Consider the following 288358-nt stretch of genomic DNA (forward strand, 5'->3'; position numbering starts at 1 on the left):
GTATACAAAGCATTTAACAAGCAAAAGATGCCAACTGGGCTTGCATTAACATAAAATAACTGTAGCTTTTATTCCTGTTCTAAATGATCACCTACAGCAGATGTGGTAAATTTCAAGAGATCTAGGGGTCCTTTTTGTCTCCTAAAATTTCACCTGTGCATGTGTGTGCATGCTGAAACTGTGCAGAATTCCATGGGACATGTATGGCAGTGGCACAATTTTTATTTTTAAAAAGCTGCATATTTGCAACAGCACAGTACTACAGAATACTATATTGTCCAAATTAAGCTTTAAAAGTTGCTAATTTGGCCACAGTCGCATTCCCTAACAGTTTTCTGCCACTTTTTGACAGCAAGGCACTGAGGTTTTGGCTGCTGAGAATTTTGGCAGTGCAGTTGTGCATATTACCCTCCCTGCTACCTGCATCTCTGTTTGATTTGTAGTATTGCTCTCTCAGCACTTCCTTGACATCTTCCAAACTTGTTTGACTTATGATGAAAAAGCAACCATGGGTGAGTACCCATCATGTCATCCTTTTTATGTTTCTACGGATGTCTCCAATTTTTCAACTTATTATAATCTACTTGAAAATGGATTTTTCTTGCAACAGGTGTTTGGAATAGGCATGACAAACTATGTCAAGTTTCCTCTATCTAATGCACTGTCCTGGCAGTCTCATGAGATAGGGCAGTTCTCCTGCTCAGGTGTGGATCTGGGCAGGTGGATTGTCCCACCACCACTGTGAGGGGCTCTGAAGGCATTGCCACCACTGATACACCTCCTGTTGCCTTACTGTGGCGAATGCCATAGCAGAAGAGGAACAAGTGAATATAGTTGCTTGGAGGAGCAGTCCCCTCCTCACCGCATCTCTTGCTCTGATCCTTCTTCTAAAGCAGATTGGCCCACGGCTTTCCAGCAAGGCTGCCCACCTGATCTCTCACTTCTGAATAGTGTTCAGGACTGAAGACACTTTCCACTCACCTGCCCACCCAATGGCTTACCTAGCAGAGTCTCCCAAAGTGTGAAATTCAGCAGGCAGCTAGGGAGTCACATCAACCAAACAAAGTGGCCAGAGTGACTCCCTGGAGAGGCTACTTGATCAATCTCTCATTTGGGGATTTAGTGAGTTTACCTTTCCACCACCCTTGTCAACAGCTGAAATTATTCTTCATTCCGTTCCTTAGAATTTTTCTTTCACTTCTTGCTTGATAAACAGAGAGCCAGTGAGCGTGCAGGTAATGACATTTTCTGCTGCTGCTTCTCCACTACCATTGTATGGGCCAAAGTAAGCAAGTGAGTAAGCAGCTTGGGGGAGGGGGTGAAGAAGGGGTACAAATCCGGGGAGCCCCTGCTAGGATGCAGGCCTTTAGCAGGTGCCTGACCATTCCCACTCTTGACAGCAGCCCTGATTGCTAATTGTGGCAAACAGATTTTACTAATTCATTCATTGATTTTACATTCTTGCTAAAGGTGAGAGTGATAAACCACTGACAGCAAGGGGAAAATAGCTCTAGTTTTCACTTGCATTAAGGAGGATGCTTGATATTAGCAAGATAAGAATGGAATTCTTTTAACTAAAGTTTGATTTGATCAACAGAGTTGTGGCCCATTGTGCATTTGCCTTGCTCAGCCTTCTCTAACTCAGCACCTTCTAGCTGTGTTGGGCTACGACACATCAGCTGTGCTAGCTGGAGATGCTGAGAATTATAGTCAAATACATTTGCAAGGTGTCAGGCTGGTGCAGTTCTGATAAGTTCTTAGATGAATAAGGCTATGAATAACATATTTTGGCATTTGTTAAGGATGGTAAACGGCCAATAATGATCTGCAATATTTATAATGCAAAAATACTGTTGCAATATTATAATGCAAAACAAAATCTTGTTTTGCTTAACCTACAGCTCATTGCTAATACTATGGCAAATTCATTTGCAAGCTGTCAGGCTGCCTCACTAAATTCAAGATTTCTTTGTGATCCAGGGGTTGAGTTATTTGCACTTCTCTGGGGAGGCTAGTTACTGTACTCTGAATCAGAGTAATCTGGGGTATTTTGCATGCCCATTTTCCAAACAGCTAGTTCATCTAACGAATGAGATGTTATTTGAGTTTTCTGGCTCAAAGAAAGACTTGGAGGGGGGAAGTGTCAGAGCTGCAGGAATAGTCCTCATGTAAGAGTCAAAGCTTAACAAACACCATCATGACTCAATCTATCACAAAACCTCTGGAGAGAAAGCAAGAAAGAGAGAGAAAGAAGCATGGCTAAAATATTCCAAGTTCAGAAGCATTATTACCCCTTGGGAGTCCATATACTGTGGAAGAAGGAAAGCAAATTGGCAGGGTTGCCATTTTAGCATCAAAAATGTGCTTGTTTTCTCATACAAGATTTTTTTTTCTTTTTCTTTTTCTGCTGCCATTGCACCTTCATATGGTACAAACCTACAAACAGAACTTGACTAAACAACTTAAGTGGCAGCAAGTCTAACTGGATCCAAACACAGCCCAGCCATGCCATCAAGTCATAGATTCATAGAATTGTACAATCAGAAAGGGCCAAAAAGGCAATCGAGTCCAGCTCCCTGATGGTGAAGGACAACAAGGCACACCATTTCACTCAGATGGCTGTCCAGTTTCTTTTTGAATGTCTCTAGTGTGAGTGAACCCACCACCTCTCTTGGCAACTGGTTCCATTGCCATATTGCTCTGACACTTTTAGGAAGTTTTTCATGGTGTCTAACCTGAATCTGGTGTGCTGCATTTTAAGTTCATTGTTCTGTGTCATATGCTCGGGCATGAGGGAGAAGAGATGCTTTCATTCCTCTTTGTGACAGTGTTTGAGGTACTTGTACAGTGCTATCATATCTCTTTGTAGTCTTCTCGAGGCTGAACATGCCCAATTCTCTCAGTCTCTCATTGTAGGGCTCAGTTTCCAGGCCATGTATCATCTCTATTTTTCTGCATCTTTTTAAGCCTGGGTGCACAAAAGACAGTATTCCAGGTGAAGTCTTACTAGAGTATAGAGGAACTATTACTTCTCAAGGTTTGGAATTAGTACTTCTATTAATGCATCTCAAAATGGTGTTTGCCCTTTTTGCAGCTGCATCACATTGTTGGCTCAGTTTTAGCCTGTTGTCCATAATAACTCCAAGTCTCAAGAATACACAGTCAATTCTTATCCTTGTTATCCTGTTGTGTAATCTGGAACCAGTCATTGAATTTCTGTGAGGTACCCTTAGTTTCCTGAAACCATGGAGAGAATCAGTCAAAGGTTTCTGTTTCACTATGTTTCTCTGATAATCTGGATCTAAAATTTCCATTTTACTGTTGTTGGTATGGAAACACCATAGAGTCCTTTGAAAAGAGTTGCCCCAGAACTGGCCTTACAGCCATCTGTTCTCTACTAAGGATGTGTGATGAATCCATTTGGAGGTAGGAATCCATCAGACTCCCTGGGATCTGTTCCCTGGATTCCAGTCCAGTTTCTTTAGCACCTGGTGCTGTTTCCAGTGGCTGCATCAACAGGAAAGAGGGATAGTCACCAGGAATGGTGCCTTGTACAATTGGTCGCAACACCTCTCTTCTGCTCCATGCAGCTGCTCTTTGGGCAAGTACACTGCACCTGATATGGAAGGTTGCCAATTTCACAACTGGGGATCTGCAAGTGTTTGCAAGCTTCCTTTTGGCTTGCCTTGCTTTGCAGGACCGGGCCAATCACAAAAGGAAGTCCGCAGATGCTAGAGGGACAGATTTCTCTCAGCAACACAGGCATCATCATTTGCTTTATTCCTATTGAATGGGGGTGATGTGTCCATCTCCCTGTTTGCTTCAGATATAAAGTAAAAGCAGATAAATGCATGGAAGTAGGGGGGTCATGGCAAAAGTATTTAGTGTGATTTAACAAAAAGTCCTTTGGGGTCTGGTGTTGCTATATAGTGTTGCAGAAACAAAGGGACACACAAGTAGGGGGAAGAGAGAGAACCAATCTCAACTGAACTCAGTATGAATAAGGATAAGGCAACTGTGGTCAATAAGTGTCAACAGAGTGAGCAAGGACAATTTGCTCACAGGTGCTGCAAAGGAATGAGGAAGGAGTGAGGAGTACAGAAACCACATTGCTTTGGAAATCATATGAACATCTGACTGGTAAGCTTGAGCAAAAAACCCCACAGAAACTATGCAGGACAGTTGGCCATGATGTGTGTACACACTCAGCATGTCTTTCCCCATTTGCTTCTCCTCCTTCAAAAAAGAAAAAAAGAAGGAAGGAAGGAAGGAAGGAAGGAAGGAAGGAAGGAAGGAAGGAAGGAAGGAAGGAACTTTAGCTTCTGTTTTAGGCCACTGTGCAGTTGTTATTTTTTAATATTTATTTAATGGTTATGTAATAACTTAAGATGATCCAAATGACTCAAGGAACTGTGAAATTTCAATCTACGTATTTAGTCATATGCAAATCAGGGCTACACCATGCAAAATGTTTTCAAACTTATACAACACAAAAGGCCAACCTGCAAATATGAAGTCCCTGTAAGCAAACTGGAACAGCTGCCTCGAGGTGTAATGTCAACCAACTCTTTATGACTCTCCTGCTGAAGTTTCCCAAGAAGCATTACAAAGAAGACCTGCAAGGATGCGAGGAAAAGGGGTTATCTGTGGTTAATGGTCTCTTAAAGAAAGTGGTGCTCATTATGAAGCATGTATCGTGTCTGGTTTTGATCACATGGGTATAACTCCTTCCAGCATTGCAGTTTTTGTCATGGCTCAAATGTCACTAAAGCAACCTTCATATTTCAGTTGCACATAAAAGATATGCCCATGACAACAAAGGCAGTGTTAGCATTCAGCAGACAGTATTCTTAGGGCTGGCCTGAAACATTCCCCCAATTGCTCTGTTGGTTTGCAAGTTCGAAACCAAATCCCAATCCATGAGAGGGTTGCCCATCATTTGAACTCACTCAGCACATAGCTCTTCAGTAAATAGCTGCTGTTATTAAAGTCCCTGCTAAACAAGGCTCCCATTTGTCAGTTACACTTCATAGATATAAGGCAGTGGAGATAAAATCTATTAGTACAGTATGGCGTCTATTAATGTTTCAGGGGCTGTAATTAAGACCTGATGTGCAATGGCTACAAATATTTCCCAAAAGCTGAAACAGATGTGCTTTTTTCCCCTTTCCCTTTCCTTGCTTTATTTTTTTGCATCTGAGCAATGAGGAAAATCAGAAAAGTTCCACAAATCATGAAAGCAGGAACTTCTGAGAGAAAGCCAGTAGGAGCCTCTGCTCCTGGACCATCTCAATTTGCTAGCAGAATTCAACAGATAGAAGACAATGGGCATTATTATTCTGTCTCCAGCACCATGGCAAAAGGAGCACAATACCATCCAGAGATCATGCTATACAGAAAGGAAAGAAATGGTTGTCATAATGAGCCCCCTGGCTTACAAATTTACATTTCAGTATCTGAAAGCATAATAAATTAGCACAATCAATGAGACTTAGTCACGAATCACAAACCATATCCTTGTGTGGCATTTCTGGGTTATGATAATCTAATTAATAATAACTAGGAACAGTTTAACATATGAAAATATTAATTATTGCCGAATTCATTTTGTTGATGTTCACTTAAATTAAAGCATGATGAAAAATTGAAGCCCTGCCAAACTGCAGTTAAATGAATGGAAGAACTGAAGGAACTTTCTGCTTCCTCTTGTGCCTTTATGTAAAGAAGGATGCTGGCCTTCCCTTTACAACATGCTGTTCAAAGAAACGCTTTACAAGGCAGCAAGCCTTTTGGTCACACTCTGTGTACTCACCATCAAGTTGTCAGTGAAGTGAGAGAGACTTGAGCCCCAGGAGCCCAATTCCTGCCTCAGTAGAAATGCAGAGCCACAGAAATGTATAACTTTGAAGATCTGGAGATTACATACACAAACAGTTTAGAGTCATAGTATGCTTTCAGAATTATTTATTCTGCTGCACAACTTTTCTGAGACTCTTCCATTTTGAATGCACCTATAATCAAAATCTCCCTGCTTATGCAAAGCTGGCAGTTCTTTTCATATATTAATCACATTAATGGGGACCATGTATTAAAAGGGAGCATGGGTGCATTGCCAGCATGCCATGGGACCATCACCTGGATGTTTACATATTGGCATGCATATTTTCTGGGGAAATGTCTACATGTGAACAGCTGCTTGCGTGTGACCTTCCCCTGTAGATGCTCACATGTAGGCTTCTTCCCTGAAGATGCCAGTTTGCGTATAAAGGGTATTAGACAAATTCATGGAGGATAAAGCTATCAATGGCTACGAGGCATGAGGGTTGATGCTGCCTCTGGTATCAGAGGTGGTAGACCTACGTACACCCATTTCTAGCGAACATGAGGCTAGTGTTGTCTCACGACCTAACTGTGGGTTGCCAACAGGCACCTGGTTAGTCATGGTGTGCTCAGAATGTTGGACTAGATGGATCCTTTGTCTGACCCCAGATAACTTTTCTTATGCTCTTCTGAATGGATGTACCAAGGGCTGTGAAAAATAATCACCATTTGGCTTTGGGAACTCACATTTTTTGAATCCTACAGAGAATGCCTTCTGTGCAATTCTACAGCTCTGACCTGTCTGAGCATGTGAAGGTTGGCTCTTGTCGGCAGAATTGTTGCTAAACCTTTCTATTTCAGCTGCCTCTGGTGACCAGGGTTACTTTTTAATTGGCATGATGAAGTTTTAGGTGAGCTATTTGTTACCAGAAACCACTGCATGTCACCTGTCAGACACTATCAAGTGACAAATATTATTGTGTATCACCTACAATTGTATATCACCTACAGAACATCAACTGGAAATCCACCATTTGAAAAAAAAAACACTAAAAAGAGAGATTTTGGTTTTTCTTGAGATTTTTTATAAAGATAAATATTAATAAAGATTCTCATTGGGTAAAAAAGAACTTTGGCTTCAGCAGTCCTTTTTATTTGAGAAAATAGCTTGCAATTACAAAATTAACATAGTTCATTGGATATATGATAGGACATGGGTAAACAGCCTGATAACCTTCAGATATTTTAGACTACAACTCCCATAATCCCTGATCATTGCCTAAGCTGGACTATGAAAGGAACATGATATAAAAACTGATCTAAGACCACCATCTTAATTGCTACATCAGTCAATTCATTGAAACAAATCTATGCTATATTCTAAAAACTATCATCTTCAGTCCACAGAAAATTCTGTTCTGTTGCTCAGTCCCTCCAATTAAACAGAAACTTCCATTCTTATATTCACTCCTGGATCTGATTTGCAATTCGCAGCCACAGGTTCTTAATTTCAAATATTCAGTCCGCAGCTCTTGAAGAGCACTTTGAAAATTCAGCCAAAGATGTCACTTTTCAGCATCTAAAGACAAGCCAGACTCACTCTGAAAGCCTGACTCATAAATTACCTAGGAAATCTAATGCCTGTCCAAGTTCCTCACTGTGAGGCACAGTAACACCAGCAGCTTCCACTTGTTTAAGATGGTTCATTTCATTATGTCAGAGCGATTGCTACCCCAGCACCTAACTTATTAGTGCTAATTTATTATCAGTGTTAAAGAGGTTAACTGCACTGTTATTTCCTACACTGCTGGCCTTTACTGCATATCTGAGCTGCAATACACAGAGAAAACAGCCCAGCAGTTATAGTTGAACAATAAATATCTTTAAAGAAAGGCTGCAGCCACCAGGCAGTGAACACAAGGACAATAAAGCTACAGATTGCTAGCTTAAGGTAAATTAGTCATGGCAAAACATTTGTCCAATTAGTTTGGCCTCTTTTTTTCTCCTCTGATAACAGCTATAGGCTGATTGTGAACAATAGTTGGTGGGGGGTATATTTTAAATGTGAGAAATAATATATACAAAAGCCAACTCATCACTTTTTAAGCTGCACGAACTAAGTCAGTCAGAAGGGATTATGAACATTGTATTTCAATATATCTTTTAGAAATGAATGGATGTGTAGGTTAAAGCAGAAAAAGGGATACAAAGAACAAATTGATATTAAAAATTGAAATTAAACAGCTAATTCAATTATCATAAATTGATGTTGAAGCATGTATTATTTTCAATTTTTAAAAAGTCTGATATTGTATATTCAGATTTAAAATTTCAGTAAGACATAGCCAGAGGTGTCAAGGTTTGGCTGCACAGATCTCCTTTCCTTGTTGACCAGGCACTGCTTGTAGGATGATTAGCCAAACAATGTGTATGTTTCCCATTATCAATTATGCCCCTATGCAATTAAGCTTCTATTATCCCAATTCTATTAAGCTGTGTGGGACATGGAGGGATTCAGTAAAACTATACAGCAAAGCCAAGTATTTGCAAAAGCATACTATTTAGGTTACGGCCATATAAGCTACCAGCCAAAGAGTGTTGACAGTTACATCACCTTAAAATATAGTCACAGCCATATATTGATGACAAGTATTGGCACATATGTGATTAAATTGATTACTCAGGTATAGGTATATGCAAAAAAGTAAATTAAAAAAAACTTGTGGCAAGGCTTCAATCAGTGGTTTATGGTGTGCAACTGATCATGTGATGCAGAAATTGAAAGATTTATAGTTTCTATAAATATTTGCTGCTGTGTGCCATTTATAATTATGAACATCTGTACCTTTACAGTCAAAATGCAAAGCAGGGGCATAAAGAATATGAAAAGGGCTATAATGACCATAAAAATCTAAGGCAAAGATTATGGTGGCCAGCAGCTGCATACTAACCACAGTGATTGTTCATGTATCCAAGGTATTTGGGGAAGATGTATGCTGAAGATATTGTCACTTCAATTTCTACTTCCTATGCCACTTAGGGAACTTTTTGATTTTTTTTCTAGCTATGTGCAATTGGACGACATATATCACCAGTCAAATGTTAAAATCATGCTGCTATATACAGGCTAGTTAAAACAGAAATACACATTCATTTTGTATAAATGAATAAGGAGCTGTAGCAAAGGCCAGTTAGCAATAGAATGACAGATCTAGAGATGATGCTTCTCCCTCAAAATTTCAAGAGCTAGACCAAAGAAAAGTATATATGTGCAGATTAAGACTCAATAAAGTTCAGAACTGTAGACAGGCATTATCACCAGATCATGCTGACTTCTGTTATGATTGAAGGCACAATCTTATACATTTTTAGACAGAAAAAAACCTTGCAATTCCTAGCATTCACTATCAAGCATGGCTTCTTTGAGAACACTGGGAGTTATAGGACATTTTTCTGTCTAAACAGGCATAATATTATGTCCTTAGAAACCCGAATTCAAAATCATAGGGGAGTCTCCACAGTTTTCCAATTAGTAGAGACTTCCCAGCACTTGAAAAGTGGGTGGTAGAGGAGGTGATGTTGGGGCCAGTAGGCATGGCCTCATTCAGTCCCATCTTCACATGGAAGATAGTGCCCAGAATATAAATACATTGCAAGGATGGCAGGCCTTTCCCTTAGGCCGTCTGTTTCAAGATTTTCCCAGCTTGAGATTCAACATCCCACTTCCCATTCTGTATAACAAACTGCTTTAGAGAAACTCTGATGGAGCACTTTTGAAGTTAGAGATATAGTCCTTGAATGCAATGCCATAATAGTCAATTAATCAATTTATTTGCACACCAATGTACAATGCATTGTGCTCAAAGCAGTTCACTGAAAATATAAATAGTCATAAATAAATAAAATACTAATCACAGTTAATTCAAACATAAGAATGTTTAAAAATCAAGACATACCTATAAGTTAACAATCTCCTATACTGATAGTATCAAACTTATGCTCATGTTAAATAATTCACTATAATGAAAACATTAAATAATTCACTATAATTTCATGTTAAGAGATGCATCAGTAAGATACCTCGTCCCTATTAAAGATGCACTTCAAACAGACCACCCTCAAGCACCAGGAGAAGCATGATGGGGAAGGCCTGTTTCTGCACAGATGTCCCCAAGCTGCTTGAGAAAAGTACAAACATCCTTCTCTTCATCTACATCTACACCTTCAAATACCACCACCACCATCACCAAGAAGCACCAGCTTCCTTCTAAAGACTGGTAGGGCATGGGTGTGGCTTGCAAGGAAGGTGGAAACAGCCAAGCTCTCATGGCAAACCCAGAGTCTTTCTTCCTCCCATTCTGCAGAGGTGGCTGCTTCAGAAACTGAAACGCAGAGCCTCATTCAGTTACATGTTCTGTCAAATGCTGGAATTGCATTGCTATTTTCAAAATTAGTGGATCTTAGGAGAACAGAGAAACAAGGGAACTATGCTTTAAATTATGCTTATGATAAATTTAGATTGTGGCCATAACTGTGGGTGGGTGGGTTAGCCTGTGCATTTTTTGGGAAGGGGATAGTTCAGTTTTCTCACTAGATCCTAGAATGGTTCACAGCAGTATTGAAACAATAATAATATAATGAGAAAACATGAAGGCTGTGATTATATGCTCAGTTACCTGAAAGTTAGCCCATTTGAATACAACATGGCATTTAAGTAGAGATGTATAGGAACACACCATAAAAGCTGCAGAATAAAACTACAAGCAACCCTTTAAATGAATTTGATCAAACAGCTTCCAGCAGTTTAAAACACTTCAGTATGAAATTAAAACCCACTCGTAATAGGGTTATACTCTATTCCATTTGTTCTGCCTTTACTGTACATTTCATTAGTATTTATTTGTTATCCTGCTATTAGCCAGCTGTTATATCTACTGCAGTTCTTCAGATCCATTTATATTATTCTTACGTCACTTGCTTGCTTTCATTTCTTTTCTGTTTCCTGCCAGCTTCATCCATAATATCTTACATAGCAGGTGCCTGAAAGAGAAACAGTTACCATAGCTGCTAATGTGCTAGTGTGAATCCTTTCACATAGGGAAGCACTTTCAGAAATTCCAACCAGAATTAATTGAAGTCTCAGTATTTCACACCAAATGTCTGCTTATTTTACAATAGGTCTGTGCTGGTGTAATGTATATTAAGTAGAATTCAAAATCTAGCAAGTGAAATTAACAACAGTATTACACAACACAGTGCTGGGCTTGTTTATTCAGAATTAAGTTCCATTAAATTTGAGTTACAGGCCATAATTTGTTTTCTTCCAAGGATTTCTCAATGTATTTATTTATTTGCATTTCAGTAATTGTTTAGGGATCAAGAAATGTCCACAGCGGAATCTGTTTACTGGAATAAAGGTAACAATACTGGATTTTTAATACTGTAAGGGAGGAAAGAACCTGGACTATTTCCAATCATCCTAAATCTCTCCACTTTAAGACTACACTATATGTTGCATTAACTAATACCAGTTTTTATCTCATTAACCTAGGGTAGGTGTGCATAGCCCTGATTTGGATTGGGACCGCTGTTCACAAGGAGGACAGAATTAAACCTGTGAATCCAAGTATTTGCTTCTCACACACACAATTTCTTGTGAGGAAAAGCAGCAACCAAAATGAAATGAAAAAGTAAAAAAAAAAAAAAAACTCTTTCAAACTTTTTATATTCAAAAAGGAATTTTTAATCAGAACCAGAAAAGGTTTTCATTCTATAGCTGCATAAAAGCTGCAAGTCTGATTGATTAGGGTGGTCCTTATTTAGCAGATTTTGCCACTTTCCTACAAAAAAAGTAAAGAAAGTAAATAGACTTATAAAACTAGAACAGTATTATTGGGAAGTCTGACATAGCCTTTAACTTGAAAAAGAGGTCACATACTACATTAGCTGCACCCCACATAGTCTTGTATATACTGCTCCCATTACCATCATTTTGTTTTAAGAGGTTACTGGATATGGCTGGAAAACACATCTGTCCATTATAGGCAGTATATACTGTAACAGAATACTAACACAGCATAATCTCAGAGGGGACACAGGATATCATTTTTAATGCAGCTCTTAGATGATCATTGCTAAATGATTTATAGACATATGAGGAGATAGGAGGCAGAAAAGGAAATATGTTAATTTATTATTTTAAATGAGACCCAAGTACAGTTCTCAGGGGAATTCAAATCATAATGGCTATTTCATTAAAATGAAATATGTCTTATTTTATGCACAACAATACTTTAACTTTCCAATTTGAATCTCTTTTTTAAAAAAAAATCCTGGGGATACAAATTAACTAGTTATTGTTAAAAGCAATATGCAAGCATATCCAATGACAATAAAAAAATTAAAATCAGTTATTGGTAAAGATTTTAGTTTTAGGTGGCAACCATATTTGATCCTTGTTTACTCATTTGTTACCACTTACGTACTGCCTTTTGCTAGCAAGTGGCCAAGGCAGTGAAGCTACTAACATTCTGTGGTCCCATATGGTCCTCTGCACAATACCCAAGCACATTTGGAAGCATTAGAATGCGTTGATTAATAAGTAATCTATAGCTGAAAATCTAGCTGAGACAAGAATGTTGAGAACCTATAACTGGAAAAATATCCTAAATCCAATGCACTTTCAAAATTCTATGTACTCCTATTTGAAAATTGTTATTAGAACTTCATTGATTGATGCTTTGATATTTAAAAGATTTAAGGAAAACAAGATAGAAAAATATTGTGTGCGGGATGGACATTCATTAATACTGCTTTTCCCATAAGGAAAGTGTGGGTATGTGCTATGCAAGCAATTTTACAGACTGATGCAAAGCTGGGACTATGTATGTTTAGCCTTAAAAACAACAACCAGGCATCCTACAAATCAGATATCTGGAATAAACAAGCTAGATTAAGTTCACCCCTCATTTATTTTCCCCAAGAGTTAGTTGATCAGTGGAACTTCAGTTATAGTGAAGAGCAGACATCTCTGACTGCTACCCACATTTATTCCTGTCAATCAGACCTAAGTATTCTTCCAAGTCATGCTTCAAAAGATGAAATCTGAAGTGCTTTTAAAATTCAAAAAATTTGAATTTTGAACAAAATCAATTCTGAAATGTTGGTAACTTTTAAATTGGACTAGACCTAGCTGTAGTTCAACTTCCTTTGCCTTGACATCAGTGGACTTGTACTAACATAAATTAACTAGAGCAGGTATGGGTTAGGAAGCTGCACTGACCTTTGCAGAACCCATGGGCAAGACCTATGGGGGCATGTGTGGGCGTGGCTAGTAGTATGCTACAGGAATCCAGTTTTTCCAACATCTCTAGATGGTTCCCTTATCTTTCCCCCTAGTGCTGTATATTAAATTTAGTGTTAAAATTATCATCTGTATTCCTTTCTTCTTGTTAACTAGAAACTAGGGCAGCGTCCCCCAATAGTGCTTCCAGGTATGTTGAACTGCAAGTCCCATAATCCCCAATCTGCATGTTCAAATGACATGCTGGCTGAAAATGATGGGAGTTGTTGTTATTTAGTCACACTCATGCCTGACTCTTCATGACCCCATGGACAACATTCCTCCAGGCTCTCCTGTCCACCCAACAAGCCAATGACCCCAGTGCAGCCACTTCAACCTCTGTCATCCCCTTCTCCTTTTGTCATCAATTGTTCCCAGCATCAGGGTCTTTTCCAATGAGTCCCTCCTTTTCATTAGGTGACCAAAATATTTGAGCTTCAGCTTCAGCACCTGACCTTCTAAAGACCAGTCAGGGTTGATTTCCTTTAGGATTGACTGCTTTGATTTCTTTGTAGTCCAAGGCACTCGCAGGAGTCTTCTCCAACACCACAATTCAAAAGTGCCAATTCTTCAGTGTTCAGCCTTCCTTATGGTCCAACTCTCACAGTCATACATTACAACTGGGAAAGCCATAGCTTTGACTATATGCACTTTTGTTAGCAGGGTGATGTCTCTGCTTTTTAGTATGCTGTCTAGGTTTGTCATAGCTTTCTTCCCAAGGAGCAAGCATCTTTTCATTTCTTGGTTGTAGTCACCATCTGTGGTGATCTTGGAGTCCAAGAAATAAAATCTGTCACTACTTCTACTTTTCCTCCATTTATTTGCCAGGAAGTGATAGGACCAGATGCCACGATCATGATGGGAGTTGTACTCCAACACATATGTTAAACTACAATTGTCTTATGCTAGGGTGAACTAGAGATACCAAGAAATACCACATTTTGGACCTAATGAGGGACATTGTGCAGCTGAGAGTGGATGAACTTAATAATCACAATAAGCCTTTCTTCTCCTCAGATGGGGAGGCAGAATATCATTGGTTGGTTGCATTTACTTTGTATTAATGTTGACTGTATTGTTAAATGTTGAGTTTGCGAATGTCACTGTGAATGACTTTTGCTGGGAAATGCTCATTAAGTTCCAGTATTTCACTGCAGAATTATTGCTTTTTAACCAGCATGTAGGGATTTTTTTTTAATGTCCAGGGTTAGTTGCCAAATCTGTGACTAAGATTTTGATCTTTCATAATAATCTGCCACCCATGGATATGTAGGATTCTTGTTGAACCATATGTTCTTCAATTTATTTGTAACAAGACCCATAGTAAATGCAAGGAGGCTTCCCTGAAAATATGCACCTCATGCAAGTTTGAAACTATGGAAATTTAAGAAGGTCTCACAATTTGCTGACATATATTGGACTGAAAAATTGATGAGAAATCACCATGTCAGTTAACAAGAAATAATTCCTTGACAGAGAATGCAATTCCAATTAGCATTTGTCTTGGCAATAAAAAACGTCATAAAAAGAAGAGTTTCTGCCTGTAAATGATATTGCTAGGATCTGGACTGCTCTGGTGGCCAGAACCAGAACATGCCCATATTTTCAGGATTGGTCCTAGGCCTGCTGGCACTCCCAGCCTCCTGATGACTGCCAGCTGGGAGCCTTGAACCCAGAGCTATATAAAAGCAAACTTTTACTCTGCAGAACTGGCCTTAGTAACACAAGTCTCCCTGTTTGCTCTAGAACCTAAATTCTGCCTGACTGCCACTTTGCCCTGCTGTCTCATCTCAGCAAGATGAAACTTCTTACAAGCTGGGGTGTGGTTCATCTCCTGCACTTTGCCTTACCCTTGTTGCATTTAGTTCCTGTTGTATTGTGTTTTGCTGTGTTGCCTCAGAAATGCAGGTTTGTCTGCTAGTTGTGGCTTAACGCCTGCATCTTGTCTGATGCTTGTTATGTACCTTGTCATGCTATGCAACCTAACACAGTTATCCTGCATCAAGATACCTGCAGCTCTGTTTGTTTTCCTGCTCTTGACCCTTGACTTGCTCATGAACATATCATTGTTCTATCTTGCTACATACTTTTGGTTCCTGACCCTGGCTTATACCATGATTATGACTTGGGCTTGCTTTTGGACTTTGGACTCTGTCTTGCCTCAGGTTCTGTTGTCCTGATGCTTCTGTCTTCTTTCTTGCTGCTTATGTCCCAGTCCTGCTCCCTGACAGGTATCCCACAATCCTCAGTGTCCTGCAACAGCAGGGAGTTGGACCCAATGGCCTTTATGGCCCCTTCCAGCTCTTCTGTTCTATGATCACTAGAAATGGACTGCTGTATCCTTTCTCATAGTAAGGTAAGGTCATCCACATCTACCATCTTCATAGCTGAGTGGAATGGAATATACTTAGGGATGAAATAAGAAAATTACATAAGAACATTTATAAAAGTCATGCTGGATAATATTAGAGGGAAACCCACAAGTAAAACAGGTGTGCAACAAAACTTTCCCAGCCGTGTTCCTCATAAGGTGAAGTACATAATGCTGCCTACTGCAAGTATATATTTACTGGGGCTGGTGGCCACCCTAATTGGTGGTCATGTCTATATCCTGTGGAAGTGAATTCCACAGTTTAACTGTGTGTTGTATGGCTATTTCTTTTTCTTAGCCTTGAATTCCCCACTTAACAGCTTCATGAGATGACCGCACATTCTTGTATTATGAGAGAGGGAGAAAAATGTTTCTTATCCTCTTTCTTTGCAACATGCATAATTTTGTACATTTCTATCATGTGTCCCTTTCCATTTGTTTTTGAACAGAAGGCCATGGCATTCATCTAGTTGATAAATAACTGATGAATAAGAGAATAAAATCATTATTCTTCAATGCCTGTAACTGTTGCAGATTCTTACACAGTTTGAACATTCATGGTGCTGTTTGAAAGAAAAGGCAGAAAGGTTGAGTCTTTAATATGCTTTCCTTAATTCTGTCATTTGAGTATTGTTGGTTAGTTAGTTTATTTTTAATTCTGTATTGAAACTAAGGTTGCCTATCAAGTATGCAATTTGGCTTCAGATTGTACACCACTCAAACAAGTTGTAATCTAAGTCAGTTGAAGTACCTTTAAAACATGTGCTTTCAGAAGAGGGAAAGGTTATATCCTATTAAATAATTGTTGAATGATACAATACACCAGGGAACAATTTGGCCAGCTGAGCACTGTCAATGCTGTATCGTTAAGCAATTTAACAATGAGAGGTGATTTTCAGCATGGGTTAAAGTAACCAACAAAAACTTGATCATATAGCTAAGCGCCTATATATGTTAACCAGTTATATCAACATGATTCAGTGATTACATGAATTGGTTTTCATTCAGAATAAATTAATCCACAGTATCAATATGCAACTACGTGATGCAAGCTTGGATCAAGACATGGAAAAAAATAAACTACTTGAGGCAAGAAATTGGTTTTCTACATTACTCTGGACAACTTGCAGAATACTTTTTAATAAGGTATAAGAGAAGTATGTGCACTGTGACATAGATCACACTGTAATCGAAATAAAAAGGATAGTGTTGAGGAATAGGAATTTTAAAGGTTTTGCTTTCATGGACTCTGGATAATAAATACAATATCAAAGCTGCATAATGGAAAGCATCCATTTCTAAGGGACTGATCCAGTGACTTTAGACACTGTCTGAAAACGGATAAGATAGCTTGGATTCCCAGCTCTCAGGTCAGCAGCAGCACTCTGACTTTGGAGTTGAGAACTGAAGCTCTAATATCCCTCTGCCTCACAGCCAGTGTAGGAATGAATGAATGAATGAATGAATGAATGAATGAATGAATGAATGAATATACAGAGTGTGTGTGTGTGTGTGTGTGTGTGTGTGTGTGGTAAAAAGTGGCTGCTTTGGGGGGCGGGGGAGAGATTGGGTTTTCCAGCATATGCAGTATGCTGAAGTCACTCCAGCCTCCTCTATTCTTCAGTTGTTTACATCTTAGGACTTTTCTAATAAATTTAGGATTGCACCCTTAAGCTCTTTGGAATACTTGAGTTAAATATCTATATACACAAGCACTACTGCTTTGAAGCATCCACTAACCCACATTATACCTGAAAAGAGAAGCCAGTACGCTGCCCCAAAGTGTCCTTAACCTTCATCCAATTTACATCTCTCTCTCTGTCTCTCATATACTCACTTGCTCTCTCTGATGCTTGATTCCTTCAGAAATTAGCCTGTGTGCTTTGTGCGAAGAGGAACAGCAGGGTCCTAAGGTCCTATTTACCTTCTCCAGTTCAATCAGTTGGGAACTCTGTGAAATTATGACTTTTAATCATATGGAGAAGCATTCCAGTAAACATACATACATTCTCACTTCAAGCCTTCCATTCAATGTGTGAAATCCTAGCAGTAGAAGAACGATGGAACCTGTGCATGCTGCTCCACCTTGCCCTCTGTATATTCCTTGGACATGTAAAATTTTCTTTATGAAAGGACCCACATAGAAACAGAGCAAGTCAGAAGGGGCTTCCCGGGCCATCTAGTCTGACATCCGGCACCAGCCAGCTCCACTCACGACATGCCCACCATGTGGACGTCCAGCCTATCCTTGAACACCCACACCGATGGGACCTCAACGACCTCTCGTGGAAGCCCATTCCACACCCTCGGGGTCCTGACTGTCAGGAAGTGCTTCCTGGCATCCAAATGGAACCTTGGCTCCCTGAGCTTTGCTCCATTGGAGCGTGTCCTGCCTTCCTCTGCAGGGGAGGTCTCTACTCATCTCCATGTGACACCCCCTCACATACCTGTATGTTGCCAACATATCCCCTCTGAGTCTCCTCTTCTCCAGGCTGAAGAGACCCAGTTCCCTCAGTCTGCAAACCTGCCACCAACCTTGTGGCCCTACACTGCACTGACTCCAACCTGGCTATATCCTTTCTGTAATGAGGGGCCCAAAACTGAACACAATACTCCAGTTGTGGGCGCACCAGAGTCGTGTAGAATGGTAGTAATACCTCTCTTGAGCTAGAAGCCATACTTCAGGCTATGCAACCAAGGGTGGCATTCACCCTCTTGACCACCACATCACACTGCTGACTCATGTTTAGCCTGCAGTCAACCAGTACCCTGAGGTCCCTTTCACAAGGGCTGCTTTCCAGCCACTTGTCACCTAACCTGTACTTATGATAGCTATTCCTATGCCCCAAGTGCAAGACCTTGCACTTATCCACATTGAACGCCATCCTGTTGTCACCTGCCCACTTCCATAGTCTGTCCAGTTCCTTTTGGATCTGGAGTACCTGCTCCTCAGTTGTGGCCACTGCTCCAGTTTTAGTGTTGTCTGCAAATTTGATCAGCCGACTGTTCACCCCTTCTTCCATGTCGTTAATGAGAAGATTAAACAGGATCGGCTCCAGGACAGAGCCCTGGGGGATCCCACTTGTCACTGGCTGCCATCCTGATGATTCCCCACTAATGGTTACCTTCTGCTTTCGGTCAGTCAGCCATGCCCTAATCCACCAGACAGTGCTTTGGTGTATCCCAAAACTCCTCAGTTTCTCCACCAGGATATCATGGGGCACTTTGTCAAAGGCCTTGCTGAAATCCAGCTATACCACATCCACTGCATCCCCTCCATCTAGCCATCTCAAAACCTTGTCATATAATTCCGCAAGGTTTGTCTGGCAGGACCTGTTTTTGTGGAAGCCGTGTTGTGTGGCTGTCAGCCTCCCTTCCCTATCTAGCATCACTAGATCTCTCTCTATTATGAGCCTTTCCATTGTTTTTCCTACAATGAACATAAGGCTAACCAGTCTATAATTCCCCATGTCCTTTCTACTACCCTTTTTGAAAATTGGGACTACTGATGCCACCCTCCAGTCCTCTGGAACTTCACCCGTTCTCCACAATGTCTCAAAAATGGAGGGCAGCGGGCGTGAGAGAACCCCTGCCAACTCTAAGTACTCTCGGGTGTAACCCATCAGGGCCTGGAGACTTTGTAATGTCCAATGCCCTGAGGAGCCCCTCAACGTCAAGGGGGGTGACTCTAATCTGTGCCCCTAAGTCCCCAGTCTCATCTAATCTCCTATGCGAATATCCCCCATCCTGCTTTGGGGAGAACACAGACGCAAAATAGTCATTTAGCATCTGTGCCTGTTCCCTCATATCAGTCACTGGATCTCCTTCCTCCTTATTTAGTGGTCCCACCACTTGTCTCCCCTTCCTCTTCCTATTTACATGCTGAAAGAAGCCCTTTTTGTTGCTCTTGATATTCTTGGCAAGTCTCAGCTTGTAATCAGCCTTAGCCTTGTGAAGAATCCTTCTGCAATGGGCCTCCTCCTCCCGGTACACCCTTTCGTCTATTTCCCCCAGTACCCATTTCCTACGGAGGTTCCTCTTTCGTCTAATCCCTCTAACCACCTCCTTTTGCATCCATGGAGGCACTCTCCTCCGCCTCCCCACCTTACTGAGTAGAGGTATCGTCAAGTCTTGCGCCTCCCAAACCTCCCTTTTGAGTGCTATCCACCCCTCCTCAGCTCGCTTACCTTCCAGTAACCTATCCCAGGAGACTTTCCCCAGTCTGGCCTTCAGTTGGCCAAAGTTGGCCCTCTTGAAGTCCCAGGTTCTAGTGCTCGACCTGCTGCACATCCCCAATCCCCTGATCTCAAAGCAAAGGATGGAGTGATCACTCGCATCCAGAGCTCCCCTAATCTGTAATTCAGCTATCAGCTCCTCCCTATTGGTCAAGACCAGGTCAAGGATGTTTCCCCCCCTCATCACCTCTCGGACCCTCTGTGTGAAAAACCCTCCCTCTATAGCTTCTAGGAAGCGACATGACCTGGCTGTCACTGCCGAGTGAGTCTCCCAAGTAAGTCTCCCATAATTACTGTGTCTCTCCCCTGAGATATCCTTAGAATCTGGTCTGTCAGGACATCATCCAGGGTCTCAAGTTGACCTGGAGGGCGATAACATACCCCCACTGTCAGGTCTCTTTCCCTGTCAAAACCCCTAAGTTTCACCCAGACTGCCTCTACCGAATCCCCATCTATGCTGCATTCTATCTCACTGCATCCTATCCCTTCCCTGACGTATAAAGCCACGCCCCACCTCTCTTTCCCTTCCTCTCCTTTCTAAAAAGGTGATATCCTTCTATGTTCACATTCCAGACTTGCCTTTCATCCCACCAAGTTTCTGTGATTCCCACCAGATCATACCCTCCTATTCCCAGGAGAGCTTCAAGCTCTTCCTGCTTATTACCCATGCTCCTAGCATTGGTGTACATGCACCTCAACTCCTTCCCACCACTTCCTTTCCTTGGAGTTTCCAGCCTCCTCCTTCCTCCCATCCTCCCTGATACCTGGCCCCTCTCTGTAGGAGTCCTGTCAGTCCCTGCAGTATCTCTAAAACCCTGCTCCCGGAGCTCTGATCCTCCCCCCACACTTGCCCAGTGCAGACACGTTACTGGGGGGCCTGACCCCCCCCCCGGCTCAGTTTAAAGTCTTCCGGACGAAGCTCACTCCAAAGGACATTTTCCCCATCCTCGTGAGGTGTAACCCATCCCTTGCCAGAAGTTTATTGGCAAGAAAACGAGTGCCGTGGTCGAGGAACCCAAAGCGTTCCTTCTGGCACCACACCTAAGCCAGTCGTTCACCTCGGAAGCCCTCCTGTCCCTTCCTGGCCCAAATCCCCGGATAGGTAAGATTGACGAGAAGGCCACTTGGGCCTTCAGCTCCCTGAGTTTCTTTCCCAAGGCCTCAAAGTCCCTGGTGGTCCCAATCACACCCTGCCTGGTCACATCATTTGTGTGCACCCAGCTGGCAGCAAATTTCCCTTGTCTCCAAGTTGGGGCGGCACACTGCCGCCTCAGTGCCCCTCAGCAGGGAGTCCCCAACGACAATCACCCACCGCTGTACCTTCCCAGTGCTGGTGGGCGGCTGTGCCCTGGCCCTCACCTCTCCCGCAGCGGCCCCCTTGCTGCCTGACATCTCAGGCTGGGGCTCCTGCTGGTCCCCCGAGGCCTTATCAGCCCCAGGTTCCCCAAGTGGAGAGAACCTGTTTCCCAGTTCCAGATTGGTGCCAGGAGGAGGAGAAGGCCGTGCTGGCCTCCTCCTCCTGTGGGTGACATACCTCCATGTCTCCGCAGTTGTTCCTCCCGTGGTCTCTCCCTCAACCCTCTGTCCAGAGGGGGGCTGCTCCGGGGGGGGCCTGGAGAGCTCTCTCGGCCCTCAGGCACCTCACCTCCTCTTCTAGCAGGGTCACCATCTTGCACCGAGGGCAAGTGTATCCCTGCCTCTCCTGGGGGAGAAGGGCGAACATGTCGCAGCTCTCGCAGCGGACAGCAACACCTGTGACTCCCGCCAAGGCCCTCTCCTGGTCTGCCATCGGTATCCCTTCCGAGACCTTACCTTGGTCCCCTGCCTTGTTAGTCCTGCAGTTCCTCTCACTCGCCCAATTCTCCCAGACGAAAACCCACTTGCACCCACACAAGGATAAAATAAACTTAAATTTAAATTGGAAGAAAAATAAAGCACAGCACAAACAAACAAACAACCAATCAAACCTCTGTGTCTCAGGGAAGGGAGTCCCCGGACAGCCCGGGCCACAGCAAAGGGATGCAGACAAGGGACAACGCCTTATCAGTCCCTCAGGCCGGTGGCCCCGCCTGTCCACTCCCTCCTGGCCGCTCTAGCCTCTCTGGCCCCGCCCCCTTCCTCTCCACTGCTCCTGCCCCTGCTCCCCTGCCCAGCTCCTGCCTTGCCTTCGCCAGTCCCCTGGCCACTCAGCCCTCTCTCCCAGCCTGTGCCTCTGCTGCTCTGCCAAGAGGCCAGAGCCATATTGCAGGTCTGCTATTTTTTCACATACAAAATTATATCTTGCCAATTTAATTCAAACACAGAGATTCTCAGGTACCTCCCAGTCATTAGGTCCCATCAGCCTATTCTGGCCTACTAACTGACAATCTACATATTAAAGACATGGTGGTCAGAAGCTTTAACAATATCCAGTTTTGAATATATAGATCTAGTTTAAAAGATAAGAGCATTCAAAGTAAAGTTTATCACTGTCTCTCCCCTCCCCTTGTGTGGGTACCTGTATCCCCTGGATCCATTGTGTTATAACACCCCACCTTCACAACTCACTTATCCTGGAAGCTTGTCCAATGCTGTGTCATACGATGCTCGTATTAGCACATCAGGTGTGTGTATGTGTCTTTATTCATCCATGCTTTTTAACTTGTTTTGTTTGATTGATCAGCTTATCTAGGTTTTTTAGCTGCTATTCTGCCATGATGTTCTGTTGTAATATTGTATTGATCTTTACTGTTACTGTATCATCTCAGTTTTCTAATCCACTGTGGCAGGATATACACCCCAAAAGTGGACGGGGAGGGGGGAAGGAGGGAGGGAGGGGGGAGGGAGAGAGAACGAGAACAAGAACAGTGGTAAACTTTATCCTTTCTTCAGGCACTATGAAAGCAATTTGTGGTGCTTATTCAACTGTGCCCCTGCCCAATCCCTAGTGTAATGTGATAACAGTGGAAGGAAAGGAAGATGAATAAGACTTTCTAAAGTAAAGAAAAAATGCTGTTAGTTTCTCTTAATTATTTTATTGAATACTGATATTAAAAGAGTATCAGAAAGAAAAGAAAATAATGAGAATGATAATCCTTTACTATCTACTTTGTAGAAATTAATGGATAAAATTAACAACACAATTTAGAGAAAATAACAAATTTGCAATAGCCTTGTGCCGGAAAACACTGTATGTGCAGCCTGGTTCCAGGCTAGGAAGAATGTGTTCTCTTAGATATCAGTATTGACCTGCTATCTGAGAATATGATGCACTGTTTACAACTGAATTTAGCACAGGTTCCTAACATGATTTCTAGGAGGCAGAGGAGAAGTTTGCAAATCAAAAGGATCCTTGAATCTCTATCATTTGCTTCAGTAGTGCGTCTGCGACACTTGAATTTTCCATAAGATTGACTTCAGAGTGGATAAAAAGAAACACCATAAGCCAATGTATCTATCATTACTTCTTTTCCCTACCTCATTACATGCCAAGAGCTGATTTGTACTGTGTTGATTTCACTTGGGGTTGATTCTACCGAAAAAAAGAGCCAGTGTAATGTGGTGTGGTGGTTGGGATGTTGGTCTGGGACTTGGGGAATCTGGGTTCTAGTCCCCATTCAGCCCTGAAGCTCACTGGCTGACTTTGCCTTCTCTGTGCTGGAGACATCTTCCAGAAATGTTTAGGTTATAATCATGAATCTAAGGTCATTTTCTGAGATCCTTCTCAGGGAGCCTTCACTGGCTACCAGGACAAGGACCTTTTCAGTTGTGGCAGCCCAGCTATGGCTCCAGCTTCCTAAAGAGGTGTGCCTGGAGCCTATCCTTCATTCCATGTAAAAACCTCTTTTATTTGCCCAGTAAAATTAATAATAGTTAATTATAGTTAGTCAATTTATACTATATTTTATCATGCATTGCTGTTGTACCTCTGGACCAATTTGATTGTGCTTGCTGTGAGCCTATTATCCCCATTTTATTTGGGTTATTGTTTTATTTTTCATTATGTTTTGGTTTTGCTGTATGCTCTTTTCAACTTTGTGAACCATCCAGAGAGCCTTTTGGCTGCTGAGGGGGTGGTGTATAAATGGACACACAGAGGATGCTCCATATGGAATAAGGTTTAGTTAAAATCAGTTTTTGCCATGTGCTTATAACTGGATGCCAAACTCCTAGGGCTTTGTCTTTTCAAATCATTAACTCCAGAGTGGCATCTCTGATTTCAGTGAGATAGCTAGAATAAATGGTGGAGACATGAAGCCTAAATTACCACAGGAAATCTTACTCTGCCTAATTAGGCTCCATGTTATTTAAATCCAATTTTGCATCTTACTTGCCTAGGCTTACTTTTGCAGCATAGATCGCAAGACCTTGCACACATGCACATATCTGAGGTATCCAAATCTTCTGTTGAGTGGTGCATGAAAGCTCATCAACAAGACCTAATGGACTAAGGAATGTAAACTTTCAGTGATGGGTTTTACAGAGTGCAACTTGAACATATTGAATGAGAAGCTAGTTGTGAAATCCTCCTAGACATTAAGAAGCCTAAAAGCTGCTTCAGATGCTGCTGAAAAGATAATTAGCTCTAGATCACTAATAAGGCCTCCAATTTAATTTCTTATTACTTGTTAATGTTTTGCCCATGTAACTAACATAATGTAATGCAACATAATGCAACAGAGAGAGATAAATGGCCTCATTTATTTGAATAGCAAGGGAAACATCTTGGATTCTCAGCAGAACAGAAAAGCTGGCTATTTAGTTAGAAGTAAATACATGTAGCTTGACCCAGCTATAAGTAACATGTGCATGTGTGTTTCTTTAATCGGAAGTGTTCAACAGAGTTCACACTGGGGTGGACAGGCACAGGACAACATCCTTATTCTCATGTAAAAAGTAGGGGAGGTAAAGTGCATCCCCAACCAAAGCTTCTCCCAGATAGAACATTGGCACTCAGATGAGCATCCTGATATTGTTGCATATGCATACGTATTTCTATCCACATTTATTTATTTATTTATTTATTTATTTAAAACATTTCTATGCCGCCCCCATCGCAACAAAGCCTCAGGGCGGCTCACAAAGAATACATAAATGCATACATAAATAATGATAATATAACAATTAAAAAAATTGTTTAAAACCCCCCGGTGCATTCTCGGCTAAAAATTTTAAAATCCTAATTAATTTAACAATTAAAATAAGTTTTAAATAAAAAGGTCTTAGCCTGGCACCAAAAAACAAATAACAACGGTGCCAGGCGGACCTCTCTGGGGAGCGCATTCCATAGATGGGGCACCACTGCAGAGAAGGCCCTCCCCTGGGTACTCACCCTCCTAATATCATTCACAGAGGGTTCCTGCAGAAGGGCATCTGTTGCTGATCTCAAGGGGCGGGAGGGCATATATGGGCGCAAGCGTATCCTTTAGATGCCCAGGTCCCAAGCCGTTTATTGGCACTGCATGTATATATTCCCTATGTCAGGGAGGTAGTACATGGCAAAGTGCCTATAAGGAGTCAGCCAAGTGGTCCATTTGTCTAGTTTTATTGAGACTGACCTGCTTCAGATGACACAACTTCCCAGTGTGACTGATCAGCTATGGTGGACTGTCCTTCCATCCGGTACTGGTACAGTTTTGGCAGGATGATATTTTTCCCTTTCAAAACAGTCATCCTGATAATTTATGGCTTGATTTACAATATCCATAACCGTGTGAAACAAAACTGTGTTCTCTGAATTTCATTGTGAGTTGTTGGAAAAGGACTTAAGGATTTTTCCACAAGAGTGACCAAACACCATGTTGCTCTGATCTCACTTTCTCAACTCCATCTGGCAATAGGCTGTACTTCTCTAGCCTCCACCCTTCCAGGCAATCTCCTATCCCCACCATCAGCAATGTGATTTTGCCACTTTATTTTCAGCCAAGCATTTTTCTTTCTTTTGTGGCCTAGCTGTATATAATCTGCACAGCCATCTTGAAGGAATTGAAATTCTGCCTTGAGTTTAGTTTTGCCTTTCTTGAAACTTGCCTCCACACATCTGCAAGTTTTCTAACTCTTGGATAAGAAGCCTATAAGAAGTACCACAACAAGGACTTTGGTCCATTAAAATGATATAATGTGTAAATTTCTTTGTTTATGCAACTAATTTATACCATACTAACTTATACTCTTTGTGATGCCTTTCCACCTTTGCTTCTTTATTTATTGTACTCACTATAGCATGATCCAGTTTTCCTCCAGTGACAGTCTGTGTAAGGGGACTTGTGGCTTAAGATTTGTCTCCCAGGATGGTAACACATAAACAGAGCCAGTGTGGCACTTACTCCACTCACTGTAAAAGGAAGAGTTGGACCACTTTTGCCTGATATAGTGCACTTTGCATCAGACCCATGATGTGTCCTACAGAAGGTGAGTAGCATGTCATTCTTCTTACCCAACTATCATCACTTACACTTAGACCAACACAAGCATCTCAGGAGTGGATTTTCAAGGCATCCGGGTAGCACTGGTGAAGAGTTTGGGTTTATTTATGAAAAGGAATTAGAAGGCACATTCATCAATTTCTGCATGAGTCTAGAGGTGCAGCAGAAATGGCTATCTTCTCCTTTGGTTTTCATAGACAATGCTAGTATAAGGCTTTATGCACTCCTCCTTAGAACACTGGGAAAACTGAAGATGCTGAAGGAAAGCTCAACTTACAGCAATCTATCTAGGATAGCATCACACATGATGCCATTCTATGAGAAGCTTGAGATTATCCTTCTTGGATAGGGGATGTGACACCTGTTTGCACTGCTGGAAGTAGGATTGACCCAACCTCTAAGGGTCAAGCATCATCCCACAAAGTTCTGCCACTCTCCAATCCCAGCTAGCATTCCTCCTCCCTAATCCAGGTACTTCAAATGACCAATAGAAGCCTATACTACTTGACCACTCATATCCTCTAGATTCAAGCCTCCCAGGATCCATTCTGCAACAATTTCAGTTCCCCTCCCACAGAGGTTGGCCTGCCTCAAAAGGTGTTCTGCACAGAGTCCATGGGAACTACAACATTCATTGCAAGTCCTTACCTGCTGTTCCTACAAATTGCCCACTCCTTTTCTAGGGAAATTTCTCCCACTGCATATTCCTTTGGTACACAGCAGCCCAGTGTATTTTCTTTCTGTTCTAAGAAAAGCAGGTGAGCCCTCTAAAGTACTAGGTGAACCCAAAATGTTCCGTTTAAATTAAATGACTGAGTGGTGCCATTTGACAAGTGGTCTGCAGCATTTTTCCAAAGAAAATGCAGTGAGAGCTGCTTCTCATCATAGAAAGTATGGATATACATAAGAGAGTAGGCCTGTCCCATACATTATGCCAAGTCACCTGTCTTCATACAAGAAGAAGCAGTAGACACATCATAGTATTGCTGACCTAAACAAGATGGTGATGCAGTTCTCCATTTGTACTGGTGATTCCCCAGAAAATGTTGTTAGTAAAGTTGAGAGGACCCTTTTTCCCAATATGTCTTATCTGAGGGAAGGAGGAGAGTCACCCCACTAGTTATGAACTTGGGGTCCCCTCTTTGCAGATATAAGAGAAGCATCCTATTCCCTGAAGAAGAGGGTGGTGGAGAAGCACAGCAAGTGATTCCAGTAACCACAGAACCACCATAGGGAAAAGGAACTGGAGGAGGAAGAGCTGCCACTAACCAATGCAGAAAGATTGGCACATATCCAGAATAACCATAAAACTGACCAGGTGAGGCTTACAAAGGACTTAATCATTGACACTGAAGCAGTGGGAGAAAGCAAAAATAGGCTTTTCAGGACAATGAATGAACAGGAAAATACAGAAGGGGCCAGTGAGCATCTAGTCTCTGTCTAGTAAACTCTGATCATAGCTAACAGCATCTATTCTTCAGGTGAACTGGTGCATGAAGGGAAGGGATGGTGGCATTGGACCTCATCTTTGAGCTGGTGGTGAGGGATGGAACTTCTGCCTTTGACAGGCAGATGGATGCCATTCAAATGTTGACATACTGGTAGCATTTCAAACATTTGAGAAAGGCCAATACGTGCAGGATTCATACAAGCAGTTTTCCTAAAGCAGGCAACAGCAATTTCTTCTCCTGCTGCCTCCTATTTCTCTGCAGTGATAGCATAGGCTCTGCTATTCTGTTCCTATCCCATCCTCCTTGTAGAAAAATAAAAAATCATAATAAGATAGCCACTATGTACTTTCAAAGACACTTCTACTTTGCACCAGAGCCATTTGGTTAAGCTGAGCATTTCACTAAGGAGGTGGTTGTGGTGGTAATTGTCAATTTCATTCCTGAAACCTTGAATACCCATAATTCCAGGGCTCATTTAAGGCACAGAATCAGCTTTCATTGACACCGAATCTGTTGCCTGTGATACAAAGGTGCATTCCCCCCATGGATGTTAGCAGCAGGATGTTGTTTAATGATTTTTGGGTGGTTGCATATTGATTAACACACTGCCGAAAACATTTCTTCATGTTTCTTCTCTCTTTATTTTTCCCTTTTCCTACAATTTCCCCACTATTATCTACAATGTATCAATACACCCTAGTTTGCCTCTTTGAGAGGTGTCACCTACTTCTCTGCAGGCATCTACAGCAAAACAAACAGATTATTTGGTGAATTAACCAAGACTTGCTTGCTGCTGTCATTAAGCTATACACACTAGAGAGCAGGGCTTCCCAGCTTCAACAGAGCTCAGACTTCTCACAGTACTTTACCAAGCTGATTTAAATTAGTAGTCAGGACTGTTCTTTCAGTGCTGAGAATTATCTCCATAACAGTCTACTTAATATGGTTCCATGAGAAAGATTTGTAAAGATTTGTTCCTTATGTCTGCTTATAAGGAACAACAGATTAAAAAAAAAAACTAGGGAACTGCTCTATGGTGAAAACAGAAGGGATGAATGTGGAGGAGCCTGGCAGATGGAATAGTGAGATTGGAATTGAAGGAGAGGAGAGAATGTGTAATGCTTTCAGATGACAGGTTTTTTTGGAGAATAAGATTAGGGTCAAGGCAAAAAGGTTGTAGCAAAGGATTGCAGAATGGACATTTTCCAGCAGGGAATGGATAGAAACAAGCTAGGAGAAGTCTTTGTGAAGTTGATCACCTGTTGGCACCATAATGGGTGATTTAGCAAACAATGAACTTACTGTGGCTTATCCTCAGGGTGATTAGCATGATGTGCAAACTATAGTGGTACCTTGGCGCACGAACTTAATCCATTCCACGACTCTGGTTGTGACGCAAATTGGTTGTGACCCAAGTCAAATTTCCCCATAAGGTCCAATGTAAATAAGTTAATCCCTTCTGTAACTATTTTTTTTATCAGAAAATTTGAAACAAAGTGACAAAGAACAACAAAGTAACAAAGTACTGTACAGTACAGTGGAGAACACTAACCTGGGCAGGGGAGGAGGTTGTTGTTTTGAGGGAGAGTCCTCCTCCATAAGGACACTGGGGAGATCTCTTTCAGGGGTTTCTTCTCTTCTTTGTCTCTTAGTGGTAGGGTCAATTTTGGTGAAAAATCTGTCTATAGTCACTTGTTTTTTCCTGCACTGCATAACCCTCCAGAAATGAGAGACCATGTTATCGTTCATAAGATCCAACACTCTGTTTGTTACAGTTACGTTGGGGTGGTGCTTCTCAAAGAAATCCTGGCACTCATGCCATTTTTTCATAATGCATTGTATCACATCACTGCTAACCTCCTCCCTGCCTTCCTCTTCCTCAGTGGAATCCTCCTCACTCTGGAGTTCAGCAAGTTCTTCTGTCATCAGCTCCTCTATGTCTTCCCTGCACAAACGCAACTGCGATCGTGGCCATCTCCCCAATCAAGTGGGGGGGGGGGAGATGGCCGCGACCGTGCTGGTTGTGGAGGGGGAGGTGGCCGAGATTGCACCCATCTTTCTTGCACAAACACAATTGCGATCATAGCTATCTCCCCACTTGGGGTGGGGAGGTGGGGAAATGGCTGTGATCTTGGTCGCCAACCAATGCAACCCTAGTCAAAATCGTCATGAAATTTTTGTTTGTGACCTGATGTGGTTGTGAACCAAGGCATTCATGAGCCAAGGCACCACTGTGTACTGAGCAGTGGTTGTCCAGGATTTCAAGCAGGATTCCTTCTTAGCCCTAACTGGAGACTGAATAGAGCACCTTTTGCATGCAAAGCAGGCGCTCCATCACTGAGCGATGACACATTCACAATATTCAGATGAGCAGGTAGTCATTAAAAGCTCATTTTGTTCTACTTGTAATCTCAACCAGAGGTGATTGTCTGTAGCCTCCTGCTATACATCATGCTTCAATTACAACAAGGGTTACTTGAAAGTTGGTCTTAGCCACCTGGATAATGATGACAAAACAACTTGTTGCCCATTTCTTCATTGAAGATGTGTGTACTAATATTCAGTTAGTAGGCACTCAGTGTAACACGGAGAAACATAAAAAGACTGCCTCTGGTACAAGAGGTAGTATATAGCCGTCAGGACAACTAGCCATCAATAACCTTTTCCTCCAGGAATGCGTCCAGTTCTCTTGGAAAGCTATCCAAATTGGTTGCCATCAGTACATCTTGTGTAACCAAATTCCACTATGTGCAATATGGAGAAGTGCTTCCTTTTATCTGTTCTGAATCTCTCACCAAATCAGCTTAATGAGACTCTGTTGGATCCTATGATTGTGAAAGAAGAAGAAGAAAACATGTTACCTTTTCTCCTTTGTTTACAGAATGCATGACTTTGTACACCTGTTTCATGTCACCCCTCACTTGTCTTTAACCTAAACAGCCACAGATGCTGTTGCCTTCCTCACAGCAGAGTTGCTGTACTCCCTTGCTTGTTTTCATTTCTCGGGGATGCTGAGAGCTGTGGTCTACCTCTCTGAAGGGTACTGCATGAAAAGGCTGCTGTATGGTATCCAGTCACAGCCTCACCTACCTGCACCGGCCAGCATTCCTGTAACTGGGTGCAGGAAGTGGTCCTGTGCCAAGTTCTGCAGTTCCACTGAAATGCAGATGTGAACTAACAGAAGTGCTTCACATCTGCACTGATTCCTAGCAAACCATGCTTGTTTTCTCCTGCATCCTCAAAGCTTTTTATTAATGGCAAAAAACACCCCCATTTGATAACTCTTATTTATTTATTTTTCCAGAGACCATGAAAATGAAAGTGGGAAGTTTGGAGAGGAAGAAGAACTAATTATAATCTGAAATGTAACCATCCCCCGATTTAAATAGGTAGCAGTTTTGAGCTATTGATCGCAGTTCACAGGAAAAGCTTGTCATGTTGTGTCAAAAGGTTAATGTAATTACAAGAGCGGGCAGCAAGATCAGCTGTAGCCTCGAATAGGCGAATAACTAAAAGCTGCTTTGGAGACACATAATGTTGTCAAAGCATAAATAATTCATCCCAGCATTCAAGAAGAAATTACTGCTCCGTTCCAGCGTATTATTCAGCCATTAAAATCCTGTCCTTGTAAAGACTTCTGAAGTAGTCATATTTTCATTTCTAAGAGGGTTTTGAGGAAAAATGTATTCCTCTTTCTTACTTTTTATTGTATGAGATGTTATATATGTGTGTGTGTGTGTGTGTGTGTGCGTGTGCGTGTGTATATGAAATGTAACAGATAACAGCATTAAAGGGGCATACGAAATAGACTTACATTTGTTTAATAACTTCATTACAATTCAGATAAAAGTGCAGGGATTTATGGAGTGTCTCTATGTGGTGTGTGTGGCGAAAGATGCAGTGTGAGGGGGATGGAATTAATTCCCATAGGCTGGCCAGAATTAAGTCTGCTTTAGCTATTTATTGGCATTTTGAACTGGAACAATCCTTGTAGCATTTGACAGTCTCCTCCTTTGGAGCCAGGTAATGGAGAGAGCTGTGAGAAATATCAACATGCCCAGCTGCCCTCACTCACAACCTCTTGACTTCAACTGTTTGCTAGTCCATATTAAAACTGAAAACAATTGGGCTTTGAATGGATTCAGCTCAAGACAAGTGGTTTGGCAGTGTACACTGCATCTTACTCCTGCTGGTTGCCTTCTTTTTGGAATGGTTCTAGTCACTTATGTCTTACAGTCCCTGGGGCCAATTCTGCATAAGAATCTATCAAATGACAATGGCTGTTTCCCAGTAGCAAGGGCAAGCAGATTTCTGAAATGCCTCCTGATTTCACAGAATAGCTCCCTATCCTGTGAAGTAGCTTGGGAACCATTCATCAAGTGTTTCACAAACAGATAAGCCTTCCATCCACCCATTTTGTCCTTTAAAGCAAAACTCTTTCCCAAGCCATTTTAGAGAGATACTCAAAAATTAATGACTGCAAACAATGGTTGTTTTTGGACATAATTTTATGAAGACATTGAAGATTGGCTTTGGGGTAACCTCTATAGTGAGTGATTCCCAATGCATGGAATTCTATTTTGTATAGTCCATTATTTTATTTATAATGTGAATGTAGTTTAATGTTCATATTATTATAAAAATGAACATGTTTTCACAGCCTGCTGCCTTTGACAGCCATCAGAACAATTTTGCTGTCATGCAATGGTGGACCAGTTCATGGTCCCTATGATTACAGAAAAGAGCGTAAGTTCTGATACTAGCAAAAAAGTGTCTAGTCCTTGAAGAAGCTATGATATGATGCAAAATGTACAGTCATTATCCTACCTGCTTGTATTATGAAAAACTAGCCTGCTCTCTCCCTGTTTTCAGCCAATGAGTAAAGACATAGTTATGTGTAATGCAAATTTTATACTGCTTTCTACAAGTTGTAAAAGTGGTAAACAGAAGTATAACTGTCAATAAAATATAACAAAGGAATACAATAATAAAACAAGAATCAATCATGACTAATTAGCGACAAAACCATATCATCTAATGTATCCACCTATATCTAGCTATATCTCATAGTCCTGACTGGCATACTCATTGTCTGGAGAAGACACTTCATTATTATAAGTCTGCAGTAGAGGGGTGATTTGTTGGTGGGAAGTGCTTAATCAATATTTTAAAAAAATAAATAGAAATCTAGGGTTTAAGTGGACTGAAGCTGATTCTTAATTCTTTTCCTAGCTCCCTTCACTCCTGTAATAGCTTTGAGCATGGTAATCTTTCTCATGTAGCTTCACAACTTATTTATTACTAGAGTATATGAGAAAAAAATGAGTTTCTTGCATGTTGCTTGAACAGTCGAGCCAAGGGGTAGATTACAAGCTGGCTGGCTGGCTGATCATGTTGAAGTGCCATTGCAGGAGTGCAGAAAATAAGGGAAGGAATTAGAGCTTCTTGGTGAGTGCAAAGATGCCCAGGTCAGCTCCTTGAAAAAAACAGCAAAGGGATACAAATTTCTAAGAGGCTAAATCTGTCTGTCTTCGCAGACCTGATGTCCAGACCTTGCCACTGTTCAGTCATCAGATTTGCCAAAAATATAAGTTATTACAATATTTCAAATATAAATTTAAAAAATGCACCCAAGCACAGAATGTGAAGTGACAGGGTGTAAATGAGGAATTCTAACATCTGCACAGTTCAGAATTCAAGTAATGCAAAGGTTTATGTTCACTGGTCATCAAAAAGTAGCCTAATCATTGTAGTGGATTCTGTTGGTTACAGTCCGAGTTTGATGAGAAGTGATCCAAAAAATTATGGAAGCCAGCTCAGTAGTGAGAAGTCCTCAAGTTTAGCTATGGCTAGTGTTCACCAATGTTTCCAAGGTGAAGATAATCATGTAATACCAAAGTATAGGAGCGTTGATTTCAACCTACTCTGGGAAATATCAGGATAGTAAGAGCTCATCTCTGTCAAGTTTTTAGAGGAAAGCAGGGGAAAGCTATATCATGCCCATACAGCTGCTAATTTCCAACCTTAAATATTATGCCTTTAGTTAAGAAAACGAACAACATCTCTGTTAGAAGCTAGCCAAAGAATGGTGAGTTTTGTAAGTTAAAACATCAGGTTAAGACATCAACTCTCAAGGGCAGAACAGGGATACCCTGTTTGAAGAAGGGCTTATTGATGGACTAAAAGCCTGTCAGGTGATCAGGAGGAAGGCTATTACAGCCCCACCTATGCTTTTCAGGTGTCTAGCTAGCGATGTTTTCATCTTTCCTGCCCCAAATCCTCTCTGTATGGACTTATCCCTGTCTAAGACACCTGAAGCATTGTATATTTGGATTCCCCACCCAAGTTGGAGTTACATCTTTTTGGACGTTGCCAAGAAACTGCCATGGAATATGATGCTGGAAACAACATCTATATTGTCATTTTCTTGTTTGGACTGAAACTTTATTAAGTGCCTAGAATCATAAGATTACCCAACATAGCCTGAGTTTTTAACATGGCTGGAATCTATGTTAGTAAAGGCCCTGAGAGAAAATAACTCTACAGTCCAGGAATGCCACTAGCTTGCCATTATCTCAATGCCTGAAGATTGTTTGCTTGAGGCCCTGAAAGGGAATGATACTTCTCCCTAGTACCCTTATTGGCTGTCTAGCATGGACTTTCTGTGACCCTTGAGCTTTGATATGCATTGACACATGTTCAATGGTGATTTCAGAGTAAGCTGTATTACTGGATTGATCTCAGCCTGTTTGTATGTGTATTCTATTATATAACTTGCCTTTGAACCATGTATTTGATTGTCCGTGATGGATTTTAGCTAGGAATGATTCATGTCCCTTGACCCTGGCTTTTGTTGTGTACCATAAAAATCTTGCCCTGAGTCATTAAGTCAGCCTCTGACCCTGAACTGTTTTGTTTTGTTTTTAATGTATCTTCAAACCTATATCTGTTTGCAGAATGATATGCTTTCAAATGAATGTGAATGTACTACAATAATTGTCCAGCTAATGTAGGGTTTCCCATTTCAGAATGCCAGAATGTGTATGTGAAAGATTAGTGCATAATATCTGATCAAGATGCCAAAGTATCCTCCATCTTCTCAAGAGACTTCCTACAGAGTCCATTACTACTCTTTATAGCATGGGTGCATAATGCACTACTTTGCAGGACGCAAGTGTTTGCCTGTCCCCCCTAAACTTGCCATAGCAGCTGCAAAAGAAATGACAATTTTGCAAAGAATGTGCATGGCAAATACATGCCTTAAATGTAAACAGAGTTGAGTGCTTGAGAGCTTTTCGCTTTCTTGCAAAACTGACACCTTTGGGACACATTTTTTCAATGGCAGCAATTACAGCATGGATGGTAGTACAGCCCCGTTGAGCTCTGGCAGTGTGGCACTGCAGCATCCTGACTGTCAGCCATTAAGAACATGTCCAGTAGGATCAGACCCAGGTTCTATCCAGTCCAGCAATCTCTTCATGCAGTGGCAAACTAGCTGCCCACAGAATCCTAAAAGCAAGATATAAGTTCTCCAGAAACTGGGTACATAGGTATCCTGCCTCTGATCCCAGTAACAGCACACGATCAGAGTCACTCATAGCATTCTTCTCCTTGTTTACATATTTACTGACACTCTTTAAAACCCCTAGATGGTTGAAAATGGGGATTTACCTTTGTGGAAGCCATGTTGATTCCCTTTCAGCAGGTCTTATTTGTCTACGTACTTGTTTACTCAGACTTTACAGACTTTAGTTGTCTTGTATGAAGACTGAATATAACCAGCTTTTTTCATTCCAAGTTTTTCTACCAGTCCATGGAGGCTGTTAAATGGCATGGGATATAAATATAAAGAACAAACATGGAAAATTCAAAGGTGAGCTGTAGTGGTTCCTATGCAATAGAATCACATACTACTGTGTAGATTTGTTCTTCCCCCAGAAATAATTCCCATGATTCTTCATTTCCTGAAGTCAGTGGGTATTTCATCATCTCTAATATATATCTGAGAGTATCTACTGTCTTCAGGATAGTCATTCTACATGTGTGGGTGAGTGGAGGTGCCCTTGTTTTAATCCACTAGATCTGCTGTTTGCATATCTGTACTTTACATATCTCAGAAAGGGTTTGGCAGCCTTGTGGCTAGGCAGTGGTAAGGAAACATATAGATTCTACAATAAATGAACAATGTTTTATTTAAACTAAACAATAGTCATCTTCTCATGGTGTCTTTTTATTTCATAAAGTTCTGCTGCGCTGGGTGTGTGCTATAAAACTATGTGCAGGTTTTGGAGTATGCAGTGAAGTGTTTATGTCTCTTTAACACACTAGGTGTTGGCAGAAGGTTATTTGTGGTAAGAATAGGAGAAGCCTGGATTTAGGAGACAACTTGGGTCCTTACTAGGAGTTACTTACCTAGTGACATCTAGAAGCCTTACAGAGGAACCTTGGGATGTTACACAGACAAAGAGGGCAAAAGACTTGTTTATCTTAGGGAAAGGTCAATGGCTTTCTAGGCTAGGACCATCCTTGGGGGATTATTACCCATTCCAACTGCACTTGCTTCCTCATTGAGTCTGTGTCTTTGTTACCACCACCTGTTGAATTATGATCTAAGGAAAGGGAAGACAAAATCCCTAGGAGGTATTTTCCTTCTTCGCTCCCCTGCCTAGTTTGGTCCCAGCCAGAATCTGATGCAAACCTGATCTGTCATTCTGTTTGGTGCTTTCATGATTGCTGTGTTTGGATCTCAGCTAATCAAAGACCCCCTTCTTACTGCTTTGTTTACAAAGAAACAAACATCAAACAGTCATTACTTAAATGAAAAACACTTGGAAAATCATGCTAACTTAAAAAAAAAATCCCTAAGTGTGTTTTAATTGAAAGCGGGGAAAAGGTTTTGAGGTCACTGTTGTACTGTTTATGAAAAACTATACTGTCTCCACTACCTCCTCCTTCTCTAAAGGTAATTGCAACTGGAACAATTCCTGGTTGTTCACATGAGGGGAAGATGAAACTAATGGAAAACATCTCCTCATAAGCACATGCCACCATTCCATGATTTTTTTTTCATATTAGCCTCACATAGTGCATAGAAGGGAAGGATTCATTTGTCTGCTGCAGAGGCCTGGATCTGGCTGTCAACAGACTAAATAAAATGTGCGATATGGTTTTTATGTGGAATTCAGATCTTATTCTCTTTTCTTCCTATGATCAACCACATCAAATTGCAAATGGTAAATGAGAGGCCTGTATCTGAGTGATTGAGCACCTCTTTACCATCAGAATGTCCCAGGCTCAGTCCTAGACATTTCTTGGAAAGGCTAGGAAAGACTTCACCTGAAACCATGGAGAGACATAGAGAATACTGAACTAGATGTACCAGGACCATTCCATAAGGCAACATTCTGGATTCTTATCATTCCTAAGGTGCAAAAAGCTTTGTTTTATCAATGAATATTAATGTATTTCATTTCTATACTGCCCATGGCCAAAGTTCTCTGGGCAGCATACAACAAAATATAAAAACAATAAAATATAGATAAAATAGTAAGAATTAAAAATCAATGTAAAGAAACATTAAAAGACTGTAACACTGTATTTAAACTATCCCTGTCCAGGAAAGGTGGTGGCCAGTGAATCATTTGAAAATGATAACGGGATTGTCAAAAGTGGTGGTTACAACATTGTGCTCTAACTCAAGAGATTGTAGTTCTAGTCCATTCTCAACCATAAGGCTCACTGGATGACTCTGGACAGAGACTGATTTTCAGCCTTGCATACTTCATATGGTTGTTGTGAGGGTAAAATGGAGAGGAAATGGATTGTGTAAGCTGCCTTGGGTTTATAGAAAAGTATAGCTGGAAGGGGCCTACATGGCCATTGTGTTCAATCCCCTGCTCAGTGCAGGACTCTAGGGAAAAGCATCCATGACAGATGATGGTCCACCTGTATGCTGAATTTCTCCAGTGTGGGAGAACCCATGATCTCCCTAGGTAATTGATTCCATTGCTGTACTGCTCTAACAGTCAGGAAGTTTTCCATGATATCTAGTGGGCACATGGCTCACTGTCTCTTAAACCCATTTTCTGTGTCCAGCGCTCTGGGATGATTGAGAAGAGATCCTGGCCCTCTTCTGTATGACAGCCATTCAAGTATCTGAATAGTCTATATCTCCCGTCATTCTTCTCAAGGCTAAACATGCCCAGTTCTTTAAATCTCTCCTTTTAGGGCTTTGTTTTTAGCCCTTGGATAATCCTTGTTACCCTCCTCTGAACCTTTTTATAGGAAAAAAGGAAAAGGAAAAAAGAAAAATGATGAGCATTAATTTAATAGTAACATAAGCAAATGACGATCTTTCAAGCCACTTTGACCAATTGGGGCACCAGAAATAGTGCTGGATCTAGAAGACCTCCAGATTTTGAACTTGTTTTTTTCTGAGGGAATGCACAACATCCAGAACAGCCAATAAGCCCATTTCCTCATTCTGAGAACAACACATGCATTAAGCTTGCATCTTGCCAGGACTCAATTTCATTTTATTGGCCCACATCAGTCCTTCCTGATCCAGTTGTCACATGGAGATGGAACTGCATAAACCAGAATAAATGGCAGAAGGATGGAGATGCCCAGATAATCTGAATGATTCTGGATGGAATGTATTTATCTTGAATTGCTAGGAACTGAGTTCGTGTTCTTCTTTGTACGCTTGAACACAGAACAGGGGCAGGCATAAAACAGAACTTTTAAGCTGCAGAGTTGGCCAACAGTAATTCCAGAAGTTTCACACATTTTACTTCTTGAAGAGCGCTGGGTGTCCTCAGAACAAGTGCAGATACCCTTATAGAATATAAATGTTTGGATTACAATTCCCATCATCCCCATCCAGCATAGCATATAGCCAAGGACTATGTGAGTTGTAGTCCACAACATAGTTGTATACTGTGTGAAGGTACCAGGGTGCATACCATTGCCTTAGGGAATTTCCAATTTTTAAGTTAGTGTTGACTGGTGACCCCTAAATTTTCAGCAATCACTACGTGACTCACTGACTCAATTTTTGAGTTGTTTCTTTAGTCTTAGATTGGCACAATTGGCAGGCATTTTTGTCCTGCTACCTACAGAATAAACGTGATCTTCCTTCAGTTCACCCCTGTGAAAAGGAAGTCAGGAAGTGTCACACCATGATTTCCCCCACTGTGTCTTTAACATTTTGCAATCGCTTTATGCTGGATATCCTTGTAATGTATATAATCTTGTGTGTGGGCTCAATATGTACTTGAGAGGTGATGTAGCAGTAAGGCATGTTATGAATTCGTTCTTAAGAGTGCTTTCCAAGTGGGTTTCAGCTGTAAAATGATGGCAAAATGCCATCTTACTGTGGGAAAGACAGTTGTGTGAATCCAAGTCAAAAGAAATGTTGGCAATCATGCTATCCAGGCAAAGAGAATCTGATCCTCCTATATATTATGCTGAATCACTCAGATTTGAGACAGTTTTTTCCCATCTTCACAATGTAAAAGTGGTACATGGGTGATTATTAATGTTGCAAAGCTTGTCATTGGTTTCTGTACCAAATGAATGAATCAATAGCCAAAAACAATTATTCAAATGAAATGTAGCCAGACAGATCAAGGCAAATGCTGTTTTCTTTTCTTTTGTGACATGCAGTCAACCCTTTCTGAAGTCTTAGCTCCATTGGTTGATACACTGATGTCTTCCATTCAACTTAAAAAAAAATGCCGCAAGGCAAAGGTTTTTCCATCTTTGCACATCCTGAAGTAATGAAATTATATACTTACAGCTTCAGTGCTGTTTATAAGCCTTGATTGTTTCATGTTTGTAATAATGAGAGACATACAAACATAACTGTAGCATGCAAAGAAGATGCAAACATATATTTAAAAAGATAAATCAAAAACAGAGCACTGCTTAAATTGTAGGACAGTACAAAACAAAAAGAAGAAGACATTCTGGTAAGTCATGGAATTTGTCCATAGGCTGTATTTAAAGGAATGTAGCTGTTGAAGAAAGGTATAAAAAGGCAGAGAGATAAATCCATTTGGTGTAGAAATTAGTGCATAGAATGAGCAGGCTTTTACTTGTATGCTCATTATGCTAATTCAGTGAAATATTTTGTCTTCCAGCTGAAAATGAATTGCATATTTTCCTTGACACTATTTTGTGTGTGTGTCAGTTCATTTCTTAATATAGTTCTTCATCTCTGTGATCTTGTTGGATCTGACTCTCTCTAACATGCAGGGAAATTATGTACATAAGACTTTCCAGTTCCTTTTGATAAAGACAGAAGTTCTGTATGTCCAATAGGCTGTACATCTGTTCTTCCTGTTGCAGTAAATGGAAGAAGTTACTTGCATAGTACCTCATTGCATAGAAGGCTCTAGATCAAGACACTGTTCCCTTAAATTGTGTATTTATGATTGGTTCACTCTCGTCCCTGATGTCACTTTATTCCATCCAAAGTCTCTGCCTGGTTAATGTCACTAAAGGATGAACCCAATAAAGTCATATTTTAAAACAGAGAGAATCAAAATTCTCCACAATTTGATTGATCTCAGATGTAAAACTTTCTAAATAAGATTTTATGCTGATGCTAAAAATACTTGAGTGCAGATTCTGATGAGCATCCAGGGAATGGAAATTGCATATTTGTGGGACATTTACTGGAATTACATTTACTGGAAGATGCACAGTGTTTAAGTTGGGATAAGGCATAAAAACAGTGTGCTATAGCAGTTATAATGAAGAACTGAGATCCAGTCTCCAACTTCTTATGGAGCATCTAGGCCAATTGAACAATCCAATTGCTGGGCCCAATAACTGACTCTCAGTTTGATTGACTTTGCAGGATTGGTGTGAGGATAAAATGTAGGGGAAAACCATGTAGGCTGCCTCGGGCTACTTGCAAGAAAAAAATGTAGTGGAGAAATGTCATGTTTAAACAATCCAGAAGACATTCAGAGTTGTAGAAATGTGGTGTTCATGCCATACCACTGATATGCTCCAATACTTATAAAGATAGATCTCCTAATTGTAAGACGGAATCTTATAAACATAATACCAAACCAGTTTTTTGCTGTTATGCAGTTTAACTGCCTAAGAGTCTTATTCAGTCTTTTTGTCCTTCACATATTTTCTGTGGAAAGAAAAAAGACAGAAGGGGTGGTGGGAAAACACAAATGCATTACTAACTGTCTAGGTCTCCACTATAAAATTCCATGACTGAAGCAAGGCAATGGTGCCATAAAAGCCTTGTACGGAAGAGTTCCTAAATAGGCAACATTGAATTATCACTAATATCTACTCCCAATGGCTATACTGTGCTGCTTTGACAGCATCCTTAACTTCCCAAAGGGCAAGCTGGTGATATCTTCACATTTCATATCTTTCGGACAGAGCAAGTACTTCCAAGAAGGAATAAACTTGAACATCTGAAAACCTGTGTGGTGGTTGTCAATGCTAGGCTGGGAGGATGTGGGCACCTGGTCTAGTGTGACAATCCCTACAGATAAATTAAACTATCATGACATGGGTGCTAGCTCAGAGTAAGATACCTTCCTACTGTCTCTTTCCAGGCACTGCTCTTTCCAGGCACTGCTTGCTTGTTAGTACCCATAAAGCCCTATAAGATTTGGTACCAGAATATTCAAAAGACTGCCATCTCCTATAGGAATCTGATTGTATTTTAAGGGCTTTCTCAATCCTACCACCAGTGAAAAAAAATGTTTGATGGGGTTGTGAGACCATGCTTGGCTACTCCCAAGCTGTAGGACTTCCAGCTGAGAAAGGTAAGGTTGATTTTTCTTTGTTGTCCTTCTGCTGACAAGCAAAGGTGGTTTTACTTAGAAAGGGCTTTGCCATGTAAGGTTGCTGGAAAGATTTTTGATTTGATGGGTGCTGTTCAATTCTTTTATTCCTATGGTTTGATTTTATCTTAATTGATTTGCCTTTATATTTTTTGTGTACTGTATTACTGCTAAATGCTTTGAGTCCACTTTTGGTAGAAAGGCAGGGTATACACTTCATACAGATAGATGTAGGAGAAATCTTTTTTCCACCCTCAGTTTGAAATGCTGTTGTTCATGAAAAGTTCCTATCTACCCACTGCATCTGCCCTTTGTGTAAACTACATGAAGGCAAATTTCTAATATGAAAAGGGAATTGAAGGAGAGGTTTTACAGTAGATTTCAGAGATAATTCTAAGTGACAACTAAACAGCATGCAGTGGGATTCACTTGAAAACTTGTGCACATCCTTGCTTCCACTATGGATGCAATCCCAAAGTAGTAATAATTCTCTGGACAATTAGATACAGGCAACATTTTATCTGTATTACCTAATTACCCTTTCCAGAAATTCATAAGGATAGGGTAAAATATGTTGCTTGTTAGAGAGTCCACAATATGAACCATTTCTGTGATGAAACCTCTAGATATAAGCAAAAATGAAGAACGGATGTTTGAACTACACTGCACATTTCCTCCCATGCATCTAAGGTTTGCGCCAGCAATCTGTAGTGTTGTTTCATTTCATTTGTCTGGGGGGAAAGACTGTAATCCTTCCGTACTGAAGATGGGGAGATTAATTTTTAAAAGAGAAGGATTGTAAAAAGCAGGCATTGGTAAAACATATGTTCCTTGTGCAAGTACAAATATGAGGATTTGACTTTATTGTTTTTCAGTATGGAACTAGTTTAAGGCTTCAGACAAATGCAGATTTTAATGCAAGGTTTATAATCAGCAAGACTGGAATAGAATATGAGAAGTGAACAGCAGAGGGACAGAATCACTTGTGGAAATGAGACTCATGGATACATTACCAAAGGGAAGAAGAAGGCCACCTCTTGTTAGAAAGCAATGTAGCAGCTCTACCAAAGTGTCTGACTCAAACCTAATTTATAGCAGCCAAAGTCCAAGCCCATCATTAAGATGACCCCATAAATCAACACACCTTGGACTTAATCCCAGCATCACCATAATTTCCTTTTGAAGGGACTTGCTTTCAGTTTTCATAGCTGAAATTGTCTGGAAGAATTTATCTTTGTCTGATTCAGCAAGTCCTGGAACTAAACTGCTAATGCCAAACACAAAACAAATAAAAATCTCCCTCCCAATCCACTGCACCCCAAGAATGGCCTGACTTTCTTCTACTACTTGGAAGAAATTCTAGCATAAATTCAAGTGTAGTCTTGATACAGAGAGAGTTGATACAGATGTATTTCAAGAATTCAAATATGCAATAATTTCAAAATGAGGAAGAGAAGTAAATGTGCGTGGGAGTGGGGGAGGTGTTTGTATGTGAGGGGGGGAAGTATGATCACAGGTTCCTAATGCAGCTATCCACATTATTTATTACTTATTTAAGCATCTAAAATATAAGAAAACACTAGCTATCAATGTTAACCTTCTGAAACCAATCAGCTTCTTCAAATGCAGTAAAGGTTGGATAAGAACAGTCCACAAGTGATGAAATACAATGAAGAGGCCACACTTGTACACAAGTGTATATGAACTACTTTGGGATCATATGGAAAACCTTGAAATGGTAAGAATAAATAATCTTATGATTCAGCCTTAATATTCTATGATGTTGCAACAGCCAAAAGTCTGTGAGAATGTCTCATTAAAATATGATTTTTCAGGCAGAATGGAGTTACTGCCAAAATGTACTTTAAAAGCCATGGAATTTAGTACTATCTACTAATTACAAAATAAGCAACTCTCCTGACTTGCTCTATGAAATGCAAAGTATTTCTAAATTTACCAGAGGAAATATATAGAATAAAATTTTCATTTGCCCCCACTCCAGGAAAAAAGAAAACAACAGAGAAATTTACCATTATCTAAACTTTGAAATAAATTTGAGATGCAAACCTATGTGTGTTTATACAGGAGGGAAAAGGCCTACAATTTCCAAGTTGGGAGAATGTTGAGAGGTACAGCCCTCCCTCCCGCATCCATGTAAACTTGCATAAGATTGCACACTAAAGCTTCAAAATGATTCCACCAAGTCATCTGAACAAAATAACAAGAACAGTATCACATTGTTTCATCCACTGTGGCTGACTAAGTCTTTATAGTCTGTTTGTACCATTCACTCTGCTTCCCGATGCATATCCCAAACGTCTGTTGCATGTTTTGATAGTTGGATAATTGGGAGCTCTCTTGGGCTGTGTACACCTGGTTTCCTCCCAGTCTGAAATTCATTTCTTCCCATTACACAACCCCTCCTCCTCCTCCTCCTGCTCCCAGCTCATATAATGGAGATCAAAAGTTGATGAATGAAACACTGATGCCCAGTCTCTGCCATGTCCATAGAAGAGCACTCAAACAGAAGTGACACTCTGGTCTCTCTGGATGAAATGTTGAAACCTTAGACCTGTTGTCCAAAGGGAATCCATCTGCAGCCATAAAAAGAACTTAAAAGCAATCCTGATAAGAACAAAGAGGGACCTATGATCTTTTTCAAGAACTCTTTCTCTGGCTCTCTTTTGATATCGATATAGCCATATATCCACAATTTTACAATACGTGTATGCAGTAAAAAACACATGCACAATGGAGAAAACAACACTTCCAGTGCCCTTTTGCTTCTCATGCTGTGAGGTCTTTCTTTTTAAAAGGCAATGACGGAAATTTGTACATAGTTCAACAAAACATATGTCCATACTCAAGATCAAAGTTCACATCAGACCAGTGCTTATATATAATGATAATTATAATATGCTCATTTAACACATATCAAGTTATGTCATGGCAGGGGACATTTAGGAAGAAAGCCGGTGGAAACCATGTGATGCATTCATTACTAAAATGGTTCAGGCTGCAATCCCATGGACCCTAATCTGATAGTAAATGCCACTGAATGCAGTGGAATTATGAGAAAACTGAAATAGGCTTACACTGTAAGATTGGGGTACATTTTCATTTGGTACTTCCATTGAGAAAAATGGCACTTTTCATTCTACATATATGTCTCACCGTATATGTTTGTGTGTGTTCCTCTGCCCACCCGCACCTCCTGCAGAAGTTGAAAAACCATGTGAGGGCTGACCCTGTCCGCCTACCATCTTGTACATCAGACTGTACACAGTCTAAATTTTCTCCACAGAAAACACAAAACACAGAAAGGTGTGAAGGGGACTTTTACATACATTTAGATGGATGCATTTAGAAGTCTCTGTGCTGTTAAGAACTTTCAGAGGGGTTCTTAATCGTATAGTCCTAGGCTTCCAATCGTACAGTCCTAGGTTCCCCAGACACCTCCCTGGTGCATGTGTCATGCATGAAGCCCCGACAGAAACAGTGACTCATGAGGAGACCTTGCACTTGCCACCCAGTGCCCAAAAGTCGACCCCGCAACCCAGCGCAGGGACAGCTGAGCCAACTACTGCGTCTTCCTCTGAGTCCCAGCACATTGAGCAAATGCCTGGACCTTTATCAGAGACAGAGAGTCATGAGAAAGAGGAAGCTGCAAGTTCTACTCAGAAGGAGGCAGAGCAAACTGCTTCTTCCCCCTCTGATGCTGATCTCCCTGAACCAGATACAGAAGACACAATAGGTGTCGTGGATTTCTCGAAAGCCGAGAACAGACGTATTTTACGCAGATTTGAACAGCTGCAAAGTAGACTGCGTAAGAGGGAGGAAGGGCGTGACTTGGGAGAATAATCCCACGTGGGCTTGGGAAGAGGAGCCATTAGAGAGTTAACATCTGCTTAGCAAGGACCGCTATTAGGGAACTTATCTACAGAGTTGCAAATCTTGTAGACAATTAGCATTAAAGGACTTTGGTTTTATTGCTCTAGAATGTGTGCATTGTTTACATACCGGGCTGCACCCCACAACAGCATGACAAGTTCCTGATTTTGATGCTATGTCTTAAGATTTTTTAAAAACTTTCTTAACTGGAAGGTTGACAAGAGGCAAAGCAAAGTGCTTTTCCCCTGTGCCACCTTTATTTGAATTCAAGAATGGTTTTGTGTTTTGGAGCTTAAACTCTACCTTGTACTAAGTTTCTTGCGCAAGTTACTCTTTTAATTTTACCAGTTGCCTTCTGAGAATGAATGTTCTCTCATTCATTAATTAATTTATTCAATTTCTAATCTGCCTCTTTAGCCATACAGCCCTCTGAGCAGACTAAAAAAAACCCTATCAAACCATGAATACAATATAAAAACAGATCACAATTTCCAATAAAACATTAAAACAATATGATAATAAAAAGATAAAATGCTCCCATCTACCAAATCCAATGATAAAAGCCACAATCATTGTTAAAATGTTAAAAAACAAGTTAACAATTAAAACACAGTTGAAATAAAAAGGTCTTCACCTGGCACCAAAAAGAGTATAAAGAGGATGCCAGATGAACCTCTGTAGGGAGCTCATTCCAAACTCAGGGTGCCACTCCCAAAAAGGCCCTTCTTCTAGTTGTCTCTCTCCTTATTTCCTAAGGTGAAGCTCCCTCAAAAGGGCCTCAGATGAGGATCTAAGGTGCTGGCTAGGTTTGTATTGGAAGAGGTGCTCCTTTAAAGCCATTTAGGGCTTTAAACACTAGTGTTAACACCTTGAATTGGACCCAGACCTCTATCGGAATCCAGTGTAGATGGTAGAGGACTGGCTTACTTGTCCTGTCCCCCATGGCAGCTGTTTTATCAATGGACAAAGATTTTGTGGGAGCACCCACAATGCTTCTCGATGTTCCAAATGACCAAAGCGGCTGTAGAGGCTTTGCTGCAGAGCCTTCTAAGTAAGTTCACCCAAGCACATGTAGAAACCCCTTCACACATATGCTAAATGGAGCACGTAGGGACCCTCATATGAGCCTAGTGTGCATAATCCCATGCTCATCTGCACTCATGTCTGCAAGTGAATGAACAGGCTATTATCTGTCCCCCAAAAGGTGAAAAGAATGCAAAACTTGGGCAGATATAACATCCTCACATATTTGACTAGACTACAAAGGAAAATTGCAGACTTTATGTTGAAATCATACCACTTTCAGCAACAGTGATGAGTTAAAAGGGAAACAAGCTCACAAAAGGCTAGAGGAATGCATGTGGATGACAGGCTGTTGCCCATCCCTAATGTAAGCTAATCCAGGCAGAGACTCAATTCACTCAATCGACATACTTAGAGACAATCATCACACACCATTCACATCCGCTGCTCACTCCAGACTCTCAGGGATTATGGGGAAAAAACAACAAAAACAGCAAAACCAAAAAGCCACAGTCCTCTGTGCACTTAACTCCTACTGATTTTATTCAAAATCATTCAACACTTGCTGATAGAAACTCTACACAGAAATAATTGTCAAATAATAAGAAAGACTGTGGAAGAACTGGATGTTGTTGTCCATCTGGAAAGACCAGGTTGGGGAAGGGTACTCTAAAGTGTCCTAAGAAACTTGTAACACCATCTTAGAAAACAAGCACATCTCTACAAAAAGTACACATTTGGGCTATAATAATGATAAACCAATCAAGTAGGAGGAAATTGCATAAAGACTATTCGTGCAGTTATATAATATTACAGCACTGTCCATTGTTTACCTGTAACTTTGGTCAAACAAGTTATTGGTTGTTTTTGCATGCAGCTATTTCTCCATCTAGGCTTTACTCAGGATGATTAGAACTGAAATGTTTCAGTTTTCTGTTTTATTTATTTTTTTAAGGGAAACATTTACATATTCATAGAAGTCTCTTGGCAGCAGCTGTAAACAAAGAATTATGTTCAGGGCTACAACCAGAAATAAGATATGTCAGAGGTCTATTACCCATTCAATCGAGAATCAGTAAATGGCCCAAGGGCACTTCCTTAAATGGGAAAGGGTAAAATAACTGAGGCTGGGGCCCCAAATGTATCTGGATCTCAATCATATTGTTGATTTAGAGTATACCAGGCATTTTTGGTAATTGTCATAATTCATTTAGCTTCTCTAACATGAGTAGAATGGTTTAAGATCTCGGGATAAGGCATGCTTCCTCTCTCCCATCTTTCACTACACTACACAGACTTCCAGACCAAATGCAACAAGCTGTATGATTTTTAGTACAACCAAGGACACATATATTCAGATCACTATTACAATCGTACAACTATAAAATGTTTATGCTACTAAAATCCTTCCGTGGAAGGAGCTTGTTTTCAGGGGCATAACAGCAGCCCCAGATGCAAAGAAGAAGGGTCAACCATTACTAACAAAGTCCTTGAGTCTCTCAAGCCCTGCTTCTGATGTCACAACCAATTCCTTGACAATACGCAGAGCCTTGATTATCCGTGTCACATCTTGTCCCATCACCCTTGCCTTGACTTAGCAGAACGTTCTAGATATTCAGACCTGGGTAAAACTATCGTGTTGAATACCTGTGACTGGGCTGGCAAAAGAGGACTTCTGTACTTTTTCTTATAGATGCTGCCTCCATCTCTGTGAAAATGCTGCACTGAGGGTCAGAGGTGCTGCTGAATGGACGGAGCTCTATAGGTGGCTTTGTGTCCTCTTTCACAGAAGGCAGTGCTTTATATGAAGGCATCTTTTATTTGAGTGCTATCCAATTCAAGTTCAGACTCAAGGAAGGGCTGGCTTTGAAGGTTACCGTCAACAGCACCTGGACAGCAGATCCATCAAGGCACATGTGTCATTCGTTCGCAGTCTTCCACACCAGGGTGAGATGTACTGTATTGCTTTTTAATGGTAGAAAAAATAATGACTATCACTAAATATACATTTATATGCATAAAATAGCATATACAAATCTTATGCAAACAGTTGTCCTCTCTTTTTTTTGGTGATGTGTGTCCTCTCCTTGGGTGATTCACTTATGTGGGGCATAGGGGGTGGGGCATTTCCAAATATCAGGCAGAGGTCTCTTCCTTCCCTTCTCTCAACAGAAGGCAGATCCCAGATCCAATTCAGTATTATTGGGATATTAGCTCAATAGCATCATTCATTTTAGCCCTTTGCACAGAAACTCTAGAAGCCAGTCTCTTTAGTTCATTGCATGTATCTACTCAGAGGTGTCCCTCCTTCTAGATCTTCATGAACACATACAGAAAAATGAAATGAGAAGGATTCCTGATGTAGTAGGATGGATTATACTGCCTCAAGACTCTTAAACAGAGAGCTACATCTTTCAGTGCTATATAAAATTGTCCCTGAAAATTGTCCCTGGAAAATCAGCATGAACCAAAAAAGAACAAATTTAAAAAGTTTGATATGCTCATTGTTTACTTCATTTATTTCTAGAAAAGGAGCATCTCCTAGTCCTTAATATCACATATCACATTTGTATGGAATGAACCATACTGCAAAGGAGATTCACACAGCCTCTATCCTTCTGGGTTGCCCTGGAAATAGTTTTGAAGGTGCACCAAATGTTGCTTCTCCCTGAACTGCAAAAAAGTATAAATTATTTTCAGGTTTAACAGATGGTGGCACAAACATTCAGGATATGAAAATCCATTATTAAAAATGGTTGCAGTTTCACTCTTTTGTTGAGCTAAACTGATAATTTTAATCTGACAGCATGAATCTCTGCACTTTTCTTACCAGTTTTGGACTCACCTGTCCTAGTTTGGGTGAACTATTTTCTATGAACTCCTGAACTGTAGGTGACCCCTTGCTCTGTTTCTAAAACACTAATTGGTTTGCTGCTAAGTTTTTGATTTTGTTAGACTGCTCTGTCTGGGAAAAATGGCCTTCACATTTAAATCTAACTGCTTGAACTCTCAGTACCCTTTTGGAAGTGAGAATGGCCTTCTTATAAGCACAGCATTTACTGACGGAACAAAATATCCATGGGCATCTTGCCCTTCTTTTTATGATTCAACCAGCAGACTGACCTGTGATCCCTCCAGTCACCATAAGCAGAGGGTTAATCGATTGACGAAGTATGCAGAGGATGGAAAAGTCTGCAGCACCCTAGATCTCCCTAGATTCTGTCTTCATTAAAACAAAGCAGGGAATCCAGGAAGCCCTTTTTTCCTCTGCTGTGTTTAGCTCATTGTTAGAAATGGGAATATGCACTGTCCTACTTTGTAATCCTGGCCACATCTTGTAGGATCAACTAAGTTCAGTTATGATTCTTGACTGCAATACAAATTCAAGATCTCTTACAAAATTAGATGCCTCTTCATGTGATTGAACCCTCAGTGCCATGGAACAGTAAAATGATGAAATTTTACTCAAGGGTATGTGTTCACAGGCTCAATTTGATTTTGGAACACAGCATGAGGGAGAAATTAAACTTTCCCCACAACTATTTGCTCCCTGAATGCTGGGGTGGGGTATGAGGGGGACGGAAATGTCTACTAACACAATTGAGGCTCTTCCTTCCTTTAAGCCCCATGTGTTTCCGTGTGTGTGTGTGTGTGTGTGTGTGTGTGTAGGGAGGGTGTTGATCCTCTCCATCTTGTGTAGTGTTCCTAATCTGAATTGCACTCACACAACATTACCACAAAAAGCTACAGTATGTCATTAAGATAATGTGTAGCTTGAACCTGTGTGTACTAGACTAGGTGTTTCTCCACATCTGATAAGGATTGGAATGAAAGATTTCATATATATGCCTGGAAACTGGCCAGATGACATTACACCTATTTTGCAGAAAGGGTGTTGGCTGCCTATTTGTTTTCAAGGTCCCTTCAAAGGTACTGACCATTAAAGCCTAAGATGGTTTAGTACCAAGGTATTTGAAGAACTCCCTGCTCCTGTACAGACTTGTCCTAATATATTAGAATAGTTAGAAAGGTCCTGTTTGCAGAGATCAGATAGACAGGCATAGGGGACTTGGCCTTTTCAAGCATGGTCCCCTACTGATGTTCTCCATTGACAGTCTCCTTCTTCCAAGTGATACATTTTGCTTTTTATATATTAACTTTTAGATGACACCTTAATTTAATGTTGGTGTTATTTTGGTTTTGCTTATTTTGATTTGCTTTTTTTTAAAGAGGGGGCTTTATTTCTGTTGTTAGTACTGAAAATTTTTAACATTGATTTGTTTTTGTTTTGTTATTTAAATATATATAATATATATTTCTTTTTAACATTTGTTAAGTGACTTTAAATATAAAAGTGATTTTTATATACAAGGAAATAAAATAATGCAGTTGTTCTTCCATTCTGCTTGAGAAAGTTAGAATTGGTCAAGACAAGAAGTGTCAGAAATTTTGTTCAAGTATAAACACTTCCTTTTTTTCATTCTGGTACCCACCTTAATTTCTATATCACAGTCCATGTTATGCTGTCAAGCTGAAGGAAATAGATGCATTTATTGCTTAGGTTTACATGGCTGCAGTGCAAACTTCTGAAATGGGCACTTGGGCAGGGGGTTGCAGGCCTCATCCCTCTGCAGTTCCAATGAAAATTGCCCTCAAAATCAAGAGCAGCCAGATGAAAGTTTCCACTGGCACCAAAGAAAGCATCTCTTCCATAGCAGCTATGTTGGCAATTTTTGCCAGGACCACAGGTGCATAAATTAATTGCTCTCCCCACCACTCCAGCCCCACTCTTTATGTTCTGTGGAGAGTACAGTGTTTTTAAAGCTATCACTGTTGCATATGGATTTAAAATGTCTGTTTCTGCTTTTGGATGTTACCAATCCTCAAAGTATCAGTTTCATTTCAGATTCATCTTGAGCTTTCCAGAGAGGTTACCTGGCATCGCATTGTGCTCTGTTTCGTGTCAATGAGGACCCTCTTGCTTTCTCCAGGACAAGTTTCTTGATATTTTAAATTCATAGTTGTATTTAAATCTTTGCTGATAAATTTTATTTGGTTATTATTTTTTATTTTATACTGTAGTTTAAATTACATTTTATCATGTATTTTATGCAGATTTTAACTGCTGTGATCTGCTCAGAGAATTTTGGCTATTGGGTGCATAGAACTATCCCTGTTTCTTTCAGGGAGCTTTTAAATTCTTTGGTTTCTCTTGGTCTTCATGTTCACACATTCACAGTCTACTCAATCTCTTGTCCACCAGAGAATTTATTTATTTATTTATTTATTTATTTTCTGATTTATATCCTGCCTTTTTCCTACCAAGGGCTCAAGGCAGCTTACATCATCTCTCCTCCTCCATCTTATCCCCACAGCAACAACCCTGTGAGGTAGGTTGGGCTGAGACTGGCCCAAAGTCACCCAGTTGGCTCCATGGCCAAACGGGGATTAGAACCCAGATCGCCTGAGTCCCAGTCCCATGCTCTTAACCACTACCCCACACTGGCTCTTTACTACTAGTTTGTGCTCTTTATTTCCCCCTTCCCCATACACACCTGTTATTCCCTTCATTTATGCCATCATACGGCAGGAAGGCAAGCAAACTAGACTTCTGTTTAGCCATATTGATGCAGCACAGAAAAAAGGGAAGAGTTGGCCCGTTTCATGAACTGAGAGACATTCCACCAGGCTGTAGCTGAAGGAGAGATGGGACAATAGATCCCAGGCCATCAGTTGCCATTTGGCACTTCCTCTCTCAGAACTGTTTTCCATTTGTTTTAAAAAAGTGCTCCACTTCAATAGTTTTCCTAGTCCCTCAACATCTTTTTGTTTGTTTGTTTGTTTCTTCTTTACTTTAAGCCTACGTGATCTGGGACTGCCTTGTTTCTTATCTCTGTATTTACAGCACTTGGTAAATTTATATCCTTTATAAAATATGAACATTGTATCCTTTTTTGTGTTTCTATGGTATTCAGTAGATATCCTATCACTTAAATTTGGGCCTGTGTAACTGAAATTAGTGGGATTTATGTTAGGCTGCAATCTTAAACAACCTTATTATAGAGTTAGTCTAACTGAAGCTAAACTTACTTCTGGAGAAACACACTTGGGATTATGATGTTAGGACACAATCCAGGGGGATGCTTGCAAGTCTTCAGACATGGAATATTATGGCCATTCTTTGCCAGGTGGAAGAAGCGTGGAGCCACCTCTTGTCTCTCGGCTTTGCTTATTATGCAAATGGGCCAAACAACCAATTTTGGCCATTTAACAAAACTTTCAAGCCCTACTTTGAATAGGGAAGGAAAGAGGCTTGAGCCTTGTCAGGATGTGCCATACCTTGAATAAATTTCAATTGGCCCATCTTTGATTTTTGGATTCTTATATAATATATATTATTCATTTGTTTTATTATTCTTAGTTTGTTTTATTTAATTTTGGTGGATTACTTATGTATTTCATTGTTATTGGTCTTTTGTCATTGTGAGTTCTGCGTTATGTACTGTACGCTTCTTATGCAATTTATGAATTTTAACATGGTGTAAGCCAACCAGGGAGCCTAAGGCTAGTGGGGCAACATCAACCAATTTATCAGTCAATCAAGTAGATATCTTGGTGGGCAACCTCCCCCATTCTGTCTTTACCCCTTCTCTGATTTCAGCTGTTCCACCTCAGGGAAGCAGCTGGAAGTTCATTCCATGCCAGCTGTGAAGGGTAAGGGGAATTCAAGGGCAGATTTCCAGTTCCAAGGTCAGAGCTCCTTTCCAGGCATGGATCTGGGAATTTGAATTATCCTATGGTCCTCTAGCTGCTGTCTGGTAGCCAGAGGTTGCTCTTTCGGTCATCTCCAGATAAATTATTGCATTGGCCAAAACAGACGAGGACTTCTAGATTATAGCACTATCAAAATACAAAAAAGTCCCTGTATATATAGAAAACTAGGTATTAGGATGAATGTTCTAACTAGTCTTCTCCCTGATGAGTCAGCTTTCTGTATCTCAGTAATGTTCTTCGTATGAAAGCATCTCCCACACGTGATCTGACATGACACAGAATTAGCATTGCATCTGCTTTTTGTGTCAATTATATACACATTGTGTCTGTGTTAGCAAACATGATTTTATGCAGTTCTGATCTGAAAGGATGTACATACAACTATATATCACAAATAACATTTGAATTTGTACAGCAACTACTTTATTATTTTCAAATGCAAACTTTTGCATTTAGTTTGCTATTTTACAATTTTACAAACTAGGTATAAAAGACCATAAATAAATGACATAAGTTATGTGTACCTAAGATTGATGGAGAGGGGAAAATTACAAATTAAAACAAAATAGAAAATCTATATTTCTAACTGAGAGATCATTCAAATTTGCAAACCAAGTAATGCACTGTTAAGATTTTTCCCAGTATGGACTAAATTATTATATGCCTCATACATTCTAATTTTTAAACCACAGTCCTTGCATATTCCAACATACTTGTAGTGATACAAAAAATAAATGCACTCTTTTTTATTCATCTAATTATTATTCAGGATGCTTTCTTTCTGGTTATGAAAATGTCATGTAAAAGAAAAATACTGCTTTGAAGTTCTGTTTGCTGGAAATAACCAGCTTATTTTTGTTTATACATATATATATATATATTTAATACATAGATCCATCACAAAGTTAATACAGCAAGAAACCGGGACAACATCAACCAGTGAGGTTGTGAGCAAAACAATTTCCTAATGTACAGAGGTTTGCTGTGTTAAGAGTTCTCTTGATGTTTCTTCTGTAACCAGGAAGAAATGAAGGCCAGTTCTCTATTCAATTCTGGTTGTTTTTGAGCATGTATGTCTGGTTCCCCGCATCCAAGTCATATTTAGTACATTTGCCTTCAGTCTAATAATGCTAGATTTACAGTCCATAGTTTATGCCTCTTGGCTCCTTAACTGTTGTGCCTGTTAGCAACACAACTACATGAGCAAAAAAACAAGGGTGTACAATTCCCTGTACAAGAAAGGGAAGGGATGGTGAGACAAGAATGAAAAATAACTCCTGAGATGCCATTTTAGGGCCTTATTGAATGCCAAACATTTTAATGCAGTATTTACACATTCTTTCCTTTGATTTCCCCCCAAGGCATGTTGGTTTGACTGTCCTTTTTCAGTTTGCTGTGCTGCATCGCATCTCAGTAGGGGAGAGTCTTCTACCACCAGAAAGCAGGTCGAGCGCATCAACCGCTGAGCTCAAGATACGGTATGGCAGTTCATTCCCTAGGCTCCTGCATTCAGCTTGCCTCCAAGAACACCATACAGAAAATTAGCAGTGAACTCTCCAGACTCTGTAAACTTTCCTAGGTAGAACCACTAAGTTCGTTACCACAACAAACCTCTCTCGCAGCCTTGTAGAGTGATTTATCTATGTTAGGACCACTGGAGTTTTTGCAAACCTCTTGCTAATTTTCAACATCTTCTGTAATCTTGGGCAAAAATAAAGTATATTGCTCAAAAGTCAGTTTACAGACCCAAACTCTTCACAAGTGCTGCACTGAGCCATTTACTTCTGTGAATGGATAATGATTGCATATTTGGTTTATGTTCAATAAGCCTTTTGAAGACAATTTTTTTCAGGAAGTGTGGGGGGTAAAGGTTATTTAATGATTCAGTTGAAAACAGCCTACTGATGAATGAAGACTTTATCTTCACCGTAAGGTCCTGCTGCTTCAACAATAAACAGGCTTCAGTAAGATTAATGGCTATTGATGTCACTCTTTATCACCATCATGGAACTCACTATGGATCACTCCACAACTAAGGTGAAAGTGCCCCTGTTCTAGGCTGGAGACTATTTGTTAAGGTTAGTGTGACGGCTACATAATACATGAATAGATACAGAACTGGAACATTCAGGAGTGTGTGTGTTTCATTGCATAGCTCACATACTGGCCTGGTAACTCAACAGCTCAGCAACAAACCATTAAGTTATCTTGAGATGCAATCTGCATGTTCACAGGTAATCCTGCGCAACAGGCAACACATGCACACACACAGATGGGCATGCATGCCCCCCCACACACACACACTAACATACATCACCCCACGCATTCCAAGAAGAGATAATAAGTTATTTTCCATTATATTTTAAAATACCAATATTGTCACAATGGCACACTTTCTGTAAATCATCACTTTACTGTCACAAGCAGTCTCAGCTTGGTTGTGTGCCATGATACCTGGCTCTGGTGTCCATTATAATGGTTTGTAGGGCTCCACTACTTACACTCATACCGATGTAGCAGTAACATGCAGAAAACAACATCCCGCCACAAATTATATATAGAGAAACATAGAAACAGAGCGAGTCAGAAGGGGCCTCCTGGGCCATTTAGTCTGACCCCCAGCTCCAGCCGGCTCTGCTCACGACATGCCCACCATGTGCATGTCTAGCCTATCCTTGAGCACCCTCACTGATGGGGCCTCAACCACCTCCCATGGAAGCCCATTCCATACCCTTGGGATCTGCTTAAATAAATGGAATGAGGAAAGAGAAGTCTGTAGGGCTTTGACACAGTACATTCCTCAAGTGATAATGAAAGAGCCACATCTGAACCTTATTGTCTTGTTTTTGTTGCTGACAATAAAAGAAAAAGAAAAGGAAGAACGTCAAAGAGGTGCTCTTTAGGAAGCAGAGCTATTTCTACACAGTTCATCTTCTCTACAGTTAGTGCTGGGTAAACTGGCATACTGTAAGGCTTCTGGCTCTGGCCTTTTCTTCTCCTAGGGCATCATGGGCACTAAGAAGGGCTGAGTCCAAGAAAGCAGCATCCTTTTACCTATCAAAAAGCAAAGAAAAAGTACATCAGTATAATGTAACATCACAGCACAGGAAATCCTAAAGTACTGAATGTTTGGCACAGCACCGATACTGGGCACACCTTTGAATTTCATCATACTAAAGGCCTGACTCGGATATTTCTCTTCTAAATGATGTTGCTTATGTCCCAGTCCAGCTTAGAATACAACCATGGCAGAAGGCATGGGAAATTTGAATGCTTCATATTTAAAAACAGTCTTCGTTAGGTATAGATATTATGTGTTGGTCCTGGGAGCATGAGTCTTACTTTCAGTTAAGAAATTCCTTTGTTCATTTTACAAACATGCTCTAAGACAAAGGAAGGGCAAACCTTTTAGTAGAGAATGTAACTCTACTAAAAATGTAGCAGATGGTTTGCAGTCATAAACTCCCTGGTTTGACCACTTTTGCCAACAAAAGGAATGTCTCCCAAGAACCTAAAATATGACTGGCAGTCAAAGAGGAAGGGCCGGGTGGAACAACAGGCCGGGTGGAACAGTACCAGGAACAGTACCAGGCCAGGTGGAACAACACTTCATCTGAAAGCAGTTCCCATGTTCATAAAGGCCCCTTTTAAGCAAAGTTTACTAAACAGTTGCATCTAACAGATCTACACAGGGGCATGGGCTTGTTTACAGCTTGGCTGCCTTACACACACTACAATTAGCATGTAGGAAAATGCCTTCATAGGTAAGAGACTGGTGTGTGTGCCTGTGTAGGAATGGAGAGGACTCAGCAAGCAGTCTAATGCAGAGATCCACAAGTCCAGGGTTTGGAGACTACTCCATGGTATATGGGCATTTCTGATCAGTACACACAGCAGGCTGCTGCATTAACAAGATAGGCAACATACCTGGAAATTGCTGACTAGCATCTAGAGCATGTGATAGGTATTCTCCTGGTATGTATTATTTCATCAAACCCAAGCATAATATTATAGGGATAGCTCACATTCTCCATATTAGGTTGGTAGCAATATGTGATGTTTGTCAACAGTTGAAGTTCAAACCAGACAAGATTAGGAATATCCAAGGATCAGATTACTTGTCACTATAAATATGAGGGAAAAACAATGCAGAGGGCTGCCAACTTGGATTGGGACCAGACTAGAAGAAAGGAGGATGTTAATCCCCATGCTGTTTTCCACAGTAAGAATTGCTGCCACCTCGTTGCTTTTTGCTCTGGTAAGAAAAGCTTAGAAGTACATGCCGGTGGCAGGACTGCTAGTTAATGGATATCTCTATATCTTTCTCAGTCTAATCCTAATTCAAATTTGATATGCACACATCCACAATGCATCTTTTGGAAACATTTAGAGGTCAGACATTGGATCATGGATCTCCATTCTTTCATCTTATTTGGCATTCAGAAACTATGGTAGGTTTGCTGGCAAAGCACAAAGTTATTTTTACTGAATATCAAACCTCACATTCGCCAGTCATTTGGTGTTAAAATATGACTGTTTAAGTCACCTTAAAAACACACACCACACACATTGTTCCAAATAAAAAAGCTTTTATGCATAATTCCCCCTCCCACCACCACCACCAAAAAAAAAAAAAAAAAAGTTTTACTAAGCTGTCACAGTTTGACAAGATCTAAATTTAGCTTCCCCTGTTCCCAATGACTGACTCTCCGAATCAAGTTCATGGGGAAGCTTGTGGTTAAAATCAGCAACTTGTTGTTATAAGTGACAAAAAAAGAGAAAAAATATGCGAATGATGTTTGGAATTTGTCAGGTTTGACTTGTTCAATTCACTCAGTACTCCTGGCTTCAAAATAAATGTGATTTCTAACTCAAGTGTCACTTTTTTTGTGCTAAACCTGCTGCAACAAATAGATAGAACTAGAGAGAGGAAAAATCAAAGCAAAGGACCAAATGGGTGATATTGCCATCCTCAAAACAATATGCTCAGCTGAAATGGGTCTAACATGTGGCCTCAGCTCATGTTCTCTAAACCAAACCAACAGCTTTCTCCATAAGCTTATTGGATTACAAAAATACTTGTGGTTTGGATCTAAGGCTGAAATCTCTATGGAAACTTCTTTGGATGTAAGCTCCATTTAACTCAGTGGGACTTCCGGGTAAACACACATGGAATCAGGCTTCACACTACTTTTGATATGACAGAACAGAGCAAAAAGGAGGAACAATTATAAATTAAGTAGTTCCTCTTTTATCAGCACTCCTTGTACTGACACAATATTTGTTCAAAATAGACGAGTAACATATGGTGCACGGTAGAAGGCAATCTCTTTTCAAAAGTCTGATTAAGATGAACAACTGTATATGGAAGATCTTGGCAAGTGATGCTGGACTAGCAAACAGTGCTTTTCCAACTCTCAGTGGTGTTAAGAAGGATAAATAAAGTGATTGTCGTCATTTAACATGTTCCCTGATTTATAATGAATGGATGTTCAAGAGCTGAAATTAGGTCCCAGCACTGACAGCCCCAAGACAAATATGATGTCACATAAATTCTGTAATTGTGCTCAAGAGGAGAAGCAAGTGAAGAATAATTGTGAGATCTGATCTAAAGAAAACTGAACCAATGGTATACATTGCTCTGCCAACCAATCCCTATTTTACCATGTATCCCATGTGTTATTAATAAGTCCAGATGGCACAAAACTAGCCATAGGGCAGTTCCAAGCTGGGCTGATAAATGGAGAATGGCAGGAGTGAGGAACTTTCCAAAATATAGGAGCATATGGGAACTGTCAAATTTCTGTCTAGCAAACTAATGCAGCCTTTTTTCCTAGAAGCCTATGCAGATGTTTGTAGTGTGTGTGATGGCGAGACATTCCAATGCTGTAGATATGTTCTAGGTAATTTGCACACCACCAAATGAGTTTATTTTGGTCTCCAAAGTGATGCCCAATGCAAGTATGTCAGATATGCTACTACTGGGGATGAGGCCAGTCAGTGGAATCTCAATCTTCCACTGTGCAAAGAAAACAAACTGTTGTCATATATATTATAATTTTACTACTTAAACTCTAGAATTCCATTCCTTTTTACCAGTAAGGATATGAAGCTACCATGATCACAGTGGGGAAGTCAAACTTCCACTGACCTTTTCAGTGTTGCACAATCGTCTCTTAGAAGGGCAAAAGGATGCAAATGTGGAATATCCATGGCCAAGAACAGCTCTCTGGGATGTTTTCAGAAATGGTGAGAGAGCTAGGACTCACTGTGGCAAAACAACAACCAACACTCCTTGCTCAAAATAATAATGATAATAAAATAATAATCCTGTAATCCATGAGGATTGTTTTCTGTCTCCACTTGCAAGCGGACAAATCCTTGAAGGAGATGCAATAATCAACTAAATGATATTCTGTCTCAAGATTTCTGCAAAGTACTGTTGATGCTCAAAGTATGCCAACATTTCCTGGTACAGAAGAGTCTTCTTCCAATAAAAGATGAACAAATGTGGTTTATCCCACAGATCAAACATAATGATTGTAATCCCAATGGCTGTTGAGGGAACACCAGTACTTTCCTTTGTTTAAGCACAGTATTGGGCAGCAAACACAGCATCAGAACTTGTATGTGATGTTTTATAGATACATGTATAATACATAATATCGATCCACATAGAAGTATATTCCAAGAAACAATTTGTTCCAGGGCTGTTCTCAAATGACGGACTGTCATTTCTGTAGGTTCTCTCCTTGCAACACTCTCAGCTATCTTTATATATCAATCAATGCTGCAAATCATCATCATCATCATCATCATCAGTATCATTATTATTTCAAACGGCAAGGAGAAGTAAAAAAAAGTGCAGTTCTTCAATTAAAGTGCATGGATGAGGTAAACTAATTTCAAGAGTTTAGAGTTTATTCAGTACTGGCTCACACCGGAACCATTCTGCCGTGCATTTGCTGCATTTGGGTCCTCATTGCCTGGACGCTGCTCAGAATCTTATTCTGGTGTGCAATGGCAGTAATTCCAATTCTCGCCAGGTCACTGCATGGAGCAAAAATAAGTCAAAAGGTGAGAATCTGAAGCCAGAGGCTGGCTCAGTAAATTACATTACAGATAAGCAAACACAGAAAAAGAAAATACTGCAAAGCAAGGTGAATGTATATAAATGTTTAATTAAACTTCTGGAGGCATTGTGAAAGGCACTTTGAAATTATACACATTCTAGGCTAAAGGCATTCCAAAACTCTAATGAATGTAATGGTATGCAGAGCAAAGCAAAAGAAGCCGATTAAATCCAGATTTACCAGTTTTTTTGTTTTACCGCTGAGTACTTACTCCTGGTTCATATGCACCACAGCCTCTAGGGTAGTATAGCTGGCAGCTGTGAAGTTATCCTTGTATCGCTCCATCTTAATAGCTTGGAGCCAATCACCAACAGAAACTATGGCAGAGAATTCAGGAGAACTTGGATCCAACAATGCAGTATTAGGCCTGGGATTAAAAAAGAACAGTTTGAACAGACCATTGGCTCAACAGAGGCAGCTAGAGTTTAAAGTGCACAATTGTTTGTACTTAGGATACTGAGTATTGTTTGTACACCAAAAAAAAGAAAGAAAAAGAAAAAGAAAAAGAAAGAAGGAAAAGAAAAGAAAGGAAAGGAAAGGAAAGGAAAGGAAAGGAAAGGAAAGGAAAACAAAGAACCCCCCCCCCCAAAAACAAAAACACCCATGGACTCCTTGTTATAAAAAGACTAGAGTCATAAAATTACTACGTTCAATCACTACTACACTGTTTCCTATATAAATATACAGGGCAAACAAGAAGAAGTCTGAAGACTAAATTTACATGATCATAAAGAGCTCTTAGATTCTAGTGTTTGTGTGTTCACTAAACATGTGTATGGAAATACTGCTGTGAGAAAGAAAAGGTTTGAGCTCAAGGCCCCATCTGAAAGAACAAGTTTTGCATAATGCATTGCTTTTATTTCCAGGAATGCCTCTGGAGCCCACATCAGTCCCAGAGGCATTCTTAGAAAATAAAAATGAGAGTGGCTGCAATCCAGTGTACCCGAAAAAATGAAAAAGGCAACTGGGGGCAAGTATAGATTGTCACAGTAACATAGAAAGCTGATTGTACCAAATAGAGATGTTAAAAAAATCGACATGAGAGCTGAATGAGTTTATATTATTATAATGAATGGGTTTATATTATTATCAATCTGACCTGCAAAGCACTGTTTTTCCCCTGAGATGCATCAATTCCATTGAGTTCTGCATCAAGCAGATGGCTGAACTCGATGCCCTTCATAGGTACTTTCCAACATTAGTATTCTATGATTCTATAACTTCCAACTGGATTTGGTGAGATGGATTTTTCATGCATGTGAAGTTGCACCAAGGTGTTTACACTATTTACGCTAAGGAGCATTTGCCAACAGGAACAAACTTTTCATACATCCCTAACTCCTTCAATTACATCATCAGTGGACAATGGAATGAAAAACTCCTGACAATCTACAAAACACAAATAGAACAAACCAAACAAGAATCCATACATTCCTAATACTTTGCCAAATAACTGGTCCATCTAGCCTAGTATTTTTGCTTACTGGCAGCAGCTCTTTAGGGTGTCAGACATTATTTTTTTCAGACTTTTGTAGATGCTGGAGATTAAACCTGGGGAATTCTGCATTAAAGCTCACACTGTACCACTGAGCCATGTCCTCTTTTGGAGGGCAAAAAAAAAAAAAAAAAATGGTGGCAAACCAATATAAAGCACCACGTTAACCAAATTAGGCTTCCAGGCTAAATTTGGGCAGTGTAGCATTCTGTAGACCCTGATACTGAAGACAAAACTCAAATACTTTGGCCACCTAATGAGAAGGAACAACTCACTGAAGAAGACCCTGATGCTGGGAATGATTGACAGCTAAAGGAGAAGGGAACAGGAGAGGATGAGGTGGCTAGATGGAGTCACTGGGGCAGTGGGTGTGGATTTGGGTTCACTCTGAGGGATGGTGGAGGACAGGAGAGCCTGGAGGAATGTTGTCCATGGAGTTGTGATGGGTCAGGCACAACTTTGTGACTAAACAACAAGCATTCTGTAGTGGTTTGCCACAGAAAATCAGCAGCAACACTGAGGCCTTTTCGCTCCCATCAGCCTGAAGAAATCTGTGGGACTATGGTGACAACTGGAGTGAAGCCTATACGGTAGTCTGGGAAGCTGAAATGCTGCCTATCACAGTGGGAAACTTCAGGCTGATTAAAGTTTCCCAGCCCTGGTGTAAAATAAGATTTTGACCGCTTGCACTGCTCATTTATTCAGAATAAATCGTATAAAAACAGAATTAGGTTACATATGTGTCCTGTCACATTAATCTGCTCTTCACAGTGGCCAGAGAATCAATCCTGAACTTTCCTATAAATGAGCCTATGCAATCATAGGCTAACATCACAAACCAGCAGCACTAGCTGCAACATTTGGCTCTCAAAAACATCACACAGAACAAAAAGCCTGTTTCATCCGAACATTTTGAAAAGCAAGGTCCCAATAAGAAGACAATCTCCTATGACAGAATCATCCCTATTCCTTGTGCCCCCTTATCTACCATGAAAATTCAGATCTCAGCCCAGTGCAACATAAACACCCGTGGTGGAAATTTGCATGTTCACATAGCCTGGGAGCTCAGAATTTAGGGAATGCTTCAATCAGACATCTTCTTGGCCAGGTCTGAAGCAAGTGCCTGCATACAAAGCAAGGTCAGCAGGGAGTTAATCCACTTTAATCAATCAGTTCCTGACCAACATGTGTGCCAGGACTATCCCAGAATAATGGCAGCTTCAATCTTTGTTTTGAGGAATGTGTGTTTCAGTTTCCCCATTCAGTTATCAGTGAGTTAATTGTTTATATTAATATGACCAATGAATATATTAATACATACTGTTTTAATACATATTATTTTACCCTCTTAGCAAATTTCACTGGTTTTCAATAGGTTTCAACATTTGTCATCAGCTATTGATATTTTTATTGGTGGTGTTATTAGTATTATTTTAAAGACTACTGTTCCAAACACACAGGATCAAAGACAGGGTGTAGAATAGACTTATTATAAGTTATTGCCCTGGACTGTTCTCCCATTGAATGAATGCTATTCTAATTCTTAACAGTCACCACACCCCTCTCTCTAGCCAATATGTTTAGCATGCATCAAAGGGTAAGCAATGGCCAGTCATGAAAGGGCTTTTACTTGGTAGCTTCACATTGTACAGAGGCCCACATAAGCTCAAGAATCCTTGCTTTGCATTTTGTGCCTATGCAAATAGTGCTGGTCAGGCTTGGAAGTGATACACAGTAAATATCAGATTCTACCCTTCAGTGGCCTCGAATCAAATGCTCCAGAGCAGTGTGAACAGTTGGTATGGGGCAGCCCTCTCTCTTAAATAATTTAACATGGACAGGAGGAATACCCTGACTGTGCCATAGATGCAATTAGAGCAATGTGGGGGCAGTGGGGTGGGGGAGAAGATAGTGGTCTCCAAGGGCTAATAACTTGTCTTTTCTCATGTAAATAGTAAGCAGTGGTCATCAGAGGGCATGCTTGTTTAAACATGAAAAACCACTTTTTCCTTGATGCAGCATTGTCAGCCGATGAACCCAGCACTGTCCAGCCTCTGCTGACACCTGCACTAATTTAGGGAGGCTTATTTAAGGTATGTACAAGAGCAGCTTCCCCTCAGCTAAGATGTGTGCCATTTTTAGAATATTTTCTTCTTCTTTCACATTTTGCCTCTGGGTCAACTACTGCACTTTGTTCCTGGAGACACATGATAAATTATGCACTTCGGGGAAATTCTCCTTCCTTAAGCAGAAAGAACGACTCAGAAAGAGAGTGCCTGCAAGCAGGAAATCTTATGCTTGTCTTCTTGTTCATCTCAGCTGAATGTGGCCCTCTTTATTAACTTGTAAGTTAATGTCTTGGCACACAATTCCAAAGGTGATCATAGTTACACAAGGAGCATTGCCAATACTACTAGGAAAAAAGATTGTCTGGAACCTAGCTGTTTTTCCCAGCAAGTTAATTTGTAAGATATTAAAAACCTGAGAATCAAGCACACACAACAAAAGGAAGAAAGAAATCCTTCCCTCTCTAATTATGGGAATCCCCCCACCTTGGCCTTTCTACAAACATTTTTGCAGTTACTACATTATTAAAATAGGTAAGAGATCTAGATGGGTAAGAGAATTGCTATGCTTACTAAGGCATTGCCCTGAGAATCCTACAGGGATCTTGTCTACTCAAGAGGTCCAATGGAATGTCAGCATAAACCCAAAAGGCAATACAGTATTTTGTGCTATATATATATATATATATATATATATTCATTCATTCATTCATTCATTCATTCATTCATTCATTCAAGTGGAAGTTTAAATAGCCTGGCCAAAACTGCGAAACTGTCTTCAGCTCTGACACAGACACTGAAGTGAGTTACAGCTGCCTGTCATCTCCAATATATTCCCTGATCCATCTCCATTAAGGAAACACAGCTGACCTGGAGTTTTCAGAGCCTGTCCTCTTCAAGCTGTTGGGATTGCGGATGAGTTTGTCTAGCATGTTGACAATCTGTCCAAATTTAGGCCTGTCACTACGTTCCTTCTGCCAGCAGTCCAGCATCAACTGATGGAGAGCAATAGGACAGTCCATTGGGGGTGGCAGCCGATACCCTTCTTCAATGGCCTTGATAACCTGATCAAAAGAGCAGCAATAACATTTTAAGATCTCTGAATCATTTAATCAATTTCATGATTATAAAACAGAGGAATCTTGATTGAGCCTGGGTATTTAAACAATGACATGTTTAAAGTAAAGAGGGAAAAGAGAGTGGTATATATTTCAACTGCTGCTTAAATAATGTTGATTATTTCATTGAAATAATGGATGGTTGAGACTTGTATATATTATATTTATTTAATGCATTTATAGTCAAATTATGCTAAAATGCATATTTTAGTCTTAGATTTTCTTTTAAACCTCATTTTTTTATAAAGGCCTAGTAAATACCCTACAAAGCAGAAAGTGGCAAGGAAAGTGCATTTGAAGAACTAAGAAATCTCCAGTGTTATATTAATACTCTGGTTGTTTCAGTGATGATTAATCACTTTGGATGGAAGTAAAACCAAAATGAGATTTCCTGGAGTTGTCAATATGAATACCAGAGAACCAGACTGTATTCATTCTTTCCATGCAATGGCTCAGTTCAGCTCCACAGCCAGTAACACCTGGTCCTGTTTTCTCTTCCTCAAATCTGTCTGTCCCTCATGCAATGTGAGAGGGGAAATTGCCTTGGGCTCTTAGGTACCCATAAAGGCCAGCTGCAAACTGGCCTACCGTGTCACTTAAAAGTGTATAATTATAAACAGTATCCAACATGATCTGAAACCTGTCTGTATAAAAGACACCATAAAACCTTCTGTACATCTGGCTCATTATCACATGCTGCCTATTTGGCAAACCTACACAGAATGAGCTCATGCATAATCAAGACCTAGTTTGTGACAGTTGGGTATGCCCAGTTCACAACCCTTCACCCCATCACAGTTGGCACTAATGGGCACTCTTGTTGGTAGTCTTTACATAGAGTAGAAAGATTAATTGGCCACACACATTGATTCACACAACTATATGACTGGTTTCACAAGAAGAGTAGCTAATACATAATGGCCGGCAATGTGGATTCATACTTCCCTTGCCACTAGGCATTAAAGCAAACAGGCAAGGGTGTTGTCTCCAAGGTTACAAACCCTGCCCTATTCACAACCACAAAATTAATAACTTTCCAAGTCTTATTTATATTCTAATTTGTGTGGATAAAGATGTATATTCCGCCTCCTCAAAGCCACTGTGAAGTCTTCCTTTATCTATGTGACAATCTGTGTGATGTGAGCTGCATAGCATCTCGCTTGTGTCCACTGGTAAAAGGTGTCATAGCTACATCACTGGTCCAATTAATCTGGGCTTTCTTCTTGAGCTCTTGTAAGCAAGAGGGCATAAAGAGCATGAGGAAACCTCCCTCTACAGTAACTCCATTCTGCCATTCATAAAAGAAGATTGTGTGTTTCTGGAGTGATCCTGACAGTTTGTTTTCATGCTAACTATCAGTGACTTTTTGTTTATTCTGAGCTAAACTTTGGTCTGCCTTGCAAAATCCCATGTACACTGCAAGTGTCTACTCTCTCTATCCCAGCTCTGCTGCTTTAATGGAAGATGCCAGCAACTGAGCCCAGGACCTTAAGCATGCAAAACATGTTCACCGCCAATCAGCTGAGCCCTCCCCAAATATATTTGGCATCAGTAGGAAATTAAATTGAAATCTCCTTTCAGCTTCAATGTGATCTACATGTAAACAACATGGGGGACTTTGCAGTTCTTCATAAGTTCTCAGCTATTATCCAGCTTTCTGCCTTTGACTAAAGTGCTGGATACTTCCTATCTCAAGCCTGAGGAGGGAAGAGATGCTAATCTCCTTATACATCATCCTATGAAAGGATATATCTCATCTTCACTGGGCTATCTTCCTGTTTAGAACATTCTGCCGTATTAGATTTCTCTTCTTCAATACTAATCTACAAAAGCAGGAATTTTATTAACTCCCTCTTGGAATGAACTGAAGTGGTCCAGATGGTACAGTTAACGCGACTTGCATAATTTACAAGGGGTCATTTACTGAAGCTGTTTTTTAATGTCCCCCAAGGACGTATCTTCCATTGTTGTTATTGCTCAAACCTTTCACACATAAATACTATTATATATGCCAAATAAAATTCTTTGTATAGTCTTAGATGCAAATAATCATTTCCAAAGTAGAAATTTAAACTCACATTAGGGTTTAAATTTTAATGGGTAAACTGTTTTCACTGAGGTATTTTTCATGGATTATCAAAGGAGAAACTGGTGCAGAATGATTATCAACAATATCCTTTTTACTCTAGAATGTCTGAAATACTTTGCAACTGGATACATATTCTGTTTTCTGAGATTTCTTTTGGACAAGTTTCAACTTGTTCCTGTTTTTACATGTGGCATGATGCAAAAGAGAACTAATTAGGTGCATTTGGGTGCCGCAGATGTAGCACTCTCCCCCACACCCAGTAAGGGCTGCAACAAATGGTTGCAGTGTAGGCTTTTTCTCTTCAATGTTCAACCCAGCTCTAGCTTCTCCTAGGATACTTACTTCATTTGAGTTCCCCTCCCTACCTCAGAAGATATATTTAGTATTGTGTAGCCAATTATTATCCAGATTGTCTTCCTTAGTCACTCCTGAAAGTGATGGAATCTTGGAAATGTGCCAGCCAGCCACCCCCCCCCCCCCCCCCCCCCCCCCCGCCACACACACACACACAGAGCTGGTCATTAGTTCATAGGAGGAAGTGCTATATTTAAAGATAATGCAGCCTGTCCTGGAGCACTTACATTGTCAGTCAAGCTTCTACTGAGAAGGTCTGCACAACAAGACAAGCGATTGTGCTTTTTTACCTTCTCTGTTCTATGGTGTTGTCTGAACCCCTCTAAAGTATTTTAGCATGAACATTTGGTTTAAGAAAGCACAAACAGAAGCAAAGCTGTGTTTTACCATGATGGCTGGCTGTGTCATTTGAACAAGAAAACATAACTCATTGTGATGCTGAGGCCAGAACCATAAAGCTGCTTGGCAGGAGCAGCCCATTGCCACTCTTGCCAAATGGCTAACCAGAGAGAGCCATTGACATTGCCATTTGGTGCAAATATCAGAGGGATCCTAATTCTTCCAATCTCCTGTCCTAAAAATCTTCTTTGGTCCATGAGTGGACAACCAACTGGTTGGTGCTGGGAGAAAAGAAAAGCAGTTCAGTTGATTCTCCTTCTGCAACTCAAGCATCAGCAGGAGCAGCCAGAATCTTCTGGTGGTGGCATCCAGTTGGGGGTTGCACGCAGCAGCAAATTCCTCCATAATCCCCTTCTCATGTGAGCAGTATTGCGAGAAGTAGCAATGGCACTTCACTTGGGGTGCGATTCCCATCTGCCGCATGCTGCTCCTTGCCAGCCAGTAGTAGGGGTGAGCACTGTATAAATGAAAGGCTCTGCCCAGTTGATTGGTTGCACATGTGAGAGCAAGGTGTCTTGAGTGCATAAATGAGCCAGCAGCAGACTGTGTGATGGCTGTGATGAGCTGAACTCAATTTGCAACCATGGCTTCCAAAGTGAGGAGCTTCATTACTCCTCATAGCACCTTCCAGGATACTGTCTGGATGACCAATGAGGAAGAAAATGGGACACAGGAGTTGAGTTACCTGATCATTTCTCAGGCACATCCATGAAAAAATATGTATGGTGGAAACCATGTGGTATTGCTTGTTGTGATGTGTGAAGTCCGCCTCTGACTGGGACCCTTTCAAAACTGCAACTCTCTCTTCTTCTTCCACTAGAGATAGCTCCAGAGTTATGAGACATATCAGGTATTCCAAATGTATTTTATTAGTCCGGGAGGGTTTTGAACTGATCTGAGCCAGTACGGAAAGACTGAACTTGAAAAGGGGTGCTTCAAAATCCTAAATCTTATCCTGCTCCACAACGGTGTCTTTCTGATGTAATCACCAGTTGTGTGCGAACTGTATAGAGGTCCAAGGATATATATGAACTATGTGGGACATCACATGAGTCTTTCTTAATTCAGAAAATCACAGTCTTTAGAGAATCTACTTTGACATGACGAGTGAATTGTTTACTACACATTTTAATCTACTTTCCAGAACACACACACATTTGCAAGGGGATAATGACAGCTAGTTTGTCTGCTGATTAAATGCATGTTATGCTAATTTACCATGCGCTAAATAGCCGTCTACATCTATTCAGAATCTTATTGGAGAAGAATCTAATTGATCCTAGTACTAGAATAAGAGAAAAATGCTGCTTTCTTGTATGCTCCTGGGACCCGAACTAGTGGCAACTTGAAGGTCGCGGAGATCATGTCATTGACTCCTCAAGAAGACATCAAAGTCTGCAAGAACTGTGCCCTTTTATTCTTTTCTTTTACACTAAATTGGCACTTTGCTGGTGGGATGGTGATTCTACTGGATAAGCACCGACCCACCAATGTGTTTATGCCAGTCACACTCAGTTCCCAACTACATGGGGGGACATCATAAAAAGGCTGAGAGAGGCATCTGGATGGTGTTTTAGTGTTCTGGAAAATGAGGGACAACTAGGGGCCAGGAAACTTCAGTTAATCCAAAATACTGTGACTAGTTTGTTAACTAGACCTGGCTGATGTGGTGAAGCCAGTATTTTGCCATCTTCACGGCCTATCACTCCATTTCCTTGTTTTGAATTCAAAGTGCCAGTTTTAAACTTAAAAGCTCTAAAAAGTTTAGGGTCAGGGTGAACTGCCCCACAGTGGTTGTATTCTTTGCTGCTGGTTTTATCATGGTTTTATTATGTGTTGTTTTGATTCATTATTTTATTGTGTGCATTTCATGTTTTAGCGCACCACAGAAAAGTTTGATTATTGGGCAGCTTAAAATGCAGCAAAATGAGCAAGCATTAGTATTCAGATAAAGGTAAAAGACACTTACATCTTGGTTGGACATATCCCAATAAGGCCTCTCTCCATATGACATCACTTCCCACATTACAATTCCATAACTCCAGACATCACTGGCTGATGTAAATTTACGATAGGCAATTGCTTCTGGTGCAGTCCACCTGATGGGAATCTTTCCACCCTGCAGATAAATCAACAAAGTCATTTATATAACAGCAAGCACTTTAGGTTTATGTCAGTGTTATATATCATCATTTATCTAAGCTAATGTAGAAATGTTCATGAGAAGATGCCAGCTTGGTTTCTAAAAGGGCCACTGTTCTCTTTAATCTGTAGATAAAAGGATTTTGGGAGATAAAAAAGAATTCAGAACACAAAGAATCACCTTCCTTTTAAAAGTAAGTTTATCAAGAGCTGTGGAAATAGCTTGCAAGTCTGCACGGCAAGAGTAGAATTTTTGCTGGTTAGGGTGGAGCGTCACTGCCTCACACTGAGTCATAGGACTAGTAGAGTCCTCCAGGTACTTTGTATATAACCTCTCATCACTGCTATGCCAGGTGGGCCAATAGTCAGGAATGATGGTTGCTGTATTCCAATATATGGTAAGTGATGAGTCCCACCAATATCTTCTATGGTTCTTTGCTTATCCACATGATAAATAGATGCAGAATTTGTTGAACCAAATAAGCACAATTTCTGCAGCTTGTAGAATTCCCCTCTTAAATGTAGAATTTTTATTATCCTGCTATAGAACATTGTTGTTTTCAGTGAAGATTGTACACAAGCACTGTTAGATGCTACCAAAGAGGAAGAGAATTTCATCCATCTGGTTTGTTTTTTCAGTTGCAAGGATGCTTATTAGGAAATTATATTTCTATCCCTCCAGTTCATAAACAATCTCTCTCCTTAAGGCTATACTAAAGGTGCTCACAGTTGGTGTGAGCTTAAGTGGACTCCGGGGGATGGTGGATGACAGGAAGGCCTGGAGGAATGTTGTCCATGGGGTTGCGATGGGTCAGACACAACTTCGGGACTAACAACAACAAAGGTGCTAAGGGTTTGTAACGTGTGGATTGCAAGATTATCATTGTGTAGTTAACATCTTGATACTTGCCAGTCATGTCAGAGTTTTGCTGCTGCAAACTTGTCAGCTGCTACTTGCTAGGTTTGTTTGCCCAGGTCTTCAAAATACATGCATTTATTTGGGGCCCACACTTTAAAAAGAACTCTATACTCTGTCCTTCACTGGTCAATAAGTTGCTGAGAATCGTACATCTTCAAGTACTTTATGGACATAGAGGCTATTTTGATTGGAGGTAAGACATTTGAAAGCTGCAGTTAGGCAGCATGCCTCCATAATAATCAAACAGTAATTTGATAATGGCTTAGAGGTAACAACATCCTCATTATCTGATCTAGCTTCCTTGGCATAAAGGACGAAACCAAATGTGCCATAGATTTCTCTGTGTTGTTAGGCTAATAACCTGGCTGCCTGTAACTGACTGAACTCGGAGCATTACAAGAATACCACAGAGGGAATAAGAAGCACCTCCAGAATTTTCCTACCATGCAAAAGACTTAGACGGCTAATTCAGCCATCCAAATCTTTTTCTCCACATCACGAGGAGAGAAGACAGATACTGCATAAGCTGGCATATATTGTTTCCCCCTCTCCCGTAGAAAGCCCACAAAATGCAATATCCAAGGTCTCTTTTGTGACTTCAGCGGCATAATTGGTACAGTTCTTTCCATGCCAGTGATGGAGTATGTTTCTGAAGTTCTAGGGTCCATCAAGACTCTAGTGGTCACAGGACTGTGCCCTAACTATTTCATCCATTCCTGCTTTTTATTTTATATGCTACTATGGCTTCAATATGGACCTGTTAATTAGGGTTGTGAAGTTTGAGCCCCCATAAAAGCTGCTATCACTAAAGCAAAGAAATCAGGTGATGCTGCCTCACTTGTTTGTGATGAGACATATGCTAGTCCCTTAAACAATATTAAACTTATGCATATTTACAAAAATCATTTAGTTAACAAATAATAAACTCTAGCTATGTGGATTTTGTAAATTAAAATACTCAGAAAAGTGGTAAAACAGCCTAGGCTGGTTGAGTAGTCTGTATTTATCAGAGCCAGTTAATACTGACAAAGAAAAATCAGATGAGGTCCCCATTAAATTTTGTTGAAAACTCAAGGATTAAATTGTAAAGTATAACCCTGTGCTAAGAAGAATAGAATGGCATTTCCTGAGCGTGCTTTACCACCAAATGGAAAGCAGTCAATAATATGCTATTTTTTAAAAAAGAGGATCAAGAAATTATAAGAAATTTTGTTTAGTTTCTGTCCCTGGAAAAATGTTGAAAAATATTATTAAAACTAGAATTATTACACATATAAAAGAGCAATTGCTTTTCTTGGAAGAACTGCCATTTCTGCAGAGTTAAATTTTGCCTCACCATCCTTTTAGAATGATCTGGGTGTCAACAGATATGTAGATTGGTGTAATTCAATAAATCTTGTGTTTGTTGGACGGTCCAGAACTTGTGCAAAATATCCTAACCAATCGCTCTTAGGATAAGTCTTATGAATCAGTAACTGGGTAAGGAACAGAAAAGAGAGCAGTTCTCTAAGAATTCATCTTGGCTCGGGTACTTTTAAATGTATTTATAAATGATCTGGGCTAAGGGATTAGAGGTAAAATAGCCAATGCAGGCAAATGTCACCAAATTATTTAGATAATGACAATCCAAGAAGACTCCACAAAAAGTATCTAAACTGGGTGTAACATCAGAAGTTCAATGAAGTTGTCTTCATTTAACCTCTGGCTAGGGATGAAGGGAATTGTAAATTGTACACATTTTATGAATATCAAATTAAGGAAATCTGTCTTAATTCCTTGGTTGTATGCAGATAAGTTGTAGGTTATTGCATGACCCTCCCTGCTCCTTAAAAAGAAGGAAGGAAGGAAGGCAGACGGACAGACAGACAGACAGACCCCTGTGAGCAACTACTCCAGCGGGAGAATGTTGATGTTATATGTCTTCCTCAAAGGGGCCATTTTTACTGAGCAGTTAAGATGGCTGCTTTTTTGCTGACTGGTCAACAGAAATGGAATGTGCTATTTCTGACCTGGGAAAGATAAATTCAAGTCCCCATTCAGCCATGAAGCTCCTTGGGTGGAGACTTTTGGTCAGCCTAACCTTCCTCACAGGTAGTGAGGCTAAAATGCACTGGAAGAGGATTATGTAAGCTGCCTTCAGTTTGTCACAAGAAGACAAAGGCTAGATGTAAATGCAAGGTGATGATGATTTTCCATTGATTCCTGGAAGTTGCCCACCCATGGACTAAATAAACCTTTATTCTGATCCAGTAGGACTCTTACGTCAATATGTTCTTACATCTGTAGCACAGCTGAATGTATGTGCTACATAAAGCAAAATGCTGGTGATGGTTAAAAAACAGCTTGCTGATAGGAATTGCTGCAGGAAAATATTAAGAAAGGCATGAGCACACATGCAGATTTCTTGCACACATGGTATTTGGTGCTTCTGGATGGTAGCCAAGGCACAGCTTTTCTCCTTTACTATGGCAATGAATAAAAGTACATTTTACCCACACAGCCCATATGGTTGACTTGGACTGTCATCAGATCTGTGGGATTTTTTCTAAGGAACAATCATAATTTGAAATTCCTTATGGTTACTCAATGGCAGCCGTCATCCAAATTGTCCTGAATAGTGATACCAAAAGAAGACAATGCACTGTGATGCAAATTATAGATATTGTTGCAGTTCTCTTGGAAGGGAAAACACTTTACTATATTTGCACTCACCCAATTGAAAGAAATGTTTTTCAGTAGTGTACCTCCTGCCCTTCTGTTTGAACACAGCTCTCTAGAAATCTGTCTTGGCTCAAAACCTCACTGCCCTTGTTAGTGGGAAATTGCAGGCTGGACAGCAATAAATACTTGCAAGGCAAATGGATCCCCCCTCCCTTTAATGAGTGACATGTTCATTACAGGGGAAATGTAAGAATTAAACAGCACAAACTGGGTTTTCCTAACAACCTCAGCACTTGGGAGAACAGATGGAGAATTGCAGGCATTTAAAAGCAAAACATCTAACAAAAATTACAAATCTACATTATAAACCTTGTATCTCCTTTTATCCTGATGTGTATAAACTTCAAGGGTGTTTGTGATCATCAAAATATTGCTTTACAAGCTGCAGCATTTGCCTCATTAGACTTTACATGCAGATGACTACAATCCATCTATCAAAGTCAGTAAAAGTATCTTATTAAATCCTATTGTTTGACCTCTTTAGGCACCAGTCATAAATACAGTCATATGGATAAACACACCACTACCAATGTGACACATGCACACTTCTGCACTGATACTCATCCGATAACCTGCCTTCCTCCTGTTTTCAATAAATAGTAACACATTTGTCCTTAATAACGAGGAATGATGGAAGGTTGATATCATGTGTAATTTATCAGTCCCAACATGCAGAGACTGGGGAAATCTCAGCTCTGCATCCATAGGATGCTTTCTAGAACAGTTACAGTGCCACCAAGATAAATATGCATTCAGTTCAATAAAGGAACATCTCCCTCTCCTATACTATCCAGTATCCAAAGTTCTCTATAGAAGACACTCCAGGCTACTGAGGCTGCCTGCACCTCAAGTGACAAAAATGTCTCCAGGCAAACAAGCTATGAAACTGCTGATCCAAGGGGAATACAACCCATCTAGAATAGGTTTGATAATCTCCACCCAGTGTCAACCATTGGTCCAACTTGCTTAGCATGGTATCAATAACTGACCGCACCTCCCGAGGGTTTCAATCAGAGGTCCTTTTGCTAGCATCATAGGCATTGCTAAGGACTGAACAGGATGCCCTTCCCACATGTTTTTGTCTTACCCTAGTAGTATAGGCTGCTTCAGGGTCATCTTCCAGTACACGGGACATGCCAAAATCTGAAACTTTGCAGACCAAGTTGCTGTTGACTAATATGTTTCGAGCTGCGAGATCTCGATGCACATAGCTCATGTCAGATAAATACTTCATCCCAGAGCCAATGCCTCGAAGCATTCCTACCAACTGGATGATGGTAAATCTGCCATCATTCTTCTGAAAAAAATAAAATAAAAATGTTGTAGAAAGTGCCAATGAACATACCCTTCTTTATTTTTGTATCAGTGTTTACCAAACTTATCAACGAGTACTAGTCAGGTAAATGATATTTATTTATTTATTTATTTATTTATTTATTTATTTAAAACATTTCTATGCCGCCCCCATCGCAACAAAGCCTCAGGGTGGCTCACAAAGAATACATAAAAACATACATAAATAATAATAATATAACAATTTAAAAGAAAAAAAAACATTTAAAACGCCCCAGCGCATTCTCGGCTAAAAATTTTAAAATCCTAATTAATTCAATAATTTAGCAATTAAAATGAGCTTTAAATAAAAAGGTCTTAGCCTGGCACTGAAAAACAAATAACGATGGCACCAGGCGGACCTCTCTGGGGAGCACATTCCATAGATGGCGTGCCACCGCTGAGAGAGAGAGAGAGGGAGAGAGAGAGAGAGAGAGAGAGAGAGAACAAAATTTCCAGTATCAGAAAGAGCACAGTTCTGAATACTAGCTGCTAGGCAACATAAGCATGCTCTGATGTCCTGTTTTTATATTCTCTGAATATAAAAATAGCATCAGTAATCTGTTCTATGGATTAATGGAAACATGTGCATAGATCCTTCTGGGCAGTTGCCTGTGAATATCAGACTTCCCCAAAAGGTGCTCCTCAGATATTTTAGACATCAGTTCCCATGAGCCCCAGCTAGCATGTTCAATAGTCAGGAGCTGCCCAAAACACCTGGAAGTCACCAAGTTGAGGATGGCTGGCATACCTGCTAATTCTGCATACAAAGATTTATAGAACAGGCTAATGTCCAAGCTTGCATCAGAAGAGGAATGAATCAGGAAAGAATCCATTGTGGACCTTACAGGGTCCATTGACAATTAGTAGATGGTAGGGAGGGAAGGCACTACCTGCTTCAAGACCCTGTCTAACCCTGGGACTTTGTACTATCCCCCTTCTATGTAAGTCATTTCTCCATGGAAGGCTGCCCTCCTAGTTTGAAAGCCATACTCATATATTTTTGGTTTAATGTACCCCTACATCATTTTTCTTGCCATCTAATCCTACAATTCACCAACAAAGTACAGTCCAGCAGCTTCCTGTGATGTCTAGAATGTTCCAGTTTTAATTAACTCACAGCAATGCAAGAGTTTTAATGAGCATTTTTAATCAAACCTGCTTTTGATTAAACAAGGATTATTTAAAGCATGCTATTTTATGTGTCACCTCCAAGTTGCCTTTTTGCCCGTCCCCCACTGCTGCAACTGTGGTTGAAAATACACTACTTAGCATCTCCAAAGCATAATTCTGGTGCATCTTCAAACTGCAAAGCATAAATAAAGATACCTTAGTGCTTGCCTCTAGATTCATGATACTGCAGAAACCTACCCTAAGAAAAGCATCCAAGGAACCATTCTCCATGTACTCAGTTATAATCATGACTGGTTTGCCTAGAAATTAGAGAAAGAAAATACAAGTCACAGATTCAGACAGTTAAGGGAAGGGGTTGTTTTTATGATCCATTATAAGTGTGAAGGTACATAGGATTCTTCCTTAGCTAGAACAAACTAGAAAACAAATAATACAGATGAGGACTGTTCCAACAAGAAGATTAACACTTTAGCTGACTCATTGATGAGGTCTTTAACTACGGCAAATACCAGAACCTCCAGAGAATATAAGAATCCATAATGGCTCACTAAGGAGAAATGGTGATGTGCTAATAGACCCAAATAGGCCTATTTGCACTTGAAGTAATGTAAAGATAATTGCATTGTTTGCTACTGGAGTTTGTATGTCCATAGACATTTTGCTGAAAGAAATCAAATGTTATGCTAGGAGGATGCAGGCTGTCAGCTGCAAGTGGAGATTCAGGTGTAGCATAAACAGTAATTCCCTTGGATTTACTGAATTCATGTCATGTACAAATATCTTTTATCCATGTGCTTAAGACTGGAAGAGATATGGTCAAATTAGATAATAAACTATATTACAGAGAAAGTCATATGTAATAAAAATAGCCCACTAAACATTGCTTGCACTGGATGATATTATAGTAATTATACATCAAATACAATATTATGAAACGTTATCTATTAGTATTTACATTAGTACTTGTTATCCTAATGATCATATCACATAGTTCTTAAAAAATCTGGTAAAGATATTCAATGTAACTTTTCTTCCTTGATGTCTCTAAATGCATGAGTATGCCTAAAGACTGCACAAAGTCCATGGATCTTAAAGTGAGACTCAAGGTGGGACTTTATAATGAGGAACAAGAATTTATTGTGGAGACTAATCAACCTTTCCACATTGCTCTCATTCTACATTTGTTTTAATATACTGTGAATAGATCAGATCGTAGGGTATTTCCTTCAAATATTGTCAGAGAAAAGGAGTCTTGTTTAGGTAGATAATTTGCTTTTGTGTGGCTGAGGGAAAGTGAAATCAGAAAAAAAAATCCATCAGTGGGATCTGCTGAAACATTTGGCAAAAGAAAAAAAAGGGATACTGGTAAAATATTTTCATACTGAAAACATCCTATAATTGTTTCTACATTTGCACATTTTTCACTCAGCAGGTTGCCTCCAATTGCTATTCTACTAGGAGCTCCTATTTCAGAAATACCTTTTTATTAGAAAACAATATGCTAAGCAACATTGATAGACTGTAAATTTTTCACCTTTCCAGTTTTATTTTTAGTTAGGGATAGCTGGCCTAATGCCAATGTATCTGGAAACATATATGTTCATGATTCCCTTGCTACTTCAACCAGTGCCAGACTATTCAACTCCCTAATATTATTCCATATTTGTGCATGCAAACCAGTCTCTGTGTGAATTGGAAATCAAGCATCTGTAGTCCTAACTATCTTATTTACATGAACAAAGGTTTCTCCCCACCCCCCTCTCTGTGTGAGCAAAAATCTAGGACAGCTGCATCAATATACGCTTAGAAATTCTGGCCAAGAATTCAAATACTTAAAGGCAAAGGCTGAAGAAAATCATCCTCTTGATGTCTGAACATTCACCCCTCCCAGTATTCATCAGTGAGAATGGAACCCACTCAGATCCAATCTGCATATCTCTCCATGTCATTTACTCTTTGCAACTGTGACTACAGTCACTTGACAGAACAAATAGATCTAAATGGGTTTTAATTAACCTTCTGCAATCAAAAGGTACTTTGTCAACTTAAAGAAATAAGAGACACTCTTAATTTGAATATATTAATGCATAACTCCATTAGTTTTTATACCTAAGCAGATTAGTGTTGCTGTGAGAGAAGGGGGTCTGCAGACACAGGATGGAGTCAGAGCACTGCCTTAGTCTGGACAGTGATTTCTGCAGCCACCATGTGCTGGAACCTGGGTGTAATTGGATGATCTACTGGGATCCAACATTTGATGGATTTTGATTCCATCACACTTTTGACAAGCTATTGAAAGTATGATTTCAATGGACTGGGTTTGGATTTGAGGTAGGTTTCAGCACTGTAAAAGTAACCATACAGTATGGATATATACATTTCCATATAATCAACTAATACACTCTACCCATAAAATCCAACCACAGCGTTAAAAAGGGACATCTTGTCATTGTGAAGTCAGTTATTAAAAACTTGCTATTTATAAGGCATTTATGCTATGCTGCTCCTCACCCACCATCTTCAGTCTCACCCTACACCCGAAACAGCTCCAAAGTCTGCACAGGGCCTTGTGTTCTAATGTCAAGAGCCTTAAATGCACCCATTTATCATCAATATTCTGTAAGTCTACAGTAAAAATTGAGATGAATGCCTGCTTAAGTAACCCTGTTTACCAAATGGTGATAGGTTGGAGGTGCCTGCGCTGGCTTGTAGTGAAAGCATGAACTACAGGGAGCCTGGCAACAGGACTCCCTTGAATTGGCCTCCTACCTTCTGTTGGGAATTTTAAATCATTTTAATGCAGTGACAAGTACATTATGCAAATGCTATCTAGTCATTTATAACTGTTACAGCTGTAACAGCTTGGGGGTTAAAAGCCTCAGTGGGATTGCAATACAAAGATTCCCTTGTTAATTCTCTGTTTTACTAAGGTAGTATGAAAATCACTGTCAGTAGCAAAGACACTGTATTGTCCTAAACAAAAAATATCTTTTGGAAAGGAGCATTCCTGTAAAAGAATTCAGACTTTTTACCTTTTAAATTAAAGTTATGTGAAATTTGGGAGAATCTTGTATGCGAAAGACAATAGCAGTCTTGTACAAAGAAATTCAAGAGCTTTCTTAAACTGCTGAAACTTGTAACTTGAAATGTAATCAGTGTGTCACTGTATGCTTTTAAGCACATTTGGATTTGATGTAGTAGATGGTTTAAAAAACTAATTGCTATAGGTAAATGCAGAATTTCAGAGAAAATTAGCACCCATATACTTTTCAAATCTGTCTACACTTATTAAAGAGTGTTAATGTTTATATTCTTCATATTGAGTCATATAATCGGTCCAGTCATCTCAGTATTGTCTAGTCTTCTGACTGCAGAATCTGATGCAGACTGACCTGCAACCTCAGCTTTATTTATTTATAACATTTATACATTGTTATAAAAGCTATCAATAAATAAATAACTATCTTTTCATCCAGAGAGATTATGATTATGGAGAACAAACCTTAAACTCCCTAAACATGCATTCTACTTTGTATGTGAAAGCAGCATGGATGTGAAAAGAAACATATGCTTGCCTATCATATATCTAGAAACAGAGCAAGTCAGAAGAGTCCTCCCAGGTCATCTAGTCTGACCCCCGGCTCCAGCTGGCTCCACTATAGAAAGTAGCAGCATTACAGATTGGGACAGCTACTAAATGTTCAAATAAGTTGTATAGTTATGAAAGAACTCCAGGGCAAGGGGGTTCAGTGCTTCCCCTCTGTTTACACCATTGATTGAGCACTAGTATAAGTGAATTCTAGCACAGTACCAATAGTAAAAACCTGTTGCCTCAGCCTATACTGTTGGTATTACACTAGAAGCGTCTTTCACTAGCACAGGGACCGAATTTCATTATAGAAAAGTTCTTGTAGGCATGTTCTAGTGTACTGCAGAAAAGAGTGGAGCTGTATGCACCTGAGACAATGACAGGCAATGCAAACCTATCTATATTACTTTAATACAGCCAGCATTCAGAGCATTTGGAGACTTTTGTGTTTAATTTATAATCCTAAGGAGAACAGAAGCTGGAAGAGATAAGATATTCTGCTCTCTCTTTTGAATACTCTACTTTGTTAATGCTGGAAGAATCAAGAGGTGCACCAATAAGGCTAAATACCCTCCTAATGCAGAGGTGCACCTGGGATGCATACAGTACATGTGTGCATATGCAGGCTGGAGGGCTGAGCTGCTCAACTGAGGATATTAAAAGCCTTCCACAGATAAACATTCTGTTCCAGAACTGGTAACTTTCCTGATTACATTTAAAACTCTGTAATGACAAACTTAATTGACTCATCAAACCAAATCATCCACTAAGGTCTGAAATCCAAGTAAAAAATGAAGCTGAAATCCAAAGAGGTATTTCTTTTTAACAATACTGGCTGTATTTTACTAGTACGAGCAATGATCGGGCTGGAGCAGGGCCATCTTAAATAGTCAGGGTCTCTGCAGCATACTTTTACTTGGTCTTTACTGAGGCAGACCCATACAAACTTCACAGGTGCATTTCAGTTCTGGTCTGAAAACCATAACTGTGGGGTTTCACCCCACTCTTCCTGAGACTGGAGTTCACTGGTACAGTGAATGCTAATTGACTTTAAAGCAGGGAAGGGAGGGAATATATATTTGACCAGGTGTTGCTCAGAATAGAAGCAAATACATCAAAGACATAAATCAGAAAGCACACACAAAACAAGTCTCATACTAAGGACAAGGATTATTTTCTTTTGAAAGGCCCGCTCTGTCTACATCTGTGCCTAAATACTTCAAACATACAACATTGCAGGTTTATTGTGCTCAGAATCTTATAAAAGACTTAAGGTGCTTTGATTACCATCTGCTTCCCCCCATCCTATAAAAAAGTCATCTCAATACTACAAAGATTATTTTCAAAAATATCCACCTGGCATACCAAAAATAAAAAAAATGTGGAAAGCCTCCTCCAAACCAAGACATTCTTCTATAACATTCCCTTTCCCCTGTAAATCCTTGTAGTATTATGTTTCCTTGTAAAATTAGGCACAAGTTGCTTGGAGACAGAGTATTGGCTATAGCACTATAGCCATTTATAGATGACAATAAGATTAATGACTAGTCCTGCACTGATTTCCTCCTATTAGCTATCAGTGGATCTATTCCATCTGTCATTTCACAGCAAGAAAGGAGAAACCCCTGTGCCGATTTAATTTCACAGGGACTACCAAATTGTCCTTGTCAAAGACACTGTCACTCACTGGGTAACAGTTCATGACCCACTTACACTTCGTAACGACACCTTCCAAGTGGATGATATTGGGGTGGTCAAACTGTCCCATAATGCTGGCTTCACTTAAAAAGTCCCTTCTTTGTTTGTCTGTGTATCCAGCTTTCAGAGTCTTGATAGCAACACAGATCTCCCTCTTTCCTGGCACCTTGAGACGGCCACTGCAAACTTCACCAAATTCACCTGCAGGGAAGGGGGGAAAAGCCAACCATGAACAAAGCTGTTGACTCTTACAAATCAGTGTATGATTTTAATTCTAGGAAGAGATGTCTTAATTGACCCTATTAAGATTTTAGAAGATTTATCTTAACATTGGTTACAATTGTACTTTCTGGCCCTCTCTTGATTTATCTTTTTATCTTATTTGGTTTATTAATTAATTTACTTGAGAAAATAGAGTAAAATATAAGCAAAAAAATTCAACAATGTAAGTTTTGTTTTTTTCCAACCAAACTGCATAATTAGTTGAAGGCTGCCTCCCCTTCCATAATGTAAACTAGTTTAATCAAACATTTTTTAAGTCTTCTTAAAGAGCTACATGATATGGGAGAGGGCACAGAAAATTGTTATATAAATGCATAATTTAAAAAACAATTCCAGTAAACTAAAAAACTGAATAAGCCCTCTTCAAATCAAATCCACTATTTGTTAACAAGATAATGTCTTTAGCTTACCAACACCTATGACTTTTTCAATTTTTATGCAGGAAGCATCAATTTCTTTCGCAAATTCTCTCACGGCTTGGTTGGGGTCCTCATATGTAAAAGGATCTACGTATGTTCTGACACCTGCAGTACAAAGAGAATGTGTTGAAATGACTTATGTGCAAACAATATCAGAATGAAGACGCATTGGCACATATCCCACAAAGCATGCTTGAATGGCAGAATAAAGAGAAAAAAACATGCCCCCCAAAATTGAAGAATGTAATATAGTACATGGAAATGTCTTTTTCTGTCCAGTTATTCAAATAATCAGGTTTTGACTGGGGATAAATTGCACTGACAGCTGAAATACGTTATAGGTAGATTCTGTAACAAAAGCTTTTTTTTAGTGGGTTGGGACTTCTTGAGTTCCAAACTAAGCTTGTGTTGAATTCTCAGTAGGTTGCATTAAGAACTATAATGAGAAAGCACGTCTCAAGTTAAATTTCCTTCTGAGTCTCTCTGCCCATATGGAGACAGCCTCAACAGGGAGATGGACAGAAGGAGTGATTCCTACAAGTTCTATCTCTAAGGAAGAGGAGAAATGAGAATTCTTTCCACAACATTACTCTCCCACAAAAAAATCCTCCTGAAGATTACTCAAAAGATGTTTTTAAATGGAGAAAAGCTGATGAATTCCACTATGGAGGAAGCTTGCACACACTAAGTTGTGTGAATAGTAACCCTGTAAGTAATTACATAGCAAGTATTTTCACACATAATTTCTGAGAGTAACACAGCCTCTTAGCCTGGCAAACTAGGAGGGTTTTTTTTTTTAAATCATACTGGATGAGAAACATTCATTTCTGTCTGACAGATTTCTGTGTGTGCCAAAATCTCTTCAGTTTGCTTTAGTGACTCTTGCTGAATCCTAAACAACTCTACAGCCACCACTTGAAGCATAATTCTAAGCATGTCTTGGTATATGCTCGTAGCTATGTTTTTAAAAAGTATGGTTCAGGAAGCTGTTACACAAGAAATAGTTTTGGAAATAACATTGTCCAAACAGCATTACTCTTTTCTTAAACTCAAGAAGACAACAACACATGCTTTGCAACTCAGATCAGAAAACCAAGCACCACTGCCTTTTACCCTGATTCAAATGTTTCTCTTCATCTGCTTCTTGCTTGGCTTTACTGTATTTGCTCCGTCTGTTGGAAAGGAAAAGAGAATTACAAATCAAAATAAGTATCTTATTTAGTCACGAACTCAGAGATTTCTGGACCTGCCAAGACTTGAATTGCTATACCTGCCAAAACCTGTTCTTTCTGCCACTATAGTTGATGACCTACCTGAAACACAATGGGTTGCCACACCGCTTGTATTGCATTAGTTGTTACTATCAAGGAAATCATCACCGCATTTTAGAGAGAGAGAGAGAGAGAGAGAGAGAGAGAGAGAGAGAGAGAGAGAGCGAGCGCGAGCGCCTTTTACTCATGCATCTTGATTCATAATGTAAAAGCATCTGTGGCCAGGTATAAAAAGATGATTTCAGGTTTGTGCAAACCTGTACAAGTGCACAGAAGTAATGGAATTTCTTTGTGTGATCACCAAATTTGCAAGTAAAACCTAATTGAAATTTCATTGTAAACTGCAAATATATACCTGATCAAGCTATTTTCACACTAAGTATGTACATATTAATAACATTATTTTGCAGATGAATATTAAGACTATTCATATTGTCACAATATGTGACATGCTCATAATATTTATAACTTTAATTTTCAAAAAAGACTCTTAATACACAACAGCAGTTTAGATCTAAGGAAAAATATCTAATAAAAGAGGGACCTCATGTGCAAGTCATTTTCAAGATACAAGGTTCAGCTGGTCCCAGTTCTCAGGATCTCAGAGTTTAGTCTGGCCCACAAGAGAAATTCTCAAAGCCAGAGTATTATAAGCAATTGTAATTCAAAGTTTCTCCATACTAGGACTACTGTTGCTTTTCATTGTTGAGCCCCCACCAAACACACTAGTGGCATTTCCTGCTGTTCAGAACTAACATGGGTACCATAGGATGCATTTAGCCAAATGAAATAACCACCCAAGATTTGGATTTGAATCCAAATCTTTCAAATATGTTTTGCATTCACTTCTCCTTCAGATTATTTAAGTAATTTTTAATTTTGACTTTGTGCAAGTATATAAACTCAAGAGATCATATTATGGAGCTGCAAATGTGCAAATCAAAAGAAAAGTTGTTCCTGTATTTCAGAAATTAAGCAAAAACAGTGGAGATTTCCATGAAGATTGTACAGCTGATCTTAAGACTCCTACATATATTATTCCAAATGCTACATGAACACACCAAAGACTATACAACTGGTAGTATAACAAGCATGCAGAAATGCATTAAATGTTTAAGAAAAAGGCAAAAAATCACAAGCTGTTCAACCTAGAGCAGTCTTCCTGATGTGTTTACCCTACAGATAATGGGGAATGTAACCCAACACAACTGCAACAGGGGAGATGGGAGCTGTAGTCCCACATATCTGGAGGTATCAGGTTGAAGAAGGTTGCTCTAGAGCATTGATTTTTAAAAGTATGTATTAGTCGAAAGGATTGTGTATTGCATCTGACTTGAATTAATAATGTGAGCTATGTTAAAGATAAAGTGGTTTTAAAAATCCTCTTTATTTCTCTTTAATGCAAAAAGCACACCACAAACAAAACAAACAAAAAGCCTCCTGCAACTTCTAGAGAAGAGAGAAGCTCAGAGGAAACACAAGGAACACTTTTCATTCCCTAATTACAGCTTATTAGCGTCTAATAAAGGTTTCCCAACCTATTGGCTTCAGTTCTACCTTTGTCACCTGTGGAGCTTTTGCTCAGGGAGGAAGACTGCTAAGACCTATTGTCTTGAAAAGATACTTCCCTCCTGCTTATTATTTAGGCCCCAGGAGGGCCTGGGAAGTTCCCAGGATGCCTGAGGAATGCTGGACACAAACTGGCATTCACAGACAGCTCACCTGAATGACAGAAAGAAACCTTTGTGAAGAGTTCAGTTCCATAATTATAGGGATTTTGGTGACAATGATTAAATGGGAGGTGGGGTTCAGGAAGGGAATACAGGCACTGTGAAAAGCAGCAGGGGTCAAAGATCCAGGCAAGGCTACAGGTGGGATTTTGCAATAAAGAAAAGGTGGGCCTTACAATCTGACAGGCAAGCTCTGCTCCTGACAAAGCAAGAGCCAAGGGGTATTAGCAGGTATTGTAGTGTAGCAGCATGAGGCACACATGCTTTTCTCCTAGCCAATGCATCAGAACTCACAACTTCAGCATTCACAAACCAAAGTCAAGAAACAAAGATAGGGAAATGCTTAGAGCTTCTGGCATAATGTGCTCAGGCAGAAGGATGCAAAGATGCAGCATGCCAAAACTTGTCACTACAGGAGCCTCAGTGGAACTCTAGTCACTTAATCTGAGAAACTTTGATTCACTAGTTAGTTTATGATGATACAGATATGCTTTCATAAGACATTATCTAAGCATTTCAAGCAAGCAAGCAAGCAAGCATTGAATAATCCACTATACTGAGACAATACCCTTTTAAAAAAATGCTAGGTGGCACTATTTTCCAATACTCTTAATGATGGGACTTCGGATTTCAAAGGTGGCCATCTGCCTGAGGTCCAACTTTGCCAAATATTTCCTTTTACATTTCAACAAAATCAGTCTTGGGAAGCAATTAGCTAAGTTGGTTCAGAAATGATTGTCTATATGAAAAAGCACTGTTTGAAACAGCTGTGCTTGGTCCCCATGTTATGACTCCTGTGGGTTATTTAAACCATGGAATAGTCACAACCACATGGGACTGAGTTAGCATGCTGCTTCTTCACCATACAGTTCCTGAGAGATAAATGACCCATGGGTAGGAACCATAAACTGTTGTTTTATGAAGCAGAAACAGGTTAGTGTTTGGAAGACAGCATGCTCATTCACATGCACGTGGTCACAAATATCCATGGTTTATGGCTAGTTGTAATGTGAGTACCACGTAATTCAATCCATTATCTATCCTGTGCTATTAAAATCTGATTTAATTTGTTTATGGTCTTCTTTGTGAATTACATCCATCCTCTTCCCACCTGTCAGGGCTAGTTCATTTCTACTGCAGACAATCTGATAGTGCTTCAACAGTGTGTTGCAACAGTAACAGATTCACAGCTGGGCTCTGTTCACATCATGGTACCATTGGATGCTTCTACATGGGGGCTCTACACATAGTTTACTGTGTCTAAATCAGTCAAACTGCACTCGTATGTCTGCACATACCAATCCCACATGAAGGTTCTGATTCTCAATGACTAGTTCCAGCAGCAATCATGTGGGGCCCACCATACTGGTGAATTGGGCAGAACAGATTCTTGGTCTGTTCTGAAAATGCTCGTCTGACTCCAGTCATCCTCTATTTGCTTCCAAGAGCAAATCATCACACACTTGATGATGATGATGATGTTCACAGCAGAGCACATGTTGAGTCTTCTGTATATGGGAGCCTCTGGTTCAGGATCTCTCCGATAAGTAAAACAGAGCACATCGTTTTGTGCTATTCAGGAAAGGGTCATTGCTCAGTAGCAGAATGCATGGCTTTCAAGCAAGGAGTACAATCATATCCTGGAATGGCTGTGAAAGATGTTGTTGAAAATGCTAGAGTTGCTTCCATTCAGTGTAGACAATACTGAACTAAATGGACCCTGGGGAAGACTCAGTGTATAGCAGCTTCCTAAGTTATATCACCTGTGTATTTAATTATATTTCGTTGAATTTGTTAGGATTTCAGTATGAGACAAATTGCAAATCTAAATACACTTAGCAGGACAGCTTTAAAAAGGATCAGATAAATTCATAGGCAGATGCAGCAATCCAAGCTTGCCTCTGTATATGTGACATCCAACAGCAGGATGCCTATCAATACCAGCTGCTGGTGAGGACATATGGGAGAGTCGCTGCACTCATGCTTTTGAGCTTCTCATATTCATCTGGTTAGTGACTGTGAGATCAAAATACTGAATTATGAATTAGATGGGCATTTAGTCTAATCCAGTACAGCTCTTCTTATGTTCTCAGGAATTCCAAATGGAATTTAATTCTGAGGGTACCTGCACACCGTGCTGTTTAAAAAAATAAATAAATTTAATGTTCCTCTCTCTCTCTCTCCAGGCAATAAAGCATTATCATGTAAGGTATGCAACCAAAACTAACAAGCATAAAGTGCATTGTGTATCCAGAAAATCTAGCAACAAGGATCTACTAAATTTAGTTTCATGTAAATTGCTCCACAAATGTGTGATTTAATTCCAAGAACTTGCATCTTTCTCATGTGGGGAATGCTGGGCACAATTTTAAACAGGATGTGGGAAAGGCTGAAATCACACATCTTTCAGCAAAGGAAATTATGGGATTTACTTTGAGCGTTTCATTCATTTCATAAGACCTGTCCCCATGTGTACATTGATGTCTTATGTGTCAGAGCAGCATCCTTCAACTCGCAGACCAGTTGCTTTTAGAGTATTCCTGCAAATGCGAAGCACCCATTCTTACTATGAACTACCTCTTTTTATCTGCTCTTGACCAGTTTGAATCCTTCTAAGGCAGAGATAAGTAAGCAGACATCTCAAGGCGGAAGAATTGCTGGCAGCACACACATTAACTCCAGCAGGACTGTCAGCTACCTGGCTCCCAACAGCCTTCCCTCTGACAGCTTTATGGCCAATACTAAAGAGAATCGATAGGAGGGCAAAGGGTTGACATTTCATTTTCTAAAAAGTGATCCACCAAGGACCAATCACCAGGCACTCTTTATCTGCCTTGGGAAGTGACTTTAACAAAATAAAAATAAAAACGGGGAGGCAGAGCAGGAATAATTTCAGATCAACTTGACCAGCACAATTCTCCAAGGTGGTGGCTTGTAATTAGAAATTCAATGCATCCCAGTATCAATCCTGTCTTAAATAATACAGTGATCAATAAAAGCAGAGGGGGATTCAAGTCATCAGGCTCAGTGATACTATTTTCTGTTGCAATGCTTTTTAATAAACCTATCTCTCTGCATTATATTTTCCTATGTGCTTTTCATCTTGTCAGCATGGAAGCTGGTGAACCAAACACCCACTGAAATCTATTATAGTGAATGACTACTTATCAGATATTATAACCTCTCAGATTAAACTGCTCCTCTTATCTTTTCATTTTTAGAGGAGAAAATAATTTGCAATAAGATAATAAGTCAGAAGTAACCTGATCTTATTTATATCATACAGAAGGGGAAGGGGAAGGAGATTATGGAGATGGGCATTAAAAGGTGAAAAAGGCTTCCTTATTGCAAGGGCATGAGCCTTCCTTTGCACAGAGGGTTGCATTCCCTTGGGGAAAAATTGTTCAGAAACTCATGCTGGTGGTCGGTGAGACTGGAACAAAAGTAGGTGGATCCATTCATTCTGTCTCTGTCAATTCCCTTTCCTTCTCTTTCTGTCTCTCTCCCCCCACCCTCCTCTCTCTCTCTTCTCACTCTCCCCTTCTGATACCCTCTCCTGCCTCTACTGCTTGCAGTGCCTCATGAGAGGGATGGAACCCTCTGTCAGGCAGAAATCTGGGCTGATACTTTCTTGCCCTCTTCTTCCATTGCTCCATTGATTTTGCCCTCACCCCCAGTTTCACTACTTCTTGCCAGAAGTTTGAACTGGTCCTTTGCAAAGGGCTTCCTCTCCCCTTTCTTCCTCATGTGTTCATGTCCCTCAGGGGCTCTCCACCTGCATCAAATCAGACCAACACCACAGGTGGTCCATCAGCTGAGGTTACCCACCCCTGTCCTATCAAGACAATAGAACTTCTCTCTGTCCATTTTTAATATGCTCAATTGGCAAACAGAAAGAAGCAACTTGCTCAGTCTCATCCCCCTCTCAGAGCACCAGTATACTGAATAAGTATTTAGGGGTTCAAACCACCCCCCAATATTCTATTTTTCTAACCTCTTTTTGCCTCTTCTTCGGAGAATGCTTACTGTCCTATCCATCTATCTCAAGGAAGGACAGACAAAATCTACTGAGCGAATCACTTCATTAAAGGAGGAGGAGGCGGAGGATACTTATTTACCCCAGTGGCTGCTTGAATCAAAACGGTGTTGTTCTGGAAGGCTCATGATGGAAAAGCTTTGAGCATGTTACCCTAATCTAACCTGGCTGGCATACAAACTATGGGATTAATATGTGTCTTCCTCACAAGCAACAGCTACTGCCATGGCCAAATGAAGAAGCAATTAGAAAAACAAGAGGGAATACTTTCCTCTTAAGACATTCGTCTTTCATGTACAAGCTCAGAGACAGGGGCTTAGTTCATTAAAAAAAATGTTGCTGTCTGGCACATCTAATATAGAACCAGTCAGCCCAGAATGATTCATTCATTAAAATTCTACATCAAATTACAGTCCCCCTTCAGATCTTATGCTGCTGGCTTGCATTTTAAAACCTCCCACCACTACCCCATCCCTAGAATCGGTTTTGCATTTGAAGGGCAAATAACTCTAGAACTATTACCATTACAGTACATGCTGCTGTGGTAGTGAGGTTGAGAAGATCAAAGCAACTCAGGAAAGCACTTGTGATGCAAATGCACTGTTTATGATGCTAATCAAAGAATTTAGCTTTGTTTGGTGGAGACAAAAAGCTCCCTCATGAAAGAGAGAGAGAAAGAAGGGGAGCTTAAGTTCTTACCTCCTGCTGATAACAAAGGCAGCTATGAGAATGACCACAAGGACAACACTGCCAGCCACAGAGACCAGAAGAACTGTGGGGTTGGTACCTTCACCAATGATGGGAGATGGAACTAGAAAGAGAAAAGTATCTTTTAATATTCTGCATTTATGCTATAGACAAGTACAATTCACAAAGGAAAGTGCTTGATTCTGCAGCCAAAGTAAAGGCAAAGGCAGTTCATTGCATTGCTCAAAGCCACTCTAAGACTGTTTCATTAGGCATTCATTTGCCCTAATTTTCCAGGAGGGCCTTAATTAGTAAAAGGCATTATGGTTAATAATGGTTTGAGGGGAGAATCCGTGAGAATAAGGAGTCTCCTCTTTCTCTCCTTCATGTCTGCTATGAGAATATAATGGCTGATTTAGTGCATACTGAGCTGATTCCCATTTTATTTGATTTAAAATGGAGCAGATGCTCATTCCTTGACTATGAGCAAGTAGGAGACTCAAACAGAACAAGATGTTTTCTGCTGTCTTCAGCAGGGTATTGCACCTCACATTTTCATGTAACCTGCCTGAGAGATGTTAGCACTGAAAGGCACAACCTGAACTGATTAAAATTTCTCTGTGCAATGGAAATTAAGCAGCCTTTCCCTCTTGTTATCTCAAGAAGCAATCATGCTTTTCCACTTGTCAATCCTGTGTGTACACACACAATAGAGAAAGAGAAACATTTTATTTGTGAACTAGGCAGTCCAATATTCTCTGATCATCGGCAGTTTTCTCCAGGATCCTGGGCTTTACTATCCCTGCTTGCTAAAACCATTTTAGGGAGTAAGATAGGTAATTATCATAGCTTTGGATTAAAGAATGTGGCCACAGATAACATATATTAGTCCTGCAGCCTATGGTCCTCAAACTGCAGGTATTAATAAAAAATGGTTCTTGCAAAGATTTGTAATTACACAGGCTTGAAACCCTTAAGCCCCTGCAAAAGGCCCTTTGACTGATTCTATGAACCAGGACCAATCCCTGATATTTTGCTGCCTGAAGTAGATGATACCTCCACCCCAATCAAACAAAAGCAATCCTGCTACTAGCTTCACTGCCATCATCTATTTTCCTCTATCCACCTAAGGGCAAGATATAAACTGCATGGGTAGTTCCTGCCCATTTCCTATGCAAGGGACATCCTAATATCCCCTGAAGGAAATTATGTTATTTGTGTCAGTTTCACTGCTAAAAGCCCGATAGAAATGGACACAAATAGCATTTTTCCATATGGGATGCCAGGAAGTATAGTCCAAATCCCTTTCTCACATGAGAAATGGGTATTCTGAGTGTCAAAGCTGCTGCATCCTTCTTGTCTTGGTAAGGTGTGTGGGCCCTGGGATGAGCAAAGGAAAATGCAGCAGCATTTGAAACCACAGTGGGTGTTTCAAGAGAGCCCCCAGGCGATGAGGTGGCATACAAATACAATAAATAAATTAAACTAAATTTTGCACTCATCTGGCAAGAGCATTTGCAAGAGACTTATCCTTTGCAGTCATGCTCCTGGAAAATGGATAAAGGATGAAGCCCTGTTTAGATTCTTCTTTCCCTTTTGGGGGAAATTTCCCCCAGTCACAATATGAGGTGAAACAAAGAAAACAAAAGTCTGTGACACAGAGCTTTTTCAGCCACATATAGAAAAGAACGAATTTCAGACCAATGAGAAATGCATTTATACTCAAAGTAAATACAGTGTCCATTCAAAATGGTGGTGGGGAAAGAAATTGTAAAGACCAATGGAAAATGGGCTGTTATTACCTGTGTTAGTTGTGAACTCAAATGGCCCACTGAAGTCACCATAGCCAGCTGCTGTTCTTGCTCTCACATGGAAGACATACGAAGTCAAAGGATTCAAGCCTTTGATATCTGTATTTCTGGCTGCTGTTTTCACAATGCGATAGCTACGCTCATTTTGGTCCTAACAAGGAAAAGAAAACATGCAGTGAACAGAAATCACATGGCTTTGCGAACCCTTGAACTTTACCCATCGCTAGATCTATTATGGTGATATTACTATTGCAGACAGAATTTTCAAACTCTCTGAAAGCTTTTCTTATTATTAGCTATAGTAAGACCAGTGGATTTATATATGCTATCATTCTTCCTTGCCTGGGAAGAGATAAAAGATGCCTGAAGAGTAAGTTATATGATCAGGTAATGATGGCTGCTTAAAAGAAGAGCACTGTGGAATTCTTTGGAAAACATTTGGGATTGTTGTCACAATTCTCCCAATGAGCAAATTGCTATTTGCAGAGATTCCATTCCCTTCCTATAATTTTATTTATTTATTTATTTATTAAAACATTTTTATGCCGCCCCATTCGCCAAAGCCTCAGGGCGGCTTACAACAATAAATAAAAACACATAAATTAAAATATACATATAGAATAGTAATAATAATTTAAAATCCAATATACACACAATATAAAATAAGCCGCCCTGGCCAGATAAAATTCAGTAGTATTAACATTTAAAATGTTGCTTAAATAAAAAGGTCTTCGCCTGGCGCCGAAAAACAAATAACGACTGCGCCAGGCGGACCTCTCTGGGGAGCGCATTCCATAACTTAGGCGCCACCGCTGAGAAAGCCCTCCTCCGAGTAACCACCCTCCTAATTTCTCTCACGGAGGGCTCCCGGAGAAGGGCCTCTCCCGCCGATCTCAGGGGGCAACTGGGCATATATGGATGTAAGCGCTCCTTCAGTTAAGGACTATAGATTCTAAAAGGGCTTGGGGAATCCCTGCCAACTTCTCTCCCTATAATACTGTAATGGTCTATTTTGCTTTTCTTGTTTTCTTCTAAAAATAATTTTCCTATATATCAAGAAATGCAAACTATGAACAACATAATAGCCAGACAAAGAAAATGCATCTCACATTCCTGATTTCAGCTTTGTGTTTCCCCCACCCCAGAATACTGCAAATATCAGGCATCTGCTTCAGAGTGGGGAAAAAGGAGGCCAAAGCACCCCTCATATCATAGGGGTGCCAGTCTTTTCTCCTGACAGTCCCTGGAGTCCCCACTCAGCCTTTTCCTCCAGGTTATCTCTGTGACTTCAGAGGAGACTTCACTGTAGTTCTTTCTGCACTAGTTATGGACACAGGTGCTCACCTGTACTTGGAGTCCCCATTCAGACATCAAAGCTAGTCTCTGAGATTGAAAGTGAGACTCTAAATAATGCTATGGACATCCACACACTATCCATCAACATTAAGAATACATTGCAAGTAATTGATTTTCATTCTTTATACTATGGCACATTTTTGTTCACCCACATACCATGTTGTACTAGCACATATGCTGAGCATTGTGCAAATTAGTCCTAAGTCTCATCCCTTCCCTTCCCATCCCATATAAAATATAGCCATATAAGCTGCCATTTTTAGTACTGCTAATGATGTTTTTCCTGTTTTCAAAAACAAACAATAATCCTTAGTATTACATTCAGTTGAATTATAGCAATTCTGCACGTCCAAGAGATTCCTATATGGGACCATTTTTAAAAGTCTGCCATAACAGCATCAAACAAAGCCTGATAATTACACTGTTATTTTCCTCAAAAGTTAAATTAATGCCTAGGTTTTTCACTGGTTTAAGGGTCCACCAGATTCCATTACTTGTATGCTACAATATTCTTAATTTCTAATGGAGTATTAAGACGCATATATATTGTTTCTTGTGAATATTTACTTTATATTCTCATATATTTCCAAATCAAATATAGACATATGGAGTGTAGGAATAGACCCCAGGGGATTTGTTAAAGAAAGTATAAATCAGCTGCATAGAAACTACTTACTTCAGCCAATTCCGATACTGGATATTACAATATGACTGCTAAAGGGTCAATATAGGATACAAAAAAGTTGAGCAAATAAAGTACAAAAGTTTTCTGCTCCTCCACATATTTGAAATGTTTCTAAATTATTGTTATTTATCAAATCTGTGAAACTTGGTGTATCACCTAGGGGCTTGATTTAATTCAAGAAAGATATTCCAACACCAGATCTCTGTAACACCATGTGTGTGTGTGTGTGTGTGTGTGTGTTCCACCTGAAAATTTTTGAAAGCATCCTACAAAGTAAAAACAGTTCACTACTAAAACAGGATTTGTTCAGAAGATTCACTGCTATCTTTGTCTGATCAGAAAGCCTACCCAATAGGATTAATATATATTGAGATAAAGTTGTATGATCTTTTTGCATAATTAGATATAAATTTTATAATTTTGGTTTATATTGGATGATAAGATGAATTTAATGACAGATTTTTATTTTCCTTATATAGTTGCTTCAGTCCAATCAGAAATCTTTGATATAGTAATGTATTCATCAAGCAAATTCTTTAGTGGCACTTTACTAGCAACAAATCAGCAAATATTGTGTAAAATTCAGCAGGTAGACTATTAGTTCAAGGTATTTGTTTAGTTTCAAAGCATTAATCATTTTGTGTCTCCCTTGTCTATTATCCCCTGTCAATCACTGCCTATTTTGTCAAGTACATAATGGTATTTCTATCTGGTTAAGGGTACAATCACATAGCCTCCTGACAATCCTGCTGGGGGCATAAGGTTATTTGAATCTCAGCAATGAGGGCCTCTGATCATGAAGCTAGGACTGTAAATGTGGGACACCCATCATGCTTTGAACTATACTTGTGCTTTTTCTATAAGTTAAAGTGTGTCATGTTCTAAATTCAATCAATCAATGAATCAATTTTGTTAATTCATTTGGATTGCAGTTGTGCTTTCCTCCATATGAAAGACGGAGTTTTGCATTTAAACTGAAGCTTGTAAAAACTTGAAATTAGATAATCATGTAACAAACTTGTCAATTTACCTTTCAATCAACTGGAAACAACACTGCCATTAAAGTTTGACTGTATTCTCTCATTTCTGAATTAAGTAATAACTTAATATCTAGTTCTTGTGAGACAAACTAGACTCTTGTATTACATTTGGTTTTGAATAGAGCAATGATCTTCCAACTAATTAATCTGTTAATCTAGCTGAGTTACAAAAATTTCTTGGATTAGTTAGGTGTTGGAAGTTTCTGTTGCTTGTGCATTTTCCAAAACTAAAGCAGTGGCAATCTCTAAACTGAAGGAGTGGCAGTGTGTTCTTTATGAGGCATCTGACCAGAACAAAATGTAGAGGGATAAACCGGAATTTGATGAACAAGAAAGTGACATTGGTTAATTTATATGTGCTTAATCAGAGGCAAGGTTTGTCCTATAATAAATTATTTGAGGTCATCTTAGAGTTTGTTGAAGATGATAATGATCTTTGGAAGAGCTAATGCTGCTCTAGATGGGCATAAGCCAATCAACAAGGTTGTGAACTGCCAAATTTGGGAAGACCACAGGAACTGCATGCCAGACAGGAGAAGTAGTGGAGATGTTCTTGGCCTCCCAGGAACCCCCACCATGCAAGTCAGCTGGATGTTCAGTTTGGCCATTTAGCTGCAAAACTTCAGCTGGCTGGGGTGAGACTAGAATGTCCAAAGGGTACATAATCTGGAAGCCTTAGTTCTTCTCCCCTCCAAATGTGCCACAACACTCCCCTTTACCATTTGCTAGCAAAAGACAGTGGAGGGTGGCAGATCTGAGCATGGATCCCCAGCTCTGTGGTCAGAGCTCTTTTTCCAACTTTAGATTTGGGAATACAGAAAATCCTATACATGCTCTATAAGCAATTTGCCAATATCCTTCTATCTAGTGGTTTTTCCCCCTCTACATTTGATAGGCACCTTGCATTTTAAAGACCCACTACTTAAACTTTTTCCTTCTGTACAATTTGAAATTCATGTTATTCTAGAGTTGGAGTATATATGTTTTTCCAGTTCTACTAACAAAAATATTAGAAACAGATACTGGTTTTCAGTCTCTCTCAGATCATGTTCCAGTTTACTTAATTCTTGGTGACCACCAATCTAAACATAAGTCAAGGACTTGGAGACTTAATAAATTTTTACTAAGGGATAATTGCACTATACATAAAGTTAGGTCAAAGAAACAGGACTATTTTGCAAGTTAGTTGTACTGAAAGGGTCATATGAAGAGCAATATGGGATGTCATTTATTCTGTTTTTTTGCCTGCAAAATCTGTTGGGGAAAAAATGCTGTTCCAGTGAAAATCTACAATCCAGTTCTGGCATTATTAGGAAAGCAAATAAAGTGATTATTTTCTTTAAAGAAAGTGAAAGAGAGAAGGGAAAAGTAATTGTTCATTTTTCAGACAACCTTGAGAGGAAATAGCTCTTTCCATAGTTCTGAAATGGAGAAGGAACAAATTATTTGTAGAAATAATGTCTCCATGTAACTTGGAGGAGGTAAAGAATGTAATTTTCTTTTCCCTATTTTCTATTAAAATCTATCAAACCCCCAACATCATTCTAGGCAAAAGCTATCAGCTCATACAGAGCTCATTATTATTGCAGTGTTATATACTTCATTATTACACATCTGTCTCCATTGTAAGGCTAATGTTGCACTACTTCTCTGCTCTATTGATTCTCATTATAAATAGCCCCACTGGAATCAGATAGTTCCTAGGGAGAGAGAGAAAAAGTGCCACCACTACTACAAAGCAAGAAGAACTTAAAATATGTTATCCGTGCCACTGCTCAAATGTATGAAATGTCAAACGGGATATGATTACAAAGGCAAAAGAATTTTCCATTAATAATGGTCATTTACATGATAAGAAGGATAGATCTATTTGGCCCTGGATTCAAACATAATAGGGAAAAAGTCATTTTTCCAGGATGAATAATACCTTTTCATAATATTTGACTTCATATTCCAGTATGACTCCATTCGGCCTATCAGGTTCCAGCCAAGCCAATGCCACACTGTGTCTTGTTATTTCTTTAGCTTGGATTAAAGCAATTTGTGAAGGAGCTGCCACGGGGAAAAAAGAAAGGAAAATGTTAAACAGTGGTTCTTAGAAGAGGCCCAGGTACTGGAAGATAATGGAATGTTAGTCTTTTATACAAATGCAATGTCCAAAGTCTTGAAGCAAAACTCAGAACAGACCTAGCCATGGGCATGTTGACATAACAAGCAGATTATTAAATATTGCCCATGCATTAAATTGTGCCTTACAACCTTTGGTCTTAAGAGCCTTCTCCTCTCCCATCACATTGGTTTGATGGCTTGGTGCCCATCTCTCATTTAGCAGCTAGCCTCCCAGTGAGGTCTTTCAAGCTGTTCTGGCAAGCCACAATAATAAAATGTCCTTTGATTCCATCAGTAGTATGCATTCCATCATTCATGAGCCTGTTTGCTAGTTTAGCACAATAAAATGAACAAAATATCTATGGCTACAAGGAATCACAGCTATCACCTACATGCAAATTATGTAACAGATATTACCAGGCAGATTCCACAGCTCTCCATAAAGTTATAATTAGATGCTTGATTTCCTGAAATAATCCATCTGGACCAATTTAGATTTGTTCCAATTCTAAATTATGCCCCTTTTCCCAGTGTGCTCTGGGATTCTTCATTGGCTTTTCCTCAGAAAAACAGGACATATCAGGGAGGACTTATGGCAGAAAAAATTCTAGACTTTGTCATACTCCTAGGAACATAAACTATTTCAACAGAGCTAGAAGACTGCTTTCCCCTGAAATTCTTCTGCCAGGTCTGAAATCAAGGAAGGGCATTTACTTGGTAGGGCCCAATTCAACACACAGATTTAAGCTATTGCTATTTTCACAGACTTTTCAATGAATTGGATTTTAAGAAATATGCCAATTGTATTTTAAATATTGGAACTAAATTGTTTTTATTTCACTTTGTTGCTTGAATTGCCTAAATTTTCAATTTAATTTGTGTTTGTTTTTCTGCTGCTATAGTACAGGCATACCTCAGAGATACTGTGAGTTTGGTTCCACTATCACAATAAAGCAAATATGCACACAACTTTTTTCCTAGTGTGTATAAAATTTACATTTATACTATACTGTAGTCTAGTAACTGTACAATACCATTGTGCCTAAAAATGTGCATCCCTTAATTAAAATACGTTATTGCTAAAAAAAATTCTAACCATCATCTGAGCCTTCAGCAAGTTCTAATCTTTTTGCTGGTGGAGGGTCTTGCCTCGAAGTCGGTAGCAGCTGAGTGATCAGGGTGGTGGGTGCCAAAGGCTGGGGCAAATGTGGCAATTTCTTAAAATAAGACAACAGTAAAGTTTGCCAGAAATATTTCCTTTTGACATGTTTTGCTGTTTGATAGAATTTCATCCACAGTAGAACTTCTTTCAAAACTGCAGTCAACCCTCTCAAAATTTGTCTCTGCCTCATCAACTAAGTTTATATAATATTCTAAATCCTTGTTGTCATTTCAACAACCTTCACAGCATCTTCACTAGAAATAGATTCCATCTCAAGGAACCACTTTCTTTGTTCATCCATAAGAAGCAATTCCTCATCCATTCAAGTTTTATCATGAGATTGCAGCAGTTAAGTTACATATTCTAATTTTACTTTTCTGGCTATTTCCATCACAACTAGACTTACTTCCTCCCCCAAAGTCTTGAACTCCTAAAAGTCATCCATGAGGGTTGGAATCATTTTTTTCCAAACTCCCATTGATGCTGATATTTTTACCTTCTCCCATGAATCACGAACATTCTTAACAGCATCTAGAATGGTGAATCCTTTCCAGACTGTTTTCAATTTACTTTAGTCAGATCCAGGGCTTTTTTTTGTCATAGAACGCAATGTTCCGGCACCTTTTTCTCAATGGATTTTACAAAGTGATTTTGAAGTAGCAGATCAGCAGATCATCATTAACATAGTGCCTGCAGGCTGCTATTGTGTCTGCGATCTGCTATCCGATAGTGAGAGATAGCTGCTTGGGATGCTGCTCCGCTTGGGACTGGTGTGTGTGCTTACTGCCGACTGGGACAGTAAAGTTCCAATCGGCAGTAAGGACACACACCAATCCCAAGTTCCGGCACCTTTTTTTTTTTTTAACAAAAAAAGCACTGGCCAGATGCATCAGAGGAATCACTATCTATGGCAGCTATAGCCTTACAAAATGTATTTCTTAAATAATAGTACATGAAAGTCAAGATTATTCCCTGATCCATGGGCTGCATAATGGATGTTGTGTTATCAGGCATGAAAACAACATTAATCTCACTGTACATCTCCATCAGAGCTCATGGGTGATCAGGTGCATTGTCAAGGAGCAGTAATATTTCGAAAAGAATCTTTTTTCCTGAGCAGTAGGTCTCAACAGTGGGCTTAAAATATTCAGTAAACCATGTTGTAAACAGATGTGCTGTCATCCAGGCTTTGTTGTCCATTTATAGTGCTCAGGCAGAGTAGATTTAGCATAATTCTTAAGGGCCCCAGGATTTTCAGAATAGTAAATAAGCACTGGCTTCAACTTAAAGTCACATTAGCCCCTAACAATAGAGTCATCCTATCCTGTGAAGCCAGGCACTGATTCACCTCTCTAGCTATGAATGTCCTAGAGAGCATCTTCTTCCAACATAAAGCTGTTTTGTCTACATCTGTTGTTCAGTTATGTTAGTTAGATCCTCTGGATAACTTTTTGCAGCTTCACCTTGCACTTTATGTTACAGATATGGCTTCTTTCCTTAAACCTCATGAACCAACCTCTGCTAGCTTCAAACTTTTCTTCTGCAGATTCCTCCCTTCTCTCAGACTTTGTAGAATTAAAGAGAGTTAGGGACTTGCTCTAGATTAGGCTTTGGCTTCAGAGATTCTGTGGCTGGTTTGGTTTTCTATTCAGACCACTACAACTTTCTCCCTATCAGCAATAAGACTGTTTCACTTTCTTATCATTTTGTGTGCTCACTGGTGTAGCACTTTTAATTTCCTACAATAACTTTTCCTTTGCAATTACAACTTTGCTAACTTTGGAGCAAGAGGCCTAGCTTTCAGTCTATCTCAGCTTGTGTCATGCCTTCCTTACTTAGCCTAATCATTTATAGCTTTTGTTATAAAGTGGGACTCTTCCTTTCATTTGAACACTTACAGGCCATTGTAGGGTTATTTACTGGCCTAATTTCTCTGGTCTCAGAGAAGGAGAGGAAGAAAGATGGGAGAGCAATCAGAACACATACAACATTTATCAATTAAGTTCTCCATCTTATATGGGGACTGTTTGTGCCACTCCAAAACATTTGCAATAGGAACATCAAAGATCCCTGATCACAGATCAGCATAAAAGTAATAATAATGAAAAATATTGAAATATTGTGAGAATTACCAAAGTGTAATTCAGAGACATAAAGTAAGCAAATGCTCTTGGAAAAATGGCACTGGCAGACTTGCTCGATGTAGGGTTGCTGCAAACCTTCAATTTGTAAAAAATGCTATATCTGTGAAGCATAATAAAATAAGGTACAACTATATTTGTATTATCGTTGATTTAATTTATCATAAAGCACACTAGAATAGATATTATAAAGGGCAGTATAGAAGTATCTCAAGTAAATAAATTATTGGTATTCATAAAGAAGCTGTTCTTAAATTGATTTATTTTATTTTTATTTTTCTATACTGTCCATTCCTATAGGTTCTGGACAGTTTACAAGAGTTAAAAAGAACAACAGATAAAATTTCATCTAAAAACAAGCATATTAAATTAGTCTGGGAACTAATCTAGGAAAGTCTGTCAGAAAAGATACATCTTTAACTGCCTCTTCAAGGTGGCAATCTGGGATATCTGGCGTATTTCTTCTGGCAGGCCATTCTGTAGTTTCGGAGCAATCACTGAAAGAGTATTCTGGGTAGCAGACATTAATCTACAGAAGCAAGCTTCAGAAGATTATCCACAGAGGCAAGGCAAAATATATGGGCAAAGGTGCCCCTGAAAGTATTTTGGCCCTGAACCTTGAAGGGCTTTAGAGGTAATTACCAACACCTTGCACTGCATCCGGAACCATTTTGCTAATCAGTACAGAGACTTTAGTATTGGTGATATATGGTCTCCCATAATGAGCCAGAGACCAACCTGGCTGCCATATTTTGTATTAGTTGCAGTTTCTGGAGTAGGCACAAGGGTAGCCCCATGAGGAGCACATTACAGGTATTAGTGCATACACTACTATTACTGTGGGGATGTGGTGGCACAGAGGGTTAACCTGCTGACCCGCTGGGCTGCCAACTGGAAACTCGGCACTTTTAATCTCCTGCTGATTTGTCCCTCACTCTTGTCAACCTAGCAATTTGAAAGCATGTAATGAGAGTAGTTAAATAGAGAGGACTTTGGTGGGAAGGAAACAGTGGTATGAGACAACATGCTGGTCAGTTACCAAGGGTATGTCTTTGGACAACACTGGCTCATGGCCACTGAAATGAAGATAAGGACCGCCCCCTATAGCCATTTCAGCTAGCAGGGTAACATTTGCAGGGACTTCTTTCCTACTGTTACTAATGCATACACTACTGTTTTCAGGTCACTTTCCTCCAGGAAGTTGGAGAATCAGCCAAAGCTGATAACTGTCTTTCGTGAACACAGCTTCTGTCTGTGCTGATATCTCAAAAGCCAGGTCAAGCAGAACCCCTAAACTGCAAACTCAGTCTTTCAGGGGGAGTGTGACCCCATCTGGAACCAATTAACATATCCCTAATCCTGGATTTGAACCCTTAATAGCAAGCACCCTCCTTTTGTCTGGATTCAACTTTAATTTGTCTTTCCCTATCCAGCCCATTACCAGCCTCAGGTAGTCATTCAGAGAGGAGAAACTATCTATAGAAGAAGCATCAGAAGGAGAAATAGATCTGGGTGTCATCAGTATATTGATAACACACAGAGCCACTCCTCTGGATTTCTCCCAGAAGCTTTATGCAGATGTTAAACAGCATTGGAAACAAACTTCTAATAAGTCTGTTAACTCTACGGGGGCACAAAAAAGGGGCTAACCCTAACCCTTGATCAAGTAATGATCTAAAAAGCAAGACTGAGGGTGTAGAAACCTCATTCTTCAAGACCAACAGTCCAGAACCAAATATAGCATTGATTGTGTGCCTAGCAATATGGGTGGGTCCAGAGATCAGCTGATACAGGCCCATGGATGCCATGGATGACATGAACTCATGAACAGAACCAGACATTTTGGACTGGTGAGCAACACTTAAGTTCCTCATGATTAACAGACTTGGGAAGTCCAACACCAGTGCTGAGAGCAGTTCCATGAGTTCAGCCAGAGGTTCTGATAGGCAATGAGGTGGTCTATATACCAATGGCATTTCCAGTCCAACCCTAGATCCCAACCTCAAATACATAGACTCTATGCAATTCAGTTCCTTGAAAGGGTGTCTGATCAAACAGGTGTTATCCTTACAGATCACACTCACACTGCCCCTTGCCCAATTTTCTTTATGTGCTCCACAACACAATAGCCAGCTGGGAAAGCCTGCCTCTTCTTCCAGGACCACTGTCTTCTTCCAGTCTAGTCTCTCTGAGACAAACCAGGTAAATGCCCTTATCTCTAACCAGATCATAAATGATCACAGTTTTATTTTATTTATTTATTTATTTATTAAAACATTTTTATGCCGCCCCATTCGCCGAAGCCTCAGGGCAGCTCACATCAATAAATTAAAATAATTATAATATAAATTAAAATATAAATATAAAATTAAAATACAACAGTACAGTATAAAATACTGGCATGACCTGACATTACAAAAGAGCAGTGAAAGGGATTGTTGATGGCTCTCACTGCTCTCCAAAATACCCCAGTTGGAAGGATGACCAGAAAGAGTGTTAGCTATAGGGCAATGTTCTTTTCTTCTCCTGCAACAGTATTTCACCCTGCCACTGCCATGTCACCCATTGACCTGCAGCACCTGAACAGCTGTCTCCCTACACATAATTCCTGGACCATAATTAAAGACAGCAATTTTTTTTTTTTAAACTAAAGCAATAAAAGCACATGCAAAAATTTAAAATGCTACATATGAAAAATTAACAACTTCACATCCAGTCAATCTGTTCAAAAGGCACAGGAGATCTATCCTCACCAGTATCCACATACAATGAATGAGCTACACAGCTAGAGTGGGGCGACTCCTGCTTAAGCAGCACCACAATGGGGGACGTGGTGTAAGTTGAATGTTTTCAACAGTTGCAGTCTTATATGCACTTCATCAGGTCTTAAGTGGACAGAGTTGACATAACGCCACAAGTATATACCAAGAATTTATTCACAACCGCACAATCACAACAGTTATTAAAAAAATGCAAACCTTCAGTAGGAGCTTGTGGCAGCAGGAGGCCTTTCTCCCACACACTGCCTTGGTCTTTGCCCTAGAGAAATAGCTGGTGGGCCACATCTCTGGAGACGCTGGTGTGGTGAGACACAGGCAACAGGTAGCAATATCTTAGCTGCTTTCCCATTATGGATGCCTAGCGGCATGCTCTAAATTGATTATCTAAATATATATGGTCCCATGTGTGGAATGCTGGTTCTGTCCCCCAACCTTAACTAACAAGCTTTCTATACTGCACTTAACAAAGACATATTTTTAAAATTGCATTTATTGGGATCCACCTTTCTTTCAGCTCAGCCTAGCCAAAAGGAGCTTCTGGGCAGCCAAAAAAAGGTTGTGGAATTTACAGGTTCTCATCTACAGGGTCAGGCAAAAAATGTCCTTATGCTGCCAAGTTCTTGTGAAGAGCAAGCTGTGTGGTCGAACACAGGGTATTTCTTTAAATATACAGAGCTGCTTATATCATCTACCCAGCACAGAAGCTCTCCTGATTAGCATTGCTGTCTACAGTTTAAGTCACAATGCTTTCCCAGAATTAGGTCCTTTTTAATCACAGATATAAGGAATGAACCCAGACTATCTGCATACAAAGCACATACTGAGCAGTCTCCCTTTCCTCCTGCCCATAGTTCACTGGGAAATGAAAACTTTAAATCAAGACTTGAAATCCTAATGCAGATTACAGATTGAAACTAACCACAAAGCTCCTTTTGCAACTAACCACAAAGGACAATTTTATTATACATTTTGAGGGGGGAAACAACCATTTTCCCAAAGTTGTGCAACTGCATGACTCCAAATAGCTAAAGTGCAATGACTTGCCAGGGACATTTTCTGGTAAATGCCCCTCTTCAAAATGCAGCAGGCACTAACCACCGACATTGACCAAGACAGCCTGAAAAAGGTGTATGTTTGTTTTTACTTCGTATTTATTTGCTATCTATAAAAGAGCTATCAAGAGAAAGCAAAGTAATGAGGGATCTTTTCTTGACAAATGGAGTGGAAACTTTCCCCCATTTCACACTAAGATCCTTAAGATGTTTCATGTTCTTCCCATAGTCACCAATGCCCTCCCTTCCCCTTCCCTTCCTATAGGTCTATAGGTACTCAGGAAAATTAACCTGCATGTGTTATTTGATAGGAAATGCATGCAGATTCATTGCTGCATATTCCCATGTCAAAAACCAGATGAGCACATTTTCCATACCCATTGCTATTCGCTCTCCCTCATGACCTTGCTTTTTCTTGGCTCTCTGTTGGAGTGCTGTCCTGTGAAGGCAAAGCAACAAAATCAGTTGTTCGCGGTCTCTCTTGGTCAGTGTCCATGCTTAGTGCATGATGCACATTGACAGCAGGCACTTACAGAAATTGTCCAGGCAAGCCTTGAATTGCTTGAAAGAACAAACAAAGTGGGATGGAGATACAATAAATAAAGCCTTGCCATTTAGGCCATTTCAATTGTGCAATTGCATAATTCCAGATAACCACTCAAAATATATATTCTTTAATTGAAAGGGGAGGAAAACCCTGTGCACTTTCTTTTTTCTTTTCTTTCTTCTGTTTTTGGACAGGAAGGGGAGAAAATAGGTGGTGAATAAATAGTCTTCCATCTTGTGCTGTTTTTGGGACTGTCAGTGGGTCACAAAAACATTCTCTGAAAAAAAGAGAAAAGGACAGGAGCCAGACAAGCATCAAATAGTTTGCAAGCACAGAAGGGAAGAATGAGCCAGTGATGGTCACCCCAAAGTGCTCCCTGGGCACTTGCTGGGGTGGCTGGCACCAACAGTGGTTGGGCAAGTCTATCAAGCATGGCAAGAGGTTCTCCATGTATCTGGATCCACAGTGGCATTGGTTGCCAGGTTCACAGAACACAGCCAGCCAACATGGGTCGACAGGGTAGCTTGAGATCCACAATCTATGAAGTGTTGTGGATTCACACAACATAACAACCCACCACACCTAGTTGCCCACAATAGATGGCCATGACATGTGAACAGAATCATAGCATGCTTGATTTGAGTGACACATTTTCCCCATTTTCTCTTTTGCATACCACACAAAATATCAATAGCATTCTTGACACATCAAATAATACAAAATGGATTAAAATCTGTGCTTCTTTGGAATTATATTTTTGAATGCAATACGGCAAGCTAAGATAAAACAAACAAAGGAATAAATGAGAACCCATTGATACTGGAAGAAATGTCTAAATAAATGCCCCTAATGGTTTCCTGTAGAGTATCGTTGATGCCTGAACTTGAGATCTTTAACGGGCCAGAGGACAATACCTTCTCCCTTTGCCTATGACAATAATGGATTCATAGTCTTGCTAGAGGAATGGGCTTTCTAAAGATTTATGATTCAGGCTGCCCAGTTGTTGTTGTTCTGTTACTGTGTGGTCACGTCTCTAACCAGCTGTTATCAAGTCCTGCCACAACTGACAAGGCTTTGGTTCAAATGGCAGGGGTCTCTCGGGAAGAAAAGGGGGCATTCAGGAAATTTTTAATCTTATCTGCAAAAGCTGTTCTGTATGGCCAGAGATTAGACAGCTCCCTAAATGGAATATATTTCTTCCTTTCTGTCTAACACCCTCGAAAAATGCAGGTGCTTCTTAAAAACACACACGATAATAACAACCACCACCACCAACTGTATAATTAAGATCTATTAAGACATGTCCAGTGGAATTAGAATGAAAACAAACCTCATGAAGCAGAAGGAATGAAGAAAGATCTCTACACTTAATGAAAAATATAGGTGTGGTTTTATATAATTTGTAAGCCACCATTGGGGTACTTTTTCGACAACTAAATAAATGCTACAAGGATCAAAAACAAAGAATGAAATGGGATATGATAGTTTCAAAACCACTTGACCATGTCGGAGATGCCTGATGGGAAGAAAACTAAGAAGCCCAACACCATACACAGTCACAAAGGAACTCTTTGGGCTTGAATTGTATCTATCAGGAAGAGGGTTTCCTGTTGTATTGCTTGACAGGTTGGCATCTTTGTTACGAAAAGACTTTGGTACTCTGCTTCTGCCTCCCTGAACACATCTGCCCATTGATCTGTTAGTTGCCCTGAGTCTCTTCTGCATGATGATATACAGAATGATAAAGGGAGAACCCATTTAAATCATTTATATGAGGTAGCCTTTATAGCCAAGGCAAGCATCTTGGCTGGATATCCTAGTGAAGCTCACTCATAAGAAGAGCACTTTTTTGAGAAAAGCTTTCTGCTTTCCTATGGAATGGCACGGAAGTTCAAGGAAGAAAATGGAGCAAAGCAGTTTAGAAATAGCACAACCAGAAACCAATGCTCCTTTCTCATTGCAAGAGTCTGTGTGTATGTGTGTGTGAGAGAGAGGGAGGGAGGGGGAGAGAGAGAGAGAGAGAATTTTTCAACAATTGCAATCCCAGCAATCTCTAAGAGAAAGAATATTTCTGGTTTTCCAATCTTTCTCCCCCACCCCGCCCCCCACTTCTCTCTCTCACACACAAATTTCAAACAAAAAGATTCAATTTCCATCCAATGGATGATGAAGTGATCTACTAAAATGTAGGTGAGTTGCTCACAAATTCACAGTAACCTTAAAAGACTTAGCCCTACCTCCGTTATTGTCACATACGTTTTGACTTGCCTCCCAGAATGCTTATTGTGATGCCATACTTCACAGGCTCTACAGTAGGGGTGAGAAACCTCAGTTCTAGACAGCACAGCAGTACTGATGGATTATGGGATTCATAGACCAAAATGAAGGAGCCTGATTAGCTTAACTAATGTTATTTGCTTTTAGCTTAACTAACGCTATTTGCTTTTGTAAACAGCCACTTGCATAGGAGCTTGGTTAGCCTAACAAATGCCATTTGCTTTTTGTATAATTGCTTGCTTTGGAGAAGAAAAGGGAAGGCAAAAGAATGTTGATAAAGAGGCAGTGAGTGGAAAAAGCGCCCCCACGCAAGGAGTGATCACGCTCCCCCTGTGAGGGGATTGGATGTAGATAAGCACCTGCATGAGGCCAGGCATGCAGTGGACATGCAGACCCCACAAGGGGATTGGGTGAAGGGCCAGGCAGACCCTGAGAGGGGATTGGGTGAGGGAACAATGGGGGCGAGATTGTGTGAGAAAGAGTAAGGACAAGCTATAAGAAGGATGAGTTGGTGGAATGTGTGGGTGTTGCTTCCTGCCTGTGGGTAGCGAGAGGACACCCGGTTGCTTTGCTCAGCTGAATAAAGAAACTGAACGAATCTCCGCCTGACTGGACCTCATTGGCACTTGGTTTAGTGGGTCTGTAAGTCACCTGGCTAGCAGGGACATCAACAAAAATATCTTGGAAGTGTTGCTAAGCTTAAGTAAAGGTCAAAATAAATATTAGTTTAATAACTATTCTCTCTCTCTCTCTTTGTCCCCCTCCCTCCCCTGGAGTAGACCCAGTCCAGATCTTTAAAAGTTCCCTTACTAATCAAACCAGGATTCTTGTGCCTGTTCTAGATAATATTTTTTATATATATATAGCTGCTAGATAGCAAGGAATGTCTGTTTTGTCCATGAAATGAGCAGATGGTGCCTCTCTGTTTATTTGGCTCTGCTTCACCCCCCCCCCCCCGCTTTTCTCTTTTCTTTTCTTTTCATAAGTTAGATGAGGGGTCCTCAAACTTTTCCACCAGGGGGCCAGTTGAAAGCTGCTGGTGCTGGGCATGGGCTGGAAAGGTGGTGCCAGTGGTGTGCGCGGGCTGGTGTGGGTGCGGTGCATGTGGGCACACGTGCTGAGGTGCGGGCGAGGCACACGGCAAGGGGAAGCGAGCTGGGCGCACGAGGCAGCAGCTTGCTTGCTTGCTTGCTTGGAGATTGTTTTCTCTGAGCAAGCAAACCGCTTCCTCCCCACACACGGGGTGAGGCGGGTGGTGGGTGCGCACATGGGCGTGGGTGCGCGTGTGGTGGGTCCAAATGGGCATGGCGGGCCAGATCTGGCCCCTGGGCCATAGTTTGAGGACCCATGTGCCTAGACTATATACTTCTGGGGGAAAGGACCTGTTCTCTTGTGCTTTGAAGTGTTCCTCCATACAATTATCACAACAAATAGTAAGCTTAATGTGTGCATAATCAATCGCCTTCCATGACAGCTAATTTCCACATTAGTCCAGCACACTGAATCTCAATACCTGACAAAAATTACTATCAAAATGTGCTCGAATAAAAATATCACCATCACCTTCCCATATGCCTCCTTGAATTTGAGCATCTTGAAAATAATAACCAGGAAATGACAAGCACCATTGCTTATAATTAATGTCATTGACCTCTGTTTACATAGATGGAGTTAGGGTTATTCAAGTCACTGACAAATGTGCAACTATAAAATAATTTTCATCTTCATATTCTGGCATAGGAATGTGAATCACACTGACCTGTTCATATGTAAAGGCAATCTAGCTGTTAATCAACAGTAAGCAGATAGGGTGCCTCCCACACAGCCGCCAGTTCCAGTTTTCCTCCACAATCTATTATCAGCTCTTTTATAGGTTGTCAAACGTCATGTCTCAGCTTGGAAAAATGGTTGCTATGGGGCTAAACAACCCACTGGTCCTGCTTGAGATGACACACTCAGCAACTTATGAAGGAGCCAATGCAAAGTTGTTGAACTGCTGAGTAATGCAGAAGTAGCAAGTAAATCCACCCGCTTGCACTAACTCATGGTTTGCTTAACTGATGGGCTATTGTTACCTGTGAACAACCTCTGGGACTTAAATAGTGAATGGGTCAGATTCAGCTCTGAGGCACACACATGGTAGCTTAAGGTGAACAGTTGCATGTGCTGTCAGACATGAGTGTGTAGTTTGCATTATATGATGTGTCTTGGAATGGTAGCACAGGAATCTTCACTCATGGTGGAGCACATACTTTATCTGCAGAATGTCCTACGTTTAGTCCAGTGAAAAGAACTAGGTAGCAGGTGATGCCTCAGACTCAAGCGACACATGGCATTAGTTTGCAGCTTTGCTTTACCCTAAAGTAAATGTCTGGGAGGAAAGCAGTCTGTCCCAGGGGCATTTACTCCCCAAGTAGATCTCACACCTCGCAGCCCACCCAAGAGCAAGCTGGAGTGAGCATAATTTCAAGTGGAAGTAGTGTGATTGCTCTTGAGACTGAGATGCCCTGGGAGAGTGCCATCATGGCACACTCCCCATTCCCACAGGTAGACACTGCTTGGCAGGCTGGGCGGTGTGCAGTCTATCTCTGCTGGATTGTTCTAACCCAAGCAGGGAGAAGCCAACATGGTCCCACCTGCTCTTATCCCAGAAGGAACAGGCACCAGTGTGATACCGGCCTACAAAAGGACTGCAACACACAGAGGGTGGCCGAGGGAAAAGTGAGAAAACTCTGTCTGTCTGTCTGGATATGGGGAAAGTGAAGCAGAATACCAGGGTGAAATACAGCTACAGTATTAAAAACAAAACAAAACAACAACTTTGCCAAAACAAAAGAAAAAGAAATGTCTTTGACCTGTAGAAGAACAAGAATTAAAGCAGGCTTCTGTCAAACTGGAAGTCTCTGAATGTTTGAAACCACCAAACACTAATCTGTCTGTCTATCAACTATCTGAGCCTTAAAAACAGTCTTTGATGGCTTCTTCACAACCTGTCTGAAGTCACTAGAAGCTGCCAGATATGGGAAAACTTAGAATTAAATAAATAAACAAATAAAGAAACAAGCAAGCCATTCTTCTGCCCTCAGCTTCCCATTTTTTAAGTTCTATTTTTTCCAACCTAGGTAAAAATGGAGGGACAGGGCATTTTCCATACAGCATTCCAAGCATTTTTAATCTGTATAAGCATTTTCACTGCTTAAATGCATGCTCTAATGTACAGGAAAAAGTGTGACTCTGTATTTGTATCTGTAGTTGACGCTCACAAGTATTTGCATACCACTGCAGACAGATCACTACATACATAACATTTAATACAAATATTTAAATTTAATTGTTTTACTTTCTCTAAACACTACTTTGTCCTTAGGAAGAACTTAACTGTACTTGAAGGCTTCAGCAAGGATTGTCAGGGATCAAAGTTAATGCTCAGGGGCACTAAAGTTACTACTGTGAATAAAGGAATAATTCTATGGCCACTGGACATTGTCTAAGGGATTAATTTAGTCACCCAGAAATGCTCCAAGGTTACACCTGGGACTTTGAATTCAGAGCACCTGCCCTCTATAAGCTGGTGTGGTTTTTTTTTTTTGCATTGGCTGCCAGGGCTGGGGTGAAGATTCTGGGGGGTCAATAAAAGAGGTCATGAGGCACTGCAGTCCTTTGAGGAATCCTAACAGTGCTTCCAACTCTTCCTCTTGTGAGATGGTGGAAAACATGTAGAAGGGCAAAACCGGCTCTCTAAGTGTTCTGGAGGCCAGGAAGAGTGCGTTGGCATTCCTTACCTCCATGATTCTTCCATAGTGCATTAACTTCCTGTAATCCTCCAAGTTTGAAGGATTACAGGCACCACATTAGATGATTTTGTAAAAAAATTACCTTGTGTGAAAACCTGCTTCATTATTAATTACTTGAAATAAGATTAAAGCAATGAACCAGGATAAATACTCCTTTCCAGGAGATAGTTACTGCAAGAATTCTGCAGCTACACAAACAAATGAAAACAAAACTATACAAAACCTGGAAATTGCATACTTGAGATCCAGCTGATTTGCACACAGCTTTGGCACTGGCCCTTTTGTGTTCAGGAAAACTCTGGACTAATAAGTTCATTTCCATACTGGGACCTAGTTACACAGTGATTGTGGTTAGGTGGAAGCATGTAAAAAGACTGCATGAGTAACATTGCATTGTCAGAGTGGCTGGACCTGGAACAGGGAGTCCAAATTAAAATCTTCTCCCTCCCACTATCCCTTTTTCTTACTTTCTCTTTAATGGTTTTTATCCACTATTCAGTAGAAATGCTCCCAGAGAAGCTTATGTAAAATAACAAACAAGATAGTCTTTGCTGTTATGCTTGCTACTGAAAAGACTTGACACAAAGGAGTGATGAAAACAGGGCAAGCCAGACACCAGTTTGCAAAGTTACTACCTGCTTGTCAGGACCAGCATGAATAAGCACACTTCAGGGAGAGGATAAGCTGAATAGAGCTTGCTTCTCAGCCAGATTAAGCAGAGGAGGACCTGCTTAATCCTTTGCTACCCAAATGGAGTGTCAACTAAAAGACCCTTGTTAATGTTGAGGGAGAGGGGCAGCCCGAGCCTGTTCTCCTTTTGCTGCTCCCAGGGGAGATGTGCATCTTCTGGGTGAATCCATTCCCACAGGTGAAAGGGTAAAATATTTTCCCAGTATTTTAAGATTTTATTTTTAATATTGGGTTTTATCAGATTTATATTTTATTGTCTGCTGCCTCTTATTTGTTTTGTATCACTGTCCTGAGACTTCTGTAAAGGATGAGGTAAAAATGCTATGAATGAATGAATGAGAATGTGGATGTGCATTCCTTTGAAAAAAGAGGTGGAAGAGAGGTGGAATATACATGTGGGGCATGGCTTCATGTATGAGGCGCCACCAACTGTTGTCATACAGCCTGCCAGATTGGTTCTGGGGGGCAAACTGCCTCTCAGGGCTGAAAAAGATTCTCACCATTGCCCAAAGGCTTCTGCTCACACTGTTAATTTCTTATAACTGACCAAATGAGCATGAGCTGTTGAGAAATGCTATGGTTTTAGTGAACACTGTTATATTCTACAAAGATAATAAGCTACCTATAATGTATTGCCCATGATGCCTTATCTTTATAACATTCTTGTGTTCCTCTTTCAGCCTTGAAAGGTAGAATTCTGATCTCACTGGCAAATCTGGAGCATCTGCAAAATTTGTAACTCTAATATTAGTATCTGCTCTTTTGATTTCAGAGGGAGAGTGGAGTGCATGTTAAATCTTCTGTGAGACATGCATATTGCTCCAATGCATGTGTATTCATAAGGATAAAGTGAATTTAATAGAACTCCCAAGTAAGTGTGCATAGCTTTAAAAGTGCGTAACTTTGGAAGGATCTTTCCCATTGATTTGGAATTTCCACTACAATGTGATGAAGCCAAGATGAGTTACTGCCCTACATTATTTAGGAAGGAAGTTATTGATGAGGCAGGGGGGCTGCAGTACAACTCAAGCAAGGCATCTGTTTAGTCTATACACTACTTGTTTTTATTTCTGCTTGCTTGCTGGCACATTCTGAAAAAGATATCTTAATACTTGCCAACAGAAACATAGCAGGGAGCAGTGTATATATTTCCTGTATGTATGAGTGCCAGTTTAAAACAAACAGGAAAACAAGGCTTTCAGTAAGAAGGTAATTTATAAAAATCTATCATAATATTGCAGCCACTTACAAAAGAAACAAGAGAAGAGAAGAGAAGAGAAGAGAAGAGAAGAGAAGAGAAGAGAAGAGAAGAGAGAAGGAAAAAGTTCCCAAATGCTAGAATGACAGTGCTTAACATGACCTGGGGAGATGAAGTTGGTATGGCAAAACATTTTAAGAAATGCTAGAATATTCAATTTTAAATTAGCCAGTGTCTGTTCAGTCTGGGAAACCATGGAACCGCTGGTTACTATGCAAAGAACAGAAACAGTCCCACCATAAAGAGAGGGTCACCCTCAAAAATTATCTTGAAGATGTGCCATTAATAAATTGCAAAGGAAAAGGAGAACTATAGAAAGAGAAGGACATCCTTGCACGAAGGACAAGATGATCAGTGGCTGCCAGTCATGATAACTGTATGCCATCTCAAATATAGGAGGCAGTATGTGCCTTTGTATACCAGTTGCTGGGGAACATAAGCATTACATGCATGTGTGTTTCCCACAGACACAGAGTGGTATAGTGGGTGGATCCTTGGTCTGATTCCATGTGGCTCTTCTTACATTCTTATGGGATGGGAAACCATGGATATTTGAACTTCATTGTAGGAATGGGGTTAACAGTGGAATGGATGTGATCTCCAAATAGCTGGACCTCACAATGACAATATTTAGCGGATGGCTTTAGATGGCTGCCAATATTTGCATGCTGAAAGGTATACCATATATTAAACATGCAATTTTATTTTGAAATAAAGTTGAAAAGAGTAGCAACAACAAAGATGAACACAACCATACCAAAATATCATTAAAAATACAGAAAAGCCGTAGCTGTGACTCTTAGCAGAAATACTGGTAGAACAGCAAAAGAGCTCACTATCTAATGAAAGATTATATATGTAGTGTGTTAAAGGGGTGTGTGTGTGTGTGTGTGTGTGTGTGTGTGTGAGAGAGAGAGAGAGAGGGGGGGGGGGGGGAGACAGAGAGATCAGAAGGAGCTATTGTTTTAAAACCTGCCTCATGTTCAAGCCATTCAGATTTGCCAGCCATATATTCTTCTGCCTCCATTAAACACAGAGTATAGTTGAAGCAGATCCACACCTCCAGTTTTCATTTAAACAGAAACGTTTGTAGGTTTTAAAAAGTATATTCATTCTGAAAATATCTAGCTGAATTCCACACACATGAAATTAATGGTAATACCTTGTACACAAAGATCAGATTCTCTCTTTGAAAATAAAAAGGCATTGAAACAGCTTGAGTTGGGGGACAGGAATAAATTAAATTGAATTATACTGTAGATCTTTAGTCAGTGTCCCTATGCTTTAGCAGCAAATGGTTACTGGACAGTTCTTTCTGCACTGCCAGCCATATATTCTTCTGCCTCCATTAAACACAGAGTATAGTTGAAGCAGATCCACACCTCCAGTTTTCATTTAAACAGAAACGTTTGTAGGTTTTAAAAAGTATATTCATTCTGAAAATATCTAGCTGAATTCCACACACATGAAATTAATGGTAATACCTTGTACACAAAGATCAGATTCTCTCTTTGAAAATAAAAAGGCATTGAAACAGCTTGAGTTGGGGGACAGGAATAAATTAAATTGAATTATACTGTAGATCTTTAGTCAGTGTCCCTATGCTTTAGCAGCAAATGGTTACTGGACAGTTCTTTCTGCACTTCTTTTCAATCTCTCCCCTTAAGCAGGCATTGGAAAACTCTGGCGGAGATGCCAGTCTTTGGTCTTTTTGTAACCATAACAGTGGCAGAACTGATAGGAAAAAGCCAGGTTGGTAGGAATAGCTAGATTCTACATAGGGATTTACATTAAATTCTTTTGGTGACTTCAGATGTGGTAAACATGGAGAAAGCAGGACCATCTTAACAGCATTATGGGCCCTGGGCAAAGCAGTGTGCTGGGGCCCCTATGACAACTACAACTACTGTTAATTTTGGAAGTTTTCCAAATTTCCAAGGGTTAACATACACAGATTAGTATGCGGCCCATCAGGCCCATGCGTTAAGACGGCCCTGGGAGAAAGGTGAAGGGAGCAGAAAAATATGGTTGGCTAACCCCATTCAACAGGGTGCATTTTCTTTTATGGTTGCTGTGTCTAAGAGAATTGCTTTGAGGATGTACTCAGGTGAGTAAAAGCCATGCAGCAGACACCCACAAGCTTACCATTTGACAGCTCTAGGACAAGGTTGGGCAACATTTCTTTCTGTTCATGGACGCATTCTCTTGTGGGTTATTTAGGGCTGCATGGCTGTGGTGGACGGGCTAAAGTCAGCAACAGGCAGGACCAACTTTTCTATTTCTGCCACCCCTTTCTTGCTCTCCCTCTTCCTTTCCACTCAGCAGACAGCCAGAGGAGCAGCAGTCCATTCTTGTCAGAGGTCTGAACTGACTGCATGCGAAATCATCATCATCATCATCATCATCATCATCATCATCATCATCATCATAGAAATAATGCTGAGGGTCACATGCAGTCTTGCTCAACAGTATGTTGTTGGTTCTTTGATTCATCTGACTATGTAGCCAAATCCCAGTATTATCAACACCCCTCTCTTTATCCTCTCAAATGTCAGGGGAAATGGATGAACAGTAATATTGTGTTTAACCATAGAAGATGCCAAGGAATCCTCCTTTCTCTACACTGTCACAAGTACTATGCAAGCTTGACTTTCTTAAGTAAGTGAAAGCCAGCTCTAATCTGGACAGATTAAACCAGTGCTACAACAAATGCCACAGAAATTTAAGTAATGCTAAATGCCTGTCTATGCACAGAACAAACCATGCATGGCTGGTAGTGTGACTGAATGCACATTTCAGCATGTGGCTCCTCAAATTGCCAAAATCAGTGCTCTCTGTTGCACCATGAAATATTTTCATGGTGTTAATATATGTGCTCTGTGTTGTAACAACACAAAACTATGAATACTTTTGTTCATCCTGAAAATGGCTATACAGGAGCTGGCAAACTGATATTCCAAGCTGCCACAGAACTGCAAACCCACTTTACTTGAGAGACCACCATAGTGGGTGAAAGGGTTGCCTCACCATTCAGGTGGGAGGGCAGAAAGCAATGCTGCTCAGGTCTCTTCAGTTTACCACCCACATCTTTTTACCTGCAAATGGCTCTGTAATTGAATAGAATCCATTCTCCTTCATCTGAAACCTGTACTTTTTGCCGCAGCAAATTATAAACCACGCAAAGCACAGACAAGGGAGAGAACTTTATTCTGTTCACTGCATAGTTGTAAAAATAAAAGCAGGTCAGTTGAAAGCAGAGTAAGAAACTTGAGAAGAGTCTTTGAGCCTTGAAATGTGAAAGCATAGAATTAAAGTCCTACTTTGGGTGTCAGCAGCAGCTCAAATTGCAGGTGCCACATTATTTCAGTTTGCCCAGCATTTACTCTCCTTTTGATTTCAGCTATCTTGAAGAACAACAACAACAAAAATGCTGAATTGTTTGATATGCTAAATGGTAATGTGGGATAATAGAAAACTAGCAATCAGTTATAGGATTACTTATTTTGGCATAAGGGCTGATGTTATACTAAAATAAGTTCTGCCATGACTGTTGGAACTTTTACATTTCTTCCTCTCAAGGCTAATTTCAGTGATATAGGACAAGAAGGTTCTGGTTTGGTCATCATTTTAATGCAGTCATTGGTTGCTTCAGCTGATTTTCAGTCCATGGAAGTACGTTCAACAAACACCAGCTTCTTTCTGGGCTTCAACATGGCTCCTAAAATTGGAATGTTTGACTTCTTCTAAGTACTCTATATTATAATATTATAATTATGGAATGCGCTCCCCAGAGAGGTCCGCCTGGTGCCGTCGTTATTTGTTTTTCGGCGCCAGGTGAAGACCTTTTTATTTAAGCAGTATTTTAAATGTTAATATTATTGAATTTTATCTGGCCAGGGTGGCTTGTTTTATATTGTATGTTTTATATCATATATTTGTATTTTAATGTATATATTTTAAAATGTTATTTTAATTTATTGTTGTAAGCCGCCCCGAGGCTTCGGCGAATGGGGCGGCATAAAATTGTTTTAATAAATAAATAAAAATAAATAAATAAAATAATAACAATGGATATATTTATTCCTCTGAAAATGGCTAAAGAAAAGATGACTTGAAAATTCATGCAAGGAAAAACTAAATTGACACCACTGCATTTCCCTCTGCTGCTGCCCAGCTTGAATGGGCTTCTCCTCTTCTCCCAGAAAAGTGCTAGTCATGTTCTGGTGAACCATGTTCCATTTCTGCTCCACACAATACAGGGAAGTTGTGAGTGTGGGCGCAGGGACAGAATGTGTCTCCCTGCTCTCCTCCATGAGTGGAATGCCTGAATGGTACATCCTTCTCCAGCTGTGACTTTTACTACTCCAAATCGTCACCAATAATTCCAGAAAGCATACATGATACAGTAAGACCACTGGAAATGAACTATGTCTGCTCATTGTCTGGATACCTTATAAATGACAATGAAAAGGAACATCTGTCCTCAAAGTACCTGTCCAACAATTCTCCCCACCATCATCCCTATGTCCAGAATTACACTTTCTGTGTTATTTCCTCTAGTGTCAGAATTTATGCTGGGGTTGGAACATCCTGGAACAATGGTACATTGATGACTCTGTATAAATTTTGATAATAATGTTCTACCTGAGATCATCCTCCAAACTTTTCAAGTATCACTTTTTGGTGTTGCTCATCAGAACCCCCATCCCCCCACACATGCATATTTGGGGACAGGCAGATGAAATGAAAATGTAGGGTGGAGTCTATATAAGCCCCATAACATATTTCCTGTCTTCAAGGGAAAATGTCAGAGTAGTAAACACACACACACTGAGAATGGTCCTCCCTCATCATAGATGGTATAGGAATGCATCCCTACTGACACTTCTCCAACCTGATAGCCTCCAGATGTGTTAGACTGCAACTCCAAGCTCTAATAGGTGTTTCAGTCCAACACATATAATAAGGAACAATTCATTTAGTTCACATGTTGCTAAGAATTCCCAAATTAGCACTTCCTGAATCAATATGCAAAATGGAATGTCATTCTCCTTCAGTCTTTGCCTTTATCAGAATTCTGTTCTCCAAACAATGAACACAAAAATATATTAGCAGGAGAAAGAACATATGACACAGTATTATGATGAAAACTGCTTAAAAGAATGTGTATATTATCCAACAATGTACATACACATCTGTATACAAAAGATAGAGATGAAAACATTCAAGGAGTTTCATGCAGCAGACTGATGCTAAAATGGGGCAGTACAAAGAAGACTGGAAAATGGGAAACCAAAAGAAACCAAGGCTGATAGATTCAGCCATGTTTAATTGGGAATGGGAGAGAGCTGCAGCAGGGTACTACATCACTGCAATGGCTGACTCACTGGGGTAAGAGTGACAGAGGAGGAGGAGTTTCAATGGGCTGATGGGGCGTAACCTTGCAAAAGGGAATGCCCCTTCTTGCTTTGACAAACAGCAACAACTCTGAGAGGGAGATATGCCCAATTGCTTTAGTTTCTTCCCTGCTTCCACTGTTCCTCCTCCAATGTCTCTTTCTCTATGACTTGTCCACTGACCTGGAGAGTAAATGCAAAGCTTCATCTTTCAACTCCCTATAAGTAATATCTACATATCTAGTCAGAAATTAATCACATTATCTTCAAGGCCACAGATCCAAGTAAATCTCATTGACTTGGGAAGAAAATTAGTGGTACTTGGGAAGAAAATTAGCATGAGAAGGGGACTACATTTGCTTTCAGGAATTGCTTTTGCTGTGAAGGTCAGTGGGGGTCCTGATTCTGCTGGCTTCATCCAATAGGAAGTGGGAGAATGGCAGCAGGCAGCACCATGGCCTCCTGCTCTTTTCCTTTTCCAGGAGGTTTTTGTGAGGGGGCTGGAGGAGTTATCAATTTACTTCCATTAAAAATATCTGCTCATTTGCTCCTTCAGGGAGGTAATCACTAGGAACATCCCCACCACCACCTTTAAGAACCATTTCGCCGCACACATCCCCTTTTCATCTGTTTCTACTTCTCCCATAATTTCATGTGTGTGTGAGTGATTCACGATCACACTTTCAACAGTGGAAACAGTGCTGCATTCATTTGGCTATACCCCAATCATAATAAATGAACTTACAGAAATACCCCCACAGTGCTTCCTGATGAATCCAAGGGGGTCTAGTATTGATTTCTACCTGATCAAGGAAGGCATCTACAGCTTCCATTTCAGTTCTAGCCTGGATGGTTTCAGTTTAAGGGACCTTTTGATGTAAAGTGATTGCTTAAAATATCATGGAGTGGTAGCTTTAACTACAAATGTGAGAAAGTTATGCAAAATCTGGCCATGCACTGAAGTGAGCTTTGCAATGATGCAGAAACTTTAATGTCTGTTCCATTGCAAACAATCATGTTTAGCCATAGAAACTACATACAACTTAGTAAAGGCATGCCCAGTTTTCTTTCTTTCACCTCGGAAGAACAGGTCCAGGCCTCTGTAAGTAACAGAGCACAAGAGGATGGGATATTTTTCCTTCACTGAATCAAGTATGAGTCCTGCCTCACACTTTCTGAATTTTGGTGTTCAAGGCTATCCCTGGGTTTTTGGTCACACAAACTGGGTCAATGTGTCCTATGGAGGTTCCCCTTCTATATTGATGCCCTCCTTATGTGGCAGCAGCAGCCATTTAATATCCTACAATACCATAAAGTGATGCCATGTCACTGTAGGAAATTAAAATGGAGGCTTCCCAAGCCCACAAAGCAAAGTCGTAGAAGAATGAAATTGAATGCAAGAAATGAAAACACGATGTACTACAAAAGCTTGTCTTAAATAGGTCTCAGTGCTTTCCACGTGCAGAAATCTTAAAAAAAAAAGATTTTGCTCGGCACCAATAAAATATACCAACTCCATGTTTATGCTTCTCTTATGGCCTTTTTGATTTACAAGGCCTCTATCATCTCATTTTGCAACAGGCATGTTCACAAATATGGTTTTTTTAATGCCTAGAGGAAGCTGGTGACATGTGACAGCAAGTAGACTAAGTGAGCAATTTACAGCAGTGGGTAAAGATCAGACTGTATTTGACGCAAAACATGTGAGACAATGCCTGCCCTGCGGAGCCTTGCTGTTTACAGCATTTACTACTCATCACTCCTAACAAATGCTCTTTGGCTGAAGAGAAAATCACACATCTCCTATTGCCATTGAAACCATATCTCTTTGTGCCTGTTCCAACTCTGAGGACTTCTCTTGGTTCTTCCTTCCACACTGTTTGCATAATTGCAGCCTTTTCAATTTTTAACAGAGCTCAGCAGCAAAAAGAAAAGGAATGGAACAGCAGTGCTGAAAACATCTCCAGCAGAGCAACTTTCAAATACTACTGTGGTACAAGCAACTATGCAGTACCACAGAGGTGTCCCCTAACACTCTTACTCTCTGATTATCCTGAGAGAGAGGAATAGAGGCAATTCAGAACACAGAACGTTATATATGTATGCATACAGAATCTTGAAGCACAGAAGAACTGAAATGTGGCTATCCATTTTCAGTGCTGAAAAATCCATTTAGCTCAGACCTTGGCCCAGACCTCTTTATGTGAAATGGGCCACAGCCAACAGCAAAGAGATAACTGTAATTTGCAGTAGAAATGCAGTCCAGAGAAAGTTAGTTACACCCAAGTCCAATTGAAATAAATGGAAAAGCACACTTAAGTTCCATTGTTTTTAGCAGAAATCAGTTTTGTCCGGTTTTGTATCCCAGTTTAGCACATAACATTTTTTGTGGTTAGTGATATTAGTATGAAATAGCAGTTTAGACATTTTAAAAACAAATAATCCATCAATTTGAGATTGATTTTCACTCATTGGCTGGGTTCACATGCCAAAACAAACAACGCTTAGCTATTTGCTTGAAAGACAGATTCTTGCTTGAACTCACTGGTTGCATGGTTCCCTAAGCAATATCGTTTCTCTGCTCCCTGCTCCATTTCCCATCTCACTCTGCACATCCTTGCATCCCGCATGAATTGTCTATCCTTACTCTATCACTGAAAATGGATGGCTGAGTGGTCAATTCTGCAGCCACTCTTCCCATGAGTGGTGTTGCCATACTGCCAATGGTAAAATGGCAATCCCAACAAAGAAAGATTTCCTGAAAGAAGCAAGTTTCAGCAAATCCTGCTGTCTCCACACTTCTTCAAGTTAGGTGCTACCAGTCCAAAACACACTAGCAGTACTGTCCATCTCAAGTTCAAACTACCAGGTTCTGACTGATTTCTGCTTCTCATTCACCAGTGAAGGCCAGAAAACTGCATTTCTTTCCATAGCTAACCAAAGTCATATTGAGATGCTGTCCGAGGGTGCAATCCAATTGCCTCCCAACACTGCCAAAGGAAGAGCTAGAAGGATCCCAGTTCAGGATCCCAGTTCTAACCTTAGAAAAGCACTCTGAGGTCTACTCCACACTCCCATAGCTGGTGCTATATTTTCCATGCTGTCTGAACCCTGAAAGCAGAAGATTTTCCTTTGAGTTGGTGTGCAGGAGACATTCTAGGCTGCAGGAAGATTCCCAGTGGTGCCTATGCCTTTCTTTCTCACACGGAGAAAAAAACCCCCAAAAACATTTAGATGGCTGAAAACAGGGTGAGGGTGCCATTAAAGCAATCCTAGCCTCTGCACTCCTACCTATGATCCAGGTTTGGAAGGCTGCAGGCAGCCACAGAAGATGGCATCCTTACTATACTTTATGTAAAGCTAATTTTATGCACAGCTTTGTCGGTTTGATCAAACTGAATGCGTACCACACAAAGCATATTACAAAAATTAAATGACCCATTCGTGATAATTTATGGACTTCAGGTTTTGCTGTTTTCCATATTCTGTGAACAGAGGTTTGTTTGTTGTGAATGTAGCCATATACAGTAAGTTTAAGTAACACTTATAAAAACGTTCCACATAGTGTGGTTAATGCACAAGAAGTCTGAAATTCATTCTGCATGTGCCATTTTCTTCTTGGATATGGTAGCTAGGGCTGCAACTAATACAACTGTGTAAAAAGATTAATGAATTGAATGGTTAAACTAATGGAATTTAATATAAAATTGTCACTATGCTCGATCCTGCTTCATCTCCCTGCTCCAAAAAATAATTTTAAAAATCTCTTATAACAACATCCAGGGGTAAAACATATTACATCACACTGACAAGCTTTAAAGGCAAAGTAGTTTATGCATTTTGCACAGGACTCTTACATATGGAGAGTTCTGAACTAATGGCCAAATGGCATAAAATGTCCTAGTTTGCTAGTTCTCCACTCTAGACGGTACGCAAGAGAGTGGTATGAAAACACTATAAATGTCGGATAGTGATTAAGAGATTTCTCCTCTTTACAAGAGCTCTGCAACCAGGTGCTCTGATGACCAAGAAGGCTACTAAACCAGACACCTAGAGGAATACTCAGGCTTGAATTTAGTAATGAAGGCAGATTACACTAATCTAAACAGACTGCATGAAATCTTTCAAGTGCATGCAGATAGCAACCATACATGTGCATGATTTACTCAGGCAGGGGGAAACCCCACTGGAGCTGTGCTGTACTTAAAAAGCAACAATAACAACCACCAGCAGCACCACCAGCTTTAAGAAACCTCACACACCAAAACTCATTCCTCCCACATTCGGTACACACCAGCTCACATAGGACGCTAAATATGATGTGACACATCTCAGTGAAAGGAGTCGCGTTCACTGGAAAGCTCAGCAATATGATGTCCCTCGAAACATTGCTGCTGTGATTACAGACTGCGGTAGGCACACTACAGCTCTATTTGTGAGCCACTGCAAATCTGTGGAAACTGACAATATGGCTGTTTCTCAAAACACTCAGACAGTGAAAACTGCATGCAGTTCCATAAAGAAGATTGCAAAGACAGCCCTCCCCATGAGGGACAGATTTTAAAACAAAGAGCTTGTCCATCCCGTCACCCACTTACACATGAATGTACCTGACAGTCATTTTTTGCTTCCCTCTACGGATCAAGCTTAACAATTCAATGTAGGAAAGAGCGGCTGGACCAGTGTTTTCTTCCATGGATATAATCAGGTCAGCTTCTGCTCTCTCCTTGAATCGTGAGTCAGTGGGGCAATGTGGGGACTTAGAAGCAGGCTATGTTTATTTGTGCTACACTGCATGGCATTTTAATTAGTAACTGCAGATTTAAAACTTCTGAATGGACACACAGGGGCAGTTGTGTAGCGTAGCTTTTGTGCTCTCACTCTTGGAAAAAAAATCCTGTTTGAGGACACCAGCGGGGGGTTAATAGAAGCTTTGATAACGTTCTCTGAATCCTTTTATTGTTGCTCAACTGCAGACTGGACTCTGGTGTCTTTCTGGCTGCTATCCGCAGATAACAATTAATTTTACTCAGTCGGAGAGATGGTGAAGAAAAAGAGTTGCCTGCCTGAAACATTTTGGAGTGGTGAAGAACTAGGTGCAATTGCTGCTGAGAAACTCATCTGTGCTGGGATAGAAATTAACAACCTGTCTGGTCTTCATATACCCTTCAGAGAGTGATTACAGATGAGATTCTAGTGAGATCATGGAAACTTGCCCAAAGGTAAAAATATAAAAAGCAGCATGCCAAGCAACTAAAGAACTATTTTCTGATCTAGGATGCATTACTAATTTCACCATTGTTTGGGTACTCACAGTGTGCCCTTTTTTCCTAACAATAAATACAAACAAAAGAAAGATTGGTGCTACACACATTTGCAAAATAATATAATCCACTTTGCTATGGAGCAACAGAGAATCCCATTTCCCACAGAAACCTGTCAGATCCATATCAAAATGTGACCAAATGTGAATGTAAACATAGTCATTACTTCATGTCACTATAGAGCGGCCTACTTTCTCCTAAGTTGTTCACTGAACCCTGAAGCTGGTGATTTACTAAGGGTTGTTAAAACCTTTTCTTTGCCCTGCCGACGGAGAGTCGTGCCCTCTCATTGAATACCAATTCATGGAAATGGGTGGTACATAGACTTTGCCAAGAAGCAAGCAGTTGTTTGTGTTATTCCTCTCTGCAAAAAATGTAATCACTCTAAAATAATAAATTTAACCCCTCCCAATAACAGATTTCCTATTTTGTTTTGCTTTTTGCTTTGTGTTGGCTGCCTGCATGCACATTCTGAACAGCACGTCTAATACACACGAACAAGATTGGTTGCCAAAGGGAAAAAGGCAGCTATGAACAAATATTTCCTACCACAGTACACTCCTTTTAGAGGCATAATTAAATGACCATGGGAAGGAATTCTTAGTTGATCAGCATTGTTTATCTTTGAGGTCCTTGAGATATCACTTCCCAAGCACATGTGCTGTACAAATGAAAGGCATCTTTTAGCTAACCATTCATTTCAGTTTAGTTTTCTACTCTCTGGATCTTCAGCTACATTTATGTGACAGCTTTGTGGTTTCCCCCAAAGTTATTTATTTGTTTTGCTTTTAAAACTCTTTGCAGATGCAGAATATAATCTGAATATAATTTGAATCATGAACAAAAGCTGAAGTCTCAGGTAAATAATTATGTCATCCTTTCTTTTCTGCTTGTTATGCAGAATACAACTTTAAATATTTAAAACTGGAGTTGAATTTATGCAAAATGTGGGTTTCAGGGTAGAGATATCATTTTACTCCTAACTGTATCTTCCAAATATTTAACCAGCTATGAATTTCTTTCAAGCTCCCTTTAACCTGTGTTTCTAGAAACTTCCTTTTCTTTGGCATGGAGCAAGGTTAAAGCACCCAGCTGTATCAAATGCCCATCCCATACACTTCAATTATATCCATTTTCTGACAGTGCTTCTTCTTTTGGCAGATCAAGGCACAGAATAATGCACCTGTGGCTCCTATACAAAGTTATCTTTCAGTCAAGCCCAGCCTATGCATTTTGCTATCCCAGTTGAGTTGCCTTCACCACCTGTCCACTCGCCTGTTGCTAGGTCAGCCAGTGGTTGCGCACTTCTAAACCAGCTGACTCAGCCAGCTGATCACTCCCACCAACCTGTCCCCTCCTTCCTGATTTCTGTTGTTGGCTTAACCAAACTTGCAAGAGTTCTACTGACCTTTCACAGGAGACCTGTAGCTGGGGTGCAAAACAGGCGTAGGATCAGCCAATTGCCTGAGCAAATGTCTGAGTAGCTGGCCAGGGGCTATGCAGTGGACCCAGCAGGTTGCTCTAGAAAGCCCTGTCAGTTTTACTTTTGATGCCACAGTGGGAGAGTACCATGCCCTAGAAGTGGAGGGGATGCTGCAGAGGACTCTCCTGAAAAAAGCAGTGGGGCAGAACATGGTCATTTGCTGCTCTTCCTGTTCCATCATCTGATGTGAACACATCAGCCTGTGTGATGCCCTCAGCTGAATGACTAGCAGTCTTCTGCAACTTTAAGAGGTCATGATACAAACCAAGGAAGGGGGAAACCACACTGGATAGAAACAAGCCTGCATACTTGCTTTCTATGCTTCAGTTACACCTATATTCAACCAGGAAAACATCTTTTAACAAATCATCTACGTACTTGCAGCAGTAGCCCACAGACAGATGTTCTTGGTGGTTGCTGTACAATAATGCAATACCTTTCCTTGGGTGTCTATTAATGTCTCAGCCTGAATACTTACTTCCTGGAAAGGCTTCAATATTTCCTTGTGTTGAACACTCAGGGGCAATCAGGTTTAAGATAATTTGAGGTTCAGTACAAAGTATTTTAATTGGGTTTTCTGAGAAGGATTGTTGTTTTCTCCACTTAAAGTGTTGCTACATGCCATCTGATGCACAAAAACTTACGCCCCATTCCCAACTTCCCCCCTCTCATTTCCCTGTTATCATATTTTCTTTTTCCTTTTCATGTTTCTGTTTATTAGACTTGTTTCAATAATTCCAAAGAGGCCTAAGATTTCAACAAGGTAAAGGTTTCCCCTTAACGTTAAGTCCAGTCATGTCTGACTCTACGGGGCGATGCATATCTCCGTTTCCTAGCCTAGGGAGCCAGAGTTTGTCCACAGACAGTCTCGGTGGTCATGTGGGCGGCATGACTAAACACTGAAGTGCACGGAACGCTGTTACCTTCCCACCGAGCTGGTACCTTTTTATCTACTTGCAATTAAATGCTTTTGAACTGCAAGGTTGGCAGGAGCTGGGACGGAGCCACGGGAACTCACCCCGTTGTGCAGATTCGAACCGGCGACCTTTTGATCAACCAGCCCAGCAGCACAGCAGATTAAACCACTGTGCCACCTGCATCCCTTCGATTTCAACAAGGTTTCAACAAGAGGCATGACTTAATTGTTAGAAGCCTCTTCAATTATGCCTTTGTGTCCCCCAAAGGGATATCTTTTTTTCAAAAGTTTAAGTTGTTGTTATTAAGTATAATAGTGTAATAATAATTCTTCATTTCTACTGTTTAAAGGTAATTACAAATCTAAACATACTAATTGAAAAGGGTCCTTATTTGCTTTGCACATTTAAGATATAGTCCTACTTGCCTCAAAGACTATGAAAAGGGTTTGGGGAAAACTTGTACATATAAAAAAGCACTCTTCAGACCTATTTTTCCTTCACCAAATTGTGGATCTGCACCATGATGATACTTAAAATATTAGGGTGTTGAAACTATAGATGAAAGGTATACTTACTCTTTAAATGACTAGAAACATTTTTGTCTCTTACATGATCTGTTTGATGTACTTCAGAACAGCAAACATGCAGAAAAAAACAATATGGAAACTAATGTGCCAACAGCTCCTCTGATCAACACGAACCATTACATTGTGTGGGTTCACATAGCACAAGAAGTCATGGTGTTTTCTTGCGCAGGAGGGTCTGCCATGGTGCATTTGGCTTTTAGAAACCATGATATGAAACAATGGTCTGTGGGTTCTATGATTCACCATGGTTTCTTTGATTGTCTGAAACAGTAAGAATGGTTGCATAGTCTTGGGATGCCACAGAGTCCCCAGCGCAGGGGCTGCCCTAGCCTTCCAGCACGGATTGAATTTCAGGCTCAGTGGCTGATGAGATACATACCAACAGTGGAAGGAATATGCAAGGAGCATGGAAACCACACTAGCAGAGAAACTTTATCTTCCAGGCAAACAACACACATGATTGCCTGATAGTTGAACCCAACCAATGTGTGTCCTTCCTGACCCCCTTTATTTAAATTAAGATATGAGATCACCTGGGAGTTAACTGCATGCTTCCAAGAAAGGGTCTCCTGTGTTGTTCTCCTGGTGGCATATAGAGTCACCGTGGTGTGCCTGTTTCATACACTGCTCTGGTAATACTTTGGGGGTGGCCTGCCCCCAGTGTGGGGATACCCAAGCTCCATCTGCAGGTCTCCCTGATCTTTTTTCTGATCTTATTTTCAAAATGAAAGGAAGTGGACCAAGATGCATGAAATTTATCCTCATACTCAGTCTTGTCTGTTAGAGTAAGCTGTAACTGGCTCCTTCTTAACATCTCTATCCTTATGAAGAGTCATTAACTTTTTTGCAAGGACTGTGAGACTTCTAGGCAAATCTGTGTCCCTGCCATGGCATTAAAGTTGCATAGTATCCTGTGACTTGCTTGCATTCCTAAGGAAATGTGTGATTCTGTAAAGAAGCCATGTACACTGTTCAATCTGCACACTGCTTCTCCCTTAACCTGCAACATCAAATTGTCAGGGTTGGGCATAATTAAATGCACTTGTGTGCACTGCCAAGAAGATGAGGGCACAGTCCTGGGCCATCAGAATTCTGAAATCCTGAAACCTAACAAGTTCCCAATCCTGCCAGGCATCAGTTTCCAAGAAGGGTGATACTGTCACGTGGAGAAATCACAACATGAACTTCTTCATATCTGCCATGTCCAAGAAGTCTACTTCTCACTGTAGTAAACTTCTGCCTATTACAAAGTCAGGACAGAAACTTAAAAAACACTATTTCCTATACTTACCATGGGGGTCATACCTTTTGAAAAAGCCTGTTATTTATATTCTCTGTCAATATTTAAGATCTTCCTTGACAGACAACCATACTTCTGCTCTTCCTGGAGCAGGCCCTGTAGAACATCTGCAACCTAATCAAGCAACCTAAATACCAGCTGGTAAGTGAAAGCTTATGAGAATTCCCACAGAACCTAGATCTAGTCTTTAGACCTCAGTCCCACAAGAAATAAGAATGACCTTGGCCCTTGCTACTTTGAGAACTAAACAAAATACCCATTTAGTTTGACTTTGTTTCCTGTCCCTGATTTCCCCACACACTCTAAACCAACACTCACTCAGTAATAGAACCTAAACAAGGCTATATCAGGAGGAATAAATTCTCCCAACCCATAAGTGAAATAAATAAAACCATTTTATTCATTGTGGGGAGGGGAAAGGACCAAATATTGTTGCTACTTCCATATTTTAAAAATGCAGCTCAGCCTCATTTACAGACTCATTCTGTAAATGGACAAAGCATTGAAGCTAAACAATTTACACTGACAGGTGGGGAAAAAGAACTCAAACAGTGAATTTGGATAACAGAGGTCTAGGTAATGAAACTTCTGCTGTACCAGACATATGTTCACCTGCCTCACTGAAAAACTAGAGAAGATGATGAATGGGGTAATCAATTAATTTTGCTTTTCCATGAAAACCTAAATGCATTCTATGAACTCCTTAAAATAATTGTCCAACTGCATTTCATTTCAAGTGTTCGTGTGTGTGAGAGAGTTAATTAGAAATACATAGAGCAAGATGGCAATAGAACAGTAGGACCGCTAGACCCTTAGCTTTACTGGCCTTGGCAGCTGCTGCTATAACACTTGGAATCCAGCTAAGGGCCATCTGATGCTTTTGATCTGCCTGTGCAACTTCCATCAATGTCAGCACAAGCAGCACGGAGTGACTTGGGGGCTGATATAGCAATGAATCCTCATTTCATACACATACGCTATTGCATAGTTTAGCTCAGACTGGCAGAACATAGAGAGCCTTATATGCATTTTCGGTGCTGTGTGGTGAGATGTGCGTGGAATTCTAATCAGCATCTGAAAGGAAGCAGGGGGTTGTAAAAACAGTACACCAAAATTCCAAGTACAGGTTTGTTCTGTCTTTATAAAATCTTCCCATCCTTGTGCGTTCTCTGGAAAGTAACATCTCAAGTGTTTTGGTTGACCTAATAATGTTAAAACTCAGAACAAAATACCCATTCAGTCCTATCCCTCTCCCCCTCAACCACTGTGGCATTAGGAAATTCAAAGTGTGAATCCACATCTTTTCTGTGATATCCTTGAATATTTATCATGGCTGGTGCTCATATCTGTTCAGCTTGAAGCTACCGGAATGGAACGCAAACAAATATTTTGCTAGCAAAATAATGTGTTCATTTCAAACTTGTTTGGCATTATAAAGAATATCTGACATGTCCTGAAAACTGGAAGCAAGCATGACGGCAGGAGCGCTTAAGGAATGGCAGAGTATGTATCTATCATTTGGAAGGGAGGGCTAAAAATATGAGAGTAGTCTGTGGCAGGTTTCTGTCTCGGCAGCATGAAGGAGATTTATGGCATGCAAATGGACAGCCAGTCACACTGACAGAGAAGAAAAGGAAAGCCTGTATGCCTCACCCAGAGTTGGGCATCTTCATACTGAAGTGCTGCCCCAGATTAGAAAAGCAGTTTTTAAAAGACCTACAACCATGAACAGTAAGGGGAATTGCTGCTTATTTATTTATGGGGCTTTCCCCGCCTGAATGACATTTCCTCTACCCACTTCACGGTAAACAGCCAACTAAAGAGAACATGAAGGTAACCTAGCAGGCTAGCAAATTTACCAAGCAGTCTTATACAGCTACTAAAAAGCAAGCAAACAAAAATGTCAGAAGCACACAAATCAGAAAACAGTAGGCTCATCTTCAGTACATAAAGTGAAGCCAAATGGAAAGAAGGGAGACAGTTCCATTTTTAATCATGGGTACGCTGTATTTTTCCCCATGTAGCTCTATTCCCATGTGAACTCCTTTCATTTCAGTATACTACCCTTATTTCACTGTGTAATCACACATAATATACACTGGAATATTGAAAGCGAATGGTGCTGTCACATTGGAGAACTGAACTACTTGTCAAGAGCCAGGACTCCTCCTTCGCACATTCAAAGCCCCAGACCTTTTCCTTGCAAAACATTCTTCATTGACCAAAAGCACAAAACACCAGAAAGAATCTCTGAGCATGCAAAGAGTGCTTTGTAGAATCCAATCTAGTATTCACCTCCAGGAACTCTCCTTATGAGCACATCTGGCACCCACCCCTTTAGGACAGGTTTTTTGAAAATGAGCATGTCTCCTCAGTTCATACCAGTCCTCTAATTAGACCACCCTCTTCTGCTGCTGATGTGTCATGGGCCACCTTGCCTGTGTCTGAGAAACTCCCCTGTTCCAAGTCCTCTCCCACCAACTGCACATCTTGATTATTCCCAGAGCCTGGGGAGTCTGGGCTTGAGAGAAGCATCTCTCTTCTCTCCTCTCAGAGTCTTGGGATGGCCTCCATTCCCACGCCTCTTCCTGCTCTGCTCCCCCTTCTCCTTCTGATTCTTCTGGAGACAAGCCAGCTGCCCTTGAGAATGTGGGGGGGGGGGGAAGCAGCCATCTTTCTCACTGCCAACACTAATCAGGTCTACGCTTCAGAAAGATACATGTGTGCTCATGATGCAAACATACACACACTGCTATTTCAAGAAAGCAAAGATCCTTTATCATGAGCAAAGGCTCTTTATGAAAAAATGCATTTTGAACAGCTTCATCATATTGGGGAAGGACAAGGAAAGGATGAAATATCCTAACAACTGGTGATTTACATCAAGATACTTGGTTTCTCATGAAAGAAGCCTCATGATATAGTTTGGTAATTGACTGACTCTTTCTACTTTCTATTATTAGCCTGACTTGATTGCTTTAAAAATATTGGGCTCAATCCAGCAAAGATAAGAACTTTAAAGTTCCATCCATTTTATTAAAAAAACACATGCTTAAGCCTCCCACTGATACCAGAGGGCTAAAAAGTGCTTAACTTTCACTAGATCACTCACACAAAATTTATTGACTTTTTAGGTATAGGGAAGTTTATTTCAGGTGATATAACTAGGATTCTAAGAGATTATTGTCTAATTGTAGCAAAGTTGCAATACATTTCTGTTTTAACAGGGATATTTTCATTTTCAACTGATATCCTCATTCCTCTTCATGTAAATTCCCTATCATAATATTCACATATTACCATAATGTTTCTTAGTAAGATCACTTGAAGCTGAACTGTTAGTAAGTTACCCTAACATTAACATAAATATCCAAAAAAAGTGTTCGTTTTTAAAGGAATATTGTATCTGCCTAAAGCCTTATTTTGATACTATGTATAAGCCGAGAGCCACAAATTATATTAATAACAATGTGCTGATTTATTTAATTCATGAATGAAAGTGTTAATACTTATTTTGTAACACTGCACTTACATTGTCTCAAACTTGGATGTGAATACCTACAGACTTTTAAAAAGTGAATGAACTAAAATACTCAGCAAGCAGGTTGGATACTATGAGCTGAGTTGATAAAAATGGTCTAGGAAACAGAACACACTAATTGGTTACAAATATACTATCTCTACCTGTACCCTACTGTATTGGTTTCAGTGAAAGAGACACTAAGTACTAGGTAAATAAATGTAGGCTGCCAATTTTATGGAAGTAGCTGAATGAGAGCCAATTCAACTTTACAAGTTTTCTTTTTTTGAGGGGGGCAGGGGAATGCAACATTGCTAACATTATTTTTGGATTTATTTTGCCCTTGCTTCCTTCCTCCCCCTCCCCCCCACACACACATAACACACACACACACAGGGGTTTTTCAGGAACAGGATATACAATGAAAAACATGGGGAAACCACCTTAGATACATCATACTATTCATCCATCTCAGTATAGTCTGTTTTGATCAGGAACATGCACAGTTTTCTGGGATTGTAATGCAAGCTCACTTAGAGGGGTTGTTTGAGGGTGAGACAACCAACAAAACATTCTAAAACAAGCTGTGGTTATTTGAGGTTTCTCTAGCTCACAAGCAAGCTCACTGGCTGCGTTTGCACAGCACAATGATCTATGGCAAACAAGCACGCATGGGCACCATGCAGATATGTCATGTATGAACACCCAGTGCAATGTTACGGTGAGCTGATCGTTACCAGATCATTATCTGCTACCTGATCCTTTGAAAGCACAGCCATAAAGGGTTTCCTGTCTATATACGGACAACTCAAAGAGAAGAGCCCCCCCCCCCCCCCCACACACACACATCCAACCAATGTCTTGCTGCCTACATCATGAGAGCTCCTGGTCATGGCACATGTTGATCTCTTAGCACACCTGTGCTCACAACATGCCTGAAAATTTTGGAATCATAGCATGCCTCTCCTGTAGGGCCAAGAACCTAAACTACAAGCCCAATCAGCTAGGCAATCATAATCATGAGAAAATAGGAGTTTTAGTTCAAAACATCTTGAGGGCAAAAGGTTTCCTCCTATTGCTCTACTGCTTTCCAGGCTATCTAATTCTATCTAATTTTCATCACCAGTTTTAATAATGTTACAGATCAACATTTATAATATTCTACAGAGCAAATCAAACTCTAGTGAAAAAATAAACCAAGTCCATCAGAGGAGAAGAAAAGATAAATAACTTACAAATCAAGCTCAACTTTGAATAACAAAAGAAAAGTAGAATATATTTAATGGCATGGATTGTTACAAGTTAAGATGAATTTCAAACAATTTCAATCGTAATTATTCAAAGTGCATTAGTTCCTTTTGCACAACTCTTGTAACCAAATCCTGCTTAATACAGACTCCTGAAAAGAATCAGCAAACCCTTATTTGATATTGTTTCCGGAACTCACATTAAGAGCCAAACAGCATTGTAATTCTAGATCTTGGGGAGGTGCCAGGGCTGCTCTATCTATATTCCTTGCTCTCTGGTGGCTAGTTTACTTCTCCTCCATATAGCGCTGAGAAGCAGCAACCTCTTGGCTGAGCAACACTTATGCTCAAGGATTAAGGCACTTAGTGGTGCACTTAAAAGGAAGCACTGCTAGTTCGAAAAGAGTTCTGAGCTGGCTTAGTACATACAGTTAAGTCTATGCCACAAGCACACAATAGTGGGATTCACCAGCATCTCTTTAAAGAAGAGACAGAAAACATCTAAGCTTATGGGCTAATTATTTAATGGTATTACAATTGTATCCTTCAAGAAAGGACTGAATTGGCATACCTGACCCTCCTTTTATCTATTTTATTCATACACAAACCCTGTGAGAAAAGCTAGGCTGAAAGTCACTGACTTGTCCAACGCCACCCAGTAAGCTTCATGGCCAAGTGGGGATCAGAATCCAGAAGTCCTGAGTCTCAATTCAGCATTCTAATCACTATGCAACTCTGGTTCTGATATACTGGGCCACTCCTTCTGCCCTACAAGACCTCTCCATACCTAAAGTGCCACCCTTCAGCCCAAGCGCGAACACACCACCATCTTCAATATCCATGGGTGCAATTCTCCGCTGATCTGCAATGACTGTTCTGAGGTAACCTAGGAGATTCCCTTAATGCACTGCTTGCCATCCCAATTTGGAGTGGGAGCAGTCTGCTGGCTTTGTCTGCCATACTTGCTCACCAAGGGTGAGTGGGTAGGGAAATGCACAAAGCAAGCAAAAGCGCCCTGGCTGAGGTGCTGTGCAAACACTCCTTGACCCGTGCCTTGCTTGGTGTGGCCGTGTCCCACATACACCTTCCTCCAGCTGCCCATCTGAGAGGGCAAGCAGCATGATAAGGGAAACCCTACTGCTCTCAAAAATCAGCGACTGAACATAACAGTGGGGAATGCTGTGGAGCAGCTGAAGCACCAACTGGAGGATCTCCAGGCAGTTCAATGGTAGGGGATCAAATTACATCAGGGCCCATTTATTCCTGTTGTCAGGAGCATGACCACACACCTCTGATCCGGTCTCTGATTCCCATGTTGCTCACCTGATCATTATTCTTTAATTTGGTGAAGGACGACTAACAGCAGTGGTGACACTAATGAGGATGAAGATGACAGCAATGGTGATGTTCAGTGTCTGAGATACTGCATTGCCTCAAATGTTCAAGTGTCCTCTATTCAGTATCAGCAATAATTAATTTCAAAAAGAACGAATATAATTTCAAAGAAGATGGAAGGGGAAGGGAGGAAAGTAGTAGATAAACATTTACCTGCTTGGTTAGTTGTCACAGTAACAGAGACGGCCTGGTCTGGGCTGGGATTTTGCTTGGATACTCCATTCACTGCCCAGATTTCAAAGGTGTAGTTAGTGTGTGCCAAAAGGTCAGTAATGGAAACCCTGGTGGTTTTCAGACCATTCTGCTGAGGGCTGAAGTGTACACCGCTGCCACAGGAACGGCAACGATTCAGATCACTAGCCCCACACCTCTTGCAGACCACATTGTAGGAAACATCCTCACGGCCACCTTTGTTCTGAGGAGGGCTCCATTCCAAGTTAACTGATGTCTCATTGACATTGGAAATCAGGTTCTCAGGGGCAGATGGAGGGCCTGCAAAACAAAAGTGTAACATTTTTATGGCATTTTCAAAATGAGGAAAGGAAGGAAGCCCCTCTAGAGGGCAAGGAGATGGTTGATTCTAGGTCTGTGCTGCCCTTCTGTCCCTCTAAAAAGATGATCACAGTCCAAGTAACTGGATGATACATTTTCCTTGAAAAAAATTTATGCAGTGTTGCCAGGATACATGTGTATGCAAATGGATAGTTGTAGAAAACATGTTCCAAATAGTTTAGAGAACATTAAACCAACTACAAATAATTGCAGTTTGCCTCTTGGTAGGCACATAATCTGCTATCTGGATTTAAGATATCTTTGATTTTGTAACTTGTGTGTATGGATTCTGCACAGAAATCCTACAGAGATAAGAAACTGAGATTTTTTAACTGATATTTATCTCTATGGAGTGAACTCCCAATCTGAGCGCTAAATCTGTTTCAGGAACAACAGCAATTTTGGGGTTAACAATACAATATCTCTCAAGTCTATTAAGATGTTTTTGACTGAGCTTATGACTAGCTTTATGTGAGAAAATGTGCCACAATGAATCAAACTCTTCAGGAACAGAAGTTGGTAGTTCATACGTAGGACAGCATGGTGATGTCTAAACAGAGGAGCAATCAAGCAGAAAACAAGACAGGCAGATGCTTCCAGGTTGCACTACCTCCAGTATGAAAAGGAAAATCTGAGGAAGTTACCAAATGCTAGACTGATGTTAAAGCAATGGGAAAAGCTGCATCCAGTTGTGGAAAAGCACAGCTGCCCATGGAGCAACTGTAATTTTAGCAGCAATGGCAGTTTTCTCTTTCACAGGTGACTTGTTTTCCTTTGTTCCTTGCTTTAGCATTGCCACCACAGAACATCCCACAGAGCAAAAACCCTGACCGAAACAGACAAGGACCTACAGAAAGAGCTCTTGAGGCTTTTGCAGACATGATGTGACAGATTCTGCTAGAAGCATCCATATTGCTTCAAGCAGTGTAGAGTGGAATCACTGAAGCTCTGAATACATAGAAAAAGAAAGATCCCACAAGTTTGTATGATTTAGGAGCATGGTTCATCCCTTCTCTTCCTCTGTTATCAAAGCTAATTTCCTACAAAAATCTACTACAAAAGATTGGTTTACATGAGGACAAAGGCATATTGGGATCTAATGGGAGAAACAAGTAATTTGCAGTAGATCACCAATGGATCTAATCTCCATTAGTTCAACACTGCAAGTAAAACTGCAGACAAATTAGTGAAAGAGAATTTACTTGTATAAAGTTTTATTTGCAAGCCTGAAGACCGTCTGTCCCTGGTTTATATACTGGAGTTCACCCCTTGGCTTTGGTGTTTTTCGGAAAGTTCAACAATACTCTCACAGTCATCATTATCTCTTGATATATGATGGCTGTAAGAGATGAAGAGAAAACCTACTGTTCGTCATCTCTTGCCATCAGTAATAAGCCATCTTTGTTTTTGTTTTGCACCATTTCAAGATCAAACTTTGCAGCATGTCAAAATAACTGTCCATAAAAGGCTGCAGTTAAATGTTATGGAAGTTCTGGTTTCCAAACATTCTAGAAGTTCTATATACCAAGCCCTAATATAGTCCTCACACACAGGTGAGTGTTCAAAACAGAGTTGTTGAAATTTTCGTATTATCGAAACAGAATTTTGTCTCACTGAGAGTCACTGAGTCATGTCCAGTTCGTTCTATATCTTTTCTTAATTTGTCCCATTCCAGAAGCAATGATGTCATTACATAGTGCCCAATGGATGATGTAGGCATTTGACTGAATATATATTGAAGCTGATGTGAACCAGATTTGCTCATCTCTATCCGCAACACTGTTGACACAACTGTCCATCAAAGGGATGAAAAGAAATATGGAATACAGCTTTGATAGATGGTTTTCTCTTAACTCTCTAGGTCAGGAGAAGCAAGGGAACATGGCATTTGTCCAAGAGATGTAATACCTCTCAGCAAAAATGAATCTGCATAAGAAAGAATACTTTTAGCTTCTCATATTATCACTCATCACTGAAATCTAGAAAATCTAAATAAGACTCCACTTAGTCCCTTAATGCTGACAAACCAAACTAACCTGTTCCTTTGCTGACATAAATCCTCTCTGACATACATCCTTCACGCATGCACACACACACACACACACACACACACACGGAAAGAGAGAGAGACTTTAGAAACAACCTGCAAGCACACACTGTTTAGAATTGTTTGTAAGCATTTGCTATGACTAAAGGTTTAATATGGGTGTCTGTCCGGCCCGCATTTTTATTATTAGTCTGCCCAGCAAGTTATTCTGAAAACCTCCCAGGGTGTGATCATACACCATCCTCAATTAAAGCTTCCTTCAACTAGGCTAGATGGGCTTGTTTCACATCAGGGATGTTGATTTCCCAAAGCCAGTGAGTACAGCTCAGCATATCACTTTGTCGTACACTAAGATAATCTTTAGTTTGGCACTGGACTAGTTAGTTTAGAAAAGGGACAAGTAAAGGTAGACATGACAGAAGCACACAAAATTATCTATTAGAAAATGTACATGACATATTTTACCCTCTCTAATAACATTAGAACCCAAGTTTGTCCTATGAAGCTGATTGGAGCGAGATTCAGGGAAGATAAAAGGAATAGCTTCTCCACATGGTACAAAGTTAAACTCTAGAATTCACTATCACAAGATGTACTGAGGGCTATCCATTCAAATGCTTCAAAAGGAGGCTGGAAAAATTCATTTTGAGTGGCTGCTAATCCTGATGGCCATATATAATGCCTCTGTATTAGTAGCAGGTTGCCTATATTTACCACTTGTTGGGGAACAGGGTAGAAAGGTGCTTATGCATTAATGTTCTGCTTGTGGGTTTTTCATGGTTGGCCACTATATGAACAGAATGTTAGATGAGATGGACTTTATCCAGCTTGGCTCTTCTTATGTTCAGAGATCTTCCTTTAATGGAATTCTCTGCCACAACCAGTTCCAGGTCTGAGTGGTTCAAAGTGCCCATGGCCGCCATCCATAGTGGGACCAGAGACAGAGAGAGCAGTGGCAATATAAATGTACCACAATAAGCTCCATCATACTGCATTGAGGGAGATTGTTTTAATGTCTTAGTGTGGCATTACTTTAGGGTGAAGCTATGCTGGAGCACCATATACTAAAGGCAGGCAAAGAATAGACTAAAGGCAGGCCAAGATCCATGGACACACATATTCTGAGCCCCCCCCCCCCCATAAAAAAGGTCTCTTTCTCTCCTCCCCCTACTTCTTTCTCTCTGTCTCCCTTCCTTCTTTCCTTTTTTTAATTTTTGGAGGGAATTGCTTACATGAATAGTGGATATTCTGAATACTGATTATAAAGAGGAGATGGCTATAGATATGAGGGATATCCACATTTGTAAAAGGCCCAATTGTGGCCATTTATAAAAAGCCGCCACAAGGGGGATCTCTGATCCAAGACCTCCACTTGGACCAGAGTATGATAGGAGCGACACTGCTAGCTCGGCTGGAATTCCCTCCTAAGGGAGGCTTGTTTGGCATGAACAAATAAGTAGTTTTTCAGTGCTGAACAAATTTTAATCGGATGAGGTATTTTATTCTGCTCCTTCTGATAACTGTTCTCTCCTTTCTAATTTTAGGTCTTTGTTTTAATATGAACCATTCCAGAGATACTTATTGAAGGGAAGTATATTAAGTCTCTAAGTAAATTAAGAAGAACATCAGTGAGGGATTCCCATTTCCCCAACCCAAATTACTTTCCAAAGTACAATAACTTAAAACAGCCTGAAGTACATGTCTTTTGAGGACACTGGCAACTTTGGGGAGATTTTACTATGCATAGTTTCTAAGGTAAAGGAAGTGGTGACAGTTGCCTGTTTCTTTGTCTTGGAATTCAGTAAAGTATATATGCACTCACAAATTTATGTTCTTCAATCAGTGCAACAGGAGTTCTTCAGTTGCACTACAGATGCACTACAGATTTTCCTTAAGTATGAACCCATGAAGGATGTTTTGCTGGAGCAGCTGGCAAGTCATCCACCACCCTGAAACATCTCCTGGGTTCTGGGTGGCTTATCAACCAACCAATTATGCTTGCTTGGTTTGCATTTAGCAACAACTTGTAATATGATTTCACCATGGTTTAAATATTCAAAATGGCAGCCACTGTCATGACAGGAAACTCCACAGAGAATTTCAAGGGCTTCTTATTGTGTAGAAACCCAGCCAACATAAGGTACTTCCTATGTTTCTAACTGGTGAGCACCTCATACTGTTGGTCAATGGGATTTTTGAACAGAATACAGCAGTAGATGTAACTTGGTTTAATTCAACCAGGCACTTATATTATTAAACTTAATCAGGGCTCTTAAAAAAGAACTACTGAAGGAACCTGAATATGAATCTGAAAAACATAAAACATATCAGTGAGACACAGGGATCCCAATGGTGGGAAATAGCAGACCAGATTGGACTTAAGTCAGCCTATTTTTGATCCAGATCAATCACACTAAAACTAAAATGTCTAGCAGTCTGAGATTAACAGTAACCTTCACAGAATAAAAGGAGCATTTTCATCTTTTCCTAAGCATTCTGAAACCAGCAGTTTCTATAATGACCAACTTTACCCAAATCAGAGTTAAGAAGAATCTATAAGTCATGAAGTATGTATTGGAACAGCTTTTCTACCATTATTGAGAAAGTAAAAAGTAAGACCAAGTATTGCTATGATCTAAAATGATCTATTTTGGGACTATGAGACATTATGGACAAAATGAATTTGCAGAATCAGGTATTGCAAAGTAAGACCATTTAACTACTTCATTATTCATTTTTAATCATGTTTATCTGTATATATAAATGGGTTTGTGCAAGTTTGGTAATTTGGTAATATGGTTCAATTAATATCTGATAATCAGGAGACAAGAGAAAGGTAGAACCTAGTTGCAAATACTGGACTATCCTTATTCCACTTGTCAGGAGCTAAAGGCTTGGCTTTGGCAAGATAGCACCTCAGGACCAGCAGGAGATAACTTCCCTGGTTTCTTAGCTCTTCCACAGCAACTCCCGAGAAATAAGGACTTGCTGAATGGAGTAGACTGCTGCAACAGAGGGCTGAGAGAGGATTAAAAACATGAAAACAAGTGGCCTGATCTATAGTTTGATTAAAAGTTAAAATCCTGGTGCCATTAGGCATTAAATGGGCCCTTTGATTGTCATCCTTTATGAGTCATATCCTGTGAGGTAATATTTCTAACTTCAGCAATAGTAAAAGATGTTGATTGCACTCAGACTCCTTGCTGGCATCTCTATGCAATTTTCCAGAATAAGCCCTTGTAAGGGGGAAAATGTGAACTGAGGCATGATAGTAAGGATGATCTAACAGGAGGACTAGCCAACATACTTTGTATAGTCCAACAGGGAACTGTTATGAGGAATCAGATTTACATCAGTGCCATGACACTGACTGGATGATAAATCAGCAGTTGAATCTTCCATAGGGCCTAGAAACTATTCCATTTACTGCACTTGGGAGTAGATCAACAGATAACAATTCCTTTAACGGCCAGACCTTCTATAAGATACACATCAATTCTGTAAAATGTTATGGTGGTAAAACTAAAGTTTCCCTGCTATCTGACATTACGTATTTCATCCAACAAAAGAATAAGAAGAAAAGGAAATTGAAAATAAAAGATACAGGGTTAAAGGAACTTTTGTGCAATCTTTGGACAAGTTGTTGGGCTTTTAAAAGCCATGCATCAAATAAAACAACCTCGTAAGAGACTGAATTCACCATAGAATTAGAATTAGGCCAGATTGGACTGAAAATGAAGACTATAGTGAAGATCTTGGACAAAATGTGTACATCTTCAATTCTTTTCTGTTCCTCTGACAGGCTCTATGTTATGGAAGCAGCAGTTTTCACTTCTTACTGATGATGAACACTGTTCAAAAGAAAATAGGCTAGATCTACTAGTGGCATAAGCAGAAGGCTGTTCTATTTCCCAGCACCTTCTCCCAGTGCAGCCTCCAGTGAAAAGCCTCTCCAGAAGATCAGGCTGCCATTCTGAACAACATGAGTTGATTTTCAGTGGGAGAGGGTTCCAATCCAATAATCTAAGCCAAATGTAACTAACATTTTACAATCTCTCTTGCAGCCAGTTGCTGTTTAAACATTTCGAATTTTGAAAGGAAATTAAGTGGCACCAAAATTAGATGTTTTACATGAACTCATCATTAAAACAAGTATGCCTTTCAAAAAATAACTTTTCTTAAGGCTTTAATCAAGAAAAGTTCAAACTCAATTCCAGGAGACCCACTGGCAAATTCAAGAGGGTGTCAGTCCAAAATGTATTCCACTTTCTTATGTCCTCCTTGTGCTATAATTCTTGACCCTGTCTTGGGCTTCCCTGAACAATGGGTTCTCTTTCTACAGGAAGGTCCATCTCCATTAGAGAATCTTGCACTTTGCTTTGCATAGCTTCATTTATCACAGTGAACCTCAGGGCTGTCAATAATGTTTTAGGGTTGAGAGCTGTGCAGTCCTTCAGATGAGCATTTTCACTGTTAATCTCTCCACTAAAAGACAGGTTATTACACAGAGCAAACTGTGTGGATACGCAAGTTTGACTCTGGGAAGGAAAGAAAAAAAATCAGACCATTCCCTGAGAGCTGCCTCTAATATGGCAGCCTCTAATTACTTTCCTCCACTCCCCCTTGATTGGGGTGAGCTCCCTCACTGCTTCAGGCTAGTTTACATAAACTTTGCCACTGAAGGTGACCCCTCTTAGCAGCATCGCCATTCTCAAACATTTATCATTAAGGCCTATGTTGCTTTTACAATGGACAGGGTTTGGCCATCTCAGGAGAGCAACTACTTGAAATATCAATCATTTGCTACTTTCCTTGCTTTTGGAGGGAGCACGAACTTCCAATATTGGGTAAGAAAGTGGGGGAAGCATCCTCGATGCTTGTGTTGCTCAGCAACCTAAAACTGGATCCATGCATTTCCGTCAGTTTAAGGCATATGCAGAATTGGCTTTGGCACTTTAAACCACGATTCCACCCCTGCCACCACCCTCGAGTCATTGTTACGGTTGCTCAGTGAGAAGATACTTTGATTTTATGGAGGTTTTTACTTGAACAAATCCTTGAAATGAGGTCTATTCAGTAGCAGTGATAGTAATCTTAAAATGTTTCTGGCTACCTTAAAAACAAACATGTTTGTTGGGGCATGGGATATGGGAAGATTAAAGCATACTGTATCACAGGAGTGGTTAAGAGTAGGTAGAACTCTCCAGGCTATACAAAGAGGCTGCCTATGTATTCTCAAAAAATTTTGGGTTAATATTTATTTATTTATTTATTTATTTATTAAAACATTTTTATGCCGCCCCATTCGCCGAAGCCTCGGGGCGGCTTACAACAAAAAATTAAAATAACATTTTAAAATATATACAATAAAATACAAATATATAATATAAAACATACACTATAAAACAAGCCGCCGTGGCCAAATAAAATTCAATAATATTAACATTTAAAATACTGCTTAAATAAAAAGGTCTTCGCCTGGCGCCGAAAAACAAATAACGACGGCGCCAGGCGGACCTCTCTGGGGAGCGCATTCCATAACTTAGGCGCCACCGCTGAGAAAGCCCTCCTCCGAGTAACCACCCTCCTAACTTCTTCCATGGAGGGCTCCCGGAGAAGGGCCTCTTCCGCCGATCTCAGGGGGCGGCTGGGCATATAAGGATGTAAGCGCTCCTTCAGGTAACCAGGACCCAAGCCGTTTAGGGCTTTATAGGTCATTACCAACACCTTGAATTGGGCCCGGACTTCAATAGGAAGCCAGTGAAGCTGACGGAGAACTGGAGTCATGTGAACATAACGTCCAGTCCCCGTCAGCAGCCTGGCAGCTCTATTTTGGACCAATTGAAGTATCCGGACCGTCTTCAAGGGTAGCCCCACGTAGAGCGCGTTACAGAAGTCCAGACGGGAAGTCACCAACGCATGTGTCACTGTCGCAAGGCAGTCATTCTCCAGATAGGGGCGCAGCTGATGAATTAGCCGAAGCTGGAGGAAAGCGCTCCTCGCCACTGCTGTTACCTGAGCTTCCAGTGAAAGCTCTGGGTCGAGGAGCACTCCCAAGCTGCGGACCTTGTCCCTAAGAGGGAGTGCAACCCCATTCAGGACAAGGTTCAATTCACCCTCTCCGAAGCCCGATCCGCCAACCAACAGGACCTCCGTCTTGTCTGGATTGAGCTTCAGTTTGTTAGTCTTTGGTGCTCTGGCATTTCTCCTAGCAAATAATCCTTACTATCAACCTGTCGGAAGACCTATAGGCTACTGAATTCAAAGTGAGATTTGGAATTTATAAGCAAATACAATTAACTGTCCAGGACAAGTGCCTTTAGCAATACAATTACCATATGCCCAAAAGTATTTAAAGCCATCCTTTCTTTCCTTAAATTAAAAGCAGTTGGTATATTAGCAAAGTGTTATACGAGTATTTTTAAATTACTTCATTGAGTCTTCCTTAAAGGATCGAAACAGTATGTGAATGAGGATACCCACAGGGTTTTTTTATTCTATCAAGATAGATAGGTAGATAGATAAGTGAGAAGGAAGAATGCTACTGAGGGGGCTAAAAGGGTTGTAAGAAAGAAGACTTCAGACTAAAAATGTTTGGAGATGATACAAAGCAATGCCTCCAAACTAGAGCCATGCACAGAAAACCAGAAGATTAAGTTTTCCCAAGTTAAAAGACAACGCTGTTAGAAAAGCTTAGCTAGCTTAATTATAAAGAGGAAAGGCGGAGTAAATGGGCCACCCTAGATGGCAAAAGAAGAAGGGGATGGCAGAGGATGAGGTGGCTAGACGGAGACACTGAAGCAGTCGGTGTGAGCTTGAACTCCAGGGGATGGTGGAGGACAGGAAGACCTGGAGGAATGTTGTCCATGGGGTTGCGATGGGTTGGACACAACTTTGCAACTAACAACAACAACAAAAGAACAAAAGGGGGGGAAACGAACAAACAAAATGGTGGCATGCTCAGACATATGTATGAAAAATGAGCTCACTCTGTGAGTGGCAATCCTTAAGTAACCAAACTTTCATCATCTGAGGAAAAATGGAATATATCAAAAAAGCCTAGGGGATTCCTAACATTTGCAGAAGTGCAAGTCAGCTGGTGGGAGAAGGATGGCTCACTGATGACTGAGCAAGCTCACTGGGACCAGAATTTGAACTGATGCTAGACATTGGTCCTGGACTCAGAGAAGACATACAAAACAGAGTGGCAGGAAATCTAAAGAGAAGCCTTCTACACTACACACTTACTCTTTTGTTGCAGGCTGCTCCTCTGATTCAGGAGTGCCAGCCTCAGACAAAAAGCTAAATAGAAGATACATCCAGGGAAAATCAGATCCTGTACAGACTTCCAAGCAAATCATTGCCGCCGTTGTGTTTTGTTTTCTAACAGCAGGTTAATTTTAAAAAATTCTCTGAGTAATGATTATATAATCTCTTTTAGAATTAGTGTAGGCTAAATAAGAATCTCAAAGGAAAAATGTGAAATAATTTATACACATTTTCCTGCCATAGAATATCTATATTATACAAAAGTCAAACAGATGACATGCTGAAACTGTCTGGACAAAAGGGGAAAACTGGACTCAGTACAGTAAATAAAAAAAAACAAAACCTTCTGTGCGAGAATTCATGACTGCTCTGGAAAAGCATTCAGCAGAAAGCATTCTATATTTTAACCTAAGAGTTCAAAGTGCTCACACAAATTAGGTAGCACATTTGTACAGTTTCACTCACATTTGGGGAAAATACATAGTTGCATACATCTTTGTGAGGTTTTAAGTAGACGATGTAATGAATGAATGGCATATTTTGAAATGCAACATTTACAAGATTAAAACATTCAGACATTTTCCTAGCCCTTGACCTTGGAAACATGGTAAGGAGAGTCTTATTTTCAGCTGCATTCAAATTTGTATAACACACTCAAACAGCACTGATGGAATCCATGTTGAATATTCACTGTAGATTGCTCATCATTTCATTATGCTTCATTATGTTGATAACTGTCACAAAGCATTAGAAGCTGGGGTTTTGAGTAATAGGACTGAAATGGTAATCTAAAAACAATATACTTTCTAGAGGAAGTACAGCAGTGGGCTCGATTCAATTAGAAAAAGGCAAATGCAAAGACAATCTAAGAGATGCTTCTTCCAGATTATAGTAAACCAGTTTTTCATTTCATAATAACATAATGTGAAAATGCGTTTTTTCAAGGAATTGCTATTGTGTACTTGCTGTTTCTGCTGCTGCTGTTGTTACTGTGACTGCTGCTGTTTATAAACTGTTTATAAGTAAACCCTGTTAACTTAAGTTCTTCTTCTATAAAGTATCTTGAAGGGAGATATTTTCAAAAGATATATTAAGGCCATGTCAAAAGGTCAATCATTGCTCTTTGTTTGGAGAGCCCAAGAGACCAACTTATTCAGTCTCATTTAGAGAGGATAGATTTGCATCAGGATTTCAGGCTGGGCAGACAACACTAATTATCTAACCCAATCAAAATAATTAATAATCCTGATAAAATAGTGTCTTTAAATTGTGCTAACGTAATGGAAACTACTTGTGATCTCTCTCTCCCCCTCTAACACACACACACACAGAGTTTTTTTAGGCAACATAAAACATTTTGATTTGCTCAAATATCTTGATTGGATTTTAACACTGTTGTATGGTTTTAGCTGGTTGATGAGTTGTCTTTATCCCTCTTACTTTTGGATTGATTTTTACTGTATTTTATTACTGATCCATTTGCTCTTCTTTGTATACTACTCTGTATGAAGGGTGTTAAGAGAATTTTGTAAAAAATAATGTGCACATGAATGAAAATACTGTTTCTAAAATTGATGCAAATGTATTCCTGTTCTTATTGGCAAGGATGGGAAATATATACAAGGGAGAATCCCCAAGATAATTGAATATTTCTAAAAGACACAAAGCAGAAGTCTTTTCAAGTCTGTATATAATGTGCTTCAATGTTGTATTTTATTCATTTACAAATTTTTTTTGCCTTGCTCTTTTTCCATGGTGCTCAATGTACCTGATCCTAAATGCCATTTTATTCTGACAACTCTCTGAGGGTGATTAGGCTAGAATACTAACTGGCCAAATAGGCTCCCCCTTTTTATCTGTCTCTATCTATATATAATTTCAGTCATTCATTTGCTGAAATAACTGCATTGCTCTGACAGGAAAATTTCTCTATAACTTGCATGCATGTTTATTATAAGTCATTCATGTCATCTCCATATCTTAGCATACAGCTGACACAGTCGCTATGCTTTAAAACTGCAAGTATGCATTTCAGAATATATGGTGAAGGCAGACAGCTACCGAGCGTATCTGGGCTGCCAAGAAAAGAACTGGGTTTGACACAGAAGCTCTTCTTTTCAGGGATGATACTTGATGATATGTAAGTCTGCTTTGCATGTTGTACAGGTCACAGTTTGTTAAATTTTGGGTTGTAGGGAATAAAGTGAGAGCAATCAAGCAAGTTAGTCCTTTTTGCACCAATGTTCCTATGGCAGTTGTTTGGAGCCAAGCAACCAAGAGATTTCCTTCAAAGGTCAAACACAGCACTGTAGGGTATTGGGAAACAAACTACTCTGGTTTTTAACCCCAGAACAAATTGTGGCTTTCACATCTGAGTTGGTCCTCCACAAGTAGCTCACAGTTCCAGGTTCAGGTATTGCAATAAACAGTCCAGAGACAGAGAATCCCCCTGTTATTTAGTTCCGTGGAAATGGCCTGGAGGCCAAGAGCCAACACAAGGTTGTTTGCTTTCACTTTCATGACTACCCAAGGTGTAAACACACCCACTCAGTACATTAGCATGTTATGCTAAGCCACACTGTGAACAAGCCATATCAGGCTGATTGTTTATTAAAGCTATTATCCCATGTAAATTACTTCTTCTTTTTTTAAACCATCAGGGAACAGCAGAAAATGCAGCAGAAAAAGTCTCCACCAATGTCACAAAAAAGAGGGCAGGAATTAATACCTCCACTTTCTGGAGTAGCTGGAGAGCTGGAGAAGCGTTGAAAGCTATAGGACACCAGGATGGGACAGAACAATGGTTAAAGCCAAAGGATCATATTGCCAAGGGGCAGATATTGTCTGCCTGCCTTTGGGTGCACTTATTCCCTCAGGTCTCCTTCCCACCCTCATTTTCTTCTTTATCAGATAAAAAAGAAAATTGACCAGGAAAGACTACATAGAAACAAAGAAATAGAGCAAGGCAGAAGGGGTCTCCCGGGCCATGTAGTCTGACCCCAGGCTCCAGCCAGCTCTGCTCATGACATGCCTGCCATGGGCATGTCTAGTCTGTCCTTGAACACCCTCACCTCCTGTGGAAGTCTATTCTATACCCTTGGGATACTAACTGTCAGGAAGTAGCTCCTGGCATCTAAATTGAACCTTGGTTACACTTCAGACTGCCAAAGGAACAAACTTGGGAAAGACCAATATTTCTGAATCCACTAAAAAATCAATCAAATAAAAAGCTCTAGAGAATGAATCACAGTACTTCCAATGTGCTGTTTCACTGCCAATGTAAGTTAAGTCACTGGCAAGATAACAGAAAGTGATCAGTGGAAGCTTTTGCTGCTTTGGCTAAATAACTTTCTAGCTATTCTTGGCAACCTACTATAAAATTGTCCTGCTGGGTTCAGATGCCAGAACAAGCCATTGTAGGTATGAACAACCCTAAAACAAACCATGGGTTCTCAGGGTGTCTTGTTCATGAAGAATAAGCCAACCTGCAGGAAAAGTGCTGGCTTTGTGTGAAATGACAACTCACCATGACGGATCATTCATAGTGGCTTGTTTGTGAGGCAAATCTGTGGAGAAGTCTGAAGCCATGGATCAGGAGGAAAGCATCATCCCACAATCCGCATGCAGGCCAAGTAAGAAGCTTTGCCAGCATCTCACTGATAACTATTGACCCATGGAATGTTAGTAAGTTTCACTTATTTCTGGACCCTGTGCATTGATGGACAGAGGGCTTCCAAATAAACACGCACACACTTAGCAAACTGATAGCACAGCGTTGTCCTGTATCCTTACTAAGAACACTGCCTACCCACCCTCCTCCAGCCAACATGATACAGGCTTCAGTGTAAATAGCACCCCCTTCTTCTTTCACCATTAATCTTGAAAAGCAGATAATGCCCAAATTCCATGATCCATGAGGATCTCCAGCACACCCCTCACTAGGAATACCCTGCACATTTTACCAGACTTCAGCTGTACCCACTCTCTCACTCACTGGCCAGCCATTGTAAAATAATCAGACTCAGCAGTCGCTTTTGCTCACTGTACATGCAAATATCTGAAGCACCACTATCTGGCAATTACTTAAATTGAGCCATAAATGTAAAATCTTAGCAACTAGTTTAAAAAGAATACTATGTTTGATCAGACTGCTTGCATCAGATTTATTAAAAAAACCCAACAAAACTAACTCCACCATATTTTTTTAAAGCAAGGTTCTGACGATGGGGATTTTAGCAATTTATAGGCTGTGTTCAGTGCATTTTCTAAGTAATGCATACAAATTAACCATGCAGTTTTAACAGTTTGTCCTGGGGACTGTGTAAGAAGAGTGGAGGAAGGAAGCTTTCTGGTTTTCTTCTCTCCAGTGTGAAATTCAGGCAAAATAGAAAGTGGCCTGGAGAGTTAAGATGTAGAACTAAAGCAAGTAGCTATTAAAGGAACTGCTTATCCAAAAACAACCATGTACAGAAGTGGAGACTTGTGGATGTCCAATAATTAAAATAAATAATTAGCTCCTGTTACTCCCCATAAAATGAAGGAGAGAGAGTAATTTTCTGTCCAGTCCAGGTGTTTTTCTCTAAATTATCCAATATTACTTTTTTTTCACCTGGCCTAATAGTAAACGGAAACCTGATTTTACAAGCCAATGGAGCAGAGTGCATGTTTTTGCTAGAAGAATGGGTCTCAGATTCTATGTTTTATTTCTTCATTAGGAGGCCGTCACACTGAGTGATTGCTAAATGCAAGGCTGAATGAGACTACTGGGGTTAAAGAGAGTATAATGAACAAAGAAGGTGCTTGATTATTATAGCTGTCAGCACAAGGGAATTGGGTTTATCACCTGGTTTAACCAACTGGTAAGAAAGACTGAGATAAGTGTGAAAGACCCTCTCTTGTTTGTGTTCTTCTCCATCTCCCTTGTCAAAAAGTTAGGCAAACCAAGAAACTCCCACTGACACAGCTATTCAAATTGAGTCCCCTCCACACACACACACTTATCCCTCAACCCTTGATATGTTATCTGAAATACCACCTTCCAGAAATTCTTCCACTGACATTTTTTTTTCTTTTTATAGAAATTAATTCTAATATAAAGCTTAATTCTGCTCTGTGATGTTCAGTATACTCCCAAGGTTAGGCAAGCTAATCTTCACAGATATTTTGGACTCCCAGTTTCAGAATCCTTGACCATTGGCCATGCTGGCTGAGACTAAAGCGAGTTTTAATTTAAGACAACTGAAGGGCACACTTGATATACTCTCTGGTAACATTACCCTATGTCTACTGCAAATTGTCCAGTTTCAGAAATCTTAAAGGAATGGAAGCCACTCTTTCAGTGTGTGGGCTTCACCACCTATACTATAAGTGTGAGACAGAACTGGAATTTTCAGTATATTGTGAGTTAAAATATCCTTCCTTAGATACTCTTTTTGTTTTTGTTTTACTCTAATAGGAATGATGATAATAAAGATGTACTTGTTTTCCGTTGGGTTGCTTAAAACATTGTTATGATGTAGTAATCATGAACTGACATCAGATTCACTTGATTGGCTCATTATAGCCTGATTAATTGTTATATTAATTGCTATTAATTGTTATATTAATTGCTATTCATGTATTGCCTTATGGAATTTTATTATACTTTTATATATTGAGATAATGTGTGCATATTTTTGCTTCTTCTTTGATGTAAACTGCCTTTGGTATATTATATGGAAAATCAATATATAAATAAAATTGCCATGGACATTGTATGTCCATGACACAGAAGTCAGCCAAGTTTGCCAAAAAAACCCTCTTTGTTTCAGTCATATGAAAATGTTGGGAAACAGATACTATTCTGAATGTGAATAGTTTATTTAAATTGTACACATATGACCATGTTCTACTCTCTTATATCCATTAATATATTCAAAGAGAACATCATACACAGAGAGACATCCTACCAGAATATTTCTTCCCATTCAGACAGCATACCAAAATAATAGGCTGAGTGTACACCACACTGCTGGAAAGCAAGGAAACAGAAGTTACTAGAATTGTGGCAAAGAAAAAGACCTGGACAACATGTGCCAGAGAGTTTTTTCAAACAGCTTATACTCCTAGCCAAGAATCTTTTATAGTAAATCAGTCCCATTGATTGCACAATACTTCAAAGCAAGTTCACACTTAATAGGAAGCTACTAGTTAGCGTATTTCATTCCAACTCGCCCAGGATGGTCCACTACAAGTCCAATGCTGACAGGCAGGAGGTTTCCAAGGTTTCCAACAGTTGTAATTTGATCGTATTTGTTATATGTCAAGGACTAAATATAGGACCATCCACATGTACAGCCTATCCACTCAGCCTTTATTATTACCATTCATAGTTCCAACCAAGATGTTCTTCATTAATGTAATTATGTGTCTCATAAAATCAGAATACAGAGATTGGTCAGAGGGAAAAACCCCCCAGAAATTTCAGCCTGGTTCCAAGATCAATGTTACTCCTAGATTTAATCACACAGAAACGTTCAATCCATGGATTGCAACCAGACATCCAGAATCAATGCTACTCTTTGTCCAGCCATGTCCTGCTCTCTCCTTTTGTTGATGTTCTTCCAACTCATCTGTTTTGTCTTATCTGCTGAATCTACTAAAAAATCTGACCAGGCCTTTATTTCTATGGATTCAGAATCAAAATATTCAGCAAGTTATTAGTTTCCTAAATTATCTCCATGGAACATATTCATTATGTGTTAAGAGATATTGCTTTAGGGGTTTGTATACTTATTTTTTAAAATAGGATCTAATTTGGTTCAACTGTTGCTTTCATAAGATCCCATATATGGCAACACCATTATTCACTAATGCTTCCTTCATCCTAGTTATCCTTTTCCATCTTCCAATCCTTCATATTCCTCCAGTTTCTAACCACATTTTAGTGGATTTAGAGCTTACTGTGGCAAGTCAATTAAATGCAGACTAGTTCCTGGCACATTTAGCTATTACATTCTTCAGAGTTTGGACATTTTGGTCACTGTGAATTGGTAATTAGGTAGTCCTGGACTTAAACAGAAAAACAGTAATGTTTATTGATAGGAATCTCAATCCAGCCTTTTGAATATAATACCAATTCATCCCCACCACAGACACTAGTGGGAGGAAGAGAAACCATCTGGAGCACATTTAGTAGTTCAAATCCAGAGGATGAAGATCAAGCTGCATTTTATTGAAACTGTATCTAGTGGTATATACCCTGCTGTAGTTCTGACCTGGAATGGGATTTGTTTGTCAAACAACTGGAGAAAACTGGCTGCTTAGTCTTGAACTACACAGATTCCAACACAGGTGGCATTATTTGCATAGGCAACTCATGTGGATCCATGCTTATAAAAGCACAAAACTCCCAGTCAATTTTACCTACATGAAGATCTAGGATTAGTGAGTTGGTCTCTTTGAGTAGCTTCAGAATCGTGATGTTTCCAGCACAAGAACTAAAAAGTGTTGACCAACAAAACCTATACATAGAAACTTGGACCTACATATTGCTTAAATGTCAGTCTATACCCAGCATACATAGATGGGCAACTTCATAACTCAGGATTTCAAGTAATCATAACCTTACTTATCAACCTTAATCAACCTGACTTATTAGAAAAGCTCCAGAGAAGGGCAACAAAAATGATCCATGGTTTGGAAACACTGCCCTGTGAGGAGAGACTGAGAGAACTGGGAATGTTCTTGAGAATAGAAGACTGAGTGGGGACATGATATCCCTCAAAGGCTGCCACAAAGAGGAAGGTTGAGAATTCTTCTTGCTGATACCAGAGTGTAGGACATGGAATAATGAGTTCAAGTTGTGACAACCCGGATTCAGGCTGGACATCAGGAAAAGCTATCTCACTGTCAGAGCAATACAACAGTGGAACCAGCTGCCTAGAGAGGTGGTGGGCTCTCCCATGCTAGAAACATTCGAAAAGAAACTGGACAGTCATTTGAGTGGGATGGTGTAACTAGGTGACCTGCAACAGCAGGGGCTTGGACCTGATGGCCTTCATGGTCCCTTCCAGCTCTACTGTTCTATGATATTCCAGAACTGGATTGGCTAGAAAATCAAGTTAACATTTTAGATATAAAAATAAGAAACATCAACAGAACCATTCTGAAAGAGGAGCTTCTTACACTTATTTCAAGTCTTTGTGAGGATGAAATTAGCCAACAGGCTGTGCTATCCTGTGGGACTGTGGGATTTTTGGGGTGTTATTGTTTGACCCATTTGCAGGGTAACATATTGCCTTCTCCTGGTTTATAGCCTAAAGATGAAGCTAGCTGAAGCTGAAGTGTAGCTTTGTGGGTCTCCATTACTGACCTTTTGGTAGTCTGCAGAATAAAAAAAGTGTTCCTTCCTTCAAGATCCTCTTTGTTTCACAATGGAGGTAGCGTCTTAAAGCAAGCCAGAAGGGGAACTAGGATTCTTTGCATTAAAAGATTAAGAACTTTGCTGTCAGCAACTACAAGAAGTCAAAACAGACCTAGAAGCAAATTGAAGGTATGGTCTCTAATGTCTGGCAATCCATAGCTGAAAATCCAAGAAAGCAAATTTTCAGGAAGAGAAAAAAAGCCACACAAACAGCACCTGGAACTAGAAAGCTGTTGGGAAAAGATATTGCCCTAAATTGTGACCTGACCCCTTTGTATCTCAGCAATGTGCTAAATTAGTTAGCACAATAGCATTCACAATACATTTTGTTCTCTTCTTGTCTTGCTTCTGTTGGTCATTAGGTAAGAAGCAGGAACAAGATTATCAGCAACATAAGTGCATAACCCACCGAAGAAAATATGTGCGATCCGTGTACACATGTCCTATGTAGATAGAAACTGTCACATCCAATAAGGGCATGGTAATGACTGAGCACTTGACTAGTCAAAAAGGATTTGATCAATTGACCACCCAGATATTGTCAAACAATGATTCACTACATTAAAAGCATGTGAAAGCAACCAAGAAGATACTTTAAAGAAAGAACTGTTTTTCACAATTTTACTAATTAGAAATGAAATATGTTAACTGGTATGATGAATCTATGAAAATTCTTCTAAAATGTATTGAATTATTATAACTTTAAAGGATGCTAGATAAAGTTTCTCCCCATTTGAATGATTCACTGAATAAATTTCCTCTTTAACTTTTAACCCGGAGGACAGCGTCAGACTTCAAGTGCAAGTTTGAAAGAAAGACATTGTATCAGAAATAAAGCAAAGTAGCATTGTTATTTATTTATGAAAGCAACTCAAACCATTTTTCCCTAAACATAGTCCTGTTGTGTCCATGGCAGGGAACAGTCATCATCAGCTCCTGCAGCACATAAGATGGAGTCATGGGAGGGGGCCTTTGCTGGGAGATAGTTATAGTTATACTGTAATGCAACAGTTCCCAACCTTTTCTATGTTCTGTACCCCTAGAAAATGTTTGATTTATGATTACATCCCCTGCAGAAGTAATATCACATTTGAAAATGAAATCAAATTTCTAATTTTTGAACTATAAAAATTGATCCACATACAGTACAATGGGTGAACAACTTGAACTGAAAAAAAAGATAAGCTTTTAACTCAGTGCATGAGAATCAATATAAACTGAGCAATTAGAAAAAACAGCAAAATCCATCCCAATTGTGAACATAACATTCAGTGACATCCTTGTCCCTGCTTCTCATTCATGATACTGTCCAAAGGTGGAACTTTCTTGCTGATTGTGATCCGCAAGTCTGTCTGTGGATTCAGGCGATTCCTAGATTTTGTCTTGATTGACAAAAGAACTGAATCCAAATGCAAACAAAATAATAAGAAATAATTTTATTATAGACATATTTTTCAGTGAAAAGCTGTTGTGATTCACAATTTTGGTGAACTGCAACATGGCCTTCCTCTTTGTCACACCTCCTGAATGCCATCTCACACGCCTGGGGATAGAGGTACCCCAGGTTAGGATCATCCGCTGTAATAGGTGGCCAGCAGAAGCTTGCAGACTCATTCCTGACTGCTGCTCTCGGACAGAAATGATCCAAATGGATTGATTGATTGATTGACTGATTTTAAGATAAGCTGCCACATGCACAGTGGCAATCTTGCTTTCAAGAACAAAAGCTGGTCAACTGCCAGTATCTGATTCAACAGTGGACAGGTGCATTGGTCCTGCTCTGCTCTTCAGCTAACATATGAAAATGCCTTTTCCCCAGCATGAAGTCATCTTAACCAGCTTCTGGAGATACAGACAGGAAGCTTTGCTTACTGGGGTCGAGAAGCTAGTTTGTTATTTATTTATTTATTTATTTATTTAGGAGACTTCTATGCCGCCCCATTTGCCGAGGCCTCGGGGCGGCTCACAATAATAAATAAACACAATATAAAAACAATATAATTTGAGTTGACCTGGCCAATAAATAAATAAATAAATAAAACTAACAATTAAAATAACGTTTAAATAAAAAGCCCACCAATATCAGTGCAAGTCAAAATGCTGATCCAGTAACTCAAGAAGCCTTTGCAGATGTTCATTAGTAGGAGCGACCACAGACCATCTTCTCTTTGGCATGGTTCTATGGCTACATGAAAGACACAACAACTGCTGCACAATGTTGCTTCCCCAGAATCACCAAAACAGGCCCACAAAGCTGGGAAATCACATATTAGAGGCAGAAAATACAAGCAAGAAATCCTATTTCCTTTCCTTCACTACAGCAAAAAAATATAAGGGGCTAGCAGGAGATTTGGCTTGGGATATGAGGCAGGTAGATAGTGACACAGAGGAGAAAACAATTAGCTTGGGTTGCTTTGTGATGAACAGTACAAATGCTTCTAGATTTGACCTCTGAGCTTATTCAGATAATGCTCAGAACTGTCACTAGAAATTACTACAGCATTTTCACTCTAGTAACACTTTGGTCTCCTTTGAGCATTGCATTGTTAACACAGTGAAGTTTCTTGTCCCTTCCTCCCCAGATGTTCACAGAGAGGTAGTATTGAATTGATTAATCTGGCTGCATTATAAAAGCATCTTTCTGATTTTCGTACTTGTTAATTGTCAAAAAGTTCCAGACAGCAACCACAAGTGCATGGAGTCAGCAACAATGGAACTGCAGGAATCATTTCCCTGGTGATAGGAGCTTGTTTAAGAGTATCTTCTCTGGCCTTTTCTTGCTATAAGCTTTCTTGTGGAATTTAGGTGTGATACTTTCAAGCACAAGAAACTCCCAGTTGTGCATCTTCAGGGCCAAACCAAATGCTCTGGGAAGCCTGCATAATTTAGCTATGCATTATAGGTTTTCTTATGCTGGTATCTAAATAGTCATGATTAGTGATGGAGGATGTTCACTACTGCTACTGAATCACAAAATCCCACACAGAACCCTGCAGGAGTGTGTTTTTAAAAATGGGGTAATTTCAGAAGAAACAAATGGGGAGCAAGGGTTTAACCACCCTCCCACCAGATCACTGCAATCCTGATGCTCACATTCTTACACCATTGTAAAAAACAATCATGAATAATTATCAGAACACCCTGTTTGGTCCTCAGGGTGTTTCCAACAAGACTTATATGTGCCATTGCCCTGCCTCTCAATCTCAATATTATACAGGTGGTACAGATCACATTGTCTTCCTGTCATAGCCTTTCCATGCTTCCTTACTGGTTCCTGAGGTGTCCCACTGAAGAAAATCCATTAAGGAAAGGCAGAATATCTGCACAACATTTTCTCCCTGTTAGCACTGAGGTCCTTCTGTTGAGAAGCAGAAGGACCACGCTTAGTCCTTGGGATTTTAAAAATTTATGTAAATCCATTTCCAGGTCATCTTCAGGGGCCTTTCTCTGAGAGCCCCTTCCAAAGAAAGTAAGGCAGCTGGCTATCAGGAAGAGGGCCTTTTTAGTTGTGGCACCTCAGTTGTAGAATGATCTCCCCAAAGAGGGAGATGACTACTTTGCATTCCTTATGGCATCGGGTGAAGACCTTTTCATTATCCCAGCATTCTAAGTTTAACTTTTTTACTTCGTTTTTTTAATAATGTATTTTACTCTCTACCACTGGTATGCCTCAATACTGATTTAAATTCATTTATTTATTTGTTTATCATTATTATTATAAATTTGTTAACTGCCCAGATAGCTTTGACTATTGGGCAGTATAAAACTGAAATAAATAAATAACATTCATATACATACTTTCTTTTGCTTATAGTCATAAACAAAATCCACAACATTTCAGTGAAAAAAAGTCCTATGTTAAATATCCATGGAAAACTTTGCATATCATCCAGAGATGTGGTTAGATATGTTAACCAGTTCTTACCACCAGGAATATTATGCGAATGTACTCCTTTCTTCTTTTTCCTAGATGTTCAACCCACCTGACAACCGGGTACATTTCACTTGCTTTTCTTTGTAATGAATGTAACCTAAACTCTCAGTTTTCACAAACATAAATAGACATGAAAACATAGAAACAGAACGAGTCAGAAGGGGCCTCCCAGGACATCTAGTCCAGCCAGCTCCACTCACAATATGCCAACCATGTGCATGTCTAGCCTATCCTTGGACACTCTCACTGATGGGGCCTCAACCACCTCCCGTGGAAACCCATTCCATACCCTCAGGGTCCTAACTGTCAGGAAGTAGTTCCTGGCATCTAAATTGAATCTTGGTTTCCTGAGCTTTGCTCCAAAGCAGCACATCCTGCCCTCCTCTGAGGGGAGAACAAGTCTCTACCCACCTCTGTGTGACACACCTTCACATACCTGTATGTTGCCAACAGATCCCCTTGGAGTCTCCTCTTCTCCAGGCTGAAAAGACCTAGTTCCCTCAGTCTTGCCTCATATGGCTTCCCCTGCAAACCGCCCACAACCTTGTGGCCCTGTGCTACACTGACTCTAACCTGGATGTATCCTTCCTGTAACGAGGAGCCCAAAACTGAACACAATACTCCATTCTGACAAGCAAATCATTTTTCACCCAAAGGTTACATTTCAAAGCACCCACATCATCCTGTGGCAACTGATCTTGAAAATGACCCAGAAAGTTTTGAGAGGGCGCCTGTCACCTGTTGGGAATGAGGGTGGCAGTTGTTCTTGGTGAGGGTCATGTCAATCTGTATTCCAAGAAAGAAGATGAAGGGAAGCAGGCAGAGGGAAGATGGGGTTCAAGACTGAGATGATAGCAACACTGCTTGTCTCAAGACCATTCACCCAAAGTGCTCAGATGGCTCTGAGAACAGCCAAAATGGACAGGTGTCAGGTGGGTGCATGGGAGAAGACTGTTCAGACAAATCTGGCATATTTCGTGACCATATAAGGCAGCGTCGGGAAAGGAGGGAATGCCAACTAGAGGTTAGGCATATAGAAAGGAGGCAAGTTCATATCCAAATGGGCCCTTCAGAAGAGACTGCACCCAGACATACTCAAAAGGAGGGTTTCTGGGAGCAGTTGTTCAGTTTTGGTTCAACAAACCACTCTGTGCATGCATAGAGATACATTCTGGGAGGGTTGCATTTGTTGAGTATTATTTGGTTAATAAAGAGCTTTTTGCAAGGAAAGGGTCTGTTGCCTTGAATGTGCAGAGGGTGTGTGCAAAGGTATGATGTGGGCAATGCCAAAGATAACTCATCATGCCAAATATGTTTAAAGGAAACATGTTAAAATGATTATGTGAATGAGCTCCTGTTTAAACCACTGCAAGTTAACTTTTCTATTAGGCAGACTACATAAAAAGAGATAGGAAATGTATTCTAAGCTGCCAAAAATCTGATTTTACATTACACAGTTTTCTTCACAGCTTTCTTTTTGTCCATTTTCAGATTAACGCTAAGATATGCATGCCTATTATTGTTCCTCACTGTGTGTACAGAGGGCAGCCTTGAGGCACTTCCACAGTACAAATACCAAAGCACACACAAAAAAATTGTGAGGAGCGTGTGGTGGGGAGGGAGGGGCTTGAGCCTCCGATTTCTGCCATTGACCTACATACTGTCACTTTAATTGCAAACTTCATCTTCCGTTGTGTACCAAGAGAGAGAACCTGGTATTGACATGTTGTGTTGACTTGTTTAAAAGGGAATTGTTACTGAATGTTCCTGTCACCAACAAGACACTTTTCAAAGCAGGATGTACATCTCTGGGGAGTGTTTCACGTATAAATTATTGACGCAGCAGAGACGAAGAAAAGGAAATTAAATAAATAAACAAACAAACTTACGCGTGCAGGGCATGGAGGCAGCATCGTTTTCCGCTCGGAAAAAGCCTGGGTCGCAGGTGCAAGAGGTAGAACCTTCCCAGATGGAGAAACTGTGAGGTGGGCACTTAGCACAGGCAACATCTGTCGAAAGGGCCTTGTAGTATCCAATCTTGCAAGCTTAGAGGAAAAGCGGGAGAAGAGGAGTGTTATTGATGAGGGGCTTAATAATAGACTGCTACCTCATTTATTCAGTATCTAGACATGGGGGCATTTTCAAAAGGGAGCAAATGATGTCCACTTAGCCCCGGGAGAGAAATTAACCAGCCAACAAGCACTTGATTGCTAGCTCTTCAACTAAGGAAGGCAATTTTTAATTCCAGTGAGAAGCCCTTTAACATGCAGGCCTGGAGAGCTTACAAGAGGACCTATAAGCATGCTTGTGCAGCGACTTGCTTGGAAAATCTGCCTCATTTTGTCCTCTGCATGGGTTTACTATGCAAACCCCACTTCCTTGCTTGACACCTGCAGACAGCCACACATTGCAGTAAGTAGGGTGTAGATGTTTTAATTCCATGACCACTTCAGGAAGGCAGCTGAAGGTATGACACTGCCAGTCTTTGAGGAGCAGAATATGAGCCCACTGTGACTGGCATCCCACCTCCCAGTCTGCTGCTGATAGAAATGGCAAATCTCCCTTCTGGCTGAGCCAATTAATTTTCCACCAGCCCAGAGCTGGATATATCAGTGGCTCTGCTCTTTGACACAAAGTTCTCGTGCACAGTTGGCATTCAGTGACATCAGCTTCATAAATATGAAGCTTCCATGGATGGCTACTTTTACCTCATTTGGATTTTTAAAAGCAATAAAAAACACTCTGATGTATCATTAAGAAAGTCTTTTGAACAGTGGTATGCAAACATGTCGCCTAAGAAATTTTGGCCAGGGCCAAAAAAGATGTCATTCAACGTATCAGACACTGAAAATGGTAAAGGCCATCCAGGCAGCTGCATAAAGAACAAAGAGTAAAAGAAAGGTGGATTATTGCCAATATTTACAGAATGACTCCCTTTTGTGACTCTTAATTTATCACCTAGTTTGTCTTTAGCGTTCCCTTGCAATTTGCCTACAGTAACTAACATCCCTTCACTTCCACTTTTACTTCCACTCACTGCAGTTCCTTTATCTTATTTAAACCCTCCCACTCCCTTTTATGATGCATCTGTAAAAACCATGGATTCTTGCAACACGTTTGTAAAGACACAAGTCACTTCACCCTCATTAACTGAAGCCCCTTATGGAATTCCCTGAATGATCCAAGCTTAACAAAGTGTAGTGCAACATCCATAAAAATTGCCATGAGATCAATCTTGCTCTTGCTTCCTTTGGCTGTCACTGGACCAGAGAATCTTATAAAAACACATAGCTCTTGTGACTATGATTTATGCTTTCAGAGTTTACACACATCACATAATTAGATAGGGTTCAACTTGCAATGTGCTTTCTGGCTACGCTTCAAATAGCCTTGGAGTTTGATTAAAGTTAAAAATCACAACACTGGTGAACAGATACAGTGGGGTCAAGCTCAGCCTCCCCACTTCAAACACAATTGGTCCCTGAACACAAATGCAAACCTATTGGGTACAGTCCATCATTCAGCAAGCTTTATCAAACAAAGGCTGTTTGTATAAAAATAAGATGGGCAGTTAAGAAGCTCCAATTTTCCCTAAGAAAAACTGAGCATGAAAGAGGATAGAATTACAGTATGGTTAATGGATCTGGTGTAGTTAGTAGAAACATTTGAATATTTCCTCTAGTACCATTAAGAACTGTTATTTAAATAACAAAAGTGGAGATTCTGGAAAATAGTCAGGAAAGTTTTAATGATCTTGGAACTCCCATGTATTGATATAGCAATGCTGAAGATACCTGAACCTGGACAGGATTCAGTCTAGGTCATGTTGTCTCAATTCTAGCTGACCTGCAGAATTGTTTCTAGTACAGATATTTTGGCAAAAATAATGTATTGCTGGCTATCAACTAAATATTTCAGATGGAAGTTGCATACACTGAGAACTCTACAAGTTATCCTGAAAATGGTCTCTCACACTGGGATGCTGAACCAAAGTGTTGCTTTTATACTGGAAACTTCTGTTTGCATACTGAAATAATAGCTGGTGATTGGAAGTGCACTCTTTTGACCCTACCCAAGGATAACTTCTGAATTATCCAAGATGTCTATACATCACCCCGGTGATGTAACTACAAAATCATGTTATTTCTGGACTGTCAAGAAATGTTCTTTAAATGATTGGATGCCTTTCAAAATCCTAAAAGCTGGGCATGAATGGGGGCAACAAACATCTTCTACTGTTGTTTTCCAGTAACTAGTTTGAAGTCATTGATATAGCAAAAATTTGGGCAGGTTAATGACAGGAGTCCTTCCATTTTATTGCCATGAGAAGTAAATATCCAGTGACCAGTTTCTCTCACCAAACAAAGCCGTTTTTCATACAGGAACTCCTTCAGTGAGCCAGCAATGACTCTGCAGTAAGCAATGGAAATGGATGCCTGTGGTTTTATTTTTTTAATTTTGAAAATCATTACTTAGTTTGCTGGCTCTAATATACATATAGTTTATTATGATTTTATTGGATTGAATGCTATTTGTTGATTGCTTTATGTTTCACACTGCTTTGGGTTCTTATTAGAAAGTGTCCAAGAAATATTATAAACAAAGAAAGGAATCCAAGGAAACAGAGGCCACAATCTTCACTTAATCAGACATATTCTGGCATTCATTTGTTCAGACAAAAAGCCCATCTATTTTCTGGATTTGAACATGTGGCTTCTGAGGTCTGTCGTTTGACATTTTCTTATAGACAGCTTGATACTCAAATTAAGCTGATATGACAGAAAGTGGTGAAGAATGCTGGAAGAGAGGAAATATGGAGAGGAAACCAGAACTCTACTGCTAACTCCTCAATTTACCCTGGGAACATCTTCATTGGGCTTGTTTGGTGCCTTTTAAGAGGTAGAGGGTTCTCTGAACAGGACAAGAAATGGGGCCATTTTCACAGATGACAATGAAAACTGTTTTTCAGCTTCTGTCCCACAATGTATGTCTCATTCAGATAATGTTACTGTGGGATTAAGAAAATTAAGAGTGGAGCCATTGTTAAACTGAATGTACATCTTAGCTCAAGTCGGTTTTCAATCCACATTATAAACCAATTGAAATGAAAATGCATTTCAGTCTCATCTGTGACCATGCTCTGTGAGTCACTGCAGAGCTGTTCTTTCCAAGAGGTTTTGTAGAAAGGACTTACTGAGCCCAAATTCGTTATTCTCCTGTTTGCTCCCTTTCACACACACACACCTTTTCTTGCAAGCATTACATTCTTTTCCTTTCTCCTACATTAAACTCAGTTCATTAATTTTTCAGGATCCAAGAAAAGCTCTCTGAGGCACCCAGCCATTTTGCTCAAGCAGTAGAAAATCGCATAACTGAATTCACACTTTTCTTCATTTTGCTGTATTCAGATTCAGTACATTTCAACTCTTGGCACCTTACTCTATTTGCTAATCCATTTCATTTGTTCAATGTTTCTTTACATCCTGACAGTCTTCTATGTCACAATCTAATCCAACTCTTTCAATCCCCCCCCCCCACACACACACACTTCTTTCTTCCTTTCTTTCTTACTTGGCACAGAAAAACAGCTGACACACCTATTATGACTGACCAAGCCCTATTCAATGGAAAACAAACTTAAGATATTATACAGTATTTCTGAATGTTAACGAATTGGTAGAAAAATCAGTAAGCCTGTCTACATCCCCATTTCCTGGAAGTCTTTATTGCATACTTAAGACATACTCAATCCTTCATTCTTTTCTTTCTGCTGTGAGGATTTTATGGACAGGACAGAGGGTGTGAATGGTATTCTTACATGGCTGGCAAAAGATGCCATTGTAAAAAGATTAGGTCACATGAGCAATACCAACTTTGGATTCAATTCCCTTAGCTTTGCCTTAATTAGTTCTTTCTGTTAGAAAAAGACAGAGAGTGAAACAGGGCCAAGGGGGGACATATTCTTTTATTCAGATTGCATGCTGACATGGCAAGGTTATTGGCTAAAGCATAATTGTTTTTAAGATTTTATAATGAACGTTCTGAATCTGAGAAAAGCAGAATCATAACATCCCTTACCTGTTTCAATATACCAATTTTATTTCACACACAGAAAATCTGAAATAAAAAATAAGACGCTTCTTCTCAAGAAGGCACTTCATGCTAACCAATGTTATGGTCAATCTGTTCCCCCAAATCAATGACTTTCATTTCAACACAATGGCTCCAATCTAAATAAAGTCATGTTCAAGCTGGTGTTGCATGCAGTGCCTCATGAGTCAAAGCTCTGGCAGAAAGCATTGAAGGATATGGTTACCCATCAGTGTTAAGCACTGCAGACTAATATCATGCTATGCTTTTGAAAGACGGCTATCTGGATCTATGCTTTTAACGCATGCATCCTGTTCATACCCCGTGTATGATTAATGTTCCACATGGACAAAGGCAGCAATTTTCCACGTCAAGGGATTTTTTTAAGCAGGCAAGCCAGCCCTATGTGTGTAAACATAGGACTCCTTTTCCTATAGGGAGATGAGATATTAAGTTAATCACACAGCTGACATTTTTTTTCTCGTGGTGCTGATTTGGACTGGGACCTCTGCAGTATGGGAGGGAAAGGATAAACTTCTCTTCAACACCATATCCACCTAATTCCTCCTCTCATACGCTAAAGAGGGTGTTTTTAAAAAAAGAAACCTTAAAGTTAAATCTTCCTGCCTGCACTCTTTCCCCAAATCTCCCCCACTCATGGGACCAGTGTTGGGGTGAGGTTCCCCACTAAGCCGGATTCTGGAGAAGGAACAGTATGCACATCTGTGTTGGAATGGTTTAACTTAACCTTCCTGGACTGTGATGATCCAGATCTGAATCAGGCCACAAACGCTGACACAAAACACAGGAGACACTGGCTCAGCTATACACCACGCAAGTAGCACAATGGGCACTTTGCTTCTTTTGTGGATCTAAGAACTAGAGGTGCTTGTGGATCTCCTGTCTGAAACAGCAAGGCAGGCGCTGATAGGAGTCGTCCACATGATCTCAAAGCTGTATAAAGGCCCAACATAGGCCAAGAATGAAGGTGTGTTGAATTTTCCATGATATGAAATGTCGATTGCACATGTGGACAAATCGTTAATCCTGTAAGAAAAATTGCCATGTAATATTGAACACCAAGAAGTAGGGCATTTCTGTATGTTGTGACAACTAATCAATTTTATAGGATCAATATATATATAAGATTTGATGCATGTGTTTTAGATGGGTTATATCCCCAGGGATATAAAGTACATATTACCTTTGTTCTTAAATGCTAGCAGAACATACAGAACATTCAACAACAAGGAAGCATGTGCAGTGGAGGAAAAATAAATTCTTTAAGGAAACAGGCTCAAGTAACCCACTTCCTATCAATTGTCTGCAAACAAAAATAGCAACAGCATTATTTTTTAAAATGGCAAAAAAAAAAATCCTTGCTAGTGTCTTGTTGAATGCATTTTAGACTGATGATCACTGGTTTACAATATCAAGAGCACCTGCTACCTTGGAAAATAGCTGCAATTTATATTTTAGTGGCACTCAGGGAAATAAAAAGATAGAAGTTTTATTTCTCTCCCTCCCCACTCTCCCGTTTTCCCCTTCTCTCCTTTAAATAGTTGGGTTCTCTTTCTCAAATTATAACAAAACCACATCTGCCACACAGGCAGAGAGCTTCTTCGCAGTCTCTTTTTACTGTTATTACCATCTCTAAACAGATTTCTGGGTGTTAATTATAGAATGCCATTGTTTGGATAGCCTCTCTTGATGAGCTCTCTGCCCCACACCAAGAACCCCTCAGTCATTGTACAGCTGTTTTAGTCCCTTTTTTGTGAAGCCTTCTTGTGACTGGATCCTTTGACCAAAAAGTCAAAAGAAGGGGGGTCTCTCTTGTCTCCCCAATACAAATACCACACAGGTCTTACTGCACTCTTTTACCCAAAAGCTCTTTTACCCACATTTCATTTTTTCCAAAGCACTGGAAGCATACACATAATTGTTTGGGGAAAGATTAAATGGAATATTTAAATAGAATGAATTAACAATACTCTAACAAAAATTACTTTTTTTCTGGTCCAGTCTAACTATGCAGCACAACACTTTAATGGTGATACAAAGCCTTAGAAGTCAGAAAGCAGGAAAAAATATGGAGAGGGATTTTTAAAAGGATTCTTTTTTTGAGCCCTTCATGGATTCAACCTGTAGAATTCAATATGATATACCAAATTGCCAAATAAAAACAACTGTCATTGATATTGACAGTGTAATATTTCTTGTATCCTAGTGCTGGTGCTTCATGTATTCTGTATTTTAAGTAAGATATCTGTGTCCTATTGATCAGAATCATTTTTAAAGAAACTACGTAATGGCGGTAACTATTTTTAATATCACATTCCTACCTATGAGAATAAGGCCAAATGGCAAAGGTCTTTCCTTATTCTATTCAAATTTGCAAGGATGGATAAGATTCAGCATTACTAGTTTTGGGATAAATGGACGTGCGACAGAAGCCCACTGCTCAAATCATTTTATGAAATGAAGACAGCCAGTAGCACTTTGTGGGCTGGTGATACTTTTCACCCATGTGAAATTCCAAATTCATTCATTCAAGCATGCATGCACACACACACATAAAATCCGTGTGTGTGTGCGTGTGTGTGTGTGGCTTCAGTAATGCCACTTGCCCTCCTCTCTGTGTGAAATGTCATTTTTGAAGTTAAACTCAACTACTCTGCCAAACAGGTGAGGGGAATCAGCCCACTACTCTTTAGTTGAGGAAAATCTACTAGGGGTCCTTCTATCTAGGAGCCCTGTCTTGGTATTTATGCAAAATGCATTTAACCCACTTGGGGCACATGTTAATGAATACAGTGTAGTTTGCATTGTGATCTTGTGTTACACACACATGCAACTGTTGGAACAGGAGGAAGAACTGGAAATATGAACTAGAAAGAACCCTTCCCTTAAAAATATCATTTGCTAAGCTAAAGTGCATATAAGTGAAGGAGTGGAGACTTTTAAAAAGACAAATCTTCCTGCCTCCACCATAAAAGATCATGGTGAAGAAGAAGGGGTGGTGATGCTTACTGCTGTCCTCCCATTCCCATTTCAGAAGCTGCATTGCATTTGCATGTCTGAATAGAAAGAAGGAAGAAAGGAAGACAGAAATGTGACTGAATGATCTCCTACTGTTGCTGTTTCGCTAAACCTGATCAGGCACTCTCTCTTCCCCACCAGCCCCAGTCCACCTGAAGTCATTCCTCCTGATGCCAGAACAGTACCACAGGTTTACTACACACACGGATATATATATATTCCAGGGGAAACCCACAACAGATATATTTAAAAAGTTATGATATAAGTGGTCTGAAGGAATCTGGGCTTTAATGGCAGAAATAGCACAGAGGGGACAGGATGGGCTAAGCATTGTGTGACATGCCAGTGAGCCAGACATTACAATACCGGGAAAAAATTCTAGCACAAATTGCTCCTTTGTTACTTTGGAGACTTCCACTTACACACTACACATGACTTTCCAGCTGTATACAGTTAATGTCCATCACCTTTTTTATTATCTATGCTGTCAGTGGCTGATGGGAGCAGACGTCCAAAACACCAGGGCACCCAGTTACAGAAAGTTGGTTTATGCCCTATGATGAATAGAAAATGATAAACGCACTATGAGGGCCAGGCCAAGGTCATCAGTCCCACAATTCATACTTGCAGCGTGTGTTCTCCAACCTACAGCCCCTGCTGTCAGCTGCTGAGCCTGAACTGCAACTAAAAATTGCCGGTTGAGTTGCACTCAGCAGGCCAGGTGCCTAGTATGTGCATCAGACTTGACCATTCTGATCTTTCATATCACCTGCCACTTGAAGGTGCCAAGATTGTATAGTCCTATTTCTTAACACAGTTCTGAGGTACAGACCCAGCTTAAGCCATGCAATCCTTTCATATGTTTCTACCATTTCAGGGAATCATACTGATTTTTGAAAGAACCTACCTTTTTCTTATGACCAGAAATGAACTCTCATTTTGATTTACCAAGACATCAGGGGCAGGGACATCAGGTTATTTAAATAAGCACCCAATTCACAAAAGGCTGTACATGGAATGCTGAAAGATGTTGTGATTAGATTTCTAGAGTCAGGACCTTGGATGGGAATAGATTTTGCTTTCAAGGAGTAAGGTTTCTTGGTGGGAGGGGATGGAGTCCATAGTCATGGTAGGAAGGCAGTCAGTAAATAGAGATTCCTCAGGTTTACATGGACAGGGTGGCAGAAAAGACTGGCGGGGATGACAGCATTCATCAGAAGAAGGGGAGAAAGTCTGTCATTAGGCTTATTTGAATGGGACAGTGTAATGGAGGTCAGCCTAGATGGCTCAGAATCTCTGGGGAACTTAGTATTTGTCAGGCTAAGTGGAAAAGACTCTGGTTAGTTTGACTCAATACCCTGGCATCATGATCCAGGGTGCCTGCTCAGGTTTCTTCAGATGCCCCTTTCCAGGTTAAGTGATGCCTAACAGCCTTCTTAATGATGACATCCCACTTAGGGAATAAACTCCCCAAAGAAGTCCACCTGGCATTTATGATGTTACCATTTTGTCACCAGGAAAAGACCTTTCTGTTCTCCCAGATATTTAAGAGATCTAGTTCTATGTTATTATGATTGTCTCATAATTTCCTGAGTAGTTAGTTTCTCATTTTTCATTATATCTCTTTGCAATTCTCCCACACTACATTAGTTAATGGGCAGAAATGTCATAAATAAGTAACTGGAAGATGAGACTTGCGTAACCACTTCTAAGTATCAAGGACTCTTATGAACTCTTTTCAAGAGTTACTTTCCAACCTCAAGAAGTAACCAAGAGGGGCATAATTAAGTTTTCTAAAGAGGTGAGGTATGAACATGGTTATACTTCACACCAGCCTTCTCTAACTTGGTTCCTCAAAATATTTTTGGACTTCAACTCCCATTAGCCCAGGGAGCATGGCCAATGTTCAGGAATACTGGGAATTTCATTCCTGAAGGGCAGCAGGGTTGAGGAAGACTGCTCTGAAGTATAAGCATCTTAGACACTCATCCCTTTAAAAAAACTAATATACTATGTGGTTGAACAAGTAGCTGAGACTTCTAAAAGGTAGCATCCTTTTTTGATTTATTCACATAGAACCTGAAGATCAAGCCTTGGCAATTTACAACATTTTTTGATTCCTAAAGATTCACTTAGAGTGGGGAGGACTGAAGTAAAGAGGAAACGTGGCATAATCTATCACTCCTTTAACAATGGAAAAAAAAGATTTAGAACTTAATGGTAGTACAGTGACAAGATGATTTAATAATGTCAGCTATCAGGTCTATCACTAGAAACAAAGCCCTTAGAGAAGATACTGAAAGAATTGGGCATGTTCAGCCTTGAGGAGATAAAACTGGAGGAAGATATGATGGCATTCTTTAAATAATGGGTTCAAGTTACAGGAAACACGATTCTGGCTAAACATCAGCAAAAAACAGAGCTATATGTCAATGGAACCAATTACCTAGGGAGGGCTCTCGCATGGTGGAGGCATTCAAGATGCACCTGGACAGCCATCTGTTGGAAAGATGCTTTTCCTGGGGTCCTGCACTGAGCAGGGGGCTGGATTCAATAGCCCTCTAGGACCCATCCAATTCTATGATTCTATATTTCTATGAAGAGTTTCTCAGCAGTGCCATCCTAAACATGATCACTGAAAGATAAGTTCTACAATGGTGCTTACTTCCAGGTACAGGACTGTAGCCTAATTAATAATCATAGCAGACACAATCTAAGAGAGAAAAACTATGGAAAGTAACAAGAGAATATCTAATGAGCAGCAAGCTGCAATTTATCAGATTCATTTTAAGACTAAAGTTGGAGGCAAAGGTAAATACAACCAAGTGATACTAACCTTATAATACAAAGAAATCAAAATGCCATTACTGTTTCTTGTTGTCAAAGTCCTATATAGAAGGTCATGTTTGGTGGCATTATACTGGAATAGCCAAATGCTCTTTTCTGAGTGCTCACATGCTACCATAATGTCTAATGAGCAAGCCATAAGTTTTATGTTCATAGTTATGGATACTGTAAATATTTGAAGAGCCAGAAGGGAAGAGAGAGAGAGAGAGACTGAGATTCCCACCCATAAAGGTAAAGGTTTCCCCTTGACATTAAGTCCAGTCATGCCTGACTCTAGGGGGCGGTGCTCATCTCCGTTTCCTGGCCGAGGGAGCCAGCGTTTGTCCGCAGACAGTCTCCATGGTCATGTGGCCAGCACGACTAAACACCGAAGTGCACGGAACACTGTTACCTGCCCACCAAAGTGGTACCTTTTTATCTACTTGCATTTGCATTCTTTCGAACTGCAAGGTTGGCAGGAGCTGGGACGGAGCAACAGGAACTCACCCGGTTGTGCAAATTCAAACCGGCGACCTTTCGATCAACCAGCCCAGCAGCACAGCGGTTTAAACCACGGTGCCACCTGCAGTCCCACTCATAGTACGTGGGAAATGCTTCACAATTTAAGAATGCCAGAGATTAAGCTAGGTACACTTGGCACCCACTCCAGATCCATTGACTTTTCAAAGATTGCTCCAACTTTCACTTGATTTTTTTTCTTTTTCAATTGAATAACGTTTAATACTGGTGTCAGCAGCAAGTGGTGCTGAGCGAACAATAATATCTGAACTAGCTTTCCCATTTCAAACTGCTCAAGCTGCTGCTATGCTTATTATAGGCTTCATCTGACTTGGGGAATTTAATTGCTTTTGCAGAAAGCTGTTAAGATTCAGGAAATGAGTCAGCTAGTAAATTTCAGGGAGCTGGCTTTTTTTTTTTTTTAACTCAGCGAATCATTTCTCCCTTTATTCAAAAATGGGCAATTCATGATGACATGGTTAAATTGGCACCTTTAAAACCTAGGGCAGTGATTTCCCCCCCTGTAACATAGAAAAGCTAAGGGCCAGTTCACACAGGTAGTGTTTATCCTTGATGACTTGATGTATTGCTATCATCACCTTTGCATCAGGCAAACTTCCTTTTTTCTGAATACTAGCTTGCACATGCAAATGACCTATCATGCATATAGGATCACAGCTAGAACCTCCATAACTTTTACGTTTCATCTATGACTGCATGTATCAGAGGCCCAATGCCATTTAAAAAAAACAAACTGTGTGAGTGAAAAATACCCTTCAGACAGAATGACCAAGAAGGGAGAAGAGGTCAAGGAATTCCTAAGCAATTTAGAAACAGGATTTTTAAAGGACCACCTGCCACCAGGCAGACCTGCCTATAAATTAAGATGGTCTTCTGAAGCCTGTTACTGATGGACCAGACTTCAGGAGTTAGATGAATAGTTAATACAGGGTGGCCTTCTCTATGATGAGTCCCAGCTCTGAAATACTCTCCTGAAAGAGATTTCACCCAGACCTACCAAAGTTACCATTCAAATGCCAGGGTAAGTCCACTCAGTCTTATTTTGTAAAGTTTTGTGTATTTATGTAGCAGCTTAATTTATCCCACTTTCTTGCTGGTTTTAGCAGTTTTTATCACTGTTGCTTTTATGTATTGTTGACACTTTAAACTGTATCATTAAGTGTATCATGTAAGCTTCTTTAAAGACAGTTTAATTTAGAGACACAAGATACTAATTGTTTGACTAAATTAGTAAATAGCTGTTTCTGCTATCATGCACTTCCCCTCTAAATTGCCTTCTCCAGTCACTTCCTCTTCCCTATAGGTTTCAGCCAGGCCATGGCCAAAACTCCAAGATGGGAAAACAGCTGAGGGCAAGGGAAGCAACTTGAAGCTGAAAACAGCAGGAAGGAAAAGGCTTAAGTACACCAGGGAGCTCATTGTATATCCATTCTCAATCAGTTCCTGTAGGCAACCTGCATGGAAGCTCTGACACATGCATTTGTGCATAATGTGTAGTTAGCTGGCGGATGTCAGTTCAGATATGATGGCCAAGTGTTCAGAGCTTGATATGTATGCATTTGTGAACTAGTCCCAGTTTCAGTCTACATAAATTCATGTTGATGTACAAACAGGGTCCAGCAACAGGTTTGCACAGAATATGCACAGAAAAAGGTTGTTCTTTTCCAATCACATCAGACTCCAGGGGTAGGGGTAGGGGTAGGGGTAGGGGTAGGGGTAGGGGTGGGAATTACAAACCAGCTCACTGAGCAAGCCTTTACAATCTCCTCCTCTTAAAGCTTAGTCTGGGAACCCTCCGTGAAGGAAATTAGGAGGGTAGGTACTCGGAGGAGGGCTTTCTCTGCAGTGGTGCCCAATCTATGGAATGCGCTCCCCAGAGAGGTCCGCCTGGCACCGTCGTTATTTGTTTTTTGGCGCCAGGCGAAGACCTTTTTATTCAAATGTCATTTTAATTGCTAATATTATTTCCTTATTTTATTCTTTGGCCAGGGCGACTTATTTTATATTGTTAATTTGTTTTATATTTTTAATGTATTATATTTTAATGTTTTGCGAGCTGCCCCGAGGCTTCGGCGAATGGGGCAGCATAGAAATTTTCTAAATAAATAAATAAATAAATAAATGCCTGAATCCTCACACAAACAAACTCTAATCCCATTGTCAGAAGGCCTGCTTCCATGCTCCCTTCCCCCAACTGCCAGGAACACAGATCTGCATCTGTAAGCACAGTCCAGTTGCTGAGATTATCTCTCTTCTCTTAAATGTTAGTCGCTCAGTGAAAGGGCAGTTAAACTCCCCAAGTTAGATGAAAGCTGTGATAGCACACAGTACAAGCTGAACTAGCTTGAAAAAGGAATGGCCAGCATTTCCAACCGCTGGTACCTTGTTTTAACTACATGCAAAAGGAGTAAGTAAATACCTGTTGGAAAATAAGACCAATAATAGGTCATTGCATAGCAGTACCATTTCGTAAGAATTCTGAGACCTCCTCTGGGTGTTATGGCCATGACAAAGTTTGTGCTGACTTGTCAAACAGTTTGATGGGGATGTTGTTTGCCCAGCTCTTCACTGCCCCTTTAGTGTTCCCTGCACCTCCTTTGCTGCCACTGTACTTCTGCAGTTTCTATTTCTGCTGTTGTTACAGTCTCTAACTAGACAAATGCACAGTGAAGCTGCACTGAAGTTGCGTGTATGCCCTCAGATATTTGTCCTATTCCAGGATCCAAAGTCCTAGCAGACCTGTAAAAGTCTGGACAGAAAAGATACAAGAAGGGAGGGTTGGTAGGGCCCATGGTCCAGTGCAGAATACCTGTTTTCAGAACCCTCCGCCCCCCAAGAAAGCATCTTCAGGTAGGACAAGTTAAGAATCCTTCCTGAAATCCTGAAAAGTCACTGAGCTAGGTAGCCCACCAATCTGACCCACTGTAAAGCACTGTCCTGTGTTACTTTGAAGAACCACATCCTGGTTCAAGGGCACTCAGGGGGGCTAACAATGGGAGAAGGGTACCCTTTACATTTGCTGTGCATGCCATGTGGAATTGTATGGAGGTAACAAGACTTCCAAACCATGTGAAAAATTCTGTAGTGGTAGCAAGAGGCAAGTGGAAGCAAAAAGTTGGGAATGAGGAAATGGCATTGGGGTTCAGAAGGGAGAGCATTTTATCCATGGATGCTCACTCAGGACTGGGTGAGACCTGAAGAAGAGTAGGTGTGTAGTAAATCAGATGAATGTTTTGTATAAATTAGTTGCTTGCCTGATTTCTCATACTCTGGCTTATTAAAGGTCCCAGCAGACCTTATGAAAGCCCATGCAAAGCAACAGACTGTTCCAACTTGTTCTCCTTTTTTCCTTTAAGCAGTAAGCAGCCTGACTTCCAAATGAACAGCATCACAGCTGTGAATATTAATTTGAAACAATTCATAGATACCCCTCTGAAAGCTTTATATAATGATCCCCATAAAAACTATCAATCCCTGTCTAAGATGTACATCAATCAAAATACTAGCATGCAAATCATATCCATTAACAACTCCATACTTGATTACCCATGACATTTGAGAGAGGGCCATTCATTGGATGAGTTGCATCCATCATCTTTACCCTTTGATATTTTGGATGCACCAACATTAATACCTCATTACAACTACAGACATCTTGGAGAACAGTGCAGTTTAATGCCAATGAATAAGAAAAAGAGCTTCCTCATTTTACTGCTTTTACTCCCTATTCACAACAGTGCTTATTTCTGTGTAGGTATAGTACAATTCTAGATCATTGCCAAATAATAAAACAGATTTCCCCCTTCTCTTTCTTCAATTGTCCTTTCTACACAAAAGATATAGGGAAGTATAGTGAAGATTAATATTATTTCTAGCTTTTAAAACAATTCCCATAATGATGAAGAGGCATCTAAGTGTTGATTTTTAATCAGGATTTTTATCTGAGAAAAGGTATGATCTAAGAGGACTAGCATAACACTCCTTTAAAACACTTAAGGACTCAATTCTATGCACATTTAAACAGGAAAAAGTCTTACACCTCACAGTATTCAAAGGGAGAGTGTGACCTTCGTGATCTTTCTTGATCTACCATTCTCCATTGCATTATTCTAGGATGATTGTCTAGTTAGGAGTGGGAAATACTCATTGTAGTGATTTTCCTCTACTTAGTTGATCAGAGGGCCTTTCCTGAATATAATTTGGCCCCATACATCCATCTGAGTGCAAGTCTTCAGGGCTTAGTTTTGTTTGTTTGTTTATTTATTTATTTATTTATTTATTTAGAAAATTTCTATGCTGCCCCATTCGCCGAAGCCTCGGGGCAGCTCACAAATATGCCAACTAAAATATTATACAATAAAAATATAAAACAAGTTAACAATATAAAATAAGTCACCCTGGCCGAAGAATAAAATAAATACTATTAACAGTTAAAATGATGTTTGAATAAAAAGGTCTTCGCCTGGCGCCGAAAAACAAATAACAACGACGCCAGGCAGACCTCTCTGGGGAGCGCATTCCATAGATTGGGCACCACCGCAGAGAAAGCCCTCCTCCGAGTACCTACCCTCCTAATTTCCTTCATGGAGGGTTCCCAGAGAAGGGCCTCTCCCGCAGATCTCAGGGGGCGGGCGGGCATATATGGATGTAAGTGCTCCTTCAGGTAGCCAGGACCCAAGCCGTTTAGGGCTTTATAGGTCATCACCAACACCTTGAATTGGGCCCAGACTTCAATGGGAAGCCAGTGAAGCTGACGGAGGACTGGAGTCATGTGAACATAACGCCCAGTCCCCGTCAGCAGCCTGGCAGCTCTATTTTGAACCAACTGAAGTATCCGGACCGTCTTCAAGGGTAGCCCCACGTACAGCGCGTTACAGAAGTCAAGGCGGGAAGTCACCAACGCGTGTGTCACTGTCGCCAGGCAGTCGTACTCCAGGTAGGGGCGCAGCTGATGGATCAGCCGAAGCTGAAAGAAAGCGCTCCTCGCCACCGCTGTCACCTGAGCTTCCAGTGAAAGCTCTGGGTCGAGGAGCACTCCCAAGCTGCGAACCTTGTCCCTGAGAGGGAGTGCAACCCCATTCAGGACTAGGTTCAATTCACCCTCACCGAAGCCCGATTCGCCAACCAACAGGACCTCCATCTTGTCTGGATTGAGCTTCAGTTTATTGGCCCTCATCCAGCCCATTACCTCAGCCAGGCACCGGTTCAGCACAGCCACCGCCTCACCTGGATTGATGGAAAATGAAAGGTAGAGCTGGGTATCATCAGCGTACTGATGATTCCGCAGCCCACACCTCCTGATGACCTCTCCCAGCGGTTTCATGTAGCTGCCATGGCGCAGAGCCATAGTCCCCCAGCACCACCTTCTGGAATCGGTCATTGAGATAGGAGTGGAACCACTGCAAAGCAGTGCCTCTGACCCCCAATCCCGCTAGCCTATCCAGAAGGATACCATGGTCGATGGTATCGAAAGCCGCTGAGAGGTCCAGAAGAACCAACAGGGACGCACTCCCCCTGTCCTTCTCCCTGCACAGGTCATCGTACAGGGCGACCAAGGCAGATTCAGTACCGTACCCGGGTCTGAAGCCGGACTGAAATGGGTCCAGATAATGAGTTTCATCCAGGAGAGCTTGGAGTTGTCCCGCCACCACCCACTCCAACACCTTGCCCAGAAATGGGATGTTGGCCACTGGTCTATAATTAGTGGCCATCTCTGGATCCAGTGACACTTTCTTCAGGACCGGTCGGACTACTGCCTCCTTTAAAGAGGCAGGTACCCGACCCTCCCTCAGAGAAGCATTAACCACTTCCAAGATCCAGATCCCAATCCCGTACTTGGAGTTATTTATTAACCAAGACAGGCAAGGGTCCAACAGGCAACTGGTGGGATGTACTCGTCCAAGCACCTTGTCCACATCATTAGGCCGCAATAACTGAAACTCATCCATTAATTTTGGACCAGATGGTGGCATTGGTATCTCCCCAGAAGCCTCTGAATCACTAGTAGAGTCTAGTCGTGATGAATCTGAGCGATTTTCTCCCTGAAATGCTTGGCAAAGTTGTCACAGCGGGCCTTCAAGGGTGGAACCAGATCTTTCTTAGGACCTGGACAAACCAGGCCTTGCACCACTAGAAAAAGCTCCGCCGGACAGCAGTTTGAGGAGGCAATGGAAACGGAAAAGAATTTCTTTTTCACCGCCCTTACCGCCACAGCATAGGCCCAATAATGGGCTCTCAAGTGTGTTCGGTCAGATTCATCCCGTGATCTCCTCCACCTACGCTCTAGCCGTCTCCCAGACTGCTTCATCGCCCGCAATTCAGGTGTATGCCAGGGGGAAGAGTGGGCTCTGCCCGGTGGGAGAGGATGCTTAGGAACGATCGTGTCAACAGCCCTGGTCATCTCCCCGTTCCACAGTTCGACCAGAGCCTCGACAGGAGCACCAGTCTTGTCAGCCGGAAACTCCCCCAGGGCCTTCAGGAATCCATCCGGATCCATCCGGCTCCGGGGACTGACCCACACAATCGGGTCCACACCCTTACAGAGGGAGAGGCCGCTCTCGAGCACAAACCTTACCAGGAAGTGATCTGACCATGACAGGGGTGTCAGACATAAATTCCTTACCCTCAGACCACCCTCTTCCTGCCCCATCAAGAAAACCAGGTCCAGAGTGTGTCCACGTTCATGGGTCAGGCCTGTGACATGTTGAGACAGCCCCATGGCCGTCATGGAGGCCATGAAGATCTGAACCGCCCTGGTCAGACCAGTCTCGGCATGGAGATTGAAGTCCCCCAGGACCAACATCCTGGGGGTCCTCAACACCAGGTCCGAGACGGTCTCCCTCAACTCAGGCAGGGAGCCTATTGGGCAGAAGGGTGCATGGTACACCAACAGAATTCCCAATCTGTCTCGGTCGCCCAACACCAAGTAGAGGTACTCCAGCCCTGGCCTCGAAGGGACCGGAAGTCCCGTGAGGGAGATGGAGGCTCGGTAAACCAAAGCGACCCCCCCTCCCCTCCGGGCGTGAATGGTGCTGAACCAGATACCTGGGCGGGCACATTTGAGAGAGGGCGACATCCCCCGCTCTCCCACCCAGGTCTCCATTATGCAAGCCAGGTCGGCCCCCTCATCCACAATCAAGTCATGGATGAGGGAAGATTTATTGTGGACCAACCTGGCATTGAGCAGCAGCACCATCAGGCCCGAGGGGCGGTTGACAAAACTCCCTGGCACCCTCTGGCTGGGGGCAAAACCAGAAGGAGGGACAGGTGTCAGCCATCTGTCCCTCCTTCTACGCGGACACGTTAAGCCCCCACCACTGTAACGTCCATTGCCCATGACCACCCCAATGGTGGCACCCACACGCTCCCCAGGAAACACAAATGTCGACATGGCCAGGGAATGTCATTATCTCCCATGATATTCAATATCTACATGACGAGATCGTGTGTGATCATCCAGTATGTGGTCATCCAGTATGCTGCTGGCATACATCTCCATTTCTTCTTTTTCTCTTCATCAGGTGAGGTTATAGGTGTGCTAGATTACTGCCTGGCTGAAATAATGGACCGGATTACACCTAATAAATGGAAACTCAATACAGGCAAGACTGAAAGCCTGTTAGTGGGTGGTTATTCCAATTTGACAGAGTCCACTCAAATTGCTCTGGATAGGGTTGCCCTCCCCTTGAAGGAGCAGATTCATATCCCCAACACTTTTCCTGGATCTATCTTTATTGCTTGAGGCTCGGGGGTGCCTTAATGGCTCTCATTGTCTTATACAAACTTCACTTGGTGACCAAACTATGCCTCCGTCTGGACAGTGATAACTCTTTACTTTTGTAACCTCCATGTAAATTATTGCCTTATTATCTATATGGACCCACCTCTGAAGATTGTTCAAAGCTGAAGCTTGTGAAAAATGTGATGGCCACACTGAAAACTGGGAAAAGACAGTCCAAACATACAATAATGCTTATTATACCTACTTGTACTGGCTGCCCTCAATTCAAGGTGCTCATTTTGACCTATGAAGCCTTACACAGTTTGAAACTGCAATACCCAGTGGAACACCTTTCCCAGCATGCTGTACACTCCATTCATCATCCAAGACCCTCTTCCAGGTGGCTCCTTCAAGGGAGGCTCATAAGACAGTAACAAAGGACAAGACCTCCTTGGTGGTGGCCACCGATTATGGAACTTTTATCTAAAGCATTTGGCAGCATATGATGAGTTTTCATTGAGTCCTGGGCATTTCTTACTTCTGATTGTCTAAAATTGTTTCAAGTGTATGTATGAGTAAGTCCTCTCTGATCAAATGCTTGTTTTATAATTACAGTGGTACCTTGGCTCACGAACTCAATCCATTTCATGACTCTGGTTGTGACCCAAATTGGTTGTGACCCAAGTCAAATTTCCCCATAAGATTCAATGTAAATAAGGTTAATCTGTTCTGGCCCCTCCCAATGTGGTTGTGAGCCATTTTTTGGTAATAAGCCAAGTCAAATTTCCCCATAAGGTTCAATGTAAATAAGGTTAATCCATTCTGTAACTATTTTTTAATCAGAAAAAATTGAAACAAAGTGGCAAAGAACAACAAAGTGACAAAGTATTGTCACTTGGTTGCCACCCAATGCAGAGTTCATGACCCAAGCCAAAATTTTCATGAAATGTTTGTTCATGACCCAATTTGGTTGTGAACCAAGGCATTCATGAGCAAAGGCACCACTGTATTTTTAAGGTTTCAATATTTATAAACTGGCTAGAGAGCTTTGGTGGTAGAGAAATAAATGAGGAAATGAAATAGGATGGCACCCGAACATATACAATTTACATTTGATGTGTCTTAAGTTGGTGAAACTTTAAAGGTCTTAAAATATCATAAAATTGTCATCAATACATTCAGCTAATGATGTGATAAGCCACTGCAGGCCTTAGCATTCAAACTGCTTAGTGAATGGCCACTTTCAATACTTTTATTGCACTGTGTATATGTTTTGTACTTCATTTCTTTGTAATATATTTATAATCCCACAGGTCAAGTGTGTATGCATGTGTTCATGTGTATCTGCCCATACACTCTCACACACTCTTTTTGCTCAGGAAAAGAGTTGATGCACTTAATAAAGTGGACTGCAGTCCACAAAATCTTTATAGCAAACAATTTGCTAGTGTCCACAAGATAACTTTTGGTTTGTGTAACACTATTAACATTTTGTCCTAATACTGAAAAACTACATTGCACATATATACTCAGGAGATGGATATACTGCTGAATGCATAACCTTAGGTAAAAAGAAATTGTAGGGAAAATAGAAAGTACTTATTTGGACCAAACTGATACAGTAAGATGTGGCAGGTAAACAATGGCTTAGATCCAAGGGCTCCCTTCCTCTGACAGGAGTCCTTATATCAGAGGAACACTTCTGTTAGAGGAAAGAATGCTTTGGATTAAATCTGAAATAAGTGGTGTTAGTATAAAATCTTTACAGTAAAATTGCTAAAAGATAGTTCACTCAGTCAAGATTTTGCAAAATGAAATGTGCTGAATTGCTGACATTAGCAACATTCCCTGTAACCACCATACTAACTTTACAAAATACGCTTAAGAAATTAGTGCTCCCAGCTTGGTATTGTATATACTGTATGACTGCTGCATTAACTACAGCATGTTACGGAAATATCAATATAGATTTTTCTTCCCAAAAATAAGCTTTTTGATCATTGAATAAATAGCATTGTCTCACTCATGCTAAATTGCTTATTCTATGAGGCCATCAGTTACACATAATGTATCCTGTTCTTTCTGAGCCATTTGATGATATCACTAAGAAGATCATCAAGCAAGGAGCCACCTTACTCTGCCTAGAGCTTCAGAAAGGCTGTAAAAAGCTAAGGAGCAGTGGAATACACTGAAATGCTTTTCTATAGATTACAAAAAGGGATGGGAGAAGAATGAGAACCAACAGTCCAGTGGAAAAGGTAAATAGTGAAGCATTCCAACAATCTGGTTTAGAGGCTGTGCAGGCTATCCTAGCAGTCAATAACCATGTACAGACAGAAAATGAAAATTTGCCAAAATAATGAGCACTATCCACATCTTCAGTATATACCATGTATTTCTGTTAACTATACTGGCGACATACCTAAGGTAGACAACCAGAAGCTTTGTCATAGCCACTTAACAAGTTTAATGCATGTAATTAAGTGGTGACAGAGTTAATTGATAGCCTCTGCTCATGCAGTTAAGCCCCAAGAATGAAAGAGGTAGCGAAGGACGCTGCTTATACCAAGTTAAGCCATTGGCTCACAGAGCAACACTGGCAGGCCACAGCTCCCTTTCAAGCACCCTCCTTTCCCAGCCTTCCCGGGAGATAACAGTGATTAAAACTGGGACTTTTTGCATGCAAAGCATGTGCTCTGTGCTTGCATGCAGCCCTTACTAAATAGCAAAGAAGCCATTTCATACGAAAGAGCACAGAGAGCTGCCTGCTATCAACCAGACCGTAGGGCTATCTAGCTTAGTGCTTTCTGTACTAATTGATGAACAGCAGCTCTATGGGGTCCCTAAAAATAGTCTTTCCCAGCCGTGTCCTGGAGATGACAGATATGGAAAGGAGGACCGTTTATATGCAAAGCAGGTGCATATAGCTCAGGCCATAAAATCAGATGACGCATGCCACAGCAAGGTAATGAACAGGAAGCACCTTGAATAGGTGAAAAAAGCCCGTAAGATCAAAGCATTGTTATTTATCTTATTCCCACTTCCCCATATGGTACAGGTACCATGTGGGAGGCTGCCAAATGGCTTCGTAATGTCCAGATGTAGCTTTGTTATTGCAGCACTTCTCACAAACAAGTGGCACTGCTCTTCAGAAGAAAAACTTCTGGCGCACAGTGAGAATCTCTTGTGAAGCCAATGTATATGGTCACAGGTATAGCCATTTCTGTGATCCTGTCAGCTGGGAAATGGGCCACCGTTGCATATAAATGGCTTATGGAAGCATTTAGTTTTCAGCAAAAAAAATCCATGTGTCGGATAACTCAGAACAGCTGTCCAGATGTTTCAGACCATTCCAGCATTACTTACCTTTGGCCATGCAGGCTGTGGCTGATGGGATTTGAACTCCAAAATATCTACACGATACAAGGTTAGGGAAAGCTGACAGACTCCATGATAACATAGAGAAGGCAAGTGCTGCTTGCTTATGAACACTGACTTTTTCAGATCCTTACATGAAGCCAATTATCCCATATGAGATTTTTAAAAGCTTGCAGTAGGTCACACTAAGTATACACAGTAAATCCTTGGTCCTTTTTTCTATGGGTTTGGGAGCAAGAAGCTTGTAGAGCTACAGTTTACAAGCATTTTCCATTTAACAGAGTATAAAACAACGTAGATTAAGGTTCTCAAGGGAAGGGAGCTGTGTATTTGCCTATCTGAAATTTCAGCTTAATGCTGTACATCAAAGCAAACAGGAATTGTCTGGGAAAGAAGAGGTTAAAAGGAAAAGATGAAATAATTTTCCTTCAGATGATCTTAAGGTTTACAAGCAGAAAATATTTGGCAGCTTTTGCATTTCTTAGCCCGCCTCCCATCATCATCCCTTTTACCACTGGGAGAGAAACAAGTAACAAAGTGAATTCTTGAGGGTTCATGCGCCCCCACCGCCCCAATAGATAGCATTGCACAGTGCACATTTATTCAAAAGTAACCATGGGAATTATTCACAGGTAAGTATTTATAAGATTGCACACTTAGAATTTATTCTGACACTTGCAGAATTTTTAATGAACCCAGAAACCGTATCTTTTTATAAAACATAATGCACTTTTGGTGATGCCAAGTAATTTATGAAGAGTATGCTGATTTTTAAGTTCTTTTTTTTTTTTGTCACAAACGAACAAACAAACAAACAGGAAGGCAGGCAGGCAGGAAGGAAATCCAGACTTTATCTGCTTAGTCCTGAGTGAAAACACTGCTGTAAGTTTTTAAAAAATACTATGTGAAACAATATACAGTATACAACTGTTGCTTGCTTGTTTGTTTTGGACAGCATTTAACTAAGAAACTAATAGTTTAGAAGCCTATAAAATGAAAAGGTCTCTAGTTCAGAAAAGAGGATTTCTGAATCAGATTGTACCACTGAAAAGATCCTCTCACTAATAACCACCTGCTACATCTTGCTTTGTGGAAACACCAAAGATTATCAAGGTCTATGCAGGATCATGTTGGGAAGAGAAATCCATCTGTCCATTCAGAATCCATCTGTCCAAAGCAAGAACTTTGAACTGGGCTTGAGAACAGTCTAGTAGTCAATGCAGTTGAGAAGACACCTGAGTAATATGATCAAATCACTCTGTCGGTGTCAACCGTCTTGCCACTCTGTTTGTTTTTCAAAGCAGTGCTGCACACAAACATCAGAGTTGCACAAACAAAAGGTCCCCAGGGCCTGGATAACTGGAAAAAGCTACATCTGTTCCAGTAGGGTCACAGTTGTCATTATCAGCCAAAATGGGTAAAAAACATTTGAAGCTAGAGAAGCCCTTGTGCCTCAGTGGGAAGCGTTGACCATCCCAGAACTATGTTGATGTAAGGTATTAATACCTATAAAGACGAAATAAAAAATTGTAATCATAGTGAGTTGCAAAGGTTCTAGAAAGAGACCTTTTGGCAGTGATGCACCAGTTATGAATGCCCTTCCCAGAAACTCATCTGGCACCAACAGCGTGTTCTCTCAGGCACCTGATGAAGCCTTATTTTATTCTCCAAGGCCTATTGAGTCCTACAAAAATGTTTTCCAGTGTAGGGACAACAGGAATTTGAGGGGCAATTTGGATCAGATAAATAATGGAGAAGATAAAGAGAGTTAAGCCTTTCCTCAGCCAATGTCACTTATCAGATCAAATTCAGGGCTCTCCATTGATTTAAGGCCAGTCACTTCATGAAACCACCTTCATGCAGAAATTTTGCGGTACAGAGTCCATCAACAGCAACAAAATCAGCATTTTGGCAGCAAACTGCTATTTAAACTCAAAATATTTCTAGCTATATGTGGCTCTTTTCGGTCTTTGCCATGGCTTGTCACTCAGTTTTGGTGATAAACACCTTTACTTTTGCTACCACAATTATGTCACCATGTTTCTGGTAGTTGGATGCTGCAGCAAAACAGGAATGACTGTGTAACACCTTAGTTTGCAGTAAAACCCAATTAAAGCCACCTTCAGTACACCTTGAGAGCTGCTACAGCATGATGCCTTCCTGGGCTGTAAGGAAAACCGCAGAAGCGCCAGACCATGAGGAAGCCACCCCCACTGCAGCTGTTCTCCATGCCAGCCCTATCCCAGTTTCCACTTGCCAGAGCCATGGCCTGAGACCAAATGGGTCTTTGATCTGATCCAGCGAGGCTCTTCTTCTGAATTTGTGTTAACACAGCGTGGGATAGGTGGTGTCTGAACAATGAAAAAATCGTGCTGACATATTCCTTTGGAAAAACTTCACCAGCCCTAAATTACAGTGTTTAATTCTATACAAAATTCCATGAAGTCATTCTAAGAAGAACAGTCTTATAAAATGGTAAAAACTATCATATTGGAACCAAGGTACAAACTAATATTTAGTCAACAATCATCAGTTCACACCTCAAGCGTTTTGCCTACCAGACTCCAGAACGATAGTTACTTTTTGACTGACTGGATAGTGAATGGCGTGGCTGAATATTTTGCTTTGGTTGGAACAACTCCACTGCAGTGTCAGGATGACTGGTTCCTGAGTCTTTGCATCCGGTATGCAGAAGCATCAATGACCACCAACGGTCAATTGACCAAGACTTGGGGGCATGGTGCACTGTTCCAGCCCATTCAAAAACTCGGCTGGCACTATGGCTTCTGACTGGAGTAGAAACATTTCTGAACTGGACTTGATGCTTAGTATTTCCAGTGGGTCCCAGACCCATTCTGCAATACATGGCAGAACAATCCAGCAATTTAGTTCATCATCCCATCTGAAGAAACCTCAGAACACAATGAGCTGTTACATTTTGAGAACTTTGCAGCTGAAAAACAGTATATAATGTTAATAACTTACATTAAATTATAGTGCCTGTAGGTAATTGGAGTGTGCTCTGAGAAGCCTAGAAATGTTAAAGCTCCCTGTGCAAGCCCAAACTGGATTGCTGAATCTATTTTGGGTGCCACAATCTAGTACAGAATTTTACTAGATTCTGTAAAGACATCCCAGAGTGGGATGTCTTCGTTGTGTTCTCCACCAACACATTTCTCCTATTTAGGGAAAACTTGACCCACATGTGTTCATGAAGTGGCGAAAATCCAGGCTACGGCTCTAATCTCTTTACAGCTACACAAGGTGTCAATGAACAGACACAGGATCTATTTGTTTATGGAGTGTATCTGATGTGGAAATTAGCAGCAGAGACACCTGGAATACTGTTTTTCTTTCTATCTAAAGCTGCTTTTGAAGTGCAACTGGTGTTTAAAATGCCCCGGCACCGTCACATGACTTGCCACCCTTGTCACCTCTGATTTTGGCAGTATCTTAATGATAAGATTAATGCTATCAGCTTACAGTTCTTATGTCATTATTTTTATCTAGTTTCAATAAAGGGTATTAAGGTTTAATTTTACTGCAATGATTAACAGAATGCTCTCAGTGACATCCCAATGGTGCTTAAAATGGCTTAGTACAGTGCGGCTTTAGTGTATCAGTAACAGGGTAACCTCATACCAGCAAAACAAATAAATTAGCCTTTTGTGTGCAGGAGGGCAGCTTGCAGAATTCATAGTTAGTTTCCCACCGATGTCAAATTCAGGAGGAGGAATATTTGCAACTAAGGATGATCTGCCAAAGGGATCACATGTAAAGTAATGTAATGATTCTCTTAGAACCCATGAAAAATTTCCAGCAAATCACTTCTACATTCCTAGCTGTTTTTGTGACTTAGAAAACAATGCCAAATGACCAAACTAGTTCCAGGCATTAATGACACAATCATAGGCATGTTTAGACAGAAAACTGTCCTGCAATTTTCAGCCATGCTAGAGAGTTGTCGGATCCTTTTTAACCTTAATGTGCACTGAGTTGTACCCTAACTGTGCTTAACTAAATGCAATAAAATTATCACTAGAAACCAGAAGATAGAACACAGAAATCATCTTAAGGAATGTCTTTGCAGTTATAGCAGAGTTCTACACTGTCACAGCCTGGGAACAAATTCAGACATTTTCTATGTGTGTTTTGAGGGTAAAGTATTTCAGATAAAATAATTGCTCAAACAAACTATAAAATTTGAACTGTTGATCAGCAGGTCTAATTCTGTATAATATCATAAACCTCACAGTTGTAGCTGTCTAGTAATATGATGTAGCCACTGGCTGCAAGACTGACTTCAAGGCCACCAACACATAGCTGGGTGGGGCTTATTTATATGTCTACTGGATGAGATTTTTGAAAGGTAGGAAATACAGCAAATTGTTAAGGCAATAATTACATGCATTTAAAAAATGCTTGTAGCTGTGCCTCAAGCATCAGAGGGAAAGAAACATCCTAACTTTAATGATACTAGAAAAATGGGACTGAAGTATTCAGAAGAAGAAAAGGAAGAAGAGATGTCTTTATAAGAGATTTCAATACCAGAAAGTCAATAGTTCATGAAAGCTTTTTGCTCTGAAAAATGGAGATACAAGCATACCTATAAGCAAGGATAACCTGTCTATTCATACGGTGAGCCAGTTCATCCTACAGATAATTTTATGATTATCTCTCACAACTGAATTTGGAGCTAAATTTGCTATATAGTGCAGCATCTTTGAAGTGAGGCAGGGCCGACTGGTGGCTAGAAAAGCTTTCCCAACCTCTAGATGTTTGGACTATAGCTCCCAGAATTCCTAACCATTGGCCATGCTGGCTGGAACTGACTGGAGTTATAGACTCCAAGTTATTCCATCACTGAGACACAAGCCACATGTGTCATGCCAACTGTAACCCACCTAAATAAAAGTTCTCAGCTTACAAGGGAAGTTAGAAACAGGATACATAGGCATTTAGTTAGCAACTGTGAGTATAATTTGGGGAAAGATTATCATATTTGTGGAGAGACTTTAGTGAATGTTTCCTTGGATACCACACTTGCTTGTATTTGACAAAGTTCATTGTCCATGATTTTATTCCTTTCTTTGCATTTGAATAAATGTATCTAATTTTTATGATATCTCAGATGTAGAAAAGTATTTGTTCAGTTATAGAGCTTCGAGGGTTATATTTCCCAAGTGAAGTTAGCAAACAAAGAGGTGATATTTGAACTCGGTTCTTGGTTTTGATTCAACATTTGTCTATCTTGTCTAGGTTATTTATATATGGACTTAATTTTAGGAGTCTGGTCAGAACACAGGAATGATCAATGTATCCATGATTCGTTCATTTCATATAAACTGGCACTCAGTTATTATCTAATTGCTGCTTAAGCTCCATAACGCTCTGTATTACTGCAACCTCTGGTAAATAACAGCCCTGTCTTTATGATACCTTAAATATTCTGTATACATTTACAGCAATTTGAAAAGGAACTAATTTTACTAGTGTCAAAAAACAGAAGCACAGACATCGGCACACATTAAGTGTGATCAGAAGAAATGGTGTATGCTGGGCATTTCACAATGAGTCTCTGAAAATGCTATAGATGGAAGCTTTCTTCTTTTGTGATACACAAATAAAGACTAACAAAATCAGTCTGTTCACCCTTCCATCAGCTGCAACCTGACACTACAAGCAAAGCTGAGTTTTAATCAATGGAAGTTTTACACTGACAAGGTGCATAGGTCTGTGCAGCTCTGGGTGTCTAATTTCCGATTGCCATTTCTGAGTGAGGTTAGAGACAATAATGTGTAATATTTGGCTAGCTACAGAAAGCAATCCACTGACATTTCAACATTTTTTTTCCTGCTTTTGACTTTCTCTTAGACATGACAACTTTTATTCTTTTTATTTATTGATTGATAATTAGCAAATCAACAATCACAAATGAACTTAGACACAGATTTAAACCTATAGACACATAAGACTATAAAGCAATTACATCTGTGAGCCAAGAACCTGAGAACTGCCCATCCCTCCAGACCGCCTCTATAGCAAAGAGAACCAATCACTGATACTGTTGCTCCTTCGTGCCTTATATGGAATGCTGCTGAGTATGAGCAAGCTGCAGCATTTTCTGACCAATCAGGGAGTACTGCTAACTGAAGCACGTGCAAGCTTCAGCATTTTCGGACCAATCATGGAATACTGCTAACTGAGCATGTGCAAATCACAGCATCTTCTGACCAATCAGGGAACAATGAGTTAACAATTACTCTAACAATGAGTTATATGGTTGTATAAAGGCTATGGCGCTTCCCATTTTCTTTGTCCTGTTTTGGCACCCACAAGCTTGTATTCTGTTTTCTGGATTTTGGAATAAATCTTACCTTGGTTCTCAAGAAATGTCCCGCCTCTGCAAATCATTCCCCCCCGTCCCTTTTTTGGGCTGACACATCCAACAGATTTATTATATTTGTAATGTTAAATCCACAGTTACATTTATGTGATGTAGATGTAGTCAGAAGGTTGGATGCACAAAGACTTCTACTAATGCAATATACCACTACTCTTCCTAGAGTCCCAATCCTCCAGAAAATATTGGGAACCTGAAGGGACTGCTGGGGCAAACCCATTCCACTACCGATTTCTATTTTGCTAGTAAACTGAAGCAAGAAGTATTTTTACCAGTTCTCATGATGTTTATAACCTTTACAGAGACTGTGTGGCTATGATTCCCAAAGCTCAAATCTCCAAATTCAAAGTTAATTCATAGTTTGCAGCAAAATTGTCCTTTTGTTAAAAGGTTTAAAGATTAACATGTGTTTCATTTGTGAGGTATCTTGCTACTTTTCAGTATTTGTCACTTTTATTTAGCATTTTTAAGGGTGTGACACCAAACAACAAAACAAAAACCCACCTGAGATATTTATTTCCCTATCAGGAAGGATGCATAAAATAATTGGAAAAATGTGTAAAGTGAGCGTTAATGTCTTGCAAAGGCAACTTGTTAATTACAGGCCATTGTGATGCTAGAATCCATATGTAAAAATGTCATTTGAGGTGAGAAGATGGAAACTGGCATCATTTGTTAAACGGTAATATTAAGCACAAACACACACAACACAACCACAGCAAAGGAGTAGAAGCAGTGGTGGTGAGGTTAAGGAATGGCTGCAATGAATTAGTTATGGCATGTCCGATGTGTCAAGTTTATTCTCTACACATATTTCTCCCCTGTGAATTTGCAGCCAAACAGCAACCACTAGTGGCTCAGTACATTTGCACAGTGCCAGCAGAAATGGTGAGTCTGCAGGATCGGAGGCTCCGCGGAGAAAATATTCAGAGAGACACTGAGTGTGTTTTATATTTTGATCCTTCTGTCTGATTTTGCTGACATGCTGCTAGGGACGGTACCTTTCCCCTTGTCCCAGTCACATACAGCAGTGGCAGCACAAACACTTTTGCCAATGTAAAGCAGGGCTTGACTGAGCAAAGATTTAATGACACCATTCTGCTGGATATGCTCTGCTTTCCATAATACATGATTACCTGGATGTTTGCTTTAGAGCTTCAATGGAGTATAATCCTTGAAAGTTCTCACTTTGATAACCAGTTTCTAGCACTAAATGAAATATCCCCCTTGTGGCTCCTGATTGTGAAGCCCCTTAGAGAGAGGAGAACAAAGAAGGGCATTCATGCGTAAGAGCAGCTTGGTTGCACTTCTTTACAGCACACAAAATACCTCCTAAAAACAGACTTGTGACACAGCAGTGATTTAGAGCATTTCAAATTTGGGTAGGCAAAATGAGATCCCAACCCACCCCCAACTGCACATGAGAGAATCACCATTGGAATTCCGATAAGGCAGCAGGGATGGAAAATTCTTCCACCAGTCTTAAAGAAAATCTTACAAAAGACTGAGTGCATGGACATGGGCACATAAAAAAGCAGCAGATGACCACCACGATAAAATGAAACATTTCTGGACAGTGTATTAATATCAACCTCCATATTCTTCCAAAGCTGGACATGAACAGCATGAATTATTTCATTGTGCATCCAAATATGGAATGAGGCAACAAAAAGGTTAAACTGCTTGAGAATATAGGTCCTACCCTTGAACTCCATGCCAATGAGATACAGTATTTGCAATTTAAAGCAGCCTAGAATTCCAAGGTCAGTGCTTTCTAGTACTGCAAACCTGTGAAGCTGAACTAGTTTTTAGAGGACTCATTAAGTAACTTACGGAAGTGAGGAATCCAGAAGGTCATATATTTCGGCAGGTAGTGGAGAGATAAAGTTGGAGGCACTCACTGTCAGTCTGCTCCCAACATATTACTTTGATTAAAAATAAAATGTTTGCAGCAAATTTGTGGCAACGTGATCTCAGTCACTGCCAAAGGCACTGACAGATATAATGAATAGGTGTGCCTGGATGCTTAAGTTATGAGGGATGATAAAGTGCTTGTGAAATCGTACTTGTGTGGATTGGAGTAGGAGCTGATGCCTTGGAAGTTGTTTCAATGATGATGATTTTACTTATTTGAAAAGTTGATACATTAATGCTAACGAATTAAAGATCCAGATACACATTGTAGCTAAACATTTTTGTCCAGCAGGTAATAAATACAAAAGCTTGTGAGAATCTGTATAAATCAAAGTGTATTAAAGAAATATTTCAGATGTGGATAGTACATGACAATAAAATAATGAAATGAGCAACTAGCTTTTATGTAATCTTTTAAGAGTTCAATAATATGAATTTTGAGTTAGTCCCCTTTGGGAGTCTGTAAGGTCAGGATAGAGATTAATTAAACTCTTAATTAAACAGCTTATGTGCTAGTGCAAATCGTTTCCGGGTGCAACCAGATGGAAAGGTCCTATCACTAACAGTCAGAAGGCATTTTGTGGCTATTCCATCTTTTCTTCCTAAGTGGACCTTGGCTCTGCACTGTCTTTCTAGAACTAAGACAACCTCTAACCTAACCATTCCCCAAGCTGGTACCTTCCAGATGTGTTGGACTACAACTCCCAGTATGCCTCAACCACCTACTCTAATACCTTTCAGTAGGCATCTTTCTCCCTGGAAAACATACAGAAAGACTCCTGTTTTTTAAAAACTACTTCGCCAAATTGGGTGATAGGAATCATGGAGCTCTCCATATCATCACCTTGTTCTGCTGAAATAGTTAATATTAAACACCCATGGTAGTCAGCAGCCACGCAAACAAAAGATTGACTCTGAAATCTCATTACAGGGCTTCAGCAAGCTTTTAAAATGTGCCACTTTTCACATAGGAAAAATAACATATCCAACTAGCTTTCAATCGCCCAGTCCATCCTGTCAATTGTAAAAGCTCTCTGTGTGTGTGCGCGCATGTGTTTGTGCGTACGTGCACACACATGCTCGCTCGCTCGCTCGCTCGCGCGCGCGCGCGCTCTCGCTCTCTCTCTCTCTCTCTCTCTCTCTGTTGGGCTTTTTTCCCTTAGGCAGGGGCATTTTCCATTAATGCAATCTGATTTGCTGCTGCATCTTTTAGAAAGTGAAGGTGAACATGAGATTGAGGAGAAGGGCTGTCAGTAAGCCTGATAAGAAAACCTGAATGAAACTCCTCAAGCAGAGCAAGGCGGATGAATGGCTGGCAATGGAAAACCTTGCAAAGAAATCTCATGTGCTGTATTGCTTCAGGGTGCATGAGAGGTTTTTAAACATTCAATATATAGCAGCAGCAAATACATAAAAATGACAGAACAAAGTAAGCCATGATAGTCCATCAAAAACGAAATATAAAATACAGCCAGGTGATATTTTTAATTCATACCAAGCAAAACTACATGAAATTATATATTGAAAACAATAAGTTTGCATCTAGCAGCCAAGCCTTCTCTTCATTTTAGGTCAATTTTGGCACAGGTGCCCTGATTTGGATCTTAACAGCCTGCTACATCCATTCTGGAGTCTTAATCCAGATCAGGGCTCCTGTAATTATCCTAGAGTAAAAATGGTGGCAGGTAAGATTGTAGCTGCTAGATAAATTAAGGAACAATCTATTGCCAGTTTAGAAAGGAGGTGATTGTATAACTTCCACCATTCCTGAGGCAACATGGATTGATAAGGAATGTTGGGAGTTCCCCTATATAAATACTCTTTGGATTGCATCCTATATAATCTCTGTTTAGGCCCTTTGTTCCAAAAGTCCAAGGTGTAGCATGATACCTGTAGAAAACCCTAATAAAGTTTAATCATGAGATCAACATCAAGTCAACCTTTTATTTCTACCTCTTCTTTCCCTCCTTCCCCATTTTTGTAATATATTGCCATTTCAAAAGCTTCTGTTCAATTTTATGCATTTCAGTTGTTCCTACTAAAGGTATTACCTCAGCATGGATTGTGCAATAAAATATGATATTCCAGCTATATTTCCATTCAAAACTCCAGATCCCATTTCAAATTTCTTTCTTGACTAATTATCATTTTCTGAAATTTCAATGTGTACCTATAAACCATTGCTCATGGTTAAATGATTTTTAAAAGTACTACCTATATTTCAAATGATGAATTCATTCAAATCTGGTGGGGTTTTCAAGCCACAAAAGCAAGCTGTAAATTCTCCAATATTCTTAACCCGTTCACTATTGGACACTACAGAAGTTCCCAAACTTTTTGGAAATTTTAAATGTGGAACTCTTGTTGCTGGCTACCTCACAAAATGGTTGCCATTAAAGGCTTCCATTCACAAAATTAAGAGTATGCCCTGATGAGTATGGCCAGTGACGATACACTCAATTCCCAGAAGACAAGCTGGTATGGCTAAAAGTCACGTGCCCAATAAACAGCAGCAGTGGGTTCTGAGTTCCAAATCAGAAAACTATTCTTGTGAATGCATCACTTGTGCTCCAAACACCCATTTCAAAAAAGGCAAACTAGGATTCGGAAATTGGTTTTTTAAAAACTCTGAATACAAAACTGAGAAATTGGGCTGAGGTGGAATATCAGCTCCAAATCTCATATTTTGAAAGTGATAAAACTATTTAGTGATGTCTGAGTGCAGATGGAGGAAAACTTTGAAACTTGGTGTGTGTTTACAGTTGGGTGTATTTGGAGGCAGTAAGAAATGAAACAATATCACACTGATTCACGTTAATCTCCCTTTGGAAGTTTTCAGGAGTGTCTGGAGATTATTACATGCTGGCCCAAAGAACATTTTACAACCATCTGATGCTTACTACAGTTTATTTGCTAGGTATTTCCATGGAAAAAAATTCTTGCATCTGCAAAGACTCCAGAGTTACAGCAGTCAAACCTGTAGAGATACCCAGAATAAAACCTTGTCCAGTTTTGGATGATTTTCAGTTGGTACTGCTCAAGGATGTTGACAAGGTCTAGCCAGGTTTGCACAACCACCTCTATACTGGATCCTTGTCCCTCTTGGTTCATAAAAGTCAGTAAGGTTGGAAAGACTGGCTGTGCCAGGAAGGTGATTATCACCTTCCTTGTGAGAGTGAGTGGTCCCATGTCATTTGAAAGAATGAATGGCGGTGAAACAACTTGTTTGTTTATAATTTATGAACCACACCAATAGTCCTATATAGGACTCTCTGGGTGGTGAAAAATTAAAAGCAATAAAAACAAATAAAATACAAAAATAACACAGTTTGGACAACTACATAGATTATTAACTAAAATTGTTTTAAACAAGGATAGTAGACTAAAACCATCAATAAAGTTCTTACAAAATTCAAAATCTATTCTATTAATAAAATGATTAGAAAATAAAACTGTCTTCACCTGGCACTGAATGATTGCAAAAGGATGCCAGGCGCATCTCTCTGGGGAGCCTATTCCAGAGGTGGGGACACAATCACTTTGAATTTTGTTTCTGTCTTCCAGGGTATTAGATATCCCACCCATTTTGGCATCATTAGAGAATATGATAATCATTCCCTGTATGTCCTCATCCAAATCATTAATAAAAATGTTGAACAGCACTGGGCCCAAAACACCACTTGTTACTGCTTCCCAATTTGAGAAGCTGCCATTGATGTGCACTCTATGAGTCAAATTATGTAGCCAACTGTGGATCCACCTGATAGTCATTCACTATAGCCCACTTTTAGTTAGTTTGCAAATCAGGAGATCAAGTGGCACTTTGTCAAAAGCCTATTATCTTTAGAAATAAAGATGGTATAAAGCTGGGAGCTGTCACTTTGCTTTGCAGCATACTGGGTCCCCCTGCCTTTTAAAAATTATCTTCTTTATTAAAAAAAAAAAGATCAGGTAAGACAGGCAATCAGGTACTTATGGCACACTGGTTCCCATGGTCATCATGTCACTTCCAAGACTGGAACAGACACCTACTGCTAAACTGAGATACAAAATGAAGGAATAATCAGCACATCTAAAATCCATTTTTTATCTTTTGAATTAGGATAACTTTCCTGAACCTTAGTTAAATTCAGTGGATCTAGTCAGAATGAAAGGAGGGGAAAAACAGTTCACATCTCAGATCCTGTCTGAATGCCATCAGTTGGACATCTCTGATTTAAATAAGGATTAAAGATGGAGGCAATATAGGAAGTAAGTTTATGGGTATTTTCCATGACACCGCACACCACTCTACACTGCAGAGAGCACTTATCCACACAAATGCAACTTATTTAAAAAATCAAATTTGCCACCAAAATTTTGAATAACATTCTGTTCAGTTGTAAATGTAACAAAAGAACATAGGAAAAGCCATGTTGGGTCAGACCAAAGGCCCACCTAGTCCAGCACTCCATGAACACAGTGGCAAAGCAGCTGCCCACAGGACCCCTCAGGCAGGACGGGTGTGAGACCCCCTCCTGCCCAAGCTCCTTAAATAACTGGTGTGGCAAAATAAATGAAATTTATTACTCTAAAATTCTTGACTGTTTTAAATTGGAAAAAAAATGTGATGGCCACACTGGTTCAGGAGGAAAACAACCCTCTAAAATCCATAGTTGGGCAGGACCATGACTTGGCCCCAGTAATCAAAAATGTTTGTTTTATTAAAACTGATTTTTTCATCATCAGCTCAGACAAAGTCTTTGGTCTACAAACAGAATGTATTAGTGAACCTGGGGAAACTGCAGAGTGTATAAACTAGGAAATACCTTATAGGTCTTTTGAAATGCAAATCACTGATTGATCCTTCACAAACACAAGCAATGTGTGTTCTTTCAGGGAAGGAGGGTCTCACAGAGTGAAAAAAACAATTCAGAGTGTGTTTGAGAGGTGAATTTCAAATACCTTTCAGTTGTCACAGTGTGATTTGAATGGCCCTCTTGAAAGATGAAACAAACTGATGGATTGAGATTTAACAATCTATTCCATGCACCAAATGCCACAAGCGGTTTGAGATCAGCTTTTAACCTTCTAGGTAGGAACACGTTAGAAAAATTAACTAGATACTTTGTCAATATCAATCACCAGCACTGCCTGTCTTCTCTTCCAAGGAATAAAGCAGCTATTCTTTCCTTGTCATGAAGCTTTTGCCCAGCATCAGGCTCTGCTCAGCATTGATACTGAATATTAATTTGGGATACCGATTAATGTAAGGTCTAAAGAAATATGTTCTTTTTCTAAATCCCAAAATAACAAATCCAGCTTGAACATGCTCATTTTTGGATGCAAAGTACTTTGTGGCAGGTCACAATTTGCATTTTTATTAATCCAATTAGCATTGCATGCTACCAGATAATTAAGTCAGCAGAGAGGTGAAAATCATCCCCTCCTCTCTAGTTCTGTATAAGTCATAGGCGGGATGTCAGAGCAGGAGTAACTTTCAAAGATAATCTAGGCCAGCTGTTAGAACTGGTTAGTTCTTTCATTGTTAAGCTGTACATTTAATCATCTAGCTTGCTTTTCGAAGTCTGTATGTGTAATAAGTACTTTGCATAATATTCTTTTATGATGGTGGGGCAGGAATTAAAGTTGGAATTGCAGTGGCCATGGGGACAGTCAATAAAAGTCATACCTTGGTCTAGTTTCTTGTAGCTGCAATGGAGAAGATTGTGCCTGAATCCTATGCACACTTCTTAAGGAGTAAGCCCAAGTGATACTGCTGACTGATTGTACAGGGTGTATCATTGTTAGGTGACATGGTCCATTTTCCAGCTGTTGAGCCATTGCAGAAGCTCGCCCTGTGATTTAGGATAGCATTCCAAATATCTGATTTGGCTGACTGGATGTGCTATTCTGTGCATACAGGATGCTTTCACCCATAGTTTTCCAATGGACGGACAGGGACCAATGTGTAGATTATGCAAGCATATATAGTCATGCGTCCACAGTGAGTCACTGGAATCTAAGGGGCTGGAGGAAGGCACCCAGCCTTTTTCAGTAATACTTTCAACATTTCCAACCACTCGCCGCCGCCGCCTGCTCACCACTGCTGTAACCGGGGTGGCTCAGGACTTCATGGCCTCCATGAGGGCCATGGGGCTGTCTCAACATGCCATAGGCCTGACCCATGAATGTGGACACACGCAGTACCTGGTTTTCTTGACGGGGCAGGAAGAGGGTGATCTGAGGGTGAGGAATTTGTGTCTGACTCCCACCAACCATGGTATCCTTCTGAATAGGCTGGCAGGACTAGGAGTAGGAGGCACTGCTTGGCAGTGGTTGCGCTCTTGACGGCCGATTCCAGAAGGTGGTGCTGGGGGACTTAGGCTCTGCGCCATGGCAGTTATGCCATGGAGTACCGCAGGGTTCCATTTTGTCCCCCTTGCTATTTAATACCTACATGAAACCGCTGGGAGAGGTCATCAGGAAGTTTGGGCTGCAGAATCATCAGTATGCTGATGACACCCACCTCTCTCTTTTACAACCGATCCAGGTGAGGCAGTGGCTGTACTGAACCAGTGCCTGGTCAAGGTAATAGGCTGGATGAAGGCCAATAAACTGAAAGCTAATCCAGACAAGATGGAAGTCCTGTTGGTGGGTGGATCGAGCTCCTGGGTAGGTGACTTGGACCTTGCCCTGGATGGGGTTGCACTCCCTCTTAAGGACAGGGTCTGCAGCTTGGGAGTGCTCCTCGATCCGGAGCTGTCCTTGGAAGCTTAAGTGACTGCGGTGGCAAGGAGTGCTTTCCTTCAGCTTCGGCTAATCTATCAGCTGTGTCCCTACCTGGAGGAAGACTGCCTAGCGACAGTGACACATGCATTGGTTACTTCCCAGTTGGATTTGTGCAACGCGCTCTACGTGAGGCTGCCCTTTAAGACAGTCCGGATACTTCAGATGGTGCAAAATAGAGCAGCCAGGTTGCTGATGGGGACTGGGCATTATTCTTATATAACCCCAGTCCTCTACCAGCTTCACTGGCTTCCAATCGAAGTCCAGGCTCAATTCAAGGTGCTGGTTATTACCTATAAAGCCCTTAACGGCTTGGGACCTGGAAACCTAAAGGAACGCCTTCTTCCATATTTGCCCTCTCACCCCCTGAGATCGGCAGCAGAGGCCCTTCTCCGGGAACCCTCCGTGAAAGATATTAGGAAGCAATGTACCTGGAGGAGGACTTTCTCTGCGGTGGCGCCCCGCCTATGAAATGCGTTCCCCAGAGAGGTCCGCCTGGCGCCGTCATTATTTGTTTTTCGGTGCCAGGTTAAGACCTTTTTATTCCAGCAATATTTTAATAAGTTTTAATATTGTCTTTTCTATGTTTTTAAATGCAGCCAGTGTAGGTCGGGAATTTATTTGTGTTATATTTTATGTTATTTCTTTTGTGTAAGCCATCCTGAGGCTTTTGCGACAGGACGGCATATAAATATCTTAAATAAATAAATAAACAAACAAACAAATGTCTTACATATCATGGCCTTAAAATCAGAAAAAATAGAGAAATTCAGCACACTTGATATGGTTCTATGCAAGTGCAATTACATATTTTCTTAGACTATGTGCAGATTTAAAGAACACGGGACGACAAATAAAGGACTATAGAAAAGGGCTTGTCAGAAAGGGTGAGCTTTGAGAATGAATTTTGAAGATGAAGTTAGGAAGCACACTGAAAGTATGTACACAAAAAACGGCCTTCATCAGATATTTGAGGGTGACAGGTTTGTAAGAAAATGCTTAAGTAATTAATTCATTTCTTTAATTTACTATACATGTAGAAAGCTGCCATATGCAGGCTTTACACAATACAACCCACAGTCCAAGTTGAATACGGGACAAATGTGAGCTTTGTTAAACCATGAACTGTTGTGTGAACCTATCATTGCTAACAACCATGGCCTGCTAATTACAACAATCCATGAAGAGAGTCTGTGTTGTTTGGTTGTGAACTACGGATTGTTTCTGGTTCATAAGCCACATCTGTTAGCATGGCTGAGTTCATGCAACATAGTTCAACCCACTCTCAATCCAGCCCGGTATTGTTAACACTAACCGACAGCAGTTCCCTGGGGTTTCAGCCAGAATTTTTTCCTAGCCCTGGAGAAACCAGGATTGGACCTGGGACCTTCGTAATGCCTAGTAGGTACTCTACCACTGAATAACACCCTTCTTCATCAGTGTCACATGATATTCTGCATTCCAAAGAAAGATTAGAAAATACTTCTGTCAGTGGCAATGGAACCTCCATGGACAGACACAGTATCCTTCAGAATACCAGTTGTCAAGAGGAAACAGTTGGAGAGCTCTTGTCTTCACTTTGAAGTTCTTGGATTTATTTAGGTGGCTATCAGAGGAACATGATGCTGAACTAGTTGGATGCTTGGTCTTACACAGCAAGCTTTTTGTCTTTTAGTATTAAGGCATAAATGCAATTAGAAGCAAACAAAATAAAATTAGACCATAAAGTAAGTAAGATTGAAGGGCTTGGGTATATGACATGGCCTGTATGCACTGGAGGAAGAGAAGCCCATGAGAGATAAACTTAATGCCGAACAAGCTTAAAGTGATTTTTGGTAGAGTGGATCAGATAAAGAAAGTCCAGGATGATAGGAACTGCAAGAAACAAAGCAATGTATGTGTTTAACTACATCGTAGAGAGTTTCGTGCTCCAGTCATAATATTCAGCTGCTTAGTACCATGTTGAGTCTTTTTACCCTGTTAAGGATGTTGCTGGTTGCCACTTCTGAGGACATAAAAGTTTTTGGTACCATAATAATGATCCCAAGAGTAGGCATTTTAAAATGGAATAGACACTCTCACTTCCTTTGCCAAACTGAAATAAAAAATAAAGCCAAGATTTGCTTCTAGATGGACAAAAGCCCATTTTGCACACTTGGGATCTGCACCTAGAACTTTTACCTAACAGCTTTCCTGACAAAAAAAAAATCACTTGCAATAAATGGTTAGAATGATTAGAAGACTGCTCTGGATTTAACAATAAGCAAAGAACAAACAAACAAAAGACTTCTCTCTGCTTTGGTTTTCATACCAGATTCTTGCATGTGTAAACTTCCTCATTCACTTTAATTGAGAAGGCAGTTCAACAAATATATGCATTACATATGAGCGTAGGAGATTTGAGGAAACTCTTGTGGGGGTGGGGAAATGCTACATTTGCATCAGTGTCCACAAGGGATGGCTGGATTTCAAAGTTCTCCAATGTTTAATGATACGCTGTAACATCTTTGGATCCACACAGCAGTGTGCTGTGCTTATACACAATGCTGGATACAGAGATGCAGCCCCAGAATCTGTACACAAGTCCAGATCCAGAGAAGAGAAAGGAATTTTAATAGAGAGCTTTTTTGTAATTGATTTTAATTGTGTCAAACTGTTTTTGTATATGAAAGTGTTTATAATGTTATAAATGGCCCAGAGAGCTTTGGCTTTTGGACAATATAAGAAGGGAGGGAAGGAAAGATACCTATGCAGAAGTCAACTTCTAACCATACAATGCAATCACTCAACTGGGCAGTTCCGTAACTGTAAGGAGTTCCAAAACATAAAATAATTCGTCCTGTTCCAGGTTTACAAGTAATTAAGTCTTTATTTTGGAGTATAAAAGCAAACACTTTCCATCTCACTATCATATTATCTATAATTCCATCTATTCAATATGTATGATAGAAGGTTATATTCTACACGATTAATATTGTGATGCAACTTTTCCTTGTATAAAAGTCCAACAATTACTACAAGTATACTCTATTGATTTTTTTTTCAAAATTAATGTCTACTCCACTATCTAGTACATACTATTATGTGCCAGATCCCCAGTGCAAGCTCTAGCAAATCCTCTATCAATTATAAGAACATTACACACCTAATAATAATATAATTAGTAGGATTTGTTCCAAAGTAAAGGAGACTTTCCAGCTTATACCTCACATAAGAGGCTAACTGGATAGAACTCTCATAACACAAATGATTAATATTTTCTTGGCACTTCACTCAATTCAAGAGTTTATGCTGGCAAAGGGAATGTATGCTGAACTCATGCTTTGATCTTGTAAATAAACCTATAGTGAATTCAGCTCCAATTAAAGCATTTAAATTTATGACATCTCAACTAGTATAACAAGCTGGTGACAAATGCCAGCTTCTTACAGAAAATGTGTATTAACATGGGCAGCAAATTAAAAAACAAAACAAAACAATCAACTGTCTACAAATTTATCAAAATATTTTGGCACTTTTATGTAGTCTATTATATGTAGTAATTTATCTAATTGCAGTGTCACTTAACATAAGCCATTCACTTTTACAGAAAACTTTTCTTTTTGCTGGAAATTAGAACAAATTAGAACAAATTAGAAATGTCCATTGCTAAATATTTTCTTCGGCATGTATTTTTATATGTATGTGCGTGCAAGCATATACATATGTCACTTTTTCTGAAATGGAATTATCACTCAAAATACCACTTCATTCCAGTTACAAGAAATCCAAATGATTCTGCAGAACATGAAGATTTAAAACAAAGCTATTAAAGCCATGTTATGCTCAAAGCGTTTATTTCCCACTCAAGTTCCATCTTCTGGAGGATAACTAAATTTAATTTTGCATCTTTTTAAAAAACACACACACAATTTGTAGCCCGCATTTGTAAACACTGACAGGACAGGCATATCATAAAGGATAAAAGCAAGCAGTAGCTTGAAAAACACACCAGCCTGTTAGCTCGTCTTTCTGCAGCCTACTCAGTCATACCTTCAGCAGCTGTTTTAGCATGATCCTGTGTGCCCCAACAATGGGCAATGGAGTGGAGCACATTTACATCTCTTTGTGTACTAATGTCCCCTCTTCTAGTAAGCATAAAGAGATAACATAAATGATGTCTGTGTTTGTGAAGACTAAAGAGTAGTGACTCCTAACTATTTAGGATTAAAATAACCAGGGCTGAAAGTAAGCTTATCCCAGGGAAACTGTATTAGACATGTGGCTGACCTCAGATCTTCAGGCACATCAGCCAGGGTTTACTAAGTCTGCTTCCAGATTTCTGAGCAACTGACAGAGATAAGACCATCAAGCGATCAATCTATCTAACCATCTGATTTATCAAGCATCTTTAAGGTTTCATTGGAGGCGAAATGTTACGTCTAGCTTTCCTTCTGTCACATGGAAACCTTTCCACAGGTTATCAAGTGGTTTCCAACATCCATGTCCATCCATTACTCTTCAGGCTGGAATTTGTGGGAAGCAATTCTCTCTAATTGCTGTGGGTCATTCCAGCACTGAAGACTACGGGGAATCCCTTGCCCGCTTGGAAACTATGTGAAACAACTGGATTTCTACTAGATGTAAAGAATACCAAGATCAGAATGCTGACTTCAGAATAACTGGAAGACTCCTACAGAGCAATCCTTTTTGTAAATAATTTTTTACCCAGGTAAAAAGAACCCTACTAAGTGAAGTGCATTTACTCCCACATAAATATTCAGGACTAAGTTCCATTGAACACTATGTGCAGATTCTGATGGCACAACAAGCAACCATGACATGTAGGAACCATGGAACAAATTATTGTTTTTCATTATGGTTTCTGTGGACCAGACTGTGAAATACCACAACTAGGTTAAGATAACATGACAGAAAAATGATCAAAACCCCACAGTGGTTTGTGATGCTGTGGGACTTACCTCCTAGGAGAGACACATAGGATTGCACTGTAGATTGATTAATTTTAAAGAGAAGTCTTATCTGTGTTGTTGTTTAGGTTTTTTATCCTTCCTTCAACATCTTATCAAAAGGATTGTTTCAACATATTTGATATAATATTAAAGCTATCTTTTTTTAACTGAAAACTCTAGGGTGTTTATGGTTGGAAATAATTCTACTACTCCTGATAAGAGTACTGTTCCCTTTGCAGTTCATACTGTTTGAAAATTCCACCACAGGAATTCTCCATTGCCATTCTTACTTTATGTATGCAGATATATTTTTTCTTCCTTCTCTAAACTTCTTAGTTTGTCTCTCACCTCTGCTGGAATTCAACCTGATTACAATAATATTTAATCCCAACGGCCTTTTGGGATCCAACTTTCAGGAATGAGACTAGCCAGAGAACATTCCAGTTATCAATGGTTTTACAACCCTCAAGAAGCAATTAATGCCTCTCATAGCATAGAAAGTGCCACTAATGGTTTATTTCAGGCTTATAAATTAGCTGCTTGCCTGGTCACCTGTGGTGTGCAAGAATTATCCACAAGTGACCAGGCAAATCCCTGTTATAGCTTCAAGCCTTAAGGAACTACTGCTCTTGATGGTTGGATGGAAAATGGCCCCAGGTGCATCATTCAAAACAAAACATTTTATTAAAAGGGTTTATGTTGTAAAGGTTGCACATCTTGACTTTTCTTCCTTTAAGCCTTATAGTAGAGACATCCCTGTAAGCAGCCAGGTAAGTAGAGGTAAAAGGTAGCCAACCCCCTTCTCACTTTCTTTTGGCAAGATTTCCACCTCTTATGAGGATGGCTGATTTGCATTTCTTGTTATTTTCCTTTTCAGGATGGCAAAAGAAGTATGGCTGAGTGATGATGGTAGGAATAAGAAAGAAGAAAATATTTTTTTTAAAAAAAGAAGAGGTAACACGAATATTTAAACACAATGCTATTTTTTATTCTTATGTAAAGTGGTCCACCAGCATGTGGTAGAAAAGCACATTTATTGGATTAGTATAATCACCTTTAAACTAAATATGGTAAAAGGAAAATAAAAATCCAGAGTTATAGCAATGCATAAGCTACACAACAAGTAAGGACTTTAGTAGCGGATACTAAAAGTGTACCAAATATGTTAAATTAGTTAAATTTCTGGGTATGAATAATGAATTGGCTTTAATTTAGTAGTTTAACACTGCATAGAGTTATCCAAACTAAAAATAATTTATTCAACTACTGAATACCTTTCCTGACCAATCTTTTCGCAGATAAAAGAAACTACCAAATAGCAAGGCACAGGTTCAGTACAGTGCATATTTTTTCTCCCTTTTTCCATTTCAAAAACATAGAAACTCCTCATATATCACAACAAGGTGCTCGCTTTCTCCTGCACAAGTAATGATACAATAATTCAAAAATGATGCATTGTCCTTGCATGGCTCTAAACTTGCAAACAATTTTAATATTTCACAGCCACCTACCAGCTCATGTTAGAGAGAAAATCCAAACAGCTCTTATTCCTTGAGATATATCTATTTGTTCTTGAATTTAATTATAATCCAGGCTCATATAGATATGATGGGCTTCAATTAATTAAAAGAAGCCCCAACCAAATGGGAAGCTTTTTTAAACACTTTATAATATTTCTAGCAGAATGATGCACAGGTGTTCAATGACTCTCCGTTCCCCTGACCCCCATTACACAGAAAAGACAATAGAATATGCTTTTTGAACCTTTCAGAAGACCTGATTACATAGATAATTAATGTAGATACACAGACGTTTTAAAACATCTAAACAAAATGCTACTAGAAAAATGGTTCTCCTGGAAGCAATGGAACTAACAGCTACACACTTACACATTAGCAATGAATTTCAAACTACAAATTAAGCTAACTGCATAGCACACCTGGGCTTCAAACTTCTATTTTCTTTAGTCCCAGTGTATAGCCCATCTTCATATCAAGATCCACAAGACCTTGAACTAAAGGATTAAACTTTTCCCCCATTAGTACCATATTTTTCGCTCTGTAAGACGCACCTGACCATAAGACATACCTAGTTTTTAGAAGAGGGATCCATGGAAAGCTTCCTGATAATCACAGGCACATTCCCCATCACTTCCCCATGGGCTTCATTAAAAGACGGGTTGCCATTTGAAAACACACACCGACCTGTGATTAACAGCTCTCACCTGCGCCGGGAGAGGGGAGTGGAGCAGGGCGCGCTGAGCACGTGCCGGCCAGGTGTGGTGCAGCCGGGCTGGCAGTGTGTCGGTGGTGGTCTTCTGGGTGGCAGCAGTGGCAGGTCTTCCTGGGCGGTGGGGGTGAGCAGTCCGTCTCTCCGTGCGGCCGGCAGGTTAAAGCCCATGGCTCCTCCTCCTCCGCACCTCTCCCCCTGAGCGGCACAGCTCTCACCTGTGCCGGGGGGGGGGTGGAGCAGGGCACGCCGAGTGCGTGCCGGCCAGGTGGTGCCAGGTGGTGCAGGCGGCTGGCAGCGTCCCAGGCATCGGGCACACACACATTCGCTCTATAAGACGCACAGACATTTCCCCTTACTTTTGATGGGGAAAAAAGTGCGTCTTATAGAGCAAAAAATACGGTATTTCCCAAAATGTTAACCTCCTTGGAGGTTTTTTGAAAAAAGCTTCCAATTACTGAAATTGAAACTTTTTTTTAATTATTCCCATGGTGTGTCCTGTCCCAATTTAAATCAGGACCATACAGAGAACAGTTAAAAAGAAGTTTCAATTCTTTACAAAGAGTAAAGAAAAGCTCAGGCTAAGCTACCACTGTATTTATTTGTTTGTTCCTATATTGTCCAATAGCTGAAGCTCTGCAGTTCACAACAAATTCTTAAATACAAAAAGAGATACAATTAAAACCATGGATACAATAAAGCACAATATGAATTTCCAGTGTGCACATTAAAATTCCAATGCACAGGAATGTAAACCAGTTTGAACATCTAAAAGTTCAATAAAGCTAGAGCTAATTAAAATAACCCATCATATGACATTAAATGCCACAAACAAAGTACAGTTTTAACATGATGCTGAAAAGATAACAATATAGACACCAGGCACCTCAATGGGGAAAGCACTGCATAAGGTGGGGAGGGGTCACTACTAAGAAGGCCTGCCTCCTTGTCTCTTTCTAGATCTCCACTGGAGTTGGCAGACAGACCTCAGGTAGCGATCATACAGTATGGGTGTACTGAGATCAGATGTTCTATCAGATACTGTGGTCTCAAGCCATATAGGGCTTTATAGGTTAAAACTAGCACCTTGAGTTAGAAGCATACATGCAGCCAATGCAAGCTGGTCAGAAATGGTGTTATATATTTGGATTGTTTCCTCCCAGTTATTAATCTGGCTGTAGAATTTTGCACAAACTGCAGCTTCTAAACAATTTTCACAGGCATCCCCATATATGGTGCATTACAGTAATCTAATTTAGAGATTATGAGAGTATAGATTACTGAAACTAGGTCATCCCTGTCCCAGTGGAGGTATAGCTGGATCACCAGCAGAAGCTGGTAATCCGTGCCATTGAGAGCACCTGAGTCTCAAGTGATAAAGATACTTCAAGGAGATCCCCTAAGCTATGAAGCTAAGCACCATTTTAGTACATCAACAGTCTCACTTGGTTAAGATATAGAACTGTGTGGCATCAATGTACTCATGGCAACACACTACAGTATTATTATAATATTGCTGATGATCCTACACAGTGCGTTCCTGTCAATGTTAAATAGCACTGGGTACAGGACCAACCCCTGAGGAAACCCATTCTGGAGAATACACATGGCCAAGCAATATTCCCCAAGCATTTAAAGCATTTAAAGCTGGACATCCAAATAGGAGTAGAAGCACAGCAATGTAGTTCCTCCAACTCTCAGCTCAGACAGACACCCCAGAAGGTTGATGCAAATGCTCCAGACCTGTGTTCAGATAGACAGGGAGCCTTGCAGAAATAAACTGAATCCTTAAAGACCATAGTAACCCCCTTCCCCAGCCTTCAAATCTATCCTGATGCTGAACTAAGTACCCCAATGGGCACAACTACAAAATTAACATAATGGTTTGACCCTATACATGTAGATACATATATCTAATCACTCATAATGCAGAATAATATGGTTGTTTTAATGGATTTAGAGGAAAAAAGTAGTTTCCTAACTAAATGGATTTAGTTTCCAGTTATACAAGAAGCTAAGCATTACATGCACACATTCCCCCTCAAATTTCCAACTATGTATTGGCTCTATGTGGTTATGGCCACACTGGAGTGAATATTTACACGTCACATTTACAGGTCATGTGACAATTTCCAGATAGAAACAAAGCATTGAAATGACTTGGATAACACGTTGACCCCAGCTCTTATACCCAGAGACAGAATTATCAAACACAATTAGCCTTATCAAAGTCCTCTATACCTCTTAAGATCATGGTCTCAGTGTGACATCTGTTGCTGGAGAGGCCATCTGGAGAGTCACGGAATTTCAGTACACCTGTTCCACCCCAGCTGCATGCACTACTCACAAACTCCAACTTGCCCTCCAGATTAATCTTAAATAACATTCAGCATGCCCAACTGCCCTGATAAGACTTAACCTGTCTTTGGACTTTACACATCCTATCAAAATATGTGTGAATAATGTTGCCAAGGAGGATCCATTCTGAGTACTTGAGAGAAGCTTCCCCCAACCCCAATTCCTTTTAGAAAATGCATGCTTCTCAGGTGACACTAAAAGGTAAGAAAATGTTACTGCACTTAGTACTATACCCCAGAGAATAATGGACGCTGTGAATGACTTGGAAAGGATCAACCCTTTTAGATGTAATTATTAGACAGCTGATATATGGACCCTCCTTGCAAACCCAAAGGCCTTTTCCGGTGCATAGTTCAATAAAGTATTCAAGATGGCTCCTGTCAATTGAAGTAGAATGGAGAAAGTCTCACACAATGAAAACTTGCCAATCAGATTGTCTTCTTCCACCAGTACCTCCATCAGCAGCATATTTTTAATGAATAAGATTGGCCAGCTTAATTTTAAACAAGCAACCAGGAATGAAAAGGAAGTCTCTTCCCACTTGGGCCAACTGAGTGGCCTCACAGTGGGGTCAATGCCATTCCCAAATGCTATGGAGAGCTGATGCTCTTGTTCACATCACATTCTGAATAAAGTCATTCTTGTTTCTTTTGCCTGATTTTCTTTGCCTTAGTCGTGTTTCCTTGACAGGTCCAGACAAAATAACTTCTTTATCAGGAGATAAAGTAGTTCTATTGTTCTGAACAGTTAGCTTTAAATTCAGTGGTTTATCTCTCTCATGCACAGAGTTAGACTCAATGATATTTTGCTCATATATTGCTAAATCCAGAATATGGTTATATGTGCAGCCAAAATGACTTGCCACTTGGTTCTAGTCCCATAGCTGCAGACAGAATCCAAAAGTTAAATACCCAGATATCCTTTTGAAAAGCTGAGAAACTTCAGAAATGGAGAGAGAGGCAGACATCAGGTGAGTTCCAAAAAAAGAAAGCAATATCTCACCTCCTAGTGTTTGTAGAAAATCAGTCTAAGATAATAATATACTGCAATAACAAATACAAACCTACAACTCCTGCATAACATCTGTTTCTGTATTTAATTTTAACATCTTTTGTCTAAATAAGAATCTATTTAATAAAATTTCAAAAAGTGAAAAAAGATAAAATAAAGACTCTAATAATGTGTGACTGTGAGGACAGGAGCATTAGTAAAACAAATGGAATCCTGTCCATTGAGAATATGAGCCATAAATCCTCATGTTCTAACAGTGCAATCCTATGCATGTCTACAAAGAAGTGAGTTCCACTGAGCTGAATGGACTAAGTATGCATAGGATTGCAGCCTAAGTATTCCTTTTGTGAGGATCATTTATCATCTGGTATCCTCTATCTTTCTAGTATGAAAATGACATTAGAAAAAGACTGCCTCTATCCCTCAGGTGTATGGAGATAAGAATGCCATGGGAAATGTTAAAGGAATTTTCCAGTATCTGCAAGATTTGAGGGTAAATATAGTTCTCCTTTTTGGCTGGCTTTTACAGATACAGCATTTATTTAAAAAAAACCAGAAACCCTAGCTAGTCACCATCTGAATCATTTTTCCACCTCTTTATTTAATTCAAAGGACCAAATTCTACTGCTCCTGCAATCTGACATCATCAAAATGGCATGGATGAATGTAAAGAGTGAAGTTGACTCCAATCTCTGTGAGGTTAAACTAATAAATGCTGAGAAGGAAAATTACATGCCATTTTCTGCCATACACCTAAAAATATGTGGTGTAATGACTGCCACATATTTTATCAAATTTTTCAAGCTGCACATAACTCCTCTCCCTTTTGCACTGTGGTGCCAACAAAACAGTAATTACTCAACAACTGAGAAAAAAGAAGAAAAGTTTAGAAGTTTATTAATTGCATAATTGCTTCATCTTCAAAGGGTCAACCAGAACTCAGAAAGGGAGGTCACAAATTGACACAAATGTGTTTGCTTTTAGACTGGCAAACCTCAAGTGAAACAAAAGTAATGTCTGCGCATGAAAAATGTAGTTTAGCTATCTGTAACGTTCAAATTAGAGAATGGATTACAGAAGCAAAGAAAAATAAAAGAAGTACCAACTACTTATTTTCACCTGCAGGCAAAATCAAAACAAAGATGGGCTTATCAGTCAAGTTACAACAAGTGAGTACACACTGAATGCTGATTAATGAGGAACTTTAAAGAATCTGACTGACAGAGCAATTGTGCACATGTCAAACTTAAGAGAGGTTTATTTTTCGGTAAGTTCTCTTATATTCATTTACAAGGTAATAGGAATAAGTACTGTAAACTTTAATTTCTATGTATAGCGTGGATGCAATTTTATTATTGAATAGTTTAAAATTTTAAATATACTTTTTTAAAACATTTGCCTTTAAATGCAAACAATTTAAGTTTACTCCAACAGTGTGTGGATTAAGAAAAAAGGCACAGTGTGGAATAACTGGGAACCAGCATTGGGTTGTAGTCCCTGTCCAGTTATGAAGATCATGGATTCTCAGCCTATCCTAGTTTACAGGGTTGTTGTGAGGTTTAAATGGAGTGGAAGAAGATTGTGTAAACTGCCTTGTGCTCTTCAAGGAAAAGGCAAGATATAACTGCAACGAATGAATGAATGCAATTCAATGCTGGTGGCACTAAGGTTGCTAAAAGGTGGGCATCCTCACAGGAACAGCAAAGAATGAGGAAGTTTTCCACTGTCAGTTGTAGTTTAGAAACTGACTTTTCCTGAGTCAGGCTGCAGGCCCATCAAAGTCCAGTTTTGCCTGCTTTTATTAGGAGGACTTCCCAAGGTTAAGACATGAGTTTTTCTTAGTCCTACTTCCAATGACCCTGAAGATGCTGGGAACTGAACATACATTTCACTGCTGCTCTACAGCACCTTCCCTCATCAAGTCATCTGAACTTTTCATTATTACACACTTAGAAATGAGCTCACATCATGTATGCGATGTTGACCCCCAAGAGGCCATTCTAATATTAGTACCTGTTGGATTGAGGCCCACTTGCATATGGCTATATATGCATAGGCCCACCTGCCTCCAGACATTTGCTCAGTACATACAAATACCTGGAGGGCAACATCATGTGGAAGATATTGGAGGTTTGCATGACACAGACCCACTCACTCTCCTGTGCTTAACTGAGTTTTTTCAGGAAGTCTGAATAGGATTTTTGTCAGGCAGTTATGGAAGCTGCCTTACATCTACAGAATGACTTTTCATTATTCATTTTCACATTCACTATTCAATAAGAGCAATATGACGAGAAAAGTTCTGAAACATTGCCACGAGCAAAGTTCTGAAAAGTCTCATTAAATATGACTTCTGCCATCACACCATAAACATCATCATGTTGATGTTTTCACTGGCATACCAGCAGATGAGTATAGCCATATTGGAAAGATTGGTTGCAAGGACTTACATGGTGGCCTCTTCAGAATGGTGTTGCTCAAATCTACAATGCTGTTGTTCCTATGAACTTGCTGGTTTGTGTCTACAGAAACTGAGTCACTGCTTAGGGGAATGCTGGGAAAAAGAGCCTGATGCAGGCCTGAATAATAGTTATTGGCTCTTACTGCCTTGTCTAAACGTATCATATAGTCATAGAACAGGAGAATTGGCAGGGGTCTTGAAGGCCATTGGGTCCAACTCCCTGCTATTGCAGGACACCAGTTTACACCATTCCACTCAGATGGCTGTCCAGTTTCTTTCTGAATGTCTCTAGTGTAGGAGAGCCCACAACCTCTCTAGGGAACTAGGCAAGTAAATTGAATTGATGTGTTATATATGACTGTTTGATTTCTAAGAGGGTGCAAAATCTATTTTGTCTCTCTGATATGTGTAAGATTTGTGTTGTTATGGCAGAACTTTGCCCTTCAAGTTGTAATTTATAAGTTACCATTTACTGTTATTCTGTTGGTAGTATACCGTTTAACTGAAGCCCCCCCCCCCCCCCACCACCACCAATATCTTGAAGAACCAGTGGGATATTTGGATAGGGTGACTATGGAAGTTTTACAGAAAGAATTGCATATTTCTCTTTGGACTGAAAGACCCCATTAGTTGCATTATTCTGGTGCCAAAAGAGTACTTGTGCATTCTAGACTAGCGTCCACATATTAAAAGTCTATTCAGTCAAGGCTCCTAAACAATAACAAGAACAACCCAGGCACCCAATTATGAACACTGATGCTTTGATGCTGGTGCCACTATGCAGAACTGGAGCTTAAGAATGTGATGTTGGCTTCTGCTTGTTTTTCTCTGGCGCCAAGAAATTTTAAAACATTTCTTTCACATCCTGCATCTGATCTCATATAAGAGTCAGCTAAGAAGGCTCGCATGTCCACAAGAATGGATTTAAAAACAGCAATGACATACCCAAGAAAACTAGACATGCATTTCCAGTTGTAACATATGCATTCAAATACAATAATCCATCAAAAATAATTTCCTAATTAAAATACCAGCATAGTTAATGGAGAAAAAGGTCTCTGCCAGCTGGGAAATATAGAACCCTATTCATCTTCAAGGCATCTTTTCAAACTCTCCCTATTTCTTAAAACACTTCAGTGAGGTGAATGTCAGTCATGCTTGACAGATGGGGATGTAAAAAGAGAAAGTTTAAGTGTACTGCCTCCAGCCAGAGCAGTCATCAAGGTCAGAACTCCTAGGTCTAGGTAGATCAAACTTCTCCCTTTTATTCAGGGGGATAATGCTGTGTCTTGAGAATCACAGTGAATTAACAGCATGTAGTATGCAATAATACATTTAGTTGGAAGAAAAATTCTCAGGAAGAGTGACTCTAAGTCTTTAATAATCATCAAGTTTATCTCATGAAAGTATACATAGTTAAAGAATACAAACTTCAACATGTACAGTAACATAGTAGCCCTATTTGCACAATGAAAACAGTCCACACATCAGGCAAAATCTGCCTATTGAAAACCCAAGTGTACCCTTGTCCTATCATGCAAAAACTCAGACAGCAGGGTTTCTGGGATAGTTAAATAACCCTCCTGTAACACTTGGTCTGTTGTCAGATTTTGTGAGACTTGTTTAATCCTTGCAACTTTCACTGAATGTTCAAATGACACAATTCAGACTGGTTGCATGGACACAATGCAGCACGCTGTGATCTAAGTACCATCATCCCCACCATGGTGTCTGTCAGATCATGTGAACCAGACAAGCAAAATCCAGCCAAGTCTCCATTTTCTGGGATATGTAGATACAGTTTTTCATATTTATTTATAATCTTCTTGTGACAAAGAACACATTATTTAAAATAATTACCAACCCCCTGCAATCATCAATAAGACTGCTCCCAACGGTTCGCAGAATTGCTTTTAACTTATCCATTTCACCTGTGGTCTCTGAGCATTTTATAAAATGATGGGAGGAGGAGTTCTATTTGCATGCATATTGGATAAGCTCAAAGAAATCTTCTACATACTTATGTTAAATGTTACAAAATTGAGTACTCCAACATCTAAGGATGAGTTCAGTCAACTTCTGCCCTGTATTGATCTCGTATTTCTCCCTACACTTACATTCTAATCCTCTCCATAATTACATAAACTGCCTGCACTTCCTGAAGCTGTCAATTCTCTTCGAATCCATTTTCAGATGACTGTACTCAAGCTTGGGAAAATGATCAAGCTGCCTTATTTTGTCCAAATACCCTTGTTACCTATGCAGCACTCAGAACTGACTGCCTCATTTGCAGAAAGTGGCACTTCTCCTGGTGATACTCAAAATTCTCTTGCCTTGAAGAGATGGGAAATGGAGAGGGGAAAAGGTATTGATCCAGTTCTTTTAATATGTTAATTTGCCTTGGGGTACTTTCAATCACTGACAAGCTGGGCACTTCAAAAGAAATTGTTTTCCAAGTGGAAATGTCTTTTTCAGCTACAGAAAACCCTTGAAAAGGAAAAGCAAATAAACTAGACTGCAAGGAGTATCAAGTTCATAGAAGTACATGCTGATGTGTATGCTACAGAATGCCCTAAGTTTTTCTGGCTAACCTGCTATTCAGCAACCTGGCATGGAACTGCGGTAATTTAAATTTCTGTGAAGCATATCTATTTGATTTTGGTACTCTTTCCTTGTTAAATTACTTGTCTTCAACACACAGTTGCTGAGAGCGGGGAAGAAAATTAACAGTAAACTAAGTCTATTGGTTATTACACGATGATGTAAAAATTAAGGCTAAGTTTGCTAAAAGCCTCAAGGATAGTATTTTTAACAACAAGAACAAAAATAGATTAGTTGAACATCTGAATCTGTATGCCTAGTTTGTATTAAAAATAATTAAAAACAACAACCAGAATTTCTAATGCTTAGGACAGTTTCACTAATTCACTAATTATGTTTCCCCAGACACCTGTTCTTGGGATAACAGTGAAAGTAGGTGTAATTAAAACAGCTGTAATTCATTAGTAGCCTCAGTGCAGAGGAACACTAGCACCCTTCTTAAAAGTCTTGATAGCGGGCATAGAAAACCAATTGTTCAAGTCACTCAAATGCTGGTGAGAACACGACGACGCACACACTAAACAAAACCCTGTACCCAACAGCATTATTGTGTGACAACCCCATGATTAAAATATCTGGAAAAAAGCAGCGTCCTTTTCTCATGCCTTTGTTACCAGTCTGAGCTGCCCTTGAGTTGTGAGTGAATACAATAGAAGTAACCGAGACAAAGACAAGATTTAATTAACTGTCTCGAGGAAGCGTTTATGGGAAAAAATGCTAGATAACCACTAAGTTGACAAGGGAGAGAAAATTTATGAAGAATCATAATTGCAGTGCACTTGTTCCAATCATTTGTACAAAGATTTTAAACAGATATAGTTGGTTTAGAGAAACTGAGATTAGAAAAAACTGAGATAGAAGCAGTGTATCCTTGGATGCTTTAACCAAAAGGGGAGCCCTAAATTTTAATCCAGATCTTCAGTTATCCCAAATAAACCTTGACTTCTTCAAATGTAGCTGTTAGTTCTAAGGCTTTTTGCTTAGGGGAACTCATCAAAGGGAAACGGAGCTGCTTTCAAAGCCCCATCATTCAGGGGAAAAGAACAGTCAAGTAGGAAAATGTTAATCTTAAAGTAAGCACATCTCTCCCCAAAAGAAGCCAAAGGACAAATCTCTCCAGCATGGGCTGCATGTTAATCAAGCACCAGTCCTGTCCATATTTACCTGCCGTCAATATTGTGGGAGGAAATCAGTATTCTGTTTAACCTCTGACCCACTGGAACTGAAGCAGACAAAGAACCAATCTGGAGCCACGGGAGAGCGTAGCCAAATGGCAAACGGCAGGGAGCCGATTGTTAAAGTGACATTTGGCTCTGGAGCCGGCAGCTTCATTGGGACAAACTGTTATTCTCTCAAACAAGGCATGAAGAGATAACACCATAAAATATGAACAAAATGGAACTTGCTTCCTTGCCACTAAATTGTTAGCTTTATGGGACTTCATGCTGAACAGTATGAAAAAAAATCCAATTTGCTTTGAAGCGCGTTAGTCTAACATCCTAATTATTGTTTACATTGCCATTTGACTTCTATTAAGAATTGAATAATTACCTAGCACTTCATAGTTTAAAAATACAAGCAAACAGGATTATCTGGATAATTAAGACATTGTAGCTTTGTACTACTGCTGCATAAAGTATCTGAGCCAATAAGTGAAGTTATTGTTATCAACGGACATTTCAGACAATACCTTAAGTATTTTTAAGCACCTAGCAATCTAAAGCTTATACTGGAAGTAATATCGGAGTTGCTTTAGAATAGTTCAGCTTTGTCAAAAGTTATTTAACCTGGATATGAATACACAGTTTGCTTCTTTCATTTTTCACAAGCCTCTTGTTGAGTTATCCAGCCTTCAAATGTCTTAAGATTGAGAGTTTTGTAACTCTCAAACATCCCTCATCACCTGGGTCCAGCCTGATGCAAGAGCACCTGAAGGTATATGAAGCCATGGTGGGCTGCTGAGTCTCATAAACCAGTTCACTGTTTGAAACTTTTTAATGGGATTTTTACACATGCTAGGGAACTGCTGCATGAGTGTAGATTGGTTGTAGGAGGTAGGAATGAGGTTCCTCTGAGTAGAGCTGAAAAAATCAATAGGGAACAAAGGGCTCTTTTTCTTCACTTACATCTTAGGGACCTCTTCTATTGAAGTAGAATGATTGGAAAAGTACAGTTTTATTACTTATTAAGTATCATGCACCAAATGTTGGAAATACCTGGCTGACTGGCATTAAGCCAGGACAGGTATTCCCAAGCACCATTAAGGTAAATCTGAGCATTCTATGAAGCCAGAGATTGTGCAATTTCCCACCAAATCTCCCAGCCCAACCTCCAGATAAGCATAGGAACCACCTGTATTAAAATGAACCAACCAGCATTCACGACAAGAATTTCAATCCAATGGGCATCTGCCATTGCTACCTGGTCAGCAAAGCTATAAAAGGAGACACCGCCATGCACTCAGGGTTGATCGCCATTTGGCAGTGATCAAACTTATTCTCAAGAATAAATCATCAATCCTCTCAATTTTGTTGTGCTTAATTGGGCAGAGCATGCTAAGTCTGGATCCCTAGTGTCCAACACTATGACAGCTCTCATGACTAAAGTCAACAAAAGGAACAACCATTGGTTTGTTAAACACTTTTGATAAATTCACATATAAAATGGCTGCAGATGATCTTCACATAAAAGGAGTCACTCACTACCTGAATTCAAGTTATGCTGAGGAAGAGCTGCTTAAAAACTACAATGCACAACAAGGTGTGCAAGGAGAGGTACCCTGATTTGTCTCCCTTCTCCATGCACTTTTCTCCTAACAGTAAAACCCACTTATTCCCACTTCATATGTGAACAAGGCAAATGTGTGTTTATCAGACACAGTTACCCTGCATGTCTAAGCTGGCCTTCAGGAAGCCTTATTTTGATCTGTTACTTCGGTCTCTTGAGGTCAATTCATATATTATACATTTTGATATAAAGACAAATACTAGTGTTGAAGAACAATGTAAAAAATGTCAGGTAGGAATGACTATAAGAAGAACTGATCCGGCTTTCCTCACCCTTTGATCTTTTCCCACCATCACACTGTAAGCTCCTCGGGAACAGGAAACATCTATTCCATTTTCTCTGCCATTGCAAAATAATGTAGACCACTCTTTCCATCTCCAGTATTTACATGGAGTCCATCAGTCATCTGTGGATAGGCCCTGTCCTGCATTAATGTGAGATGAATTGAGGCTGCTGCAAAGGATGGCATATAAATGTTTTAATTAAATTAAATTAAATTAAATTAAATTATTAAATTAAATTAAATTATTGAAGGAATCTCATAGACTCCCACACAATGCCAAATTGTATGCATTGTTCCTCTTGTTCCGGTGAAAGGAATCACAGTACACCTCCAGCTAGTGTTCAGTAAATCTGTTGATGACATCAGGATCCACTTCAGATCTCTCTGCCAAAAAGGAAGTTCCATGGCAGCCGTGAGAACCAGAACACTCCTGGGCTGTTTCTGTCAGAGCTTGAACCCAACCTCCATTAGTGGACAGTGGTAGTTACTATAGCAAAGCCACTGGAATGCTGTGGCTAAACCCCACAAAATCCTGAGACTGGGAAAAGTGCAGTAAATAGAGAGGGATGGAGGATGCCAGGCAGGAGTGTCAGGTTCTATGTCATTTATAATATTATAGATGTACTGAATTATAAGGTATCATATGCTTCAAATGTTTTGGGGAAAGGGCAAGAAATATATACTTTAAGCAGACCGGAACTGGAACTAAGGATCAACAAGATACAATTGAGGGCTGCAGGGAAAAGGAGGAGGAAGGAGCTCATTCCCCAAACTTGTTTTCAGTAAGTCACTCAGCTCTAGGTCATTATTATCATCCATAATTATTTCTAGAACAGTGTCTATGACCATTACAGAACATCAAGGAGAATCTGGATCCCTGCCTTAGGGAGCTTGTACTCAGGACTGGCCCAGCTATTCGGCCAGTGAGACAGCTGGCTCAAGAAGCTAGGGTTGGGTGCCAGAACTTGAAAGACGGAGGTGTGTGTGGAAAATGGCCAGCCCCGTGCCCTCAAAGTCACCTGGCCACCCTCAGGCATGGAGGAAGGTACAGTTCTGCCACCCAGTGTTGAACTAAGATTCAACTACTGGTTTACACGAAGGATAATGGGGTGCCACCTCGTCCTTTACATGAGGTACTGAATTCTGAAGAGAGGCGAGCATCCACAGTTAGGGCTTCTACTCACAGTTCCTGGATTTCTAATCACAGTATCACGGGGTAACTAAGAAGGTCACTTTAGCAGATTTAAATGCTGTGATATGATTCCAAAAAAAACCATAACCACAAAGAACCCAATCATGCATATTTCTTTTTCTAACCTATTCCAAAGTATCACCCTGTATAACTTTGAGCAGGTCTTCCTAATATTGTATTCTTCAAAGCAAAAATGATGAAACTGAAGCTGCCGTACTTCAGGCACATTGCAAAAGATAAGACTCACTAAAATGAAAACAGATACTACACTTGATCTTAGCCAAAAGGCCGAGAAGACTCACTAAAATGAAGATCGTGCTAGGGAAATTTGAAAGCAGAAGAGGAGCAAAAGCTACTATGAGATGAACTGATCCCATAAAAGAAGCCACCACGTTGCATTTATAAAAACTGAGCAAGACTGTCAAGCAGAGGAAATTTTTGGAAGGCATTCATTAATAGGGTTGCCATAAGTCATAAATAATTTGAGTTCATATAATAACAAATACTGCATTATTAACTGGGAGCACTGTAGGAAAAGAACAAATTGTAAACAGAAATGATATTAAATAAATAATAGAAATAAATTATAATTTCAAGGCTGCACATTCTTTGACTGGCACATACCAGTTTTACAAAGGACTAGTTTTGCAATGCTTTTCATGGAACAGCATTGCTTAAAAATTAACAATTTTAAGAAAAACTCACAAGATGCAGCTTTACAAACCAGAAGGTTTACCTAGCAGATTTGTGCATGCCAGGGAAGCAGACAGTGTCAGGACTGCTGCAAGTATTACTGGTTATAGGTTCCATGATGAAACAATCAGTGCTAAAAAAAATTGTTAGCTGTATTCTGCTTTAGATTTTATTTCCTGTTCTACTTGTATTTTATGGTTTATTTTTCACCTCCAGACTGCCCCAAGAAGTGGAACCTCACTGGGGTTGCTAAGGGGGCCACCACGGTTTCATTAAAAAGAGGAGTAAGAACTTGAGTTCTTGGGGCTTTTCACAATGCTGCGGATGAATTCACCCACAGAGCCTTGCAGCAGAGGCCAGCAACTATTTTAAAGGACCAAACTATGGTGGGTGGGTGCTGTGGTTTGTTGTGATATTTATTTATTTACATAAGGTTTTTGTAAATGGTTCGATTAGCAAGAGATAATGTGAATCCAGGCAGCATGAGCTCTGTAAAAGTGAAACAGTCCATATACAGGTTTGCAAAACACAACAAGTTACAGCCTGCTGAGACTATTATGGGCATAGCCAAAATGTTGGCAGCATAACCACAATCCACTATGTCTTAATTAAATATGTGGTGGGTTTCTGTGATCACAGGACCCCTGTAATTGATTAGTTGTGAGTCCATTGATTCAGCAGAAAAAGCACAGAAAAAGGCAGGGAAAGTTACCAATTGCATTACTACATTTATAAGCGGACAGGTAGGAAAAAGAGCGGGAATTAGGCATGTACCAACACCATTTTTAACTGAAGAAGAGAAGTATTAAAGATGCAGCCTTTTAGAAGGTGAGTGTGATCTCCTAACTTGTCTTTAAAAAAAAAAAGATTTCTTCAGACTAAAAATTAATTCTGAAGGCTGAACCAAAAACTGAAGCCAAGCAAGAGGAGCCCTGTGGTATTCCTTAATCCTAATAGCCCTTCCAATTATACTGGGAAGCAAATGGTCTCACATTTCCTCTGATGCTGCTCAGGAATGAACCAGCACTTTTGCACGTTTCTTTGTTGTTTTAAACCTCTGCTTAATTATGCCACATGGCCTGACACTCTGCAGTTTACTGCTCTGTGAAATTAACTTTGAGTTAAACGCTAATTGCACATCAAAAAGCTTTGTGTGCATATTCACAGGGGGCAAAATATCTGCCCTTTACTGTTACTTTAGAGAAAATAAATCTAGCATGGATTTTGGTCTTGATTTCATACTGTGGATTTGTATGATACAAAATGAAATATGTGTTTTCCTCTTTGTTTCTTAAATCTGTTGTATACATGCTGCATGTTATTGTTTAGATCAATAAAACTGTTGGAAAAGCTGTCTAGAGCAAGCCGACAACAAGATTCAGCCAGAGTCCTAACATATCCTGCAGGCTTGGGGGATAAAAGGAAAAACTTTAATATCCCCCCCAAAAAATGTCTGTGCTTGTATGTGATCCATAGTCTCCTCTGAAACATTTTATTTTCTTAATTAGAATAATAATTCAAGTCATTGCTTTTCACAGTAATTGATATTATTATAATCATATTCAGACATTCTATATTTTGAATCTCCATCCCATCAGAGTTATGTCTGCACAATACAAGCAGCGAAACATAACTGTCCTTTTTTGGAAGGGACAGTGCAATATAGTTCCTTGTTAATTTGCAAAGAAAAGTCAGGATATTCCCTCTCTCATCCACTTTATCATCACTGCCCCACACTATACCCAAGCTGAATTATACTCAGTGTCACTTTGTTCTTTTTCAGAACTTTTAAACACAGGAAAAAGTGCATACCTGCAGTGTGAATATTTAACAGCGATGTAATACACAGTAGGTAGCTCTTTCCCATAATCAGGGAAGGCTCCTAGAATGCTTTTTGTGCATGTGGTAACAAGCCATACTCACTGTGGAAGGACTGGGCCACAAAGGGAAACGCTGTGCAAATATCCCACTCCCTGTCTTTTAAACAAAGGGCTTAAATAAAAATGGAATTGATTTGCATGAAATCTCACTCTTTAGGATCTGCATAATACACAGAAGGAGCTTCTCCTTGGGACTTTCCAAAGGAAGCGCTTATCTCCTTTGTGAAAGTGGGAAATGGGTGGGCTACTTTGCATGAGGGTGTATACAAAATATGCAAATGAGGAATCTGCTGCATGCAAAAGGCAAACTGGCAAGACAGCTGACAATCCTCCATTCACAGGGGAAACTTCTCCAGCCTCCACTGGGAGTCATGAGAATGAAACCAACATGTTTGCTTCCCAGGGAGGGTGAAGCAGTTCTGAATATTCATAAAGTGACCATTTAGTCATGGAAGTGTTAATTATTTCCAGCTCATGAAACTATGTGACCTCACCTGCTCCGGCAAAGGCTATCAAAAGGAGGAAGCATAATCATATGAAATGAGAGATTTTCATCCCACAAGCTGAAAGTCCAGCAAGGAGGGGGTAAACAAGAGGGGAGGGAGAGAGAGAAATTCAAAAGATGTAAGGACGGCTGAAGTCTTCCTTTATCTTGTCTCCTCTCAAGATAAAGCAAGACTCCTTTCAATAAAGACCTGAGATCAGTGAACCATAGTATTAGACATAGATAAATAACTCAGTGACAGCCACACTGTGTTTCTAGGGCAAATCTTACAAGTTAGAATGCTACATGTCATACCCTAGCGGTGGATAGTCTATGTCGTGTTCTTAAGCCTGGGATAAGACTAGCCTCAGGTTCATGCCAGTTCACCTTTAAAAGGAGAAAAACTGCAATATTTTAGTGGAGAATCAGAATCCAGACGGATAAATCCAGCAAGAAATCAGTACAGTACATGGCATGATTTGACATTATTAATTTTACTTTATACAGTAGAATAATTTGGTAATTTTCACTGCAAACCTATACTTCTCTACTCAAAAGTAATCCCCACTAAGTTCAGTGGGACTTGTCTGGGAGGATTAGACGGAGGATTGCTGTGTTTTACACACACATGCACCAGACAATCTTCAGCAGCAATCAGAATCTAGTTTAGAGATCAAATGATGTTGAACATTTTGCTTTTCTGGATTCATTCAAAAGTTAATCATGAGCAATGCAATACAACAGAAAAATTAAAACTTCAGGTTAGGATTGCTTTTATGCACACAAAATAGGGGGTTTGCATTTTTAAAACTGGTCCATAGAGAAAAAGAGGTGATGAGCTACTGTTTGAAGCAATGGACAATTCTTGCACTCCTGAAACAATAAAAGAATTCTGGGCAGCTAAAGAGATAGGGCATTTAATATGAGCCGAGATATTGAGACTCAAGCATCCTATGGTAGGACTCAACCATCCTATATGGAGAAATTCCAAATATGGTAAAAGGAAGATGTTTCAATGTCACATCTAAACCCTGTAAGATGTTCTGCCAATTGGCCTTTGGAAAATTCTTCTAATCAAGAAAATATATAAGAATATGAAATGCTGAACTCTTGCAATAAAAATATCTGGATTTTATGGTGCAGCAACATTAAATAGCATACATAAAATTTAACTTTCCTTTTTCACAGACAGCATCACAACAATTACAAAGGGCTAAAATTCTATTACATGCTTGATTTAGCACTTTCTTTGCTTTTTCCATATATTACATCTACTTACTTGGATAAAGAAATTAGCTAACAGAAATCAAAACCAGATTGTGCTAATGTGTAACAAAACAATTTAAATCACAATGATATATGTTAGCAAAAGAGCATCAGGCAATGGCTATTTTGTCTTAAAGCAGTAATTACCTTAGCCTTGTAAAATGTCTCAAGATAAGGTAATTTCATGTTTCATTAATAATATTTTCCATGCACTTCTTTCCTTCCAAAACACAATTCTAGTGGCAAAATCAAGTGTACATCTCTGACATTTCTCCTTGAAACTATAGAGATACAACTTTCAACCAATGGAAGGTTTGCCATGAAAATGTTAAATTTCTGAAGCATGGAAATGTGTAAGAGACTGTACATGGGAAAATTTTGGAATTCTGCTTATTTCTGTTTCACTGCCTTTGTGTGACAACGGCCAAGTGTCTGCAGAATAATTTTCTTTTGCTCTTCACACTCAGCAAGCTCAAGGTTCTGATAACCCTAATCATATTCTTCTTACTTAACACTCAGTTGTTTCATCAAGAAGCAGAATAAAGAAAGAGAGGAAAGAAAGAAACTAGCATACAAAAATCTACCCTTCCATTTCAAAAAGTGTATTTCAGATCTGAAAACTGAATGACTTGCAGCTGCTTTGGAACCACAATCCAGGCATCACCTGGTAGACGCAACATGTCTTCTTTTTTTAAAATGCAATTTACATATCTGCAGGAGGAGACAAAGCCTAGAGGAAATGTCATTTGGTCCCCAAGGTTCTAAAGACTCCAGCAGATGAGCAGTGTTAGATCTCTGAACAACAGGGCACCCTCTGCCCTGTCATCCGCCCTGCCCATTTTTGCCCACCAAACCTTTGTGGAGCTTTTAAGATCTTAATCAATCTTAACTCTGACCTCTGGAAGATGGATGAGGAAGTGGGTGACCCCTGACCTCTCCCTGCATTTGTCCTGCCGTGGTCAGCACACTGGAAAACAATTGGACGAACCCTGTTCATAATCGTCCTAGTCCTGGTTTAGTGTCCTTTTATAAACTTTTGCAGACTTGTGATGGCTTTCTTCTCTTACTCTTGTCTTCCAGCGTAACAGTTCCCATCTACCCATCATATGTGATTTATGACAGCAGCACATTTTCTGAGCCATAATGATAGCTGATAATGAAAAACAAGTTAAACTTCTGCAAGAGCATCTAAATCCCAGGTCATCTATTCTACCTGCAAGCTAACAAGGAACACACTTTGGATTCACAGAGACTGTCACGATTTCTAGTAAAACCTGAGCTTTGGGAATATAGTGTGTTTTCATAACAGTTTTGTCATGGAATAGGAGAGAGGTATAACATTTTATGAGAAAATCATAAAGAACTGATAAATAGACTTTAAAATTGCTTTACTGGCTTGCATTCTCTTCATGGAACCTTAATCGGATAGTTTTAATATGAAATACAAAGAAGATAAAAGGTTTCTTTCTCCCCTTTAAATATAATATCATCAAGAATTGTCTTTAATTTGAGGTGTGAATAATCAGTTCTCACAAGTCCAATAAAGCTTATAAAGAGTCGTTAGGCACTTTATCTAAAGTTATTGATTTTTATTCTTTTGTCTACCTACACTGTCCTTCTCAGTTCCAGAGCATCACAAGTGACTTCTTTTGCACAACACTGTTGTGTAATGCCTGTTGACATTTGATTAGATAATAGTGTGTGGGTCATTGAGAAAGGAGTGCTTTAATTCTGCATCAGTCAGCCAATACTGCCCTAATCCCCCACTTTTTTTTCCTGCAGAATGCATTCTCTTTGCAACAGGCCATGTCCTTGTTTTTCCCCATTTCTAAATAATCTAACTATATGAAAATGAAACAATATCAATAATTGTTGTTTATATACTAGGGAAAATAATTACAATTAAAAAGTCCTAGACACAGACACTATCCAAACAAACAAACAACATAAATTCAGCATGACATTTACATATTGGTACCAATTTATCTGTTCTTGACACATAAAGGTTTCTGAGCGCCTGCCCATTCCAAGAGACAGAATAATTTACTCTAGACATGGTGCCCTGTCATTATTCTATTCATTTTTCAATTCTCACTCCAACCCTTCATAATCGTGTTGCCAATAAAAGATGCTCATCCCACCCTTCCTCCACTGACATTCATATATGTGATGAAAATATGGCATGAAAGGAAGACGTTTGTTTTCAGAGCTGACTTCTGTCAACCCTTCATTTCAATGCATATTAATGAACTTCAGCATTGCTCATAAATGATCATATAAAACAATTGTGCTAGAATATTTTTTCAGATGGGACAACGCTGCTATTTCATACTGGTTTCATAAGAGGCAAAAGAATATTTTTGCTCTGATTCAATTTTTCTCAGCAATTTTTAATTTAAATAATTAGTCTTAGCAAAATGTGATTAAAACATATCAGTTGCAGCATCACTGGGCCCAGCTCAATCTCTTCATTTTAGCAATACATACAGAAAACTTTTTTTTTTTTTTTTTGGTGTGGTCAAAAAAGCCATTAGAGACTTATCCAGGGCATTTGACTACAGGGGTAATCAAGTTCATAATCAGTAATAGTCTGCTTATAAAATCATGATAATGTATAACTAAAATCACAGGGTCTCACAAAGGAGATTTCTTCTTCTTCTCTCTTCTCCTTTCTTTAAGATAAGCTGCCTTTTATGGAAATTTAATCCCTAATTTTGCAGAGGATAGGAAAAGGAGGAGGCAAACAGATGACTTCTTGCATTTCTTAGAGTCTCCTAGCACGCTCCTTTGTAATGGAAACAATGGAGACTTTTTGAGAAATAAAGATATTTCACAAAAGCAGGCACATCATGTAGTCAAGGATTATTTAAGGCAAAAACTCTCAAATGAGACACTAAAAAGTGACTTAAGGGCCTGAAGAATAAAACAAAACAGCTTCTGCCTTCTGTCATGAAGGAGAACTGACTGCTGCTGCAGCAGCATTTGTTACTGGACTAAAATGTTCTTGCCATGACACACACTTGAACATTTCTTTAAAAAATAGAAGAGTGGAAGTAAAAGAGCACCCATCCCTTTAAACAATGAAGGCTCAGACACATTGTCATTCAAACATGAGTGGCAAGATTCAAGCCAGTTCTAATCTACTCTCTGATGGCAAATGTGTTTTGCCTTCTGTTGATTACAGTGGTGCCATTTCTTCTGTCAGTATTATGCACTCAGTCCTGCCACCTGGAACTACCAGGCTCTCTCATTAGACCTCTCTGTCCCATTGCATCCCACAGAGAATACTAATTACTGGCTTTATTCCATTTGCTCTCATCTCTGATTCAATTATATATACCCACCCTAATGAACTTCACAATGCAGTGGGCCCTACCTTGGCATTCTCCATTACGTTCTTCATACCCAGCATTGCATAGGCAGTTGCCAATGGGTACCAGCCATTCACCATCTGCCCCACAGTACATTTTTGGCACATCCTTCTCCTCTGAATTGTTGACACATGAACCACGAACTTCCACCAGAGAAGACGTATCAGCCCCAGTGATCGTATCTGGAAACTGAGCCAAGTTGCGGACTGTCAGTGGACACTTCTTGTAAAAAACACGGACAGACACCAAGGCAATGCAAGCACCTACATCCTGGAAAGCCAGATAAAACCCTTTCTTGCTTAAGGGCCCCACGTCACGTATCTCCGTATTGAGCTTCATGATTCTGTCACCAATGTCCACCTGTGTGAAGCTCTCATCAGCTGCAATAGTGTCAATCTTGGCAAACTGGCTCTCCCTAATAAAGCGCTCCTTATCGTTGCTTGACTCATAGTAGTAGAGGTTAAAAGTCTCTTTGCAAGTCCCCATGACACCTGGCAGGCTGTTGCAGTCTCTTAGTGTGAACTTGATTTCAATATAAACCCTCTGAGCCCCTTCACGGGGAATCCAATCAGTTCGTAGCCAATTGTTCTGACTTGGCTCCATCACATTGCAGACTTGATATGTGCGGATTGGAGTATTTTTCTCATCCATAATGCTCACTTCCTCCCACTGTGAAGAACCAAAGGGACAATTGTGAAATGTGATAGTGTGAAAAGCACAATCAAACCTTCACTGGAGAATTCAATTCGCGTTCCCCAGTCAGTTTCATTTATACCTCCTTACACAAAAGCCATTAATTTCAAGCCACAAAACAGGTTGAACATTGCAACAAAATAAAGCTGCATACTAGGAGAAAGTAAGCTTTTAAAAATGGCATAGTTTAAGATCAGAGAAATAACATTTTTCAGATGATTCAAAGAAAATGTATATTTGACAACTATCTTCCTTGTTATTATCTTCTGTATAACATGTTCTGAATAGGTCAGACTCTACTGGTAAAAGTCTTCTAAAACCAAGACTGTAAAACCTGAACAAGTATTCTCTCCTGAATACAAATGTTTAAGCAAGATGTAGAAACTTGTCCAGGCTGTATACACTATCAATGACACAAAACAAGATTATTTAATACACATTCAGGTTGATAGAACCAGTCACTGCAAAAACAGATTTTTGTATATCATTTCTGAGTGTTTGCAGGACTTTGCCTACATGTTCTGTGGAGATCATAGCTAAGTGACAATACACATGTTGTACATGCAATAGGTCCTAGCTTTAGTTTCTCACATTTCTGGGAAGGGTCAACATTAGAAAGTAATGAACTAGTTAGATTAGCAATTTGACTCTTTAAGGATGCTTTCTAAGTAGCCTACATAACATCCCTGAAATATAGGCCAGTATTATTATCCCATATTAGGAAGGGAATGGGAAGGGGCTGTGGTTGAGATTATGCCTTGAGATTTGTAGCTGAGGATCTTCCACCACTAACTTTAGCTATTACACTGTATCAGATCACTGTTTCTGTACCTTCCTTCTGTTGTTCCCCTTTGGAGTGGTTACAACAATCTGTTCTCAACTAATATTAATTATGTTATCCATGGCACAGGCTGAGCACAGGCCACATCTATGAAACATGTGGAAAGTGACATGGAGATCCAAGACCATTTTAAAGCTATAGCAACAGTTAAGGCCCTGTTCTTCCAAATCAAAGGACATTATATATAGAAGCCACCCTTAAATTATGTCAGTGGAAGTTTGGCATAGTTAATTTATCTAACTTGCACCACCAGTATTGCTTCAAGACGTTCTACCTTCAGACACCTCAAGACAAGACAAGACAGTTCATATTCTTGAAGAACACTAACAGCAATACAAGCGATGTCTCAAAGATCGCTGTTGTCTAATCGAGGTATGTCCTTATTCTTTTCAGTTGTTTAACCTCACACACACATATTCTCCACACTCAGCTTGTCCAAAAATGAAGACCTGAGTGAGAAAGAATTTGATTCTGTATCACCATGCAGTGTTCCAGCAGGAGTGTGATGAACACATCATAAAAGAAAAGCAGAGTGGAAGTGGTCAATAAAAGCTTTGAAAAATGTTAAATGAGATTATGTTAATCACATGACACAGAAAAGAAAACTACTGCTGGGTCTTTTTCTGTCTCTTCTTTTGGAAGTCAAAGAAGAATGGTTCTGCTGAATTAAGGTTCAATAATGGAGATGGGTGTGCCGCCCATCTATGCAAAATAATAGCTAAATTCTAAAATTCTTGTCTGTACAATAAGTTCATAAAGAAAATCAAATAGTGCTATGATGTAGTTTCAGGACTTCTTAGTTACGAATGTGCTTGTGAAAATGGATATTTTGAAAGTCAGCCTATACTTTAACAGATTTTGTTCATATGGGCTAAAGTTTAAAATGTATCCAGGATATCTGGACTTGTTTATAGACTTGTAGCAGTCAAGAGTCATCAGAGTCAAGAGAACAATATTTGATTTATTACCTAGAGATACTGATGAATTAAGAAGGGGAGAGACCAGATACATTTGCATGACACAACCCAGCATGGGCAACTAGCCACAATGCATTGTTATACAAACCAAATCCAGAGCACTTTTTTCGGGTGACTTATTTTCCAGGGACAAACCACCCTGACAATGCATCACTTGTTCTAACTGCTGTTTGACCCACAAAAGATTGTTGTGTCACCCAGACTCAGACAGCAAAATCATCATGGGCTGTGAGGATTGGCTAGTGAGCCCTCAGCAAGAGCAGCACACCCACCGGCCAGTCTTCATACTGTCTCCATTGCTGCAGCTGCGACAACCTATGTCCAAGCAGTGCTTAATTTCTTTAGCCCCAGAAAATTGAGTAAATGAGTTTATTTTTTAAAATTATCATTATTACTGCTGGTGTGTCATACATGCACCCTTACAGCTGTCCAATGCATGTAGCCTTAACTGGCTAATTTTCTTAATGTTTTAGCTGTCAAAGGAAGCAGTGAAATAGGGTAGGTAACATACATGGAAAATGACAAGGTGCGACTGCACAAAGGCTAATTTATGCGTGATGACCATCTAGCAGTTGCTAACTGAAAAGCAGCAGTGAGTGCTCCAAACTGGGTTCACTAAAATATCTACCCTTTCTGAACTAGCAGGAGACTTAGGGAACGGTTGACAAGGTAGAAGATACTGAGAAGAGTTAGTTCAACACTTAAAATCTAGAGGATTACATTATTAAGTGGAAGCTACTGCCCCTACCGCCACCCTCAAAGTACTTATTTGCTGCTTTCACAGTCCCACCTTTTAGGTGCTTTTCAGCTGTGCGTTGGCCATACCGACTGTCCACAAATTTGCCTAAATGCAATCTCACACTGTCAATTTCCATATAGGTTACCTACTTCACTTTACTGCTCCCTCTAAGATCTGAAACATACATGGAAACTGACCCGGAAAAACTACACATATAGGACAGCTGTAAGAGTGCAATTGTACAATTGTCTAACAAAAAAATTCTGCAGTGCTCTGGGACTGAAAAATAAATCCCACTCCAATTGTGCATTTTTAGTTACAGAAACCCATGTGCGTGTACACATGTGACAAACAACAAGAGATAGTCAGTGGAGTATGGAGGGGGAGACAAGACAGGTTCTGCCACAAAGGGACACTAGTATACCAGCTGGAGGACCAAGGTAAAGGAGGACAAGAATAAGCCATGTTGAGCCCAACTGGTAGTTGGGCAAACTGAGTTGTTCTTCAGATAACCCATATTGCACAGCTTATTCAAAGGATGGCCTGGCTGATGTTTACACATCCATTATGTCAAACTGGGTGGGTGGTAACAGAGTCAACTTGAAAACTACCAGTGTAAAATGTGAACATTATGTGAGCTTATACAGAGTTCTTCAACTGGCATGAAATGATTATTATGCTACAAACCTGCCCTTTATTATCCATCATTTTAATTAGATTATTTATTAGAATCTGTGCAAGAGAGAGGGAAATAAGAATTGTCAGCAGGATCTCTTTAATGTTTGCACAAAAGAAAACTCATCTTAAGAGGGTTGTCCCCAAAGTCTATTCAAGTCTATGAAAAGACCACATCTACATGCAGTGGGTCTCTCTAAAAAATACCTCACAAGGTCATTTCTGATTTTCTTCCTTTTGATTTTGGATGTGTTTTTTTGTTCGTGTCAGGTAGGTATTTACCTCAGTATTACAGCTAAACAGCTGAATGCAATAAAAATCACATATTTCCAACTATTATAAAACATGATGAGTAGCAGTAAATGTTTTGTCAAAAACAAACTTTTTTTGGCTCTTCAGCCTTTTAAAGCAACCCTTCCCATGGTTTAATAATCCACAGTAAAGCATTCCAGACTCAACATTTTCTTTCAACTGTGAATTTTAAAGGTAAATCATTAATTAAATTTATAATGTAACACATTCATTCCTCTAGGGCTACTATGGATTTAGTAATAGCTCTATTCACTGTTAAAGTGGCCTATTTTTATCTCCGATGTCTTATATTAATGCATAAAATACTTCACACTTCAGGAATGACCTGTTCTGGATCTATAAAAATGAAGGCTTTGCAACATACGGTGAGTTACACGCAGTATAAAAGGAAGCAGAGATCAAATTTGAAGGCAATATCTTTGACTGTTCTTGAATGGAGAAGAAGAGAGTAATGAGGGGGAGGAAAGGGGGAGAAGCATTGTCTCCATTGCTTTGAAAGAAATATGTAGCATATGATTTTTTTAAAGGGTTTGCCACGCATTCATGCAGACACACTTGAAAATCCTATGCCCTCTTGATGTTTTTCTCTGTTAACTCTAAAGAACACATGCCCTTTGGAAAGCTGCTCATACATAACCATGCTATGTTCCTTGTGAAGCCTAAGATTTTATGATGTAAGTTAAACTTGCATGCATGTTTACAAGAATGCATAAATGCACATCTAGCAAGTGATTATTAATATAATGATTTTCTCTGTTGATCCATTACATTACTGATGTACCCAAAATGAAGATATTTGAATCTACAGAAGGGTTGCCCCTGGGTACACCAAAAGAAAGACAAATGGCTTGACCTTTCCAGGGTATAGGATTAACTGGAATGCCTGACTCTCACTGAGATAAAGCCGTACCTTTCTCCACTGTCAAAAGATGAGGGCAATTGCCTGCAATCAGCAGTGAATGTGTGCTGTCTGCACTGCCAGAGGCCTGCCAATCATTCCTTCTTTCTTGGAAAAAAAATGGTTCCAGGGACAGCACAGTGGGCATAGGAGGAGCACAACTTGACTGCAGTCAAGTTCAGGCAAAGCAACAATAGAGGCAGGACAATACCCAATTTTCCCATGATAGGCTAATTCAGAGCTTATGCATAATGCATCACTAAATAAACAGCTTCACATTCCTTCCTTTGCCACTATTTCTTCCCCTACCCCACCCCCTTTTATTTTTTTTTTTTTAATTACAGGACCAAGGAATGTTAAACTACACTATATTCCATTAAAACAGCGACGGGATCTCCTTTTGTGGTTTGCCTATAGCTGGTAATATTTCAGGACTTTGATTTGTAATTATTTGGACTTAGGCATGCATTGTTTGCCTTTAAGCGAAGTAAGAAGAGGTTTTCATTTAATTTTAAAGGGATTTGAGTGTATTTGAATGTCATGAGACTACTATTTGCATTGCTGGCTTTTTTCCCTCTGAATTTGATCTTAATATCCACCCTATATGTGTGGCAGTGAAAAAGAAGGTTATGTTTTACTTAATTAATCAGATTCTTGATCTTATGACCTGCTGAGTACTCTTAGTTGCCCAAAATATAAAATGATAATTTTGGTCTACTCAGCAGTTTCTCAGCACTGTGGACTGGCTGCATGCTATTTGTCTACAAATCCATTGCTAAATTAGGAGTGAAGGTCTGCAGATAGCTGACTAAGCTGAGATTCCAGTTCTGTCCCAGCATCTAAATCTGCAAATGTGTTAAACATTCACCATTCACCAATGGATTAGATGAAGCTCTTGTTCTGCTTCTCTTTGCACAATACACTGCTGCCACCCCGCACCCAAAAGCAGACAATTTGACCGATGTAAAAAAGATCCCAAAAACCAAAACCTGAGGAAGCCCTGTGAACTCGAATATTAACTCAGAATGTGTGTTTTCTCTCACTAGGAAATAAATCTATGAAATGACTGTGAATGCACATCTTTTGGATTGTTTTAGGTATACACTAATCCCACTAATCTGAGAACTGGAAAGTGGTTATTCTAAATATAACCCTATTGAAACATTTAAGTAGATCTTTGGAAATTTTACAGTGCCTACACTGCCATTATGAAATGGAATATAATTGCCTAACTTTGTGTGTAAGCTGGATGCTTTGATTTTCAATAGAGTAGTTATATATAACAATAAATATTAATGTGATTAAAATCTTGAGAAGATACAGGACTAGATTTCCATTCGATCACCATACTTTGTTTTTTCTTTTAATTGTAATAGATGTGTCTCAGGCTACAGACTTGTTCATCCTTACCTTGAAGTAAGCCCCAGTTTATACAGAGAGATTTACTTCTGAGTGAACATGCAGATGATTATCCTATAAGACTGAAATCTAAAGGCTCACTTACAAATAAGTAAATCTCATTGAACTAAATAGGATTTACATCTGAAGAAACATGCTTAGGAGTCAGCTCTATGTATCTCCTCCTTGATCAAACTTCTGATTATATGTCTCATTCCACTCGTTATGGTTCTTTCATGATGGAGTTATCCATGGGGAGTATAAGATTTCTTCAACAAAGTGTAATTCACATCATGGGCCATGGAAGAAATCTGACCTTCTGCCCACAATCAACAATAAATTGAACCATTAGGATTCATCATAAACTTAGAAATATTTTCTTTTACCTTTATGATTAGATAGAGATTGAACTTACCCCTCCTTCCAGTGGGCTTGCTATCCACCCAAGTTCTCCCTGAACTGATCTGGAATCCAATAAGGTAACTGAAAATGAGGGGGAAACAAATAAGTACTGTGTTTCAATTACTGAAAATTAGGCTGAGTCTTCAAAAATGTTACCTGACTGGTTCACAGTCATGAGGAAGAATATCTGAATCAGATGTTAAAAGTCTCCCTCCCCAATCATGCCAAGACAAACATGGATTTAACTCTAAATTGAAACACCCATACAAACAGCTGGCCTGATCCACAAAAGTTTCAGTGAAAAACTTGTCTACTCAGAAGTAAGCTCAATAAGACTTACTTTCGAATAGATGGTTAAATCCTACTGACATGGATAAGATTTAGTCTATGTCAATGAGTTTTTTCCTTAAGTGCAACTAACATTCAATGAATTGGGCCCAAAATCTATACAGTTCACTTTCAGAGTGTTCAGAGTGTGTCATATAGCTTGGTAACCTTTACAGTGCTTGTACAGGATAAGACAATTTTAATATTCCCATATTGTAAACACTACTAAGGGGTTGGGGTGTAGGCACAAAGGGCACCTAATAATTCTATGATTGAACTGAAATTTGAACTCAGTACTCATCAGCTCAAAGCACAGTCTTTGAAACCCTGTGCCATGCAACTTCAGGACAATCTTCCAAAGGCAATTCCCCTGGCCATTTTAACACCTGCCTCCAAAGTGGGTCAGTTTGTGGTTTTAAATAAATAAAGTGAAGATAGTGAAGATTGGTAAGATTCTGGCAGCAATTTTATTTATTCTTTGATTTTATGTAAGGTATGCTCATTGGGATTAACTCAGTAGGGAAGATATGAGTCCATCCATGCAGTATGATAAGTATGTTTAGCACTGCAGCCTTTGAAATCAAGGAAAAGGCTGAAGGGACAAGTGAACAATATACCTGGAGTAATGGTGTGTTTAACATAAGCCTTTGATAGGTAACTGAAAAGTAATTTCATTTGCTTTCTAAAAATGTCCTTGTTTACACCACTTGTCACTTCTCCTTATGAAATCCTTAGGAATATGTCACTGAATTTCAGGAGCAGGTGCGGTTGGTACAATTGGGTGTAGCGATGCCAGCCTCAACACTGCATTCAGCCAGTTGTGCTCCTCTTTCCATCTTCTTCCTGCTTGATGACACTCACAAGAAAAACAGGTTGTTTTCTTGCTTTTTTTATAATCTCTTTCCTGCATATGAAAGACTGGATGCACAGAGTAAGTTGTAGGGAGGAGGCAGTTCTACAGGAGGCAGTTCTACAGGAAACAAAGCAGCGGAAGAGGGAAACACAGAGTGTTTGGCCCAGGGTGCAATTTCTGTACCTCTTTAGGTTCCATCTTGAACAGGAACAAGAGCTCTTTGTGTGTGTGTGTGTGTGTGTGTGTGTGTGTGTAGGAAAAGTGAAAAATGATGCAGATTAAATTTAAAGGATGCTAAGCCACATTCAATGAACCTCTCAGCTGCTTAGGTTCCTTCCTCCACACTCTCCCATGGGTAGAGGTCAGTTTGCGAACCACAGCTTCTAAATGCACCATAAATTAGGGTTTTAACTATAACAAATGAAGTGGGACATCCTTTCTGGAACTCAGAAGCTGTATTATTCAATTTGATTTTTATAGCCTGTGAAGATAATTTGTAATTTTTGTGTAAAATACTGGAGCTGTTGGTATTTCCTCCTGCTAAAGACTGAGAGCTCTAAACAGGATCTATTTTGTAAAACAAAGAGAAGAGGTCTTTTCAAACTAGCCCTCCATTTCTGCTCCACAAAGGACAATGTTACAATGTTGCAACCTTTGAGATCATCACAAAACAAGCAAATGAGACATGTGGCTAAACTGCTGATGATGGAGATAATGCAAAGCAAGACAGGAGGGTAGGGAGGTAAGAAAAATGGGGGAGGGGCGTAAGGCTGCTAAAGCAGCCAGACACTAGCAAATGAATGAGAATTCCTTGCTTCTTATTTTCAAGTTTAAACTGCTCCTTACTTGCTTTTGTGTAATGCGCTAGATGATTTTTCCGGTCCCTGACCAGGTTGTACTAGGAGTTACAGGGCCAAATTACGAACAGCCCGACTAAAACAAGTGCTTGTGTCCGGGGGGGGGGGGGGGCGAAGGGCATCGGTCTTGCGCGCGCGCGGGGGAGGACGGAAGGGGCGTCCAGGTGCGCGCATGCACACCCTTTCCTGTCACGCTGGTTTATGAATATGTAGAGACCACCTAGACACATCGTGTACACTAGGCAGGCATCGAGTAAAAAGTGTGTGCGTGCGTGTGCGTGTGCGTTCGCGCGCGTGTTCCCGATTATGCAACCACAGCCTTACAAACAACACGACCATTTGTCAATCTCTGGGGCTTCCTTGCCCCCACCGCCTCGTCAAGACCAAGGTCAGGAAGGTATCAGCCCAGCCGATCCCCCAGCTGCTGAATCCAGCAGCCGCAGCGCCAAGCCAGACGGTGGAAGAGGGATGGCGGAGGACAGACACGGCGGAGCAGGACGGCTTTGAACTTTAGGGCAGGATTAAAACAAGCAAACACCCGAAACGTCCGAGTGGACCTCTTCTCTCTGGCCCCACAAGCGAGGGGGGGGGGGCTTTTTCCTTTCATTCAGCAATGTCCTCGCATCGCCAGGCTGGCTCAGTGGAAATCCAGGTCAAGCTCCCACGCGGTTTTGCGCCGCCGCCGCGCGCACAGGGGCTGGCCGAGCGCAGCAATGTCACGTCTGCAGTAGATCCAGCTGCGAGATCCGAACGAGCCGGCCGGCCGCCTGGCCGGCCGATTAAGCGAACCAGCCTTGCAGCTCCAAACTTTACCCCCACATCGAGTGGCTGGGGGCAATGGAAGGAGGAGGCGAGAAGGAGGAAAGCGATGTGCCGAGCTAGAGAGCTTGGATGCAGGGCGAAGCGCCTACCGAAAGATCTTCGGAAAGGCTCCCCTTCTTCCGCGCGCTCTCTCCCTCTTTCTCCGGTAGCCTGACTTTTCAAGCAGTCCTCCACAGAACGAGCTGTCCCTTCTGCAGGCGAATGGGCTGAACTTTACGAGCTGCCCTCACAAGTTGCTCAGCGCTGGCCCAGAAGCGCGCGTCCTGGCACGGTCTCGGGGACTTCCGATCCCTACCACCCGCACTCCCAGTGACAAAAAGAGGGGGCGCAGCAACAGCAGTCCCTCAAGCCACGGAGGCTGCAGCTCCCAGAAAACAGGGGAAGAGCTTGGGAACGGTCCGGGGCCCCCACCCCTCTCCCACTCACCTTCATTGGCCGGATATATCCGGGAGCCGGTGACCCCCTCGCAAATCCCAAAAAGAAGCGAAAAGACGGCGAAATATACAATCCCAGCCATGGTTTTTTGGTGCCAGCGCTGCTCTAGACTCGTCTATCCCAGTGGAATAAATGCTTAAATTGGGAGTGCAGCAGGCTGTAGACATTGCCAAGGGGGCGGGGCGGGCCGGTGACGTCCCGACGTCCATCAACGCCGTGCGCCTGTCGGAGCAGCCTCTTGCCAGTCAAAGCCGGCCTCCTCCCGCCTCCCTTTCCCCGAAAGTCACGCCCACTCGCGGCTTGGCTCCGCACCTCTGCTTCTAGTTCGCCACTTCGTCTCTCGAACTCAGCCGTTCGGGGCAAAAGTGGCTGGGACGGGCTGCGCTCTCCTGCTGCTTCCCCGATAGGTCTCGTCGCCGGGTGTAATAGGAAGGGGCTTTGCCTGCCTTGGCACTGCGCGGCGCTCGTTTTTAATGAATGACCTGCCTTCCCTGCCCGGTTCGGTGAGATTCCGAAGTCCCGGGGCTTCTACCAAGTGTCCTGAATCTAATTCCACTGGAAGGAAACGATTAGCCAAGGTTGCTTTGATGCAACGAAATGAGCGGCGTTCCGCCCCTCCTCCCCCAGTTTTACATGGGAGGCTTGAGTAATGCGAACAATAAACGAAAAGCACCAACTTTTTATTAGGCATTATTCTTATTAGTCTCGAACGAGGTGTATTATGTTGAAGCCTGAGTAATAATTGCGGTAGTGCGCCTGCTTGCTTAGTGTGCGTGGTTTAATTCGGACCGAAGCTCCATATTCAGGGTGATCTTTCAATTAAAAGTGTTCCGTAATATTCGAAGGGAGGGAGGTCTTCCAGGAAGGACAACCGTGGATGGGTGGATGGATGGATGGATGGATGGATGCATGAATCTGGGGTTTAAAATAAAACAAACTCGTACCTTCTTCCATTTTTCTGAATGCGTGTCTTTATTCGTGATCGCTCATGAGAAAACACAAAACAAAGTTTTCGTAGAGCCTGTCGACAATATGGACTAATTTAATGGGCTCTTCCTTTAATCCAGCTTAATAATAATAATAATAATAATAATAATAATAATAATTTTTAAATCGACATGCATGGGGCATCCAAAGGAACGGGAAGAACTTTTGATAAAAGCGCAGGGCGCTTTAAAACGAGAAGCAAGCTCCTTGAAGAGCCGTCTAGTCCTCTTCTGCGGGGGGAAAACGGGGAAAAATTAATAATATGCGCAATGGTGATCTCGTTTTGCTTTCCAGATCCGCAACATCCAAACGGATCTCTTTGGAGAGGATTCCTTGGAGAGATTGTCAAACCCTCCTGCTAATGCAGGCGTTGGATGAGTCGGTTGTCCAGGGACAGTTCCATCCCCTCCTCTGGGCTCTTCCACACTTTTCAAACAAATTCCCACAGCTCAGACTGGAGCTCGTCCTGTCCGTTCTTTACCTAGTCCAAGAATTAACGCAGGCAAAAGTCCGCGACGCCCGGGAGGATGCAGGCACACAGCTGAGAAGCCCGCCATCACCCCTTCGTTTGCTAGCTTTCCCCTTGAGCGCATAGGAATATCGGCTTTTTCGTTCTCCCAGCTCTGTATTGCTCGGCTGGGACCACCAAAAAAAAAAAAAAAAAAGCGGGGAGAGACGGAAGGAATCTCGCTGCATTTCATTCACACAAGGTGGGGAGGGTGGGAGAGCGAGAGAGCGAGAGAGGGAGAGAGAGAGAGAGAGAGCTCGGGCGCGCATATTTCCAACATAAACCAACAGTGCCATCTCCTGGGCAACCGCTTGGTGAAGAGATGGTGGACAAAGACATCAATGTCACCAGGTAAAACAAGCCAAGGTCCTTGCACTTTGCTCCCCACCCCCAACCCCACACCGCCTATCTTTGTAAGGCTCCCTAAAGTATATACCTTCAGAGCCGCATCTGCCTGATGCTGTTGCTTGGGGTTAAGGATTTGCTTCTTGAGGTGAAGACAAGGAATGCTGTGACACAATCGAAGGTAACTGGATTCTGGTAACATAAGCTTTTCAGGGAAGCATTCTCTGGTCATACATTTAGGCTGTAACCTCTTGCACACTGCACTGTACTCAGTGGAACTTAAATCTGAGTAAGGCCATCTGTCAGAGGCACAGGTACACAGAGATGCACAGCACACAACCAAAATAGCAAGGTCAGAATGAAAGATGGCAAACATTCAGCCTAATATTTTGTATGAAGCAATATACTTTTTGGTGGGAGATAACTGAACACATTCAGTTTCAAACAAGGGTTAAGAAGTTGATCAAATTTGTGAAATATGGTTTATTTTTCTGTTTAAGGTATGCAGTGTTGAGATCAGAGGGGGAGTGTCCAAACATGCAGCAGTTTCTGCATCTGGGTTTTTTCATGTCCTGGTTAACTTATTTGCTTATTGAGTCAAAATGGTTGTGTTGATGCTCTTAATAGGGAAAGATCTACCGTATTTTTCACTCTATAAGATGCACCTGACCATAAGACGCACCTAGTTTTAGAGAAGGGATCCATGGAAAGCTTCCTGATAATCACAGGCACATTCCCCATCACTTCCCCATGGGCTTCATTAAAAGACGGGTTGCCATTTGAAAACACACACCGACCTGTGATTAACAGCTCTCACCTGTGCCGGAGGAGGGGGGCGGAGCAGGGCGCGCCAAGTGCGTGCCGGCCAGGTGGTGCCACGTGGGGCTGGCAGCGTGCTGGCGTTGGTCTTCCGGGTGGCGCGGCAGCAGCGGCAGTTCTTCCTGGGCAGTGGAGGTGAGCAGTTCATCTCTCCAGGCAGCCAGTGGGTTGAAGCCCGCAGCTCCTCCGCACCGCTCCCCCTGAGCGGCACATCTCTCACCTGCGCCGGAGGGGAGGGGTGGAGCAGCGCACACCAAGCGTGTGCCGGCCAGGTGGTGCCACATGGTGCAGGCGGGCCGGCAGCATCCTGGGCTTTGGGCGCACACACATTCGCTCTATAAGACACACAGACATTTCCCCTTTTGAGGGGGAAAAAAGTGCCTCTTACAGAGCAAAAAATACGGTATATGGCTCTTCTGAAGTGACAAAGGACCTGGCTGAAAGAGTGCATATACTGAAGTCTGTATGACCGGCAGGCAGGCAGATGAGCCTTTGACGGAGTGATTGATGTTGTTATCAGATTCAGTAATGGTGCTGCCAAAGTGGTCAAAGGGACATTGCTGGCACTGAGGTATGATTTGGAACCAGCTTTCTCAATATGGTTCTCTATCAGGTGATTTTGCTGCTCAGGATAGTTATTACCAATGGAGATTTATTGTGTAACTGCTTAGGCTTCATTCATGGAATTTAGAACTGGTTCTAGCCCAGATGGCATATTCGAAGTCTCCATGTTTTCCCACAGCATTTTTCTTTCCATCAAAATGTCTACTGAAAAAAAAAAAAGTTGGAATAACTACTCAATGTGCTTTGATCGGTAGCTCAGGGAGTTCTCCACCCATGAACACTATAGATTATTTTCTGCTAGCTTGGACATCCAGGACAGCAGAGTAAAGGAGTAATCAATAGTACTATCCAAAATCTCATAGCAGCATCCTAAGAGCAGGCCCTGGTTTTTTAAGACTGCACTCTGATAGACAGGACTGTGTTGTTCACTCGCTCGCTCTTCTGGCAAGACAGAAATGAAAGCAGTAATGATGGCAGTGACAGGAAAACACAGAGCTACACAATGGATGTGTGAACACAATCATTTTCCTATGGTGCACAGAGAAGCAGCTAATGTTAGTCCTGCAGTTGGTAAATTGGGACAGGCCGGAAAATATGATGACAGTCCCCAAACCACTGAAGAGAGTTAAGGTACTCAGGCAGCTGTTGTTCCATATCAGCGAACATGTTCTAGAAGTTCTGATTGCCACTAGGAGCAAGTCTTTTGTAAAGTTAAAGAATCTTAATTTCCCACTGGATAGCAAGCTACCCAACAGCAACTTGTGCTGTAACAGGAAGCAAAATTAACTTGCTCTCCTCTTATTGGCGATTTCCTCACCCCACTATTGCCGCTCCCTGCCACTGGGCAGTGCCATTGATGAGATTTCTTATTTTTAGCAAATGCTTATACTCATTATTCTTTTTCTACGGGTCTAGAAAAGCTTGCCCCTTTCCACTACCTCCAATTCACTTAGGATACTTAAAAACCTCCTCATAGCTGGTATGGAAGCTTAGGCACCAACACTAGAGATAAACTGACCAATTAAGTAATTTATTAAAGGGTTACATCATACATACAGGATCACTGATATTTATCTTAGCATTTTCAAAAGAGTGCTTAGTGTTGATTTTCCAAGTCTCAAGATATGATCTTGGTGTTACCAGCCTCTAAGTGCATCACCCCAGGCCAAATTTTCAAAACTTTGACTCTAGCCAATTGTACTCACAACCATGCCCAGCTCCTGGGTACCGACTTCCTCTGATTCCTGAAGCCCCTCCTAGTGTATTACTGGCTACTTGAAGAATTTGTCCAGATTTTTACTGCCTGCTCATATAACCTTCTTCTGGCAAGATCTTAGGGCATGCTGTTAGCATAGCACAGCCATCTGCTCCCCACTCTTGATCTTCACTAGCTACAGAGAAAGAATAACATTTAACTTTCTCATCAGGTTTCTACAAGAACACTACATTCCAGACTTTCTCCCTCTCTCTTCAAGGCTCCCTCCCACCAACTAGGTTTAACTGTCATGACCTATCTACTCTTTTCCACCTAGCTAGAATTCCCAGCCAATCAGATTTGAATTTACCTGATCCAGGCCCCATCTAACTATATTCAAGGAGACTGCCTCTTTTTTTCAGAATTTCACTTAGCAACATGCCATTTGCAGTAAAAACAAACAAACACAACAACAACAAAAACCAAGAACTTATCACTACTCATAGAGCCCGCACAAAGAACACAATACAGAATGACAAGTTACAAACTGGCATTTCTTCATACAGCTGCTGTGAGGATTGCAGCTAACTCCAGAGGAGCACAGGCTGGGGACAGGGGAGTTGAGTGACAGATCATCTCAATGCCCCTACTAATAAAAAGATGCTTGCATTAAGTGTCGGGGAACCCTGGTTCCACACCAGTTCTGCCAGTAGTCATCATGGTGTCTGGAGCCTCAGTGAGACTGACACAGACCTAGTGGACTTTCCCACTGTGTTTCAAAGGCATGGAGGTTGGGGAGGCAGGGCTGCTCGGCTCATCAGGGATGTGGATCAGGACTAGATCACAAGACCCATTATTCATTTTTCAACTAAAACTCCATCCTGTAGTACAGGAACATAGAACCTTTGAGTTTTTGCATTTCACTCATGGAGCCTCCTTGAGTTCCTCAAAGGGGTGGATCTTGGACTCCAAGTCCCACCTTCTAGAAGAATCCCTGCATTTATCTCCATTCTGAGAACAATAATAACAGTGTAGCATTGAACAATCACCTACTGAGTATGGAAGTGGAAGAAGCCAAAACACAGAACCAATGAAGAGGATGAGCAAACCCCTGTTCCCTTAATAATTATTTGCAAAACTCTGTTAGAAAGTTGTTTATCAGTAGGGTAAGCCTTCTTTCCAAGAAATCATCATTTTAATTAATGTTTTAATTAATGATTTTTCATCTTTCTGTATGACTTTGAAGGAAGTGCTGATTTTTTCTTGATAACTTTGCACGATTCTTGGTTGTTGATCACTGCAGAACAATCATATCTCTATTATCCTGGGATTTTGGATTGTTAACACTGGAAAGAATTTGTAACTAAATTGAAATCCAGTTAATTTTGATTATTCTGATAATGTTTTACATGGCAGAGAATACAGATTTTGCACCGTTTCATCAGTATTGACCTAATAAAGCAATAGATCAATATTTAACAACTTAACAAATGTATTGACTCCCTTGTTTCTTTTCTTTTTTTTCTCTTCTGTTTTGTTAACTATTTTAAAACATATGGATTGCTTAATTTTAAAAGATCACAGAGCACAATGATTTTTAACATTAAAAACACAATCCTTTATCTTAAAAGTGGGTGGCATTAGAGAGATTTGTTTTATTTTATTTTCCTATTTTATTTTCTTGGCATACAAGTCATTCTTCCTGGATGTTCCCTGAAAGCATCCTTGAAGAAACTTAATTTTATTCCTTGGCTCCAAAAGGCCTTTAACTACCTCCTTTTGGAATGCACATGATTACACCAAATGGTGGGTATTTTCTGAACAGCTCTAAAGCTCCTAGCTTGCTTTTTCCTCCCACTCAAAATTGCTCTGATGAAACAAATGTAAAAGAGAGAGAGAGGTAGCTTCTGAGCATGAGGCTTGATCAATGGATATCTTGGGGCCTGGTTTATTTGCACATATGCAAATGAAATAATTGTTTTCATCCAGTGGAGGGGGAAGGGTGTCATCTACAAAATGCTGAAAGAGCTACTAAAGGGACAGTAGCAGCCTGAATATTAATATATTTGAGTGTGCGCTTCTCAGTTACATGTGCTGAGGCATTATATATTTTGCTATTAAGGCCCTGCAGCAGACAAATATTCTGCAAGTCTAGGTTTGTGTAAAATATATGGGAGGAGGACAAAGGTAGCAGCTTCTTTGAATATGTCTGGACCTGGGGACACGCACACATACACACAATCACGTTTCTATTCCTTCCTTGAACATTAATGTCCAATATCACCCTCAAGGCCTGAGAATATTTATGCACTTACACATCCATGCTTCTTTTTTAAAAGGAGATACTCAGAAATTCATAGCCTGTCTCTGCTTAGGGACCACGAGGACTGCCAAGATTAAATGTGCTGAACGAAATTTCTGATTGTTATAAAAAAAGCCATGTGCACTATATTTATTGTATATAAGCAGGAGGAGACAGCATGACCCATGCATATACTCCAAATGTCCCTGTTTACCAGGGACAGTCCTCTTGTTCCTATATCCAGTATAATCCTTTGTATGTCTACCAAGAACCAAACCTCACTGACTTAAATATATAAAACTGCTCTAAACCAATGTGTTGACTAAGCATAGTTTTGAGTTTGGATCTAACAATAAGGAACAGTTAATTGAAAACCCAAGCAAATCATTCCACTCCCATCCTCACCACCACCAGGAGGAGAAAATGAGTTTGTGTAGTTTAGCATTATACATAGTTTAGAATTAGGTCTGAATCAGAAAAAAAGGTGTCATAAAGGTCAGACTCAACATGAGACTATTCACACAAAGTAAATAGCTGTAGTGGGATGTTGATTAATTTTTATTAGGACTCATTACTGCTAATGTGTGATGACTGCTGTGTATTCCATTTAAACACACACACACATGAGTTAATTACACAGTTTAATTTGTTGGACTTAGTTTCAGTAGTTTGCATAACTGGGATCTGAGCTGTACCTTGCTTGATCCATACACATTTTTCTTCTTATGGAACACCCAGTAGCACTAATTTAAAGATAATACTGTAATGATAGTTAGTGTACCTGTGCATTTTTGTAGAAGGAGATAAGTGGCAGTTTAGATAAAAGAACTTTAAAATGGTTAATGCAAATCAAGAGTAATTGTTAAATACTGTATTTCCTTCCCTTAAGTATGTATGAGATTTGTTGGCTTCATAGGGAACAGGAGGGAAGGAAGATTGATTTGTCTATTTATATAACAATACTCAACCCTTGATTAAAAGAATACATATATTTACAGATTATAATTTTGTATATCTCAGAAAATCCATTCCAACTCATTTGAACAGCTTCACAAGTTATACAGCTTGAAAGACTGGGAAAAGATCGTAGCAATTTTAACAAAACACTCACATGAAAACACTTCATACAGAAATGATATTTACAGCAAGAAGTTATGAATATCATCATATACTGATAGTAAACTTAGGGATTCTTCAGTAGTCAAAATGGCAGCAGCCATAAACAAGAAGAACATAGCTAGACTTGTGGAGCCTTTGGCTTTGCAGGAAAAAAATAGCCTTCTTTGGGGAAAAAGCTCTTGGAAGGAGGTGGAGCTCCAAAGGAAGCCCAGTGAAGACTGAGCATATACAGAGTACTGACTGACTGTTGTGGAGGAGATGTGAAACTGAGAGAGTATCCTGGAAAAGAACATGGCTAGCGCATTAGCTGGAATTCCGAATTGGAGCACTTCACAGCAGAACACCTCACAGATAACAGAGTGTAGGAAACAAAAGAATCAACTCAAGTTCTAACAACCCGGATTCAGACTAGATATCAGGAAAAGTTTCCTCACTGTCAGAGCAACACAACAGTGGGACCAGTTGCCCAGAGAGCTTATGGACTCTCCCATGCTAGAGATGTTCAGAAAGAAACTGGACAGTCATCTGAGTGGGACGATGTAAACTGGTGTCCTGCAGTAGCAGGAAGTTGGACCCAATAACCTTCTTGGCCCCTTCTAACGCTACTATTTTATGATTCTATGATCTTGTTATAAGTCCACTTTTAACTGTAATATTTGCAGAAAATGCAGTTAGAATGCATGTGTCTAATACTAAAGCTACCTTGTGTTTTTGTGTATACCACACCAACACTAGGGCAATTTAACATATTCACTTTGGGTTTTTTGTTGCTCTGCTTCAGCCATTCAGACCTTTGATTTTTTATTGCTCATAAAAAGGTTATGCTTTTATTAGTAGTAGTATTATATTGCATTTATGCCTTACCTTTCTTCCTCTTGCAAAGAATGCCGGGCTGCTTATAATGTTCTCTATGCCATTTTATCCTCACAACATCAAGCTTGCGAAGTAGGTTAGGCTGTGAGTCCAGTGCTGGCCCAGGGTCATCCAGTGATCTCCATGGATGAGTGGGGTCTAAAACACGGATCTGCTGCAGCCTGGTCGAGTTCTCTTAACCACTATAGCAGACTGCACTTCACCTTGTTCTTTTGCTGTTCATCTCTTTATTGGGAAGGATTTATTTCTTACCAGAATGCATTACATAAAATATTAGCAAGTGCACTACTGAAATGGCAAAATGGGCCTCATATTTTAACATTCCCATCCAAAACACTTCAAATCACTCCCTCTGCCACTTGGAGCACATATTGTAATAACTTATACTGCTATGTTAAAAGATTGGTCATATTTTTATTTATAGCTTCAACTAGATGATTACAGAATTAGTTATATGCCTTGACATCAAAAATAACATGTTTTGATATTTTCTGGGAATATTTGCTTTCATAGAATCATAGGATATTTGAGTTGGAAGGGGCCATGAAAGACATCGGGTTCAATCGCATGCTGTTGCAGGACACCAATTTACACCATCCCACTCAGATGACTGCCCAATTCCTTTCTGAATATTTTTTTCTTTCTTTTCTTTCTCTTCCTGACCCATGAAGAATAAAGCAAAAGTTATTTGTCCTTGAAAAACAATGGTTTACACCTATAAAATGGTATAGTATGGCCATACTGGTAAATTTTTATCTGAATTTTGTTAATTTGTAATTATTATAGGGCAGCGGTGGCAAACCTATGTCATGCATGCCACAGTGGGCACCACGCAAAGCCCTCTCTGGCGGCATGCAAGCCAAGTCACTCCAGCATTGCCCCAGCAGCCAACAGCACACATAGGGGCCATGTGCATGTTCAGAAAAAAGAAGCGGCACCAGGCGATGACTTCACTGTCCATGACTCATTAGCCGCGACTCGTCGCAGCTTTCGCATGGATGGTCAGTGCACTGCCAAGGATATATATATTTGCTTGGACCGGTTGTGAGTTGTTTTTTCTAAACTAAAACCTCAGTTTTCAGGTTTTATTGCAGTGTTGGCACTTTGTGATAAATAAGTGGGTTTTGGGTTGCAGTTTGGGCACTCAGTCTCTAAAAGATTCACCATCAGTGTTATACGGAATGATTCAACCAAAGTAAAGGAGTTGTATGTCCCATCACTTTCAATTGGAAAGATCTGTGCCCTAAGCCACCACTGAAAGTACAGAATCACCTGACTTTAGTTGGTTATTCCTGTTGAGTGTGGTCCTGTGACTGTCAAGCCATTGGTTTTCCATGTATTTACCAGCACAAATTTCTACATGTCAGCTTAGAATTATACCCTGCTAAATTCAGGGGGGTTTACTCCAGATAAGTGTACAAAAGTTTGCACTCAGGAGATTCAGTTCTGTCTCCTGCAGTTTAAAGTGGTTATTGTTTAAGCACATTTACTTGTTTCATTGATCATTCATTTTTACAGGCATATTAATCGGGTTTGTCATTTTACAGGAAAAGAGTAGATGTCTGCTTGGACAGTAGGATCAATGAAGAGGTGTGTGAGTCAGTGTTCTGCTTGATTTCTGTTTCAGTACGTCAAGCTGCTACCTACACACATTTGTCTGTCTTCTTCCCCAAAGATTTTTGTTGACAGTTTAACAACAGCCTCAGTTAGAGCCATTGTGCATTCCTGGGTTCCCAAGGCTTTAGGCTACATTTAGATGAGTGGGGGAAGGAAACACAAGTTTTCCCTTTAGTATTCCCCTCTGCCAAAGTGAAGAGGATGTGCTTTAGAAAACACTTTCCCATTTTTTAAAAATGCAAATCTTCTTACAAAGCTCATACTCCCTTCAGCTTTAAACAGCTGTTTGGAAGTGAGTATTTAAAAAATTACTCTAGAAGTCCCAAAGCATAATAAGCTGGTCACCAGGAACTAGTCCAGAAAGATATGCTTCAGTCAGCAGCACAGAAAAGCTATAGTCTACAATCTACTCCAAAAATTCCAAATCTGCCAGTCTGTTCTTACTCGGAGTTGCAGATGCTGTATTTTAATTTATGAATAAGTAACTTGAATCTTGCTAGCAATATGGAGCAATTTTCCTTTCCTGTTCTGTCTTAGTTCTGACTGCAGCGACATAGATAACTTTTCAGTGCATATGACAGGACCTCCATTGGCCTAATGGCACTACCAAGAGATCATTCTATGCCAGGAAGTTAATGGCTTAGGAATCCCATGGACAGGGAAGTTAATGGCTTAGGAATCCCATGAGGTCTCTCATCAAGGCAATTACCAGACCCAAACCTGCTTAGTATCAGTAAGATGTTGCCTTAGGTGCCTTCAGACAATGCCCTGGAAACCATGGAAGATGCAGTATGGCCCCAGATGTCATAGCCAGTGGTACAATGGAGCCAGGGCTCACAGGGTCTCAGCACCATGCATTTAAAAAAATAGCAGGGGTGTAGACATCGCTTGCACCCTCCCCCCTCCCACAATTCTCAGTTTCCTCTGAGTTTTGCTGCGATCCTCACAGCAGCTGGGCTAGGCTCATTGAACTCAGTGAAGCTTTCTTCTGGGGAAACATGTAAGTTTGTTCTGCTGGCAAAGTTATTGTCTCTTTTTGCCTGGATTAGTACTGTAGACTCTGTTCCAGCCCCATATTTAATTCTATGTGTATCATGTGAGCAATACATAGGAAAAATAGCTTAGTGGATTCTTTTACTCAGTAATCACATGAATAAATCATCTTAATGAAATATAAATGCCGGAAGCCACACTGGTTTTGAAAAAGAATAGTGAAATAAAACTATTATACTTTGAAAACAAACACACAAATGTTAATAAGAGATATCCTAACTGGTGCCTATCAAGCATGAGTCTTAGGAAGAAAAGTATGTCATCCAAAAATATCTCTGAACACAGCAGTTTTTCTGATATGCTTGATACTTAAAAAACTGTGCACAATACTTAAAAATAATGAACAATGGAATAAATGCAGCACTGTGTAAAAATGAAGAAATTAATTGTGTGCATGCAATCTCTCTCTGCAAATGCACGTGCGCGCATGCACACACACACACGTGCACACACAGACATTATGTTCTTCATCTGACAAGGGTCCCAGAGTAGATAAATATAACCATTATCAGCCATAATGAGCAAGAAATGAAACAGGAGAGAACTGAAACAAATAGTAGCACTGTAGAGTGTTTCTTGTTCAGATTCCTGGCTACTTCAGTCCATTGATCCAACTTCCCTCAGGCAGGAAGCCGGATTCTGAGGAGCAAGTGCTAAACACATGAAGGCAGGCCACCTCCAGTCTTGTTCCTTTCCCATGCTATGTTTTGCCACTCTCTATTTGTGGAGGGCAACAGTCTGAAGTGAACAACTTCCTCCATCTGTGGATAATGGAGGACAGTCATCTATAAAAGATGACACATGGCTACTCTAATTCACACCCCAAACAATACAAATTGAGATGACTTGTTCATACAGCCATGAATCCATTTGTGGCACAAGTTTTAGATTGATGGTAGCCCATCAGAGAAATAATAGTCAGAACAGTGAGCAAATAAACACTGTGTGAATTAAGAAAAGTGAACAAATCAACCTTCATCTTTCATCACAAAAATAAATGAGATTTGCAACCTGATCTGGGACATGCTATCCAGGAAATGGCATAAATGGATACATGTGCCCAACAGGCCTGGGAGTCTTTTGTGTAGAAAATTGTTTTTGTCAAACTGTTCCAAAAATCATTTGCAATGTGAACTTTCTGTGAAAATGGAAAAAGACAAGAAAATCCAGTCTATGTGTTTGCATACCTATGCTTCGTAAGCATGCCTAACACAGTGCACAAGAAAATCTTACTGATATCAATATGTCTTGGGACAATTATGAACTTGCTTTTACTTTGCCAGAGGCCTATAAATTTAATCCAGAGCATATGAATCATACCAGCTCACACCTGAAGCATTTTTACTGATGATGAGGTAGAGGAAGATAGTATTCCCATTAATGTATCTGACATTTAACATTAGGGGAAAAGGCAGCTGCCTGCACCAAGTGTTTAAAGTAGCCACCAGAACAACCACAGCAACCAACAGCCACGTGCCACCTTAGGGACCACCTAATCTAAGATGGTCATATCAATAAAAACTTATATCTTTCTACATTGATTTTACTCTATTTTGCTTTTGCTGTTAGAGACGAACACAATTGCCACTCTGGAAACAACTCTGAAAAGCTGTTGTTTTGGCTGATCTTTTCAAGCATGTTATAACTTTAGGTGTGCAGAACAATGCATGGGCAATGCTAGTACCATATATACCAAAATGTGGTGACTTTGATGTGCAGAAGATGCACTTTCAAACCTGTGCTTATATGCACACAGGCTGCAGTTTGGCAAACTTTATTCAAGTTACCAAAATAGAAGAAGAAAAGGCCCTGGCTTGTTTCCATATGAACATGTCTGTTCCACATTGGGATCAAAGCAAGTTGTGGAGGAATAGACATGCCCACTTACACACATACTGTACTCCAGTCCAGTTAATTTGTGTTCTTTACATTTTAGATAAACATAAGCTGCTCTCCTTTCCTCCTGTGCCTGCCCCCCTAATTATTGATCAGTACTGCCTCTTGGATAGTTTCTATTAACTCTAGGTAAGGATCCAGAGTACAGAAGCAGAATGTATCCTTCTGCTTTACTCAAGATTCCTGGATCAGAGTAATTGCATTAAGGACTGGAATATTAAGAGACTTTTCTAATCAGAATCATGATAAAGCCTTTTTGTGTTTCTGAGTCCAATCCTGATGGCCTTGTTCATATTTCATAGTGATCAGCATCTGTGCTTTTGGATTCCTTATTCCAGTGTTGGGTCTTTTAAAAGCATTTAAATGGAAGAATGACGAGGCTGCCAAAAACTCTCCATTTTGTCTACTACTAGTGATAGTGTCTGGGATTAAACAACTTTTCAGAGAATTGCCTTTTTGGCAATCTCATTTAAAAACCAGAATGACAGATGTGTGAGCCATGGAGCTTTAATTTGTGTTTATCCTGTGTGTTTGGAGACAGAAATTCACTGGAGATGATTTATGCAATGATAACACAAATCAAACCACACCCAGTGAAGGCTCCCTATGGAGCACTGAAGATTTCTGTCACTCTGAAGGGAACATAAATCCTAATTAGGGCTCTTTTTTATTACCCCAATGAAGCCATTCTATGCTAGAGTGACTCTCCCATTATTGAGAAGGCAACATTTTGTAACCATGCAGATGGAAAGTTAGTGTGTCATCATTCAAAACCGCATACTAAAAAATCCCTGTTTACATACTGAATAAGGATTTTAGTATAATCAAAAAGATCCCTGAAAACTTTTTAGATAAGTTAAATATATTTGTTTAGGCAGGAGAGCAACATCTTTGTCAATGATTCTGTGAAGCAAACTCATGGCCTCTTCTCACAGGTGTGTACACATATTTGTAAGATGTACGAAGATATGTGAAAAGGTAGCTTGCATTTGTTTCTGAAAAGCTGTGCAGGGGCCACTGGGAGAATGTATGGGTCCCAGATAAAATATGAGTCAGCCATACCCCAGAGTCTTAATGCTGTTTGGTAGAGTAGCAGAGTGCTAATTTAATGAGCTGCCTGTGCAAAACCCCCAGGCATGACATCCACTTGATATAGTGTGCTGTATGGGAGCTTTTATCTATGGATATGCAAATGTAGTGCAGCCTCTGAAGCATCCTTTAGGGAATTTCTGCAGAACGAAAGTGTACCACAGCCACATTTGATCCTATGAGTAATAAACCTGCAAGGTGCCTTTCACTGGCAAAAGCAAAATAGCCTGTTCACATGCATGAAAACAGAGACAAGTAACAAGAGTTCGTGGAGCAACTACCTTGTAGAAAGAAGCATTGTAGTTATGGATTTTTAAAAGACTGATCCCAACTGTAGGCTTACAATGGGAACATGAAATGGATAGGAAAGGGAAGAGCACATAAGATACACGGAATGATGGACACTTTCCTTGTATCCCAGTTTGTAAATAGTCTAGTCAGTCTTTCCAAACATTCTCAGAGAACTTTTAGAGTAAATTCAATCTGCTCCCTAAAATCTTATCCTAGACTTGGAAATACCCAGACGTCCCTAAGTTGCTGAATTACCAGCATTTTACCAAGTCTACCAAAAAGCAAAGGAAGGAGAAACATACAGAAAAGAAGATATGTGAGAGCCCAGACACCCTTGCTTCCTTCCTACCCCTTTTTCCAAGTCTAAGTGGCCAACATATTTATCAACAGTAGAGACCAGATCATGGGCAGAGCCATGGAAATATAGGATGAGTGCTTGGCTAAGCCAGTCTTTCTGCTCTCAGTTTCTGTCCCTGTCTCCCTCGTGCAATGTAAGCTGTGTGCAGCCACAATTCATATCAAACAGCAGTGAGAGCGTAAGGAGAGATACAGCACCTCTGCCCTAGGAGGTCCCGTCCCACTGTGATGGTGTTTCCTGGATGACCACATCTTTTTCCCTTGCCCACCCCCCCGCCCATCTGCACCATGAACTGTTTGGTTGTCTTCAGAGATTTTGTGCATTTCCACACATACTTTATAAAAGGCTGAATGCATTTCCTAAGGGTTGGTTGATGCAGTGGCAACTTTAAGCTCAAATAGGCTGGTATCCCCTTCCTTACTGCTTTAGATTTCAGTTCTTCCCATTTTGCTCTTGGCCCAGCCAGCCATCAGGATATGGACCTCAAGAGTTTCTCCAAAATTGTATTTTGGCCCTGGCCTGAAAGGGGCTTAATTCCCTTGGTGAAGCCTACATCTGAGTCTGTGCTGCTGTGCCCTCATGCTGGCATCTTTTTTAAAATTTCCGCCTGAGATTCAGAGAAATCAGAGTCCTAAATCATGCAGAGTACATAGGGATTCACAAGTGACAGTGCCATGCCACACATTGGACATGGGATGAGCAGAGAAGACCATTGACTTAGTAGTACATCTTCATGGTCTGTCTATCATAATTTTGTGGGTCAGTCAACTGCAAAGGGGAAATTATGTGTTCTGCGAAATGTTTAGAAAGTGTAAAATTCTGGAGGAATCTGGAAGGCTGCCAATTATAGTTTTTCAGCTGAAAGCTGAAAATAACTTTAGAAGGCAACCTTTTTTAGAAGGTCTTGAACTATAATGCCATGGAGTCATCAGTGGGAGCCAAACTGAATGTCATCATCATCCCATTTATATTTCACCTTTCTTCCTTTTGAGAGGAATCCAAAATGACTTCCATAGTCTTCACTCACTCTATTTTGTCTCACAACAACAACCCTATGAGATAGATTAGGATGAGAGTGAATTATTGGCTCAAAGTCACCCAGAAAGTTTCATGCCCAAGTGAGGCCTTCAGGGGACTACAAGGGAGTGCCTAGGTCCCCTGTAGTTCAGGGTTAGTGTTTTCTTTATGGTACTGTAAGTGTGTATGGCCCCGTTTCCAAATGGGACCACCTCATTACAGGAGAGGAAGATCAAACCTTTCCCTCCCACTTACATCGTTTCTTTCCCAAAACCCCAGTCCTCACAAAAGAAGAAGAAAAGGTATGCATTGGCATTAATGGAGAGTTGTTTTGTTTTATTTTTCCTATGCCAACTTCCCACCAGCAAGGGGGCATCTGGGGAAGCAAATGTAGGAAGATAATTTAATCTTCCTCTCCTAGAACATGTTACTGTTGATCTGGAATAGGCGATGCATGCTTACACTACTAAATAAAAATAAAACCTGATTGATATGCTACACAATTAGCATAACATTTACTTTTGATTCTTATTGTGCCCTCAGAAATGATATTAGGGGTAAGCAGTCCAACTATCTGCTAAGAGCCCATAGTATAATCAAAGTAGTAAAATCAAAGTCTTTCTCTCTCTCTCTCTCTTTCTCTCAAAGAACATCAAGAATGCTCCTTGTCTGTGGCCCTATTTGATCCAGCTGGCACTCTGATACATTATAGAAGAGCATAAGGAAAATGTGTGAGTGATGTTCAGTGTCCATTGAACAGATGTAGAAACTCAAAAAAGGTGTTGAATTGCTTCCCTCAGGGTTGGTACCCACTAACACATCCTACTTTGTAGGGAAGTCTGATTTGTTAGTCCTTTACTGTGCTTTGAACATATTTAGAGATTGTGTGACTTCTGTTACCTTGATGTCAATGATCCAGAAAATAATCAGGATGAGGTAACAGTGAAACAACCTTTGCAATCAATCCACTTTTGCCTTGCACACCAGATAACCTTTTAAAATGCTTTCATATTTGTGTTCATTGCATGTTTCTTCTGGAGTTCATTATCACACACACAAATATACATGCACAGAATGTAGCAGGGTGCTTATGCATCTGCCAATTTTCTTATGCCTGTTTAATTTCTGTCCAGAATGGAAATTTAGCACTTCCAGGGCAACTGGAAACAAGGAAAAATGTTCATTTCTGGAATAGAGGGAGGGTTAGCAGAACTGTCTCAATCAAACAAACAAGCTGACCTGATCCAATCAAGAAAAGAGCATTTCTGCTCATTTCAGTATTTCCTTGGAAGTGCTAAATTACTGTTACTTGTACAGCGGGTCCCCCTTGCACACCAAAATCAATGCGATCCACTATTTACATAACAGAAACAGCAGGGTGAAAAAGAATTGGTTGTGGCATGAGTATCCCTTTGAATTCCATCCATAATGTCCAATCACTTCAAAATTAAACGATTAGAACCCTAATAACCATAAGCTTTTTGTACTATTTTGCAGTATTTTAAATATCTTGCAATTTCCTTTAAAAGCTAACTTTTGAATGCTTTAAGACTTCTGTATTTGGAACCAATTAAAAAAAATCTTTCATACAGTTATTGGATGCTCATTTCCATCTGCATCCACATTTATTTTGTATGTGTTTATGAATACATTCATTTCAGTGTCAGGAGGTCTTCATAAATAAAACAACTTTTCTAGAACAATATGTTTTGACTAACAAGTCAGCTCCCAAAGTGGCAGATGGATACATTTAATTGGTTAATCAGCTGCTGCCTTCCTATTAAAAAGTCTTTGGTTTAGTTTGGAAAACTAATACCTTGATTACAAAATCATGACTGACTGCCAAGATGAGCTGACTTAGAGCTGATTCACGCATACGTTTAATGACTGCAGCATCTGTGAAAGCAGGATCACCAATCAGACACCACAAACAGAAATTTCATAACATCTCACACCACTCTGAACTCAGTATTTTTCAGTGTTCACACTTCAACTGATCCAGAGATGAGAAATTAAATTATGAAAATGCATATATGAAATGGTGCACACTGGCTCAGATCAGACCACACTTTTGTACCATTGCATAAGGTTTTTTTGTTTTGTTTTTCTGCTTGTTTGTTTTTGGTTTTAAGGACACTCTTTTCATTATTTAAAATGTTAACAGTTGGAAAACAAAGCTAAGTTGCATCACACAGTTAGTTACACTGGACAGGCAATATTCTTCTCCTGTCCATCACATTGAAGACGAAAGTGTGCACCAGCACTTTCAATCCTGTTTGCCCCTCCTATTTCAACCATAATTGCACATCTAGGAGTAGCCTAGATGTGTAACCATATTTTTGCTTCCAGGGATTTGGAAATGAACTCTTGCATGGAAAGTTGAAAGACCTGGATATCTTTACATTGCAAAAGAGAAGGTTAAGAGGATAGCGGCCTTAAAATATCTGTCACAGAAGATGGAGAAGACTTGTTCTCCATTGCTTTGAAAGACAAGAACCAGAATTGAAATTGCAAGGAAGATTTTTGGCTACCTTTTCAGGGACACTTCCAAATGATAAAGGCTGTTCAATGTGGAGTAGACTGCCTCAGGAAGCAGTGGATTCTCCTTTACTGGAGTTTTTAAGCAGAGGTTGGATAACCATCTGTCAGAAATGCTGTAACTGGATCTTGCAAAGAGCAAAGGTTAAAGTGGATGGCTTTAACGTCTCTCCCAACTCCATGATGCTATTATTCGTAGTATGTTTTTGTTATCTATATCAGAAGAATTTTGTTGGTATCTAGACATAAGGTACCATTTCATTCTAAATTCTTGATGTGAAGAAGGTCTTTCTCTAAATATGATCTGATATGCTGAAGAAGACATTCGATAGGAAATAATTACAACCAGTGAGGTTGTAATATAGACTTGCTAAAGGTTAGTTTTAGTTGGTAGTTAGGGTCACAGGATAACACACATGCACATGCCCACACATAAGCACGCGCGCGCACACACACACACATGATTGGTCATCTAAAGCTGACTAATGCTGTCAATCTTGCCCTTTTCCAATTGGATTCTCATTGCTTCTCTCCCACATTGGAATGACCAATAAACCAATATCAATTTGTAGGGGCAGTACTTTTGTGCTGAAGTGCTAGACCAGAAATTCCTGCAAATATGCCTTCCATTATGTCAGTAGAAATTAGAGGCAAATGATAACAAAGAGAAAGTGTGCTGGTAAATATATGGGTCCATTATGTTAGGAAACCAAAGTCTGAAGATACAGGTCTTACAGTGCAATACTAAATTCACCAGGACTTACATTCTAAATGCATTTGGCACTGAAATCTTACACACATCAGCTCTAGCCTAGTCAACTTTTGATAGATTGACAAGCTAAAGAATAAAGCAGAAGAGACAATTTACATATAGTTCTTTTATTGTTAAGATTGGGAGAGCTGTCATTCAACTGTCTATAGATAACTCTTATGTTGAAGCATTGTTCCAATGCAGAATAAGCTCTCATTATATAAATGGTACGGTAATTCTAAACCCTCTTCTCTGAACTTTTACAGTTTCCTTATTGTAAGACACTGGCCTAATTCTACTCTCAGAGAGCTGAGCCAGGTTGCCAGGGAGAGGATGCTTTGGAGGGCATTCATTTATAGGGTTGCCATAAGTCGGAGATAACTCAACAGCACATAACAACAGCAACAAAGAGCTCCATCCTGAAAGATGCCCTATTCAGAATTTAAGGTAGATAGATGATATATTTTCGTGGAAGACAAAAAGTACTGACTGGTGAACGATAGAAGTTGTAGGATTTTTTAAATGCCTAAACAAAGGATTGTGCTCTTCGGCATATTTTAAATAGCTTTCCCAGCCTGTTTTGGACTACAACTCCCATGAATAGCATGTTGGGGAAGGCTGATCTAAAAAGTTTTTTTTTTAAATTAAAACTTAATTTGATAATTCAGTAATTTAAAACAACTTTCAGGACTTTTTCTTAACTGAACATTAAAGAATGGCTATAATTATGTAAGTCCCATTGAACACATGGAGCCAGGTAGAGGATAGAATTATACTTATTTGATTTTGTTTTATTTTTATTTTATTTTTAATTCAGTTTTAATTCTATTTTTCCCATTTTAGATAAGACTTTATATTTCAGACCAGTGTTGTTGAGTGAATGTAGAACAAATAATGGATTATTTTCCTTAATATAGAAACCATTTCCTGGGTAACATGAAGGGAGGTGGAAAACCTTGTGGGTTGCTCTAGTGGAGTGAACAATATCATTTTCCTTCTCACTGATCATGTGACGTCGATCCTTGTTTCCCAGTAGACTGCCATGTTAGTTTTATAGTCAGAAGATCTGATTGAAATTCACAAAGCGGGTCATACATTTGAGATCTAAATGCTTTAGACTATAAAGAAAGTCAACTGAAGACCAGGTGACCATATAAGGGGCTCTGAGATGTTTTTTGTAACTTGGCCAGCTGGTATCACCCCAAGGACATTAGGCTGGTGGAATAGTGCTAACCTAATTATGAGATAGAGCAACATCTGGCAAATTCGGCACCCGGTTCAAAACCTATTGTCTTCCTGTATCAAAAGATGAATGCTCCATGCGTGTACGTTAGGGTGCGCAATCATAAAGCCCGTATTAGTGTGCAACAATCACAGCGGCATTCTTGAGTAACTTCATCCAATGAAATTAAGGGCTCACAGAAAAATGGTGGCAGAAGGCACAAAAGTGCTGATGCCAGGGAGACTGATTCGCTGCGGGTGACAACTGACACCAGGGCCGTGGGCTGTTGTTTGTTGTGATTTATGTCACTGGCGTGATGGATGACTTTCAGATCATTCCCATTCGATCATATCTCTGAGAAATTCTGCCTTCCTCAAACATCTTTTTGTTCCTCTACTCAAGGCTGCAGATGGCATCAACCCACACATTTCCATTGTTGTTAACCCTCAGAGAACATCGCCATTCTTTTGGATTGCTGAGATACTAGCATGCAATTAAAGCTTGAAAATCTGGCTTTGGGCACTTTAACCTCTATCACTGTGTTCCTTTCACAACTTTCATAGGTTCCTCTAATACTATTCAGCAAGGTCTAAAAAGGACCACGAGAGAGAGAGTGATTGGTAAAGTGGTGGAGAGCACATTGCATCCAGTTCCATTGTGTGTGTGACTATAAGATAACTAGAAGATCAAAATCAACTAGTGTTATCGAACAACACTACAGACCTAAACATATTGCTTTGCGGTTTCAGGGCTTCAATAAAATTCAGAATAATTACTTAAACATTGAGATGTCAGTCAGACACTTTTTCCTCCTTCCTTCCTTATAGCAACATAATTTGGTTTTACACTATCTGTCCACATGCCAAGTTATTTCTGCTGGCAATCTACAAAAGACAGATACATTATGGAAAGTGAGCCCTTAGCATCAAGATTCAGCTTGCCATTGTCATAATTCATACCATACAAAGGTTAAGTACAGTTATTAAACAAAAGGTTAAACTTGAGTATTCTATCAGCTTACTGGCATATTTTGGCTTCATAATTTATGAACTTTAAAAAAAAAACTCCTCAGAAGAAAAATCCTTTTTTGTCTTTCTTGGGATAGCAATGGAATTTTTTATGAGGAAGGTACCAAAAATTGTTCATGAAGATTGTTCATTATATTAGGATCTGTTGTATGTCTTTTGAGCTCATTCTTTTACTTTTGGGGAAAAGAACAATAAGTCACTATTAGCTTTTTCTGTATTGTTTCTTGAATCCAAGAGTCAAGGCTGTTAGGATTTTCTGGACCATGTAAACCTTCTGAATGCCTCAAGGATGTTCACACAAACCATTTGTTCATTTCTTGTGTCAGCTCTATTTCGGAGTGGAGGTACAATCCATCACAGATCGTATCACAGACCCTGTCATAGATTTGGGGAAGGCAGAGGGGAGAAAATACAGCATTTTGCTTTCTTTTGCCTGGTAAATCCATTCCGTAGCATGATTTGGTACATTTATAGCCATAAGCATAGCTTGGCTAGAGGGACTGTCAAGACATAAGCATCGATACTTTTATTACATAATTATGGGAAAACATTTTAGGCTTAGATCTGCAGGTTCATAATTTGGAAAGGTGTTGTGACATTATTATCTTAACTAAGGGTCTATCTGAAAATATTTTCTAATAAATGTTTTCTTCTGAATACAAAGATGTGTCTGCACAAGTCAGTGTGGGAAATTTATGTTCTCTGGGGAGAGGTAGCCTACTTTGCAAAAGATATTCCCGATTAGATTTCTGTAACGTGCTCTACGTGGGGCTACCCTTGAAGATGGTCCGGATACTTCATTTGGTGCAGAATAGAGCTGCCAGGCTGCTGACGGGGACTGGGCATTGTTCTCATATAACCCTAGTTCTCCGTCAGCTCCACTGGCTCCCGATTGAAGTCTGGGCCCAATTCAAGGTGTTGGTTATGACCTATAAAGCCCTCAATGGCTTGGGACCTGGGCATCTAAAGGAATGCTTGCGTCCATATATGCCCTCCCGCCCTTTGAGATCAGCAACAAATGCCCTTTTCCAGGAACCCTCTGTGAATGATATTAGGAGGATGAGTACCCGGAGGAGGGCTTTCTCTGCGGTGGCGCCCCATCTATGGAATGCGCTCCCCAGAGAGGTCCACCTGGCACCGTCGTTATTTGTTTTTCGGTGCCAGGCTAAGACCTTTTTATTTAAAACTTATTTTAATTGTTAATCTGTTGGTTATTTATAGGATTTAAATTTTTTAAGCCCAGATGCACCAGGTTTTAATATTTTTATTGTACAATTTGTTATATTTTGTTCTTGTTGTGAGCTTCCCCAAGGCTTTGTTGCAATGGGGGCGGCATAAAAATGTTTTAAATAAATAATAAATAAATATTCCTTTATTTTGGTGAGCTGGCAGAGGGCAGTCCTCCCACTGAAGATGTTCTCTGTCTGATGAACTGTCTAGTCCAAGTCAAAGAATCCTACACAAGGAGAGCAGAATTTGACAATGAACAGTTAGCACCTGGATAGTAGACTGAACAGACATGTAGATCATGTTGGTCTTCACCAGATTTTTCAGTTCTATTTAATAATAGTCTTCATAAACTTACACCTATACTGTTGTATATGAAAATGTTATGCAAATTGGTGTGCCAGTAGGTTTCATCATATGTGTATAAAAACAGAAAGAACAACTCTTTATATGTTTATTGTTTCTTTCCTTTTTGTGGTAGTGGGGAGTGGATTAGTGCAGGACTCTTGTGGATTCTCACTAAAAACAGGAAGTGACCTTGGTGAAAGATTGCCTTCACCTCTGCGTCACCTTTAGAATGTTTGGATGAAAAAACCAAATAGCACTGTGTTTTGTGTTTAGTCTGTGATGTGTCACTAAACCTCTTCCTTTCCTTTACTGCAATGGGCCAACACAACTATCCTCTTGAATCACATAATGAGAGATGATAGATGATGATGATGATATTGAGAGAGAGAGAGAGAGATGATAGATTCCACCAATAAAACAGAATTGTATTTCAGCGTTGTGTGTATCTTGTAATATTTAAATGGTGTTCCATTCCAGCTCATTTTGTTGTTGCTGTTGTTAATTTTCTGCATAGAATTACTGGAGACAAGAGCTGTATTTCAATGGCCCAGGGATTAGTTCTGTCTGTTGAGTGATTATTAGAAAGCTCAGTAAGTTTCTTTCCAAACAACAGAATAATTCTTGCTTTATTATTTTATGTAAGTAGGTCAAAAGAATATGAAAGCTATCCTTGGGCAGCCTTCAAATATATACAGTTTTGGGTTTTTTGTTTTTGCTTTCCCTTCCCATGGTTGAAAATTAATTTAAAAAGATATACTTCCTGTTGTAAGTCTCTATTTTATTTTCACCTCTGTGGCACTGTAGGGATGTTCATGGGAGTCTGAAATGGGATAGAAGTGAAAGTGTGTTGTTGTTGTTGTAAACAGTAATTGTGTTACAGATTTCATCTCTTCTCCCTCCTTGAATGCATATGCACATCTGTGGTAAGGGGGAGAGGGCAGTATCTGTCCCTCTAGACCAGTCTGACACCAGGTTTTTGAGGGCCCCTTCTTTCATGAGTTGACCTTCTTAGCAGTTGCCATTGCTCCTCATCCTTTTTATCATCATTGCTGCCTTTTGCTTTCTTGACAAACAGAGACAATGGCATCTACAGGGAGTGGCATCGACTGTTCCTTCTTCTCTCCACTAGCATTGTTGAATGTAGAGTGAGAGGCCAGTGAATAAGCAGGTTGAAATGGCAAAGTGGAGGAGAAGGTCTAGTGGGCTTTTGTTAGTGGGCCCAGCTGGGTTGTGGGTCCTCACCAGGTGCCCAAGGATGCCTACCCTTGATGCCAGCCCTTCTAGACATACATGATGGTCTCACCCTTCACCTTCTGCATATTTGGTGAATGAATTAACTTGTCCTTGGTGCATTTGTTTGTGCGAAGATTTTTCAGTTTTTGTGGACGTACCAGTTGGGATAATCCTGGTCTCCCTACAGACCTTTTGAAGCATTCTGTTGTACTGTTGAACAGTTCAAATCACTCAGCATGGTTCCTAATGATTAGTTTCTCCTTTATTGTCATGTTAACTCATTGGCTCAACAGAAATTTGAACCAATCAAATTTACTTCCTCACCCCCGAGAAAGCACTTTAAGCATTTGAACATGGCTATCACATTGTCTCTTAATCATTTTTCCCCCCAGGCTAAGCATATGTAACTTGTTTAAACTTTTCATAGGTGGCGGCTTAATTTCACAGGTTTCCATTTCCAGATTCATCGTGAGGGTATCATTCAGGGCAGCTTCCTTGCATTTGGGTGTCAAGTGCTGCATATATTTATCATAGTGCGCTATCTATCTGTATTGTCTGTCCAGAAGGAGATTCTTACCTTTTCTTGCTTGCTATGCTTTTCTGACCAAGAATGGGACATACATATAGAGGATTCTGGCTATCAACCTGCCTTCTTATTTGTTTGAGTGTTTATTTATTTATATAAAGCATTTATATACCTTTTTATTAGAATAATGGTTTCAAAATTGTTTACATAATGTAATTAAAATATACAAAATCCAACAATTAAAACAATTTAAAACAGATTCATCTGCAATAAAACATCTATGTACAATAATTTTTGCAGACATATACAACAACAACAACAATACAATAAATAATAACAACTATTACATGTACCAGACAATTTAAAAGCCAATATAAAACCTACATGGACATATATTATATATGACTACAGTGCATACTATAGCATTTTTCTGAATAATGCAGGAAAATATCTTCTGCCTCACATTTCTAGATGATGTGAACAGAATGAGGGCAATTTATTAAAAGGGAAGAAATTTGTGGTATTATCAGAGGCAGAGAACAGATTTCTCCACTTCCCAATGATTTTTTTCCAAGGAAGTAGATGGCCTTAATTCATGCCTATGGAGAGAAGTAAAACTGTGCATTTTAGAAACTGTTGCAGTGAGGTCAAAGGGTGGCCTTCACCCAGGATTGGCATCAAGGCTAAGCATGGCTGTTCATCTGTTGAGATCCATTCTTGTTCACTTGCCTCTTACCCTGTCACAACAATGCTGGTAGGGAAAAGATGGGGCAGAAAATGGCACTGCCTCCTTGTTCACTATTTCTCAGGGTATTAAAAACACAATTTATTTATACATATATTTATAGGCCTATAATTGCCAAGGCCTTCCTAGATGGCTAGTGATAATGGCAGCAGGAATGAATGAAAGCAGGAATGAAAAGAGGATGAGGAGCAATAGCTGCTGGTGGCAATGGTAGTGTTACAGTCTGTTGTGGGAGTTTTGTTTGCCCAAGTGTCCTCCAAACCTGGCACTGACTCCACCCATGACAGTGGATTGACCCTCAACAATGGAAATCCTGTAGGTTTCACACCTTAATAATAATGAACATTTTACTGGAAAGTAAGACTTCTTGTCTCAGCATTGTGGCTTGACCATAAATAACTAGGATATAAATATCCAAATCATTCTCCATTCAGCATTGCCACTTAGATGTCTCTGCATCTCCATTGCTACAGGAAAACTATACTTTTGCTCTAATAGGATTGTCCCTGATCACAGAACATCTAGTTCTGGGTGAAGACTGCACCACTTATCCATGGTAATTATGAACACATCTTTGATCTTGAGAAGATCTCTTGTGTATATTTTGTTCCATTGTGCCTTTGATCTTGTTTCTTGTGGATTTTTTTAAAATAGGCTGACATTTCATTTGAAAGATGTTGAGCCTTCATCAGTTAAAAGGAAACAAAAAGGTGAAATGCCAGTGCCATGCAAGGCTGCCGCATATGAAGTAACACACTGGGTGCTTTTTCAATTAGAGGGCATCTGAGTGAGCTCCAAGGAGGCAAAAGGGCTGTCTTGTCATGCAGGGGAGCAACACAACATCATATGCTGATGTCAAAAAACCAGTTAGGCAGCTTAAGGGAATATGTATTTCTGAGACTGTATAAGAGGATGAAGGTGGTGAGGTGGGGGATGCACACGTTATTGGAACCATCTGAGTGACAGCAGATTTCACTAGAAAAAAAGACACTTGGGACTCGCTGGTGTGCATTACCAAAAGAAAAAAGAAAAAGAAAAACTCAGTCTCCATGGCAACATCAAAGTGGGGGAGGGAGAGCTGTACAAATCAACCTAGAACACCAGCTGCATGATTAGAAAGCACTGTCTATAATTTAGCTTGACTGACTTGTTATGTAATATATATATTTTCCAAATTATTCACATAAATAACTTGAAAAGAAGGGAAAAGGAGTGTCTCAGTCAAAAATAATGACACAGTTGCCTAATCCTTCACACAATAGTAGGGGCAAAGTTTCAGTTCTGAAGATCACCTTAAACCTTTAGTAGCCCAGGAGGTGTTGGCTTATAGCACAAATGATGCCACCTGGGCTTACTGGAGACACAAAATCTGCTTTTACCATTGTGTACCAGCCATACATCTATATATCCATATAGACCAAATTGAATAAACTGTTATAACTAATTTTAACATGCACACTCCCTGAGATGTAAGGCATCTCAGGCATAAATGCTTTAGTGAGTTAGTCCTTGAAAAATTTAAAACCAGCCTGTGAGGAGGCTAGGTTTATGTGAAGGCTGGGATTTATTCTCATAAGGTTGCCTATGTTTATTACCATCTCATAAAACAGTAATACTCAAATGGAAGTTACCATCAGCAGACTGTGAGGACCTTGGGAGTAGCTTGCCAATTTGCTACCAATGTATGTTAATGCAAGATTTCAGTGGTGCACCTTCCCTTAATAAAAAATAAAAATTACTGCCATGAAGGTTATGAAAGGAATGAAAAATTATTTTCTAATTAGGAATATATGTATGTTTAAATGCAATTAGTCTGCAGTTCTCAAAGTTCAATAATCAAATATGACTCCTCATCAAAGTGAGGCCCATCTGACTTCCCACTTGCTTCTACAAAATCATGGAAAACAATGCTTCACATCCTCTTCTGATTCAGGGTAACAAGGGCACTTCTAGGCAGTACCCAAAGCTGGAAGTCCATTGATAGTGCTCTTGGAAATGAACACCAGAAAGTAGCTCAGATTGGCAATTTCTGAAAGGGAGAAGTTAGCTGAGCTCCCAAAGGTAGTGAACATTGGGATTCTAGTTAAAAAAGAGAAGGGAAAAGAAAGATCTTACAAGCCTGAAGTTTGCCCTTTTGTGTTGTATGTAGGTCTTGAATGTCTTAGCTTCAGTAAATTAACTTTATCATATATCTCTGAACTATGTTTTAAAAAAAGATTATAGAATAAAGCTAAACAGTATTAGTTAAACAGTGGTTTTCACTTTTTGTTTTTCTTTGTGCTCTTTATATTTATGAGAAAAGCATTTGTACATTCATGTCATGTTTTAAATGATAGAAGAAATGTGCTATGCTAACCCACAACTCCCATTCATTTAAGTGAAACTTCCATGGGACAACTCCTTATTTGATTATGTCTATAAGGCAAAACATCCACACATACACAAATGGTTATTGCTTGTTGTTGATGGTTAATTATTTCCTAATGTCAAGAGACAGGCAAAGTATATTGATACTTGAGTTTTACTTCTGCTCCACAAATGTATTCTGTTCTGTTTCTTCTTATGGCATGACACGGACATATATATGGATTTCTTCTTATGTGGAAGAGGAGTTCTATCAGCTTACTTCTCAAAGCTACTGAATGTGCAGCCAGTAAGAATGGCAGGCAAGTGAGTCATCACTGACAACAAGGCTAGCTGATATTATTCAGGCGTCTGTCTATATGATGTTAGAATTGCCTGATTGATTGATTGATTTAAAACTTTTATATGCTGTTCCTTATGCAAGGCATCTCGGGACAGCTCACAATCAGTAAAATCAGATACACTAAAAACAATCTAAACAATAAATAACATATAGCCAATAAAACACGACTGTTGCATTAAAATATGTCCTACTTTACAAAAAATAGTCCTCTGTTTAAAGCGCTGTCCAGTCCAGTTCCAGTGTAAAGGAACTACAGGAAAAGAACTTACCTATCTACAATTAACTCTTGGACATCAGTGTGGGCAAGATACAGACTTTGCCAGGGTCTTCTTCACTATGATGAGAAATACTGAATTTGATATATATATATATATATATATATATATATATATGTGCAAATTTTATAAAAGCTTTTGTCTTTTGTTGGTTTGGTGGCATATTTCTTCTTTTTTGTACCGTTTAAATGACCAGGCCATATGGTACAAGGCAATATAGGAATATTTCTGCCACAATATAGGAATATTTCTGCCACATTTTCTCTATGATGTGATATTTTAAATACAATGCTATACAGATATGATACTGGAGTTAAATTGCTTATTTCTTTATGAGGGAGAAAGGAACAAAGACAAACATGGTAGAATGTTTGCCTAGAGGAGATTCTTCTGTCTCCCACCCTGTTCATTTGCCCTACTGGTGTTTCATGGTATGATAATTAATTCAGAGACATCATCTTTGTTATTGTACAACAAGTGTCGTGTCACCCCACTTGCTTATTCTTTATAGCATATACTAAACCTTGTGTGCAAAGGCCTTACCAGATTTGCAAGTGCATTTGGTACATATTGGAGTGTGATTTATTTGAGACCTCCGTTATGATGGCATGCTTCCTGTTGTGATTATGGAGATGATATCCAGTGAGAATAGGGTCCTATCTTACTTATCAGGAAATGAATTCGCACACAGAGTGTATGAAGGCTGACCTACTGTCCATTGTCTTCCCCCCTTTATCTAGACATGGATTTAGAGGAGTAATGTGAATATTTTACATTAATTTATTTTAGAAAAGTTTTTATCCCTCTCCCCAAGAATTTGGTTTTAGTAAGGGACCCCAAAATGGTTTCTATTGAAGTAAATACCATCAAAAGACAAAATTAAAATGAAAGCCTTAAAATCCAATGAAGCAGAGTTAAATTCTTCAGTTCCCCATTAGGAACCATGAAAGGCTGAAGCAGACTTAGAGAGAAGGAAACTCACTGTTTTGGGAAAGAATTTTATAACCTGAAGCTGCCACTGGAGGGACTGATTTCACCTTCCCACCAACCACCCCATTTTTGGTGGTGGGACTTATAGCACAGCCTCTGAAGATGATCTCAGCCTATAGATCTCAAATGAATGGAGGTGGCCTTTCCAAGATTGTGACCATAACCCACTTAGGGATTTGTAGGTGAACTCCAACAACTTGAATTGGGCCCAGAAACAAACTGGAAACCAATGCAGTTTCTCTATGTGCATTAAAAAAACATACCCAAGAAAGCACTCTGATTGCCACATGCTGCATTTGCTGCAGTTTTTGAATATTCTTCAGGAACAGCACTCTGTACAGCACATTGCAGGAATTTAATTTGGAAGTATTAGTATGATACATGCCCGCATGTGAAGTGCTGAGACCACATTGTCTTCCAAATAATGAGACGGCTATGATTTTTAAATGAACTGTACTAAGGTTTTTTCAGTCTCTGAGAGCTCAGTCAATTCAGTACATATTTTTCATGAGCAGCATTCCATGAGTTTTTCTAGAGTTTCAAGGAGAACTTACAAGTGTTCTTCTAGAGCCATGAGAAATAGGGCAGCTCCGGAATGAATTGTCTTATGGTATCTTTTTCTAGATACTCTTGTAAATTAGTGAATACATTAATACATTAATTAGTGAATACATTAATTGGTCGCCCTGTACGATGACCTATGCAGGGAGAAGGACAGGGGGAGTGCATCCCTGTTGGTTCTTCTGGACCTCTCGGCGGCTTTCGATACCATCAACCATGGTATCCTCCTGGATAGGCTAGTGGGATGGGGGTTGGAGGCACTGCTTTGCAGTGGTTCCGCTCCTATCTCAACGGTCGATTCCAGAAGGTAGTGCTGGGGGACCATGTCTCTGCGTCATGGCAGCTATGCCATGGAGTACCACAGGGCTCCATTCTATCCCCTCTGCTATTTAACATCTATATGAAACCGCTGGGAGAGGTCATCAGGAGGTGTGGGCTGCGGAATCATCAATATGCTGATGATACCCAGCTCTACCTCTCGTTTTCCACTAATCCAGGTGAGGCAGTGGCTGTGCTGAACCGGTGCTTGGCCGAGGTAATGGAATGGATGAGGGCCAATAAACTGAAACTCAACCCAGACAAGACGGAGGTCCTGTTGGTTGGCGGATCGGGCTTCGGAGAGGGTGGATTTGACCTGGTCCTGAATGGTGCAACACTCCCTCTTAGGGATAAGGTCCGCAGCTTAGGAGTACTCCTCAACCCGGAGCTTTCTTTGGAAGCTCAGGTGACAGCGGTGGCGAGGAGCGCCTTCCTTCAGCTTCAGCTGATTAATCAGCTGTGCCCCTACCTGGAGTTTGACTGCCTGGCAACGCTGACACACGCGCTGGTGACTTCCCGCCTAGACTTCTGTAACACGCTTTACGTGGGGCTTCCCCTGAAGACGGTCCGAACACTTCAATTGGTGCAAAATAGAGCTGCCAGGTTGCTGACGGGGACGGGGCGTTATGCTCACATGACTCCAGTCCTCCATCAGCTTCAGTGGCTTCCCATTGAAGCCCGGGCCCAATTCAAGGTGTTGATTATGACCTACAAAGCCCTAAACGGCTTGGGTCCTGGCTACCTGAACGAGCGCTTACGTCCGTATATGCCCGACCGCCCTTTGAGATCTGCGGGAGAGTCCCTTCTCCGGGAACCCTCCATGAAAGAAATTAGGAGAGTAAGTACTCGGAGGAGGGCTTTCTCTGCGGTGGCGCCCAACCTATGGAATTCACTCCCCAAAGAGGTCCGCCTGGCACGGTCGTTACTGGTTTTTCGGCGCCAGGTAAAGACCTTTTTATTTAAACATCATTTTAATTGTTAAAATATATGACCTGGCCAGGGCAACTTCTTCTTCCTTCTCTTTTCTCCTCCTATATTATTTATTTACTTATTTTATACTGATAATTTTAATTTTATATTATTATGTTTGTAACGCAATGTATTTTTTGTATTTTTGTATTTAATGGTAATTTATTATGTTCTATTGTATTTCAATGTATTTTATTGTGTTGTAAGCCGCCCCAAGGCTTCGGCAAGGGGCAGCATAGAAAAGTTATAATAATAATAATAATAATAATAATAATAATAATAATGTATTAATATATTTCATATACATAAATGTCCCCCCCACACACACACACACACACATACACAGCACCAACATGTCATGCCTTAAACTTCCTCTGCATTTGTTATGTGTTAGTAAGCTTGCCAATCATGATATAAATACATTCTGAGCATGTGTAATTTGCATTTTTAGGTCACAGGCCAGAGCACTCTGGTGACTACAGGACTAAAATTGAGTGTACTTCTGCTACCTTAATGTTCTCATCACTGCCACTTTCCACAGTGTCATCTGGACTTCAGAGCTGTGGACGTTGACCCCAAGGCCCAACCCTGGATGCAGCACAGGCAAGGAATTGCTTACTAAGACAAGGGTATACAAAAACCACAGGACAACTGTTTCATGGCTAAACTAGAACAGGGTATTCCTATAAATATAATGGGATTAGTCAGAAAGGCAAAATGAATATAGAATCACAGCCTAAATTGGAAGTATTTTGTCCAGCACAATACAGACTTGGCTCAGCCTTTAGTGACTCAATTCATTATGCAGATTGGCAAACTTTAATATAAAAGGGATGGATGATAAAACATAGCTGGGCTAGTTTGGGTTTTCTGTATCCTGAAGAACTGGCTGAAACTACAACTTGTGTGTTTGTGTGTGTGTGTGTGTGTGTGTGTGACAGAGAGAGAGAGAGAGAGAGAACAAGAACTAAACAATCAGATTATCTCATTTTAGAATAAGGGATGGTATCTTCTGAAAACCTAACAGCACACGTACAGAGTCTTGCACTGGCAAAAATAGCCAGCGTATTTCTGCTTTAGAGAAGGGGTTATCTGAGAGAATGTCATCATCCCAATTTTTTATGAGAGTTCCACATCTTTTAAAACAGCATCTTAATTCAGGTTGAGTATGATGGTGAAAGTTATAATTACCCTTCAATACAAATGAAAAGATAAACCCACCAACACCAAAATCATAATTCTTTCTGTCACTTTTACATCCTTATAGTCATGTCAACCAATAGTTTTAAAAAAATTTCTTAACATAAAATTATGGGTAGTACAGTTTTTAAAAAGTGAATATTAATTTTATGAGGTTGGAAAAGTTCCCACTATCTCAAGATACACTGTTAAAACTTGTGCAGTTAATGCATATTAAAATCTGTCACTAGACAATTTAGGAAGAGCAAATGGGGAATAGAGCTGGAGCCTTCTGTGGCATAGACTGCTGTCTATTCTTCTAGCTTTTGAAATAATTAAGAGTATATCTTCCTCTCTTGTCCCATTTACAGATGTGAGGGAACTGGGTGCCATGATTAAAGGTTCCTCTTTATTCTAAGCATTTTGGTGACTAGACTAGTATGAAAGCAACAGCATTTAAGGCGTCCGTATTTCATTCTGTGTGCCTGCTGAAGTGATTAAAATGTTCAAGGCATAGCCGAGAGTCCCTTTGCTCCTTGACAGCTGTCATAGCCATTGAATGCAAGTATAACAGGCCAAGAAAGCTTTATTGGTATCCTGTTCAGTTGTGCCACAAAAGCAAGCCCTCCATTTTGCACAAGCATCTGTTGCCATATTTTTGAGCTTCTATTTCTTCCACTTCCAACAAAGATGAAATTTTGGCACCATGTGCATTTTCCTCTACTTTATTAACTCCAGTGGGTGGCTTTTTCACCACCATGACTGGAAGGTTTTGTTTACAGAAATCCTCAGGGAAATATAGTTTTTGCAAAGCAGAACTGTCCTTTCAAGTCTTGCTGGGTGGCAACAATGGAGACCTCTTGCTGGGTGGCAACAATGGAGACCACAGACTTTGAATAGAAAGTGACATGGCTTCAGCACTTTGAATATAGATGTGTACCACTTTATGGCAAATAGTGGAAGCTAGTTAATTTGCACTCTTTTTATTTTAGGAAAATAAGTACTCCCTAATCCTGAAAGAACTCTCTCTGCCATTCATTTGCCTATCTTACTGTATTCAAATGCATACAAAGAAGAGTTATTGAGCTAAAACAAAATAAGGAAAGCTAAGCAGCAGCATTTCAAATGTCCAGAGTAATTGTTCCACTAAGGTCTTCTACTGGTTTTCTTCAAAAACTGTGAAATAAAACTTGTCTCTGCAATTAATTATTAGGGTACCATATCATTATTAGCACTATACTGTTGGTGAAAATGAATGAGCTCTATATGGGTGTGTTCAGATCACTCAGAGCAATTCCAAAATTTATATTAATTAGGGGAATACTTTTATTAATTCAACTCAGGGTCAGAAAAAAATATGCTCCCTTTCAAGATTTCCACAAAAAGATAGGTAATTCTTAAGTGTTACAAACAGGAGGGAAAAGGCTGCTCTGACATTCAATTCACTTTGGGAGAAAATATACAAAATAATACAATAAAATACCACAAAACTAAAAAAAAAAAAAAAAAAAAAAGCCAAACTCACAAACCAATGCAAAAATGAGCCAAAATGAATTCGCAACTGGAAAAAACCAAAATAGTTGATTTGACCAAAACTACATATCTATTAAGTGCACAATCAAATATGCTCCAAACATTCAACAAGAGTCTAATACTGTTATAGAATAAAATGAAACAAAATAAAAACTAAGAACTATATCAATAAAACAATGGATTAATTCACACAACCCTATTTTTAACCTGGAAATATAATTCATAGTATAATGCATGGGCTGAATATTAGCAGTTGGGGAAATAAGCCTTGGTGGTATTCCAAGGAGATTAGCATAGTTACCCTTGGTAGTGTGGTTTATCATGTCATGGATCCATCTATGTTGGCTTGTTGCCATGTTTAGAAGGAACTGTGGCTTGTTAACCACTCTGTGATCGTGCAAACGAGGTCACCAGCAAATTTTGAAGCTTCCAATGGCTTTGCTTGCACAACATGACCACCCATGGTAGGTGACAAACATTTGTGCCTGTGTACATCCCTTTGGGGAAAAAAAGTAGTTCCATGGTAGCATTCCCCATAATTGTTGCCATTATTTGAAGGTAAGCTAGGATAGTCACAGGTGAAATAATCTGATCACCTGATAAATCAATTATATAATAGAACAATAATAAAGCAAGTGGAGATGAAATTGGTTTGTGATTTTATTTATCAGCAGTGTGTGCCTAAATAGGCTAGTATATTTTAGATACGTTTAGGCACTTCGATACAAAATAAACTATGGGGACATTTCCAAAATATGTTGAATTCTGAAATAGCATTTTCATCTTGCAGCCACTATACATTTATATGTGTACTATGATGCTTGTATCTTCCTTGTATCTATAGAATGCATATTTCAGTTTACAAGATACAACTTAGACTCCCTCATCCTTTCCTCTGAAGTCAGGGTTAGACTGGAGATCACCACTTATTTGCCTCAATAATTCAAACAGTGCAGCTTGAATTCATGCATCTATAGACGATCCTGCTTTAAAAGCCTAAGAAGGCCTGCTGGATCAGGTCAAGGGTCCGCCTAGTTCACCATTCTGTTCACACAGTGGAAAAATAGAACTATGGAATTTGTCACCACCAAGACATGTTGATGTCCACCAATCTGCACTGGTAATGGTATAGACCAGTTCAGGGAGATGAAGGCAATCAATCGTTGATAGCAATGTTTCCATATATTGCTTCCCATATCAGAGGCAGTATGCCTGCGAGGCAACACAGGCAGCAGGGAGCTTTTGCGCTCATTTGTTACTTCAGGGCTTTCGACAGGCAGCTGGTCAGGCAAAGTGTGAACAGAACGGTGAACTAGATAGGCCTTTGATCCAATTGAGCATGGTTCCTGTTTCAAACAAGACTCTAATTTAAAATGACTTGCACATTTACAGGTGGCAGTTTTGCAAAGAGAAACTTGCACAAGCCACATAGGGTGCCTATTTATATGAATGAATGAAAATATTAGGAAGGAGGGACTTTGATTTATAGTTTAATGCATAACGTCAAGTATTTTGTCTCTGCAACACTCCCAAATCTAAAAATCTGCATATCTAAAAAGAATCACTCCTAACTATGAAGATGGCCATTATGACTTTAGCAAAGCTTGGCGCAAATAATATCTGTCCATTCTCTTTTTATATCATTGGCTTTTAAAGAAATTTAAGGCGTACTTAGAGGCAAAGTATAAGTTCATTTTTTTGTGGGTAATGAAGCCTGTACACGTCTGAAGTAAGACATGTAGACATGCACTTTTCATTTCATGTTAATAGTGCAGATGTTCTTCTCTCTCAAATGGCTGGGCACATAAGCTTGATCTGGTACTTAATATATCTCATGACAGTTTCCATCACCATAATGAGGGGCCAATACAAAATTTTTGCAGATTTGAGGTTGTAGCAAATTTTACACACATACACAAAATATATATTTACAAAATAGCTACACTCTCCATCCCTCTTTAGTGTAAAACAATGAGCAACTGTGCAAGTTCTGTGATAGGAAAATGCAGCTACCCGGTATTACTGCCTATAATAGATCTAGCTAAAAGGGATGTTCTCAGACTGAGAAAGTAAGTTGTGTGTGTGGGAGAACTAATTAGAATAGAAGCAACCGTGAACAAACATGTTAGCAGAATCAATACCTGGAACCAATCAGCTATTTCTTTAATTGTGCCAGCTGGACTGTGGTGATGTGCTTAGCAGAGCATAATTACCAGTTTCAGTCATGCAGCCAAGATGGCCCCTTTACTACCTCCCTTCTTCTCCCTGGCCTATTCTCCCCCTTCCCCACCCCCTCCCCCGTCCGCCCCTTTACATTAGTATCTGGGAGTGTGTCCTTAAAGGAAAGAAGCTCTCTTTGAAAAAGGAGTTGTGAAATGGGCCATTCTCACTCGTGAAAAGATATTGTAGGAATAATTAGAACAAGCTTTGAATGAGTGAACTGTCAAGGGAATGTAACTAATTTTTTCAGTTATTTGTATAGCATGCAAAGCTGCAAGAGAAACTATTTCTCTTTCATATTCTGGTGGGCTAATTTGCAAAGTTGTAAGTGATCCAACTATAGAATTCTGTTCCTTAAATTGCCACACCAAATGTTACACTACTGCCTTCCTGTTTTTAAAAGAAAGTCTAGCCAGGATCACACTAAAGGCAGTGTGTAAGATCCTGATTAACTGTAAAAAGAAGAAAAAAGTTACCTTATTTATGGATGGAAGTTGATTCTTTATTCTGTCATCAAATCAAAGGCCCCATACTATAGGACATTTATGTAGGAAATCAAATACCATCTAATACATATGGTGTGTGTGCATTAAGGATTGCTAATTTTCATTCTTTGTGTTTTTGTCTTACAGCTGATTTTACTTGTATACATGTTTAATGGCCATTTTTTATATTTTGAAACTCACTTTGAGAACCTTCTTCTTTGGAAGGGAAAACAGGGGTTAACTTTTCTGGAATAAAATATTTTAAAATTATTCTGGGATATTGCTTTTGGAATAATCAGATGGGCAAAGCAGTCTCCTTCAGGTTGGTGCATATTGCACTATGCCTATTCAGTTTACCAACTTCAAGGAAGAGGTATTGGTGCTCAGAATAATTCCAAAGTTTATGGAAGTACTAAGAAAATTATGTTTAAAGTCTGAGAAGCATAGATACTCAAATACAGCCCAGCGAGGACTGGACATTTTTGGTAGTCATGAAATGCTGGCTTTTTGCTTGAGCAAAGCAGGCAGAGGGAGAATAACAACATCATTGCAAAGAGCATAACTACCTCTTAGAATCCTACATCAGAGCAGTATAAGATTTTTATGTAGGTTTTCTGTGTGGTACCTTGTAGCTCCCATACCTGTGAGGCACATTTTTGACTTTCTCTGGGGATTCATACATTCACAGATATTACTGGAAAACACATTTTATCATTAGTTTAAACTGTAGCCCACCCTTATCAAGAGTGCTTAATTTTTTAAAAAATAAACAACAATAAAACTAATTTATTAAAACACATAAAAAGCACATCACCCAATGTTTCAGTGTTTGATGACTCACACATGAAAAAATATTGTTATTTAAGAGAGTGCTGCCAGGGTGCCTCATCATCACTTCATTGAAGTCAAGAAAAGAGCATGAGTGTGAGAATGAACCAGTTGGTACTGATTGCTAGAGTGCTCTGAGTGTGCAGCTCATCTCAACAATGGCTGCTATCCGGATCTGGACTAACTTTCAGAAGCACAAGCTTATCTGAAATATTTGAAACTCATGCTGATAATTTTCTGCTATGCACCAGCTTGTGTAATTTTAAAAATCTCTTCATTTGAAGAGTGGGATGTTATATATCAGGAAAGCTGTTCCCATTTCTTTCAGGGGAAGTTTGCTTGTGATTACACTGTTCTGTTCCAAAAGGGCATTGTGATACTTGTTATATTGTCCACTAGTCTTCATTTGTAGAAATGTTGATGGACTGAGTTCAGACAACATGATAATCCAAACCCAAGGTTGAGTATGTTGAATGGATATTGTCCTTGAGCCATGGTTTGTTGTTGAAATACGGGCTACTGTGTTGTCTGAACCTAGCTGAGATAACAAACAATGGTGAATAACTTATAGTTCACAGGCCACAAACCATGGGTTCTCTTGATTATCATAGCTTGATAATAGAGCTGGATTCAGGCGAACTCACAGTTCAACAACAACCCACATTCAACCCATGCAAAACCCTCAAGTTGGGCTATCATGAACTCTGAACCCAGTCACTGGTTGTTCTTAGGAACACTTTCTAGTCCTGATTGGGCCAGTTTTACCAAGTAACAGGAGTATAAATACCTTTTGATCTTGATTTATGTTATCTTGACTTACAGCTCAGAAGGGCTGGCCTTGTGTGTACCCAACAATAACCCAGATTTTATATATTGGATTACTGGAAACACTGCAAGCAGAGCTAACTAAATGCACCATGAGCCTTTGTCCATGGTTTGGTTAGCATTATACCAGGACCTTTGGATTATCTCTCTCTAAACAAACCCAAGAAATAATCCAAGAGAAAATGTTGTATGTATGGACCACCACAGCACTAGATTTCAGTTTACTGTGTTCAGAGGGTGAGAAGTCATTTGCAGATACTAAGATAAGATCTAAACACAGCCTAGGATGAATAAATATACATGGTTAGGAATCTTTCCACATGACCCCCCAAAAATCAGAATTCCCAATTTCATGTTGAGGGGGTCCTATATATGTACTATAATAGGTGACTTCAAATTTTCAAAGGAGCACAGTTCAGAGGTGGAATTTGCCATCAAAGTCCTACTTATCCCTATGTCTAACAGTCCTACACTTAAATGTTCCCTGAAAATTGCTTGGGAGAAAAAGTCACCATGGATGTCAAAACAAAAAAACAATGGTTGTTTGTATTTGAAACTAAATCAGTTATGAGAGATACAAGATTCAGGAACTTGAAATTAGTAAGGCTGGATGGTCAACAAAGCTTTCTAGCATTCTGAATTCAAAAGAACCTGACTTTTTCCCTGTCTCATAAGCACGGTGTTGTATTCTTTTTCAAGACATGCCACAGCAATAGTGATATTTTGCCATTGCCCTGATAGTTGGTAGGAAATACAGAAATATGTTTACAGCATTAGGCAGAACAGCAGATTTGTGCCAATGGCACCCTCTACTGGCAGCATGGACATTACCCAAGGAAAAATGAATTCCAATGGGACCACATCCAAGCTAATCTTGTTCCAGAGGTGCTGCCTCAAAAGTCACAGAGTCATCAAACAAAACCACAGGAAACAAAGAAAGTCAGGATTCCAACTCAGTACATGAAAATAGCAAATCGGATGCTTGAACTGTTCTGGATTGTACCACTCCAGTTAAGGAATTGCATGGTGAAATACCAGGTTTCCTTGCTATAACATATTAAGAAGATTAGATCTGAACTCCCTGACATTTAGGGTAAAGGAAATGGTGTGTGTGTGTGTGTGTGTGTGTGTGTGTTGTTTCCATGATTGCAGCCTGAATCAGTATGATCTAAAAAAGTTATGCTCCTTTATGAACACATTAAGATGCTCCAGATGATTTATGGAGCCAAACTATATCAAATGATCCACTGCCAGACTGATAAAATGCCAACTCAATGGAAACACAGATGCACACATACACTTTTTTCAGGCATGCAGAAACTGCATAAAAGAGCATGGAATTACTACTTGATCCCAAACATAATAGGAAGTCATGTTCCCTGACCCTGAAACACTTCCAGCTGCCTAGGTTCTGATGCAGGCCATGTTCTGGCTCATGCTTTCTTCTTGCTTGCTATTGTTCTTGTTTTCTTCTTGTTGCTATTGCTGTCATTCTTTTATATGTTCCAAGAGCAAGCCTTTGTGTGACCACATTCAGTCTTAGTCTCACCTGGAGTGATACAAAAAGACTTCTAGTTATGACGTCATGAGCTGATCTTCCGTGTTGGGTATGGTGTGTGGGCTCCTAAGTGACCAAATGTTCAGATTCATGCTGGGTTCTGACTCTGGGTGCCTCCAGACAGAGGTCTACTAGCACTAACGCTCGGAAGGTACAGTGCAGCAATTCCATCCTTTTTCTGTAATGTATTTTCCACCGTAAGAAAAAAGATGGAAGAAGTGATGGCAAAATGCAGGAGAAATATGACTGGAGGATGATGGTGTCTGAAGCAGCCATCAAGTTTAGTGAATGAGGCAGAGTGATGGCACAATAAAACCCTCATCTGGAAGCACTCTCTATGTAACAGTCTGAGTAGATGTTATCTGTAACGGTTACAGCAGTCCCATTCAGGCATTCACCTCCCTAAGGTGTAATAAAGTAGGGAGGGGACATGGGTGTGCAGTGCACTTCTAATGTTTCTGTATGCCTGGCTGTTGGCTAGACCTCATGCATCAAGCGTGAAGGACTGGAAAACTTGCTGCAAGTATATTCAGCTGAATGTGCTTACAGAGCTTCCGTGGCCATAAACCCTGCCTTATCTTCATTGCCATTTACAGGAGCTATATAAGCATTATCAGCTGAATACCTTATGGAACCTTTTTCAGGTCTCAGTGTTCAACATGCAAGCTTTAGCTAGCAGCCAGGCACATGGGGATGTTTCAGACACAGCCACATATCCCGCCTCACTTTAGTCCTACACACAAGTAGGAAAAGACTTGCATAGGTCTATAGAGTGGCTCTCTATGTGGCAGACTGAGCAGACTTTATATCTCCAGAAATGAAGGTGAAATTTTATTTTGAAAGTCAAAACTCTTTTCAAGAACAAAACAGCTGTAAGAACTGTAAGTCAAAGCTATCATCAAAAATAATTAGTTTCTGTGGGTTGGATGTTTTCCTCCCTTAGTATGATCAGCGTTCTAAGTAGAGCAGTCAATATGTAGTAATCAACTTAATGATTGCCTAATAGCTGAATTAGGAAAGTGACTTTTAATCATGCAATATGATGCCAGTAGACTAGCACTGAAATTCAAGCCTTAAAAAATGCTTTTTGATTACACTTCACATTTTAAAGGCCCAATTACCTTTTAGAAGACTTTTCATTTTTAAAATGTATGATAACATAATTACCAATTAAAAAGTTCTGCTGGTTTAAGACCACAGCTAAGGCTACTGACTTAAACTCCACAATGAGAGAAAATTTGAAACTAAGGTTTATGCCTTAACAAATGTGGCCTATGGTGATGCTTTGCAATGCCACAAATTGTGCTTGCTGCAACTAATCTTACATGCAGGCACACTTTTTCTTCTTTCAGGCAAAGATCCAGCCTGGGATGGAATGTTTGGAACCAGCAAAGATGTCCCACATTGACGTAGCCCTAAATTGCTTTATTAAACATCTGTTTTACTAGAGGAAACATTTGTTAAACATCTGTTTTACTAGAGGCCCATGCCAGTTTGTTGCTTGCATCTGTAGTTTGTGGAATAGGTTAAACAGTAGGAGGGACCCCTCTTCTAGCAGGCTTCACTATGGATTTCACAACAACCCAGCAAGATAGAATAGGCTGAGAAAGAAGGCATCTTCAGATGTTATATTCAATGCATGTACAGTCTGTGTACATGCATACATAGATGATTCACCTATAGCCACACATAGTTATTTAAATGTAACATTCAACATCTTTACTGTCTATATTCACAGTACTATCGTTTGCAGTTCTATATGTATGTACATTTAGGTGATCAAAACCTGTCTTACCTTTCCATGTGAACAGGAAGTGTATGCAAACACCAGGGAGAGGGTCTATGTAAGGTGGATGACTAAGCTAGTGGTTCAGTCCCACACTCTGTTCAGGTGTAGAGGGTGAGCTTCTTCTGAATGCCTCAGTAGGGCTGCAGTTTTCCCCATGTTATCATAAAATGGTTTCTGGATAACAGTCAAGTTAGGAAAGTGTGGAAATAGGGAAACATGGCTTGTTTGAGCTCAGTGGATTTCTGCCTATTTCCTATCTGATGACTAGAGGTGGGATGAGCCAGGGGAGTTTTCACAGACTTCTGTCTTTAAGACAACCTGTGATTATACATTTTTAAAAATTGTTTATGAAAGTCCTGCACATAAGCACCTGGAAACCATGGCATAACTTGTGCAATTAGCAACAACTTGTTATTGCCTGATTATAGTTGCCATGTTCCAAGTTGGTAGCTCAACAGGTGTGATAGAACAGAATGTTGAGGTACGTAAAGCAAGAACTATGACTCACCTTAATGAAAAGGCCTTTATTGTGGCCCTTGGATACAGGGAAATATTGAAACTAGAAAGAGATTAAAAGGTAGGCATCAAATGTCAGTTTTCATTTAAAAGGTGGAAAGGCATTTACATTTATAAAAGATGATATGCAAGAGTTACATAATTTGTACAAATCATGAAATCTAGAAATCCTATGTGCAATCATATCTTATGCACATTATGGAATGAGATCTGTTTAATTACTCACCATCTTGAGAGTTAGGAATTTTTGCAAGACCCATATGTTATTAAAAGTTCTTGTCAATTCAAGGTGTGAGGAGGAAACTTATAGAACAGCTACAAGTATTCCAGTTACTCTGGTTGATAGTTCATGGTTTGCATTTGTGTTACGGTTGTTGCACTAACAACCATAATTTTCTTCTTATGGAGTTGTTGATGGATAATTGAATTTAAATTATATTGTGAAACTCTAATCATCCTGAATTGGAAAGAAAGAAATACTTTATATAACTAAACAAGGACTATTTCATAGAATCACAGAATAATTGGGTTGGAAGGGGCCAAATATGCCATCAAGTCCAACCCCGGCTGGTGCAGGATGCCAGTTACATCATCCTACTCAGATAACTATCTTTTTCTTGAATGTCTGTAGTGTAGAAGAGCGCACAACCTCTCTTGGAAGCTGGTTCCACTGTCATATTGCTCTTGCAAAATTCTTCCTTGTGCCCAGACTGCACCTGGTGTACTGTAGTTCCATTTCATTGTTCCATGTCCTACACTCTGGATTGAATGATTGGAGATCTATTCCTCCTGCTTACTCAGAAGTAAGTCCCTTTCCATTGTACAGGAATTATTTCTAAGGAAATTACATAAGATTCCAGCCTCAGAGTATTAGTTTTATTGCAGTCTCATTTTAACATTTCTATTGATTTCTCTGTCTGTTTTAAAACCTCCAAAATCACTTACATAATGTTTCAATACTGCACTCCAATATTACAATCCCCTGTCCATCTCACTCATGAGCACTAAATAAATTTGCCTCAGTGAAGAATAAAGGAGAGGTAAAGGAAAAAAGGAGGTTATATTACAGAGAATATAAAAGATGACATAGACCCCCCTCAAAAAAGAAAAAAAAATCTCTCTAGTGGGTTCTAACATATTTGATTAGCTGTGCTCTATCATTCTTGTTAAAAGAAACTTGATTAATTAAATAAATGAGTTAAACTTCAAGCCTACTGAATTTCTTTTGGTTAAATAAGAATATATATATATATATATGAATGAATGAATGAATGAATGAATGAATGAATGAATGAAAGCTAAATAGAAAGGACCTAGACATGAATCTGATTTATATGAGGCCATTATGTTTAGCCTTTTCAACCTTGGTAGCTCTAACAGTATTTGTATAGAAAATAGACATTTGGAAGACCTCCTTTCTTGAAGGGGATAATTAAACATGCTTGCCCTGCTCCCACTGAAATCCATAAAAGTTAAATGTTTTGAACTTTGACTAGCTCATGCCCAGGGTTCAGCAGTCTTATCTGCAGCCATATTTGTTCCCCACAGTTCCCAAGTGTGTTCCCTACTACCTCATCCAACTGTTTGCTGCACTCCAACATTTCCTTATTCCCAAGGCATCCATAGAAACTACACAACCCCCAAATGGTCAAATGTAACTTTACTAACAGTATCAAGCTCTTCCTCCCACAAGTTCCATTTTTAAAGCCCTTGGACAAAAAAAAAAAAGGGGGGGGGGGATTCAACAGAAAGGAAAGAAAGCAAATTCTAGCTGTCCAGTCCTAACATTTTACAGTTCCTGCATAAGCATTAAGTAAGCACTGTGACTTCCTGTGGCTGAGATGAGTTCAGGTTTGTATATTTCTTTCAGTCTGGTCCAAGTTTCACTTTCACTGATGCTCACACTAGGCAAGTGCCCTTTTTGCATGGCAGCCACATGAAGAGCTACTTATGACCCTCCCAAAAAACAAAATTCATTCCCAAAACAAAGAGGACAAAATAGGACAACAATTTGCATAAAATTTGCAGATCAATATGTATAGGCATACTATTATAAATTAATATTAGAGTTTATCTAGAAATAAAGTATATATATAATGTGGATGGTTGTGATCAGGTGGCTTGTGTCCTTGATCATTCATTTTGCTGAACGCTAATTGTTGATGGGTGACTTCAAGACCCCTGTTTCCCTTCTTATGATTCTACATCTTTAACCAGACTTGGATGGCCTTTCAAATATAGGGCAATCCTTTGGCAGCCTTTTATAGTTGACCTGGGGTGGTTTACTCAGCCAGATCATAATGAGCCCATCTCACCCAGGTCCAAGAGACAGATAACCTCCCTTTAGCAATCAGAGGCTGCTCTCTGCTAAAGTGAAAGGCCTGGTCACTTGTTGCTGGCATTCCAATGCAGATAACTTGGCTAAGGTTTTCTCTAGGCCAAGTGCCAACATTTTGAAAAACTATCAATTAGCAAAATGCCCAGTGTGTGAACAATAGGAATCTGGATTTATAAAGCACATTTCAAGTGTTCATATATGATATATTTTATCCTTACACCAATCTATAAGGTAGGTTGATATTATTAAATGGCGTATCATGCTTAGCTTATACCTTTATCTGCCACCATCACTTCTAGTTGTGATGCAGTATGCATGTGTGCATGCTTGTGTGTGTTCAGATCATTTTTAGCTGACTTTTCAGTCCTAAAGCAGAATACATTTAAAATATGTTAACAATGCAAATACAAATGCAAGCAGAGAGAAAGGAAGATCAAGACTGAAATTAAATATCACCCACCAATGGGAAGTTTTATAGAAGAAAGACATTAAATTCAAAGTCATGTAAGCACTAAGACAAAATTGGTATAAGATGTTTTCTTGGTTTTACATTACTCCAAAAGATATAGAAAAAACGGACAAGAATTACAATGGAAAAGTTAGAAATGTAAAGAAGTAGAAGGGAGTTTCTACCATATGTGGTGGACTTGTGCTAATATTAAAAGATTTTGGTAGTTGATACATGCAGAAAAACCCAAAATTTTAATATTAACTTTCCTAGGAGTCCTAAGAATATAGCTTTTGAATATAATGCTCGAGACTTTTTCAAAGTATGTCAGAATTATTTAAATATATGACAACTGCAGCAAGCATTACAATTACTTCTAAATGGAAAACAGCAGAATATCCATCAACTGAAGACTGGAAAAATAAGTTGGCTGACTATGAAGTGATGGCAAAATTAATTAATTAATTATGTAAACAGTAGACCAATTGAAAAAATTAATGATAAATGTAAGTTCTATTATATGCAGTTTAATTAATACAGAAAAAAGGAAGCTTGTAAAAATAGTGTTGATGATTTATAACTGATTCAAACTGACTGGAAAATTTGTTGGTTTAGAGAACTATAATTATCTTTTTTGCAAGCCTCAACAAAGTACTAACTGACAGAAAGACAGAAATTTTTGTTTTTTGGGGGAATTTTCAGGTTATGAATGGATATTTTACATTTGTGTAAGATCTCTTGGCATTCTTGTTTTTCTTTTACATGTTTCTTTCTTTCTGCACTTCATTTCTTTTTAGAAAGCAGTAAAATAACAATTTTAATAGATTAGAATTAAACCAAGTAACAGAAAACTAGTCATAATAATCCAGTCAAAAAAGAAGTTCCATTGTTTTTTTACAGGGTAAGAACTACTCAGCAATGGTTTACAGTTACCTTTTTCTGCACACTACTAACTAGAGTTAGCTTGAGCATCACTGCCATCACTTCTGCCAGTGTCACCTTCAGCTACCACTGTTGTCCAGCAGCTGCATTTCAGGAGTTTCCCCACCCGATCGCCATTGGAAATATTTGTTCTCTACAACCATAAGAGGGTGGACCACAAGAAGCTATAGCTGGTTTTGAAAGAAATGGGTATTTCACAGAACTTGATTATCCTGTTGTGTAATCCTTATCATGGACAAGAAGCTCGAGGTAGGACAGAATATGGAGAAACAGAATGGTTTCCCATAGAAAAGGGAAGGCATCACGCAAAAGTATATTCTATATAATTTCTTTTCAATCTGTACACAAATCATAACACAAGGAAAGTTGGGTTCGGATCAGAGACAGGAAGAGCTAAAATTGGTGGAAAATACATCAGTAATTAAAGACATGTGAATGATACCATATTACTAGCAGGAAGCAGCAATGAACTGAAAGGTCTGCTAATCAAAGTGAAAGGAGAAAGTGCCAGGTTTTCTAAAGAGTTAGGACCATAAAAAGGACTACCTCTTACCATATGTGCCTACCTAAACGCTTGGATTCATGTAGGCACATATTCAAATAGTCCTTCTGAAGTCCCTCTCATCAATCCCCCTGTAAAGGAAATGAAGCAGGTGCCTATGAGAAGGACTTGACTCTGGAATCAGCTCCCCAAAGAGGTTTACCTGTCATTCTCTATCCACTCCTTTTGGCTCCAGGCAAAAATCTTTTTATTTGCCCAATATTTCTTAAAGTAATTTTAAGAAAGAATTTAATGACACTTTTTGCATTTTAGTGCTAATGTACGTTTGGATCAATCTGAATTGTGGCTGCTGTGGGATTTTTATTGTGGGGGGAGTTATTGTGTACTATTGTTGTTATTTTATTGCTTAGTATCTATGCAGATTAACTAGTACTGTTTTGATAGATAGATATTGATATCGATATTATGTTTTGTAAACTGCCAAGAGAACCATATTGATTAACGGATGAAACAGAAACCCAACAAATAAATAATTCCAGACTCCAGCTGAACATTAAGAAAACAAAAATTATGACTACAGAAGTATTGCACAATGGCAATGTTTACCATGAAGAAACAGAAAGAGTTTGCATTGATGTTACTTTTGCTAAATCATCAATACAAAGGGAGACTACAGCCATGAAATTATAAGACTAAGATTCCAAAGGGTGACAATGAAGGAATTAGAAGTACATGTTAAGTGTAATGATTTTTCATTGGAGACTAACGTCATCCATACTATTGTATTCCAAATCACAATATATCAGTGTGAAAGTTGGGCAGTGAAGCAAACGGACAGGAAGAAAACTGATGTATTTGAAACATGGTTTGGCAGGACAGCTTGCAAATATCCTGGATGGACAGAAAGACATACAAGTGGATCTGTTGATGGAAAAACACGTGCATGTTCATCTGAAGGTCGTCCATGCAATCAGGAATACATTTTGCTTGAAAGGGCTAGACTAGTTCGAGCGATTAAAAAAAACCCCCAGAAATATGCAGCACTTCCTTGTATATGCATTATATATATCAGGTACATAATTATAGCAATCACTACATACAATTATAATACATGTATAATATTTTCCTTGGACACCTGCTTGAAGTCACTCGGTGGTTTTGCTAAGTCTGCTGTGTGGCAGTGCAGTAAATGACTGAACAGTCCCTCTTTCCTGCAGGGATGTATCTTTGGCAATAAATTTATATTAAAGATCTGTTATTGGAATATGTCAAGGTTGTGCTAAAAGCATTTTGGAAATGTCTAATAACAATAATTGAACAGTGTTCAGAATGAGCAGAGGAATTCTAAATAAGTCTGTCTATCATTCCATATTAATCTCTTTACCATACTATAGCTCATAATAAATTAGTCACTGCACTTACTTTGTTCCACCTACCTCATGTGAACACACACATATGAACCAGGCTGAATGGGTGCTTGAGCAACAATATATCCATTCACCCACTCTGGATTCAAAGAAATATGAAATCTGAACCCAGGGATGGAGCCCATTGCTCTTAGAACTTACTCAGGTGTGCTTACAGGGAATGCTGTTCTCCAGAATCAGGAAAAAAAATCTACCACAGTCTGCCACCATTTACCAGAATGGAAATACTGTGGAACCCCATCTTCACTATAGCCCTGATAAGTAGATTAAGCAGAGAACTGGTGACTCACCCAGGAAATATCATGTCTGAATACAGATTTGAACTCAGGATTTGAATGATGTAATTGAGCTGGTGAACAGGTTAAAAATAGGCGTGGGCATATAAACAAGTTGGAGGAAAGTAATCTGGATGACTCAGAATGCAGTAGTTGATAATGTATGGTCCTCTTCCTACACATGCAGCAGAATGAGGTGGTAGAATCCTGAGATATTGTCCTCCAGGCAGTAGGTGGAAAAAGCTATTTTGAATGGTCCCTGGTATTAAAAAAAACCAACGCTCTTTCTGCAGCTAAAAAAACAAGCACAGTTTTTTTTTTTTACCAAGCTTGCTCCCTATTAAGTTTTGGATTTTTTTCAGCCTTCAAGTGTATCACAAGAATGAGAGTCCCTGCCTGCATGCTGATGCTATATCACTCATTCTATACTCAGAACACTTCTCATTCCATGCTATGCAGACCAGGTCACAGTACCAGCCTTACAGACAGTGTAAGTCCACCGCCAAGTTCAGGCCATGTGCTCCTCTCCGCAATATGCAAGTTCACTCATAAGGTAGCAGCATGGAATCATTTAGCTGCAGCTTTTCCATGACTGAGTTTACACTTTTTTCTGCACTGTTGTATTGATGCAAAACTTTTCAAGAGAAATGAACAAGGTTGGTTTGCTCTGTTGTGTATGTTACAATTATCCGGAACCATCCTTTTGGACAAACCAGAACAAACCATCCTTGTTAAAACTTTGCACAGGTTCACTAGGGCCTTATGAAAGTCATTGCTCTCTCTATGGTTATCAGCTCCAAATATTCCAATGGAAATTGAGCCACTGACTAAAGAACAGAGATACAATTGCAAAGATCTGTATTCCTACTCAGGGATAGGATCCCTCAAGGGATGCAATATCCAGGTAACCAATTAATTCACAACCCTATTACAGGTTCAGTAATAAAAGAAGCAGTGTAATCATATTCAGATCTAGGTCATTCTGCTGTGAGTGATGGAAGAATATGTGTGTGGAGTGATGGCTGACATGATAAAGACAGGCAGGGAAGACCTGGCTTGAAACCTCTGCTCAGCCATGGAGGTCACTGCATGATCTTGGGCATAGTATATAAACTATCATTTATTTTAACAATGACAAGGTGTCAAACTGTACACTTGCTCTCTGTTGAACAGACCAAATCTAAGAATGGCTCTACCACTTCTAAAATGGGGTACGTCATTGCCAGAAGTTTTGTGTGACCCAAAGTGTTGTGACATGCCCTTAAGTGAGCATTAATTATACTGAGACAAGAGGAGCCTATTCCAGGGACCTTTTATGCTTTGGCAAAATATTCCCTTTCCACGCACAAACACACATCTTCATAGAAGGGTGTGCGTTTGTTTTTTGCATCCTTGTGCAAATGGGGATATGTTCCAGGACAAAGAGGGTACATATTCCCATTGCTGAGGCAACAGACATGGTGGTCACTTCTCCGATCCAGTCACGCACATCCCTGCCCACATTCTGCCCTGTGCATAGTTATATGTGATACTGTATCATGATAAAATTCTTGCTTTTTTGAAAGGCCAGCCCACTGCACATTAAGATAGGCAGGCTGCCTAAGCTGAGTGAAGGCAATCAGAAAGCTTTCCTGCCCCAGTGACAAAGACATATAGTCAAATCATGATCTTATCATATCCATTTTTGAATGAGAAAGTAAATAAGAAAGAAACCCTTTAAAAAGGTAGCGGCATCTTAGAGCTCCCAAGAAGCGTAAGGGAAAGAGGAGATACCACTAAGGTAGAGGGCTCCATGTTCCTTTTAAGTCCACATTTGTGTCAAGCATTGACTCTCATTAAAATGTGCTGCATAAATTTGAAAGGCATTACTTTGATGTTGCAAAGAATAGAATTATACCTACTAGAGCAGGTAATTCTGATGTCAAATTGCAACTGAAAATTGAGTGTAATATATTCATTTCATAACTCATCTTTTCATCATTCCATTGCATAACTTTCTTTCTCTTTTTGAGAAAAAACTGTATTTCAGACCTGGCGCCCTGGTTCTAGCTGAAGCCACACTGCCTGGTCTTGGGTAAGGCACTGCCCTCTCAGCTTCTCCCTGAAGTGCTGTCTCACCTTAACTAGTTGTGGCAAGAATCCTTTATGTAACACGTGTGAAACACTTTGCTCATTAGAAAAAAGTCATATAAATCAAAAGTGTCAATTGTAGCTGTTTTTATATCTTGGTTCCGTTTTCAGATGCATATTGTCAGGCTTGAAAGCCATGCTAAGCCAGACTTCTGGGGTGTGTCTTAAAAGCCACTCTACACATGCTGTGCCTAGCAGACAACCAGGAGCACTGTACCTCCCAGCCCTACACCCTCGGCATCCTGCAGCTATCCCCTGGCACCCGCGATAGCACTGGAAGGTGTGGGAGCTTAGAGAATTTGAGTCTTGAAACAGCAAAGCTGTCTCTTAGATCCTTCCATCACTACGCAATCTTCTGAAAATCACAAGGAAATATTAGTATTCCCTTAAGTACAAAATGACTTTTTTAATAGGTCACTTGTTTAATAGTCCATGTTGTCTCTATTGTTGGTGCCCTTCTCATACATAAGGTTCTTGTATCAGCTATGAAATATTCTCCTTGACAGTGGAAGAGTCAGCTTGTGGAACTTCGTGTTGTAATTGCAATAAATTCCTTAAGCCCTGAAAAATAAGAATTTGCTATAAATTAAAAACCCAAGAGCCAAGCCTGTCCAGTGAAAGAACAGTTTCTTCACAGGTGGCGGGAGTGCTGGAGAAAGGAAATCCCCCAAAGCATCTCAGAATGAGAGAGAGAGAGAGAGAGAGAGAGAGAGAGAGAGAGAGAGAGAGAGAATGAGCACTCAGGCTTATACACTATGAAGAAAAGACATAGACAAGAAATGCAGAAGTCACTTGTAAGTCACTCACCACACCCCACACATACAAAAGGACAAAAGAATACTAATTTGCATAAGATTTGTATATGCTTATATATGGAGGGAGGGAGATGAAAATTCAGAAATCATTCCTGCTATTTAAACAGAAAAACTGAACGTCTCATCCTCATGTAGAAAAGTCTGACCAGGTGACCTGGGTGTCCTGCTCAGTCTACCATCCGCTTTTTGTTGATAGGCATCCTCAAGGCCCAGATATTCCTCCTGGTGGTTCTTCATCTCCAAACTGAACTTGAACTGGGCAGCCCTTCAGATAGAGGATGCTTCTGAAATAATGGGATACCCTTTGTAAAATAGGATGCTTGATCCCCCCCCCCAATTGGAAGGAGCATGGAGACCAGTGATCATTTAGGAAATGCCAATGAAGTAGCAACAGGCCTGTCTTCAGCTTTCCGACACAATCCCGCACTCCCCTTCACAAGTTCACTGCACACAGATTTGAAGATCGGAATGGACTCTCAATGGACTGCTTAGAATAGGTGGGCAATCTTTCTCTGTGGAATGTGGAAGGCTGCATTCCCGTGTCGGAGCCACATGTCACTGGTAAACAGTGGGCAACACTGGAGCCAGAAGTGGGTAGGTCACTTCCAGTGCCAGCTCCAGTTATTTGAGGGCCCTTGGGCAATGGGCCCATCTATCAGTGAATCTACCTTCTCTTCACCACTGTCACCCACTATTTCTCCTCATGATCTTTCACATTATTCTTACCAGCCACTTGCAGGACAGTCAGAGGCAGAAACCTTTCTGCCTTCTCATCCCTACCATGGTCTAGCCCAGACAGAGACAGGCAGACAGGAAGGTTGCAATACTGAAGAGAGGAGCAGGAGCAGATCCCGGGGCTTTTGTCCATGGGCCCCTCTCTGAGTAGGGGCCCAACCATGCCTATTTTTGATGCCAGCCCTGGTCAACCCCTTTCCTGTCCTTTTCACTCCTTCCTTTTCCTTCATGCATGTTAGTTGCCAGGAAAGGACCACACTGCTCTTTCTGGAGGTCTGAACTAATTGTTCTACTAGATTGTGATAAATCTTGAAATTAAACTGACAGTTATATTAAATTAGACCAAGGGCTGCAGGTTCCTCACCCCAGGTTTGGATTCATCAATTAAATGCCCAATCTCTGATCCAACACCTATTTTTATTTCTATTTTAATTGTAGTTTTGAACGGTTACCTTTTATATTGCATGTTATTGTGTTGCTCTAATTGCGGTTCTAATTGTCCAGCTATTGTGTTTTGCACACATGTAATAAATAAATAAACAAAAATCAAAGCTAATCTCAAATTTTCTCAAAACATGTCTATTGGGCTTTTTTTCCTCCATGTAATACTTTACCTATTGTCAGTCAGTGCAGAGAATGAAAACTAATTATGTTCAACCACTGTATAACTGACCTGAATAAACATCTTGCTGTCATGATTTAGATAGGTATGAAAAAGAGAATGACACCAACATACATCAGGAACCAGACTAAGAAGAATTCAGAACTGGCTGTCTTGCCTCTTGATTTTTCATTTATACATTACCTCAAATGCTCATGCTAGGAACAAGCTGAAAAATGATGATTTAAAACAGTGTCTTACTAGCACTATTCTCTTCATAATGACCATCAGTGCCTGACATTCTTAGCTGATCTACATTTCTTTAACTCTCCCTCCCTCCTTGGTCATGCTCTCTTCCTGGAAAATGCTTTCAGAATTAAATAAGAGTGGATCATTCCTATGCACAAAACTACCATTGGACGATGTCCAGGTCTTCCTTTCCCTTTTTAATAATATGATTTTCTTTTTGCAGGGAATAATGCTATGTCCCCTAAAGACTGTTGACAATAGCTCTCCCATCTTAGAGCTGGAAATCATAGTTTGGCTTCTCATTCCCCATTGCAGCCAGTCAGAAAGCACTGAGCCAACTTCTCTCCAAGGTCAGGAAAGTGACTTCAGAGAGGGGGTAACTGGGGCAGTTTGGCAGGCAGGGCAGGGACAAGATATGAGGTATTCTGAAACTGATCCAGCCCCAAATGGTTGCATTTTCCTTAGTGAAAATGTAGAAGGATAGATGTGGGAAGGCAATAAGTGTGACTGTGAATCTCCAAGATCCATGGTTTATGCTTTGCACAACAGGACAGTGTACTTAAAGGTAGTAGGCAGAGCCCCCATCAGTCTCAGCCAACAAGGCCAATAATGAAAAAATTCTGGGAGTTCATAAAGAGTATGAAGAGTAGAGTTCAAAGGGGCCAGAAAGCCATCACATCCAAGTCCCTGCTCAGTGCAGGACATCAAGTTAAACCGTCCTTCTCAGATGACTGTCCTCTAGTATGGGGGAGCCCACAACCTCCCCAGGTAATCAGTTCCATTGTTGTACTGCTCTAACAGTATATCTGGATATCGATCTGGATGGCTTTAAAAAGGGACTGGACAGTTTTAGGAGGGAGGAGGCCATCAGTGGCCCCTAGCCTTTCTGGCAAAGTGTGGCCTCCTTTAACAGAGGTGGCATGCCTGCATATATCAGTTGCTGAGGAGCTTGGATGGGTGGGGATCTTGAACCCATCCTGCTTGAAAAATCCTGTGGTTTGCCACTGTGCGTATGGAATGCTGGACAAGACGGACCCTTCATATGATCCAGTATGTCCCCTCTTCTTTTCTTGTGAACTATATATCTTGGGGAAAAAACTCAACATATCCAAAGACATGATTAAATTGGTCTGACAAAATCCAGGATCTCATGGCAAAATAGTGCAATGTTAAAAAAATAAATTAAAAAAATCAAGACCTGGAAGATTCTTAGAGCATCACTCATTCTCTCCCATTTTCCTGGCTACCACGATTGCTGTTGAGTAATTTTTTCAGCACCTGCCACTAGGCCTACCAGCATTTGGCTACACTTTTCTAGTGCTTGCCAAATGTCCTCTTTTCTATCTACTTAGCTTTTCTACTTTTGGCTCTGTCACACCTATTTTTACAGCTGAAGTGTTTTATATTTCAATTAATGACCATTGTGCCAAACCATGTCCTTGAAGATACACTTACACACAACTCTCAATATAATAAATACTTCAGTTGTGGACACGTAACTGACAACCACTTTAAGAATAGCCTCTTTTTAATTCCCATTCTCACAGCCTGCTGGCCCCTGTTGACAATAAAGAAAAGCTAAACTTAAACCCCTGCTAGTAAATCCAAAGCCTTTGAAGATTATTTATGTTGTATTAAAAAGTTCTTAGTGTAATTTGATTTGAGTGCATGTGCCACTTAAAAATCAGAATGCCTTGGCAACTGTGGTTGCTTTATTTACTTGACATTGCTTTGATACTGTTTATGCTGAACATAATGGCACCAATTAGTGTCATAAGTTTATTACCTATTAAATGACTAACTCAATAAAGGCTTTCCCTCTTTGTAATGTTCATTTAATGTAGACTTTAGATATCAATAACTGGGGAGAGCTTTGATGAGAATAGCCTTGAGCCAATGAAAAACCTGTGGTACAGCTAAGTAGCAACTAGAAGAGATGGCTTGCAAACTTTGGAGTAATTCTGAAAAAAGAACAACTCTACTTTGCATTGTTTGCCTGGCTAGAGAAATAAGAGGATGTCCACACCTATGCCACAAACCCGATATAATAAAAAGGTCCTGCTTTTTACCTAAGGATGCTTCAAAAATTGGTTTGCAATATCCCTTTGTCTCTTTGTCAGATTTAAGATCTTGCCTTCACAAAATTCCAAGTAAGATATCTTCCGAATATGAAATATTTATGAAATTAATATGATGGACTTATGCAGGGCTCACCTATGTGACTGTCAGTGTGGGTATGCAGTTTTTTTAAAGGAAAGATCGGTCCTTCTCTTGCAGAAATTAAGAACACTTAACGTATATTCTGCACTGCACTTACAAGAAAGAGCAGTTACAGTACTCTCTTATGCATGCTGACTTTAAAGAAAGTTCTGCTGTGCTTGGTGGAACATATTCCCAGGGAGTTAAACAATCCTCAGAGGCCCAGTTTGTCTTCCTAAAGCTCCATATCCAGAAACTGGTCAACACCAAGGTCAATGCCAGGGTCATCATCACAGATGGGCAGCTCCAAGGGCCCACGCCTCACCAGGTGCCTATTGGCAGAAGCCCCTCAGGGTGTTCACTTTACTACAACTTGCTTATTGATGCAACTGCTTACTTGCAATCAAGGCAAAACAATGATATGAAAGGATGGAAAGCAATAGCATCTGGTGACATTGGAAGTGTGCCCCCTTCCTCATAGACTTAGTGAGGAAGAGGGTACAAAAAGGACATCTTGTCCAAGGGCCCTCAAAACTTGGAGTCAGCACAGGTGGCAGCCATCTTGTTTTCTGTACAGCACCAACCTAGAGTAATATGAAGACATGTACATAAGTTAGGATGAATTTTCTTAGCCTAGTCTATGTTTATCTAGCTTAGAGGAATGGTACCTAATGGTGGACAGGCTTTGCATCTAGATTTATTTGTTTGTTTAAAGTTCTTTTATCCCGCCCTTCGCAATGTCTCAGGGTGGCAACATCAAGAGCTAGATAATCCTGTGTCAATCCCTGGCATTTCCAGATAGAAAGTGCACTGGAAAGTGCATTGTCTACAATGCTGGAGAGTTGCTGTCAGTAACTGTATAGTCTGCATTGGGATGGCCAAACCAAGGTTCAGGAGCCACATTGTTGTGCTTTGAGCTAATTTTGTGGCTCACCGCTTGTCACCCAGAGTGCCCATGGGCACCTGCTTGCCACTTACCACCTGCTGCCACCA

General features: G+C 40.1%; 1 protein-coding gene and 1 pseudogene across 1 annotated transcript; both read right to left on the reverse strand.

Moving 5' to 3' along the window:
* Positions 1–53534: 53534 nt before the first annotated feature.
* EPHA4 (EPH receptor A4) lies at positions 53535–232382 on the reverse strand. The gene is made up of 18 exons (XM_044432888.1): positions 232292–232382; positions 229020–229087; positions 222077–222740; positions 157715–157870; positions 133773–134111; positions 96568–96692; positions 91551–91710; positions 89761–89872; positions 83138–83196; positions 82016–82129; positions 81339–81524; positions 76274–76335; positions 74658–74867; positions 69758–69907; positions 64699–64892; positions 60479–60634; positions 59286–60184; positions 53535–56188 (listed from the first exon to the last, which is right to left on the reverse strand). The coding sequence occupies exons 1-17, from the start codon at positions 232380–232382 to the stop codon at positions 60070–60072; spliced, it is 2961 nt and encodes a 986-aa protein (XP_044288823.1). The 3' UTR covers positions 53535–56188; positions 59286–60069.
* LOC123024869 lies at positions 214534–214677 on the reverse strand (annotated as a pseudogene).
* Positions 232383–288358: the final 55976 nt, after the last annotated feature.

Source organism: Varanus komodoensis, unplaced genomic scaffold, assembly GCF_004798865.1.
Source record: "Varanus komodoensis strain SLA01 unplaced genomic scaffold, ASM479886v1 scaffold25, whole genome shotgun sequence".
NCBI classification, from domain to species: domain Eukaryota; kingdom Metazoa; phylum Chordata; class Lepidosauria; order Squamata; family Varanidae; genus Varanus; species Varanus komodoensis.

Excerpts from the sequence above, each read along its gene's own strand:
- EPHA4 (XM_044432888.1), bottom strand. The coding sequence starts at position 232,382 with ATGGCTGGGATTGTATATTTCGCCGTCTTTTCGCTTCTTTTTGGGATT. Across the intron at positions 134,112-157,714 it reads TGCCTCCATGCCCTGCACGC|GCCCTCCATCTGCCCCTGAG; the intron begins GTAAGTTTGTTT and ends TTTGTTTTGCAG. Across the intron at positions 76,336-81,338 it reads GGAAGGTGTCGTTACGAAGT|GCAAACCAGTCATGATTATA; the intron begins GTAAGTGGGTCA and ends TCTAATTTCTAG.